Consider the following 288,358-nt stretch of genomic DNA (forward strand, 5'->3'; position numbering starts at 1 on the left):
TATGTTATACATGTTCTCTTAGTCTTTAAAATCACTGTGGCTTATATAGCTTGATTTTTTGTGTAGAGACAAACAATCAAAGGTACCCTAGATTCGTAACAATCCAACAGAGTTCTCCCTGAATGATGGAAAGATGAAAAACATGGACAGCTAAATCTATAGTCATTCTTTTCTTTATTGAAAAACTTTATTTTAAAAAACAAACATAAATGTACATTTTTGCATAGAAGTATACGAATACATTTTATAAGGTTGTAATTATTTGTGGATACATATACATACACGCATGTATATATGTAACAATAATATAGGAAAAGAGGGTATTAATTGAGGGGATATGAGAGAAACTGGGAGGGGTTGTAGGAAGGAAAGGGGGATGTGATACAGTTCTATTTTAATTAAAATATATTCTTTTTTTTTCTTGAACTTCACACAGTCTAAGAGTTGTTTCTGGGCTGTTCAGAAATTTCTGGGGTTAGTATCCCATTATCAGTGACTGCATATTATGTATGTTCTTTTGTGACTAGGTTATCTCACTTAGGATGATATTCTCTAGATGCATCCATTTTCTTAAGAATTTCGTTAAGCCATTGTTTCTGATAGCTGAGTAGTACTCCATTGTGTAAATGTACCACAATTTTTGTATCCATTCATCTACTGAAGGACATCTGGGTTCTTTCCAGCTTCTGGCTATTATAAATAGAGCTGCAAAGAACATTGTGGTTCATGTATCTTTGTGGTATGTTGGAGCGTCTCTGGGGTAAATGCCCAGAAGTGGATAAATTGGTCTTCATGTAGTACTATGTCCATTTTTCTGAGGAACCGCCAGACTGATTTCCAGAGTGGTTGTACCAGTTTACAACCCCACCAACAGTGGAGAAGAGTTCCTCTTTCTCCATATTTTTGCCAGCATCTGTTGTCATCTGAGTTTTAGATCTTGGCCAATCTGACTGGTGTGAGGTGAAATCTCAGGGTTGTTTTGATTTGCATTTCCCTGATGGCTAAGGATGTTGAGCACTTCCTTAGATGTTTCTCAGCCATTTGATATTCATTGATTGAGAACTTTTTGTTTAAGTATGTACCCCATTTTTAATAGGGTTGTTTGAGTCTCTGGTGTCTTGCTATTTGAGTTCTTTGTATACCTTGGATGTTAGGCCTCTATCTGATGTGGGGTTGGTAATTATCTTTTCCCACTCTGTTGGCTGCCATTTTGTTTTCTTGAAAGTGTCTTTAGCCTTACAGAAACTTTGCAATCTCATTAAGTCCCATTTGTCAATCTTTGACCTTATAACTTGAGCTATTGGTGTCCTGTTCAGGAAATTTTCTTCTGTGACTATGAGTTCTAAGGTTTTCCCTACTTTCTCATCTAATAGTTGCAGTGTATCTAGTTTAATGTGGAGATCTTTGATCCATTTGCACTTGAGCTTTGTACAAGGAGACGAGAAAGGGTCTATTTTTATTCTTCTGCATGCTGAGGGCCAGTTGGACCAACACCATTTGTTGAATAGGCTGTCCTTTTTCCATTGAATGTTTATAGCTCCTCTCTCAAAAATCAGGTGACCATATACATGGGGGCTCATTTCTGGATCTTCTATTCTATTCCATTTATCCACGTGCCTATTTCTGTACCAGTACCATGCAGTTTTCAGCACAATTGCTTGTAATATAGCTTGAGGTCAGGGATAGTGATTCCCGCAGATGTTTTCTTGTTGTTGAGGATGGATTTCACTATTCTAGGTCTTTTTTCATTACAGATGAAATTATCACATTGCTCTTTCCAACTCAGTGAAGAACTGGGTTGGAATTTTGATGGGGGATTGCATTGAATCTGTAGATTGATGTTGGTAGGATGGCCATTTTTAAAATGTTGATCCTTCCAATCCATGAGCATGGGAGATCTTTCCGTTTTCTGAGATCTTCCTCGATTTCCTTCTTTAGTGGTTTGAAGTTCTTGTCATACAGGTCCTTCACTTGCTCAGTTAGAGTCACACCAAAGTATTTCATAGTTTTTGTGACTATTGTAAAGGGTATATTTTCCCTAATTTTTTTGTCCACATGTTTGTCCTTTGAATATAGGAAGGCTACTGATTTGTTTGAGTTAATTTTATATCCAGCCACTTTGCTGAACTTGTTTATCAGCTGTAAGAGTTCTCTGGTAGAATTTGTGGGGTCGTTTATGTACACTACCATGTCATCTGCAAATAGTGATATTTTTACTTCTTCCTTTCCAATTTGTATCCCTTTAATTTCCTTTATAATCATTCTTTGGAAACGATGTTTTATATTCTGACTGCTCTTTGTGAATTGACTGCCATACCAAATTCTATTTCATGGATTATAAAACAAACTATAATTATACATTTGTTCAACATATAAATGAAAAGGTTAGTGTAAATTATTTATTCAGTCTTTAGGACAAACTGAGTAGCCAATGCTTTGTAGACACTATCTTCACTTGCATGTTCACATTAGACTTACTCTTTTGAATTCCCCCATAGTGGTCTTTGCTATACTAAAAGTTCAGATGCAGTCTTGAAGGGCTCCATTATCCATTAACATTTTTAATTACTTATCTCTACCTAGGAAACACTCATTTTAGAAATTTTAGTTATTACTTACATGTAAATGTCCATAAATATATATCATAGATTCAATCTTTTCTCCTAAATTCCAACTAATGTATTCAATTATATTTTTAAAACATATCCGCATCTCAAATTCCTCAGAATAAAAAACAAATCTCTCCATTTACTACTTGTGGTTTGAACAAGTTTGGCCTCCATAGACTCGTGTTTGAATGCATGGGCATAGGCATTGGCACTATTGAGAAGCTGTGGCCTTCTTGGAGGAAGTGTGTCACTGTGTAGGTGGGCACTGAGGTCTCCTAAGCTCATCCTCTGTTCTGGCTGCCTACAGGGGGCGTACTTTCCTACTGCTGCCTCTAGGTAAAGATCTAGAACTCTCAGCTTCTCCAGCAGCCTCTCTGCCTGCACTCTTCCATGCTTCCCACCATGGTAACAATGGACTGAAACTGGAAGCCATCTCCAATTAAATGTTATGTTTATAACCCTTACCTTGATCATGATGTCTCATCATAGCAGTGGAAACCTGACCTGAGACAGTCCCTGTATCTAAGCATCTGTTTGTTTTTCCTTCCTTGACTGAAGAATATTAATGAGCTTACCTTGTTTATTTCTTTCATCTTTAAATCTTAAAATAGACTCTGAGACATCTTAACCCTCAGCTTGCCATCATATAATGATATCCAAAGTAAGCGACTCTGTGATATGATACCCCTCACAAAATATTCATAAATTTGATCATAATAAATACTTTTAATTCTCCTTGCAATGTTTGACTATACAACTTGACACGAGGTAGATGTGAAATAAAACTACTAATTTTTAAAACCAGAATACAAAAACAATTCTGTAAATTCGGTATTTTTTAATAAAAGATTGAAAGAGAAAACATTGTTAATTAAACCTCAAATATTAAAGAATCAATATATCATTTTAAATACTGTATCTTCCTTACTTACTATTAAAAACCCTACACATCAAAAACTTTAACCCAGTAATTTAACAAGGTTAAAACAAACAAATGGAATAACTTTATATTGATATTTTTTTTTTGCTCAAGTACTTATCTAAGCCTATAAATCAATGTGTTGTTCTGTAAAGAGCTTAACTACACATTTGAAGATTTGTCAAGGATCAGGAAATGACAGACAGTGAAATGTTTGCGAATGTCTTGAATTTTCCTTAGTTCAGTGATCTTATCTTTTTTAAATTAGAGCTTTGATTGAACTTATATATGTTCACACAAAAACTTAGAAGTATTTAGTTCATTATTTTTCCCCAAGATTTTTCTTTCCTCCTATCTTAGAGCATTCAAAGTACAGCACTGGAAAGCTGTCCATGAAGAAATGTAGCATTCTACTAGCTCAGATGAGGTATCACATCTTCAGATGCACATCACTGGAAAGAATTCTCTGGGTGGACCTGAAATCAAACATGTGAGAAATGGAGAGAAGAGATAATGGCGTTCCCTGGAGCTTCTAACAACTGAAGCTGTTAATAGCTACACTGACAGATATGAACATACTCACTAAAGCCAAGTTTTCCCACTGAAAATCAGAAGAACAATGAATGGCCACAATGAGGTCAAAATGGAAGTCACTAGCCAGATCAAACATTATAAACTTGGACCTTTATATATAGTCCCTTTCCAAACTAACAGCAAATATCTTAAGCATAGTTAATGATATGAGGAATTTATGACTCCCGAGAGCCTCCTAATTATCCTGGGAAACACAGAGCCATTAGTTTTAGGCAAAGTGAGTCAGAGTGTTTTAGTGTTTTAGTTTATATTTATTCTTAGTGTGATGATAGTTCATTTTTATATAAAATTGTTTTCTTTAATGTATTTAAAACATTGTTTACATCTTTGTTTGAATACACATACAAACATACACACATACAAACACATATACACACACATAGACACACACACATACACACAAACACATACACACACATACACACATATACACACACATAAGCACACACACATACACACATACATACACATATAAGCACACACACATACATACACATACAAACACACACATACACATGCACATACACACATAAACACACACACATACACACACATACACACATATACACACACATACACACACACTTACACACACATAAACACACACAGATACACACATGCACAAACATGCACACACATGCACACACATATACATACACATACACACACATACACACATACACACACACATACACACACATACACACACTTACACACACATAAACACACACACATACACACACATGCACACACATGCACACACATATACACACACACACATAAACACACACACATACACACACATGCACACACATGCACACACATATACACACACACACATACACACACATAGACACACACATACACAATCACCATGAAGCATATTTGGAAGCCAGATGTCATTTCTCTCTCATTACATGGTTTCTGTGAATCAAATTTGGCACATCAGTCTGGCCTGCTGGTGCCTTTGCCTATGGGACTATGTCACTGGGCCCTTATTTTGACTGCATTGAGACAGATTTATGTTTTTCTCTAAATTGCAAAGTATCAGAGAAAGAAATCCCCACAGAAGAGTTTCAAGCATCTAGAGGAGTCTAGTTGTTTGTAGACCAGTGAGCTAGGGATCATTTCTACCACTGGGAAGTCAGAACTCTCCAGTGTTGCTGTAAAGTTTGCAGGTTGGTTATTGATTAAGGACTTCGGATTGGTTTCATTGTGTGGGCAGAAAGGGTGAAGATTTATTTATCATGAAAATTCAGTTCAAAATCACCCTCCCATAATTATGGGGTAATTGACTATATCACCCCAGATCTTAGGTTTACTTTTGAAAATGTGGAGTGTTGGTGTTACTCCATCTTGAATTAATCTGTTGGGGTAGGGCATGGGAGTCCTGTTTAAAGCAATGGTGACTCATAAGTCAAGATTTACAGGCAACTATTTCACAGGAAACTATCATTCCATAATCAGAATGAGAAGAAGGAAAGTCAATTCTCAATTCGTGGATCAATTACTGTTGGCACAAAGACTTGATTACTATTTCATGGATATATTCTGAATTCACAGAGGAATCTTTGTCTATAGACAGACTTTGGATGAAGGGACAGTCCCTTTAGAGGTTACTACTTCTTCACCTAGAGCTAGAATATAGAACACTATCAGATGTCCAGGGAAGGAAAAACAACAAACAAACAAACAACAACAACAACAAAGCAGATGAGGCTGGGATGATCAGCTGTTATAACAACCTCACATTTTTCCACAATTTTTTTTCTGTAACTATCTCAGTAAAGGTTACACTTCCACCTCTTTCCAGTTCCTGATTTTAGGTTCATGACAATATTCATGCTCATGTGCCAGTTTCCATTCCTCTGTCTGTGGAGGTCACGTATTTCACATAACTTTGGTATTAAAACTGCTCGAGGTGGTGTTACATGGAATACAACAGAGATGGGGACGGATGTGCCACCACTCAGTCACCTGATTTGAGGGCAGATTTTCTCACAAGCATTTTACAACATCCAAACTTCTCTTCTGAGATAGATTATAGAAACTAAGGGTTTGTGGCCCCTGATGAGGTTTGTGTTGCTGTTTAGATTCCACTGAGTCCTATATCTGTTAAAGGATCTCTAGACTAGGTGTAAAACAGATGCATTTGGCCTCAACACGAAAGGAGAATGCAGCAGGCTGCTTCCTCATTGGGACGATTGCATGTCAGCCAGATCAGCAGTTCTTATAAAATATGATATTCATTATTTTTACTCCGGCCAAATATGTGGATATTTTCTGCTTTCAAAGCTGGTGATTCAATGAGCTTGGCATAGAATCTGTCTATTTATCAGGTGCACAGTATAAACTGAAAAGTAGGAGGTTATTAAAAGTATATAAAAAAGAACCTTAGGTACAATACATGAATAGAATAGATATCTGATTCCTGGGGCCTGACTTTGTAGAAATGCAGGCATACTATTTCTTTGAAAGCACTACACACCGTTTTTCTCTTTTCTGGTGGTCCATGTTCTCCTCTACCCCCACACTGGTTACTCTATTCCAACTGTCTCCTCTATCACAAGCTATGAATTATTTTGTCAGTCTTTCTCTTTAGCTCCGCTGAATTTGAAGATCAATGAACTCACTTTCCAATATGACAGGGCTATCAGTTGTTGTAACAATCAATTAAGCCTTAGAAATTATTGGAACCCATGACAAGAATTCTGTCCATTGTTTAACCAATATACAATCTCACAGCTAAATTTGCCTGAAATAGACATGGCAGATATTTTTGACCAGCTGTCCTGCTTAGAATTTACTGAACACCTTAAAAAAAATTAAGCCTTCAACAGAAGAATCTTTTGTAAGCACTTGAAAATGTCCCTTTCTCCTTCAAAAACTAATTTGTAGTCAAGCTAACGTGTAATGAGAAAGCAGTGCTCTGTCTGGTTGGTGTTTAGCACTAATTCAGGGAAGACAAAGCAACCAGAGAGAGCAGTATCCAGGAGGAGAGGATACTTAAGGCAGGGCTATGTAAACACACTTAGCACATTTCCATTTATCTGCTTCATTGACTTTGTCTCATGAAAATTATAGCCAAGGAGTGAAGTTGGTAATGTGAACAACTCCATTGCTGATTGTCACGCTTAAAATATCATTCAACCTGACAAGCTGACTGGGAAGCCAACAATCTATCTACCTGTAAAAATCCACTTAGGTCTCTTTAGTGCTGAGAAACATTCTTCATACCATAGCCCTGGCAAACACATTAACTCTGTAGTTGTATGTGAGGTGACAGAAGTTGTGTTTTCAGAAACACTATTAGTGTCTGGATTTTAGTAGAGGCCATGAAATGTTTGCAATATATAAACTGTCTTCAAAATCATTATTTTAAAATGGCACATTTCCTTTTTTTAAAGACATAAATGTATGTATTATTTATTCCCAACAGGGTAGATGCTTTTTTTATGCTTGTATGCTTGTGAAAGCAAATATGTGGAGAGAGAGGAAGAGACAGAAAGGGAGAGGGAGGGAGGGCATGGGGAGGTATGTTTGGAGAAATCTATATGCGCAGCAACATCCACTAACCACTATGAACTAGATCCACAGCCATGGCGAGAGTCAGTGCTGTTCATCGTTTGAGAGTTGCATATGTCATTTGTGTCCTTCCCAGTTGGTTGTCACTGGTGAATTACACTTGGTTCCCAGAAAACAATGAGTAAAGAAAATAGAAACCAATTCTGCTGCATGTTTATACCGACCATTGATTGACTCAATATCATCATCACACTACAGAGCCAGTGTCTGCTTCCTTGAACCGAGGCTGCCACCACAATGTATTTTATGTCTTCTGAATGGTTCTTCCTCTCACCTTAATTTAGTTTCCAGGTCTGGCCTCATTTGTTTTTGTTCTTTTTCTTAACCCTTTCATAAATGACTATGCTTGCCACTAACCCTACCTTTAAGTGCTTCCTATTGACCTTTCTGTTTCGAATAACAGACCCTAAGCTTTGGAAAATAATTGTGACTTAAATGAGTCCCAACTCTAACCACAACCCTGCTAACTGTAAAAAAAAAAAAAAAAAAAAAAAAAAAAATCTCCTGAGGCTTCAGAGACACTCAATAAAATTTAATGAAATGAATATAGGAACTAAACCTTTGATGTAGGGAAATGGTCAGACAGGGTTATCACTGCAAAAACCTGAGTTGGGAAAAGGCTTGAAGATGTTAGTGGTTTTAGAACCTTCAAGGGAGGGAAGATGCTGCAGATTGAATCCATACATCATTTATATGCCTGGGACCACGAGAATGATGATTTTGATCGAATTTGTGGATTTCCTCTTCATTATTTATTCTCAAAATAACTACCGGAAATGAATTGTAGATCACTAGGCAATGTGTTGCTCTACACTTTATTGGTCAGATGAGCATCAGGAAGTAGGCAATGCAAATTTCATCAAGGAACTGAAATGAATATTTTCATACTGAAATGCATGTAGCTAGGATATGGCCCATAGGTTGACTATCTACTATTTATAATTTTAAAGATTATGTGTAATGACTAAGTATATTCCATTGATCTTTTATAGTAAACATTGACGCTCTTCACTTTTAAACTTAAAGTCCACATTTAAATATAAGCTGTTTCTCTATACTTGTTTTTCATTCAGGTTCATGGTAAGTGGATGGATAAATCATCACCAATTCACTTTTCCTCCATGTACAGTCTCCCCACATATAACAAATAGAGTGGACTCAATTTAAGACGATCAAACCATAGGGAAAAACCACTATGTTTTTAAAGTTACTCCAACAAATGATTGCTCACCTACCAGAGATCAGGTTCTTCATCTGGAACCATCTTTCTTAGCAACCATAATTTGCTAATAGCTTCACAGATAGGTGTAGGGGGCTGGTGAGCCTTCTACCTCCTCCATTCTAACAGGAATTTTTACTGGCTTGTCTTGTACAAGAAGCAGACATCCACAACTGCTAGAACTTCATTAGTGCAATAATCATGTACAGAGACACTTGGCTCTTATATAGTTCCTACATGGTCTTCTGCTCTTAAATTCTTTTTGTCTCCTATCTACAGTGGCTCCTAAGCTTTGGGGTATGAAGAATAATTCAGAAGGTTAAAGCTTAGCTTTAAACACACATTTCATTGTTGTGTGTTAGTCACTTGTAATGTCTTACATTAACTTTTGTTCATGGCACAAAGAAGCTTGTCTGATGACACCTGAGAATTCCCTAGGCTATAGGTATCAAGGCATGTGTTAACAGGACAACATGATTTTAAAAGCCATCTAGAAAGAGCTAAAAGCATACAAGTGACTGTTCTGAAGATGGCACTGAATTTGTGCATGCCCTGCAATGGGGAAAGTTCTGAGGAAAAATCCCCAGAGACTTTGAGCCAGGATTGCCTCTTGCTGCTGATATGCCTATTTTCTGTCACTATATCATAGCCTAATGATTTCTGGGCATTAGTTTACCCCATTGGACAAATTCTACAGATTATCATGAAGATGGACTCTTATGTAGTTATGTTTGTAGACAAACTGACAATTTCATAGTTTATAATAATGATTTTATAAAATTCCGAAATTGATACAAGTAATTTTGTGCCAAATAAAAGTTGGAAATAGAACTGTGTAAACCTTCATATGTCTTAGGATAATTGCACTAGAATACAAAGGCAGACTTGGAACAAATTTATGATCAGGGAAAACTTTTTTTCTAGATTAGCCATGAGATCATTATCTGGCATCTATGTCATTAAATGAGAATTTATTTTAGGAGCAAGAAAAGAAAAGAAAATATTGACTAGCTTATCTATATTAAACTTCAACATAATAAGGAGATAGGTAGATGATTTGCCTACTGACAAATCCATACTTATGTATAATATAAAATTATTGCTCTAAATCTATATTGAACTTAATGGGTCTAGGTGATAGATAATGAATGTTTAATCAGGTACTAGTCTTATGGGAAGACACATAAGCATTTCTGCTGTAATTCTGTCAATTTAGACATGAACTCCCATCTTGAAAATGCCATGACCTTAGAAAACCATGTGATAAGTTATCCCAACAGAGTAAAAACAAAAAAAGAAAGAAAGAAAGAAAGAAAAAAAGAAAGAAAGAAAGAAAAAAGAAAAACAAATGTTAACAATGGTGCAGTTTTCTTCAGGTTTATCCAGATCGAATGAGAATTTTCTGCATTATCTTTTTTTCTTTTATCTTTTTTATTCTTTCTCTTCTTTACTTTTTGGTCCTGCTCACACAGAGTTAACACATCCCATGCCTAGCCAGCTAGAGACAGAGACAAAAGAACCTAGTAAAGAAGACCTTTCTCTATCTAATCTTGGCTGCAGACAGTAGGAGTTAATTACCAGAAGCTAGGGGCCTCTTGCTTTAGAATAGAAAGAGTTAAAGAAAGGTATTACCAAAAACAAACAATGTGTGCTTTACTCCTGCCCATTGCCACTTTACAGTTACTTCTGGTACCCTGGTTGGTCTGTACACCATCCTGTTCTGTTCACAAATTAATGTAGTATGTCTCCCTCCAAGATCCTTGAGTCTGCCAGATGTAAATTTTTGCTCAGCTAATTAAATTTCAATATGCTTCAAACTCTGGAATGTATTATAGTGGATTAATAAGCTGTACATAGTTATGATGGCTTTCTGTGTATTCTTTCCTTGTGATGGTTTGCATATGCTTGCACAAAGGAATGGCACTATTAGAAAGTGTGGCCTGGGTGAGGAAGTGTGTCACTCTGAGGGTGGGCTTGAAAACCCTCTTCCTATCTTCCCCAGGGTGCTCAGTCTGTTCCTAGCTTCCTTTGGATGAAGATGTAGAACTCTCAGCTCCTCCTGCACCATGACTGCCTGGATGCTGCCATGTTCTCATCTCATGATAGTGGACTGAACTGCTGAACCTGTAAGCCAGCCCCAGTTAAATACTGTCATTTATAAGACTTGCCTTGGTCATGGTGTCCGTACACAGCAATAAAACCATAACTAAGACATCCCTTTATGGAAGTCTATCTCGTTGTTGACATTTCATGCAAAATTCACCTATTAGTTGATGTACTTACTCAATTGAATAACATTGCGTTGTTATTCAAAACAACAGTGTTTTCTCAAATTTTAGTTGCTCTTTATAAAATTTTAGTTATAATGTACATTAAAAATATTAAGTTCCATGTCTGTGCAAGTCAATCAGTAGGATTGCTACCAAATATTCATCTAGTTGGCTGTGCTTCCTGAGAAAGACTGGGTTTCAGAGAGTGGTTCACATGTAGCTCTTAATGACAAACATGCAGCATATGCTTTTCAAATTCTTTCCCACCTGGTTCCACAAATGATCAGTCTTGGGCCAAAAAAAAAAAAAAATCTTAAACCTGTTTTAATAATCATTCTCCCTAAGGTCACTATGAAGATGGACGAGGTAAAGGAAATCTGACCCAAGAACAATATAATTTTATGTTAACCTTTGATTTTTTTTCATCCCAGCCACACTTAAGCCACATCCATTATAAATAAATCCAGATTGAACAGAAACTGCATCTATATGTTTGTAAATTAACGGGCTCTACGAAGTGTGTTTTTATGTTCATCATGTGCAGCAAATTGGCATCCAGTACGGCAATCTGAAAATGTATGGATTCTTGTAGATGGGAGCTTAAGAGACCATTATTGCCATTGTCCTTGGAAGAAACTGAGGAAATGATTATAACATAACAAAACTTTTCTGCTAAATGGGATGCTAGTGAACACATGACATTGAACTGTTCTACAAAGTGCCACCATACTGTCATATTTCAAGATATGACTGAACCAAAGCAATCCTCAACAGATCTTAGATCTATATTGTCTAAACTTTTAGCCTCCCGAATGTGCTAGTCACAAGTAACTTTGCCTCATACATGTGTTATCACAGTCCAAAGTAGACTAGTAACTGTCCTGGCAGAATTAAAAATATACTAAGGAAATAGACTTGTGTCTCAAATTAGCTGTCAGATAATTGAAACAAGTGGTCCAACTAAATGGAATTCCTTTAGGAATCTTGTGTTGGAAAAAGAAAAAAATTCTCAGAGAAAGGAAGACCTTCCTCTTCAAATAAATTATGAGACAGAAGTCTAGGCAATGCAGGCTAGTGGCAGGGCCATAGTTGAAGGGAAGGACCTGAGTCAGAGAGGGAAGGAGGAGGGGAAAAGAACAGGAACAGGTATGGCGGTGGGAGAGGAGAGAAGCCCAGAGAACCAAGGAAATGAGTGGCTTCTGGGACTTGTAGGTAGGGGGATATTCTACAAAGAACCAGAGACCAGAGAGAAGAGAGACTCTCAAGACTCATTGGGGGAGAGGGGTCTTAGAGGAAATGCACAACAATTGGAAAAGAGAACTCAAAGAGTCCACCCCATTAGACAGATAGGTCTTCAAGTGGTGAGACTGTGTTACTAATTCACAGTCAAAATTTCTGACCCAGACTTGTTCCTGTCTAAAAGAAATGCAGGAACAAAAACAGAGAAAAGACTGAAGGAAAAGTAGTACAATGACTGGCCCAAGTTGAAATCCATCTCAAAGGGCTTGGAGAGCTCCAAGGCCTGACAGTTTTACTGATGCTATGAAGGGCTACAGACAGGAGATTGGCTTGGCTGTCCTCTGAGAGGCCCTATCAGCAGCTGACTAAGACAGATATGCAAACCCAACCATCAGACTGATGTCAGGGACTTCTATATTTGTATTGGGGAAGGATTGAAGAAACTGAAAGGGAGAGACACTCAACAGGAAGACCACAGATCTATATTAACTCAAATTCCAGGGAGTTCCCAGAAAGTAAGCTTCCATCCAGGAGTTAATATGTAGGCTGGTCTGAGACCCATGACACATACATAGCAGAGATCTGCCTGCTCTGGCCTCAGTGGGAGACTTTGCACTTAATGCTAGAGAGATGTGTGGCCCCAGGAAATGAGGAGGCTTCCTGGGCAGGGAATATCCTCTCAGAGTCAAGGAGGAGGAAGAAGAGGAAGAGGAAGAGGAGGAAAAGGAAGAAGAGAAGGAGGAGGAGGAGGAAGAATGAAAGGTAGAAGGGGGGACTGAGGGGAAGGCAATGATAGGAATGTAAATAAATAAAATATTTTTAAAACTGCCAGAGGTCCTCCTATAGACCAGGTTGAACCTACATATGATGTTGAGACTGCCTTTAGAAATTTGGGAAATATGGGTTTTATTTGTACCTCACAATTAACAAAGTGTAATTACAAAGCCATTGCTTTGATATACATTCTGACATGTGTCTATGGGAGCCATTATTCTGGACACTTAAAGAGGAGATTGAGCCCAAAGTTCAAGGCACAAGGGCAATGTTCTCTACCAGAAATATAAAAGAGAAGAAATGAACATACTTTTCCTTTACACTTGATAGAAATTTACATCTACCAGTCCCTGATATAAGTGTTACTATTGCTAGGATGAGATACCATGACCAAAACAACTTGAGGCAGAAAGGGTTTATTCAGATTCGGCTTCTACATCAAGATTCATCACCAAAGGAGTCAAAATAGGAATCTAAGCTGTACAGGAATCTGGAAGCTGTACCTGATGCAGAGGCCATTAAAAATAGCTGCTTACTGGTTTGCTATGTGTAGACTCTTCAGCCTGTTTTCTTAGAGAATCCCAGATCCCTAGACTAAGGATGCTACCAGAAACTATATGCTGGCCCCTCCCTCTTAATCACTAATTAATAAGATGTGCTGCATGCTGGTGTGCAACAAAATCTTATGGAGACATTTTCACAGCAGCCTCTCTCTCATTGCTGATTGCATTAACTTGTGACAAGTTGACATAAAACTAACCAGTGCACTCTTTAAAAAAAAAGAATGATATTACAGTGAGTGATATTTTAGATGTGACAATAAAACATTAAAAAAATAAACAACACGAAGTGATCCCGGTGAGTGTTCATTGTGTAGGTTTTTTCTCATTGTTCTTTCAAGGAACACAGCCTGAATGTTAGAAGACATAGTACAGATTCATAAAACTCGTGTGCTTTGTTTTTCTGTATCTGCCAGTGTACATGCATACTCTCTCTCTTTTTCTTCCTTTGTCACTTTAGTTTACACATAACTGTTTCTCAGTGAAGATGTTTGCATATTTCCTAGGCAATATTTAAAGATAATTTCTGCTCTGCTTCACAATGACTTTTTTAGGAAACTCATTTCAGTATTTAATAAGTATTGCTCCTCTAGGGTAATGTTCTTTACAGCCAACTTAAATTACTTATTCTGTAGCCTAAAGCCATTGGTAGATTTGTTCACAGCCATATTCAGAGGCTATCAATTAGAAGACAACCAGTAAGTTATTTCCCATTCACATTCTGGTGTTTCATTTGCTTGTTTGATTGTTATTTCTTCACACAGAGCTAAAATGCTGTGAATTGCTCACCACTAATCATATTTAGACATGAACTTATTGCAGTAGATACAAACATATATAAGTAAAAGAAGAGGTGAAGGAGGAGGAGAAAGAAGAGGAAGAAGAAGAAGAAGAAGAAGAAGAAGAAGAAGAAGAAGAAGAAGAAGAAGAAGAAGAAGAAGAAGAAGAAGAAGAAGAAGAAGAAGAAGAAGTTCATTAAAAGGGTTAGGGACATAAAACAATTTAGTTATACTTTGTCATTCAGTGGCAAAAAAACAAAAAGAAAGAAAAAATAAAAAGAAAAGAAAACTAGGCCAGCATATCTTTTGTAATAAATTTTGCACTAGTCTGTCTAATCTTCAATGCTCTTCTGTTGTAAAAAACTACAATATATATGTCACATGCACATATTCATTTCTCCAGTAATCTCATGATCTCATGTTGAGAGAATAAAATATCTGAGGAGTGGTGGCAGACAAAGTGGTGACTTATCTCCACAAATAAAATGTCATTTAGATTTTACAACTCATCAAATCACCTTGCAGGATGAGGTGAGAGCTGAGAAAATTGTAGGGGTAAGACTACTTAGCAAGACTAAGTAGAAAGAAACCTATGGTTAGTCCTGTATAACTCTTGCCTTCTACTGAAATTTAACCTAAATCTCATAACTGTAAAAAGAATGTATTGCTTGGTGCTAAACTTTTTTGTTTATATCTCTCATGTGACTACTATAGAGCTTCTAGCTGAATCAAATTCACACTACTCAAGGTGTCCCAGTGGTGGTGGTGGTAGTTATATCCTTTGCAACCCACCTCAAACTCAGAGTTCTAGAATGAAACACACACACACACACACACACACACACACACACACACACAGCCTTGTATTTTAATATGCCTTAAACACCTCAATAGCTGGACTACTTCCAAACCTCCACATGGCTAATACACTCCCCTCTGATATTGCTGAGTTATTCTTTACTAAAACCTACATTCCATCTTGGCTGCCCCAGACATAGACCTGCAGCCCTCTCAGACTGATCTCCCCAGTACCTATATGAAGGTTATGTCTTCTGTCTGGCATACCTCAGGTATGGCTTTTACTCATTTCTCAACATGGTAGCTATAACTTTTTCTCTGTTCCTTCCTCAGTCTCTTGCCTTGAATTGCTAAAGTTCTTCCTCTGTCTCTCTGGCCAACCATTAGCTGCAGACAAATTTATTTACCAATTAAAACCAACTGGGGCCAGGGTCTCTGAGCATCTTATGTGTGGGCCTATAGATTCTCCTGCAATTTTGGTGAGAAAATTACCATAATACAAGCAGCATTATGCCAAATCCGCATTAGTCCATCAACATGGCCACTCTGATCACCTCAAAGACGTTTTATGTCTGTGTGATCTGGCTAGATTGCAGACATGCTCTTAGCATATACATTTAATTCTTCTTTTTAAACCCTTGAGGTGTATATACCTTTAACCTCAAATGATGATGTCTAATTGTGGTGAAGTCAAAGAAACATATCAAAGAAAGATTTGTCAGCATGAGACAGAGATAGAATATGCCCAACTCTCAGGAGACAAGTGATTTAAGCAGGAAAGGGAGAGTGAAGGGAGTTCAGTCAATTCAATTGGAAACTGGGAGTCAGCGCGGTGAGTGCCATGCAGTGGAGTTGAGTTCATTCATGAGTTCATGCCGTTCAGTGCAAGTCAGCAAAAGCAGCTGTAGCCAGATACTAAAAAGGAGCCATGCAATTAGAACAAATTGCCATCGTTAGTTTGATGCTAAGCAGAGCAATTTGGGGAGAAGCTGAGGGAAGCCAGATTGAATAAGTCAGCTTGAAGAAGAGTTTGGGTAAGAACAGCAGAACTGAACCAGCCAGATAAATTTCAGAAGGAACTAGAAAGTGTGAGCTTGATCAGCAGTAAGCCTCCCAGATGATCGTTACATCAAATGTATAAAGGATAAGTTTGCACAGTACATTGAACAAATCAGCTTTTCTTAGTGTTCACCACACATTGCTTCTTCTAGAGGATAGAGGACAAATGATGGACCCTTACAATTCCAATGAAATGCTATGTTCACTTTTCTACTTTATTAATATAACATCAATTCATATGCATATCTTAATATGTTATCTTCATTTACAAAGAACCAACTTTTTTAGCAGAAAATGATAAAGGGTATGTTGAAAGTCTCTTAAATTAAGGGGACTAATTGGGTTATTTGTAAGTTAATTTTCACTGAATGAAGAAAATGATGGTGGTGTAATCCTTTAATCCTAAAACTTAAAAGGAAGAAGCAAGCAGCTGATATACACAGCTAGTTCTAGAATAGCCAAAGATACATAAAGAAATCTAGTCTTGGAAGAAACAAAGAAACGTGTAATGTAGGTGATGCATAAGAAGACCACTGAGTACAAATATCCAAGCAGTTAGTGTTATTGAGTCTTAAGGCACAATATGATCTAAGAATTCTGGAGTCAATCATGGCAATGGAATAGTGACACCTCGAAAGCAGGCAGATGGGCATTAAATTATGTGGTGCCGGAAAAAAAGTGGAAAATCAGCAAGTCTCTCTTTCATAATCCCTCATCCAAAAATTTAACAGATAAAGTATCATGGTAATCTTCAGGGATTAAAAAACCAAAGCTGAATCTAACTACAGAATGAATTCTCTTCGGGAACAAGTTGATTTCCCAGATGAGAAAAAGCAGTAGCAAAAGGCTTAATAGCAGCTTGTGTATTTATTGGGAAGTGTGTGTCTGTATCAAAAATGAGAGATGTTAAATTTTATACTATCTATTTATCAGAGCAAGTACATCTTCATTCCTACTTATGTTTTTGCTCATCTACTTTTATGGTACAGAGGAATGAACCCAAGGACCTTAGCACATGGTAAGAAAACATGACACTAGTAACCTACATCTTTAGACTATGGCATTTCAATATTTTGCATATTATTTTTACACAACCCTGAATGTCTGTACTGTTAGATATAGCTCAAAGGAAAATATAGCTTTAGTATGTGCTCTGGATTTAACCTTCAGTGAGTGTCAAAACTAATCAACTAATTTGTATTAAGACATATATAATGATCAAAAAGGGAATATCACCCAGGAACATAAAGTTTACCAAAACATTAGGTAACTAACAGTTAAGATGCTGCAAATTAGATTTGGCTCCTACGTGAAAGTATTTATCAAATTTGTAAAATTGGTTAATGGAATCCTTCCCATTGTTAACTAACATAAAGATCTTGTGGTCCTGTGAAAACATTCAGAAGGAGTACCTGCCGAAAGACCATGCTGATTCATTCTAGAGACTCTCTGTTAGCTACAATACCAGGGAATTTTTTCAGCTTAATAAAAATGCTTTAAAAATCCGTAGCAACATACGTATTAATATGAAAATCAAAGCTTGTCTTAAAAAAATCAGGAACAATGTAATGATGTCATTACCCATGTTGTGGGACATCAGTACTTACATTTCTTTAAAAAGAAATTCCAAATAAACATACTCTTTACTCTTTTAACTTAATTATCTATAAATGACTAATAATTCTAAATTGTATAGCTGTGACTCACAGAAGATAGACAGGGAAATTATTTATTTGTGCTTAGGAACCAAAGGCATGGAATCAATTTATCATAAAATATGAACAATATATATGTGTACATATATATGTATATATGTACACACACACACACATATATATATATACATATATATATGTATATATATATATATATATATATATTCAACACCAAAGCATAAAAGAAAGATAATCTTAGCTCTGAAATATTAGACCAATAATGTAATTATTGTTAACATTGACTGGAATTGGACAAAGGAACCAGCAGACAGAGAGGAAACAATAGTATAGACCAAACAGATTACAACACATACAGCTTTTTCTTAGCCACACAAGGAAATACACTAAGGTAGGTCACGTTAGACAACAAACATGCTTAAATGAAATTGAAGAGAAGATAGAAATGAAATGATAAATTATTTTTGACCCATAATGGGATGAAACCGAAAACTCTTTTGATTAGAAAAATCACAAACATAGAATTTACTAGCGCAATATTAAGCATCAGTGATTCATAAACAAACCAGAGCATTAAAGTTATGAAAATAATAAATATTAAATTATTTCTTTCTTGGAGTTTATTGCATTTTGTCTATTATACCGTGGAGACCAATAAAGAACATTTTCAGTATTTACATTTTTCAGAACCTATCATCTTTGATTAAAACATTTTTAATTTTAGTTAAACATATTAAATGGATACTAAAGAAATGTTTTCTGATTTCAAAAATATTCCTGTGACCAAACAAATAAATTTTTACAATCACTCAAACATGGCATAGATCCCCTTGGCCTTTCTTTGATGCCATATCTCTAGCATGTTTCATTGACAACCAAAAGCATATTTTAAAGTAAAGAACTCTTACTCTATTAGAAAGAAGCATGGCCACAGTAATACATTAAGGATTACTAAGATGCCTGAGGGAGTGTAAGGAGTAGCAATGCTGAAATAGTCTGTAAGGATGTTGAAGCCCAAACATGATCCATTCATGTCAGCATGGGTATATTCTTCATGTTAGGGTGTGATGATGGGTGGGAAATCTCATCACCCTGCCATAACAAGTCAGAAGAGGGGAAACAATGAATTGAGAATAGCAAGGAGCAGATGTTCCTTCTGGGGAATTAAGATGAGGTTATGACATGAATATATGCAACATTGCGGAACTACCCAGGGATGTAATTTTGAGTTCTCACCATGCTAAAACATGTTTTACTCTGACTTTGTACACACTATCTGAACACACTTCCTTCACCTGTAACATGCCATAAATAAGACACATTTTTTTAAAGAAAAGCTGAAAGATCACTTAGCTTTTAAAACTATACCAATTACTAGGTATATCAAAACAATATTGAATCACTAGGGAATCGTACAACTTCCTTAAAAAACAGTTTTACTTTTGAGCCATGATTTACCCACCTTTTTTTTTAAAAAAAAAAAAATCATTACATGAAATTCTATGGGAGAATATATCATGTCAAAATTTCAATCCCTTAGAAGTGGTGAGTTGTCAGTTTGAAAGTGAAAAATGTATTGTCATAGTTGAAAGGGTGATTTTGTTTATTTTATTTTTAACTAGAACTAGAGAAAGTAGAATAAACTTTCAAGCTATGAGCATAAACAGCTGACACATTTTATAAGAGTTCACATAATATATCATTTTATTGAATTAGGGGTTTAAAGAAAGCACTTTTGTCACTTTTGTTCCTCTATAATTAGCAGAGGTGTGTGTGTGTGTGCACTCACACACACACACCATTGCTTTTGACCAGTGGGTTATATTTTGAAGGCTAGTCTTGCTCCCTTCTTTTCCCCATTGTATTTTCTGTAATGATTACAGAGTAAGTGCTGGTTTGGTTTTGCCAACAATGTTTATCTCTTAGTACCTGGGAAAATAATTCTCAAGTTACTAAATACATCCAGGGTTTTCTGTGTGTGAAATAAGATTCTTCTAACAAATCAGACAAATAAACATGTGAGGTCGAGTTATCAAACACTGCTGTTGATTGCCTAACACAAGAATAGGAAACAAAACACTATAGTTATAAGTCCAAACATAGGAACAGACACAGGAGAGCTGCTTCTAAACGTAAAGAGTTCATTTGTCCCACTCTGGTCCTTCTCGTTCATTTTGTAAAGGTATAATTTGGCAACTTGCAGGACACAGGTATCGGTATCGTGTCTTAACTTGAGAACATATTGAACATTTGGGCCTATTATTTTACACAATATTCATAAACATAGCTATTTTTACTTATAAATAATGTCCAGATATGGTATCACACTGACCTTTGCTGAAAAAGGAAACTTTGTAAATGCTTTAACTACACATTTTCCCATCTCCTTTAGTGCATAAGAAGTGGAATTAAAGGAAATGGCCTCTTACGGTGTTTTGTAGGTTACAAGTTAATATTAAATCAAGGTTTAATCGTTGAGGTTCTCAAAACCAGGTCTGATTCAGCCTCACCTAACGAGGTAAGACTTATTGGGAAATTTCATTTTCTAATCACTAAGGGATACTGGGTGATAAGGAGAGACTGTGCTAAAATCTACAGTATAACAGATTTTCGAAACACCGAAGGATGAAGACATTTCTTCTACAGTCCACTTGAGGAGACTATGGTGGAGCTCAGATCATCATTGTATTTGAATCACAGTATCAGAAAGGAGAGAGAAACCTTTACAAAGGAACATTCTGAAGCATTCCAAGGTGATTCTACCACAGTTAAAGACTTATACAGTGCCATTTCTAAGGCTTATATATAGTGAGCTACACTTCTAGGTTTTCTGAATTCTACAGTGTTTTGTTGTCTTCTATCATGGTATGTCTGGTCCCGTTCTTGCTTTAAGCTCAACTACACTCAAAAATTAAAATGCTTCCTAATATACCCGAGATCTGGGATATTATGACTGCAGGCATCTAGTCTTTCTAGAAATGTCTATCCAACTTTCTTCTCAGTGGAGTGTGACTTACTGTGAAGAGACTTATGAGGACTAAAATTCCTGACTGTGTGCTATCATGACAATGATCTCTTCCCTTTGCTACTTATACATTTTATTCAGTTGTACTCCAATACTTAGAGGTTTTTCTTTATAAATAAACTACATTTTTCATAATTAAAAAGGGGATCTTGTCTTATCAATAATCTAATCTCAAGGTCTTTTAGGATTTATTGATAAAGCAGTCACTTATATTTGTACAGGTTCAAAGTATGTTCCAAATGTTTTAGCCATACTTTTCCCAAAATATGTTTAAATAATGTTTTTAATGCCTTTGGAGAAATAAAATTAGTGTTTTTAGGCTAATTTTAAGGAACTTAATTGATGGTTTTGAAGTTGGACTATTTGACTTAGGAAGCTAGCCTTTAATTAGATAAATAATTACAAATATTTCCACCTATCCTATGGCCATACTTTCATGTTCTTTATTTGGACAGTGTCGCATGTGATTTTTTAGTGTGCACAGATATATCTATTTTTATTATTTATTATTAGTTTGTACAGTGGCTTGACCATAGTTACCCACCTTCCACCAATCCTCCAAGATCTACCCCTCCTTACTCGTCTAGCTTTGCGCCCACCTACAGAGGTCCTTAATGAAAGCTGACTATCCCTCTCCCAGCAGTTCCCAGTTATCAGTAATTACTCAGCTACAGGTTCCAAAGCATTCACATTTCTTCTCTGCAAGCCGAAATCTTTTCTCACTTGAGATTTCCCAGGTCTTGAACTTAGTGACACAACCACTGTAAGTTTATAAGTTCAATGCCTCATTAACCTCTGGAAAACAAAATTTCCTTATAGTCGTCAAGGCTCCAGAGTATTGGCTTTTGTCTTTCAGCACACTTTCTCAATGATCCCTGAGTATTTAGCTAGAGAAGAGATAGCACAGGTATTCTATTTAGAGCCGAACATTCCACCATCTCTTATGCTCTTCACCTTGGCCATTTGTGAGTCTCTGTGTTAATCTTCCTCCACCACAAATAGAAGGTTCTTTGATGATGACTGAGAGACACATTGGTCTGATGATGTCACAGTAAGTAATTTAGAGCTAGATTAATAACATATTCACTTGGCATAACAAGAGTAACCATTTGTATTCTGTAGCCTGTGACTTCTCAGACCTAGTAAGGGTGACATATACAAGATTCATCATAAATATTGTTTGTGATGTATAAACAGGATGTAGATATTGTTACACATCCCCATGACATTTGTGCATATATTTCCCCAGTAGGCATCTTGTGGCCAGCTGGGTCATTATTGCTGCTCACAGAAAATATGACTGCTCATTATTATTATTCCCCAGTAGTATGCACAGCATCTTCTAGCACTATTGCCAATTACCATTAGGGAAGAAGCTTCCAGAACACAGCCAACTTGATATATCCATTTTCTAAAACCCAAGAATATGGTATCTTTATTGAGCTCTCGGGTTTAACAGAGAATCACCAAACACCTGTAAAGCTTTGGAGTGTGTATGGAATTTTATATGGAAACCCATACTTTTTATTTCTCCACTTGTGGTGTCTAGTAAGTATAATTTCACTTGTATGGTAGCTCCATTTAATTTTTTTACATATATGTAAGTATATATATATATTTTTTTTTTCACCATCTAAACTAGATTTGCAAATTACTTTTCTAAACATCTTCAGTAATAGTTACCTTTTCCCATATTTTCTCCTCTGGTAATACACACAAAGCTTATAATAAAATAAATTTTAGTTGAAATTCATATTCGTAATCACCATAATACTGTAGTATCTCTGTACCTAATTGGGCTACTCATTGCATTCAGTCTACCCATTCTCATTAAATTCAAGAAAACCATCACATAAGGAAATTCTTATTCTTTCAGGTTTTGTCTGTCCCGTGTCGATAGATTAGGAAATGTGATTTAACAGCATGCTAGGCACTAATACTATCCTCTCACTATCAGTAATAGGGTGTTCAGGCTCACTTTCTTAGTGGATAAGGTATCCAGAATTCCACTCTCAGATACTGTTTAAGACTTTATTTACAAAAATAGGCCTAATCTCTACACAAAGACCTACAGATACCCGAGGGATGCTGAAAATAAGAGATACAGTCTTCTCCTGGGTAAAAACACAAACAGGTTAACCGATAATAAATTGTCAATTCCAAAAAAAAATATCACATGCATACAAGCATCATTATACAGTCTTACTAGATATGTGTAGACATACACACACAAACAGATGTAGCAAAAATTAATGAACCAAGAATCTCTATGCTTTCTAGTCATGAGAGCCAGAGGGACTTAATAATTAACTTCATGACTTATGTTGGGACAATCCTGCCAAATGCTCCTGCTTGTCCCATGTCTAGGAATTAAACTGAAGATTTTGAAGAAGGCTCCAAGATACAGTAACCTGAGATGTTTATCTTTAGATTTGTCGCTTACATACTAAAGCAAAATTAAATGATGCAATTGACGATGAGTCTGTAGCCAGAATAACTTCTAAAAATGTTCTTCATAAGATAAACAAGTTAATTTTAGTAGATGATTAATATTTGTTAAACTATTTTTACTGAAATATTACTAAGGATTTATCCCCTCTATGTTGTGAATGAATAAATATCTCCACTGGAATTAATTTACCAATAGAAGAAACTGGCAATCAGTAAACAACATGAATTGGTATAAATAGAAATATGTGTGAGTGTATCTATCTATCTATCTATCATCTATCTATCTATCTAACAATATCTATCTATTTATCATTTGTCTGTCATCTGTCTATCATCTATCTATCATCTGTCTATCTATCTATCTATCTATCTATCTATCTATCTATCTATCTATCTATCTAGTCTGTCCTCTATCCTCTGTCTTCTTCCCTGTCTCTGCATCTACAGTGAAATTGCCCATAAAACAAAGTTTAACAATTTAGTCTAGAAAGGGCCTGTGGAGAAGGTTGATGAAGTAGAAAGAAAGTTAAGGTGTAGTAACAACCAAGTAGCAGATACAGTTATGTATAGCTGTTTGAAAATAGAGGCTTAAAGGCTGGTTGGACTGGGTACAGTTAATGAGGACCAAGTTAATGAATTTGAAGAAAATTAGTACTGAATGAATGAAAGATCCAAGAATGAAAGCTGAGGTGATTAGTGTAGAAAGAGGGACAAGAATAAGCAAAGATTTTCTATTTCCTGCTAGTGGATGAAAATTCCTTAGAACCATTGGGATATCAAGTCCTTTACTACAACCAGGTTTGAAATTTCAATTTGTTGCTTTAATTAAGTGTCCAGGATAAGATGTTGGTGAACACAGATGAGAGACACTAGTGAAGTAGTGTCATGTGATGAGGTAGACCTCAGACATCAGAATCAAATCCTTAGAGATCTTCCCAATAAAATAGTTTATAATTATTTTTCTGATTCTGCTATGTGTATGTAGATATTATAACAATGTGATATATGTAGATAGTTTTGCCAATATTTCTTAAAGTATGTTCAATATACCCTCATTTGAGTGTGTACATTCTCATGCTTCATTCAAATGGAAAATTAATTTGAAATTCTAAAAGGAACAATTGGGAGAAGTCATTAGTGCTCATAATGAAACAGAGAAAATAAAGTCTACAGTTGAAAATGTTGATTTCTATTTACTAGAAGTTATTTCCATCTACAGGCAAATATCTTATTTATTAAACATTTTCAAATTCCTTAAGTCAGCTACTAGCCATATTTCAAAGCCTGTTCTAATGAGAAGCAATGACAGAGCATTTCAGGAGAATGACAATGTAGAATTTTTTTTCTGTGATATATGGTTTTCCTTTAATATTTTTCCACTAAGATGGCTAACTTGAAGGGAATTAGTCTGAAATACAATTTACAGATATTGAATAATCATTCTCCCCTCTGCAGATGATATATCTCACTGCATCCTGCCGGCACTTAATCACTTTTATAGAATTACAATTTGGTTTCCACTAACTGTGATTTACTTAGTGTGGGTTGATTTATGCCATGGGGAATTCATTTAGTTAATGGAACATTTTAATTTATGACAGAAGGCAGCTTTGAATATCTCAATTGCATTACTATTGACTGACACTCAAAATGTTCAAATGATATGGACAGAGATAATAAACATATTTTTAGGTGCACCTAGTACTGGTAGAGTATAGGTTTGATACAGAACTCTGAGTAAACAGTACCATTTATATTTGTTTTGCAAATTTGGACTCACTGTTCTGGCTCTCAATGACATATGGTCTTGACTATGAAGTCTTTCAGTGAATGCTTACAGGGAATGAGTGAGATGTTTTATAATATGTTTCCTAATGGATACTATGGGCATCCAGCCCTGTGTCTCCTTCCATCTGCAAAGATGGTACAGATCCTGAACTTATTCAGTGTTTCTCTGAGATAAGGAAAGAGTAGAACCCTAGTAAGCTAACATGCTATAGTTCTATTTTCAGAATGGCATGTATAGTCCATACAAACAAGGCCAGCTAAAGCATTTGCTTCTCTAATAGTAGAGGTTCACCGAACCGTCAGTGTGAAGGAACAGAACTCGCATTTGATGTCTAGGTTATGCATATCATTTTTTATGCCTAAAGAATTCATTTGTGTCTATGTTCCCTGTCTGTAATGTGTGTGACTTTTCTTGAAAGAATGTGATATAATTTCGTTCCACAGAATCAGAGAATTTGTGGTCTGATAAGTTTGCAATTAGTTAAGATATCTATTACATTTCCCATAAGATGCCTTCATGATATAGGTGCATGAGTTCATAACTTCTCAAGACACTGTCAGTCTGACAGTATTTTTCTTTTGGATTTAACAAATTTAGACAAATAGCAAAAGGCTGAGGTGTTTGGTGGCACTAACACCAGAGATGGCCATATATTCACATTCCCAGCATCTCTCCTCCCAGGTTAATGGGTGCTGCAGAAGGTATATATTTTGTCTTAGTCTTTGGTTTCTGTGGTATAATTTTTTACATGGAAAAAGTAACTGACTCCCTCTAAATTCTGAAAATCATTCACTTCTTCAGTGCTTTCAGCTTTAGGATGGTAATAGTTTATCATTCCTGACAGTCCCAGCTTACTCCTTTGGCTCTTATTAATCGCTCTTAACCACAAGACACTATTTTCATATAATCTATTATTAAATCCCCTATTTTTGGTATCTCTATTTCAGAATGCCATTGATCTCCTAGCATTGCCTTATGATAGACTCACTGAGTCCACACACTTTGGATGATCAAATTGTCATCGCAGAACCCTTTCTTGATGTTATATTTGGCCTTGAAGAATGTGGTAAGAGAAGAGATATTTACCAAGACAACTAATTCTAGCATTAATCAAACTTAACAAAATAATTCTTTATCTATTCAAAAATAGAGAATATCACCATGCAACTAGAGAAATACCACCATTACATAAATAGTTCCTTTTGGGGATGGACACAAGGAACTTGGAATAAAGAACAAATTTAGAAGATCAAAGGTGATTGGGTGTTTATTTTTCTTCATAATCAGGTATAGAAAAATAATCTTGTAGTCAAGAGATCAAGCGATGACATTTTTAAAGTTAATAAATCCAGGAGCCATATGTCTTAGTTTGGCTTTCTATTTCTGTGATGAAACACCATGACCAAAAAGAAAGTGATGAGGAAAGGGTTTAATTACCTTACACATCCACACTGTAGTTTATATTGAAGGAAGCAAGAATAATTACTCAAACAGGTCAGAATCATGGAGGCAAGGGTTGGTGCAGAGGACAAAACTGTACTAATTACTGTCTTGCTCCTCATGAATTGTTCAGCTTGCTTTCATGCAGAACCCAGGACTACCAGCTCAGAGATGACACTGCCTTACAATGGTCTGAACATTACCCCATTGATCACTAATCAAGAAAATAACTTGCAGCTAGATTTTATTAGCCCTTTTCTCAATCAAGGTCCCTTTCTTTAAAATATGTGTAGATTGAGTCAAGCTGACATAAAACTGATCAGGACATTATTCATTTAAATTCTAAAAATTTGTAAATTAGGAGCTTTATTTTTTTTATTGGTTATCTTATTATCATTTCAAATTTTATCCTCCTAAGTTTGTCTACACAAGCCCCCATTCCCTCCTCCCCCTGACTCTATGAAGTTGCTCCTCCACCTGCCTAGCTTTCCTCTATCCTGGCTCATCAAACCTTCACAGAACCAAGAAGCTTCTTTCCCAGTGATGACAGATAAGGCCATCTCTGCTACATATCCACCTGGAGCTATGGATACCCCTGTCACTCTTTGTTGGTGGTTTAGTCTTTAGGAGCTTTGGGGGTTCTGGTTAGTTGATATTGTTGTTCTTCTATAAGGTTGCAAACCCCTTCAAGGAGCTTAGTTTTCTTTACAGATAAACTTTGTTTCTGTTTAAGGGATCATGTTCCCCCATGGTTCCTGTGAGCAGAAGACAGCAGTACTTTCCCACATTCTATATAAATCCCAAGCCCATAATTTTAGTCTTGTTTCATAGCAACAGTTGCTTGGCCATAATCCCACCTGTCTGATTTAGAGAACAGAATATCAAGAGCCAGTAAATTGTTGTTGTAACCACAGTAGATTAATTCAGATTTGTTTTCAGCATAAAATAAATAAATAAGAGCATTAAAAATTTATTACCTTTCTCTCTTCTATGTTTGAGCTGATACTATAAATGTCCTAGAGGAAATCCACTTCAGAAGGAAGCAGTTTAAATGTCTGACCTTGATGGCCTAAACATCTCTTCAGTATGCTCAGTCTTAAAATATTTATAATTTTTTTCTCAATTCCCTGGCTGAGAAAAAAAAATTCACCTAAATTCATCATTTGTTTAAATGACAGTGTATGTCTCTACAAAATAAAATGCATTACCCATAGCCTTCTATTTAGTGTAAAACATATCAGTTTCAGAAAGAAAAGCAGAAAAGGAAAAAAATCAAAGTGATGGGGACAGTTTAGGTTTACCATAATACAGCATCTTCAGGAAGTGCTCAAGACTGATCATTTTAAGTTATTTAGCAACTAAGCATAAGGAACAGTTCAGGAAAAATCAAACTGATCATTTAGCACTGTTTTGATCATGTGCTTTTGTTGTTGTTTTTATTAAGAAAAATTAGCTGCTTCCATAACAGTGACTTTAGTCTCTTTTAATAAGAGAAGGTCAACGCATAAAAGAAAGTGATTGTGTTACTAGCAAAAGAAAGATCCACACTTTGAACAAACGCTAAAGAAATTGTGATCACCTTTTTCTTTCCAAATCAAAGAACACTAGCAAGAGGAAGAATATAAGCAAAACTGTGAAGGAAAGTTGGAAAAAGTGTTTGTATAAACTAGAAAATCTGATAAAATAGGGTACTGGAAAAAATTCAGTGAAAGTGGCAAATTAAAGTGGAGTGAATTTTCTTTTTTTTTTATTTTTTAACAACTTTATTTTACAAAACAAAGATAAATGTACAGATTTTAAGCATTGTTTGCATAAAATTACATAATACATTTTTGTCAGTACTTTTTTCAGATTTTAAAATAATTTTTACATAAAACTGTATGAATATATTTTTTAGTCAGTATTTGATTTTTTTAAAGGTTTGATAGTATGCATTGAAAACTTAATAGTTACAATGAGCATAAAGTACATGTAAAACAAAATGTAACATGGAAATAGTCAAAGTTTTCTTGTTGTATAGAGATTTTTTTGTTTTGTTTTGTTTTGTTTTGTTTATTTCTTGGACTTCATACAGACTGTGACTTGTTTCTGGGGCAGTGCAAGCCTCTGGGGTTAGCATCCCATTATCAGTGACTGCATATTATGTCTGTTCTTTTGTGACTGGGTTATCTCACTCAGAATGATATTCTCTAGATGCATCCATTTTCTTAAGAATTTGGTCAAGTCATTGTTTCTGGTGGCTGAGTAGTATTCCATTGTGTAAATGTACCACAATTTTTGTATCCATTCATCTTCTGAAGGACATCTGGGTTCTTTCCAGCTTCTGGCTATTATAAATAGAGCTGCTATGAACATTGTGGTGCATATATCTTTGTTGTGTACTAAGGTGTCTCTGGGGTATATGCCCAGAAGTGGAATAGCTGGGTCTTCAGGTAGTATTATGTCCAATTTTCTGAGGTATCGCCAGACTGATTTCCAGAGTGGTTGTATTAGTTTGCAACCCCACCAACAGTGGAGAAGGGTTCCTCTTTCTCCGCAACCTCGCCAGCATCTGTTGTTGTCTGAGTTTTGGATCTTGGCCAATCTGACTGGTGTGAGGTGAAATCTCAGGGTTGTTTTGATTTGCATTTCCCTGATGGCTAAGGGAGCACTTCCTCAGATATTTCTCAGCCATTCGATATTCCTCAACTGAGAATGTTTTGTTTAGCTCTGTACCCCATTTTTAATAGGGTTATTTGATTCTCTGGTGTCTAGCTTTTTGAGTTCTTTGTATACCTTAGATATTAGGCCTCTATCTGATGTGGAGTTGGTAAAAATCTTTTCCCATTCTGTTGGCTGCCATTTTGTTTTCTTGATTGAATTTTCTTGAAAGGTTTTGCTTGTATGTTTGGCTTATTTTGTATTTTCTGTTTATACCTGACTGAAACAGATGAAAAATTATATATGCTAATGTCTTTCAATCAAGATAATTACACTTCATTTCTTTTTCTGATAAGTTAATAGTTTAAGGAGATGCAGCTGACTCTTGACCACTGATTTTTACATTCTGCAACTTTATTAGATGGTTTCATAAATTTAGAGTTTTATGTCACTTCCTACATAATTTAGATAAGGTTGTCTGCAAATAAAAACTTTTCTTCCTTATTTTGATTATTTTTACTGCTTTTCTTGTCATGTTGATCGTAAGACATACAGTACAAAATTGAATATAAGAAGTAAAAAAAATTATTCTTGACTTACACAGAATTTTATTAGAAAAGCGTTTAGTTTTCATGTAGAATATAGTTTTAGCTATAATTTTGTACTAATGAACTTTATTATAATTCAGGAATTTTCTTTCTGTACCTATTTGAGTTTTCATCAAGTAAGAATTTTTCCCCAATTATTATGTAAATATTACTATGTTACTCTTGATTTATGGTGGAAATACTAGTCATCATAACAATTAGAGTTATGTGGTAACAAAGGTAACATCCCAGGGAATAGTTCAACTTATATTCATGGCTTGTGGTTTTGATTATCAGGTAATGTGTTGACTGGTGTTTCTTTATGTATTTATTGCTCATGAAAGAATTCTGCATGCAATTTTTTGAGATGTCGTTCATACATTTGAAATGAATAATTAAGCATGGTAGTTAAGTCACTAAGGTGGCATTTTTAGTGCACCCTCCCATTCCATTTTTTAAGAAAATATGAGTAGACATGATTGGTAATATTTGGCATCCATGTATGAAGAATGGAATTAAACCCCATCTAACAATGTACACAAAAAAATCTGTTCCAAATATATTACAAACTTTAACATGTAACTCAAAGTAGTAAAATCGTTGAAAGAATATACAAACTGTTTCTTGTTATCACCCTTGATACTAATTATTTCAACATGACTAAATTTCAAGTTGACAAAGCAAAAACAAAAGGGATGCGAGACACTTCTTCTCCACAGGAGGGAAAAGCAATGAACAGCAGACAATGATAATCGTGCAGTAGACAAGGTATTTGTAAATTATATACCTGTCTCACTTCCAGACTACATTAGAAATTCATACAATTCAATAGAAAGCAAGCACAATCCACTTTAAATGGAATTTTAAAGACACTTTTAAAACAACTATAATAATTATCAGGATCTCTCAAACCCTGTGATGACCCAAAAACGGACCAGCGTAAAGATCCAATAAATAAGCCAATATCGATGGAGAAATTCTTCATGTTCTCTCATTTTCATGAAGCATGATGTGTGTTTAGAAAAAAGAGACAATCAGTTTCCTCCAGGGCTGAGTTATTCCATAGGTTCCCCTTCCCTGAGTGATTAAGTCTGGTCATAAATATATGCAAGCCACATTCAATGGACTCAGTAGGTTTTATACATAAAAATAGTACACACACACACACACACACACACACACACACACACACACACACACATCCAGTCTTTGCAAACACATTTTTTTCCAGAAATTCTTGTTCACATATAGTGAAACTTATGAATCTCGCTTCATATAATATTGAAAAAAATTATTGGAAAAGAACTGTATTTACAAAGACAAATTGACTGATTAAAACTGCAGTAATATGGAAAAGTTTGAATGTTTGTGATCAACTTTAGCTTCCTAAATAAAAGTGTCCTGCCCATCTATGTAAATAACTGTGTTACGACTAATGGGTAGAAAATATTTTGGTATCTACTAATTTAACAAAATATGATATTATACTAACTTAAGTGACCCAAAAGCTAAGCCTGTCATCAGTATGCATGTAGGGCTGATAGGATTGATTTCCTTAATTTGTAATGCATCTCTGAATTTTTTTCTAATGGAATTATTAAATGCCTAGATCAATGACATTCTTACCTTGAGTACTTTGGAATGCCAGGAAACTCATCTAACACATCTTTTTGTTTCCTGGGACACGATGACATAATTTGGACTTTAAAATCAACTCTTCCTTATTTGCTTTGCCATGAAGTCATTATATAAATGCACAGGCATGTACACACACATACATGTACATGTATATGTGTGCACACAAACTATTACAAGATGTCATACGATTGAGAGGGAAGCAAACACTGGAAAAATTGGAGTAGTAGATTCTGTTCTGGCAGGTAACACTAGTATATCAAATAATTAAGAAGATAAAACATGTAATTCTAAGCCTATTTGGGAATAGAACCAGTGCTGTACTCAAGATGCAAATGAGGAAGGAGGAGAGATAAGTAAGGTCAGAAAGGACTTGATGAACTGGATAGTGTCTCCTGTGCTTTTAAAAATGGGAAAGTACCTATGGAATGTGATGAACTACTCATTGGCACAATAAAGAATTTTGTGAGCCTTCTCAATGGAACAGATTGAAAAGCAATTGGATATAAATTTAGATATTTAGACTAGATAAAATGCTTATAATTTCATTCAGAAGACAGTAGCCACTTTGAAATGAATCTCTTGCCCCATCTTGCCTCACCTGTCAAATTAATATTTCAAAATTCCAAACTTTCATGTACTCTGTAGATATTTTCTTTTTCTGAATTGAACTCATCTGAATTGAATTTATCAGGGAGAGAAGGGAAGTAGTAAAAATTCAGAGGAGGAAAAATCATGAGATGTAAACCTCAGGAAGCTCAGGACACTTGCAAGGCTCAGGACATTCACAAAGCTGTAGAAAACATGAGGTCTTACCATGGGGTTGTACAAGCTTATGTAGGTGGTGGGGAAGAGGGGACTCTTCATTAGAGTTTTCTCTACCCTGTGCCGTATGGAAATGATTCAACCTTCTGGATTTGTCTTCTGTGCAAGGCATGTGAGGATTTTCAACTATGCAGCTGCTTTTCAGTCATCTGTTCTCCAACAAGTAACTCCTCATATATATACCACACATAACCTCATAGATTCACCACCTCCTTAGTAAATAAATAAAATTTAATTGAGGCCAAAATATAGATATCATTTTATCACCCAAAAGATAAAAAGAACAACTATTGGTGATGATGCAATAAATAAATAAATAAATAAATAAATAAATAAATAAATAAATAGAATATTCATTTTATACTATTGATGGCATTGTAAATCTGTTACTATACCACTGAACAAGTATACTGGGTCTTCCAAAAATTAAAAAAAAAAAAAAAATAACACTACACTGTTTTTTGCATCAGTGTTCAAAGAGCTAAGATATGGAAAAACAGACTTTTATGAATAGTGAAAGAACAAATTATAGTTTATGATAGGATAAAATTGTAGCTCAAAAATCCATTCTTGCCTTTCACAATAACATAGGTAAGACTGTCCTATAAATTATCTCTTGAAATAAGTCTGACAAAAAGATAAATACCATATTGTATTATACATGAGATGTCTTGAGGAGAAGCAGAATATTTAAGGAGAATGTAAGCAGCAATGACCCAGGGTTCTGGGAAAGCCACATGTACAGAGTATGAAGCTATGTACCCATGTACAGTACCAGGGTATAGTGAACTGATATTGACCATGAGGAAAACACTCAAGTTCTAGCTAATGAAGCCTGCTCTTTCCTTGTAGGTGACCTTTCTTATGAGTAACATCAGCCAGTTGAAAAGGGTGAATTGTGTTAACTGTTTGACCTATATTAACTATATTAATCATTTCATTGCATCTTCACATTATGTTGCACACATTGGTTTGAATAATTACTTTTAAAAGGCAGGTATTAAAAGCAATATGAAAGTAAGTAAATGTTTTGATTTTCAATACATCAGAAAAATTGTCACTCTGTATGTTTTAAGAAAAAGAATTTCAAAAGAGCTAGAAAACAGTTTTGGGAAAGGACAGAGGCTCAAATGGGAATCGAGTCTACCTGTAAGTGTCCATATAAGGTAAATGTAAACTATCAAGTCACAATATGATTTTGGAAAGCAATATATTATTAAATCTAAAGTATAATACAATTACTTTAACAATAATACTCAGAAGCAGAAGCTATAGAATATGATGCTAGGCTTTAAATGTAAAAATTATTACAAATAACATAATGTAAATAATGACTTTGGAATGACAGAGGTATATTTCTGTTAGAAATGACAATTTGATTTATATGTTGCTGCTTCACTGATATTCAGCATAATGTTGGTGCAAAGAAAGAGGTAAAAGCAAAATCATGGAGAGATAGATCCTCCTTCTGGAACATGCAAAAGAAAGAAGTGAACATAAAAGGTTTTAGAAGATAATAACCAAGTTAATAAATTGTATCTGAGAATATTCAATAATGATTTATCCAAAATAGAAGAATACAAGTTAATTGTTATCCATATGGGGCAGCCATTCAAATTTTAGGTTGAGATGTAAACAAATCATAATTAATAAAATTGTTCAGATAATTTTAATCACCACCAAACTTAAAACAGGTAATTTCAATTGTTTGAGAATTAAACAATGTAATTATACATAGCTCAGAATTTGAAAACAAATGACCACACAAGAACTGTGTCTTCCTTTTTTATACCCTTGATACAAACAATAATAAAAATTATAGAGAAGCCAACTTATAGAAGTGATTTATGGATACAGTTCTAAAGACAAGGGCCCACCATGTCAAGATTATGTGATGTATGTCAACATGACATGAAAATGGATTAACGGGAACTACAACCCTTCGGCATGAAGTATAATCCTGAGAAAGTGATTTCGAGCTGGAAATGGGCAAAAATATTTTCCCTTTTTATTAGATATTTTATGTATTTATATTACAAATATGTTCTTCCTTTCCCATCCAGAGCTCCCAGGGACTAAACTACCAACCGAAGAGTACGAAAATATATTTAAAAAATTTTTTACAACTTTATTTTTAAAAAAACAAATACATATACAGATTTTTTTTCGTTTTTTTTTTTTTTTTTTTTAATTTAAAAGATGATGCCAGTGATTTACACATGAGTTCCCCAATGGTGCAACTCTTATGGGGCCTGATGAAGAAAGCCTGGCAGAGGATGTGGGATATATTTCTGAACTGAACTATCAAAGTGAGTAAAGGATATTTTGTACTGGACAATCGTCACATGATATCTCAGAATTTATGAATGGACATTAGGCATAAAGCACTGCATAGAGGGAAAATAAACTTTTGAATTTGAAAATAAAAAGAAAATTTGACTCAATTGAAATCAATAATAGAAAGTAATATATATATATATATATATATATATATATATATATATATACACACACACACACACACACACACACACACACACACACACACACACACAAGTGAGCTAAAAACTTAAAAATTGATTCCTAGAAAAGATGTAAAATGAGACCAATAAGAAATCAGAAATTAGAGCATATTTGAGGTATATGCCCAGGAGAGGGATAACTGAATCTTCAGGTAGGACTATGTCCAATTTTCTGAGGAATCGCCAGACTGATTTCAAGAGTGTTTGTATCAGTTTACAACTCCACCAACAGTGGAGGAGTGTTCCTCTTTCTCCTCATCCTCACCATCATCTGCTGTCTTCTCAGTTTATGATCTTAGCCATTCTGACTGGTGTGAGGTGCAATCTCAGGGTTGTTTTGATTTGCATTTCCCTGATGACTAGAAATGTTGAGCATTTCCTTAGGTGGTTCTCAGCCATTAGATATTCCTCAATTGAGAACATTTTGTTTAGCTCTGTACCCCATTTTTTAATAGGGTTGTTTGATTCTCTGGAGCCTAACTTCATGAGTTCTTTGTATATATTGGATATTAAACCTCTATCAGATGTGAGACTGGTAAATAGATGTCCTTCAGTAGATGAATGGATACAGAAATTGTGGTACATTTTCACAATTGAGTACTACTAGAAACAATGACTTTATGAAATTCCTAGGCAAATGGAAGGATCTAGACAATATCATCCTGAGTGAGGTGTGGTTACCAAGTCGCTAAAGAACAGACATAATATGCAGTCATTGGATACTAGCCTGAGAAAGCTCTGAATACCCAAGAAAAAACTTACAGACCATATAAATCATTTAAAAAAAGAAAAGAAAAAGCCTCAGTCCTTTTTAGAAAAAAATAAATAAATAAAAGTATAGCACCCTCTCAGAGTGGGGGACACTTAGACCTCAAATCATCAATAATTCAAGAGCTAAGATTGTAGCATTGTGGCAATTCTTGGTATTTAAAAATCATTATGTTTAATCTTTACACACCACCAAAACTTTGACTATTTCCATGTTGTTTTATATGTACTTTATGCTCAGTGTAACTAGTAAGATTTCAATGCACACTATCAAACCTTTAAAAAATCAATTACTGACAAAAATATATTCATATAGTTTTATGCAAAAATTCTTTCAAAAATCTGTACATTTATTTCTGTTTTTTAAAGTAAAATTGTTTAAATAAAATTTTTAAAAAATTACAATGTATGAACAGCAAATAAGAAGATTGATAAGATTTATCACAGATATTATAGGCAATATTTGGTCAACAGAATTATGGAAAGGCATTGAAGGTGTAAATTTTAAAATAGGGAGAGTTTTAAAATATATTTTATTTAACCTAAAAATATAATGAAAATATTTCTTTTTACTAAATAAAATGAATCCTTTATTTTTCATAAAATTCTCCCAACAGGAAACTGTACATCTAGCTTCCTACAATATTGTAATACTAACTAAATTAAAATAAAACCAATGGTGTCTTCTTAAGTACATTTTATTTCCTAAAGAAAAAAAAAAAAAAAAAAAAAAAGGACAGAAGGAACGGTGATTAGTATTTTACATGGCTCATGTGTCCTGAGACATAATACTTGTCAAACCTTGTAAAGAAAATGTACAAGAAATAGCCAAATAGAGAAGCAAATAACAGTTGTTTTAGCATCTTCCATATGGAGATGTAGAGCCCTCAGCTCCTCATGCACCATGCCTGCCTGGATGCTGCCATACTCCTGCCTTGATGGTACTGGACTGAACCTCTGAACCCGCAAACCAGCCCCAATTAAATGTTGTTTTTATAAGATTTTCCTTGGTCAGGGTGTCTGTTCACAGCAGTAATACCCCAACTAGCACAGAGGCTGATACTGGGATGTGCTATAACTTAGACTCCATGTGAGTAATAACCCAACTAGCACAGAGGCTGATACTGGGATGTGCTATAACTGAGATTCCATGTGTACCAAGACAGGACACAACAAGCAACATTTGTCTCAGGGGAAGCTGTTGCAGTAACTATTTTAAAAGGCGTGTTTCTTTATCGATCCCCAAGGTCTCACTCAGCCTGCATGACTCCCTTCCCTGGTGGATTACTCTGCCTGCCCTACTGCCTCTATCCCATGGTATTACTTTACCCCAAATCCTAAAACAATCACAACTTTAAGGCCTGATAGCTTTTCATACAGGTTTATCTATTTAATTCTCAATCCACAAACCCTCTACACAACAAGATTACATCAAATGGAGAAAGGTTCAAACTGCCTTTCTGTATGAGATTAAAGATCCATACAATCCTTAAATGTTCATAGCTATTTAACACCAATTAAGCCAAACTGGATCCAATTCATCCTTCTTGACCTCCATCTTGGAGCTTCGTTTTCTCATTTTTGTACAGTTAAAAGGCTCTTTTCCCTCAACTATAAAATGAGTACAATGTTCGTGGTCCTAGAGCTGTTTGTATCTTAATGTTAATTCTACTTCCCCAAGAAGGGCTGCCTAGTCACATACTCATGAAGGTGACTTCATCTGAAACTTCCCATTCAATTAGTAAATAAAGTTGACAGCAGTTGACTGGGCAGGGTAATGAAGGTGGAGAAAGAGGGTCAGAGTTCAAAGGACAAAGGAGGAGGAAAGGGAAGCTCCAAGATGGACCTCAGGAAGGATGAATTGGATCCATGTGGGCTTTTTGGCATTAAGTGGCTACAAACATTTAAGGATTTTATAGGTCTTACATCTCATATAAAATGGTAGCTTGTATCTTTGTCTATTTGATACAATCTTATTGTGTAGAAGGTTTGTGGAATGAGAATTGAATATATAAACCTGTATGAAAAGCTATCAGGCCTTAGAGTTGTGTTTGTGTTGGGATTTGTGGTAAAGTAATACCCTGGGACATAGGCAGTAGGGAAGGCATAGTAAACTGGCAGAGAAGGAGGGCAGGCAGTGTGAGACTGTGGGGGTGGAGGGCAGGCAGAGTGAGACTGTGGGGGGTGGCTTGGGCCAAGGAACAGAGGCCACGCACTGGCTCTGTACAAGAAATGGCACAGGCAGAGTGAGACCTCGGGGCTGATAAAGAGAGAAGCCTTTCCCTTTTTAATATTCACTGCAACTGAAAACGTACCATTTAGTGTTGCAGCCACAAGCCAGAGGATTCTCCTAAAATCCTTTTAAATGAAAGAAAACTAAGTAGGAGGTGCAACTCCATGGTAGAGCATGGGCAGTGACCTAAATTCTGTTTCCAGAACTGAGACAAACACAGGCTGATATAGACAGGGTGCCTCAAGTACACCATCCTAGGTTCAAACCCCAGCACTGCATAAATCAGGAACAGTGTGATCAGGTGATACCAGGACTAGGAAAGCTGAAAAAGTGGATGTCAAATACAGCATCATCCTAAGCTAATTCATGAGTACGAGTAAACCTTCTGAAAGTGTGATCCACTGTCTGGAAGGTTTGTGTGATAAAACAACTTGGACAAAATTCTGGGATTTACAGAAATCCCATTGTAGGAGCAGATGTCTTAACTTGTCTGTATATTAAATTGTTTTCATTTAAAACCCTCAACAATAATGTGATCTTAAACAATTCAACCATTGAAATCTATGTGTAGAAGGAGGGGAAGAAGCGACATTTAATGATATACAAAATTACTTGGCAAGATTGAGCATGCATTTAAGAGCCAAGGCCTCCATAATAATAAATCAGAAATGTCTGTAATCTGTCACAGAATACCTATGGTAAAAAGCCCTATCATGAATCCGATTTGTCGATGATTAAAAAGAGTTCTTTTGAGCCTGCAAATATAATAGGTTGAAATGAGTGTAGGGCAATCCATCTAAGTTCACAAAGAACCAAGGGTTTGCAGAGGCTTTAAGAAATAAAGAGGTGAAACTTAAAAGGTAGAAATAAAATTGTCAGTTTTGTAGATACCATTACTCAGAGAAAGCAAGGGAATTTGCAAGAAAATCTTAGACTTAGCTGAAATTAGTAAGGTGGTAAAGCATAGGTGTCCCATGTGCCAAAGAGCACCATAAGCAAAGAAGTTCACTTTCAGCAACTGTAAAATCTTGGAGCTCAGTGGACTCTGTGTGAGGTTCCTACAGCTCACAGAAGTTAGCATCTTTGATATTAACATGTTGAGACTGGAATTAGTTGAGATCTGTTCATTGCTTAGGATTGTCAGTATTCTAACGATGTCAGTTCTGCCTGGTTCATATACGTGTCTGAGTTTCTGCAAACCGTGTGTGTGTGTGTGTGTGTGTGTGTGTGTGTGTGTGTGTGTGTATGCATATATATTTCAATGAGTGATTGGAAATTGATGAGCTGTTTTTAATTTTGTTATGACAAATAGAGAAGGGAAAACAACAATGCCAATCTTAGGGAACAGCTTTGAGTGCATGCACTACCAAATACAAATATTTATTGTAATACTATAATAATTATTTAGTGTTGTGCTTGTACAAAAAGAAAAAAATATATAGCAGAAGAGAATTCCTAAAAAACAGTATACATATAGATTTATTTGGTGATTATACTTGTCATACATTCTGCTTAACAAATTGCCTCCAGACTTAGAGCTAAAGCAGCAAGCATTTATCATCTCATATCGTCCTTGTTAACCACTCCTGCGGCCTCGCTGGGTAGCACTGGCTTATGGTCTATCATGAGCGGTCGTCCAGCTGTCAGCTGTGGGGTGCAGTAACAGCTTCCAAGCTCACTCAGGTGGCTTCCGGTGAGAGGCTTCCTGTTCCATCTAGCTTGGGTCTCTCCATAGGCTTTCAGAGCAGCTGGCTTCCTCAGCAAACACTGGTACAAGGAAAAAAAAAGACTAAAAAGAGAACACTCATAATAGAAGCACAGCCTTTCACAGCTTAATATCACAGATGACAAACTGTCCTTTCCTGTGAATGTTATCAGTGTCCCAGAACAACTTGATACAATGTGTAATCCCTTACACAGTGAGAATATCTGAAGGTGACAGTCTAGGGCTAATTTTAGGACTGACTACCTCATAGGTGACAGTGGTGGACTAGTTAAGTATAAAAAGAATGTTCTCCTTTTTAAAAAGAAATCTGAGCAATTTGGATTCTTTTATAAGTGAAGAAATTTTGGTCGTATGCCGCATGTCATATTAAGAAATAAATGTCAGCATCAGTATAAAAGGCAGCACAAATTTCAAGGGGCCTTAGACATGTTCTTACACAGTGAGGATGTTGAATAATAAGGGTGATATTGTGTTCCGAGGTCTTTATAAAGCAAGATGCACAAAATTATCACTTGGTAATGAAAAAATAAATAAGAAGGTTTCTTCGTTTAAGGCTATCATGAAGAGTACAGTGTAAGACAGCACATGGTAGAAGACAAGATGGAGGCCATAGTGACCCACAAGATGAAGCAGATGTCACTAAGGAAAAAATTAAAAGACAAATCGCAATGCTGTCAATGTAAATTTAACAACAACAACAAAAAAAAAAAAAAACACATTTTTCAAAGAACCATGTGTCATGAATTGGATGTAGTGATAAGTCCCTGGGTCCCTTGGGAAGTGTCCTCAAATAGGTCACAGGACCTCAGCTCTTTTTAGTCTGTCTTTGCTCACATGTTTGCTGTGGAAGCCCCAGCGTCCATGTTGAAGTATTACCCTCACTGACTTAGCACAACTGTCAGTGTGTGTGCACCCCCACCACCCTCCCTGTGGAAATACCACCATCGTTGCAGGAGTAGCACCTTGAATGGTAAAGCAGCACACTCACCGTATAAGCATCACCTACACATGGTGAGTACCACCCTCACTGCAGGATGATTGTTATCACTCTCAGATCCTGACCATCACTGTGTTAGGATCCCTTCACTCCTAGAGGAACACCCCTGTTATGGCTAGTTTACCATCATTCTTGGAGTATCCTCTTCACCGTAGAAGGGGCACTGTCTTTGTGAGAGGACCAACTTCACCATGGGAGAAACATCCTCACTTAATGGCAGCATGACAGCTTCTTCATATGAATATAATACTTAGTATTTATCTGTTGTATCATCCACAGTTATTTATAATCACACATTCCAACTTCCCCCGTTTTTACTAAATGGGTCTTGAACTTCATTAGTGGTGATTTTAATCAACTTCAAATGTGAGGTATGTTTGAAATGTGTCCTGAATTCACACTGGATTTAGAGATATCTAGGATATCTTGGACTTGAAAGAGACAACCAGAACAAATCAAGATTTACCAGACATTTTAAGATTTGGGGAAATTTACATACATAATTTTCTCTTTATAGTTTTTTTCTATTAGTCACTTATGTTTAGAAGTGTGTAGATCTTCAGAGGCCTCATTAAAATAGAAATCTCTGCTTCAAATATTTATAAATACAACACATCTCTTTTTATCATTTATTTAAGTAAATATCTCAATAATTAAAAGTGATACTTTAAAGCAAACAAAAGACAAAAAATGGGACAGTAAGGCTTGAGATGCCCTAAAAACAAAATTTTAAATCTTAAAAGTAAACAATGGCAGATATTAAGAATATAGTACTAAGACTTTCTGTGTACTTCTGGACACTTTTTAATTAAAAATTTGGTGAGAATATTTTTAATAATATTAAAATAAACAAGCTAAAACTTCATTCGATATTGAAAAAGCTTAAAATCTTGAATTAAAAAGAAAATTTATTAACCATCGGTGCTTGCTGGTAAACCACTTCTTTTCTTGTTAGGAGTTTCAACTTTCAAACACAGCCTTGTAAATCCTCATGTTAGTCATACCAGGTGTCTCTCTACTATTAAGGTGCTAAGCTGGACATTTGAAGTTCTTTCTCTGATTGCAGGCACAGCCAGAGATGCTAGGAGTAGTTATTGAGTGTCCTTGCTTTGTTACCAGACATTTTCTAAACTAACCTGGTTACAGAAATGTCCCTGAACCTACAAATCACCTGTCTCCAGTATAGAGCAATCAGAATTCTGCCTGTTTATCTGGGTAAGCCGGTGATGTTCATTTCATGCTAAATTAAAGTTTATGGCCCTTAACCTTTTCTACACGGGCTAGACAACTCAACCACAAACTCAAGCTCCACACACCTCTACAGATCATTTGCTTGTGGAAGTAATCCAGGTAGGAGCAGCTCCTATCTTAGCTCCGTTCCCCAAGTCCAAACACCACAACATCCCTATCTTTGTGCCAGCTATTCCTCATAAGAGTTGATGGCAATTAAGTGCAATATGACAGTGTTAATAGAGTACAGAAAAAATACAAATTTGTAATACTTGGCTCACTCTTAATGGTCTAGGAATCAGTGCATTAAACTATTTCACAAGTCAAAGGCTATTTAAAATACTTACTATGCGTATTGGTATGTATTTAAGTTGGTTGTATGAACTTGTATGTACATACATACATGAGAAAATGCTGTGAAAATTTTAACAAATATCACAAGATAAGCAATGCTTATAAATGCTAAATTTATTTCATAAATGCTTATTTAATCAAATATATGCCAAGAACCTATGCCCTACGTAAATTAAGAAAACTAAAATGAAAAAAGTGTACTAGTTGTTAAAGTGCTAACACTATCTGTGAACACCATCAGAAAAATATGTCTAAATTTCTCTCAGCCTAATTTCATTCAGAAATAATTTCGAAGCTAAATGTAGCAGAATACACTGCGAATCCATGCACTAGGAAGAAAGACAAAGGAAGATCTCTCTGAGTTCAAGGCCAGTCTGGTTTCCATAGCAAGTTTCAGGCCAAGAAGAACTGAAAAAAAAAAAAAAAACAAACCTTTTCACTACTGAATGTGTAATTGCTGGGATTCTATTGTGTAGGATGATTTTTTTTCTCTATTCCAGTGATGTTACTGTTTTGTGAAGAAGCTTTTGTTTTCATTCAATCCCACAGCTCACATACTGGGGTTATTTCCCGTAATGCTGGACTCCTTTGCAGAAATTTCTTGTCAGTTTCTATAAACTGAAAATATGGTAAAAATGTTTCATTTTCATTCCAAAAAAGTGTGAAAGTACTGCATTTCATTAGAAAATATGTTAGTGACAGAAAGTCAATCCTGTGTGCCCTCATATTAGCTTTGACATGCCCATTTCTTCAGATCAACACTTGGCTGCGTGACTTCAACTACTACGACATTTCAACAATTAAAATATGGCAACAATGGAGCAAAAGAATATCTATGCTTTAAAATATATCATTACCTATGGAAAATGAAATCTTATGAACCTTGATACCATGTTGATAAATAGCAAAATACACCACAAACCCCAAATAACTGCAAAATATAGCTTAATATTCAATGAAATGGGATTCCCATTGCAGATATTTCTAGTATAAATACATAAATCTGAGTATCACAACCTACTGTGCCATAGATTAACTATTATGATATTGTTACCTAATCCTAGAAGTAGTTTACTATCATTGAATACTATCATTGGAGGAACAGAGGTTGTCTGGTGTATTGTCTACTGACATTATCTCTGGTATATCAAAATTTCCAGAAACATACATTTATTTATTTATTTATGTTTGTTTGTTTGTTTGTTTGTTTGTTTTTCCTTTTATCTTTTTCTTTTGTGTAATGATCTTTGTTCTTATGACTTTATTTTTAAAAACAGTGATACAGGTACAGATTTTTAAAAGCATTTTGGCATAAAACTATATGAATATATTTTTGTCAGCACTTGATTTTTTTAAAGGTTTGATAGCATGCATTGAAATCTTCTAGTTACAATAAGCATAAAGTACATGTAAAACAAAACATAACATGGAAATAGTCAAAGTGTGTATAGATTAAACATAATGATTTTTAAATACCAAAAGTTGCTACAAGACTATCTTCTTAGCTCTTGAGCTATTAATGATTTAAGGTCTAGGTGTACCCCACTCTGAGAGGGTGCTATACATTTATTGTTATTTTTTTCTAAGAAGGACTGAGGCTTCCACTTTTTGTACTTTATTTTTTGAGCTTCATATGGTCTGTGAGTTATTTCTTGGGTATTCAGAGCTTTCTGGGGTTAGTATCCAGTTATCAGTGACTGCATATTATGTCTGTTCTTTTGTGACTGGGTTACCTCACTCAGTATGATATTCTCTAGATACATCCATTTTCCTAGGAATTTCATAAAGTCATTGTTTCTGATAGCTGAGTAGTACTCCATTGTGTAAATATACCACAATTTCTGTACCCATTCATCTACTGAAGGACATCTATTTTCTTTCCAGCTTCTGGCTATTACAAATAAACCTGCTATTAACATGGTGGAGCATGTGTCCTTGTTATATGTTGGAGCGTCTTTGGGGTATATGCCCAGAAGTGGAATAGCTGTGTCTTCAGGTAGGACTAACTTTTGGAGTTCTTTGTATATATTGGATTCTAGCCCTCTATCAGATATAGGATTGGTAAAGACCTTTTCCCAATTGTTCATTGCCACTTTGTCCTATTGACAGTGTCCTTCGCCTTACAGAAGCTTTGCAATTTTATGAGGTCCCATTTGTGGATTCTTGATATTAGTGCATAAGCCATTGCTGTTCTGTTCAGGAAGTTTTTCCCTGTGCCCATGTGTTCTAAGCTCTTCCCCACTTTCTTTTCAATTAATATGACAATTGCATACAGTTAATGAAAAGATGAATAAAAACAATAGTCACTAGATCAAGGTTTTAGTAGAGGTTTCTGCAAACCTTTTCTTTTTCTCATAAGAAGCAAATCTGCAGAATGGTTCTGTTTATGCAGCAGGAGCCGTGGATGCACATGCCGTATTCACTAATACTGCCATGCTATTTTCCGTCCCTCAAACATAGCATCTTTTTCAGTAAAATGGGTTGAATTTGGACATATCCAGCTTACATAACCAATTTATACTATCATGAAAAATTACAATTGTATGTGACTTGCATATACTTTCAGACATGATTATAGATAGAATGTTACTGTTATATGTAGTAATGAACTATTTTCGATTTCTTTTTTTGGTAGCATAATATAATCACTTTATTTCTACCATCCCATTGATACTCACAAGAAAGTTTGTTCTACCCCCACATCAAGGGAAACAAAATTTCTCTTTGCAACTGATGGGGACCATTACCGAAAACTACAGCCAATGAAAATGCAGCTATGTAGCCCCGTGACAATGCATTCATATCCAATAAATCTCTCACACCAGAGGCTCACAGATTTCTACATAAGAAGGAATAGAAGAATTTTTAAGACAGAGTCATGGGGATGTGGCTGTGTGATTTTGTCTTCTAGAAATGTAAGAAGGAATGCTCATAAAATCTCACCAAATAGATCACCTAAACATGAGCCAAGAAATAGATGTACTAAGCTGGGCAGAGAGGAAGACACAGGATTCAAGCACACACAAAGAACTACAGAACCATGGATTTCTCCCTTTAATGGACATGTGCTTGCTCATACTGTCACTTTGAGTGGTGTATAGTAAATATCCTTGCATCCAGGAGGACAGAGTCTACCAAAACAACTAGTAACTAGGTGTGGCATAGTACAACTCTCCAAGTTAAATCCCCATGTAACAGTGTAATCATTGCATTCCTCCTTTTCTTTAAACCAGAGAACAAAGTAATGGTATGCATTTTAACTCTATATAATATAAGCATTTGGAGATACATGAAAGTTCCCTTGGGCCAGCCAGCAGAGATGACCTAGATAACCTACTTCTTTTAGAGAGCTTTTTCAGCTGTATTGTGGCACAATACCAAATGAATACTTCATAAATTTCAGCTCTTTTGATTCATTGAAAAATCCAACCTGACAGTCTTTAAAACACAACACATGACTATTGGAAAATATATTAAATTATGATGTGGAAGAACTTATGCAACACAGCTAGTGTTTGTTTATAACTAAGTTTTTTTTGTTTTGTTTTGTTTTGTATTTCTCATGCAAAATGTAACAAAGGACAAGATGCAACACCTCAGTGTGTTAAGTGAAAGCGAGAGTGTTCTCGATATCAATGTGAAAGTGACGTCTCCCAACAAAGTAACCTTAGGGCTTTCCTGTAGGCAAATACAATAGCCTGCATGCATCCTTCTTCCTTTTACTTCCCTCTCCTTTCAGTGAGGCACAAGGTTCATTGACACTTTTTATAATGCCTCCTTCTGTCAAGGCGTCCCTTTGCCAATCCACACACTTTTGTCCATCTCGAAATCTTTATTTAAGCTTTTCTCCAGTGGCATCTTTTATCTACTGAGATAACCAACCCCTTTTATCTCCAGGACACTCAGATGAAGGGCTTAAGAAAAACTAGAGTGGGGTGGGCAAGCAGGGCTGGCGTGTACTACAGAAGGCTCCGGGTTTCATTCTATTTTGTTTACTTACACGTGTGGGGAAATTCAAAAGGGTACTTTAACATTCTGCTGGCTGCTCTGCTCTTGTCACTAGCCCATGTTTTTTTATGCATTTCCTACAGTGAGGGGAAAAAGAAAACACACAGCAGAGCCATGCTTTGTTTCACAAATAATCTCCAGCTCAAGTGTCTTAGATCGCCATGAAGCACTTATCTGAATCATTTCAGAAATTGCTTCCCAGGGCACGTTGAGGCCTTAATAACAGAACTGAATGATGGCTGTAGTGTTGTCCCCTAAGGTCGCAGCCTTCTCCTGCGGCGTTCAAAGCTTCTTCACATTACACTGAAATTATAAGAGACCAGCCACGCTTTTCTTCATCAGGCACCATAGATTCGGATGATTACTTGGTCTGCCGGGTTGGTGTCTATTATTAAGAAGCAGTGAAAGGGAGTTTCACTAGGAACATAAGCATCTGAGCTGGAGACATCCTTTGAATGACTTGCTATCGTTCTGATACCTCCCATAGTTAATCTTTGTTTGATTTATCCTTCTATGTGTATTTGAAAGTAAATATCCTATGTTCCATAAATCTTGTATCTAGGACATAGTAACATCAACTCAGGCTGTAACCCAGTAATGGCAGCTCTGGGCATCTGTATCTTGACTGTCAAGAATCAATGTCCTTTCCTCTCAGGATTACCAGGAACCTAAAACAAAAACGTAAATATTTTAGCACAATGTACACAGATCACTGCCTCAACCTCAGTAGCCATTCAATACATTTTGATAAATGATATTATACTTAGATTATTGAATGAATTCTCGGGTTCCTTACACCTTAATAAAGAAGATGTGTAATTCTTTGTGTCTTATGTTGGGGGCACATATATCTTGACAAAAAAATGAAAAATAAAGATAATTTACCAGATGATCTTTAAACAAAGCTATGAGGCAATACAATGGAATGGACGGTCCTTGTATGAAATGTCCAGCATAACTCTTCCGTACTGCCATAATTTTAATGAATCAAACAACACACTTTATTGCTCTGAGGATCAGAAGAAGCAGAGCACTTGTCTCTGCTTCCCTAATAGCATGTGTTGGTGTGGATGCCTTTCTCCTGCATCTTGATCTCCTTGTAGAAGGACATTTTCCTTAGTCACAAACATGATTGGGTTCATTTTATTTTATTTTATTTTTCTGATTGCTGACCTGGGGTGAATCTCAGCTTTGAAGAGGAGACAAGTATCTTTGTTAATACTATTTATTTCTGCAGATTTGAAGGCTACAAGTTTTGGTCATGGACTCCATTTTTCTTTAATCTCTTGGCCCCTTTGCCAAATACTGTGACGCTTATTTCATCTCCTTTTAATGAAAATATTGTTAAATTATGTATGTGATACCTTAAAATTATAGGGTTGCTATTTCAGTAGTGTGTTGGGGAATGAGTTTTGACACTCTTGACCCTCACAGGACTTCCCTGTTTCACCCATTCTTACAGCTTCATCTCCTATGAAAACCTTTCCCTCAATTATGCTCATGCCTTGCCTGCTGGGCTTTATAATTTTTACTAACATCAACAACAGGCTGCATCAGAATTCTTACAGGTGAAGAGACTTAAGACTCTTGTCATAACACAGCGTTTGTACATTTGTTAAAGTTTTTGTAAGAAAATATAAAATTATGCATCTCATAAACTTCCTGTCTTTGAGTTGAGTGATGCAAAGTACACAGGAAGAACCTTTTCTCTTTAATGGTGTCTGTGTTCCTGCAACGTACACAGGAAGAACCTCATTTCTTTAGTGATGTCTGTGTGTTCCAGGAACACCGGCAAACATGGGACCCACACAAAGACTGAGAATCCTGAACTTCATGCAGGAACTACATTCTAACTAGGTTGAAGTGACAATGAGATGTTGCCCTTCCTAGGTATTTCTGTCATAGTAGGTCTGCTAGTTGATTGAAGACATTAAAGGAAAAGCCAGAAGATTGAATGACATACTGCACAGACACCACATGTCTTAGAAGAGGAGCTACCATTGGCTGCATTTTACAGAAGAAAGGACTATAAGCTTCATAACTTTGTGAACTGACAACTAATGTTAGTCCCACGCCTCCCTCCATCACACATGCACATTTTTTATTCGAATGGCAACAAGACAAGTTATGTTTGTTCAATTATTAAGCTGACTCATTTCACACTCGGAGGAAAAAACACAGTATAAAGTATTTATAACCTAAATATTGCTTACTATTGTTAGGAAGATTTATTGAGGGGCAAGCTTACCAATTATGGCACTGAAAAATATAGAAACTATTCTAGTAAAATTAAATATTGTACCTTCTTGTAATCTTCTCTAGGCTTAAACTCATTTAGTCCTGTTATTGAAAATATCAGGATAAAAAAAATGATGGGTTGATGGGTGAATTCAATTTTTATTTTTAGCAACTTTGATTTTCTTTTTACCCTGAAGGATAGTTTATACAAAATCTGAGAGGAACTTCTCTCTCTCTCTCTCTCTCTCTCTCTCTCTCTCTCTCTCTCTCTCTCTCTGTGTGTGTGTGTGTGTGTGTGTGTGTGTGTCTTTGTTCTGACCTTATCTGGAGATGTCTAGCTGAGATTGGAGGTTGAGATTTCCTGAGGTTGGAGGTAGATATTATCAATTAGCAATTGTTCTTAGTTACCTAATTTGAGCAGCTTACAGTGTTGGTAAATGCCAAGTGGTTGAAGGTCAGTATTAATTATATGTAACATTATGCTACTATAGATCTCCAATGTTAATAGCAACATGCAGTGTTGTCTGAATTAGTTCAGTGTTTAGCACCTCATCACATAAGCTTTTCATGTCTTACACGAGAGGTCAGAGTATCGTGAAAGATGTTGTGAACTGGAAACAAAAATATACAATCATGAATTAACATCATGAATTTTCTCATGTAACTGGAAATGAACAGAAAATTCAAAATATTCACTCATTATGCTGATTAAAATTTATAGATTTTCTCAAATGACCAAATTAACAAATAGAGACAGTTATTGCTTATGAAATGATATTTTTATAAAACATTACGTTAGGTTGCTTGTAGGCAGGACACAATTTGGGTTGAAGATTTTGTGGGTGGGTTGCTGTCTTTATCTTCCACTGGTAGTCCTGATGGCTTAAAGGAAATGACCTCTTGAGGAATCATATCCCCCTTTGCTAGGAGTCTCAGCTACATTTGCCCCCATAGATATTCTGGGATCTCCCCACCATGTCCCAGGTCTTTCAACCATCCAAGAGATGACCCCCTCTCTCCCCACTGCCTATTTCTATTCTCCCTTACCTGCTGTCCACACACCTGATTCCCTATCCACTTCTCTGCTCCCAGAACTATCTCTTTACCCACCCGTTCTCTCCCTCCATCCACCTCATTTATTTATTTATTTATTTACCCTTCTGAGAAATATTCAACCACCTTCCCGTGAGCCTTAGTGAAAGAGAACACACCATAGTCTTGCAATGGCTTGAAGTGGGAGGTTAGAGGGATAAAGGAGTATGTGTTGGGGGAAGTGTGGGAGTGTGATGAGGGGAGGAATATGGAAGTGGCATGAGGCATGATCCCTGGGGGTCCCCTTCTCAGAAGAGAAAAGGAGGGGAGAAAGCATGGGGGGGCAGATCTTGTGGAAGAGTACTGGAAGGAGAGATGTGGCTGAGATATGGGTGTAAAGTAAATGAGCACTATTTTAAAAAAAAAAACATACATTTTCTAAATTAAATTTTAGCTTTTGAATTTAACTTGACAAAAGTAAACCTTTCAGACATCTGAAGAGTCAGACCAGAGTCAGATTTAACAAAGAGAATTGTAGCAGCTCAGCACCTAGGTATGGAGATGACAGTCAAAGAAACAGGTGGGCGCAAGGTCTTTCTTCCAATAGATCAGTGTTGCACAGTGAGCTTTGGACAGACAACATCATCTACTTATCACAGTAGGGATTTCTGTTTGAGTGGGAACAGAAACTCTAGTAAAGATGAGAGACAGAGTGTCTGAGGACTCTCAGAACCTCAAGAGATCCAACTCCGGAGATGTCTTATTTTCAGCAAATGTGAGAACTTTTACTCAATGAAGGGAAACTAAGGTTAAAATGCAGGCTCTTTAAGCCCCAAACACAATATCATATGAATTACTACTAAGTTCTGTTTGATAGTTACTGTATGTGACGCATTATGCAGGGTGCAGGGAAAAGGGATCAGATGAACTTACCATAAAAAGATCATTAAAAAAAAAAAACTTTGCTGAGTGGAATGAAAGGTTTCAGTCCGAGCTCTCAACGTTGTAGTCCTCTGCCTGGATGGTGACAAAGGCAGAAAAAATATTTCTCCAGACATAGGACAGCTTTTGTTTTGCTGCAATAAAAGGAGAAGTGAGATACTAACATTGAAATCTAGTCAAGTGCATTCTGAATTAAAAGATATTTACAATGCATAATTAACTCATCTAAATGAATCCACTACAAATACTGAATCTTTCTTTAAAGTGTAATTGAAGTTTTGATATATATATATTTAATGGCTTCTTTTTTATTATCATTTTATTGGATATTCTCTGTATTTACATTTTAAGTGTTCTCCCCTTTCCCTCCACTACAATCCCCTCCCCTTCCCCTTGTTTCCATGTAGATGGAAGCCGCCCCTCCCAACCAACAACTTCCTCATCCCTCCATCCACTCACACACCCTCCACTGAATTCTTCCCTGTGTCCTCATACTCTCAAGTTTATAGCCCATATTTTTAAGTTCATGTGTTCTATGTGCACATGCTGTATGCTTAGACATATATAACACAATTTGTTATGTCTGCTTTTATTGGCGGTGTGCAAGTGGTTTGAAGTCTGAAATTCTGCACTGGTAAATGTTTAAGGTGGATCATCCATGGGAGGTGTTAATTTTCCTCCCAGCAGTCATCAGTTACCTGTAGTTCTTTTTTGATGGATAGGTCCATGCTCACATTTCCCCCCTTCCATCTTAGGATTTCAGTTTGTATTGACATTGTTTAGTCTTGTTTATTATGCCATTTCTAGTAGGCACTGTTTCACAGCTCAATTCCTGCTATTCTGGTTCTCAGTATCTTTTTTCCCCACCTCTCTGATGTTCCATAAACTATTCAGGAGAGCTGGGGCCTAGATGTGTGCTTTGGGTCTGGGATCCCCATGACCTGATTAACTCTGCATTGTGCCCACTGTGATTTTTCTGTGATAGTACCTATTAGTTAGTGAATAGTAAGTGATTATTCTCTACTACCTAAAAAAAATTTACCTTATGACCCATCTATATCCCTCTTTGGCATATGACTCAATGACATGAGGACATACTCCACAGATAGCTTGCTCAGACATATTTTTTTTTCAAAAACTGTGCTAGACCATACAAATGTCACATTTAGAGATTCTTAAGCAGCCATATCACTACCAATAAAATGACAGAGTCCATTCAAATAGTCACTCTGGAATCAAACACATGAAAGTATATCTTTCCTTCGTTTCTTACATTTTTTAATCTTCATCTTTCTATCTATATAATAACCATGAAGCTAACACAATCATTTTGAGGTAAATCTTATATGCAAAAATTATTCATAATATATACACACAAACAAGCACGTTTTAAAACGTCATTTAAATTTTTTCTCAATGCGAACCTTTGGGTGATTTATCAATGGCTAAGGAAATCTGTTATGATGACAAAGACACCGTGAATGTCAACCACAAGGAAAAGAAGCACCAATCTTTCCTTCTAATGGGAAAATCCCAAAGGATGCTCAGGAGTAAAAGATCATTGTGTGGTGCCAAGTTATCTGAGAACATTTGCATCTACTAGTGATTTTGCTCATGATCCTGGTTTTACCATGTGCTGTTGCTGTTACTGACTTCATATTGTTTACTTAACGTCATGGTCACATGATTAGAAAAACTTAAATGCTAAGAATCATAACCGGGATGTCTAAATCAGCATACCTTAATATTAATTACGATGCAAGATATGGGGCATCTCCGTGTTCTACAATAGTTTTAAAATTCTACATATTATGTGGGCAAAGTAATTGATTTTTCAATCCGTGTACTTTGACAGCCTGGGTTGGTATATGGCAGAATAAATCTTTTGAGCTAAAAGCTTTATTTTTGTACCAAAATTGCATAAGTATGGACAGATGGTGCACTTGATGGCCCTACTAAATACCAGTGTCCCTGAGTGTTGTGGGGCGGGTAGTGTACAGTTACCAAATTATTAATTATAGAAACCACTCGGGCAGTAGTTTAGCTCTGTGTAGGACTTTTTGTTTTGCTTTTATATCTTTACTTACTCTAAGAATATGAAAAATATTTTTATTGCTGTTTTAACAGAATAAATCAAACCTAATTATATAATTGAGAATGCTACATTTTTGGTTCTAAATGTTTATAAAACCTGCCCTGTGCTCTTCAGATATAGAAGCCAATGATATTCTGGGTCTTTTCCCACAATCCTTGATGGTACAGCCATGACCCATTATAATATCTCAGCATCAGCCAGTATCTCCACTTCTGTTCTATCTTTTCATGTAATCCTATCCAGGACTACATATTACATACTAAAAAAATCATTATTTATCTATTGATAGATGTAATGACCTCACTAAGATTCTAAATGCCTGTATACTATGAAGATTACATTTATATCTGCATTTTGGGTTTTTCTTCAGCCATCCATAATATTTTTCTGTCATTATAAGGTTGTTCTGTCTTCCTGCCTTCATTCTTATTTGATTCATTAAGAGCATCATGATTCTGAGCCACTGCAACACTGTATTTACTGAACTCAGATGATCTTAGCTTGCCACGTTTCCATAGTCTGATGTGCCAGACCAGTCATTTTTAAGGGAGGGGAAAGTTACTGTATAGCTCTTATAAAATAATAAAGTACTAATTCTTTTTTAAAAATTGTTTTATTTACATTCAGAATCTTGGCCCTCTCTGTGGTCCTCCCTCCAAGAGTTCTTCATCCCATCCTGCTCTGCTTTGCCTCTGAGACGGTGCTCCCTAATCCCCCCAGCCCCTCTCCCACCCTAGTAAAGGATGATGCTGACACTCAGGTTGCAGTGAGACAGGATTACTAGACATATTAATGAGGAGGGCAAAGATTTTTCTTAGTTGCGAACATGTGTATGAAGGCCTACTTCTCCCAACTATGTACATACCTGCTTTCCCTTAAAACTGGGCAGCATCCTTGTCTCTGCATTCCAGAAAGGGGTGCAAGCTTATTAATCAACACCCACTTACCATTCCCCTCCTCTCATGTGACTCACATTCTCCAGACAGTACTTTAAAGAAAAGTTGAGTAATTCCAGGTCACTGTATGTTGCTAATACTATTCAAAAATTTCCTTTAAGTTTTGATGTGTAAGCTTGAAATCCTCAAAGAGTTATTATCAAAAAGGGGAAGTTAAAAAGCAAAGATAGCATTGGAAAAAAGATTGTCAACCCTCATCACCCGTGAAAATTTGATAGTCGGAGTTGGAGTCCAGTGCTGTATGGAAAAGATGGCAAACACTGCCAGACAACAGTTTCTTCACCATGAAGCAAAACTTTAAGGCAAAGATACTATGTCCTGTAAATAGCCCTTCTGTGACTGTGCCTGTTCTTTCTCTGGGGAAGACTGGAAGTCCCCCTGGACCAAAGAGGTTGTCAGCAGGATATTTATGAGCACCAGTGAAACCTTCAAGCTGTTAATTCGATTTTCCCCATGCATCACATAGATGAGGAAGTGAACCAGGTGCCTTTTATTTCACCTTCCTAAAAAGGAATGATAGCCTATCACAGCCAAGTCTTCCAAACTCCACCACAGTTACACCTAGGCATAGGCATTATCTGCTGCTCATGAAGAAATACACAGTCCGGGTCAGTTCATTGGTGATGCTAATTAAATCATGAGGAAGCAATCCCCATACTTTATTCTGTTTTTCTCGAGTACCATTTTAAAAGGAACAAATGTCCCCAGAAATCAAGATTTTGCAATTTACATATTTCCTGTTCCTAAAAGAAAAATGAGGAATACCAAGCAGTTTTCTATTTACATGAATAAATAATAACCATTGTTTCTCAAATGGCTTTTGTTTATAGGCAACTCAGAACCTACAGGTTGGCATTTTAGAGGTTTTCATGAGCTCTCATTCAGGCTTCTGATAGTTATTATTTTAATATTGAAATCATAATTCAAAGAAAATAAATGCATGAAGAGGTAAACTTTTCCATGAGATTGATTTATTTTACTAACCTTTGTCCTTGCAAGTACATTTGGGCCATTAAATGTGGTGTTCGTCAATACCTGGTTAGGCACTGAACTGGTTCAAACATGCTTTTATGCTTTGTTATGAAGAAAAGCAGAGAAATGTCCCATTTTTCACATATGACCCCACAGCATTGTACTTTATAAGAGACTCTTTCCCATTTCCAGCCTAAACAGCAATCTCTGCTTGCAGCTGCTCTGTTTGAGTAACCTGATTAAAATGGACCGATAACTTTCCTGTCTTTACAGCATTTTGATTGCTAAAATAAATGGCCACAATCTTCTTTCTCTGGATAGGATATTTTCCTGCAGAAGCGTGATGTCCTTTACCTCTTAGCTTTGAAGACTTTCCTTTTCCATGCTCTTTTGTGCAGATTGTTTGATCAAAGCCTCTTTTACTACTAAGGAGCTGGCTCATTATCAAACTCATCAAATAAGCAGTATGCCAGAAAGGAAAATGATATGCTTAATGGATTTGAGCAGACAAACATAAATAAGTAGCAGATAACATTATCCTCGAAAATGTTTTTATTTATTTATCTTTGAAGCATTTTTATGTTCATATATCCACTTAAGAGATAATGGCATAGGAAAGAATGTTGACCCTAGATGATGATTTGGCATTTACAATTGCATGCTGTTAAAATCAAGGCATTTACACCTAAAGAAAATAATACTACATATTAAACTCTGGATGACGTCTAACTTCATGGTCTGAGATATACAGGCAGAAGTAACATTCAAATATATATTCATGTTACAAAGGATTAGTGCACCTAATCAACCGAGATGAAGCGATGTCTTGTTTATCAAGTTTATTAGATATTCTCAGTTTTTACATTTCAAATGTTATAGCATTTCCCCCCTACTATCCTTTCTACTGCCCTTCACATTGCTTTCCTGAAGGTTCTCCCTCTCTTAATCACCCTCTCTACCTCAGGAGCCACCTCTTAATAAACCACCAACAGCAAATTTCCTCGAGGCTGTCCATAAGTAGAAACCCTTGTTCTTCACAAAGAACGAAATGCATTACTATTTAACATTTCTGACATAAATGTGTCTTTCTATGTTTAGCAAAATATTACTTCCCCAGTTTTGCTCTTATTCTTTTATATATATATATATATATATATATATATATATATATATATATGTGTGTGTGTATGTGTGTGTGTGTGTGTGTGTGTGTGTGTGTGTGTGTGTGTGTGTATACAGAATAGAGTTTTTTCAAGTCATGGGAGAGTTAAGAGGGTAGTAGAGGCAGAGAGAGAGAGAGAGAAGAGAGAGAAATAGAGAAGTAGAGGCCAGCCATGAGCATTTGGAGAGAAAGGGGGTGAAGGGAAGGGGAAGAGGAGGGGGAAGTGGGGGAGCAAGAGCAAGAGAAGATGAGCAAGAGTGTCTAGAGAACAAGAGCGCACTCCTATTCTTTATATTCAAATCCAGCCAAGTCTAAAACAATAATGTGAATACACCAGATATTAAATTATGTTAATATAGCAGTCTTTCAAACTTATCTCATCCATATCTTTAAAGTGATGAACTGACATCTGAATTTTAAGCAATATTGAACAGCATACAGTTGATTATATGACTTGAAATTTATGCCTTCCTTGGAAAAAACCTTTTAATTATGAACATGCATGTGTGCATCATTTTGTGGGTAGGTACATGTGAGTGATGACAACCCTAGAAGACCACTGTTGTCAGATCCTTCTAAAACTACAGTTGCAGGTAGCTGGTAGTCTGGTGTGAGTAGAGGGAAATTAATTTAGGTCCTGTGTCAGAGAAGAATATACGTGCTCTTATCAGTTGAGTGATCACTTCAAACCCAACTTTTCTGATTTTGATTAAAGCCAGTTAATGGCACATTTACGGTTTTATGCTCCACTCTGTAATAATAGCCATTTTTTGGTCTAGCTAAAAGCAAATACTTTAAATTGATTTAAGTAAATGACAGCAATATTTCTTGTATGTTTATGCAAATATACCATTATTCATGAGGGTCAGACAAATATATTTTCCCTGTGTTTGTACAGATTAATTGCTATTGATCTATATACCCCTCCTATGAGTAGTATAATAATCCAGAACACTGTGCCAACAATACTGTCATTTCATGTTTCAACAACTGCACTGCACAAATCATCTCCTTTCTGTCCTCAGGTTGCATTCAAAGCATACACATTACTACATTCTTACTCACTTTGGAATTTAATCCACAAAAGTAAAATACACTGTTTAAATGATGTTCTTCTTGCTTTTTAATTGAACAACTTTATTTTTCAAAAAGATAAATGTACAACTTTTAAAAGTATTTTTGCATAAAAGTATATGAATACATTTTTGTCAGTACTTGATTTTATTAAAGGTTTGAAAGCATGCACTAAACTCTTACTATTTGCAATAAGCATAAAGTACATGTAAAAAAAGATGCAACCAGGAAATAGACAAATTTTCTTGCAGTGTAAAGATTAAGCATAATGATTTTTCATCATTTTTATTGGACTTTGTTTTACTGGAACTTCATATAGTCTGTGAGTTGTTTCTAGGGTGTTCAGAGCTTTCTGGGGTTAGTATCAAATTATTAGTCTGTTTCTTTGTGACTGGGTTATCTCACTCAGGATGATATTCTCTAGATGCATCCATTTTCTTATGAATTTCATAAACTCATTGTTTCTGATAGCTGAGTAGTACTCCATTGTGTAAATGTACCACAATTTATGTATCAATTCATCTACTGAAGGACATCTGGGTCCTTTCCAGTGTCTGGCTACTATAAATAGAGCTGCTATGAACATTGTGGAGCATGTGTCTTTGTTGTATATTGGAGTGTCTCTAGGGTATATGCCCAGAAGTGGAATAGCTGGATCTTCAGGTAGTACTATGTCCAATTTTCTGAGGAATCGCCAGACTGATTTCCAGAGTGGTTGTACCAGTTCACAACCCTAACCCTAACCCTAACCCAGCTTACAACGCCACCAAGAGTGGAGAAGTGTTCCTCTTTCTCCACAACCTCGCCAGCATCTGCTGTCATCTGAGTTTTGGATCTTGGCCAATCTGACTGGTGTGAGGTGGAATCTCAGGTTTGTTTTGATTTGCATTTCCCTGATGGCTAGGGATGTCAAGCACTTCCTTAGATGTTTCTCAGCTATTCGATATTCCTCAATTGACAATGTTTTGTTTAACTCTATACCCCATTTTTAATAGGGTTGTTTAATTCTCTGGTGTCTAGCTTTTTGAGTTCTTTGTATACCTTAGATATTAGGCCTCTATCTGATGTGGGGTTGGTAAATATCTTTTCCCACTCTGTTGGATGCCATTTTGTTTTCTTAACAATATCCTTAGACTTACAGAAACTTTGCAATCTCATTAAGTCCCATTTGTTAACCTTTGACCTTAGAGCACGAGCCATAGGTGTTCTGTACAGGAAATTTTCTCCTGTGCCTATGTGTTCTAAGGTTTTCCCTACTTTCTCATCTAATAGTTGCAGTGTACCTGGTTTAATGTGGAGATCTTTGATCCACTTGCACTTGAGCTTTGTACAAGGAGATAAGAAAGGGTCTATTTTTATTCTTCTACATGCTGAGTACCAGTTGGACCAACACCATTTGTTGAATAGGCTGTCCTTTTTCCATTGAATGTTTATAGCACCTTTGTCAAAAATCAGGTGACCATATATGTGAGGGCTCATTTTTGGATCTTCTATTCTATTCCATTGATCCACATGCCTATCTCTGTACTAATACCATCCAGTTTTTAACACAATTGCCTTGTAATATAGCTTGAGATCAGGGATGGTGATTCCCACAGATGTCTTCTTTTTGTTGAGGATGGATTTTGCCTTTCTAGGTCTTTTTTCATTACAGATGAAATTGCACATTGCTCTTTTCACTCTATGAAGAACTGGGTTGGGATTTTGATGGGGATTGCATTAAATCTGTAGATTGCTTTTGGTAAGATGGCCATTTTTATAATGTTGACCCTTCCAATCCATGAGCATGGGAGATCTTTCCATTTTCTGAGATCTTCCTCGATTTTCTTCTTGAAAGATTTAAAGTTCTTGTCATACAGGTCCTTCACTTGCTTAGTTAGAGTCACACCAAAGTACTTCATATTGTTTGTGACTACCGTGAAGGGTATCTTTTCCCTAATTTCTTTCTCCATGTTTGTCTTTTGAGTAGAGGAAAGCAACTGATTTGTGTGAGTTAATCTTATATCCAGCCACTTTGCTGAAGTTGTTTATCACTGGTAGGTCTTCTCTGGTGTAATTTGTGTGGTAGCTTAAATATACAATCATGTTATCTGCAAATAGTGATGTTTTTACTTCTTCCTTTCCAATTGTATCCCTTTGATTTCCTTTTGCTGTCTAATTGCTCCGGCCAGGACTTCCAGTACTATGTTGAATAGGTAGGGGGTGAGTGGGCAGCCTTGTCGAGTCCCTGATTTTAGCGGGATTGCTTCAAGTTTCCCACTGTTAAGTTTCATGTTGGCTGTTGGTTTGCTGTATATTGCTTTTAAGATGTTTAGGTATTGGCCTTGGATTCCTGTTCTTTCCAAGACTTTTAACATGAAGGGGTGTTTAATTTTTCCAAATGCTTTCTCAGCCTCTAGTAAGATGACTATGTGGTTTTTTTATTTTAGTTTGTTTATGTGGTAGATTATGTGGATGGATTTCTGTATATTAAACCATCCCTACATACCAGGGATGAAGCCTACTTGATCATGGCGAATGATCCTTTTGATGTGTTCTTGGATTCATTTTGCAAGAATTTTGTTGAGTATTTTTGCATCAATGTTCATAAGTGAGATTGGTCTGAAGTTCTCTTTCCTTGTAGGTTCTTTGTGTGGTTTAGGAATCAGGGTTATTGTGGCCTCGAAAAATGAGTTAGGTAGTATTCCATGTGACTCTATTTTGTGGAATAGTTTGGAGAGTATTGGTATTAGGTCGTCAATAAATGTCTGATAGAATTCTGCAGTGAACCCATCTGAAACTGAGCTTTTTTGGGGGAAGGGGGAGGCTTTGATGACTGCTTCTATTTCTTTAGGTGTTATGGGATTATTTAGATGGATTACCTGGTCCAGGTTTAACTTTGGTATCTTGTATCTGTCTAGGAATTCATCCATTTCCTCCAGATTTTCCAGCTTTGTTGAGTATATGCTTTTGTAGTAAGATCTGGTGATTTCTTGAATTTTCTGTTTCAGTTATTATGTCTCCACTTTCATTTCTTGTTTTGTTAATTTATATACTCTCTCTTTGCCTTCTAGTTAGTCTGGCTAAGGTTTTATGAATCTTGTTAATTTTCTCAAAGAACCAGCTCTTGGTTTTGTTGATTCTTTCAATGGTTCCTTTTGTTTCTATTTGGTCAATTCCTGCTCTAAGTTTGATTATTTCTTGCTGTCTACTCCTTTTGGATATATCTGCTTCCTTTTGTTCTAGAGCTTTCAACTGTGCTATCAAGTTGTTGGGTATGCTCTCTCCAGTTTCTTTTTGGAAGCACTCAGTGCTATGAGTTTTCCTCTATGTGCTGCTTTCATTGCATCCCATAGGTTTGGGTATATTGTGTTTTCATTTTCATTAAATTCTAAAAAATCCTTAATTTTTTTCTTTATTTCTTCTTTGACTATGCTATCTTTTAATAGAGCATTGTTTAGTTGCCATGTATATATGGGCATTTTGTTTTTGTTTTTTTGTTGTTATTAAAGACCAGCCTTAGACCATGGTGGTCTGATAGGATGCATGGCTGTATTTAAAACTTCTTATATCTATTAAGGCTTGTTTTGTGACCAATTATAAGGTCAATTTTGGAGAAGGTACCATGAGTTGCTGTGAAGAAGCTGTATTCTTTTGTTTTAGGATGAAATTTTCTGCAGATGTATATTAATTAAAATTGGTTCATAACCTCTGCTAGTTTCACTGTGTCCTTGTTCAGTTTCTGGTTCCATGACCTTTCCATTGATGAAATTGTGTTATTGAGGTCTCCCACTATTATTGTGTGGGGTGAAATGTATTTTTTGAGCTTTAGTAGGGTTTCTTTTATGAATATGGGTGCTCTTGTATTTGGAGTATATATGCTAAGGATTGAGAGTTCCTCCTGACAGATTTTCCCTGTAATGAGTAAAAAGTGTCCTTCCTTATCTTTTTGATAATTTTTGGTTGAAAATCTACTTTAGTTGCCATTAGAATGTCTACTCCAGCTTGTTTCTTCGGGCCGTTTTCTTGGAGGGTTTCTTCCCAACCTTTTACTCTGAAATAGTATCTGTCTTTGTCTCTGAGATGAGTTTCCTATATGCAGCAAAATGCTGGATTCTGTTTATGTATCCAGTCTGATAGCCTATGTCTTTTTATTGGGGAATTGAGTCTCTTTATGTTAACAGATATTAAGGAATAGTGGTTGCCATTTCCTGCTATTTTTGCTTTTAGGGGTAGAATTGTGCCTGTGTGTCTTTCTTCTTTTGGTTTTCTTGCTTAGGTATTTTCTTGTTTTACCTAAGATGCAGTTTCCTTTCTTGTATTGGGTTTACCACCTATAATTCGTTGTAGTGCTGTGTTTGTGATCAGATATTGTGTAAATTTAGTTTTGCCTTGGAATATCTTGCTCTCTTCACCTATGGTGATTAAGAGTTTTGCTGGGTATAGCAGCTTTGGCTGACACTTGTCTTCCCTTAGGGTCTGCATGATGTCTGTCCAGGATCTTCTAGCTTTCATAGTCTCTGTTGCAAAGTCAAGTGTGAATCTGGTTGGTCTGCCTTCATATGTTGCATGACCTTCTTCCTTTACTGATTTTAGTATTCTTTCTTTGCTTTGGGAACTTTGCATTTAGACTATTATACGGCGGGAGGAATTTCTTTTTTGGTCCACTCTATTTGGAGTTCTGTAGGCTTCTTTTTTACTCATGGTCTTCTCATATTAAAGGGTATGGAAGTTTTCTTCTATGATTTTGTTGAAGATATTTACTGTGACTCTTAGTTGATATTCTTCACCCTCTTCTTTTCCTATTTTCCTTAGGTTTGGTCTTGAAGTTCTTCTTATTGGCTAAAAAGTTATATCCAAGAATATTTCCTGATTCAAAGAGCTGTTTACTAAATATCTTTTGAACTATAACAAAATAGATGATCAAAAATTTTCAATAATATTTTAAATGTTGGGAAAAGGAATTGGAGAAAAGATTATCTAGAGACTGCCTCACCTGGGAATACACCCCATATGTGCCCAATAAACCCAAGAACTATTGCTAATGCCAAGTAGTGCTTACTGGCAAGAACCCGGTCTGTCCTCAGAGTCTATGCCAGAGCCATACTAATACAGAGGAGGATGGTTGCAGCTAACCATCAGACTGAAGATGAGGACTCCAATGAAGAAGGTAGAGAAAGGAATGAAAGAGCTGAAAGGGTCTGCAACCCCATGGGAAGAACAAAGTGATAAACTATCCAATCCCACCACAGCTCCCAGGACCTAAAGCACCAAGAAATGAGTTTGCATGGAGAGACCCATGGAGCATATACAGCAGAGAATAGCATTTTCTGAAATCAATGGGAAGAGAGGCCTTTGGTCCAGCAATGGCTCATTTTTCCTGTGTAGGGGAAAAAGGAGCTGAGGTGGGAGATGGTGTTTGGTAGAGGGGGCATCTTCCTGGAGGAAATGGGAGGGAGAAGAGAGGATGGGATTGTGGTAAAGGGATAACATCTGAAATGTAAATGCAGATAATTTTCAATAAAAAATGGTGAAAAATTCAAAGATTCCTTCAAAATTGTGGTTCAACTATGACTGGTACTGAGAGAAGTTTCTTAATGGCTGTGGTGTATGTCATTGAAGCCTCTTCAATTTATCTTCAGAGTCAAACTACTGTATTTTGGAGCTATTAATGCCTCCAATAGTATAAGAAAAACACACCCAATAAATTAGGTTTATGTTACTAATTAAAACATAAACCATGTTGTGTAAAACACATCTAGGGAAAATAAATAATTATTTTTAAGTTCAAAGAATGACAAAAATCCTTGGATTTTTTTTTAAACAGAAAAGAATATTTTCCATTGAAAATGAGCAAATTTAAACCAAACTGATAAAATACTAATATTCTCTCTTTTTCAGACATCTTATCATATATAGTTTTTCATGGATAACACATAGAAGATGGGCTAAAAATGATGATGACTTTACTGTCAGCAACTGGAGAGCCAAAGAGACGTTGTCAATTCCCAGGAGGTTGAGAGCCTCTGATACATCTCACACAGAGGTGCCCATCTCTGGTAGAAACAGTAGTGCTCCCAAGCTATACACCCTGACATTCTTTCTTAAAACCTCTATCAAGTATCTGAAGCTTGTAGATCTTGTAATTTCCCATCAGCCTTCACTTTACCATTATTTCCTCTATAGTCATATTTAGATATTAAATAGGGATCTCTGCATCCTACTCAGAGGATGATTTCTTGGGGGTAAAACAGTAAAATTTTTAAGAAAAGAGTTTCTTTTTATAGTGCTTGCAATCCAACTATGAGCCCAGTGCACATTAGAGCAAGTTTCCCCAGCCTATGAAGAAAGAAGTGTGAAGGGCTCTTAAATAAATCTGCTCTGGTGATAAAGGTTAGTGATGCTTCGATTAGTTGATAGTTTAGTTGTGCAGTCTTAGGATGTTAAATATTTTTAATTCACCTGGCACATGGGTCTGATTGTAAATTCACTGGAAAGATACCAGGCTACCTTTATTTCTTGTGTGCTCCACATCTCTGTGCCATTCACTAAAGCACATGTATCTATTCAAAATTTCAGACTGATTTTTTTTCTGCCTATATACATAGTCTTCAAAATAGAGAAATCAATGGTAAGAAAGTATACTTAGGATGTAGCATATTCTATTTTACCCTAACTCTGGAAATAGACAAATGTGAAACACACATGAACACACAAACACACACACATATGTGTATATATATACATATATATAAATTTTATGGAGCAATAACATTGGAATGCATAAACCCTGGGATGTTAGCTTCCAACTGAATCTCCGTCCACACTGTCTGGAAGTCTTTGGACTGTGAATCTGCAGTTATAACAATGACTTCCTAAAGGATGTTATTTGACAGAAATTGCAAGAGATGAGTTGAGTCTGCAGAACTTCACCCGTCACTTATTTTACATTTAGAAACCAACCTTCTTAGCAGACTAGCTTTTGAAAATATTTGTATAATAAATTATCTCAGGTGTCCTGTAGATCCTTCTGGAAGGGATGCTTTCCAAAGTCGTCTGTTATTCAGAAATTTTGCTAGTGCACTCTATTAGCAGTAATTTATGTTTGCCAATGAAACCCGAAGGGACAACTTGACACCTTGACATTTAATGCTGTGGTGAGGAGAAGTAAATTGGTGGTTTCATACTGTCTGCACACTGGCGTAATTTATGCTGCTCTAGCACATATTGAACAATAATACTTGAATCCGTAAAGAACTATCTATAGTTTGGAGTAATTCGCTCTGTAATGTGCATCATGCTCAGTTCCTACCTTACTACTTAAATGTAGATTGCCAGGTGGGTATGCATACTTTACATAGTCACTTCCACTCACCTAATTTGTCACTTCTGTATAAAATCAAAAGAGCTTGTTTAACCCTTTTAAAGAATATTTCATGTAAATTTAATTGTATAGACCTATTTTTAAAAGTTTTTTTTTGAATCTAAGTGACATGCCTGACTTCTTGAACTATTGGTTACTTATATCTTGATTCTATTTTTAAATAAGATCTTAAAAATATATTTGCTTTCTGTGTAAAATGATGCCCACTTGTCTATCATCATAATCGTAAACCAGGAACGACTCCTCTAATTGGACTCAACAAGTGCTGGTCAGGATTGGCTCAATGGGATACCACACTGCTATAGAAAAAAAAAATGTTCATGAACTCCACTAGATATTTCATCTTCTGCAATGTGTAAGTCCCAGGATGTAAATAGCATATGGTCATGCTTTGAATATGTTTGGCCCAGGGAGTGGTACTATTTGGAAGTGTGGCCTTCTTGGAGTAGGTGTGTCACTGTAGGCATGGTATTTTACACCCTAGCCCTAGCTACCTGGAAGCCTTCCGATGAAGATGGAAAACTCTCAGCTCCGTCTGCACCATGTCTACCTCACTGCATCAGCCAAGCTTCCACTTTGAAGATATTGGATTAAATCTTTGAAGCTGTAAGTCAGACCCAATTAAAATGTTGCCTTTTATAAGATTTACCTTGGTCATGGTGTCTGTTCCCAGCAGCAAAACCCTAACTAAGACACAGTTGTTCAACATATTGTACTATAAGAGGGGGGGTAGGGGCAGAGGCACATGGAGGCTAATCTAAGGCTGCATCTGGGTCTCAGATATCTACTATTTACCTGATAGAATGAACTTAATCTCTGAAATAAGTTTGCATTGTAATTTTATCCCACAGAATGGGGGTGCTGAGTGTTTGTTGCATATGAATTACACACAAAATTTAAATCTGTATTGTGACTACAGGAATTATATACATATATGTATAAACCATATGTATATCATGAATGTTTATATGTATACATGGTGAACCTTAGACAATACTAGTAGGATATTTCCACACCCCACTCTCATCAGTGGACAGATGAGGAAAACAGAATCTAAACAAAGATACAGTGAAACTAACAGAAGTTATGAACCAAATGGATTGAACAGATATCTATAGATATCCTGAAAAAAAGAATATACCTTCTTTACAGTATCTCATGTTGCCTTCTCAAAAATCAACCATATAATTAGACACAAAATATGCCTCAATAGGTACAAGAATTTGAATTAATCGCATGTATTCTGCTATACAACCACAAATTAAAGCTTGTCTTAAATAACAACAAAAACAACAGACAGCCTCCATACACGAGGAAGATGAACAACTATCTACAAGAGAATAATCAAACTCAGGGCTGAAATCAACCAAGTAGAAACAAAGACAACTATACAAAGAATCAACCAAACGTGGAGCTGGTTCTTTGAGAAACTCAACAAGATAGGTGAACCCTTAGCCAAACTAACTACAAAGAATAAAGACAGTATTCGAATTAACAAAATCATGAAATAAGAGAGACATAACAATAGAAACCAAAGAAATTTAAAAAAAAAATATCAGTCCTACTACAAAACTGGAAAGTCAAGACAAAATGGGTGATTTTCTTTTTCTTTATTTTTTTAACTGTAATAGCAGATTTTAAAATGTTTAAAATTTTTAGGCATTATTGAAATGCAAATCAAAACAACTATCTTCCATGGCCTCTGCATCAGCTCCTGCTTCCTGACCTGCTTGAGTTCCAGTCCTGACTTCCTTTGGTGATGAACAGCAATGTGGAAGTGTAAGCTGAACAAACCCTTTCCTCCCCAACTTGCTTCTTGGTCCTGATGTTTTGTGCAGGAATAGAAACCGAATAAGCCAAATAGGTACCATCACAATGGGGTATTCCTGTGGCAACTTGACCATTTTGCAGGGAGGACTGTGGAAAGACATTGGGACTTTGAGCTAGAAGAGCCATTGGGAAATTAAGAACTCTGTGGGGTGTTCTGTAGGACCTTAGAAGGTAATGTTAAGAACAGTGCAGAAGATGGAGACCTGGCTTGTGAAATTTCAGAGGGAAGATTAAAGACTTGTCAGGACTGATGCTGTTTTGATTCAAGAAATTCTGTGGTTTTGGCTAGCTGGGGCTGAAGAATCAGCCATGATTAAAAAGATACCAGAACTCCTAGAGCAAAAGCTTTGCATTACTGGGACTATTGATATTGATGCTGGTCAGATGGAGCTAAGAAATTAGTGGTGATTAAGAAGAGACCAGCATCATTTAGGTGAAATTGTCTGGAAAGTGTTTCCTGAGATCACAAAGAAGCTGTGTTTCAATGGTAGCCAAGGATGTACCTCCAGCTGTGGCTGAACTTGGTAATGTGTAAGAGTCACCCAGGTGGTACTCCTTTTGAAGGAATGAAAGGATGATGAAGATCAGCTGAGGCTTGGCTCTGTTAAAGGCTATGGAAGGCTATTGGGGTAAGTGTGCAAAAGTGTGAACCTGAAGTTGAATACTTCAAGTATATAAAGCCATGCATGGTAGTTAGCATGTGTCTACAAAACCTCAGCTCCTGTGTCACATAAGGGGAAGAGATGGAGAAATCTTGGAATCTCACAGGCTTGCTAACTTGGCATACACAGCAAGCAGCCATCAACAAAGAGATCCAGTTTCAATGAAGGGGGAAGGTGATGACTGAACCAAGGCCGTTGAAATGCATTCAACCACACACATGCACAAGTATCATACATACATGCTAACATGCATACATGCAAACACAAAGAACAAACACAAGGCATGCATTATGCATATATACAAAATAAGTGTGTATTTACAGTGGTCAGTTTTATTTTAAAAAAATTTCTCAGTTCTATATGCAACAATAATATGAAAATTTCCCAATTCAATTGCAATATTTAAAATTGTATCAGGCAGCTGTGGCACATGCCCTTAATATCAGCACTGAAGGCCAGGGCTACACAGAGAAACTCTCTCCCCCAAAACAAAACAAAGTCCATGTGCTTCTTTGTAACTACCTACAAATAGGAACAAACGAGAAAACAGTACACTTTCCTCATTGAAGGGCATGGCACTATCAAAAATGCTGGAAATGCTTTAGAAAGCTAGTGCTGCCTCTTAGAAATTCTACAAGCTGGAATTTGAAGAGATTGGAAGAGCAGCATTCTTCATTTTTAAACTTGGCTCTGGTCACTGCCAGGAATCTTACTGCAGTTCTATCTTTTTTTTTTTTTTTTTTTTTTTTTTTTTTTTTCCCTCATGAGCCTCAAGGGCAGTCTGAGGTTAGTGACTATCATTTAGGATTCGGACAGCCATGGAAGCTGCAGAATAGCTTGGGCTGGCTGCACATTCTTTCAGTACCCTATTTTACAGTTCCTGATGTAGCACCTTAGCAGAAAAATAAGATGGAAGATTATGTTCTCACATTTTCTTTCAGAGCATTGTTCATCTAAGTACCTAACACCCATGAGGGAGACATCCTGCAAATTCACAGGCTTCACAACAGATTTCAAAGCTCACAGCAGATAGAGTGGAAGGCAGAAAAGGGCTGACATTAGTTAATCATCACAACTGATTATTTAATCATCACAGTTTCTAAAATTTAAGCAACAGATTTTTAACCTAACTATTTTGGGAGTTTTGTATCACTTGAGAAGGGAACAAGAGCAAAAGAAAAAAGGAAATAAGTCGCTGCATTCTATAAATAGATTGACAAATCTTCCTTAAGGCAAAAATAGGAGTATGTGTAGTTCAAAAGGAAATACCATATGTTGCTTCAGAGAGCACAGGAAGAGGAAAAGAGAGAGGGAATAAGGACAAAGGGGGGCTTTCATATGTGCAAGAAAACATTTGGAAATGTAGTTCATCAGATCCTAGGGATTTAAGTGTGAACCTTGATCTCAAGGTATGCCTTACCATTATAATACCTTTACTAAATAATTCCCCAGGAACATATGAAATAACAAAGATTCAGAATTTACCAGGAATTAACTAAAGATTTTCTAAGCCATAAGTTATATTACAAGCCAATAGGATTGTTTTCCACATGTGTGCACGTGGCCACAAACCTCAGGAGAGGGCATTATATCTTCAGTAGCTTATTATACATGTGTTTGAGAGTGATGTGAGAAGAGAGCAGAGGACCAAATTCCAGTTTTCTGGAGGATAGACAAGTGACCTGAACCAGTGAGGCATCACCCAATAACCACTTCCTCACAGTGTGGTTTCTCTGAGGCTTTTCTGTAAGGTTTTATACAAAACTTTCTAAGAAGCAAAAGTACTAATTTCCTAAAGATTGAAGATAGACATAAATGGCATTATTGATAGTTAGCATAAAAATATTTTGAAAGTGTGTCACATCATTTGTCAATGTAAAGGGGAGAGAAAAGAAATAGCCTCAAAATATTGGATGAGGTGTCTCTGAGCATGCAATCACAGGCTTCATTTGTGTGTGTAATTGCACATGTGTGTGTGTGTGTGTGTGTGTGTGTGTGTGTGTGTGCATTTAAAGAAGTAAATAAAATTAAAGAAAAAACACATGAAAGCAAGGAATAGAAACAGGAAGTGAGAAAGAGACACAGGGAAGCAAGAAATTTCCTTTAAGTTTCTTGAACAGGAAGAATATTTTAAATGTACCCAAATAAAATACAATCTATTGGAAATATTTTATTCTCTTGTTTTTTCATTAGATTCAATAGCTTTCAGCTTATATGCTAAGTTAATATGGCTTAATATGAGGATGGGCGTGCTTGAAATACAAACAGGAAGAAACTGTAAAACTTGAGTGTATTTCCCAGAGAGTATGAATGACCTGAATGGCTTAGAAAATACAGCCACTAACCCCCAAGTGTTATAGGAACTGAGGCCTGATCTAGACAGTACACACAGGAAACATAGTTATTCTGAGAATTTGTAAAGAAAAGCATGGGCATTCTCATATTAAGAGTGAAATTGGGACCAGAAAATTGGATCAAAGATTACATGCACTTGGCCTGAGTTTGAGACTCAGAGACCACATGGTTGAAGTAGAGAACACTGTATTCTGCTGATATATACACATGGATCATGCTATGGATATACATATATGAGTGTACACATATACATAGATTCACACACAGATCACATACACACACAAACACACAATTTAGAAACTGATACAAGTCCTCAAAAACAGTGGTTTACAATTAACTAAGAATCAGGCTTAAACAAACCCATTTGAGACTAATTTGTGCTTCTTTTATGTGCATGGGTATAGAGCCACCCACTGAATCACAGTAACCTCTCTACGCTCAATAGCTACTTTTAAGGAGTTCCTTGGCCTCCATTTCCCTTACGTGCTATGTGTTTGTAGCTTGCAGCTGAAGATCCTCTAACTAGGTTATAATAGAACCTTTGGGAGACTTAGAGGGAAGTCATTTATGGAAATTCCCTTAAAACCTATGAAGACATTTCTCCTGTTATAAAAGTCCAGTGTGGACCTACTCTTTCCCCGTACAGTTTTCTTTACTGAGACACAATTCCTTTACCCCCAGGTACTCCCCAGATCATCATCACCTGCAAGGACATTGACAGAGCATGCATCACGCTGTCTGAACTTTTAGCCTCCAAAAGTTAAATAAGTAAAGCTCTTTAAAATAGAAACTTAGCCTGTGTCTGATATTTTGTAATACCATGACCAGATTTATAAAGACTTACGTATAATTGCATGTGCACATGATCAAACTTAGGTGCATTAGAGACAAACATTCATTGAGCAAAGGCTCACTCATCTAATTTTATCAAACAAAATAGAGATTCATCAAGACTGTGTTTCCTAGCACCAAAAGTTCTCCTGAAAACCCAAAGTCATTGAATACTCACATATTCACAGTCCCTCTCTCAGTCTTGACAGTGATTTCATTCTTGTTTATGCATTTCCTTGATTGTTTGTGATTTTTTTTTTAAAAAATAAAGTTACCTTGCTACCTGGCATTTTGTATGTCTTTATTTCAATTGATTGACTGTGAGATGGAGAACCTGGAGACCATGGACTTTTGTGAACAACAACATTACAACATGGTCTGGCGAGATACAGGACTGAATTTTAGCCCATTCCCTCTGTGCTGCTTGGCCAGTGTTCTATAGACTCTGCTATAGAATCTATCTCAAAAAATATTTTAAGTATGTTTTAGGGATGTTTAATGTTAAAGGGTAGAAGTATTGTTGTTAATGTTATCTATCGGATGAAAACATGTATTGGTACTCTGGCTTTCTTATGCTCTTCAAACAGCAAAATTAATGAGTTCTATATTGAAAAAAAGAAATAGTATCCATTCAGAGCTGGCTTAGAGGTCTCTTCAAGTCGACAGGTGATGTTTAATTTTGCATAAGGCTGACAATAGTAATGCGCAGTTGGTCTGCATTTTCTCATTGCAAAAGCAAGATTATATATAGCTATATTGATGAAAATGGGAAGAAAAAAATTTGAGGGCAGCGGTTCATGGTCATGAAGGTTGTGGAATTAATAGCAATAGCTACAGCCAGAAACACATTAGCTTCCTTTTACTACATCAGGAAAATAAAACAAGACCTTCTCCAGTCACGGATTTCTACTATGTGAAGATAAATGATTCTAGGATTAGTTAGCATTGTCAAAGTTCATTTAACATTTTAGAAAGCATGTTTTTTTTTTTTTTTTCATGGCCTCAAAATGGAATGACAACGTGGGTTCAGAATTAGGTGAAAAATGCAAATTTTGTTGTTCTGTTCTATAAAATAAAAATATTTTATTCTTTTTTAATTGAATATTCTCTGTATTTACATTTCAAAGGTTATCTCCTTTCCCCCAATCCCATAACCCCCACCCATCCCATTGCCTCCATGAAGGTGTTTCTTTTCCCAACCACACTCTTCCACCTCAGCGCCTTGGGATTCCCCTACACTGGGAAAAGAAGCCTTCACTGGACCAAAGGCCTCTCCTCCCATTGATACCAGAGAAGTCTATCCTCTGCTACATATGCACCTGGAGCCATGGGTCTCTCCATGCAAATTCATTGGTTGGTGTTAGACAAATGGATGGAACTTGAAGCTATCATCCCAAGTGATGTAACCCTGTCACAAAAGCACACTAATGGCATGTACTTACTGATAAGTGGATACTAGATGAGAAGGCTCAGAAGACCCCAGAAACAATTCACAGAAATTATGAAGCTCAAAGGAAATAAAGGGACAAATAGAAGAGCAGGGATTAGAGAAAAAAACAATCTCACCTGGGATCTATCCTATATGCATCCACTAAACCCAAGCACTATTGCTGATGCCATGTAGTGCTTACTGGCAGAAATCTGATATGGATGCCTGCTCAGAGGCTCTGCTAGAGCCGTACTGGTACAGATGAGGATGCTTGCAACTGAACACAGGGACCACAATGAAGGAGCTAGAGAAAGGACTAAAGGAGCTCAGTGGGTCTGCAACCCCATGGGAAGAATAAAGTGATCAACTAACCAAACCCACCGCAGCTCCCAGGGACTAAAACACCAAGCAATAAAATAAAATTATAATAGCTTTAGAAGTTTTTTGATTCTAGTTTCTTTATAATGGTAATCAAAGTTGCTTTTCCTGTCTGTCACCATATTAAACAGAACAGTATAACATGTAGTATTTTGAAGGTTACAAACAGACATGAAAAGAAGATATAGAGCAAGAAAGAAAAACACAAAGGTGTATTCTAAGCATGACTACATGGTACTACTTATTAAAAGAAAAACTCTGAGTCTTTGTGTACTAATGCCTAATTAACAGTCCAGGTAGTTTGAGATTTGATTCTTTATTTCTCTGTTTTATTGGTTGTTTTATTTACATTCTAAATGCTAGCCCACTCCCCGTTTTCCCCTCTATATACCATTTTATCCCCTCTTCCCTCCTCCTGCTCACCCACCCACTCCTGCCTTAGCAGCCAACAATTCTTCTATCCTGGGTCCTCAAGCCTCCACAGGACCAAGGGATTCCCTCTTTTTGATACCAGATAAGGCAATCAGCTGCCTCATATCTAGTTGGAGTTTGGTTGCTGGTTTAGTCCCTGGGAGCACTGAGGTGTCTGGTTAGTTGATATTGTTTTTTCTACGAATTTGCAAACCCCATCAGCTCCTATAGTCCTTGTCCTAACTTCCCCATTGAGGTACCCAGGCTCAGTCTGATGTTTGGCTGTGTACATTCGTATCTTTATTGGTCTGCTTCTCACAGAGCCTCTCAGGAGACAGCTAGCTATACTTGGCTCTTGTCAGTAAGCACTCCTTTGATTTTTTGATTCTTTATGTGAGCAGTGCTTATCTCTGCAGGTAGACTAATATGTCATTTTTGAATAGGTACCTTTGATAATTAACATTTTCTATACTGTATGTTACATATATAAAAGAAGACTTAAGAGGAGAGATTATTTCAGTGTTGCCTGCAGGATAATTTTAAGGAGCTGTTTTACTCACTTGCCACAGTTAACATTTAGAGCTTCAGAAGCCTTTGATGACTGTGATGCCAATTATGATAATGGATTAATAATAGAATGCATTAGTTAGTGACAGGTGTATGTTGAATTTTCTTATGTTCTTGGATAGATGTGAACAAAGATCTTTTTTTCAATACTGTTATAAATCACAAATGAAAAACCAAAACCAATTCCAGTAAACTTTAGTATGGGGGTCCAGTGTGTCTACTGTTGTTACTGACAGGAACTTGGTACATGTAAGGCATCTGTATCACCAGAAGTCTCAACCTAGCATGACTAAAACCACTAAAGCAGCCTTGCTAGAGCTCCTTGCAAAATTTGAAAAGGCTTCTCTCTCCTGAGATTATTTATTACCTGAAAACCTTGGAGAAAAAATACTGTAAATCCTATAACCTTCTGAGCTTCCTAAGTGTTGTAAATTTTATCATCTTCCCGAATCACACAAGTTGCCCCCTCTCCCTCCTTCCTCCCTGTGTCTAGGAAGGAAAGCTTCCTTTTGATTAGAAATAACCACATACCATTTAATACCTCTGAACATGGAAGCTCCTTTCCACATTAAATACATAACAAATTATGCTGTGATCTTACAAGTCTCAGTTCATTTTCTTTCCCTATATGCTCTCTTTATCTTCTAGATGTTCATAATAAAAGTTATAAAATGCACTCCCAGGTCCCCTCTTACTTGTCATGCTCGTATCTGGCCCATGTCATAAACCATTCCCTAGTTTCCATAACTCTGAAATGGAAACATTGATGTTTTCATTATGAAGATGAAGCTAATTCAGGATGGAAGAGGTTAAAAGTTCTGGGTGAGATATTGAGCAAATGTCACTGTATGAGTTTTTTTTTTTCCTGGTTAATCTAAAATAAGAACTTTTTTCTATCATTTTTTGAATCACATTAAGAAATTACTCAAAAGGACAATCAATTCATATGAACTTTAGAAACACATTCAGAAGCATTTATATATTAATATATACCATAGAGTTAATCTCAAGTCTTCTGAGATTTCTAGCTGACGCCATGGAACTTGGATCTGTAACCACCCTGCTGACCACATCATTAACAATGCCAATGTCTGGCAGAGGTCCCTGGCTATAAGTGTCCTGGGCTAATGCTTTTTGGGATGCTGTAGAAAATAAAAACATTATGAAGGTTTAAACCCAAAATGGGGCATTTTGAGTACACATCTCTGATTTTTTTTATACATCTTTCAATCTACCTCATATCCATTCTTTCTTTATGGAGGAATGATGGAGAAGAATTTTACAATGATATATTCACAGAAGTCTTGCTGAAAAAGCCTGACAAAGCCAATGTGAATGCTGAGCTGTCCAACTCATTCATGCTCTAGATCCTGTTGTAATTTTTTTACAGGGTACAGCCAGGGCTTTTAAATCTGTGCTTTCTATCTCTTTTCAAATGATTGTTCTCCCCTCAAATACATTTATTTTGGGATGAGGTTTGATCCCTGCCTTTTTTTAGATAATATGTACCTCTCCTCCACCAAATGCCTTTGTTGTAATCCTACATTTTGGGGTGCATCCAATCATCTTTAGCTGATGTCCAATAACAGTGAACCACCTTCCTCATGCTATGACACTTAAGCGTGACTCTCAAAGTTGTGGTAACCCCCAACACTAAAATTATTTTGTTGCTATTTCATAGCTCTAATTTAGCTACTAATATGACTTGTGATATCAATATCTGTGTGATGCCTACTGTGAAAGTGTCACTACAGCTGCAAATGGGTCATGACCCATTGGCTGAGAACCATTATCTTATATTGAGAGAAACAGTGCACACCATTCTCAGATCTGTTTAAGTCACTGCCTGTTTCCTTTATGTTGGGAACCCTATAATTCCTACATATGGGTTTGATCTAGGGAATGACTGACTTTGAAAATGGTCTGAGAGACAGTTAACTTAACTTTGAGGGATTCTGGGGAACTAGATTCCACCTTAAGATAATTGACCTGCTTCCATTAATTATTGTGACCAAACTAGTACACTTGGTTAGTGCTAGAAGTGTTCAGTGAGAGCAATACAATCTATGCAGGGCTCTAGTAAATATCACACTAAAGACATCCTATAGCATAATAGTGAGTTTTATATATATAGTTGTGAAACGCTTGGCGGTACATCTTAAATCTTAAGTTTATCCAGTCTCTTGGTGATAATTGCCTTCAATGTTTGCAATATTAGGCTATTATACTGATAAACATTGATGTATGCTGAGAAGATTGTTTACATTTTCCTATTTAACAGGAGAGTTTTTCAAAATTGAGGGGGTCATACTTAATTTAATATTTAAAATATATTTAATAAGAATATAATTATATGATTTCTTCCTTTTACTCTCTCTCACATTTCCAGCACCCTATTCATTTTCTTCCAAATTCAGTGCATCTTTTTCTTGAATTGTTATTAGCGTGCACACAAACACACACACACACACACACACACACACACACACACACACACACACATACACAAACATTTCTGTAAATATAACCTCTGAATCTATTATGTATTACTTATATTAATTCAGGAATAGCTGCTTGGAGTTAGATAACCCCCATAGAGAGTTTATCTTGTAAGAGACTAATTCTCCTTTTCTCTAAGACCATTAGTTGTCTCTAGTTCTTAGTGTGAGAATGGAATCCCATTGAATCTGCCCTGCCAAGAAACCATCTCTATTAATGTTGTTCTATTCCAGTCTTGCTTTGGCAGCTCTATGAAGTAGCATTTAGCTTCCCTGTGTTTTCTGCAAGACAAAATTACCAAAGACTTCCTTACATGTTCTTCTGCCTCTTTCTGTGGTGTTCGGTGCATGTGTTATGTTTTAATGTTCACTGGATCTGAGTATCCTAAGATCAGTGTTTTTATGGTTTTGAGCAGTTGTTTTGTTTTGTGGTAGCATCAGTCTGCTGTGAGCAAAGGGTCCTTGATGAGGGGAAAAGCGACACTCACACATGCTTATCTGTGTACATAAAAATACTTGTCTAGAGTGCAGCTAGGTGTTATGCCAGTTGATTAAAGTGGTTTCAGACATCCTATTAAGAATCATGAACTCACTAGCCCAGAAAAATTGTGGGGATTTTAAGTCTCAGACAGAATTTCTCTCCTGGTATGTGGGCCTTAAGTCCAATTATATTTCTGTTGACTACTTCAGACAAGTGACATTATTGCTTTAGTTTTTTTTTTTTTTTTTTTTTTTTTTGGAATGAGAATACCCTCCACAGGATCATTTATATGTGGCCTTATTGGAGAGAATCCATCACAGGGTAGGAGAGATGAGATTTCCCAAAGGCCACACCAGGCTCAAGCACACTCCAGACTCTCTCTCTCTCTCTCTCTCTCTCTCTCTCTCTGTCTCTCTCTCTCTCTCTCTCTCTCTCTCTCTCTCTCTCTCTCTCTCCCTCCCTCCCTCCCTCCCTCCCTCCCTCCCTCCCTCCCTCCCTCTCTCTCTCTCTCTCTCTCTCTCTCTCTCTCTCTCTCTCTCTCTCTCTCTCTTTCCCTGCTATGATAATACTGAACCAACCTCCTAACACTTTAAAACATGTCCCCCACTCATCAAATGATTTTCTTTATGAGTTACCTTGGGGCTTATAGGTACCACAGCTGATAAGACTCTCGGTGGCTACCCACCCTCAGCAGCTTGTTAAATACCTTCTGGGACTATAGAACCTGGTCCACAGAGAAAAGGCTTCCAAGTCACATCTAACCCAGATGGTGAAGAGACTTGTTTTGTAAATGCTTTTAAGACCCTGGGTCCATACTGTAAATTTGCTTTCCTGAGATGTTTGCATGAATTCACACTTGATTGTTCACACTTGATTGACAGGCCCTTACGAGCACTGGGTATTAGAAAATAAATTTCTAAGGATTAAAGATTAAATATAATGAAAATAACCATAAGTCTTTAATCCATCAGGGATTTATTTTGGCATAAAACATGATGTAGAAATGCATTTTATTAGAATCTTTTTGCACTGGCATTTATGGATTAATCCACTTGGTCATCCTGCTCCTTTAAAATGTCAGTTTGAGTTTCCTTAAGTAAGTAATTATGCCTTCACTGCTAAACTCTCATCACTCATGTGCCAACCTATACAGATACTCACTGTTTTTTTACTATAGTTCCTCATTAAAAGAGTTTATGACATTTTAGAAATTGGGAGAGTAAACTCCTACCATTATTTGTATATGTACATTAAAAAGTATTTAGAATACATTTTAAAGTAGAATTTACATCCATAAGTTAAAAATGAGGATTAGGTGGATGCCTCAGTCCTTCTTGGAAGGGAGAACAAAGCACTCATGGGAGGAAATAAAGAGACAAATAGAGGAGCAGGGATTGCAGCAAAAAAATCATTCAGAGACTGCCTCACCTGGAGATCTACCACATAGGCAGCCATTAAACCCAAGCACTATTGCTGATACCAAGCAGTGCTTACTAGAAAGAACCTAATATGGATGCCTCCTCAGAGGCTCTGCCAGAGCCATACTGCTACAGAGGAGATGCTGGCAGCTAATGATCAGACTGAACAGGAAGACCCCATGAAGGAGCTAGAGGAAGGACAGGAGGAGCTGAAAGGGTCTACAACCTCATGGGAAGAACAAAATGATCAACTAACCAAACCTACCAGAGCTCCCAGGGAGTAAACACCTACCAATGAGTTTGCATGGAGAGACCCATGTCTCCAGGTGTATATGTAGCAGAGGATGGCATTCTCTGGCATTAATGTGAGGAGAGGCCTTTGGTCCAGTGAAGGCTCATTTTCCCCGTGTAAGGGAATGCCAAGGTGCTGAGGTGGGAGAGGGTCATTGGGAGAGGGAGCACTCTCATGGAGGCAATGGGTGGGGGAGGGGGTATAAGACTGGGGAAAGAAGATAAAGTCTGAAATGCAAATGCAGAGAATACCCAATTTAAAAAAAATGAGGATTACGATAGTATTCTTTCTTTATCTGAGGAAGGGTGGGATGTTTTTGTTTATTTAACATAATTTAACTTTTGTCTTGACATTTTAGAGACAGTGTAGAATCCATCAATTAAAGAACTAAAGAGTTTCTCTCGCTGAATGATTTAGAATTTGCATTTTTATTCTACTCTAATGACTCTCTGTAATTTTGTTTTTGCTGATGTTGCATGATACATGCCCCCCCCACCATTATCAATTACCCGGTGCTAATAATACACTGTTAAGAGCTAATGGGCTGGAGGTAGCTTCCTTTGATTTCCAGGGTAGAAAATTATGTCTTCAGTAATTAATATTTGCATTTCTCATTAGGCTATAATTTTGCTCTTGTTTTTTTCTGGCTGTGCTAGAAGTTTCAAAATAATGATTAAAAAAAATAATGGCCCCACTGTTGAATTTCATCTTGTTCCCATGTTAAATGGAAAATCCTTAATGCTGAACTATGTGGTAAAAGGCTCAAAGCAGCCTTGAGGGTGTTTTCTAAGGAGGTATCCCTGTTATTTTCCCTTTCTCTCTCTTATTTTTCTGGTTTTCTAAGTTTCTCTTCACAGATTCTTTCAAAGGATTTAATTTGTTTTCAATGCTTGCATATTAGGTATAATAGCAATCTACATTCTGTAATGTGACCAGCCCTTTTAATTCCTAGCATAAAAAGAGTTTTCAATTTAAGAGGTATTGTCAAGTGTTACATTTACCCAGAAAACTACATAAACCTTCTCTTATTGATCTAATAGTCTATGATACATTAAAACAACACATTCTATAGAATTAAACACCTTTTAAAATTTACTTTATTGATGGATATATATGTTTAGACTTTTTAACATGTATTTATGTATGATGCTGGTTTGTAATTTTCTTTTAATGTACTATACATTTAGTTCTAATCCCAATTTCTTCAAATGATATCAGAGAAATTAAGCATAAGCTAATAACTTTTTAAATTACTTGTTTTAATATATTTAATATATTGTTTAATATATTTAATATATTGTTTGTAATTTGTCAGTAAAAAAGAAACTTCTTTACATAAGAAAAACTCATTAACACTGGAAAGTTGGGAGAAAGATAATTTATTTGAAATGTTTTCTGTCTTGCCTTCTAGTATAGGAATTATTAAGTAAAACAATTAGTCAGACACTAACAAATATAAGGTCAAATTAAAGGAAATATGATTGAATACGTTTTAGTACATACTAGTAACAGAATCATCCAGGGGTCACAATTGTACACATTTTGGTATCCAATCACTACATGTATATAAAAAATTTGGGGATGTAGCTGAATAGCAGAGAGATTTGTTAGAGCATAAAATTTTTTAGCCCCTCTAAAATATAGTGTATGAGTACACTAAAGAGAAAAAAAATACAAAGCCTCCCAGCAGGATGTGCAAGAACATTTATCTTTACAATTCATTGAGATTCAGATTAAAACAACAACAAAATGGTTATAACAAGAACACACTGGAAAAGTTATGATGATATCTATGTCAACAATATCATCTGAAATACACAGAAAGAAGTAAGGTTTATTTAAAAGAATCACCATTAAAGTTGTACATTGTCTTAAACTTTGTGTAATTTGTTTGTTTTATAGTGAATTTACTTTCTCAGCTTTCTATCAATTTCTTAAAAGAATGTGTGTTGAGGTTTCAGTTTATTTCGTGTTTATTCTTCAGTAATTGGTGCCTTTTCTAATTCTTGGAGTAAGGTGTAGATTTCCCTTTTTGGTCTCCCTATTAGAAAATCTTCCAATCAACCTTTCAAGGGCGAGCATGCATAGACATTAGATGAAGGTTGGGCACTCATGAAGCGCACTCACAACTCCATTATTAAGTACTGCTGCTCTTCAGCATTTTTCATTGACCATGCTTGTATCAAACATTAACTATTTCATTGAGCTGGCATATGTCTGTAATTCCCACACATGGGAAGCAGATGCAAGTGGATTGTTGTGAGTTCCCAGCTATTCAGAACTTCCAAATATAGCCCTATGGATAAACAAACCGACAGACAAACACATTAGTATATAGCAGAATAATTATACAACACATTCCACTGTGGTTTTCAAGATGAATGGACACAGTTTCAGAAAATTAAAATCGTTTTCTTGTTTGATTTTATTAGTTCTTAAAGAGTTCCTAGCTGACTGGAGCCTGATAGAGCTGCCTTCTGAGAGGCTCTGCCAGAGCCTGACAAATACAGATGGGGATGCTAGCAGACAATCATTGTCTGAGCACAGGGTCACCAGTGGATGAGTTAGGGAACGGACTGAAGGAGCTGAAGGGGTTTGTGGCCCCATAGGAAGAACAACAATATCAACCAACCAGATGCCCCAGAACCCCCAGGGACTAAACCACCAACCAAAGAGTACACAGGGAAGGATCTATGGATCCAGCCGCATATGGAGCAGAGGATGGCATTGTCTGACATAAATAGGAGGAGAGGCCCTTGGTCCTGTGAAGGCCAGATGCCCTTATTTAGGGGAAAGCAAAGGCATTAAGGTGGAAGTAGACAGTTGGGGGACATCCTCATAGAAGCAGGAGGAAGGACGGGGTTATGCAGAGAAAAAACTAGGAAAGAGGATAACATTTGAAATGTAAATAAATAAAATATTCAATAGAAAAGATAGATAGAGTTTTATACAATGTGTTCTGATCATATTTACCTCCTCACCTAACTGTCCTCCAATCACTCTCTCTTACAAACACATGTAACTTTGTCATTCTTTAATCTCTCAAGACTAATATTATGCTGACCATATATATATATACATATATATATATATGTCAGAAATATATATATATATATATACTTCCAGAAACTAATATTTACCAATAACTCCATGTCTTACAGAGGGATTATGTATCTAATTCCTGTCTCTTCTATAGAAACTGGAATGAACTGGTTTTGCACCCTCCTTAAGCTGTTAAATTCTTTGTCTCCTCTACAAGATGACTCCTTTAGCCTTGATTACATTATCAACACTATGAGACAGAGGTCTAAGGAAGTCATTCCAAGCACTTATACATTTTATTGAGAAAAAGAAAAATAGAGTTTTCTTTTCATATGACCTATTTGTAAAACTGTACTTTTTAAATCCATGAAAAATCATTGTACATCATGAAGAAATTATGATTTATTATTTATACCACATTGATTTCATTAACTTCAGTAGGATCTTTTAAAATTAATATCTAGTATAGTTAGATATGTTTTCAGTCAATGACAGATGTCGCTTTTGGAAATTGAGAATGCATACAATATTTTCAGATGAATTTAAAATGTGGTAGTAATAATTATAATGAAAAATATGGATTCCTAAGATCAAATCCTGTTTCTGCCATCTATTAATAATTTATCCTGAAACAGTTTTAGTTTTATTAACCTCTCTCTACATTTTACAAACACCTCTCTCATAAAATTCTTAAAGCATTAAAATTGAATAACTGCTATATTCTAACCATTATATATATATATATATGATATATAATGATTTATATTATATATATATATTATATAAAGATTTGATACATATATCAAATCTTTACAAATGAAAGAAGTAGGAGGAGGAGAAGAAGGAAAAGCAGAAGAAGCAGAAGGATAAGAATAAGAATAAGAAAAATAAGGAGGAGAAGGAAGAGGTGGAGAAGGAGGAGGAGAAAGAAGAGGAGGAGGAGGAGGAGGTGGAGGAAGAGGAGAAGCAAGAAAATCTTCCTCAGCTCTATGAGACCTGAATATATCAGGGCCAGAATAGAAGTTCGAATACATGTCAGTTCTGCTGTTAGGTCACTGGAGGAACATTTCCACAATATGTTCACTTTAGAAATAAGTCCTGGTCCTCTAACCATGCAATTTATAAACTAATTTATCCTCTGAGCATGTCACCATATTATTAGTTACTTGTGCTATTTCTGATATTTGTACTTTAAAGAGATTCCTAATGAAAGGCCATTTTGAGAAGGTTAAGGCATAGTTTCTGCAGACAGTTATGCTCTTAAAGGATATTAGATAACATAATACTTACAGCTCTCTACTCGGCTAGGCATGCTCATGTACACGTTGCTTGTTTCAATGTCTATAAATAACAATCATCACTCATTCGTAGACATTGAAAACACTAATGTTTGCTTACTATGTTCCTATAAACTTCATAATGATGGTATTTTATTCACCATTCTCTTTAAGGACAAATATTGACTGTCAATTTGAGATGTTCTCAAACCACATAGGAGACAAGATGCTCTAGGCACATGTATTAGACAGTTTTGAAACTAAATTAATAGGTTTAAAAAAATCTACTGTACTGTCTAATTTTGTGTCAACGTGACACAAACTGGAGTTATCACAAATAAAGGAGCCTCAGTTGAGAAAATCCATCCATGAGATCCAGCTATAGGGCACTTTCTCAACTAGTGATCAAGGGCAGAAGACCTGGTTCACTGTGGGTGGTGCCATCCCTGGGCTGGTAGACTTGAGTTCTATAAGAAAGCAGGCTGAGCAAGCCAGGGGAAGCAAGCCAGTAAGTAGCACCCCTCCATGGCCTCTGCATCAGCTCCTGCTTCCTGACCTGCTTGAGTTCCAGTCTTCACTTCCTGCGGTGATGAACAGCAGTGTGGAAGTGTAGGCTGAATAAACCCTTTCCTCCCCAACTTGCTTCTTGGTCATGATGTTTTGTGCAGGAATAGAGACCCCGACTGAGACACTGACCTTAAATGTGGGTAACACCTGTCCATGGTCTGGGTTCTAGGCCTCAATCAAAAAGAAGAAAATAAATGGAAAACCAGAATGCAAATCTCTCTGTTCTGTAACTCAAATATTTTCTTTGTGACCTAAATTAAGGCAAAATATATACAAAAATGAGATTAGGGTTTCAGAGAGTTAGTGCCCATGATGGCAGAGCAGAGGAATGGTGAAAGAACAGCATATGTCACAATCCACCATCGAGAGGGAGAGAACACAACAGACATGGCCGCAGTACTTTTAAACACCAAAGACCACTAGAAGTAAGAATTCCTCCCTCAAGACTACGCCTCCTAAACCTTCCCAAATGTTTCCATCAAGTACATACTACATATTCCAACATAGGAGCATACACAGGCTATTATTGTTCAAACCATGATATATAATAGTGCTGTGCTTTTCTGTCTGGGGTGAACTTGACCTTTCTTTTCATGCTGTTACTGTTGGCTATTGTTTTAGAGTAACGAAAACGTAACTCCTACAACCTGCAACAGTTATTACAACAAAACAGTTATTGGATACATGTAGAAAAAGGTATGAAAATGGTTGATCAACAACAGGGAAGAATTCTGTTATCTTCTATTTTGCAATATTAGTTGTATTATTGGGCTATGATTTAATTTTGCTACCTCAGGTGGAATAAGATTTTCATTAGTATATGTTTCATTGTAATGTAAATATTCTTATGGCAAATTCAATTACAATAAGAGAAGAGGTCTAATGTTGGATGTAATCAGTAGTAGGTAAGAGGAAGTCAGAAAACAATAAGTATACTAAGCTTGTGTGGAAAATTCCATAAAAAGAAAGACATGGTTTTGATATGTACCTTTTAAAGGTTAGATAAAGTTCAGTGACATGCAGACTTGAACCATTAAAAACAACCTTGGGCATAAACAAGAAACAAAATCAAAGGCATGTGATGAAGTAAAACCTAGGGCAGTATATTAAAATATAATTCAAACAGAATCAGAGAGTTTCTATGGGTGGTCCTTGGACATTCTAGAGACATGATGATCTTTTAACTTTGTCTGGATAACAAAGAACGGAACGGTTGGAATCATCACAGATCCTGTATTCCTTAAGGTCTATTCTATGCCTCTTGATGGGAAACCAAGAAAAAAAAAGAACCTATTTCTGGGATATGAGAATGAGTGTTAATGATCCAAGGGATTTGGTCATTATGTTTCTTATCCTACGTCTCTTGATTTCACCACTTTGACCCATACAGATTCCAGAAGGAATCTGAAAACTAAACTGAGCAGTAACTTTAATTCTCCCTGCTGTAAAACCTGTAAGCCAGCCTTGGGGAGAAAATACACAGCTGCTGACTTATCAGATGATGTTTTTAATACTCATTACAAAAAATTCAGCAGCAGGTTTTTCTTGGGCAAATGAAGTTTGTCACAGTTTGCCTTACAATGCTACTTTCGTGAGAGTTAAAATGTAACAGAGAAAATTTGAACTCTATCAATTCTGCAAAATTTGATCTATTGAATGTATTAGATCAATGTCACTATAGGGATCAGGAATGAGAAAACAGTGTGATTATTTTACTTGTAAGGGATGGATATTATAGTGGCTACAGTGCTAACTATATTAATCAAAGGAATGAATAAATAAAGTCAATCACAATAATTGACTGGTAAGGGATATGAGCAAGATAATGCCTACTAAACTAAAGATAAAGTGGGATGTCTTTTAAGATTTATTAATTACCATTTTTTGTCCATGTACCAAAAAAAAAAATCTGAGAGTCCTGAGCAAAGAACAACTCTATAACATCATGATTCTTGTTGAACTATTTGTTCTGTAAAAGAAAACCTGAACTTACAAGTGGAAGCAAGGCTCACTTAATGCTATCTGGTGCTAAAGTAGAAGGTGCCACCATTGTAGTATCATGATACCTGGGTTCAAGGATAATTTGTGGAAACAACTGTAATACCAATTCTAGCACCCATACATGTATGAAATGGCAACAACAACAATCAGTATATCCTTTTTATAAGACAGCTTTTCCTTGAGCAAATAAAATGAACTTAGTTCTAAGTTGACCCCTTTGAGTCTTTTTAAGCATCCTGTGGTTTGTTTACTCAATGGATTCCTATTTTGATGAGGTTTCTGTCTTTTCTCACTTTCCTATCCAGGTACATACAGAGAATGCCTTGTCCACACCCACATATCCAGAAACAACAACAGAACAAAGGAAAAAAATTTTGTAACACCTAATGTGTCTCTCATGTTCCATGGACCTCATAAATAACCACCTTAAAGAGAACCAAGCACATCATCCTGGAAGTAATACCCTGAGCATTAAGGCTGCATCCCTAATGTTAGTTCACATGTTTAAAGAAGGAAGCATGTTCCATCCCCAGTTTACATTATGCACACTGAATTTTATACAATTATGTAGACAGAGCCAAGGAATACTGTTAAATATCCTGAAGCAGACAGGAAAGCCTCCCAAAGTACATGTCTTCATAAGCCACAAGTTCCCCAAGAGTGCCAAAGATGAGAAATAAATTAAGGTGTAAAGGAAGAGATCATTGATTTATAGGTCTGTATGTACTAGTGAAACCCACTGTTTTCTTAGCCTCCTTCCCATCTGATCCCAAGGTGGAAGCACTTTTGATACCATTTATTTCAACTTGAACTTCAAATACAGTAATCTGAGAGAGTTGCCTATACCATTTCAGAGTGAGTGAAACCTGCCATTGTGACTTCCCAGGGCAAATCCAATAGAAATGAAGAGTTTTCTAAATGGAATATTGTACTGAGTGCAAGGTTCCCTTGATGCCCGACACTCATTTTCTCAACTGCAATGAAATTCTCATCTTATTTTTAAGGGAACTTCAAGATATATATGTATATATATATATATATATATATATATATATATATATATATATATATATATATATTAGAAATGAAAACTTAAACCTTCCTTTGTAACTGTTATATTTTCTAATATAATATCTGATTTATAATGCTGCATATATTTTCACTAATCCTTTACCTCTGACATGAGTGGGAAAAGGAAATTAACAAATAGTAAGCCTATATTGAGACTCTGCTAGGCAAAATATTAAACCTGGCTATGTTAAATACTTTTCTATTTATTATTATGATTAAAAACAGCACATGCATTTGACGAGATACAATTGTTAAACATCAAATTGTTATTTCAGATAATATATATATATATATATATATATATATATGTATATATATATATACATATATATATATATACATATATATATATATATATATATATATCAGATTTTTGTCAACCACATCTTGCTCTGGGTAATGCCTTTTCTCTATTATGCTCTATTATTTGGGTCACACTGGTCATTAACTTATGTGGCAATTAGTCTAGAATTAGCCACAGTATAGGAAATAATAATGTTTGTTGTAACATACAGAATATGTAAAAATACAATCATATTTACCTTTTTCTGTTTGAACTTAAATGAGTGGTAAGTTAATTTCACCTGTAAGAATTGAATCATTTCTCCTGGATGGAGAGAAGTAGTGGTCCCATCAGGGACAAAACGTTCTTAATCTATATTACAAGAAATGGAAGGACATGATTTGTATTCTAAAAGATTTACTAGAAAATAAACAGAGAGACAACTTTTTTTAAAGTTAAATTGAATAAAACACACATTGATAACTTATTAATGTTGTGAATAGAAAGGAGTGATCTTTAAAAACACATTCTTATTGCTAGTCAATGGAGAAAGTCCTATGAATGAATGGAAATAATTAGAGCACTTCTTTGCTTTGTTACAGCTTATTATTAAATATATGATACAGACCTAAAACATGAAATGGGTTATCCTTTCTTCATGCTCCTCATTAAAAATGGAGAAGAAATCCACAGTTATATTATACAGGCTTCAGAGAATGTCATTTCCCAAATGGCATAGAAAGAGGAACAAGATCCATTAAAGCCCACATGTTTTCATGAGGAGAAAATGTATTCTCTAAAATAAGCACTTTGAAAATTTTCAGCCATTTTCTTTCTCTGTCAGTGTTTGTAACTGTGGAGAATTAGTTTTGAATTAAGTTTCTTTTTTTTTTAGCTGAGAAATCCTCTTCAAAAATAAATTTCACTAAGAAAACTAATTGTAAACAAAAGTTAAATTATTGCCATTCCTACTATATATAATAAAATGGTAATTATGATGGTGAGAAACAGAAGAATGACCCTAATAGGAAACCTTCTATATAGCAGATGGAGTGGTGATTCTCAGGGCAGAGGACTGACTCCTACTCTCAGCTACTCAGTCTACTGTTCATTTTGTCTTGTAGTAGTAATTGTGAAATTCTTCTCTAACAATAGTCCATCTGGACACAGTTTCGGGCTTCTCAGTTTGAGTAATCTCAATAGACTTCTGAGCATTCCTCCACTGATATTCATGCTACAAATGAGAAATACACAACTTTATCACTACAAAATTATTTTTTAATTAATTAATTTACTTTATTGAAATCCGGTTCTTCTCCAAGATATATGATCTCACATTGCTTAACTCTATTCTTCCCAAACAATAAGACAAGGTAAAAGCCTTCATATGGAGTCTGGAAAAGGCAATGCAACAGGAGGAAAAGAGTCCCAGGAGCAGCAAAAGAGTCAGAGATACACCTCATTGCTCTGTTAAGACTCTCAGAAAAACACTAAGCTAAAATACCCACAGGGAGAGGATATGTATACAGCAATTCTAAGTTGGAGGTTTCCATCAAGTTTTTCCCCGTAGAGAACTGAGAACCCTGAGAAAGAAAAGGAAGAAACATTGTAGAAGTCAGAAATGATAGAGTCCACTAGAAAAATGTGGTCCATGGAATCATTTAAGCAGGACACAGATGAGTTCAAAAAGACTGAATCAGCAAGCAAAGGAATATTATGGGTCCTCGCCATGACCTCTGGACATACAATTACCAAATTTCAATGTATGATTAAAAGGCAAGAGGCGGTTACAATCCTGGATGTGTTTTAAATCCCAATTATGGAAACTAGCATGTTGTAACACATTAATACCTGGTTCCCCATTGGTAAATTAGATCAAGTGATCAGTTACTAAAGAGGGGAAATATTTCGATTTTAAGAAGCACTAAACCACATAAGACTTGTCTCTGCAACACAGGAAAATACTGAAGGCAATAATTGGATTGATTGCATATATGTGATGTTTCCTCGCTATAAAATGTTACATGCCTTATATTTAAAAATCAATGACCCATTATATAAACAAATACTCATTAAATGCATGCTGCTTGTTGTTACCAAATACCTAGTAAATCTAGTAGCTGAGTTCAACATATTTTATTAACTAGAAAACCTATGCTTAGCAGTTCCCAAAGGTACAGGCCTGGCTAGAAGTTGATTCCAGTAGCCAGGGGGCAGAAAGATCTCTGCCAAGTGCTCACAGAAAGAACAAAACTGCCCTGCTTAATCCAGGGACCAGGAATCCAGCACTGGGACCTCTGTTCCCACCTGGCAGCTTTGGGGCACAGAACAGGGCTCGGCCCATCTGCCACCTGGACCAGGAGTTGCCAAAGGTACAGGCTTGGGGAGAAGTTGATCCGAGTAGCCAGGGGGCAGAAAGATTTCTGCCAAGTGCCCTCAGAAATCACGAACCTGCCCTGCCTGATCAAGGGACCAGGAACCCAGCATTGGGACCTCTGTTCCCATGTGGCAGCTTTGGGGTGCAGAACAGGGCTCGGACCATCCACCACCTGGACCATCAGAGATCCAGGGACACAGGCCAGGTACAAGGGATAGGAAAATACATATCAATGACAACAAGATGGCAAGAGGAAAGTGAAAGAGCATATCCCAAGGAAACCAAGACAACCTGGCAACACCAGTACCCAGTTCTCCATCACAGCAAACATTGGAATGCCAAACACTCCAGAAAAAGATGACACAGACCTAAAATCATACCTCAAAACACTGATAGAGATCCTTGAACAAGAACGGGAGGAAAAACAAAAAGAATCAGGCTCTTTTAAAGAGGAAACAAGAAAAACACTCAAAGAACTCAAAGAACTAGAAAAAAACAGAACCAAAGAGATGAAAGAATGAAAGAAGGAATTTAAAACAGAAACTGACACAATAAAGACAACATTAAAAGAGATAACCCTAGAAGTAGAACACCTAAAAAAGAAATCAGGAGTCACAGATGCAAGCATTTCCAGTAGACTACAAGAGATGGAAGAGAGAATCTCGGGGGCAGAAGACAACATTGTAAACATAAACAAAACAGTCAGAAAAGATGCAAAAACCAAAGAGCTCCTAAGCCAAAATGTCCAGGAGATCCAGGACACAATGAGAAGACCAAACCTAAGGATAATAGGAATAGAAGAGGGAGAAGAATATCAACTAAGAGGCACAGTAAATATCTTCAACAAAATTGTAGAAGAAAACTTCGCTACCCTTAAAAATGAGATGACCACGAGCATAAAAGAAGCCTTCAGAACTCAAAATAGGTTGGACCAGAAAAGAAATTTCTCCGGACACATAATAGTCAAAACACCAAGTGCCCAAAGCAAAGAAAGAATACTAAAAGCAGTAAGGGGAAAAGGTCAGGTAATATATAAAGGCAGACCAATCAGAATCACACCTGATTTCTCACCAGAGACTATGAAAGCTAGAAGAGCCTGGTCAGACATCATACAGACTCTAAGAGAGCACAAGTGCCAACCCAAGCTGGTATGCCCAGAAAAACTCAATCACGATAGATGGGGAGATGAAGATATTTCAAGAAAAACCTAAATTTACACAATATATGACCACAAACCCAGCACTACAATAATTTATAGGTGTAAAATCCAATACAATGAGGGGAACTACATGCTACTAAAAACAAGAAAACTCCTAAACAAGAAAACCAAAAGAAGAAAGAGACACAGACACAATTCAACCTACAAAAGCAATAATAGCAGGAAACAGCAACCACTATTCCTTGATATCTGTTAACATAAATGGACTCAACTCCCCAATAAAGAGACATAGGCTATCAGACTGGATACATAAACAAAATCCAGCATTTTGCTGCATACAGGAAACTCATCTCAGAGACAAAGACAGACACTATCTCAGAGTAAATGGTTGGGAAAAAAACTTCCAAGCAAACAGCCCCAAGAAGCAAGCAGGAGTGGCCATTCTAATATCGAATAAAGTAAATTTCCAATGAAAAGTTATCAAAAAAGAAAAGGAAGGACACTTTTTACTCATTACAGGAGAAATATGTCAGGAGGAACACTCAGTCCTTAACATATATGCTCCAAATACAAAAGCACCCACATTCATAAAAGAAACCCTAATAAGATCAAAAAATACATTTCACCCCACACAATAATAGTGGGAGACTTTAATACCCCACTCTCACCAATGGACAGATTATGGAAACAGAAACTGAACAAGGACACTCTAAAACTAGCAGAGACTTTGAACCAACTAGAATTAATAGATATATACAGAACATATCATCCTAAAGTAAAAGAATACACCTTCTTCTCAGCACCCCATGGCACCTTCTCGAAAATTGACCACATAATTGGACACAGAACCAGCCTGAATCGATGAAGAAGATTGAAATACTCCCATGCATCCTCTCAGATCACCATGGTCTATGGCTGGTCTTTAACAACAACAAAGACAACAAAAACCCCACATACACATGAAAACTAAACAATGCTATGTTAAAGGATAGCAGGGTCAAAAAAGAAAGAAAGAAAGAAAGAAAGGATTTTCAAGAATTCAATGAAAACAAAAACAAAACATACCCAAACATATGGGATGCAATGAAAGCAGTACTGAGAGGAAAACTCATAGCCCTAAGTGCTTCCAAAAAGAAACTGGAGAGAGCATACTTCAGCAACTTGACAGCACAGCTAAAAGCCCTAGACAAAACAAAGAAGATACACCCAAGAAGAGTAGAGGACAAGAAATAATCAAAATTAGGGCAGAAATAGACCAAATAGAAACAAAAAAAAAAAAACATTGAAAGAATCAACAAAACCAAAAGGTTGTTCTTTGAGAAAATCAACAAGATTGATAAACCCCTAGCCAGACTAACTAGAGGGCAAAGAGAGAGTATACAAATTAACAAAATCAGAAAGGAAAGTGGAGACATAACAACTGAAACTGAGGAAATTCAAGAAATCATCAGATCCTCCTACAAAAACCTATACTCCACAAAGTTGGAAAATCTGGAGGAAATGGATGAATTCCTAGACAGGTACAAGATCCGAAAGTTAAACCAGGACCAAGTAAACCATCTAAATAATCCCATAACACCTAAAGAAATAGAAGAAGTCATCAAAAGCCTCCCAACCAAAAAAAGCCCAGGTCTAGATAGGTTCAGTACAGAATTTTATCAGAAATTTATTGCAGACATAACACGAATACTCTCCAAACTATTCCACAAGATAGAATCAGATGGAATACTACCTAAATCATTTTTTGAGGCTACAATAACCCTCGTTCCTAAACCACACAAAGACCCTACAAGGAAAGAGACTTCAGACCAATCTCACTTATGAACATTGATGCAAAAATACTCAACAAAATCCTTGCAAACCGAATCCAGGAACACATAAAAATGATCATTCACCATGACCAAGTAGGCTTCATCCCTGGGATGCAGGGATGGTTTAATATAAGGAAATCCATAATCCACCATATAAACAAACTCAAAGAACAAAATCACATGGTGATCTCACTAGATGCTGAGAAAGCATTTGACAAAATTCAACACCCCATCATGTTAAAAGTCCTGGAAAGAACAGGAATCCAAGGTCCATACCTAAACATAATAAAAGCAATATACAGTAAACCAAAAGCCAACATCAAACTTAACTGTGGTAAACTTGAAGCAATCCCACTAAAATTAGGGACTCGACAAGGCTGCCCACTCTCCCCCTACCTATTCAACATAGTATTGGAAGTTCTGGCTGGAGCAATTATACAGCAAAAGGAGATCAAGTGGATACAAATCGGAAAGGAAGAGGTAAAAACATCACTTTTTGCAGATAACATGATAGTGTACTTAAGTGACCCCAAAAATTCCACCAGAGAACTCCTACAGCTGATAAACAAGTTAAGCAAAGTCGGTGGATACAAAATTAACTCAAACAAATCAGTAGCCTTCCTATACTCAAAGGACAAACATGTGGAGAAAGAAATTAGGGAAAAGATACCCTTCACAATAGTCACAAAAACTATGAAATAACTTGGTGTATCTCTAACTAAGCAAGTGAAGGACCTGTATGACAAGAACTTCAAACCTCTAAAGAAGGAAATTGAGGATGATCTCAGAAAATGGAAAGATCTCCCATGCTCATGGATTGGAATGATCAACATTTTAAAAATTGCCATTCTACCAAAAGCAATCTACAGATTCAATGCAATCCCCATCAAAATTCCAACCAAGTTCTTTATTGAGTTGGAAAGATCAATGTGCAATTTCATATGTAATTACAAAAGACCTAAAATAGCGAAATCCATCCTCAACAACAAGAAAACATCTGTGGGAATCACTATCCCTGACCTCAAGCTATATTACAAGGCAATTGTACTGAAAACTGCATGGTACTGGTACAGAAATTGGCACGTGGATCAATGGAATAGAATAGAAGATCCAGAAATGAGCCCTCATATATAGGGTCACCTGATTTTTGACAAAGAAGCCATAAACATTCAATGGAAAACGGACAGCCTATTCATCAAATGGTGCTGGTCCAACTGTCACTCAGCATGCAGAAGAATGAAAATAGACCCTTTCTTATCTCCTTGTACAAAGCTCAAGTGTAAGTGGATCAAAGATCTCCACATTAAACCAGATAGATACACTAAAACTATTAGATGAGAAAGTAGGGAAAACCTTAGAACACATAGGCACAGGAGAAAATTTTCTGAACAAAAAAACCAATGGCTCACGCTCTAACAAGTGGAACTTAATGAGATTGCAAAGTTTCTGTAAGGCTAAGAACGTTGTCGAGAAAACAAAACGGCAGGCAACAGAATGGGAAAAGATCTTTACCAACTCCACATCAGATAGAAGCCTAATATCCAAGGTATACAAAGAACTCACAAAGCTAGACACCAGAGAATCAAATAACCCCATTAAAAAATGGCGTACAGAGCTAAACAAAACGTTCTCAATTGAGGAATATCAAATGGCTAAGAAACATCTGAGGAAGTGCTGGACATGCTTAGCCATCAGGGAAATGCAAATCAAAATAACCCTGAGATTCTACCTCACACCAATCAGATTGGCCAAGGTCCAGAACTCAGATGACAACAGATGCTGGCGAGGTTGTGGAGAAAGAGGAACACTTCTCCACTGTTGGTGGGGTTGCAAACTAATACAACCACTCTGGAAATCTGTCTGTACTACCTGAAGACCCAGCTATTCCACTTCTGGGCATATGCCCCAGAGACACTTTAATACACAACAAAGATATATGCACCACAATGTTCATAGTAGCTCTATTTATAATAGCCAGAAGCTGGAAAGAACCCAGATGTCCTTCAGAAGATGAATGGATACAAAAATTGTGGTACATTTACACAATGAAATACTATTCAGCCACCAGAAACAATAACTTAACCAAATTCCTAAGAAAATGGCTGCATCTAGGGAATATCATCCTGAGTGTGATAGCCCAGTCACAAAAGAACAGACATAATATGCAGTCACTGATAGTGGGATTCTAACCCCAGAGGCTCGCACTGTCCCAGAATCAACTCACAGACTGTGTGAAGTTCAAGAAAAAAAGAAAAGAAAACAAAACACAAAAAAAAGTCATTCTCAATCCTTACACACCAAGAACACATTGACAAATTCCTGGTTACACCTTGTTTTACATGTACTTTTTGCTCATTGTAAAAAAAAGAAAAAAGAAAAAAAAAAGCCAAGCACTGACACAATTGTATTTGTATACATTTATGAAAAATGTTTAAAATTTTTTTATCTTTGTTTTTTAAAATAAAGTCTAAAAAAATAAAAGAGGAAATGAAAATTCATCAAGTCCAGTTAGTGTTGTCCATGTACTCAATGGATTAAGATCAAACTCTTAGTAGCCAGCACTTGAAGACAACTGAGCTTTTCTCCAAACACAGCACCAAAGCCATTAACAATGAAGAGCTACACTTCAACATCTTTATGATTGTCTTTGCAGACACCCATCAATAGCTGCCTGTCCCAACAATTATTTTTGTGGTGGGAGACTTCATACAGATGTATTCAATGTCTCTCCTTCTCAGTTATAAGTCAGCTGCCATTGATACCACTGCTAAAGACGGCACTGGCACCATGTGGCATCACCATTTCCACCGGAAATGGCAAAAGTCATGAAGCCAGTCCTGCTGTTTGAGCCAGATACAGCAAAGCTGAGCTGAATGTTGCAGTTACTGTCTCTCCCCGTTACATTTTGGTCTCTGTATGTTTCATTCTTGGGGACCTTCTGCATTATAATTCATTTCATATCTTTTCCTGAGAAAATTATGTCTGATTCTTTTTTGGGAAAGTCTTAAACTTACTATCCCTTCTGCTTTTAAGGAAGTACTTTATCTGGTCTCATTTGTAAGTCTTCCTTATGCCCTGGAGATTGTATAAATAAGCAGGAAGCTAGGAATCTCCAAATGGGTCCCTGGCATCAGGAATATTCTTGGATTATCCACAAGCTAAGCAAACTCAAGCAATATAATTGTTTCACGATAAACAGAGACAGTTGGCTACCTCTGGCTGGCCAGGAGAATTATTAACAAAGTAAGAGCTCTTGTTAAACATTGCTAAGAGTTCTCTGACAATGTAGTTTAAAGATAGGGGATCATACAGGCATATCTCTGGAGAAATAGAATTTAGCAAATGAGATAGATTGACTAAAATGACCTTTTCCTACTTAATGGGATAGATGTTGAATTGCTACAGTGAAAGGAGTTATTTATTAGTATTTGTTATTCATAAAGAGACCAATTCCCATATTTCATTCCCCTCGAGTGCTTTAAAAATGTAAACACTGCCAGCCTAAAACAGACTGTCATAGAATAGATGTGTTTGCTGTAGCAGAGACTTCAGAATCATTGAAGCAGAGTTGTAGGGCTAATAATAAAAATAAAATCTGTTAACTTGTACTTTCTAGTTGTGACTGAATTCCAGAGACAAAATGATATGATCTGTACTTCTGGGATAATCACTAGCCTGTCTTTTTTCAGTGAAACTTGTAGAAATAAAGCAACAACCTGCTTTCCAGTCAATCAGAGTTGCAAGATTCTCCTGACCAATATTTATGTTTCCTTCTTCCCTCTTGTAGTCCTGATCTCTTTTCTGGGCCACCCTGTTAATCTACCAACAAAGGTCCTGGTGAGCTTGGATCTTGGACTTCCAGTGTGACTTTCTGTGTTAGCCCTGATTGTAAGCATCAACACCTGGTCTCTGGCTCAGCTGTTCAAGGCTGGGCTCACACTAGACTTGCTTTCCATTCTTAGCTATCAGAGAAATGCAGACTGAAACAACTCTCAAATCTCATCTTGCCCTAGTTAGAAGCTATTAAGATTCCCAAGCAAAAATCTAATGACAACAAATGCTGATTTGGATGTGAGAAAAGGAGGACTCTAATTCACTGGTAATGAGAGTACAAAGTCTACCTGCCACTATTACTTGGTATGGAAGCTATTCCAAAGCTAAAATAGGCTTATTCTATGACTCAAATATTGCTACTCTTGGGAATATCTCCAAAGGGCTCTGTGTCCTGCTATAGAGACTTATGGTAACTCAGGTTCTTTCTGCTATATTCAGAACACCAAGGAATGGAAGCATTCTAGATGTTCATCACCTAGTGACTGTGCGAAACATTTTACATGTACATAAGGAAATATCATCCATCCATAAGGAAAAATGAAATTAGCAGGTTAGTGTTCTAGGCATAGCTGAAAATAATCATTCTGACCAAGATAGTCCAGAAACAGAAAATCTGCATATTCCTTCTCATAGACAGATGCTACTTTTGATTCTTTAGATACCTGTTAAAATTGCACTGCTCACAACATGTAAAAAGGAATTTGTGTGGTGGTTGGGAGCTTTCAAGACACGGGGTAGGCAGGATGTGGAGGGGATGAAAGGGGAAGTGTGGATAAAAACAACATGAAGGGGTAAATGGCACAGGAACTCGGAAAGCCTCAAAGAAGATGGGGAGTATGGTTAGGAACAACTAACCTTAATCTTCTTGGAAATGATAAATAGCAACCAACTATTCCTGAAGCTTCCTGAATGTGTGTGTGTGTGTGTGTGTGTGTGTGTGTGTGTGTGTGTGTGTGTGTGTGTAAAAAATATGGGTGAAGTTGCCCTTAACACCAGGTTACTGCCTCCCCCTACAAAAAAAAGGCTATCAAATAAAAATCCCAGAGCCAGGAATGAAATAGCCTCTTTCTAGTTGCTGTTCAATGGATTCCCACAGACTGTCTACCCAAGACTTACTGGATAGTACTATGGGTCTTGTTTATACTTCAAAAATTGCTGTCATCACTACAAGCTGATATGGTAGAACATTCTATTTATATTACATTGAAGAACAACAATCAGCCACCATTCATTATAAGCTAGGAAATCTAAGAAACCTATGAGCTATTAAAAAAGTTTTCCTGGCATGTACAACCAACCACTGGTGCAACAGTACTGTGTGTGTAACCAACTAGTTTCTTATTGAATTTAAAACCTTTCCCACCAGATAAAGCTCATGGTCATATATTCAATTAGGCAAAATTACTATATGTCCAGATAAATCACAGGTCCTTGAAGAGACCCTAAGAGTCTTATTCTGTTAAATGACATTAAACTTTTTCCTGATATCTTATTTTATTCCTCTAGATTACTGCAAGTCTCAACCTTCACCAATGGCATGATATAACCAGTTAATTTCCACAGAGTACTCATTGATGGACTGCTTAAAATATACAGAAATATGCATTCTCAAATGACAATTTACCAGTTGTGGTGCTACTTTAAATTAGGCAAGGCACTGTAACTAAAGTGGTAGAACAAACAGGAATCAAGGCATTTCAAAACACTTGATAGATCAACACAAATCAGAAAGGGATTTAGTGAAGAGAGAGTGATGTATTTACTCATCTTTCCAGTCATTCAAACCCACATCGTCCCAGGTACAAATTTGTGTAAATGGATGCCCTACTAAATTCCGTTGGCCAGGCAGTGAGCAAAGGTTCAAAATCTTTCCTACAGTCCTGTTCCTTTATATTTGTACTAACTGAAAACAGATCTTTAGTGCAGTTTCAAACTAAAGCAACAAGCCCAGAAATCTGAGCACTTCTCCACGTCTTCATATTACTCCCCAACTGCCCAGCTTGATATAAGCTACATTGTTTCAAAAGTATTAATCAAAGTTGAAAGAAGCAAAGGAAGCAATGGCTTCTTCTCTTCTTTATAGCAGAGTGGTTCTGAGAATTTCCAAGAGAGTGCATGCAGTTCTAAGCTTTATATCAATACAACTTTTCAGTGATTTGAATGAAAAAGGCTATATTAGGTTCATAGGGATGAATACTTGGTCAAGAAAGAATGACATTATTTAAAATGATTAGGAGATGGGGTCATGTTGTAGGTAGTATGTCACTGAGAAGGGAGTTTGAGGTTTCAGACATCTTAGTCAGGCTTAGTCGCTCTTTCTTCTTGCTGCCTGTGAAGCTGGATTTAGAACTCTCAGCTAATTTCTCCAGTATTATATCTGCCTGCCTGCTGCCATGTTCCACATGGTGATAATAGACTAAACCTCTGAAACTATAATCAAGCAACAATTAACTGATTTCTTTTATAAAAGTTACTGTGGTCCAGCTGACTCAGACAGATGCCCACACTCATAGTCAAACAGCGAATGGAGCTGGGATTCTTGCAGAAGACTAGTGGGAAAGATGGCAGGTCTGGAAGGTGATAAGTCCACAGGAAGACCAACAGAGTCAACTAACCTGGAGGCTCAGAGATATGAACCACCAAACAAATAACATAAACAGACTGCACTCAGTCTCCCTGAGCAGATGGACAGCTTGACCTTCAAGTGGGTCCTGGACTACTGAAGTAGGGGCTACCCCAAAAGCTGTTACCTGTACCTGGGATATATGTTACTAGCTGGACTTCCTTGTCTGGCTTCAGTGGGAAAGAAAGCACATAGCCTTGCATGGTACCATGGTGGGGTGATACCCAGGGGTCTCTCACCTGCCTAGAATAGAAGCAAAGGGGAATGGAAGAAGATTCTGTGAGGGGGTGAACCAAATGGGGTCAGTGAATTGGATGTAAAGTAAATAAGTAAGAAATAAAATTATATTGAATTTTAAAATTAAAAAGTGGTGATGTCTTGGTGTTTCTTCCCAGCATTAGAACACTAAGACACTATAAGTTACTTCTATTCTAAAATCACCTTACTGGATCACACTTAACTTTTTCCCCATTTAATTATTATATTGATGCTTGAATATCTGGTCAACATTCGCAACATTTTCTTTTTTTCATACTTTGTTTCTCCTGGTACATTACTTCTATAAATTTTTTCACTAACATATAAAGTGCATTTACAATTCTGCCATAGGAAGACAGACAATGTAACAAAATATATTAAAATGTATGTCAAAAAATCAAGATGAAAGATATAAAGTGATTTGTAGTACAATCTGTCATGGAAACACTGAATATTTGGAAATATATAAGAAATGTGTAAGAATCAGTATTAAAATGATGGTTAGTGCAGTTTTAGGTGGGAATAGTGACATTCAGCTCCAAATTTTATGTTTTGTAAATGGTTCTGAGGCAATTTTCATTTTAAAATCTTTAGCAGCAACATTTAGTTTTATTCTCTGAAATGTTACAAAGTATTACTGCATTAGGTCCATTATACAGTTCAGTCAGGATGCACAGAATAGACTTGTCATATCTCCTTTCATTTAGGTTGCTTTGGATCAGAGAACTCCAAGTTTAGCTTCAGCCCATACTGGGATATCAGGACTAATGCATATCCTGTGCTCCCTGAGTTCAGTCCAAGTTCACAGAAGTTATTCAATATTAGCTTAATCCACATAAGATAGAACTAATGAAAGTACAATTAATTTCAGAACACTGCAGAAGTGTAGCATCATTCCATGCACATAAACATAGCAGTACACATGAAAAATGGCAAAAGTACTGTGGGCCACTGACATCAATGGCTGTGTCCTTCTGAACACTAACCTGACTTTTCCTTAACAGTTTAAAAAAGTCTTTTAATATGTACAGATTTGGTGGAAAAATAATAAATCTCACTGAATACACCTGCTGGTGACTCACATGCTAACACTTGTGTTCTAAGGACAGGCTAAAATATAGACATATAAAAACCCACATACATATTCCATATCTGCTAATAATTTTTTGACTACCAAAGTAAGCCAAGTTACCGATATTATATTGATAAATGTTACTGTTATCTTAGGCAAACACTTTTAAATTCCTACTATATATTTTCAATCAGGATATTTTTTCTCATGAACTTGAATGGCCGCTGATGCATTCAAGAGAATTGCATGTCAAGAGAAGCTCATCACAGCTACAAACCTTTGTTTGATGTGACTAACAGAAGCGATAAGGAGACTGAGAGTCAGGGTCCTTCTCTGCTCTCACTATTCCTTACTTGCTTGTCTGAAAGGCAGGTTCAGTATGAGGAGAGAATACAGCCCTAGAAGAAAAGTTGTGCAACTAAGCATCAGGCACAGTCCTACCCTATTCTAGGTGTGAACGGGAGGGGGAACCCGCATTGAGAATCTGACACAGAATAGAACAAAAGTATCCCATTCTTTAAAATAATACAGAAAGACCAGACACACCTGTACATCATGCACATCTGTATATCAATGAATTTTCCTTGGCCTATTCTTCAGCCTTCTTCTTGGTTTGCTTCAAAAGCAAATCCAACTGTTCTCTTGCGCTTGTTTTTCATTTGTGCAGAGAAGTGTAGATATTTAACATACTATACGTGGTCAGCATCCTTCATGATGAAGTATCAATTTTAAGAACTGAATAATTGCCATGGTTACCTCACCAACTTTTTCTTTCTGGTGTCTTATAAATCATAAGTGCCATTCAGTGAATCAATAAGCAAATTACACTCATATATTTCTCATTCATTATGCATCTTGGACTGGTAGGGTGATTTTTTTCCATGAAATTCCTACTAATATCCTATCCAGTAACATCTTACCACGTGGAGCCAATGCTTGGCTAGATACTAAATTTCTTAAGTGTGGATGCGATACTAACCTTCCAAAGCATGATTGTGATGATAACAGTAAAAGTAAGAATCTTATAGGGGTACTAATGGGGTCAGAGACATGGTTATCAAGTGTTTTATTTGGTCCTTGGTACACAAGAGACAGTCAATAAAAACTGGCTGCTTTCATTCAAAGGCAACATCAAATATTGACAACCCAAGTTTGATAATGACACTTTAAAACTTCAAATATTTTTAGCTTAGGAAAAATGAAGGCTGAAGTTTATGTTGGAGTGCCTCTGGAGCACCAGACACTCTTCAGAGCAAAATTCGTGGCTGTCCTTGGCTTACAGCCTGCTAAATTACTTGATTCATGATATTGATTTTCCATGCATGGTACATGACCCTCCAAAAGAAGAGTGTTAAGTAACAATGGTTTAAAAAGAAAATACAAGATTGCTTTTAAGATTTTGCTGGGTCTTTAATTTTAAAATTGTGTAGATCATCTGGAAATGTGTCACATATTTTCACATTGCCCAAAGATACAAGACATTATTAGCCTGTCCATTTCTAAATACATATAACAAAGCTCTTCCTACTTCTCAAGCAGATGAATGGAGTGTTTACTATATGCCAAACACTGCCCTAAGGGCTTTGCATAAATTATCTTATTGGATTTTCACAATTATTTTTTTCTAAGGTTTGCTGTTCTCACATTGTTAGCCTTGGGTTATATTATGTGATTATGTATGAGTATAGTTAAAAATCATTTTACTTGATCCAACATGGATCATGGTTGACACTAAAGTCTCTAATGGTCTGACTGAGATTTCTGTTACTTTGGAAACCCTCCCTTGCCACCTTTGGTACATAATTGATGAATTAGTATTCATCAAATCCTGCAGATATCTCAACATAAGTGTCTTTCTTTTATTTTAGTTTTCTCCACTGTAGTCTGACAGTAAAGCTTTGTAACTGACATCCCATCATAGATCTCTCTGCCTTCAGGCTTCTCTCAACAGGATTGCAACAATTATCTCCCTAAAGAAATGCATCCATTGTATAAAGCCTCTAGAAATACCCTAGTGAGAATTCTTTGTCATCACCGCAGGCAGCATCCTATATTTGGACACTCACCCTGTCTCCTTACTATGGAACTACCTACCTCTCTGCTTGGCTACACATCATATGCAAGCATACTTGGGCCTTGCAAACTGAATCTTAAATTCTATCTCAAGCCCAATATCTCACAAAATACAGTAGTCTCTTTCTTTTGCTGGAATCACCCTTAAGGGACATGTGACCTTCTCCTACTATAAGCCTGCTGTACTATGTACTTCTTCTATAATTAGATTCATCTGAAGGATGTTTAGTGTGTATGGATTTTAGACACAATGCATGTGCAAAATTAAGTAAGAAATGCTTACAAGAGGGGAAAGGAATCTATAATATAAAGAAAACAGGCCCCAGAGTTGTTTCAGTGTTCTGAAACCAGGAATGAGATTCACAAATGTTCATTCCCCTTGAAGAAAGGAATTAAACTTCTGAGCAGCTGCCTTCATTAGGAAGCAGAATGACTGAGCAAGTAGGTGTGTAGTCCTGAAGAGAGAGGGCTCAGCCCAGCAGCAGGAAGAATGAGGAACGCATGCCTAAGGGAAACGCTAGGGAGCTCATCACAGAGTCTCCTATACTTCACAGTCCCTTCTACATCCCAATGTGTTTTGTGGGGTATCTCTCTCGCATGGAACTGTCAGCAGCAGCCACACTTCTGTGCCTTAACCTGCTGAAAATTCTCCTGGGTCTGGCTTTACAGGGTGACCTGGAACCACACGGGCTATAGCACAGCACAGGAACCTGATGACTCTTAAAAGAACAAATGAGTGGGTCAAAAAGAATAAAATGCCTTGTTTCTGAAATGACAGCAGACAGAGCTCAATGTCACCTTGCAGAGCAGGTACTACCATTGTTCTAAAAAGTAGAATTTTTCGAGCACTGATAATGACTGCATTGGCTTCCCATGTAGAAAATGGATCAGGCTGAGAAATTTGCTTTGTAAAGAAGTCTATCCATAAATTGGGAAAATCTTATCCAGGAAATAATGAATTGCCTCAGAATTCAGAAAGACAGTGGTTTGACAAACTCACAGTCTTGGAGATAAGGTGATCAAGCAGAAAATACTTTGAATGTATTGGACTTGTGTTTACAAACCAAACACAGAAAGGATGTAGAGAGAATCTAAAGCAGCCACATTTCATTTAAACATGCTGAACGCTCCAGTTGGAGTAGTTAACTACCAGAGAAAAACATGGTAAATGACATGTTGCTGGAGAATTGAAGGCTTATACAAAATAATGTCTCACCCAATGGTTCCTTCCATTAAGGTAAATGTTTAAATCATTTCAAAAACTTGTGCTAGATCCTAAAGAGTTTAGCTATTTCAGGGACTCTCAGTCAGCCATACCATTCACAGCAACCTACAGGCAACTCTAGTAGCCAGTCAGGATTACAAAAGATAAAAACCACTTTAAATGCCTTTCTTTGCTCTTTTATTCTTTTCGTTGTCTTCCATTTCCTATCCATTCAATAACCATAAAGTTATCCTGGACATTTAAGGTAAAAGTACAACACGCACACACACACACACACACACACACACTTATTCTTCCCACCGGGGCCTATGTTTCAGTTTGGAGTGTGATATATATTTGTGAGTATGTGTGTGTGTGTGTGTGTGTGTGTGTGTGTGTAAGTCTGTGTGTGTGTGAGTCTGTGTGTCTACATACATACATATGTACATATAATGCTTATAGAGTACTTTTCTAACATTGGGATGTCAAATTAGTTAAACGATTTCTACATGTAAGACTATGTTGCCAGCTGTTTGTCTGTTGATGCACAGACTTTTCCGAGAGACACCTAACCCACAATTCTACTCACCCCAGAAAAGAAACCTACAAAAGGCCAAAGAAGCAATTGTACCAATATTCAACTTGTTGAGCCAATGAGTGTGTGGCTATTTAGCAGGAACTGGGATAATTCAAAGCAACTGCATCACCAGAAAGTCTGCCCTAACAAGGACTATGAGTCTTGAAAGCCTTTATCCCTGGGTTTCTCTCCACAGCTTTCAGGAAGCTTCACTGTAAAAATGTCTGTTGTTCTCAGTGCTTTGGATGCTCAGCGTCAGTTTTCTTCCTTTTTGTACCACTGGTGTACACTCAGAATCTTCCAAGCTTCTATTTTTCTAAATATCTGACATTCTCATTATGGGTTGCTTGCCATATGAGGATGGTAAGCTTTTTCCCGATTTCTAGGGCAAACAGTTCAATCGGGAGAGAATTGAACTTGAGAGAATTGAGGCAACTTGAGGAAGAAGCCTCACAACACTCCAATCTCGGCTCTTGCTTTCATACTCTTTCCTTCCTGACCTACGCTTCCACCAAGTTTCCTGACTAGGGGACAAGTATAGATGTCCATCACCGGTAAAGGATTAGGCATCTCTGTTACTGTCGTATTAAGATGCTCTACAGAGTGTCATCCGTTGCTCTGAGGTGACACTGGTAGCAGTGATTTCTATGTACAAGAAAATTCAGACATGCAATGATGTAGGCTTATCATATTCAAAAATAATAAGTGAATAGTGTTGGTTTCCCCAGCGTACACTGTTACCTCTCCAGACACAGATATTTGTTTAATTTCCTAAGAGCAGGGGCAAACTCTACCCTGGAGTGGGATTTATGATGAGTCAGATAGTTGTCTAACCACTATACTACTAGTACAAAGTTGGCAAAATCTACCTGTTACTTCCATCAGGAAGCAAGAATGATCCACAGCTGAGTTGAACTGTTGGGTTTAATTCTCTTCTGCAAGCTCAGTAACAACATCTGCCACTACAGGGCCAACGTCCTAGATAAAGCTCTTCATGTCAAGGCTTGGCCTTATTTCTCCAAGACCTGCAACCAACCTATAAAACACCTTCAGAAGTAGGATCCTAACATTCAGTTCTGTAATGAAACCAACTACAGTAGTAATAGCTGTTATCTTTGGGGGTCTCCTGGGGCCTCTTTGACAAAAAATCCACGGGAAGCAACTGACTCCTTGTTCTGGAAGCTTCAATCATTAGCCTTGTGACTTTATGGAACATCTCTTTCTCCCTTAGTTTACTCTTCTTTACAAGATTCTTTTCATGATCATGCCTTCGGAAACACCTACAAGTATCTCCAATGGCTTTCAAAATCTCTAAACACACACTGCTATGTTTCATAGTAATTGACCAGTTGCTCCATCATTTGACTGTATCTCCCACTTTTACCATTTCGAATAAAGAATTTATTTTGGGAAGTTTGTATATACACAAGATTTGGGGGAGAGGAGAAATTTTATCTATAAATACACCATATAAACACTTTAAGGGGAAAGACACTGCCCCCAAAGCAGCCTGTATTCATTTCCAGGAGCTGCCAAAACAACCTTTGGCAGCCTAATTTCAAAGGAAGAACATTCCATGTTTCTATTACGAGAGATTATTCTAATTATCTGTTAGAAAGAGAAAACTAGTACTATATATATAGTATGGGATATTAAACAACTATGCCACTGGATCTGGAAGGTCTTAGGCAAGAAGTTAAACTACAAGGCTAGATAGATTAGTTTTCTGTTCTGGGAAAGAACTGTGAGGTGGAGATCTATGGCTAGAGTCTTCTGGAAGGGAAGGTTCTTGGAAATAAACTTGACAAAAAAGGAGCAGAATGCGAAAATGAAGACTCAGAAATGATGCAGGCATGCCTTTCAGTCCCAAGAATTACAGAGTTAAATGACTTTTCAAAATAGGCAACAGTTGAAGTCATCCAAAAGTCATGTGAACAGTTCTTTTAAAATATTTTACAAGTATGGGTGTTTGGCTGTTATCAATGTATACATACATCATGCATGCCTGGTGCCTATGACCTGACTCTCAATTTGTACTGAACTCTGGAGGAGGAGAAGTCATTTCAGATAATACTTTATGGTCAAAAGAAGCTCTCAGAAACATACTTTAGGGTAAGTAGCAAGCCCAACTTTCAACCCCAAGACAACCATACATCAGCCCTGAGTGGTGATCTAAACAGCACAGATCAGTTGACACTAAACTATTGAGCTTGAGACACCCACCACTATCCTTTAACACTCAGTATTTTCTACAACTACATTCAGTCTTCATAATCACTGAAAGATATTCATTGTAGCTAGAACACAGCTGCCTACAGAAAAAAAGTTGGGCATTTTAGTACTTCCTTGCCAAACATGAAAAAAAATCTAAGAATTTGTAGTATTATAATAGATAGTGACTTGACCTTTAAGAATGTTTTGTTAAAGTATTCTACCAAGGTGTTCTTTCCAGATCATTCTTGATCCTGAGGCACCAAGGAAAACGTTGTAAAGACAGTGGTAAATGACCAACATTTAAAGGAAGTGTAATATCTAATGTCTTTCCTAGAGGATACTTGGCAGTAGGAAACCCTTCCCAGACTTCATGCTGTATAAGACAAAAAGCAATAGTGGGATTATGGAATGAAGAGGGATAGGTAAAAGCATATAACATCTAGAGGAATTCAAATTTAAATTTTCTTCTGGGTGACATAGCGAGTTTGTGAGTTGGTAGGACTTGCATTTGAAGCTGTTGTGATAGAAAATAGAAATAATTCTAGCTTCCTAAGAAGATAAACTGAAAAGAGTATAACCTAGCCATTATGACAATACAAGTTTGCTAACTGATTAACTGACATTACTGGTCAACACGCAAAGCTGCTCTTGTCTTGACTAAGATGGTTGCTATTGTTTAAGTGAGAATCCAGGGCCCCATGAGAAGGATCTCCATAAAAATAAGGATTAGTGAATGAGACACACATTTCAATTTTCATTTCCAAGGTGAATTTTGGTTACTACCAGAATAACCCTATTTTGGAGATGCATGACAGATATTTCAAGGAATGTTGGATGAAGACTTTGAGTTCATAGCTGAACTAAGATACCATTCGTATACTCTGTGGGAGATGCAGCCATGTGGAGCTTGGAAGACTGTTTCCCAATACCTTTTAACCCACGTTTCTACACAAACGTAAGGTTGTTTCCCAGTTTCCAGTAGATTCCTCATGATTGGAAAAACTTATTCATTGATGTATGGTTCCTCTATCAACAAACATAGTAGTGGAAAGTAACAAACAGAAGTAATGCTCTATCCTGAATAATATAGAGAGAGCATACTATGTATCAAGAGCAATTACAGAGGTGTAATTATTAAGTATTCAAGAGATACTGAGGTAAATGCTCTATGACATCCCATGCAGCTCCTGGGCTGCTGAGAGAAGATAAGTTTCTATATACTATTTTTTTTTTATAAAATTGTTGACACTGTGGGTTGCACTTTGTTTAATATGGTTTATTTGCTGATTCAGTTCACTACTATCTTCTCGTACTTGTCTCACTCCATTGAGTTTTGTTAGGTTAATTGATGGGAGCAGAGGTATCCACATCATGTGGTCATCACATCATATGGTAGTGTAGAGAATTCAGAATCTGCTTCTAATACTATGCCAACACATTGTCTCGGATTCATGACAGATGAACATGCTGATCTTCTGATATTCTGAAGAACACCAAGCTATTCGAATAATATATCGTGATGATTAGTTTCAACAATAAAGAGCCAATATCATTCTATATACCTGGAAAGGTCACTGTAATGCCACAGAATAAAGGAAAGGCATGTTGAATATTTCCCTAGTTAAGTATAACTGTCAACTTGACATAGCCTATAGTCACGTGGAAATAGATTATCAATAGGACAGTTGCCCAAGTCATATTGGCTATAGGCTAACCTATGGAAGATCACCTTGAATGTTAATTAATGCAGGAGGCTCCAGCCTGCTTTCCCTGGAACCATTGTTATACAGGTGGTTTTGAACTATAAGAAATATATCTGAACATAAGCTGACCAGGGGTCCAGTAAATGATTCCTACATGGTTGCTGCTGTTCTTTTTGAATGTGAAATGAGTTCTTGGTTGGAAGAATTTCTGTGTATATAATGGGAAGCTAACAAGTTCAGGTTTTGTTTTCCTATCTTATACTTATGAGCTAGAAATGTAATCCAAATTAATTTGTCCATGCCTAAAATGCTTTTTCTCATGGTGTTTGCCACAGCAACGGAAAGAAACTAGACTATATATGAAGAATCCTGGTGTATTAGTAAATATTATGGAAGGTAAATTAACTGAGATACTATTTCATTGTAAACAAATTTTAATGTACTTCCTAATGCCTGATAATCATGTTTGGTGAGTGTCTGTTTTGATGTTGTTGTTGTTGTTAATATTTAATTATCTGTTTTATATGTTTTGATCACACATGAGAGAGAGAGAGAGAGAGAGAGAGAGAGAGAGAGAGAGAGAGAGAGAGAGAGAGAAACAGATAGACACAGATAGTCATAGAGGCAGAACCTCAAAATAAAACTTTAAGAAATCAACTATCTTCTCCCACAATATAGATTTGGGGGCCAAACTCAAGTAATCAGATTGAACCTCGTCATTGGCTTTATGCAGTTGTTGTAGACAGATTATGGCATTTCTTAAGTGAGTTTTATGATTCAATGTGTGATTCCAAATGGGCCAGAATTCACTGCACTAGGAGAAAAATTGCACCCTGCAACATCATATTAGGACACAGATACATGCTTCTCTGTTATTAAAAGTGTGTACTGTTACTCTAATAATACCCCATGGATATGGTAACTTGGAAAACTGAATTGGACCTCTGAAGAGTTCTAGTTTTGGGGAAAAAAAATCTATGTATGAGGTCAAGCTTGCCAACGTTAAATTTATTTCTAGCTCTTAGCAGATACGTGGATTCTGATCATAAGAATTACTGAAAAGTCACATTTCTTTTTCTTTTTTTATTGAAAAACTTTATTTTAAAAAGCAAAGATAAATGTACAAATTTTGAGTATTTTTGCATAAAAGTATACGAATACATTTTTGTCATTGCTTGGCTTTTTAAAAAATGTTTGATATTAAAAACTTTAAGAGAACTGGTGAATCATAAGTTTCTGAGTAAGAAAGCACAATTCATATTTCAAGAGAAAAAAATATAATATAGACAGAACAGATGATGTAGACATAAGAGAACATGAACTTGTGGCCTAGGCTTCCATATGACTTTCTCCTCTGTCCATTGACACCTATTTCTCCCTTGAGATCTGACATTGTGTTAAAGTGAGTTAGGAAAAGATAGGCAGGTGCAACTGAAAAGAGTGTCACCCAATTTATTCTCTAAACACCATATGGGACTAACAATCCTGTGAAGAAAAAGATCTTGTAAACTGTTCAAAGGCTACATCTCAGGAATGCAAATCTGATCAAATCTCAGAAATGAACATTGATGAGTGAAAGATAAAATCCAAAGCATTAAATATTAAATTTTTTCTTCTCCCCAGAAACAAGAATATAGTTAAGCTTTTGTTACTGTAATCATTTTTAGAAATGATCTCATAAGTGTGAAGTGTGTTCTATATTAAGTGATGGCTGGTATAATGCAATTCTTTAACCATTTCCTCTTCCTTGTCTTTATTCCCCCTTCCCTTATGTCTGTGTTCTTTTAGAAAGTAATACGATCTAAGTTCTGCTTTCTAGCCAAAAGTCAGTCTATGATAAAATGCTAGGAGTTGAGATAGGGGAGTGTCTTAGCCTCTCTTCTGATCATAAACACCATCAGCTCTGACTATTTGAAATATCAATACCTCCTCCTCATTTGTAGTTATTAGTATAGACACACATGTGTCCTATTGTATTTTTTCTGTTTTATATACTTTTCAAAAGTCATCATGTCTTTCAGATATTACATATTATACTCTTTAAAGCAGTGTATCCTCTGCTAATTAGATGCTACTTGTGAAATTTTTGTGATAATTTCATAACATATAATGGAGTAAGAATTAAGCTAAATTCATGTATATATTCTACTAAAGATTAATTGCAGTCAAGTCATTACAGCAAGATTTGCAAACTTCCTGAGTTTTCAAATACTTCTACAATGGTACAAACAACTGAGGGAAAATATTGTAAGATTACTAAAATTGTCTTGCAAGAAATATAATTTTTATTATAAATATAAATAGTGAAGCATTATAAATAAAAATTAACACATGTGCATTAGAATAAACATACCCATATAAGTATTATACTGCTGTGAAGAGACACCATGACCAAGGAAACTCTTATAAAGAATAACATTTAATTGGGGTAGCTTATAGGTTCTGAGGCTCAATCCATTATCAGCATGGAATGAAGCATGGTAGCATCCAGGCAGATATGGAGTCGAAGGAACTGTGTGGTCCATATGTTGACTGAAAGGCAGTCAAGGAAAACAAAACAAAACAAAACAAAAAACTCCCATGTGGCTAGGAGGAAGGTCTCAAAGCCCACCTCAAATCTCAGTAACACATTTCCTTCAACAAGGCCACACCTACTCAAACAAGGCCTCACCTCCCAATAGCTGGATATCTTAGATCATTATTTTAAAACAATAATATAACACAAAATAAAATGTTTCTTTTTTGTGCTCCTTAATTTTAAAACCAAAAGCTAATTTTAAAAAAAACTTAATAGTTGAAGTCTTTTTATTCTTATATGTTCCTATCATCAGTCCCATGACCCTGGAAATGTTTTCATCTCTGTGTTGAGCTGTGTTTATCAATGAGTATCTGTTTATTTAGCATTCAGCACCAGCACCTAAAATCACATGGGGTGAATAAGACTGTTCAGGATCAAAAATAATTCACAAAGACAATTTCAATTGCTAAGATTTCTGGTTAGAATTAAATTAAAATTTCCTAAAAAAATTAATAAAAAATCCCGAAAAGGGAGATGAAGTTTATCTCTTTGAATGTCACATGAATGCTCATAACAGTTTAATTAGATGACAGTGTAAAAATGGTAGAATCTCCCAAATTAAAACAGCAATTTTCCCCATGGTCCTTGAATTCTGTCAAGCTCTGTCCAGTGGCTTTTATCAAAGGTATTGCATGAGCACATATCTCACATTCTTTACTTGGTAACTGAAATCATAATCCTAGAGTGAATTTTAAATGAGGACAAGAACACTCTGATAGATTCTCCTGACCCCCTAGCTGGCCAACCCTGAAACATATAATAACTTTACATCATTTTTACTCTTCCTAAACTTTGGTGAGTTTCACATCTCATTGAACACTTTAATATTGACTTGAAAAGTTGTAAGTATATAATAACTATTCAAGTACATTAGGGATGCCATCTCTGGCTATGAAGTATGAACATTGTACCCCAGAATGCTGAAAGCTTAGAACATTAGGATGCACTATTTTCCATTAATAACTGCTGGGTAGCCAAGAACTCTGTTCTTGTGTTATTGTTTTGAATAATAATGTAAGACTCCACATTACAGAACATCTGCAAGGTTTACATGATCCCCTCTCAAAACAGATTTGTCATGTCTATACCAATGGGAACTGTAGTGTTGTGAAATTATGGACCATATTATACCCATGAAAACGTATTCACACAGATTTTAAGTAGATTACGTGATATTTCCGTACTGTAGGTGGAAAATACTGGATTAATCATGCCAGACATTTAATGATGGTGATCTGTAAGAATTTTGTTATAAATATTTCAGACAGCAACCGCTAAACAATCTTAGCTACAGTATAAGGCTTATATTCATTAATTTACTTGACTCAAATTTTCTTAATAAAATAATCATTGAATAGTGCAATTTGCAGTTAGTACCTGCAGCTTGGGAGCGTTTACGTCAATTATCAAGGTCTGTGTACCTATATGATGCCCAATTTGAGGTGATCAACTTCTTTCATATGGAAATTATTCCCACTCCTGTGGGCAGAGACCTCATGAAAAAATCCAACCTCTCCCAGGACTCACTGTTTAATACCATCATGATGGGTGTTTAGGATTCACTATAAGAATTTTATGGCAACCCAAATATTCAAAATGTAACAAGTGTTGTGAAGGTACTTTCTTTTAAAACCTGATCACCAATGGTTGTGTTTTACACATATCCTCATTCAACACCCATCTAAAGCCACAGAAAACACAACCCAGAACTAGAAGAGCTCACTATGCAGCAAGTATGCGAATGGGTTGTTATCCTATTTTAACTTCCTTAAGAATGCATCCAACACAGATTTAATTCCTGGAGGTGTACTCATGTTTTTGTTTCCTTTACCTTACAGCTACTTCTGTCCTCGTTTGAGGGCCCTTCCATATTACAGTCCGATGGAAGGCACTCACTGATGGCTGATTCCTGCTTTGTTTGGCTTCTCATTTTTTCCCGTCTACCCTTCTACCGAAGCCATTTGTCTGCACGTGTTTATTGTATTGGATGATCAGCACAGCCGTCCTCCCAGCTGTATGGCTGCATACCTCTGACAGCTCACTGTGCTATTTACATGTCAGCAATATACCTACTAGGCTCCTCTGACGCTTTTTCTCAACACTTCTTCTTTAGTACCCTTGACTCAATCTCAACTTTCCTTTATCGCTATTATTTTTAGCATTTCATTAAAATTCTCTTGTGTCAAAAGTATTTTAGTGAAAATCCCCTTTCATGTTCAGTATAAAAGCAATGTCATCTCTCAGTTCACTACAGCTTAGAGATCAAAGGGCACTTCTGAAAAAAAAAAAATTAGAGTAAATTCAACTACCATTGCCTTCTTCAAATATATGCTGCCATACAAACCTGGGTAGACTCTAGTGGGCATGTCTACTTTACATTATGTTCAGAAAAGGTTGATTTCCTGCTCCGCATTTATATTTTTCCTGTTCTCACTTATCGTGTGTCTTCTTCCTTTTCTTGATATTATTTTATAAATCATTTAAGATAAACATCTATGCTTAATTTTCCTTATAGAAAGGTGACTTTTTTCTGTCCTTGCCAATCAGTTACTTTACTTTCATCTTTAGCATCATACATATGTACAGTCACAGGATCTAAGATTTTAAATATATCTTGAACACTATATTTGAAATCTGGTTCAAATTTGCATTTTTCATATATCTATCAATACAATTTCCCCCAACTTTCCGTGAAAGCCTCAGATGGAAATGGAAATTCATATCATCAATGAGAACCAAGTCTGACATATAATCCAGTGCCAAATAACTGATCCAGAATGACCCATATCACCAGCAGACACCGTGTACAATCCCATGCCAAACTGGGAGATTTAGACAGACAGGAAAGAGGGTACTTTTTGGCAATAAATGAAATGTATCCATCTCCGAATTGAAAAAAAAAAACTCAAATATATTTCAGTTTCACTTGAATTCTAGCCTGAAATTACTCATAGGAAAATATGTGAAAAAAGTTGCGTTTCAACAGTGGCCTGAATTTATAGCTATTTGACTACATAGGCCTACCAGGATTTTTGTACTTGTTATTGATTGTTGGTATTAAATGATAAAAATGAAAACATTTGTCAACTGGTCGGCATGAATTCTTTAATAATACCTGAAAATGTAAACCAATAAACAAAATTATTTTAATCATATTTTGTGATAAATATAAAGGTACGTCTGTACAAATACTTATTTTTGCCAGAGACCTGAAATTGAATAAATTTAACTTACCCTCTTCACGGAACACCATAGCAAATGTGCATAAACTCCAGACACAAATTTAGCATTTTTGGAAGTTATTTCTGTTTTTTTTTTTTTTTTCATATTAATAACATTTCTTTCCTGGATCCTAAGTAAAAATTCACTCTCTTGTAAGAATACACAAAAGTTATTTCAAGAGGAATGCGTTTTCAGGGGATAGAGTTTTGTCCCACAGTGGATATTTTATTATTCCTTTTTCAAGTGTTATATTTGTTTTGCCTTTTCTTTCTGATATATCACAAAAAAATAAGGCAATCTTTTCTGTGGGAAAAAAGTTTTCTGTGATATAATAATCCTTCAATAACTATGGGAAAAATGGGACCCAGAACACCGCTTATGGGAGAGCTGTAAGAAGTTGGTGAACAGAAAATACTTGAAGTTTGTTTACACCATAGATCTTTAAGTCCTCGGAGCTTAATGTAGATGATGAAAACATCTTCTTCTTTCTTCTTTGTGACAGTTCTATGTCTTCCAGCATACAGAAGGGAGGCCAGCATGATGTATTTTCATCTTCAAGTCACAACCCTTACTAGAAACAAGAAATAGTCCTCTCAAATGGCAACTAACTTAAGTCTTCAGTCTGTCCAATTATCATAGCTTAGTTCATTGCCAACATAGCCCAGGTACAAGTCCCCTTGACTAAAAGCAAACAGCTAAAACAGTACAGTAATCAGCCAAAGGCACATTATACAAAGTCATAGCCAGAGACACCATTGTATATGACTGTGAGCATCAGGGTCTACTCTACACTAATGATAAAACCAGAGCTTCAAGTAGCATCCTTAAATTCTCAGTTCAAAGAAGGAAGCAATCTCTAAATTCTCTGCGGACCACTGTTAGTTGGGTTTAATTACAAAAATCTAGGTTTTTAATATGAATATAAAATTGGTGAACTTTTTTTGTACATTATGATAAACTACAAAGTTGCTGATGTGACCATTGGTTCAACCTAAAAATATGCTTAACTGTAGATAGTCCTGAAGCTGTTTGTATCTTAATGTTAAGTCCACTTTCTCAAGAAGGCTGCCTATTCTAGAAAGTGACTTCATTTGAACTTTCCCATTTTAATTAGTAAAATATAAATGAGAGCCAGTGATTGGGCAGGGGAAAGGGGGTGGAGAGGGAGAGTCGGGGGTCAGAGGACAGGGAGGACCCAGAAAAAAGTTCCAAGATGGATATCAGAAGAATGAATTGGATTCAGGTAGGCTTTATTGGTGTTAAGTAGCTATGAACATTAAGGATTTTATAGGTCTAATATCTCATATAGAAGGGTAACTTATACCTTTGTCTGTTTGATGTAATCTTGTTGTGCAGAGGGTTTTCGAATTGAGAATTGAATATATAAACTTGTATGAAAAGCTATCAGGCCTTAGAGTTGTGTTTCTGTTGGACCGGAGGCAGTAGCTCAGGCAGAATAAGCCTCCAGGGAAGGGAGTTGTGTGGAGGGAGTGAGACCTTGGGGGCATCTCAGAACAAAGGACAGAGTTTCTAACCAGTCTCCAAACTAGAAGGGGCAGACTCTGAGTGAGACTGTGGGGCCAGTTTAGAGATAATCAATTCTATTTTTAATCATCACTGCAAGTCTTAACTGCTAAGTTTTGTAGTTTGTTATACCTTAAAAAATAATCCCTGCGTTACCCCCATATCTATCAAAATGCACATCAATATTGGCAACCTCAGTCACAAGTTCAAAGTCACAGACCAGTTAGCAAGTCATAGAAGGAGATGCACCATCTTTCCTTAGCTCACACTGCAACCATCTAAAATGTCCCCGTGGGCCCTGATATTTCTGCTCTGTAGTCTTAGGCAGTTGATCACAATGGGAATTTCTGGCCTCCACATTTCCTCACTTGTTTTCCAACTAGAAGGCCCTAGAAAGAGACAAGTCTCTTTTCATACCCTGATGAAAATGTCATAGTCTCCATTTTTATCTTCCCTTCATATTGCTTTCATGCTTGCAGTTCAGGAATGACTTTCAATCTTAATACGCTGGATTTTGCCCTATAGTTCTAAAACAGTAGAATTTCCATGAAGAGTCACAGCTACAGTGTCCCACATATCACCAAACAAGTCAGAGCAGCAAAGCATTGGGGAATTCAGTATGCATTTAAAGCAGATGCACAGTTGGATGGTTATAGCTGAGAAGCACAGGTTAGCAAATGTAAAATCATTTATATGTTCTTAACCTATTAAATTAACCACAAGAATATAGGACTTGCTCATGCATCACTAAAAGGTAAGGATAGGTTACCACTGCATGTGTTCAAACAAATATCAAAAGAAAAAAAAAAAAAAAACCTTCACTCCAACACATTGAAACATAAAGCTAATTTTGGTAATTTATCAATGCTATTTGATTTTTCTTTTACTATTTAAAATGATCACCTAGTTATATTTTGTATGTTTTTGAATGATTCAGATTGTGTCCATGAAAATATATTTTATATTTTTGTGGAAAAGAGAATATGGTTATGGGAAAACACCCTATTCATATTTTATTGCACTCAATTCTTTAATAGTTCAGGAGTGGGGACTTCACCAACTTTTAAATAATTCAAGTAGCTAGCTTAATTAGTAAACCATCCAGTAGAGAAGCTAATTACTTGATTGTCAAATGAAACAACAGCTTCCCCTACAGTGGAAACTCCACCACTATAATTAGGTTATACCATATTTCACCCTGAAGGAATTTGAAAACAAAAGCTATTCAAGGACAGCTACAATATTGTTTCTATTTATAGTATGATGCAAAATTATTACCTTGTGTTAGAGCTAAGACATCAATTACAGCACACCAATAACTCTTTAGAAAAGCTCAATTATATTTGCTTTGTGGATATTAAGGTAAATATGGATTACAAATAGAGTGGTTTGCAAAGAGTAATCATTTATAGTAAAACAAATTAATAATTTCAAAGACCTTATGAATAACCAATACTTAGAAAATACAGGGACATTTCAACAATCAATCATGCACTGTTAATTTTGGATTATCCACTTTAATATTGAACATATATGAACTTCCATTGACATACAAGAAATGCAAACTGACTCAATACAAATCAAAATGTCATCACAAGAAGACATATAAACTTAGGAAAGAGATTGCAGTTGTATTCACAGGACAGTTGTTAGAAAAACAGAGGCATGTATATGACGAAGATACATTGAATATGTGTAAAATTTTAGAACATAAATAAAATAAGAGCATCAAACCAAATCACCAAATCATATGTGCTGATAAAGTTAATAAATGTTTTTGCTAGAATTCCAAATTATTTAATAAAAATTATTTAATCTTGTCAGTAACTATCATCATTTTTTTGCATCTATGAATCTAATAGATAAGAAAATAAAATAAACCTTTTACCTACAAATAATCCAAGAGAATTATACATAGGAATTAAAGAAATAAAACTGTGAAAAAAGACTCCAGCTAGCTAAAGATCATGTTGATTGGGTAGGTACATGTCAAGAAGGAAGAAAATGTTCTTTTGTGACTGGGTTACCTCACTCAGGATGATAGTTTCTAGTTCCATCCATTTGCCTAGGAATTTCATGAAGTCATTATTTTTAATAGCTGAATAGTTCTCCATTGTGTAAATGTACCACAATTTCTATATTCATTTCTGTATCCATTCTTCTGTTGAAGGGTATCTGGGTTCTTTTCAGCTTCTGGCTATTATAAATAAGGCTGCTATAAACATGGTGGAATGTGGAGAGCTGGTGTGGCGGCAGTCCCAAGATGATGCTTGGGACTCTAGCCTAGTCTTGTGACTAGCACCTGACTTCCTCCTGCTCTCCCTCCACCAAGATTTGCCACTCCCACTGTGGGAGCAGGCGCACCCATGATGCGAGATCAGGCCAGATGACGTGGACCTATGAACTGCAGCCACGCAACATGAACTGAGGAGGTGGAGTTGAGAGAGAATAAAAGGACTGCACTTGGGGGCGGGGAGAGGAGAAAGAGAAACAGAAAGAGAGACAGAAAGGGACAGAAAGATTTTCAGTGGCGTGAGGTAAGGTTCCTGAATAAACCACTTTGAGAAGAACACTGTGTAGTCGCTCCTTTTCTGTTGGTCGGAGACTGTAATGACAGTGGAACTTGTGTCCTTGTTATATTTGGAGCATCTTTGGGGTATATGCCCAGGAGTGGAATAACTGGGTCCTCAGGTAGTACTATGCCTAATTTTCTGACGAACCACCAGACAGATATCCAGAGTGGCTGTACCAGCTTGCCAACCCACCAATCATGGAGGAGTGATCCTCTTTCTCCACAGGGGAACCCCAATGAAGGAGCTAAAAAAAGAACTGAAGGAGCTGAAAGGGTTTGCAACCTCATGGGAAGAAAAAATCTTCAACCAAGCAAATTCTCCACAACTCCCTTGTACTAAAACACCAACCATTGAGCACAAACGGAGAGACCTATGGCTCCAGTTGCATTTATAGCAGAAGATAGCAGTGTCTGGAATCCATGGAAGCAGAGACCTTTGGTCCAATGAGGGCTCGTTTTCCCAGGGTAGGGAATGCCAAGGTGCTGAGGTTGAGAGGGTGATTGGGAGAGGAAGCAACTTTGTGGAGACAAGTGGTGAGGGATGGGGATGGGACGGGTAATGGAATAACATTTGAAATACAGAGAATAGTTAATAAAAAAGTAAAGTAAAATTTAATATACAAGTTATTCATTACAAAGGAAGAAAATGGCTTCTCACTCGTCCTTAATCATTATGCAAGCTTGAAATGATGCAACTGTGAATGAGCGGGATTTGGGTTTATAGTAGACTTTGATGTGCCAGTCTGAACAAGGAAGTGTTTCCGTGCTTTCATTACCTTTCTGTCTTATTGCTAGAGAATATGAATGTCTTTGCTTGTAACATTTAAGTTCATAAATAATAATCTTGTGAACTTTCTATATGGCCCACAGAAAAAGTATCACCCATAATGTGTTATGAAATCCCTTATAGAGACAGCTATATAATGAGTTTTAAAGGTGGCCGGTGTTCTAACCCAGCTAGTTTCCAAATAATTGTGATGGAGACCTATTACATTCATTCAACAAGCTTTAAGCACAGTGGTTGAGCAGATATTCCTAACTCTTTATGCTATCTATCTACTTTCCTATCCATATGTCCCATGGTACTGACATTCTGAGTTTCTCCATGGCTTGCTTTGCTTTGTATATGTCCTCCTGGAGAACTCCCTTGATGATTCTTCCTCATGACTGACCTCATGGCTGGCTACTTTCTTCTTCTATCTGCCTCACGGCCCATCTTCTCCTGAACCCTCACCTATCTCATGGCCCTTACTCCAGATCCTCACCTGTTTAGTGGTGAACCTTTCCCTTGGCTCTTCTTCCTCTTTAATTCCTCACTAAGAATGGAAATCCAGCCTTTTTATCTCCTGTGCTTTGGATGCTCAGCCGTTTATTAACCAATCAGAGATAATGATTAATGATTATTGTAAGGGATTGGGAAAATTCAGATTTAAAAGGAAGTGAAGAGCATCATCAAGAATACCACTGTCTGGGATTCCCCTGCTGTTATAACACAATGCTGAAGATTTAGTGGTTTCTGAAGGGTGAATAATGAATGTTCACATTCTAGATGTTTAGAAGTACAATATCGAGCCATAGGCGGAGGTGGTCCTGGTGAGAATATCTGTCTGCTCTCTCAAAGGAAAGCTATCATCACGACTTCAAACATATGGTAGAAAAGGGACAAATATTTTGTCTTTGCATGACAGAATTAAGAGAAAGAATAGCAGCATTCAGCAACTAATACAACTATCTGGGCTAAAGTCCTATCATTTTCTCTATTACCCCAAAGATAAAAAAAAATCACCATCACTTTCAAGCCTCAAATGTAATATATAACACTTGAACATATGATTATATTCAAACCATAACATAATTATTAATTATGTAGACAATAACAATATTTGTTATCTATCCTTTAGAGTATTCAACAACAGTTTTCTTTCTTTTGTTATTATACTTAATGGATTTTTACATTTAATTTTGACTCAGTACAATTCACATTATCTTTTATGCAGTTCTTTGATTTTTGTGGATTTTGATCACATTTAGTACTAGGATATTTGCAGTGGGCATTGGTAAATTTTTAGCAGACATTTATGGATTGCTTTAAGCAGATTATGTAATGAACAATGACCTCAGGACAAATCGTTATGGATGAAAGGGGTATATCTTCATGGAACATCTTTTATTTTTCTACAATTATTTGATTAGATACTCTCTGTCTTTACATTTCAAATATTATCCCCTTTCCTCCCCCAACCAATTCTCTTTTCTCTCCCCCTCAAATTGTCTCCACAAAGGTGCACCCTCTTCCAGTCACCTTCTCCACCTCAGTGCCTTGGCATTCCTTAGATTAAGAAAAGCACCCTCACTGGAGCAAAGGTCTCTTCTCACGTTGATGCCAGACAATGCTATCCTCTGCTATATATACAACTGGAGTCATGGGTCTCTCCATATGTGCTAAGCGGTTGATGATTTAGTGCATGGAAGTTGTGGAGGGTTTGGTTGGTTGATGATGTTGTTCTTCCCATGAGGTTGCAAACCTTTTCTGCTCCTTTATTTCATTCTCTAGCACTGTCATTGGGGTCTTCATGTTCAGTCCGATCGTTAGCTTCAAGTATGCTCAACTGTATCTTTACAACTCGGGCAAACCCTCTAAGGAGACATCGATATCTGGTTCCTGCCAGTAAGTACTTCTTGGCATCAACAATAGTGGTTGGGTTTATTGGGTGTTTATGAGGTGGATCCCCAGGTGAACCAGTCTCTGGATGATCTTTTCTCCAATCCATGCTCCTTTATTTACTTCCGTGAACGTTGTATTCTTCCTTCTAAGAAGGACTAAGGCATCTACTTCCTGGTCTTCCTTTTCTTTGAGCTTCATAAGTTCTATGGATGGTTTCTTAGATATTCTGAGTTTTGGGCTAGTATCCACTTATAAGTGAGTACATACCATGAATGCTCTTTTGTGACTGGGTTACCTCACTCAGGATGATAGCTTCAAGTTCAACCTATTTGCCTTGGAGTTTCAAGAACTAATTGGTTTTAATAATTGAGTAATGCTCCATTGTGTATATAAAGAAATGCTTAACATCCCTAGTAATCAGGGAAATGCAAATCAAAACAATCCTGAGATTCTACCTTACACCAATCAGGAAGGCTAAGATCAAAAACTCATGTGACAGCAGATGCTGGCAAGGACGTGGAGCAAGAGGAACACTCCTCCACTCTTGGGGAGTGTTGTAAACTGGGGAGGTTGTAAACTGGTACAACCACTCTGGAAATCAGTCTGGCAGTTCCTCAGAAAATTGGACAAAGTACTACCTGAGGACTCAGCTATACCACTCCTAGGAATATACCCAAAAGAAGTTCCAACTTCTAATAAAGACACATGCACAACCATGTTCATAGCAGCCTTATTTACAATATCCAGGAGATGGAAAGAACCCAGATGTCCTTCAACAGAGGAATGGATACAAAAGGTGTGGTACACATACATAATGGAGTTCATAGAACATATTAAAAAATGTTTTGGGCTCATAATTTATCTCCAGAGTAGAGCACTTGTCTAGCATGCTTAAGGCCTTGCTTTAAATCCTCAGAACGACAAAACAAAGGCATATAAGACAGTTATTTAGGTTGCTAACTAAACTATTCAAGTTATCAGTTAAGAATGTAACAATTTAAGAAAATCCCAGCCCAATTATCACTTGTATTACTAAATTTTACAGTTGTTGCATATGTATTTGAAATTATAAATTTTAATATTATAATTTGAATGTGAATTGATTTATTTTTATTTTAGTCACCAGTATGTTTTAGTAATGAAGTAAAAAAAACCTATTTATATGCATTTTTATTTCCTGTTTTTGCATTGCCTTCCTGTATTCTGTAACCATTGAATGTTGATTAACGTTTGTCACATGAGACATTGGGAACATAAGCTCATCATGAGCTTGAATAACTTGTGTGCTAAATGTATAGATTCTAGAACTAGAAGTCATATTTAATACCTTGGCTTTAACAGACATGGTTTTTATTGTTTCTCTATGTATTTATCTTTTTATGTTTTTGGAGGCTACCACAAATAGACCCTAACAGGGAGTTCCTGTGTATGCAGACTTGAAGTACAAAATAGATCACTTTTGCATTTTGGTTTAATTGCTGAAGAGATTGTAAGGATTAACTGATTTATTCCATCAAAAAAAAAATCTTCTTTAATACAGAAACCTGCTAAAAACTGCCTTTGTCTCTTGTTTAAAATTATTATCTTTAATCTTATTGTTTTTCCAGTCCATTCATTATCCCACTTCCATTCGGCCCTCTGACAGTTCCTCAGTCCATCTCTCCTCTCATGATTGCATGATGTTCCCACACACCCATATATGCCTACACTCCCCAACCCTCCCTACACACAGCAAGACCCTCCCATTTCTCGGTGGCCTCAAGTCTTTCAAGAGTTAGGTGCATCTTCTCTCACTGAGGCCAGTCCAGGCAGTCCTCTGCTGTATATGTGTCAGGGGCCTCAGACCAGCTTGTATATTCTAACTGGTTGGTGGTTCAGTGTCTCAGAGATCTTAGAGGTCTAGGTTTGTTGAGACTGATGGTCTTCCTATAGGATTGCCTTCCTCCCCAGCTTCTTCCAGCTTTTCCCTAATTCAAATACAGAAGTCCCTAATATCAGCACATTGGTTGCGTGTAAGTATCTGCTTCTGCTCTCAGACAGCTGCTTGTGGGGACACTCAGAGGGCAGCCATGCTAGGCTTTTCTCTATGTAATTCTATCATAGTGTCAGTAATAGTGTCAGGCCTTGGTGCCTCCCATTTGAGATGGGTCTCAATTTGGGCTCATCACCAGATCACCTTTCCCTCAGTCACTTCTTCATTTTTGTCCCTACAGTTCTTTCAAACAGGAGCAATTCAGGATCAGAGTTTTTGACTGTGGATGAAGACCCAACCCCACAACTTGATGCCCTTGATGTCTTTCAACTGGACTTGAACTCTACAAGATTCCCCTCCCCACTGCTGGGCATTGCATCCCTTTGAGTCTTGAGATTCTCTCATCTCCCAAGTCTCTGGTACATTCCAGATAGTCTTCCTACCTCCCACATAACCAGGTTGTATATATCCATTCATTCTGCTGCCCCTCAGAGCTACACTCCTGTTTGCCCCTAAATACCTGATCATGTTCCCCCTTTCCCCCCGCTTTGTTCCCTTCCCTCTCCTACCCAGTTTCTCCCTATCCTCTGCCTTCTGCTTTCTCTTCAGTCCCAAGTGGGATTGAAGCATCCTCACTGGGGCTCTTTGGCTTGTTAGCTGTCTTGAACTCTGTGGATTCTACCCTGGGTATTCAGTACTTCTTTGGCTAATTTCCACTTATTAGGGATTACATATCATGCATGTGCTTTTAAGTGAGAGATTCCTCACTCAGAATATTTTCAAGTTCCATCCATTTGCCTTCAACATTTATGATGTCCTCGTTCTTAAAAGCTGAATAATATTCCACTGTGTAAATGAAATATATTTTCTGTATCCATTCTTTCATTATTGGACATCTGGGTTGTTTCCAGCTTCTGGTTGTCACAAATAAAGTTACTATAAATGTAGTGGAGCACTTGTGCTTGTGGCATGGTGGGTTATCTTTTGAGAATATGTCCAGGAGTAGCATAGCTGGGTATTCAGGTACATTTTATTTGGCAAAAAAAAAAAAAAAAAAAAAAAAAAAAAAAAAAAAAAGTCAATAGCAGTCAATGAAATGCAAATCAAAACAACCCTGAGATTCCACCTCATACCAGTCAGAATGGCCAAGATCCAAAACTCAGATGACAGCAGATGCTGGTGAGAATGTGGACAGAGGAATACTTCTCCATTGCTGGTGGGATTGCAGGGTGGTAAGACCACTCTGGAAATCAGTGTGGCAGTTCCTCAGAAAATTGGACATAGTACTACATGAGGACTCAGCTATACCATGCCTGGGCATATATCCAAAGAAAGCTCCAACATACAACAAAGACACATACACCACAATGTTCATTGCAGCTCTATTTATAATATCCAGAAGCTGGAAAGAACCCAGATGTCCTTCAGTAGATGAATGGATACAAAAGTTGTGGTATATTTACACAATGGAGTACTACTCAGCTGTCAGAAACAATGACTTTATGAAATTCTTAAGAAAATGGATGCATCTAGAGAATATCATCCAGAGTGATTTAACACAGTTACAAAAGAAAAGACATAATATGCAGTCACTGATAATTGGATACTAACCCCAGAAAGCTCTGAACACCCCAGAAACAACTCACAGACTCTATGAAGTTTAAGAGAAAAAAAAATGAAAACCATTATGCTTAATCTTTCCACACCAAGAAAACTTTGACTAATTTCAGGTTACATCTTGTTTGAAATGTATTTTATGCTCATTGTAACTAGTAAGTAATGCACACTATCAAACCTTTAAAAAATAACCAAGTACTGACAAAAATGTATTCATATACTTCTATGCAAAAATGCTTAAAATCTGTACATTTATCTTTGTTTTTTAAATTAATTTGTTCAATTAAAATAAAAGAAGTCAAGGTATCACTGTTTGGTGTTGATATGATAGTACACATAAGCAATTACAAACTTCTACCAAAGAACTTCTATATTTGATAAGCAACTTCAGCAAAATAGCGAGATATAAAATTATCTCAAACAAATCATTAGCTGTCCTTTATTCAAATGACAAATGGAATGAGAAAGAAAATAAGAATACAACAGCCTTCAAAATAGTCACAAATTATATAAAATATCTTGGGGTAACTGTAAAGAATCAAGTGAAAGGTTTAGATGATAAGAACTAAAAGTCTCTCAAGAAAGAAATCAAAAAAGACCTCAGAAAATGAAGAGATTTCCATTTGCATGAATTGGTAGTATTAACATGGTAAAAATGGCCATCCTACCAAAAGCAATCTACCGACTCAATGAAATGCCTATCAAAATTCCAAAACAATTCTTCAAAAACAATTCTCAATTTCATATGGAAAAAGAAAAAAACAGAATAGCAAAAACAATTCTTAAGAATAGGTAGTTTTTGTGGGTTTCATCACCTAACCTCAAGTTATAATATAGAGCAATACTGATTAAAAAATGGCATGGTATTGGTACAGAGAGAAACAGATTAATCAATAAAATAGAACTGAAGACCAAGAAATAAAAACCACATAGCTTATAGACACTTGGTCTTTGACAAAGAAGCCAAAAATATACAATGAAAAAAAAAATAAAGCATCTTAAATAAATGGTGCTGGTCTAACTGGCAGTCAGTATGTAAAAAAAATGAAAATAGATCTATAATTTGCACTTTTTACAGAGCTCAAGTGCAAGTGGGACAAGGACCTCAACATAAAACCAGATATTATATTGTATTTAATAGAAAAGAAAGTAGCAGTGAGTCTTGAACTCATGGACATGGGGGGGCATTTCTAAACAGAACCCCAATGGCTCAAGCTCTAAGATCAAGAATTGATAAATAGGACCTCACAAAACTGAAAAAAAAAAAAAAAAAAAAAAAAACTGCTATATGGCATAGGATATAGTCAATAGGACAAATCATCAACCTACAGACTGCGAAAAAATCTTCACTAACCCCACATCTAATACAAGACTAATATCTAAAATTTATAAAGAACTCATGAAGCTAACCTTTACAAAACCAAGACCCGATTTAAAAAAAAAAAATGGGGCATAGAACTAAACAAAGGATTCCCAGCAAAGGAATCTGGAATGGATGAAGAGCTCTTAAAGAAATGCTCATAGTCCTTAGTGATCATGGAAATGGAAATCAAAATGACCCTGAGATTCCTACTTATACAAATCAAAATGATTAAGATAAAAAAACTCAGGTAATAGCACATGTTGACAAGAACATGAAGATTTCTATAATATCTAATGATCTGGAATTTGTGAAAAAGAATGTCTCTATTTTGGTGAGTTCTATTTGATCTCTTCAATTTTATGAGGCATTTAAACAATATGTTTTTTATATGTGTATGTATGTATACACAGACACACACACAGGACTGCATCTTTCCCCTATTACAAACTTTCCTTGCAAAGACCCTTCTACAAACTAACATTACCTTCTTTGTTTGGGATTAAAGGTGTATACTAAGTGTGCCAGTGGGAGTTAAAATATGTCATTCTAGCTGTATCACAAAGACCTAGAGATATTAGGCTATGATCCATTCTTGAACAGTCATGTTGCTTGATAAAACTCCCTCTATAATCTACTATCGTAGACTCTGAATATCTGCAACCATGAGTCCCAAATAAGCTTTTATTCTATAACTTGCTTTATCCATGGCCTTTTATTAAGTGAATAGGAAACTATCTAAGATACAAGTTGGCAGCAGAGGGCAGACTAATGCTATGACAGGGCTGACCATGATGGAATTTTGAAGGAATGCAGATGTTTTGGGGACATTGGACTAGGAAAATGGCTGCACACTATAAACAGAACTTACTAGAATGTCTTAGTAGGAGACTGCAAGACAGTAAAGGAAAAGCCAGTGAGGTCTGTGAATACCAGCTCTATTGCTTTCTGTAGGGAACAGTATTAGCAACTGTGATAGAAACAAATCTTTCGTATTTAGGCAGAGAAATTAATTTCATGGTAGCTAGATTTTAAAATACAGACTAATGTGGCCAAGGAGATTTTGAAATCTACCTTCTGGGAGTCTAATATGAACTCTATCATTTTTTGTTTGTTTCTTGGGTTTGTTAGAAATTACTCTTATGTCGGTCTACAATGAAGAAAAGCATTTGGGACAAAAGAAAGAGAAAATATACAGTTCAAAGAGTAAAAGAGCCCCCAGAAATTTACTGTAGAATCCAGGTTTATATTGAAAGAGACAAGATAAAGGAGAGACTAAGCAATTTTTAAATGTAGAGGGGTAATAACCTATCCAGCTAAGATTCCAACTTGTGAAAAGAAATGCTTAATACAGTTTCTGCTTCAGAAAATAACAAATACAAGTGGTTGTAAAACTTCTCTTGGTGGCGAACTCCTTTTAAATTGGGGGGCTGAATGTGCACACACTGGCCATGTATCTGCTGGTATTTCATTTAACATTTTCCTGTATTCCAAAGCTATGTAAATCTTTAAATACATGTTTATGAAGAAATGTTGAATCCCATAATAACAAGTGGCACTTCTAATTTACTAGCTTGCTTCAAGCTTAGTAAACTTTTTAGAATATGGTATGAATTGACTAACTGTTGAATAATAATTAAATGTGTATATCTACATTATCTGTGAATAATTTGAGTTCATTAAAGGACTAATCCTGCTGGTCCAAAGCTGCATAGTTTCCATGAGAGGGCAATAACAGGATAAGCAGACCAGTGAGGGCCAAATGTTGATGGTGTCAGAGAACCCAGAGAGCATCAATCATTATTAAATATATATTATATATAATATTATATATATATATATATATTATTCAGTGCATCAGACAATTATTTTATATATGTATATGTGTACATGAATGTACATATAGTATATATATGTATATATATATATACATATATATACATATATGTATGCCATAATTGCCTGGTGCTCTGAATAAAGCTGGCTGTTGCTTGAGACTTTAATTTACATCATTTATTAACTCCACGTTTACATACACACACACATAAACAAACATACAGAGACAGACAATGGCTGTGGATGTGTCTAATTAACCTCTAATCATTTATACCTTGTCAGTGGCCATTTTTTCATATTTTCAAATATTGAAGCATTTTTTACTTGGCTCATTCATAGCATCTTTTGTAGTCATTACAAATAACAGTCTTAAAAAGGAATGACTGATTTAATGATTGATGAGATTTAATGACTACCTATTGGAACATTGCCCCAAAATGGCATCATGTGGGGAGAATCCTGAGTGCTTATGAAAAAACTCTCCTAGAAACAATGCAAGAGTCTTGTGACCTACTTCTTCAATAATAATGGAATTGTTATCGGATCCTTCTTTTGTCTCCTTCCTGAGTGTAGCTGATAGGAGTAAGTTTACTTTAGATTATTCATTACAACTGAATAGTGGTATTTGTTTATATGGTTCAATGATAAAACATGGCTTTGCTACATGGAGTTTGTCTGCCACATGTGGTTTCTCATTATGATTGTATAGGCTCCTGGTGTGACTCATCATGACCTTCAGAGTATAAATTTTCTGATGCTCTGAATGAAGATGGCTGTTTCTTGACTCTTTAGTCTACTTTATTTATTAGCTCCACCCCCCTACACACTACCCCCTCAAAAGCAGTGAACAAGTACTCATTACTTGTAGCTACACTCTTCAGTGTAACCAAGGAACATAGACTTTTTGATGCCTATGACAGTCCATCTTGGTTGTCAAGCGCAGTCTAACTGCAATCACCTGTAAGATAAGCCACACAATACTTAGAAGGAATTATTTATTATCAGAATGTGTTAAGTGGGAAGACCTACTGTAAACTAGAAAGATGTTCTCCCTTTTATTTTCAGACAACTAAACTGAGTTTCCAAAATACTTTTTGTCACTTTACTCTGTATTATTGTCCCGTAATGCTGGCAAGTTCATGTGCCCTGGTCATATCTTGTAGTGTACCCTCTTCACATTTTGTTGTAGGTTCATCTACGAAGTGCTCATTTTGCTATGGGTTTATCTACCTGCTTCATGCCTTCTTATTGGTTCATATACACCCCTCATGTTTTGCTCTAGACTCTATCAACCCTGTTAAAACCTCTGTGTGGATTTTTCTCCAGAGTTCATATCCTGCTCTTGGCTCATCCACCCTGCTCACATCGTGCTGTGAATTTGTTCACCCTGTTCACACTCTTGCGTGGTGTTCATCTACCCTGTTCCCCTCTTAACCCTGCGTCCATCTGCCCTGTGCACACCTTAGTCTGATGTTACCTTTCCTGTCCACATCCTGCCATAATTGCATCTACAATGATCTGGCTTTAACCACTGTTGCTGCCATTTGTCTCTGACATCGGAACCTGAATTCTTCACCCCTCTGATGTGGGCTAACTAACAGAAGGTGTCCGGGAATTCCTATGGGACACTCCAGCAGACATGAGCTACTGATTCAGTCACCTACACTGACTGTACAGCTAACAGAATTTTCCTATAAAGTCAAGACAGAACTATTGAACTACCCACATTGTAAAACAGTCTTAAAAAGCAAAAACAACAGAAACCCTACTCTTTTTCAAATATATGTTCATTGTCAGGGGCCAGCCCTATCAGTTCTTCACTCTTGTTTGGTTCTTCTTGAGATAGTAGAAGGGGAAGAGCTTCGGAGGGGGTAATCCTTGGTCTTACTAGATAATTTAGGGAGGCTCTTTACAATAATAAAACATGTACTTGCCTTAAGTCTAAGTCACTTTGTTACAGTAGCTGACCTAACCATCTGAATTCCTGAGAAGCCAGAAACTCTTTAGCATCTCATCATCTAACTGCAGAGGAAAAGGGAAAAGATTTATTGTCGGTGCTCCTTTCTCTGGTGAACCAACCAGAAAACACTCTGGATAAATTGGATAACTTTGGAAATCAGTGAGGAAGGAAAGAAACAAAATAAGATGCTATATATAGGCAAATATTCACAGACACATATACATTCAAACATTCACACACCCACTCTCTGGCCAAGACAAACCGTCTATCACAATCAACCCCACAAATATTCATGCATGCTTACATACATGCTCTTACACATACAAAGATACAGATAGACAGAAATATACATTTGGATGGATGGATGGATGGATGGATGGATGAATGGATGGATGGATGGATGGATGGATGGATGGATGGATGGATGGATGGATGGATGGATGAATGGATGGATGGATGGATGGGGCAAAGCAACCAAAGTCAAACCATTCAACCAACCAAATTTATTTTCTCTGGTCTTTTTATACACTCCTAGACCAAAATTACTTTAGAAAATAACCTCAGAGAAAAAATGTTACATAAAATGGAAGAATATCAATATTAAGTTAAAAGAATGTCAATGTTAAGTTCAAAGCAGTGTTTCATTATAACATACTCATTAATAGTCCAAAGAAAGAGCTTTTACATGGCCTCACCTTATCATAGCACACACCCATGACTCTATCCTTGACCTAAATGTTTTACTTTGATCAGAAAATTGACCCAAGTCTAATTCTCTTTTTAATGTGATTATGAAAGCTCCTTGTATTTCTTATTATGCAGCTTTTACTTACTATTCTTAGCAGTGGGCACATTTTATTCTTGATCCTAACTTTCATACATACTTAAAGAAACTAATACCATCTCTAAAATACTTTTTCCTGAAACTATCTGAATCAAATCAGGCACTGTGTGGAATCATTGTCTACTTGTGTGTATAGCATTACTACAAGATATATGTCTTCCCAGTTCTGCAGAGATCTGCTCAAAAGTGTGGGCTAATACATAGTAATAATTATATATTTAATGATAATATTAAAAGCATATTAATAGAGGTAATCTTTCCTAAAATGAACTTCTTCTATTCCTTACCTATAGGGGCAAAACCATTGTGTACTAATCTAAAGACTCATCTCAGATCACCTGCTAGTTATTAGCTTCTTCTAAGGTGACTTCTAACAATTCATTATATTATTTCTTTTCCTCTAGTGTTCCTCAACCTTCCTAATTATTCAAACTTTTAATACATCTGCTTATGTTGTGTGACCCTAACATTAAAATTATCTTGTCACTTTTTTATTAATGACATTTTGCTACTATTGTCAAAAGTCATGTAAATATTGATTCTGAATAATATCAGATATACAACATCTATGGAGATTAAGACCCATGGGCTTAGAACCACTGAGATCCCTGACAAACACAGTGTTGTAACTAAAAAATGTCATATACCTTTCTAAATAAATATCAAAAAATAACTGTTTATGTTTTTAAGGTATGGTCTCATTGTACTCAACATCTATTATATCTAAATAATATAATAACATAAAAATAATTTTTAAAAGTATGGGATAAGCTATATTTTAGGTGTGTTTTATGATGTCATATTAAATTAGCATATTTCAAGACATATATTCATGAAAAGCATTTGAATTTGAGGATTGACATTTTATATCATAATATGCCAGTTATTAATGTTATTTCAGTAGTATCCATACTTACTTGACATTTATGCCTGGATGCAATGGAAGATGATTTTAATAATCAGTTGTTTTCTTGTAGAGATATAAGTATGATAAATTTTAATAGAAACTGATCAAAAATGAAAATGTCTGAATTGCTTTACTTTTAACTGACAAACTCCTGTGGGCTACATAACCGAGAGGTGATATGGTCTACTCAGCTTGGTCTCAGCTTCTCATTGATCTCGGCGTGTACAATTAGGCAATATTTCTTTCAATAATATCAATACCTAAGTGCGGTATTTATTACTTATAGCTTCAGATTCTTGTGATTTTTTTTAATTCATACTTTTAAATTTCTTGAATGTTGCATCAGATTTTGTAAGCAGTAAACTCTGTCACTGCAGTCAATGAGCAAATACAGCACAGAGCTCATAAATTCTTTACCATCATTGCTTTGAACTCTAACCTACTACGTTGTTTTTTTTTTCACTGATTTGTGCATATCTTCAGACATTTTTCTTCCTTCTTTTATAAATATTTATAATATATTTATTGGTGATAGTATTAAAAATTAGCAGTTTAAGCCTCTTATCTTCATGAACCACTTATTGGTGTTTATTGTTTTACTCAAAATATTGAGATATGAATGCTACATTATATAGCTAATAGTTTTGACAAAGAATTTTATATTTACTTTTAATTTAACTGTAGTTATTGTTAACATAATCCTAGAGATTTAATGAGCAACAATCTTGTGTGTTATAAGCATTTTTATTTCCTAGGCATCTGTCAAACAGTTAATGAGCCTACTCTATGGCAAGTGGTTTTGTTATTAACATGTATATCTGTGTCTGCCTTGTCCAGAATATGTGATCCTCCTGTCTCAGTCTTCACAAAGCATACACTGTTGGCATTATAAGTATCTACCATGATGTCTGTCAAGAAAGGATGTAAGTAACCATGCTAATATTTGATTATTCTAAATGCTAATTTTAAAATATTTTATGAATCATACATGAATTTACTGTATGAGAAAGGGAGGGAGAAAAATGAGAAAAGAGGGAGCAAGGGACAGAAAGAGAGAGAAAGAGAAGGGTCTGTGTCAGAGAACAATGTCTACCTTTTATATTCCAGAGCTAAGTCTCAGGCTATTGAGCAGGACAGAAATCAGCTTCACCTACAGAGCAATCTTGATGGCCCTTTATTGACTTTTTTATTTTTTATTCTTTGTGAGCTTCACATTGTTCCCTCCAGTCCCATCCACTCAGCTTCCTGTTCTCTTGCACAGGCCCTCAATCCTTGCAACCTCTACCCCACATAAACAAACAAAATATAGGTATGACAAGGCACAGAAAGCATCTTGTCATAGACACTGCAGTTGTCACAGTGTGTTCCACAGTATTCCCTTCTGTCCATCAATGTGCATTGCAATGACTCCTTTGTCTGACTTCTGTGACACTGTGAACATTGAATCCTCACTGGGATTCTTTCTGGTTATCCTGTTGTTGCCCTCTGTCATGGAAATTTTGGAGTGTTGGCTCAACAGGACCAGCCCTTTCATGTACCCAAACACTTCACAGATGACAGAGATTGTATTGTTGGCCAACTCAATACCCTAGCTCTGGGAGCTGTTCCCTATCCCTTATCCCCAATACCAGGGTGAGCTCTCCAGCATTGTTGTGGCTAGGCCACCCAATGCCACCACCTACAAAGCTCAAGGTCAGCTCTGTTCACATGTACACCTAGTAGGTTTGTCAGGACCCATGCCAGAAAAGACAACTCCATTGTGTTGCCCAGTCTAAGTGGAGACCTGCCTCTCCCAAGTGCTGCAGCTATCAAAGGTTTGGTTGAGCATTTCCTACTCTCATCCTCCACAGTGCTCATCTGTGCCTTCACCATCAGGGACAGGTCCACTCTGTTGCCTACTCTCAAGGGAAATAGTCATTGAGGGAAAGTGGTATCCTCCTAGTCTTGGGACCTCGGAGCCAGGTCTTCTGACTGCTGCAGCTGGCAAGGGATGAGGTGGATTGGAAACGGTACCCACCGACACAACCAGCTCGTGGCAGAGGAGTGGCGGGGCCAGCACTTCTGTGATCTTGCCCCTTTTCTGTGCTGTCCTGGTGAGATGCAAGATCTATTCTCCTGAGAGCTGCAACCAGTCAGGACCAGGTCTACATGTCCTGCTTTCATGACTCAGGGGCCAGCTTTCACCACTGTCACAGGTATCAAGGGACAAGGGCCTAGAGGAGGGCATTACCTATGTGCCTTTGCCACCTCATTACAGACAAGTGGTAAGTCAGCTCTTCCACATTCCTACCCTCTGGGCCAGCACTGACATCGCCCCATCCCCCAGATCTCTTGGGCTGTCCATGTAAGCGGTGCAGAGCCTGCTCTTAGGATTGCTACGGTAGTATATAGTAGTAGGGCCAGCTCTGCACAGAACTGCAGCTAGCAAGGGCTATGGCCAGCTTTACAAAGCCCTGGGACATCTTTATTTCTACCGGGCACATCTGTATGTTATTTACTAGTAATGTGAGTCCTAAAAATCAGCACAGACATCCTGCTGCTGCCTAGGAATGGAACCACATATGGCTCTCAGTGGCTTCAAGGCCTGGGACAGGCAAATCACCAACAGGCCTCTCCATCCCTGAATCTCCGTTTCACTTCTTTTTGGAAACTGCTCTGCTTGCCTTACTGCCCCGTCTTTCTACCCCATACTTGCACATTGTGGTGGCTCCTGCTGCAGGAGGGGCCACATGGCTTCCGGGCCTCTGGGTGATCTCTTTGCTGTACCACATGGCATGGTGGTAGGTGGGCCTCATATGTCTACAGCACACGGCATGACTGCTGATGGGTTTGCTGTAATCCCCCTCCTGCACCTCACCGCCTGCCTGGGCTGTATGACAAGGGAGAGGTCTCTGGGCATCTTTTGCAACTTAAATATTCACTTCAAAACTGTCTCTGTTTAATGACTTTTAAGTAAGATACTGTTATGGCATGTTCTACAACATGAAAGTAAATTCTTATTTTATTTAAAAAAAAAAAAAACTGTTTAGGTCCCTGATCAACAGTCTTAAGTTAGAAGAGAGAAACCCACGTAATATATTAGTTTATAGTTACATAAAGTTAAATGCTGTGTTAAATGTCACTCAGCTATTTAGTGTCATTTCCTGACTTAACTCTATTTTTGGAATGGATACTGATAAAGTTACTGACCTGGGTAGAAACGTAATAGAATATTCTGATGTACATTGCAACTTGCTCACTGGCTTCGCTTTATGGTACATAAACATCTGTATTTTCCATTCTCATGGAACATTAGAGACATTTTCAACTGAACAGGCAATTCCAATAGCATGGAGGATAAATGCCCACTTGGTCATCCAGACAGTATAATTGATTTACTCATTCAGCAACTGACTCCTTTAAATATTCAGGAGACCATTTTTTTTAAACATGCTTCAATAGTTGTTAATGCCTTCCACCAACCTCTGTTTTCCACTGCCCTCATCATGACTGAATCTTTTCAAGAGTTAGAGAGACAGCCTTTCGTGATACAAACTGACACAGTGGTTTGTTTCTGAACATGCTCCCACTTTAATGTTCCCTATGCTGCAGCCATCATATAGTTGGTAAAAGTCAGGAGAGATGCAATCAGGAGCTTACAAAGAAAAACCTTTGTGCTGGGATGCGGTGTGTTTATTTAGTGACTCATCATGCTTGTTTTCATGTAGGTAAGCAGATGAACTAAACTCCTGAAGAGTAGCAGATAAGGAAAGTGGCAGTTGCAATAGTTGGTGAAAGAGAATTTCTTTCAAAGAGAGAAATGCATGAGACTAGAAAATATCCTCAGAGAAATCTCAAGAGGCTCAAAAGTTCAGACAAGATGATCATGCTTGAACTTAGATACTCTTTGAAACCATGCTGCAATTTTGAAGGAGCCCTGTTTTTGTCCCTTTGAAGGAACAATGAATGAGTAACATTCTCTGAAAAACTTTAATTGTTTGGTTTTATGATCCATGAAAGTCAGGTAGGCTTTGCATTAAGCCTAATAGTGTATGTATTTTACAACATGCCTCACAGTTTGATATAGTAAGTTACAGATTTAAAGAATCCAAATAATCTCAACAAAATAACAACTGTAAGCAAAAATAACACATTCGAGGTAAGGTTTTCAAGCATTTTTTAACCTTTCTAATAAAATGTATTTTAAAACTAAAGAACAACTTTTATCCTTGTGAAAATCATAAAAGTGTAAGAACATCTGTCATATTTATACAATCCATTCTGTGAGTCAGGCATGCACTGCCTACAGTATACACAGACTCCTGTAGTAATCTAATGGCCCTAAATTAATGATTAAAGGCCATTTCCAGTTTATAGACAAAGAGGTCAAAATTGGGTTCAAGCTTATACAGCTCCCCAGTAGGATGTCAATCCAGACTGTCTGTGTCTGTGTTCTTGCCTTTATATGGTGTTGGTGGTGGGATCTAATTATCTCAGTCACAAAGTAATCAAGCTGTGCATGTTAATTGGTCAACCGTTGTTCCCATCCCATGTCCTTTCCATACTGAAGACCATAATGAAGTTCTAATCTTAAGCATGTACGATAAATCTGCAGAAAATCAGAAGTTCAAAGTGTGCTTCTTATTACATTTCCTTTTCAAAAATTGAATGTTTTCCCCTGTAAGTACATAAACACATACACTGTACGTTCTACAAATATCTCTGTTGTGAGTTTTTCACATAAAAAGGAAGCTGCCATCTTACAACTGTCACCTATTAAATTTTATTACCTATTATATTTTTGATGATTGCCAGTATGTTCATTGTCAGTTATTAGACTTAAATTCACCTATATGCTACTTCTTTTTGTAGCCTCATATTATTAATGGAACAATCTGTGGATTGCTCATAATTTCCTGGAAAAGCATTTTAATCATTCTGTGACTTTGTCTTAACGGTCTAGAATAATATTTGTTAATAATCTCATACCTGTGGTTATACATTATAATGTTAAAGGAAAATATTCTTATATTTTTCAATATATGCTTACCCTTGGTAGAATAGAAATCCATACATTTTGAGTGTCTGCCATAAAACATGTGCTGAAATATTTTTAAAGTAATTATGACTGTGCATGAGGAGCTTTTCATTAATGAGGTGATGAAGGCATTGGGATTCCAGCTTATTGTACATTATATGAGTCTCATTCACCCTAAATTAAAGTTTAAATAAAGTGGTCATATTGAAGAAAAATTGCATTTATTTGTTAATATTGTCCTGTACTCCTGACATATTGTTTGTGAATTGGTGTCTTTCACAATGCATATTTTTCTACTAGAAAAGAAAATGAGAATTTGCAAAAACCTCAAAATTGCTTGAGGATGTTACTTATCACTTTTTCCTGACTCGAAGCTCCTACCTACCTTTTGCTCCCATGGACTTTTCTTTTTCAGAACTTTAAGTGTCTCACTTATTATAGTTTTTAGAAGTTTCCCCTCCTGCAGCATGATTACAATTGCTAGCAAATGTGTCTGGCAAAGGCAATTGCCAGAGTCGGAAGTGCTGGTCTCTCCAAAGGGTATTTCTTGGAAGGCAATCAGAAGAAAAACTTGCAGGGATATAAGATGACTGTCCACATTGCAAAGCTAGTGAACCATGCTTCCATACCCTCAAATGTCAGAGCCTTCCATTATGGTTAAGAAGATTAATTCAGAAGAAGGTCACATGTCACATTCTGATTTGTGAGAATGTATGATCTATATTAATCTAAATAATTGAAATTTTGTGCATTACATTCTCATTTTTATAAGACAGCCATCATTTCATTGAGTATCAATAGGATTTTTTAAGTAGGTAATTTAAATCTGGATTTTTAGATGAAAATATTATTTAATATTCTATAATTACATACTTGCTACATAAATAATGTTCTTAATCTTTTATGGCAATTTTGTTTTCAGAAAGATATTAAAAACCAGTACATTAAAAAAAAACCACATTGAAAACAGTACATAATATAATCTTGATACAAATGTTTGTTCTTTCCTGCATGTTAGCTAAATTCTGGCAAATTAATTATACATTTTAATTTTGTATTTGTGATAGTCTAGTTGAAGGACAGTCCACACATGGCAAGTATTACATGGAAAATGGAATAAAGGAAATTATCTTGGTACTGGTTTAAAGAAAAAAAATAAGGTAAGATAGCTGGTATCAAGCTTGAGTGACAGAAATTGTAGAAGAATTAAACTTTCTAAGCCACTTAATAAAAATGTCAAAACTATATGTTAACCTGGTAAAGTGATAGGTCATAAACTTAATACAATTATGAGTCCTGGTATTATATGTTACCTCCTCTGTGTGTGAGAGGAACAAAATACCAGTCTGAGGAAACGATGACGAATTTCAAGTAGATAACATTCCAATTCTTATTCCATGTACCAATACTGTTGGTATATGATGCTTCTTCTAATATTTAGATCATACACACACAAAAGCTGATGCCCCGCGTCTTTATCGTAATCTATACTATGTGATCTCTACTTTCAAAGCTGCTAACATCCTCATGTGCCTGACAACACTCATGATGGACATCAAAAAGAAGAAAAAGAAAAAGAAACTGCATTCTGGAGCAGTGGAAATGCTGCCTTTTGCTTCTGCTTGAATAAACTTAAGATTGTTCCAGAGCTCTGAAACACACTAACCTTAGCATTCTAATCTGTGACTTCTATGATTGTGTAACCTCATGTTAGAAAAGTGAGTTTGACTGCCACTTGGACGTTATGAGTCTAGGGGATAGAGAGACAGTTTAGGGGTTGAAAGATCAGGCAGCTCCATCCCAAGCATCCAAGTGGTAGCTTTCATCTTTCTCTAACTGTAACTTACTGGGCAGACACAGCTTCTGGCCCCTACATGTACTGAATGAACATGATGCACTTATATACATGAAAGCAAAATGCTTACATACATGAAAAATTTATCAGTCCTAGTATTTTTCTTTATAAACAGGAATAATAATTTTTTAAATAATCAAATAATTGGAAGAGTCAAAAAATAAAATAAATGCTCAAGGATGTCAAAATTAAATATTATAATTATGTCTCTAGTGGAAAAGTTCATTTATGTTTATCCCTTTATTTTACTTTTCAGACATGATTTTACTATTTGTGTCCAGCTGCTTGGAACTCAGTCTGTAGACAGTGCTGTGGTTGAACTCAGACATTCGGTGCATCTAGAGTGCTGGTATTAAAGGTGTGTCCTGTCATTCTCAGCCAGACAAGCTTATTTTCAAGTGACCACTTTGGTTATGACATTGTAGATTAAAATATAAATGTGAATGAATAAATTATTTTCAATTTATTTCTAAAACTGCCATTGATATTGAGTGCATTGAGTGTGTTGATATTGAGTGCATAAAGATCTTCAAAGACCATTTAAGGTCACCTAACAAAACAGGCAATATTATATAAGATGTTTTATTCATGTTAGTTGAGCAATGTTGAACAAGCTAAATGACATTTAAACCAGAGTGGAGGAGTTAGGTGTGAATCAAAATTATATTTGCCAAAATAGGTACCTGGTATTTCTTACAGATTTTGAGGCTAAAAATAAATTTTAAAGTTTATTCACACTAGGCATATTTTCATGATGGACGGTTCCTGTTCTAAAGGCTATACTACAACAGTCTGTATGTAGAGCTTCTCTATTATTAACGGTGCATTAAGACAAAGTTTTCAAAGTTTGAGGACAGAAATGAATCTGAATGGGTGTATGCTTTCCTCACAGGTGCAAGGACCAAATATCTAGTACACACACACACACACACACACACACACACACACATGCACATAAGTACTCACACATGCACACACAATTTTATATAATCCCTTGCTGAGAAACTCCCTTAGGAACAAAGAGCGAAAAATAAAAGAAAAACCTTCAAATAAAATTACCTGAAGTTTTTTTTAAAAAAAAAAAAAAAAAAAAAAAAAAAAAAAAAAACAGTGTTTTTGTTTTCACTTCATTTATTCCTTTAAAACAAGTCACTTCATACATTTAGATATTGAAAATCACATATCATAAATAAAATGAATGCATCTTAATAACAAAGGCAAAATCATGAGTTATATAAAACGAAGGTAGACATCTCCCAGAGAGCAGGAGTGCATACACCTTGGAACTTGCTGGCAAACAAGGGAACATTTTGAAAGCAACACTACAAACACATTTTCACATGCCAAGAAAACAACTCTTTCTATTCGGCCCCCTTTTATACCTTTGAAATTATGTTCTGAGCTCTGTATTTCAGGCTTTACTGGTGATATTTTTTTATTTAAGGAACTCTGCTTCAATGAGACTATTTTCATTGTTAACCTTTTGACAAGCTATATGTACTTATTAGGCATTCTTAAAACAATTTGGTACAAATGCATTTCCTGTGGCACCTGGAATGGCACAAACATGAAGGGGCAACTTGTCCTTTAAGTTAGGGATGATTTACACTCAACTAAACATTCTGTTCACATTCTGGATCCAAGCCACATCATCTCGGTAGAAATTCTCAGCCTCCTCACCTATAACTTAACCAAACCATACATTCACTAAACTTAAACTCCTATATACATGTTCATGTGTTCCAAAACCAAAGTGAAAAGTGTACCATGAACAATGCTTGTACTCACAGCCTTACACATTTCCTCTTTAGCAGGGGTTTTTAACAAAAGCAAGAACGGCAAAATAAGAGTTCATGTTACTTTTCTTTACATTTAGATTGTATCTCAAGACCTGATGCCATGATTGATTGAAGACACATAGCTCCATTGGAGAGCAAAATTCATATTGGAAAATAATATGGACAAAAGATTTCTTTGAAATATTTTCAACACATCATCATATAAAGTTTACCGTGTTTCCAGTATTTTTGCTCATATAAACTTTTCTCCTCATGGTTTTCACGTATTAAAACCCAAAACTGGGTGAGAATGAATTAAAACATAACAAAATCAGAGAAAATATCATTTTCATGCATATATAAACAAAATAATTCATTGGCACTAAATAAATTCTTCCCTGTATTTTTTAGGATTATACTTCCATTCTAAGTAAAATAAAATTTGGTTATTTAGATGTGCTGGCTAATTTTCACCACCAACTTCACTGGATCTGGAATCAGCTAAGAAAAATGGCATCTAGGTGAGCAAGGCATTTCAAAGGGGGGGGAGCAAACCAAACACCTACCTGAGCCATGAGGACCTATTCAGAGTTGGCATCACACTCTGTGGAAGCCCATTAGAAAGATGCCCCTGTGATAAGTACTGTTGCTACCTGGCCAATACATGTCAGTGTTGATCTGTATCCTCACTCTTCTCTGATTTCTCCTTGAAGAAAGTTCTGCAGCCTCTAAACAACCAAAACCATAAACTCCTCAGGAATCCTCTAAGCCTTCAACGCTGCATGGGACCACAGAGCTATACAGGTTTATAAACTATCATTTACCCAATTCTCAGGATACACAGCACGAGGCAGTCATTCTTGGACCACACAGTTGTGTTGTGTAAGCCAATGGATTTCCCCATTGTAAGGTACATTTATTCTAACAGTTCTCCTCCTTTACATGTCTTTGACTAATATATATTATGTATCTTATAATTAAAATTTCATTTTATAAATACAAATTAAAGAGTTTACTTATCTTCCAGTATCTTTATTCAATTTTTCAGGTAGGAATAGACATTTCATTTTTTATATTAATGATATTTTTATATTAGAAAATCATGTTCATAGAATAATATGTTATATTATATTGAATAAGTTTTTTTGGGTTATACATCCCTTGGCTGTAGTTGGTTGTGAAACTGAATTGAATATACATATTCCCCATAGTCTTTAATAATCTGAATGTGTTACAATGTCCTAAATCTAAAATCTCTTCTTTCTAGGTAATCTTTTCAGTATGACAGCTTTTAAAATTAAGAAACAACAAATAATATACCTCTAGCCAATAAAAGAACTGAGTATGCATTTCCAATCCAAAGGAGAGGAATAGAAGCAAAACAATTAAAGACTAGGAAAAGAAAAAAAAATCAAAATCCAATAGGGCAGACACTAAGACATTCCACTCAATATCAGACATCCACAAATCCACAAATGAGATTATTTTTATTAAGTCTATATTTAAAGAGCTTAGGTGTTACTGTTCCTTCAACTTCCTGCCTGGCAACTCTATATGCCATGTCTTCATTGGCTTCCCAGTGACTCTCCAGTTTCCTAGATTCCATAAGGTACCTTGGGCTTTAACTGCACAGCACCATACCTTGGCATTTCATGGCTTCCTTCCAGGGATACAGACCTTTATCGTGCTCCAGGATGCTCTCAATCTGATACCTGTCATGCCTTCAAAATCAGCACCACCTTCTCTGGGACTTTCTTATGTTACTGTTGGTTCTGTTCTGAGACTTGATCTGCTTCCTTGGTCTCATCTTAGCTTTTGTTCAAACCACTTTTCCCCTTTCAGAGTATATATTACAGTGTTTAGGAGAAAGTAAAGTGATGCCTTAGTCACGTTCCTATTGTTGTGAAGAGATGCCATAACAAAAGCAGTTTGCAGAAGAAAGAGCTTGTAAGGTTTGACAGTTCCAGAGGTTTAGGGCCCTTGACAATTCCAGTGAGAAGCATGGCACTCCTGACACAGTTTCTCCACAAAGGCCATACAGCTGTATCATCCCTAAAAATTCTCTCTGTTGAAGACCATGCTTTCAAATATGTTAGCCATTCTCACTCAACCCACATAAAGTGGTGTAAGATTAATGGAGACCTTCCGTTATTTTTGTGGAGGCTGGACAGAGGATTGCATGCTCTATTTCTAGTCTTCTGACTGTCTGCCATTGTCCAGTTAAAAATACTCTCTCCGAGGTTTAGAACTTACATGCCAGTCCCTCCAGCTCTGTGCCTCATGTGTGTTTGTATCTGAATTTCACATCATGCATTCCAACCCAACTCATCTTCCCATCTTTTTGCATCTGCCCCTGGCCCTTGCAACCTCGCCTGCCAAAGAAAATCTAAAATTGAAATAAAAACGTCTCCATGGAAACTCTAGAGTGTCATTGTTTCACACACAGAGGTACACACTTTTGTCCACACATCGTTACTTGCGAATGTTCAGTACAAAGAGTCATTGGTTTGGTTTGAAGTCTCTGCCTTCAGCCACATCTTCGATAGTGAATCCTCACTGGTACTCCCCTCGGATATCCTGTTGCTGCTCTGTGACATGGAGATCATCAAGCTTCAGTTCCACAGGACTCGCCCCTTTATGTTTTCCAGCAGTGCTTAGATGGGGTATATGTTGGGGTGGGCCAACTCTAAGCCCTGGATCTGGGCCTGGGTGGTATCTTAGTTTGTTGGACACATCACCAAGCTTAGCTCTCCAGCACTGGTCCCCACTGGCTTGCTCAAGTGCTGCAACAGGCAAGTGGTAGAACCTGCATTCTATCTCACACAAAAATAATTTTTGAAAGAACTATTTAAAGCCGAACAGGCTGGAAAATGTATTCTGAGTTTTGAATGACTAGAACTATTAATCCACGTTGCTATTAAATCTAGCAAGACTAGCCACAAAAACTGAAGGATAAATAAAACTTTCCATGAAAAAAAAATGACGAAAAAAATTATGACCTTTAATCTAACTCTATAGAAGATATTGGAAGAAATTCTTTAATCAGAAGAGAAAACAAATAAGTCATATCTGAACACTAATTCAAAATATGTCAGACAAACACCATAAGATCAAACAATGACAGAAATCAATATATGTTTTTAAAACAATATTAATGGGCTCAGTTTGGCAATACAATGATACAGACACAGACTGAAGTAGAAAACAGATTCATAGTTTTGCTACCCTCAAACTCACATAGCACTGTTAGGTAAAATGACGGTACAAAGATAGTTCTAGCAACTGCAACTAGGAAACAAACAGGCATTGATATTCTGGTATCTAACAAAATATATTTCATACTAAAGTTACTCAGAAACTATAGAGGGTGTCTTTATATGCATTAAAGGAAAAAGTCACCAAGAGAATAACATAATTCTAACCACATATGCACTAACCACTGGTATACCCATAACCCAGGGAAAAAAATCGATCTAAATACCACCCACAGATTGACTCCAACATAGTAAAAATGGTGAGAGTAGGTGACCTTAATACTATGCTCTCTACAACAAACTGGTCATTTGGACAAAAATTGCACAGAGAAACCCTGGTGTTAAGTGATATCATAAATCAGATGAATCTGGAAGAATTCTCCTTGAGTATTATTGCACAGACATACTAAAAGCAATACTTTTTTTTTCTCAGCCACTGATGGAGCTTTCTTCAAAATTTACCAGATATTCGTACTTGGAGAAAGTTTCAACGAGTATATAAAAGTTGAAATAAACCGTGCCTTCTATCTGACCACAAAGTTATAAATCTGGATACTAACAACAGTAGAAATAACCAAAACAACAAACACACAAACAAATGAATAACTTTTTTTCTTAACTTACTTTTTACTATTAACTTTCCATCTAGCCCACTGCCTCCCTGCTGATAATATACACCTTCTCTGGTGTATTGCCTCCCTCCACCTTGGTACTTCAAGTCTCTACAAGGTTAGCCACATCCTCTCCCACTGAGTCCTGACAAGGCAGGCCAGCTAGATAAACACATTCACAGAGGCAACAGCTTTTTGGGTAGCTTTCATTCCAGTCATTTGGGACACACATGAAGACCAAGCTACAGATCTATTAATCGTCCAAGGAGGCCTAGGTCCAGACTACGCATGTTCTTTGGTTGGTGGTTTAGTGTCTGAGAGCCCCAAGAGTCCAGGTAAGTTGACTCTCTTGATTTTCCTGTGGAGTTCTTTCTGCTTTGGGGCCCACAGTCCTTCTTATTCTTCCTTAAGTGTCCCCAAGCTCCATCTACTGTTCGGCTGTGGGTGTCTGCATCTGTGTGAGTCACATTCAGAAAAAAAAAATTTTGAAAGTTAATCACATTATTTAATGAAGGCCCGGGTCAATGGAATCACCAATAAAAATATTTTAAACCTCTAGAACTGAACAAAAATAAAAAATATGGCAAATGTTGATATATGGAACAAACTGAGGTAGGGTGTTTATCAACTGGAAAGGTTCTGGGTCTTGAGGGCACACAGGTGTTAGCAGTCGAGCCAACTTTCCGGTCCAGAATTCCTCAGCCCACCTGAGGCTATGAGATTGTTAATTTACCCTCCTCAGCATACCTTTCCTGTTGCAGTGCAAAGCAGGGAATTCATGGTGTATCTCTCACCATTTTCTCACACGCATCAAGCCATTTTCTCACACTCATCCTCCTCGTTCACAGCTTTAAGCTTGATCTCATACCTTTGCTCTTCAACGTTTTTTTTCCTTCAACACTAACTTTCTTTTGTGCTCTTCGCATACATACTGTAGATATGGAAGAAAGCATAAGTCGAATGTGGCTCAGCATCAATGTTGTCCTGTTCGAAATCTCCTCTGCTGAGCAAAGTGGTTCATTAATTTAAAATTGTAACCTCATTAAAATCTTCAGGACATGAGTACAACGCATCTAAAACCTTTGCTGAATGGCCACTTTTTGACCCACCAATCGAATTCTTGTTCCCAGGGGAAACATCATGAGACAGCCCTTTACGTTCCACATTTTATCCAAACTTTGTTCTTCGAAATTTCTACCAGAATGGCACATACATCTCTGCCTTAAGAACAAGCCATTTTTACAAAGCAACACTCATCCTCCACAGAGTCAATTTCTGTCTTAGTTCCTTTTTCATTACTAGGACAAAGTACCCTGACAAAATGACATAAGGATGAAAGGGTTTATTTTGGCATCGTGTTCCAGAAAGACACCTTCTATCTTGGCATGGGCGATGCAAGAACAGGCTAGGAAGGCCTGAAAGCAGGATCAGCATACTGGCCGCACACACAGCGTCTACATTCCCAGAGTAAAGAGTAAACAAGAAGTCTGGCCATGCTGTAGGGAATGAAGGGGTGCTTTTAGGAACCCCTTCTTATATCTAGCTCTCTACTTCCTAACTAAAGGTTCCAAAACCTTCCTACATACCATCAGCAGCAAATCAACAAATGTTCAAATACATGAGGCTATATAGGATACTTAACATTCAAAGCATGATTGGTGTATGCAGTAAAAACTACATAGAACAAATACAAAGAAGAAACAGCATTACTCTGGCAGAGACTGGTACCTACTCTGGACCCTCCGCACAATGGCTTTAGTGCATCTCAACCTCAGCAAAGGCTGAGAAAGAGAAACTGCATGTCACTGCTACTCAGTCGAAAAATCCTTACTTACTCCCTTTACATTCTGCTCCTTGCCCCCCTTTCTTCACCCACTCCCATCAATCTTTCCTGACGTCACCCCTCCCTTCCTTCTGCGACCCGACTCTGGCACATCTTGTCTTGCACGGCTAGGTGCGTTGTCTCAAACTAAGTCCAGACAAGGTAGCCAAGCTAGAAGAACACATGCTTGTGGAATATCCCTGGGCCACAAGAAGGCCACGCTGCTCGTCTGCTACATATGTGTGGAAGGCCTATGTCCAGCCCATGTATGCATTTTGATTGGTGGTTTAGTCACTGAGAGCCCCAAGAGTCAAGGATAGTTGATTCTTCTGGTTTTCCTCAGGAGTTCCCATCTCACGTTCTTCCATAATTTTCTTGCCATATAAATCACCAATTTGCCATCCTGTTTCCTGTTAATGTATTATGCCAATTATATAGATTTACGATTTAGCGTCCAAAAAACCTCTTTTTGCTCATTGTCAGTCATTATTACTGAGTACAATCCATGGCTACGAAGTATATTTGAACCAATAAAGATTAAATTCTGAAACAAACAAACAAACAAGTGGTGTTACTTTTGAATCTTAAGCAGCAGTAACTTGGCTCTTATCAGCCAGATGGCATTTTGAAGCATCTCAAAATCTATGGAAAGAGGCCTGGAATTTCATAAAGGTACCAATAGAACTTTGTGAAAACAAAGTTTCCACCATCAGGGGTGAGAAGTCTAGTTTAGACTCTATCATGTATTTCCTTCTGTTAAGTAAATGTTCAAGTAATAGCTGCATTTGTCATTTTCTTTCTTATCTAGAGAACATATATAGCATGTTGTTTAGATGACCAAAGACCTAGCATTGTTTATTGTGTGTTATTTATATGCCTTGGTTTTCCTACCCTGTGTAGTTTGTCATGAGTGCTGAGTTTTTCACTTCTTATTTCAAAATCATTACTGTACACTAAATCCTTAAGGCTCTTTCCCAGAGAGGGGTGTTACTACACATAGTCTTTATTTACTCTTGTGTGCACATCTCATTTATTTTCCAATTGACTATGTATGGAAAACATCATCTTTGTTAGTTTTTTTCTTTTCTGGAGCAAATCTTAATTTCTCCTGCCAATAGCTTTTGAAAGATAGCAATGCATGCGCCATTTAGAAAGAGATGATCTTGTGGTGGTTTGTAAGAGAAATGTACCTGATAGACTCCAGCATGTGAACATGTGCTGCCAATATTGGGGATACTGTGATTGGGCAGGTTTGATAGAAGGACTATATACTGGCTTCGATGTTAAAAGGCTCACCCTACGTGTAGGTATCTTTCTCTTATGCTTAAGTTTGAAGATATGTGGTCTCAACATCCCAATCCTGACACCAGCTTATCTCAGGTGTACATACCATCTGGGATGGATTTCTTCTTTCTTCTCTAAGTTGTCTTGGTTATAGTGGTATTCTTTCTTTCCTTCCTTCCTTCCTTTCTTCCTTCCTTCCTTCCCTTTTTCTTTCCTTCCTACTCTTCTTCCTTCCTTCCCTTCTTCCTTTCTTGTTTTCTCCTTCCTTCCTTTCTTTCCTTCCTTTCTTTTTCTGGAGTATATAAAACTTTGTGACTTTGAACTAGGAAACGATTCTAAGGACATTAAAGGGTTGTCCTCATGGATCTGAGAGGATGATGGTGATGACAGCAGTTTGGGCTTTGTGGGTCCAAATGAGACAGGGACAATATAATCCATCCACTGAAGGCCATTTTGTGGTGTGGTAATAGACTCTGGCTCCCTTCTCCATGACCTGAGAGTTTTCTGGAGTCTACATTTAAAAATAATAGACAAATTTTGTCTGCAGAAACAATTGCAAAGCAGGATAATATTAAAGTTGCTGTGTGTTTATTGAGAATAATGCTTTTGGGGCATCTACAATGAAAAGGAGCACGTGGGGAAGAAAGAAATGGAGTGTGTACAATTTACAGGTGGATGGAAAGAACACTGGGAAACATAATGTGATAGCTAAGGCTTGGATGAAAAAGAAGCACTCAGTTTTGAGAAAAGGGTTACTACTGAGATGATTTCTGGTTTGCTGTGAAATAAAGGAAAGGGGATCCTTAGTGAATGGCCCGTCAAGTTAACTTTTCAATGTGCTATAGAGAGTCTAGGCATTTCCTGCCCCTATAAATCAATTTAAATGAGAATGCTTCTGTTACTGTTACTGTGACTCAGGAGGGCAGGATCCAGCCCAATCTGGAGTTCCAGTTTGGCAGTGTCTTCCACAGAGTGCTGGTGAAGAGTTGTGAAAGATGCACGAATGAGTGGTTGGTGGATTGTTCCTCTGCATTTTGAGAAAGCAACTGACACAAGGCAGCACACATTGATGGTCTTTCTGCATGAAGGTCCGCAGGATGAGATCATGAGAGGCCAGGGCATGGTGCTATAAAAGTAAAGTCTAGGTTTCAGTGGGTCTAGACCTCAAAATATTATAAATGCAGAGCTTTGTAATATCTACCAAGGAGAACTGAAAATAGGGAATGGAATTGTCATGTGATCTTGCTTTGCTCTAGTATCTCTTCTGCTGGGGTCTGTGAATCACCACACAAACCACTCAAATACCAATTTCAGCCAAATAGGAATGGTTTATTAAGTGCCCCACTGCAAGACTGATCGATCAGGTCCATCTTCAAGGCTCAGGATCTGAACAGTGGACTTTAGTCAAGATCTTTTAAGGCCTTTTAATCTTGAGATCTGCAAACATCTGTGCCAAGTTATTTTACCAATCAGGATTTAGGGATAAAGGACTTTCTTAGGAACATGTCTTCTTGTACACTTACCCTACTCCCATTGATTGGAATATTCAACTGTGGCAAAAGACTAGCCTTGTCTCACATTCCAAATAGTTTATTATATTGTCACAGGTCTCTCTCTTATGTTAGGGTCCATCTCAGGGGAAGCTTATAAAAGGAAATACTAGAAAAGCTTATACACAGGTGCAGGAAGTGCTGTTTGTTTGTTGGTTCCAGTCTAAGCTTATTATGGGTAATTACACAAAGCATTACTACTGACTTCTACCATGATTGTTTGCCTTCCTAGTGCACATAACAGAGTATTAATAACCTGGGGATGAGAACATTTCCTAGTTACATCAGATATGTATATATATATCACAAAATGTCAAGTAACAGTTACCAGGCCTTAATATTCCATCTACACATTAATATATTAATATTACCTAGGCCTTATCATCCCCTCTAGGCTGTAATATTATTTTATGTAGGCCTTAACATCTTCACTATGCCCTAATCCAACCTTTTAGGATAGTAACATAAATTCTTTGCCCTATATGTTTGAATTATATGATTTTTTTATTATTTTATGGGGGGGGGATAAAATTAAGTAATTACCCTGCATCTCACAAGGAGTTCAGCCTTTTAAATAGTATTTAGGAACTGAAATAATATGGGGACTCTTGACGTTGGACTAAGTGTATTTTATGTTAGAATTTCTCCACGAACCTATGGGGGCCAACAAATGGAGTCCAGTGTTTGGAATAAGATATGTCCTTTATAGTCTTGGGCTTTTAAACACATGATCCCTGACTGGTCATGCTGTTTTGAGGAGGTTTAAGTAGGGCAGTCTTGCTGGATGAAGCATGTCCCTGAGTGTAGGTTTCGAGATGAAAAGTCTCACGTGATTACAGTTCCTGCACTCTCTTGTTTTTAGTTTGAAGATGTGAGCTTACTTCCTGCTCTTACTGCCATACTTTTCTATCACTGGGGACTTTCACCCCTCTCACTGAAGTCCAAAGAAACCCTTTCATCTAGAAACTCCCCAAGTCATGGTATCTCAACCATAGAAACTGAAAAAAAAAAAATAATAATACAGAGCTTTATTTGAAACCCAAGAGCTCCTTACTTAATATTCCTGAATGGTGTGGGAAAGTAATAATCTCCGTATCTAATGAATAAATATGCAAACAAAATAGAAGTTACCAAATAATCTGGAGAGTTTTATGACAAGTTGATAAAAACCAGAATTGTCCAAAAGGGATAAAACACTTCCATAAGACCCAGCTATTGTTTAAAATTATTCATTAAAGACAGAAAGCCTGGCCTTTCTGGGATGGGTGGGTCCATCTCTGGGCTGATCTTCCTATGTTCTGTAGGAAAGCAGGCTGAAGGAACCATCAGGAGTGAAGCAATAAAAGCAGTAAGAAGTACTGCTGGTATACACTCTGCACCAGCCCCTGCCTAAAGTAGTCTGTCCTGTTTGAGTTTCTGTCCTGTTTTCCTTCATTGACGGAATACGGTGTAGGAGTGAAAGCCAACAAATCCTTTCCTCCCAAACTTGCTTCCTTGGTCATGGCAGCACTAGAAACCCTAATTCAAACACTGGACCAGACAAGTTTCTTTTGCAACAAGTACAGCTAGAATCCAGTCCAGTCTAGGAAGCAGCATACATGTCCTAGATGGAGACAATGTACCTTCGTGTACCTGATGCAGACAATGACTACATCTCTTCCCATTGGTAGGAGCTAAACTTTAAGATAGGATAGTTATTCACTAATTAGTAGAAAGGGAGTAAATGTGATAGAGCTTAGGAGTATCTATAAGTAGGACAGACAGGTATGTCTTACAATGAGGGAGGTTTGGGAAATACGAACTTTTGTCAAACCTGCTACTTTTAATAGAAAAAAAAAGTTTTTGTGCCATTTATTTTCTGTGCAGCATAGCCAGGAAAGAAACAAAATAATAGGTTTTTTTTATATTCCTTTTAGTGAACAGATGCTGAGCAAAACCCTGAGAGAGTAAAAGTGAGGTCACGGAGAATGAGACTGTATGGGATGGAGCGCTTAGTGAAGTGGAAAATACCTTCTGTGCTTAGACATCATTTCCCTTCCGCCCTTCCTTCTTTTGCATTTCAATTTTCTGGGGATTTATAAGGAGACATCGTTAGGGAGCCATTTTATCTGATTCTTAATGGGACAAAGTAGTTCAATAGATACTCTGTTGGAAACTATATTGGAAAAAAATTATTCTCAATAGTTGTTAAGAATAATAGAAATGAAGAAATGAAAACAAATAGGTGTTGTAGCTTTGGAAAGTTTAAGTTACACAAACGTGAAACTATAAGCCTTCGTGAGAAAACTGTAGAAAGAGAAAGGAAAACAATTTGGAGTTTTTAAGGGAATGGTTATGAGACATTATTATCTAGCATGATGAACAGTTTTCAAACTAACAGCATACATGAGGCTGTCAGCCCCCATTGGGATAAACCTACATTTTCATTGACATGGGGCAGTCAAGACTTAGGAACAAATCTTGAGAAACATCTAATGAAACTCTATATGACAATAGGTCAGAGGACAACTTGGAGAGCATGAGTCTTCACTGTTCTCCTTCATTTCCATTACAAAAGACAAACCAACCATGACTGTGAACAATTTAAATAAATTACCTACAACTGAAGACATGTGTCAGCAGTTAGGAACAAATGTTGCTCTTGAAGAAGACCAGGGTTCAGTTCCCACCACCTACACAAGACACCTACAAACACCTGTAATTGCAGTTCTGGATAAATCAGTGCCCTCCTCTGAGGATACAAATATGCATTTGAGGATATACATACTCTCAGACACATGCACATAAAATAATAAATAAATAAACGTCTAAATGTAAATGCTTCCTAAGAAAAAATAAGATTCCAAACCTCTATATAGAATATGTATATATGATAAAAATTATAAAATATGTTTGATGTTTCTCAGAAAAAAATATCAGGTCTCTGATATATGAAATTTCACCTATTATATTGTAGAAAACAATATTAAATTATTCTTCATTTAATTACTTGGAAGACTTAAATAACTCTGTTTCATATTTGGTAGCACACATGAGGGCAGTACCTAAGCTATAATTCTGAAAGCTACTGGCTTACACTGCATAAGTAATCAAATACCAACTTCATTTATTTTTGTTTTATTTCTTATTGGATATTTTATGTATTTTAATTTTAAATGTTACCACTTTTCTCAGTTCTCCTCTCTCCCATTCCATTGCCCCTCCCTGATTCTATGGAGATGCTGCCCCTCCTCCCCATCTACTTTACCTCACTACCCTGGCCTTCCTCTACTCTGGGGAAACAAGCCTTCACAAGATTAAGGGCTTCTCCTCCTATTGATTGCAGACAATGCCATAGACTGCTACATATGGGGCTGGAGCCATGGGTCTTTCCTTCTCTACTCTTTGATTGGTGGTTTAGTTCCTGCAACCTCTGGGAGACCTGGTTGGTTGAAATTGTTCTTCCTATGGGATTACAAACCCTTTCTGCTCCTTCAGTCCTTTCTCCAACTCCTCCATTGGGGTCCCCATGCTCAGTCCTATGGTTAACTGCTAGCATCCTCCTCTGTACCAGTAAGGCTCTCGTAGAGTCTTTCAAGAGACATCCATATCTGGCTCCAGTCAGCAAGCACCTCGTGGAATCAACAATAGTGACTGGGTTTGGTGGCCACACATGGGATGGATCCCTAGGTTGGGGAGTCTCTGGATGGCCTTTCCTCCAGTCTCTGCTCTAGTCCTTGACCCGTATTTTCTCATGTGAGTATTTTGTTTCCCCTTATAAGACAGACTGGAGCATCCATATTTTGTTCTTTCTTCTTTTTGAGCTTCATATTGTATTAGGCATCATGAACTGTAGGGCTAATATCCACTTATCAGTGAGTGCATACCATGTGTATTTTTTACCTCGCTCGGGATGATATCCAAGTACAAAGCTCAACTCCAAGTGGATCAAGGACCTCCACATAAAACCAGATACACTGAACCTAATAGAAGAGAAAACAGGGGAGAACCTTGAACACACAGGCACTGGAGAAAATTTCCTGAACAGAGTACCAATGACTTATGCTCTAAGATCAAGAATTGACAAGCGCGACCTCATAAAATTACAATGCTTCTGTAAGGCAAAGGACACTGTCAATATGACAAAATGGCAGCCAACTGATTGGGAAAAAGATCTTTCCCAAACCAACATCATTTACAATGGGAAAAGAATTTGGGACTTCCAGAATGCTCTATACTTAAGGACCCATTAAGCTATCTATTGAAAAAAAATTTGCTTAACTTCAGGTTCCTGGTCAATAAAATATCATAATAGTAATTATTTTACTACAAATTGTGTCTGTGGGAGAGAGGAAAAAGAGTACATATGTGGAACTATTTAGATGCTATATTTGAAATGCTCAAAACATAATGTAAGAAACAGTATGGAGTGAAATATGACATCATTCACTAACTTTATTCACGTTTTTAAACTATAAACAAGCAAGGAAATCAAGCAAAGGTATTGTGAAGTCCTTCTCTAAATGCAACCAAGTGGCAGGGAAACAGTAAAATGGTGGTTGGGTAAGATGATAATATGGAGTGCATGAATGTGTGAGCATGTGCCCAGGACACAGTCAAGAAAGATGGCTGCCAAGTTTCACTAACATTGGGCAAAAAGGAAGGGCTTATGAGTCAGGGATTACAGCATTTACTCCACCTGTGAGTTGTCTCCAGTAATTGTGTTTCTCTGAACTTATGAATGAAGAGAAAATGAATTAAATGGGAGATCTTTCTATTTATCTGTCTGTCTGCCTGTCTATCTATCTATCTATCTATCTATCTATATGGATAAAGAAGAGACATAACTTATTAATTCTAAATGCAAATGAAGATCGTCTTCCTCCCTAACCCTGATTTAATGATAGGTCCGCATCTCCTACATGACTACAGAGTTTATTTCCTTAGAGGTCAGTATGTGACCCTCATTTACCAGGAATCTATGTTCATGGTTGTTTTAATTGCATGTTAGTAGCTAGCAATTCAGATCCTGTTAATGACTTAATGAAAACTAAATCACCTTTCATAAATCTAACCACAGTGAATGAAAGCGATTAGGTCAGTCTGTCAGTCACAGGCTGCTTTTCAAGGGAGGAGCTGTGTATCATATTCTCAATTTTTTTTCAACTTCCAAATATTAGAAGTGATGATTCAGGGTAACTGGCCTGGCATGTTGGAAGAATGGTCATTCCTGATCCGTTATTCATGAGCCACACATTCCAGTTGCTCTCATCCCCAGACTATCCTTTCTTCAAATGCTTCCTCTTTCCATTATTTTCTTTCCTTTATTTTTTTTAGAAACAACTATATAACTTTTCCAGTACTTAAAGAAAAATCAAAGATTTTGACAACACATGAATTTCTATTACAATAAGTTAATAGCAAACAACAAAATACCTACAAGCTCAAAGGCACGTGCTTTGTTTAGGGGTCAATTTTGATTCATAATTTGCAGTTATCAAGTCGGCTGCCACAGTCAGGCATACAGGCGCTTAGTTTTGTCTATTTCCATCTAGTCAAGACATTTCTAGGCACTCTGCCTGTAATCTCAGTACTCTAGACATAGGATTATTAGTTAAAAGCCATCCTAGGCTATACAGAATCTGTCTCAAATACAGACAGACACACAGAAGATATATACTATCTGTCTCAAATTCAGACAGACAGATGCACAGAGAGAGAGAGAGAGAGGGAGGGAGGGAGGGAGGGGGGATGGAGAGGGAGGTGGGGGGAGGTTTAGAGAGTACAGTTAATCACACTGTACTCCGTGATAAACAGATTATAGGTAACTTGCCTCCACCAATCTCTGAGGGATGTCTATAATACAGGGTTGCCTCTTTAAGTGCCCAGATCTAGCCTTTAAAACCCTACTTTGGAAAGTGAACTTGAGGTACTAATTAACATCAATGCCTATTCTTATTAAAAAATTAACAACTTTGGGTACTTTCTTAGACGCTTTCTTGCAGTTTGGGCACATCATAATGTCTTTGTAGTGAGCATTCATTTCTTTGGCTCAGCATCCAACTGCAATGATTTGAAATGGATTCTGATTTCCAGGGCAATCTTCTTAAAACATCCAACAAAGCCACAGAGTTTACAGCATAGGCTGCTTTGGCACTGTCAGGGCAGGACCTAGACAGGTGTCCAATTTCTCCACAGACAAAACATTTTGCACAAGGAAATTCACCAAGGGTGTGGCCTATGCCATCTCTGCACTTTGTGGTTTTGTCTCCATGGACCTGCAGCAGTAAAAAAAAATACCTGGCTTGACTTTTCAGTGCAGCTGATCAATCAGTAATACCATGGCCAGATTTTCTACAATAGAACCATAACATTCCTATTGCATTTTTCTTTGCTGCTTCTCTTTTTAACCCCCTCCCATTGACTGTCCTTCTTTAAAGATGCTGCGATTTCGTCCCTTAGTTCCGGTCTGTCTGCTGCTATCTGGTCTCCGCTGTGAAGCATCTGTGACCTTAGTTTCAGGTATTACATGAATCATTCCATTTCTCCATTTAACTACTCTTTTTTTTTTTGTTGTTGTTCCTTTTATGTTTTGCTTGAGGTGCATAGTTTGTAAGGGACAGCCTATTGATTTGACATTGCTTATGATTTGGAAGGGTTTCTTTGCTCTCTCTACAGACCCCTTCTTCACATCTTCCCATGATGTTACCACCAAGGGTCTCTTACTACTTAAGTAGTAACTCTAGCCCATCTGTCATGGTTGTATCAGAAGTGCGTTACAGTCTTGTCTGAATCCTCCAGAGCAGCTGAAACAACAAGCCTACTAGTAGTTTCTTCATGTCCAGTCACGATCCTGCGCTGAGATAAATCTAATACATAACCAAATATAGTAATATTGTAGACTCAGGTTGATAACCTAGAACCTTCCCCTGCCATTTTGTGCACATTTGATCTTCTCTAGATTTGTTTCCTTAGATGTTTACTGTAGTCTGTAAACACATGTGTAATACATACACACATGTATTAGTAAAAGACACATATTGCTGTGACCACGGAAACGGAATTTGTTTTCTCTGCTATTCTCTATGTAGTGGCTTAAAAGGAGAGTTAAATAAACTGCATTAGGCCCAGCTCTCCTCCTAACTAACTGGGCTTCTGCTCTTTTCCTAATTTCTTTTCTTAATTGCAATTATTTAACTCTCCCCTAATAAAATTTTGAGTTCCATTCACCTTAATGTGTTTTACATTTTTTTCTAACCCTGCCACATTTCAGTTATAACTTATATCTTGTCATAATTCACCCATTTCTTGATATTAAGTTTTCAAAGGTAAGTCCCAGAGTTAAAGGTTTCTCATTGTTTTGTTTTATTTGTTTGGTTACAGAATGAAATGGTTGAGCATGTTAGGTCTCGGACTGAATTAGTGATTTTTGGCATGTACGCTGGCTTCATATGGCTTTTTCTCTCTCATTCTTACCTGTGACATTCTCTATAAAGGGCACACTATTTATGTCTCAGATAAAGGGACCAGAAAAGGTCAAGAATGGCATTTCAACTAATAGTTAAATTTTGCAAATATTTTCAGTATACCCCACCCCACAGTGGTTGACACTTCTACCTAATTGGTCATTCCAATCAACACAGGCATTGGGAAGAGAAAGCGATACATACAAACACCTTTATTCTTCCTGAGAACTCTGAAGTTAATAAAAATATCAAATGAATAATAGCCAAGTATTTCAAAGCATGTACCACAACTGGTGCTACTGATAAGGAATTGGAGAAGAACATCTGGTATCAATAGGCTGGTCACAAACACCTCAACCAAAACGTGTTTCCTTCACATCTTAGTTTTTCCAGTGTACATGGTGATCCTAATTTACACTTCCAGTGCCTGGATTTTGAGGTGCAGAATGCTGTGCAAACAGAAATAGTAAAGGACATGCAAAACTGAAATGGAACGAGGATAATGATATGGATAACTTGTTGATTTCTTGTTGGTTTTTGTAGGGGGCCTCAGCCAACGCCCTTCAAAGGTGGCGCCGGCTTCCGGGTCATGAATCAGCAAAAGACTGACAAACAACCTAAAAGCGCATGCATGAAGAGCAAGGCGAGCCAAAGTCACAGCCCATCTCGGGGCGGGCGTAATCATCAGACCACCAGGGAGCAGGCCATCAGGTAGAGACACGCTTCCCCAAGGGTATAAAACTGGGTGCTTTCCCTCCCTTTGGGGTCTTCCTCCATCACTCACAATAAAGCTTTGCTGCAGAAGGATCCTTGTGTATCGCGTCTGTTCTTGCTAGCGAGACGGTGGCGCAGGACAGGTTTTGAACTTGTGTTTAACATGATAAAGTTCATAAATAGTTCTATCGAATTCCCGGGGAACCTGGTATGCATCTTTCTAGTAGCTGATGCATTAGGAATATTATAATGAACTCTCTTACACATGAGGAACAAGGTGTTCATAGAGATACAGTGATGGTGGTCACTGTTTATCTTGTATAGAGCAGAACTGTTCATAGTCATACTCAGAGCAATATATTTGTTGGCAGTCAGCAGTATCATGCCTTATTATTAACAGTATCATCTCTCTTCCCTTTCTCCCTAGTATGCAAAAGTCACCCTCTTTGAATTCTTATATCATAGTGACATAAAAAAGATTACATCTTACTGAAGGAAACCAGAGCAATAGAATTCACCCAACTTCTTTACCCAGCACAATTCAAGCACCTTATATTAATAAATACTCACTATAAATAACATATTGTATCTTCCAGTAAGCCTTGTGATCATATTACTTTTAGGCTTATATAGATAAGAAAACGTGAAGTACAATTATTATATATGTACTAAGAGGAGATATTATATATAAGGAGAGAGCATGAGAGAGAAGCAAAAGTATTTCTAAGATAACTGGAGATACTAATCATTAATTAAATAATTGGAAAGTAAATTACATGGGGTTTTTAAATAAGGTATTTGTCCTGAGCCCTTCCATGTAATCTTCATATGTCATTGTCTCCCCCGGTGATTATCAGGGAAACACGTCTTTCACTAATGTGGTCACTTATGACTGAGTTCAGAAAAGCAAGTAGCCATTGCTGACTCACTTGTCAAGTGAGAACAGGATGCTACCAAGCTCCTCAGACGATACAGAGGATGTGGCAGTGATACTAATAATATTCAGTCTTGAGATCTTCTGTTTGCTGCTTTAGCATTTTAGCCTATGATCTTTGCTTGTGCATAGTGAGATAAGAAAAAGGAAAGAAAGGGGGAGAGAGAAAGAAGGAAATAAAAAAAGTTAAAAAGCAAAGACAATCTAAAACATAAGACCATGAAATTCTGTGCTCTAAAAACTAAGGTTAGTGATGACTCAAAGGCACTTGAGACTGAAGGCTCCTTGGTGGTTTTGTGATTGAGTTTGGTGGTTTTTCTCTCCCACGAAAAAATAAAGTTCAAACCACTGACACCACTTAAGAAACTGAATACTTGTAAGAGAAAAATTCAGTTCCTCATCTCTGGACTCCTTTATCATGAAGAAGTCTTACCTCAAAGAGGATCTTATTTCCAGACCAAAAAAAAAAAAAACAGAAAACAACTTCAGAGAGAAAACAAAGAAAAAGAAATACATACAGTTCCTTTGCAATCTTTTTTTTTTATAGCAGTGACTTTCTGAAAAGCTTTCTATTTCCAAGCAGAAGTTGGAAAAGTAGAGAAATGGATTTTTCTTACCCTGTTCGACATTTTTCTTTTTCCAAACTAGATTGTTAATGCTTACAGTTTTAATCACGGCATTTACTTTGGAAAAATTATAATGGAATCTTTCGAAGATTTTTCTGGAGCCCAATTTTTAATTATTTACCTAAAGTTAGAAAAACACTCTAAAGTCACATATCTGAACTTGAACTTCCCATTCTATCATTGGGTAAAAGTAGTATCCTTTATTGGAAATAGTTCCCCCCCCCCCCATTGCTCATCACAACAACATGTTTTTACTCCTCTTTTTAATAGTTTGTAATCTTTCTTTCCCTATCAATAATTGGTGGATGCTATTGAGCTTCTTCCCTGCCAAGGGGCCTTGGCAAATACTTGCCATGAAAACGTTTGAGTCCAATGTCTGCAAAGCCAGTTTCCCTGTGGGCTGAAACCAATATAATGTCTTTTGCATTAAAGTCACATATATTCAAATGGACACATAGGTTGCACCTTAACTAACATGATTCCAAGGGCACATTTCTGTCTTTGAATATTTCTCTTAAACTTTATTAGAATTTATTAGAATGCAAAGCAATGGTTTTTTATTATGACATTTGTACACAAAGCCTCATTTTATTGATCCTCTTTCTGTGGCCCCTGAACTTTTATTTGCCCCCATGCCACAATTGCCCCTGTTCCTTGTTCAGGTTTCCTGGAACATGCATTCTTTGCCCTGTGTTCCCTTTCTGTGAACTTTTAATGCTTCCCCTTTATGACTGCCCATTTCTAGTTTTATGACCTATAAACTTACATCATCGGCACATGCCTAGGAACACACATTTAAAAACAAAAATTTATATTCTATATATGAGAGAGAAAACGTGGCATTTGTCTATCTGAACTTGAGTTACTGCACATAATGTACTTCTGAAAAATTCATCTTTTTAAATTAATTCGTTTATTTATTTATTTTTACATTCCACATTTTATTCCCCTCCCAATCCACCCTCTGACTGTTCCACATCCCTGACCTCCTCATCGCTCTCTTGTCTCCACATGTACGTTCTCACACAGCCCAGCCCACCTTACCATGAAACTTCCTGGGGCCTCCAGTCTCTTGAGCGTTAGGTGCATCTTCTGACTGAATGCAGCCTCCCCAGTGGTCTCCTGTATGTGTCTTAGGCCCCATATCAGCTGGTGCATGCTTCCTGATTGACTGTCCAGTGTTTGAGAGAACCCAGGAGTCCAGGTTAATTGGTCTTCCTACAGGGTTGCCCTCCTCCCTAATGGGCTGCCTTCTTCCAGAGTTTCCCTAATTCAACCACAGGGATCAGCAGCTTCTGTCCATTGGCTGATGCTGCGTCCGACTCTTTCAGCTGCCTGTTGGGTCTTTCAGAGGACAGCCATGATAGGTACCTTTTTGTGAGCCCTACATAGCCTCAGTAATGGTGTCAGGCCTTGGGGCCTCCCCTTGAGCTGGATCCTATTTTGGGGCCTGATTTGGATCTTCTTTTACACGGGCTCCTGTCCATTTCCAGCCCTGAAGTTCTTTCAGACAGGAACACTTATGGGTCAAAGTTTTGAGTGTAGGATGGCAATCCCATCCCTCACTTGATGTCCTTTCTGCTGGAGGTAGGCTCTACAAGTTCCCTCTCCCCACTGTAGGGCATATTATCTCGGTCCCTCCCATTGAGTCCTGAAAGTCTCTCACCTCCCAGGTCTCTGGTACATTCTGGAAGGTCCTCACAACCTCCTACTTCCTGAGGTCGCCTGTTTCCTTTCTTTCTGCTGGCCCTCTGGGTTTCGGTCCTTTTCCCACACCCACCCCTCTCCCCCACCCTGTCCTCTTTCCCTCTCAGGTTCTTCCCTTCCTCCTCCCTTGTGGTTGCTTTCTTCTCTCACTCAAGTGGGCCTGGGGCATCCTCACTTGGGATCTTCAGCTTGTTGACCTTATTGAGTTCTGTGGACTGTACCTTGGGTATTCTTTACTTTTTTTTTTTTTTTTCGCTAATATCCTCTTAATAGTTTGTGCATGTCCTTTTGTGTCTGAGTTACCTTACCCAGGTTAATATTTTCTAGTTCCATCCATTCTCCTGCAAAACTCAGAATGTTCTCATTCTTAATAGCTATGTAATATTCTATTGTGTAAAGGACCCACGTTTCCTGTATCCATTCTTCAGTTATGAGACATCTGGGTTGTTTCCAGCTTCTGGCCATCACAAACAAGGACACTATGATCATAGCAGAACCATCTTCAGCACACCTGGGTGATCAACTACAGTTCTCTGTATCACAGTCCCAGTTTTCAGCTGAATTTTCCTAATCATAAAAATCTACTGTTACTCAATTCCTAATTTCTCCAAATTTGATTTTCATTCATTTAATTTTGTATGGCACCCTCCTTCCCAAAAGAATAACATGTTTTCATAATATAGTTTGTTCCTGGCATTTGAGAATTCTATGAGGACTGTATTTACATCCTTTTCGGCTCTCTTGCTTTATCTAATCTTTCTGCCTTCCCCCATTTTAAATTCAGAACCTCTTCAACTCTTCACACAAACACATACACACACAAACACACATGCACCTAGGCAAACACACACACATGCCCCCATGCACACACACACATACACACACATACACACACACACCAACACCCCTTCTGCCAAGTCCATTTAGTATTATCCTATATTAATTTGGTTTTGAATCCTTGGGTATGGATAACCTTTTAGAACATATGGACTCCTACCTATAGAAAACCGATTGTTTTATTCTCATCAAACATTAGCTGTTGAAGCTCTTCCTCTAACAGGGAGGCTTCATCTATGTTGCCATGTTAACTGGTGCTACCACAAAATTAATAGTCATACTGTTTTGAGGTTTCATGGGGTCAGCTTCTCCCTCATACATACAGGATATTATCTCCCAGCAGAGTGCCTAGCACTCTGGCTCTTTTCACCCCATTCTTTAAGCTTGAGGCACTGGGATTGTGTTGTAGCTGTAAATTGGAGTTGAGCACCCTACAGAGTTGTTTTCTGAATTTTGATCAATTTTTGCTTTCTGAAGTGGTCTCTATGGTAAAAAGAGGCTTCACTGACGAGTGGGAAGAGCTATGCTTATTTTGGGTTATAGGAATGAGGACTCAGAATACATTTAAGAGACCAGCAGCAGTTCTGCTCTAGGATTTACACCTCTCCAGTCACAGATTGAGAGAATCAGGTATGAATTCCATCCTATTAAGTGGGCATTAAGTTCAGTTAGACAGCTATTGATTACTCCCTATATATAAATGCCACTATTTTACCCTTGGGGATATCTTGTTTTTCTTAGACAATATAGCAGGTGAAGAGTGTTACTTTTTCCTCTTGTCAGCTTACATAGAACATTCAGATACAATAAGAGCTACAGGTAAAGGAGGAGGCTTTAAGGTCAACTCTGACCTGTGTCTAGTGTGGGTAGTATCTTCAGTAAGAGGACAATGACAATAGCCTATATTAATTTGGGATTATCTTCAACTTTTTTAAAGAAGAACTCTAGGGAAGTTTCCCATGATTGGCACTTAAATTTTTGTCACAGTCTAGGCTCTTGGTGGGTGCATTTTCTCAAGTGGCATATTTTTATCATATACATACATATATATATATATATATATATATATATATATATATATATAATAAAATCATAAAGTAAGCTACTCTATGACTTGGATGGTTAATGTTATTTACTCCTCCTCCTTACAGCATCCTCCTTTCCCAGGTTAAATTCCTCCTTCATCTTCTCCATCTACACCTCATAGCACTGCTATCAAATACTCTTAATGCTGGGCGCCAACACTGTCTCATTGGCTTGCTTTCTCTTCAATTCTGAGTATCACTGAAGACATTCTGCTATTTTAAGAATTTGTTCATTTGATAATCTTTCAAAAGCTATTTCTTATCTGAACCTGCAATTTTTCCTTGTTTTTCTCACTCACCAAACCTTCCTATACCCTACAGTCAAAGAAGGCATGGAGGGCGCCCCTCCACTCTGTGGCTTTCGCTGGCTTCCCCGATAGACTCATTGCTACTCCTGGCTTCTGAAAAATCCCACATTATGGGTGCAATTTTTGTCCAGACTATTCCCCATTACATTTTTTTAAATTGAGTTGTAACATTGAGGGCCAAACCAAAGAAATTGGTACAATATCAGGTTATCTAATTTCTTGCACTTGATTATAATATGTAGATATCACCTCCAGTAGAGGGAGCAACAGCCCCAGCTTGAGGGATGAGGCCACCTATACATCTCAAAAATCTTAACGTACTTATGTTCCTGTCCAACAGAAAGACAGGGACAAAATGGGAAGGGAGGCCCTTGGTTCTGTGGAAGTTTGATGCCCCACGGTAGGGAGATGCTGGTGTGGTTGAGCAGGAGAACGTGGGTGTATTGAGCAGCACTCTCACAGGGACAAAGAAGAGTGGGTAGAGGGGAACTGTGGAGGGGTAACCTGGAAGGGAGATATCATTTGAAATGTAAATGATTATGAAATAATTAATAAATGCTTAGAGACCTTTATGGATTTAATAAAAATATTTTTTATTTTATTTATATAAATGATTTCTACATTGTGAGTATAAGTGGCATTTGCACATATGGTCCTCATGGGGGTCAGAAGAGGGAATTAGAGCCACTAAAACTGGACTTAGAGATGGCTGTCTGTAAAGAAATTTTAATCGAGCAATATGGCTACTCTGAATGGAATACAGACTTACCTTTAGCACCCACCTTCATCCTGAACAATGCAAATAAGGTGAGCTTATAGATAGAAGCAGCTACATTTTAAAGTGACATGGAATTGATATGAAAAGTGACAAATCAGAAAGATTTGACAGAATGAATCAGAACAGCAAGGGGAGGTGTGTATAACCCAGGAAGAATCAGTTGAGTTCCATGCAATGGAGTTTCTTCAGTCAGCAGAGAGTTGAATTCCCTCATAAGTTCATGCAGTTCTGTGCAGGTCAGAACCAACAAGAAGATAGAAGATTAGCACATATTGTCAGAGTTAGAGGCAAAGTGGAGAAATTCAGTCAGAAGCCAAGAAAAATTAGGTTGAATCAGTCAGCTTAAAGAAGAGTTTGCATCAGAATCATTGAGTTGAACCAGCCAGCCAGAGTTCAGAAAGAGCGAGAAAAAGTGAGTTTTTCAGCAGTAAGCCTCTGAGACAATTACATCAGGTGAATAAAAGATACTTTTAGAGTTGTGAACCCTGAATGTAAGCTAGAAATTCAACCCAACTATTCTGGAAAAACAGTCAGTGTTCTTAAGTACTGAACCATTTGTTCAGTACTTTATCCATTTATCTATTTAAAGGCCTCCTTAATTTAGTGTTTCTTTGGTTCTACTGGTTTTCAGCAATCCAGGAATGTATTTGTCTTGTAAGCATCTAGATGTTGGTGAATCATCTGTGTTAAAGTGGTAGTTGAAAGACAGAGGTAAATTTTATTAAATGTTACAGTTTGAACCTAATTATATGTTCTGAGACTTCTGAATTGTTTGTTTACAGGTATTAGCATTTAGCTTCTGGTGTCTTCTGAATAAGCTTCATCTATTTTGCATAAAACTAAATTCCACATATGTGTTTTGGAAAAACCCATAAAAATGTGATTTCTTTCTTACTTTACCAGAAGATATACAGGTTGTATTCACATGGGCCATGAATGCTTTGCTTCCAATGCTATGGATTACAAGGTTAGGCAACAAAAGTCATTCTGCCTGTTCCATGTGCAAATATTTTCCTAGGTGTTTCAGAGCTAAATCTTAGGAAATAAAAACAGCCCATAGACAAGATTGATTCTATGTAATTTGACCTGTTTTAAAAATTGTCACTTTTCTGCCATGAAACAAAAGTGAATGGGATTATATGGATTTATGCTAGAGCAATAATATTCTATTCAATTTTGTTGATCTCTTAATATTTATACTCCTAATTCTTGAAAACCAGTATCACTCTTATTACAGAATACTATTTAATATATTATTTAGATATATTTTACTTTAAGTAATATAGGTTACTAAGATATAGCTAAATTATAATTTAGAAATATAACAGGTAAAATTGTGAAGAGCCATGTATGTAATATACATGAAGCATGCTTGTATCACCTAGATAAAAATGATTTTGATACAGTGTTAATACCCTAACATCATTTTATACACTCTGTAACTTCTATTAGGCTGCCTGAATTCTATACAGGTAAGAGCCCCATGCCCAAGGATGCATGTGTAGGTCACCTCTTCCTCACTTCTAAGTTTCACACAGTAAGCTTTTAAATGCCCAGAGTAATAAAGAGCTCAGAAAAAAAAGAATTATCAAAAAACTCCATTTCAGGCTCTAATAGTGAGCTTTTTTAAAGAGTAGTGAAGAGGCCCTGAGTCATTTTCTTCTATGAGACTCCCAAAGGCAGTATTTTCTCTCCTGTCTGGCTTTTCCATGTCTTGAGGTCGCTTGGGAGATTACCCTCTAACAAATGTCTTAAATCCTATCTCTGAATTTCGCTCCCATCTTCCCTGGCCTCTGTTCTGATTCTCCCCGCCCTTCCAGATGCTGTAGCTGCCCTTTCTACTGCAAAACTAATGGCAGAGAATGAGCTCAGGGACAGACTGGAGGGCACCAGGGCAGACATAGCAGAGAACCACATAACTGCAGTCCTGGGTAACACAAGGATTCTAGAAAGGATGTGTGAAGAGGACCCTGCCCAAAGCCCATTACTTCATCATGTTTCCTAGAAGGCTTTTTTGTTTTTAAAGCATCTTTTTTTTTTTTTTTTTTTTTTTTTTTTTGGTTTGGTTTTCTCCACTTCCTAGTGTAGCAGCCTTTCTTTCAATATCTTATTTGAAATTTATTTTAAAATGTGCCCTGATAACTTGTGGAATAAAATATAAGAAAATGGGGTTAGGGAAACATGCTGTAAGTTGAAGAAAAGCAACATTAATTTAGGTAAAACACATACACATGCACGCATATAGAAATTGACTAAGCATACATGGCATTTCTAGACGAAAGTTCTGAAATGAATTATGAAAATAAAGAATATATGAAAACAAAACTAGATTTCCTATTGTTAATCTTTACTGGATATTTTCTGCATTTCCATTTCAAATATTATTCCCTTTCCACCTCTCTCCCATTCCCCCTCACCACTCCCCTTACATCCATGAAGATGCTTCTACTCCCAAACACCCACTCCCACCTCATCACCCTGGCATTCTCCTACACTGGGAAAACAAGGCTTCACAGAATTAAAGGCTTCTCCTTCTGCTGATGCCAGAAAATTCCATCCTCTGCTACATATGCAGCTGGAGACTTGGGTCTCTCCACCTGTACTCACTGGTTGATGGTTTAGTCCCTGGGAGCTCTATCTAGGGTAGTGGTGGTTAGGAGATACCATTTTTCTTCCAATGGAGTTGTAATCCCTTTCAGCTCCTTTAGTCTTTTCTCTAACTCCTCCATTGGGGTCCCCTTGCTCAGTCTGATGGTTAGCTGCAAGCATCCTCATCTGTATTAGCAGAGCCTCTGAGGAGGCATCCATATCAGGGTCCTGCCAGTGAGCACTTCTTGGCATCAGCAATAGTGACTGGGTTTGGTGGCTGCATATGGGATGGATTCCTAGGTCAGGCAGTTTCTGAGTGATCTTTTCTTCAATCTCTGCTCCACTATTTGTCCCTGTATTTTCTCCCATGAGTATTTTGTTCTCCCTTATAAGAAGGACTGAGATATCCACATTTTGTTCTTCTTTTTGAGCTTCATATGGTCTGGAAATTGTTTCTTCATTATTCTGAGTTTTTATGCATACTAATGAGTGCATACCCTTTATGTTCTTTTTGACTGGGTTACCTCACTCGGGATGATATTTTCTAGTTCTATCCATTTTCTTAAGAATTTCAAGTAGTCATTGTTTTTAATCGCTGAGTAGTATCCCATTGTGTAAATGTACTATATTTTCTGTATCCATTCCTCTGTTCAAGGCCTTCTAGATTCTTTCCAGTTTCTGTCTAATGTAAATAAAGCTGCTATAAGCATAGTGGAGCATTTGTCCTTGTTATATGTTGGGGCAATTTTAGGTATATGCCCAGAAGTGGTATAGCTGGGTCTAATTTTCTGAGGAACACCGAGACTGATTTCCAGAATGGTTGTAACAGCTTACAATCCTACCAACAATTTAGGAGTGTTCTTTTTTCTCCACATCTTTGACACCATCTGCTTTCACCTGATTTTTTTTTTTTTTTTTTTTTTTTTTTTGAGTTTTTGATCTTAGCCATCTGACTGGTGTTAGGTAAAATCTCAGGGATGTATTGATTTTCATTTCCCTGATGACTAAGGACATTGAACATTTTTTTCATAGCAGCCTTATTTATTTTTATGTTCTTCCTTTTTTGCTCTTTTTTATTAAATACTCTGTATTTACATTTGCGATGTCATCCCTTTATCCCACCTTGCTGCCATTCCCCCTCCCCCTTCAGTTGCCTTCACAAAGGTGCACTCCTAATTTCCCCTGCATTGGGAAAACATGCCCTCCCTGAAACAAAAGCCTCTTCTCACATTGATGTCAGACACTGCTATCTTCAGCTACATACACAACTGGATCTATAGGTCTCTCAAAGCGCACACAAAGGCTGGTGTTTTACTCCATGGGAGTTTTGCAGGGTTTGGTTGGTTGATAATGTTGTTCTTCCCATGAGGTTGCAATCCCTTTCAGCTCCTTAGGTCCTTTCTTTAGCAACTTTATTGGGATCTCCCCCCCCCCCCCCCCCCCCCGAGTTCAGACTGATGGTTAGCTGCAAGCAAGCTCAGCTGGATCTATCTGACTTTAGTATAGTCCCTGAGAGGGCATCTCTGTCTGGTTCCTGCCAGTAAGCACTTTCTTGGTACCAGCTATAGCGCTTGGATTTGGTGACTGCATATGTGGTGGATCCCTAGGTGAGGCAGCTTCTGAGTGATCTTTTCTTCAATCCCCGTTCTTCTATTTGACCTTGCATTTCCTCCCATGAGAGTTTTGTTCTCTTTTCTAAGAAGGACTGAGGCCTCCCCATTTTGGCCTTCCTTCTTTTTGAGCTTCATAATGTCTGTGAATTGTTTCTTGTGTATTGGGTATTCCGAGTTTTCTGGGGCTAGTATCCGCTTATCAGTGAGTGCATACCATGTGTGTTCTTTTGTGACTGGGTTACCTCACTCAGAATAATAGTCTCTAGTTCCATCCATTTGCCTAGGAATTTCATGGTCATTGTTTCTAATAGTGGAGTAGTACTCCATTGTGTAAATGTACCACATTTTCTGTATCCATTTATCTGTTGATGGACATCTGGGTTCATTTCAGCTTCTGGCTACTATAAATAAGGCTGCTATAAACATGGTGGAGCATGTGTCCTTGTTATATGTTAGAGAGTCTTTGGGGTATATGCCCAGGAGTGGAATGACTGGGTTTTCAGGTAGTACTATGTTCAATTTTCTGAGGAACCTCCAGATTGATTTCCAGACTGGTTTTATCAGCTTACAACTCCACCAACAGTGGAGGAGTCTTCCTCTTTCTCTACATCCTTGCCAGCATCTGCTGTCACCTGAGATTTTTATCTTAGCCATTCTAACTGGTGTGAGGTGGAATCTCAGGGTTGTTTTGATTTGCATTTTCCTGATTATTAGGGATGTTGAACATTTCTTTAGTTGCTTCTCAGCTGTTCGATGTTCATTACCTGAGAATTCTTTGCTTAGCTCTGTCCCCCATTTTTTAGTAGGAGTATTATATCCCTAATGTCTAGCTTTCTGAGTTCTTTGCACATATTGGATACTAGCCCTCTATCAGATGTAGAATTGTTATAGATCCTTTCTCAATCTATGGGCTGCTCTTTTGTCTTCTTAAGTGTCCTTAGCCTAACAGACACTTTGCAATTTCATGAGGTCCCATTTGTTGATTCTTTATCTTAGAGCATAAACCATTGGTGTTCTGTTCAGGAAACTTTCTCCTGGGCTCCTCGGCCATTTGATATTCTTCAGTTGAGAACTCTTTATTTAGCTCTGTCCCCCATTTAATAGGTTTATTTGATTCTCTGGAGGGATATTAGCCCTCTATCAGATGTAGGATTGGTAAAGATCTTTTCCCAATCTGTTGGTTCCTGTTTTGTCTTATTGACATTGTCTTTTGTCTTACAGAAGCTTTGCAATTTTATGAGGTCCCATTTGTAGATTCTTGATCATGGAGCATATGTCATTGGTGCCATTAAGTAGAATGAGCATTTTTTCACATAATGGATTCCATAGCTTCATCTCTGAAATAGAGCTGAAGAACAAGCACTCAGCTTATCCACCTATTCTGTCATGTAGAAAACAGACTCGATGAAATGCACAGACTTGTAACTTAATCACACTATATATTTTTGTTAATAAAACATAAGGCTCCAATTGGTTTATTATCTATAAAATAGAAAAATTTAAAAAACAGAGACCTTAATATTATAATTTCCCAACACTTATTTTTGTTCTTTTTTGAATTACAATTTAAAATATTTCAAATGTATATAAAAATCATTGCTAATGCAAATGTAGTTCCCTGCTAAAAAATCACATTGTGTATTAGCATAAGATCAAAACCAAACATGTGGTAAACATTTTGTCTTTCCTTCAAACTAGGTGCAAGCCTATGGAAGTTCCAGCAAAGTTTACTTCATTTTTAAATGACAGGAGTAGCTACTGTAGTTTTTTTTTTTTTTCTTTTTCTTTGTAAGTACGGGGGGGGGGGGGGGCGCGGGGACAAGACATATAGATATATGGAAACAATGGCCCATAAGGAGAAATTAGCACATGTAAATTTCGGTTTTATTTCCCCAGATGGATGGATGGATGGGATGAGAACTGTACCCAATCTGTGTAAATGTACATCCTGAGCTGAACTTAAAGCATTTCATTCTCTGTTGGTAACTATCCCTAAACCTAGGCATGAAAACTTCTAGGTTCCTTACCATCTAATCTTCCTATTGGACTGACTCAATCTGGCTTCTCTTGGCTTCTTACAGAATGTCACTGTCTGGTCTTATACTAACTTTGGAAATATTTTCCAATCTTCCAGCTCCTTCTCATTCCCGGTTCATTCTTTCTTTCACCCCTGTATTGCTTGTTCTCTCTGCCCTCTGTCTTTGTAAAGGTACACACACATACCACAAACACTTTCTGTATGGTCTAAGGTAGCCTTTCCTTCCTGTGCTGTTCTTCTGAGAGTGGGGAGCACCCTATCTGTAATTCAGTCTGTCAAATCTTTCTCTAATTTGTTGCTTGGTTGGCCCCTCAATTAGAGGTCACTTTCAAGCATGGCTGCTTACTTTTTCAAACTAACTTTAATTTCAAAGTCACAAGTTAAGGTTGTGTACTTGGGGCCAGTCTATTTTATAGCCACAGCATACTATAATCCAGGGTGGTTTGCATTCCAGATAGATTATATAGACCTAGAAGGTCTTCAGATGTGTTCCCTGCCCAGAGCAGCCATGTTGATGGATGAAAATTTCTCTATACATATGGAATAAATTATGATCATGGGAATAGTTTGCAAATGAAGTAGAGACATTAAAGTTCTTTCTTGTAATACAAGTTGTGTAAGCAAATAAAATATCATATAGAGCTAACCAAAAATGTTCTCTCACATGTAATTCATATGCAAGATCTCTCAAGTGGAATAGCAAATTTGATTTACTTTATTTAAATGCAGAACATTAGTTCTTACATAAAACACCTCTTTAAAAAAAATCTCAACTATATTTTTCACTGATCAGCCACAAATTTCTAATTTTGTGTCAAGCACTTTAAAAGTGCACCAATCCAAGACAAGAATTTGGACATACAGTTGAGAAGCAAATGTGTAACATAGAAAAGAGGTACAGGCGGTGATCTGTAGTAATTTATATAAAAATCCTGAGAAGGCGATTGTCCACAGAGAGTGGTAAGTGTGTCTTATTCTCTTATGGAAAGACCTTGTATACAAACTCTGAAACAATGTCTTCCTGGGCCTCTAGGCATCTGTTAATGTGCTCCACCTGACAACTAAGTTGCCTAAGCTACACTTTCAAGTACATTCTGTCATTGTGTTACAGCTACTTTCAAGTGAACTAATGTTAATTCTTTGAGACTTCTGTGCATAGTCACTGATGTATTTTTTTTTAACTTTAAAAGATTTAGTAAAAGTATTTTATTATGTTTTACTACTTTGTCTTAAAAACACAGGTATGAGATTCCAAATATCATAAAGAAAATAAAGTTCCAGTTCTATACATTCTAAGCCAATTAAGATTAATATTTTTTTTTTCAAAAAGGCTGGGTTAAAGTAATGGAACAAGCTCTAAATGCATGGCCTTTCTTCCACTGAGTAACAGAATCCAGGAGGACATGGTTAAACGGGGTGCTACGAGTTCTAAAAGTTCATATTCAGGACTCAGAGTTTCTTATTGATCTATGGCAGGGATAGGAAAGGGAAGACAAAATAATAACCAGCTCAGCAAATGGGAAAATAAACTTACATCAAAAATTTGTCTCTGAGTTTTAGATTTCTTAGATTAGGGGCATATTAGAACTAGAAAGGCTTTCAATGATATAACATATATACCTTGGAAATAAAACAATTATAAATATAGCCCTATTTATTAAGACATTTCCACCTGGATGGTTATATAATTGAGTCATCTTTTTCCTTGTGTAGTAAAGCACCCTATGCAATTTCCTTGATGATAAACTATGTATTTAAAGGTTTATTTTTAATAATCAAAAGTAAATTTGATACACGTGGTAAATCAGAATTGTGTTTTCAATGACAAAATAAAATCTGGAGGAGTGGACTGTTTTCTTTGCCCAATATATAAAAATGAAGAAGACTCATTTCCTGATCTGTTCTTAACATATTGTTTATATTTGCAATCTAGTTCAATGGGCATAACAGTAGAAGGAAAGCCCTAGATACCCAAACATGAAATGAGTACACTATTTCTTAGGTTGACGGAAAAACAAAGAGGGCACTCTGTAAGTCAAGACGAATGATCCCCATAAACCCGAGGTGGAAACCAAAGAGTCTACAAGCCCTATATGCACTGAATCTTTACCTATACATACATATTACTTTAACTTATAGCTTAGAAATTAGGAACAGTAGGAGATTAGCAACAGCAGTTAAAAATAAAACAATTGCACAATATACTATTGCAAGACTTATTGGAACATCGTTTGTCTCTTGAAATGATTGAGACAAATATAGGTATTTTTAGGGTGTGACTGCGTTCCGGTAAATAAACCACAGAAGTCCATGGTGACTGGACTGGACGTACTGGAGAGGCACTGGGGTATCCTTTGTAAGGACATGCTTCCTCTCAAAAGGCTTTCTGCTCTTCCTAGCTTTATAACTACCCAGCTATTTGCTTTCTTACCCACTCTACTAAATTCGACAATACAGAGTGCTGTATAATTAAGAAGTTTTCTCACGATGCTATTAAAATATTTAAAGAACATATTAAAACAGGAAATCGTTGTTGTAGATTTGCTGCCGAATCCTTGCTAAGCCTAATTTAAAAACTGAAGCCGCAAAGTGGTATTTACTCCAAAATCTAAAATCCAAATGTAAATTCCGAGATTTCTTCCACTTAAAGCCGGCTAGTCAAACCAATTAGAAGCTTAAATACAACAAGGTGGAATTAATGTGTAGTAAATGAAGAAACATTGTCAGATAAAGGTAATCCCTGTGCAGACTCACCTCTTCACACATTCTCTGTCTTGTTGATTTCAATTTCACCTTTACACTGTATGGCCATTTGAACACATGGTTCAATTTGGAAGAAAATATCCAGCAATAGCTTTGTAAAGACAAAAATCTGCCTTTTCGATGAAATTACAAATCCTAGTAAACATTCCAGAGTTAACATATAGGTATCTGGATGGACACCCTTAACTCCAAAGACTTGGTACAAACTTAAGAACCATAGTCCGGTCTCAGTCCATGTTCACAAAAACATGTCATTAAGAACATCATTTCACAGAGCTAACCGCAATGAATGTTTCTTTCATTGGGAAGAGGGGGAAAGGGTTTCAGTCCAACACCCACTCTTCCTTTCACTTGCAATGTCCTGAGTTCTTCCAGAGGGCACCAAAGGATAGTTGTTACAGTGAGTGGTAAATCAAGCCTGGGAACACCGTCTCTGGAAGGTGCCAGTGTTTGTCTGAGGTAGCGAGCAGCTTCAAGTGGCTGAGCAACCCAAACAGCAGTAAAAAAGATGTAAGATATCGACACGCTCAGCTGCATCTTGTTAAAAGCTTCCTGCGGGTTGGCAGAATGAAATCTTTATTTAAAATACACAAACTGTTGTCAGGGGAAAGGTGGAAGGACAACACAGTGGAAGGGCCACATGCTTTGCTTAACCCAATAGAAGCAGAAGAACAAAGGGGAAAGCGGCCACACTGTCGGCAGCAGAGATGGAGAAGGTGACTAACATCACACCATCATCCATCTTCTCTTCCCAGGGTTTCGAGATGCATTATTTCTTTTATTATTAATTACGCTTCCAGGGGGGGGGGATAAAAACATTATTGTGGATAGCAGAGAGGAAATCATTTCTGCTGCCACTTGGCATTGAGTACAATAGCATATGTAATGCTCTGGTGATGACAGGGAACGGAGCTGTATCCTTGTGTCCCAGCATCCCTCTTACCAATGAGCTCCAACTCCCAGTTGGTAGTCAGAGAGAGGCTGCCGAACAAAGTTCATGTAAAACCGTTGTTGAACACTAACTGGAAGGAACTGAGACAGGACTGAGTGGGGTGTGTTTGTGTGGAGAAGAAGCTGAGAGGAGGAAAGAAGAAAGGGAGGCAGTGGGGGGTTAGGAAAGGGAAAGGAGAAAAAAGGAAAGGGAGGCGGGGAGGAGAGGGAGAGAGAAGAATGGAGGAAGAGGGAAAGGGTAGGTAGAAGGGAAGGAGGGAGAGAGAAATGGAGAGAGACAGAGACAGCGAGAGACAGAGAGATACACAGAGATACAGAGACTGAGTCACCATCTTGGACAGACAGCACATAAGAAAAGCAAGTGCTCTGTATGGATACACAGAGATGTCACGTGTGTTCTCTTACAACGTGTGTCACTTGTTTTACATATTGATATTTCCAAAAGCCATTTTAAGACACGACAAAGGTACCTGTGAAACTTTGGGGGGGGGGGGGTGGCGAGCTCAGTGGCTTTAGCGGCGAGCCCGGCAGAGATTGAGTGACTAATGAAGAGCCAAAGAAACAAGCAAGAATGGAAGCAGGCATGAAAGGAAAGGGAACACTGTGGGAGCTTTGCCACTGATGTTGATGGAACTTTATGCCTCTTTAGGTAGAAGTGGCTCACAACGGTTTGATTATCTCCACAATGTTCACCACATCCTTAGCCAGAGGCTACCTGCAATGCTCTGGGTTGGAATTGCTACCAACGTGATCATTATTTTGGTTTCTCTTCATTTTAAGCACCAACCGAGTGATGTGCTTTCTGTTTAGCAGAGGACAGCATTTGTTGCTGCTAGCTGCGTTCTGACCCGACAGGATGGTCCTGAGAAAGCCTTTACTCTGTCTATCCTGTCCTTGAGAATTTGGTTTCTGTCTACCTTTCTCAGGAACAAGGGTTAAGTTGCTCTTTCCCGAACCCCATGTCCGAAGTGCATCTGGGGGTGGGGGTGGGGGTGGGGGGCACAAACCATTTGCGTTGGGGTATCAAGGTGGTGTTGAAGGACCCTCTTCATCATATACCTGTAGGCGTCTTCTCCGGAGTATGGAGGCTGCATCCCAGCAACTCTTCCACAGGTTTTCTTCAAGATAACCGGCACCCGTGGCTGAGCCCGGTCATTCCCTTAAGCCCCGCCAAACTGGGCAGCTCCTGGGTTGCGAACTCCATCCCGTATCAGAAGCACCTCCTTGAGACAAGTGCCTCCTCTCTTTCTCTCCATCCCCTGACTTTACCGCTCTGGTCCCCACCTTTCAGACCCGGACTTTTCACCCCTTACCGCCAGCATCCCCTGCAAGGGAACCCGGAGCACCTGCCGAAGTGCGCACCTGCCCTGGCGCCGTCCAGAGCCGGGTTGTCATCTCCAAGCCGAGCTCTCGGTCCAGGCGAGGCCTGGCCACCCTGGGCTCCGGGGGTCTCCGTCGCCTCAAGCACCCCGCCGCCCGCCGCCCGCCGCCCCCTCCCCCGCCGGTCCTGCCCGCCGCCGCCGCGCCGCCGCAGCCATCAAGTGGCTCGTTAAGGAAATGCAGGTGAGCGCGGGCGGCGCGCGGGGCCGGGTGCGAGCGCCTGTGCGCGAGCGCGAGCGAGCCAGCCGGCGGAGTGCGAGCCCCAGCATCCCGGGCGCTCCCTCCCGCCGCCGCAGCCGCCCGGGCCAGCCCCGCCCCGCCCCGCCCCGCCCCGCTCGCACCGCCGTACCTGCGGGCACTCGCCCTGGCATCTGCGGGAGCCGCGGGCTCCGAGCGCGCCGCCACCCGCCCGCGCCGCCCTCGCACACGCAGAGCCCACTTTTCTTTAAAGAAGCCCAAGCGCCGCAGCCCACCGACGCCGCCGAGCGAGCGAGCGAGCGAGCACTGCCGGCTGCCTCCCGGTCTGCAGTTGAGCACACGGACCCTGGAATAGAAAGACAGTTCTTTCTCGCTTGGACTGGGAGAAAGGGAAGGAAGACTCCTCCGTTCCCGAGGAAAGCAGAGCCGCTGCCCTAGTAAGTCAAAACTGCTCTCTCTGGTCTTGCTCTCTAAAGTGAGGCGTCTACCGAGATGCTTCCTCCAGGTTCCTGTTACCGGGGAAGAACTTGCCTTATATAACTTGAGTGATTCCTACCTGAGAAGTGCTTTGCTAAACATTTTTCTGTGGGGTTCTTTGTGGATGAGCACTTAGGAGTGGATGCGTGTGAAGCTTTCTCCGGGAGTCTGCTTGTTAAGGGCTCATTGTTCGAGGGATGCTGGAAGACCTGGTTTGTGAACATGTTGGTTGGCTCTAAGGTTGAACGACTATTACCTAGGAAAAGCTTGAGGATTCCCATCCCACCGCCTCTCCCTTCCTGTCACCTTCAACCCTGGTCCACCCCCAAGTTCCATCCCTTGCTGACTTCAGTGGGTTGCTTGTTTTATCTTCGGTTGTAAGGAGCAGGAGCAAAATTAATTGGGTCAGGGGAAAGTTGTGAAAGGTGGTTTGCAAGACTAGATGACAATCCCATTCGGATGACTTCATGTCTGTGAGCAGTTTCTGTGTGTAGGAAGTCTTGGCAACAAGGCTGGTTGGAGGATCTGATGAAGTTAATTTGGAGTGGAACTGTGGAAGATGCAGTGTGAGAGCGGGCTGAGGCTGTGACTCTGACACAGCCAGTTATGAACTGTGACAGGCTCCTCAGCTGCTGGCAGGTTTAAGGTGTCTCTTCAGGCTGCCTGTCGCTGCATCAAAAACTTTTGCAGGTAGCATTTCCCTTGGACTATCATCCCCTGTCAGAGGCTGTAGCTTTGCTGTGCACGCAAGTAGGACACCTGTCCTCTCTCCCTGAAAGGGTTAACAGCACCTTAAAAGAACGAGAGGCATGTGTAGCCTGACATCCTCCAGTATTTTGTAATATCTAAATTAAACCTTATGTTATGTCAGGAAAAATAGAGTTGAGTCAGTTTGTTCTGCACAATCGATAACGCTTCAGCATTTCCCCCTCTTTACCACTGCCAAATGGGTTCTGAATCTAATTCTCCTTCCCTTGTTACATATACAGTAGGTACAGTAGGAATTGCAGGTTAGAAACAACTGGACCGATTTCAACGCGAAGTTCTTTGACACAATGGCACTTCTACAGACTGGAGTAAGATGGTGTTCAGAAAAGAAAGTCAGTGTGATTTATCTTTAACTTTCAATTTTTTTCTCTCAACATAAAACACATTTTTCCAAATTAAAAAAAAAAAACCTTGCAAATTTAGAAAATTAGACTGAGAATTACAGCAACTTAGCAGGCAATTTTTCTTTGTAAGAATCACTTATTATCAATTAATGCTTATGGGATGTCTCATAATTAATTGAGACTTTTGTGGTCAAAATCTTGTCTCCTCAAATAGTTAAGTACAAATCCCACTGAACGTGGATTTCAAAAAATAAGAGAAAGGCTAAATGGTTAAAAAATGGAAAAGCATTTAAAACCGTGCCATCTTGTTTGGGTGGTTCTGATTGTCTAGGGATGTAAGTTTTAGCGTGGTTCCACAGGACAATGGGCTTAAGTGATGATCTTGGTGACAGAAAGTTGGAATGGAAGGGAGTCACTTCTAAAAGATGTGTCATTGTCCCCTGAGAACCACTTTATTCCTAGCCCATTGCTCTTCTTTACTGTGATTGGATTTAAGTCAATTTAAATAACTTAAACTGAGATCACTGGCCGATCAAATCCGGATTATGTATATACTCTCTATAATTTGTGACCTCACACCTGTAGGACAATACATGACATTTGGAAAAAAACATACAGAGGTTAAGGGATAATTATCCATAGCGGCAGTACTAGAGAATGAACCAAATGTTCAGTTACATACAGTTTACTCCGTATCTATCCCCACCGAATGCATCAGAGTCTTTTATTCTTCATCATTTCTGAGAGCAGAGACTTACCAATTCCACTAATAATAAATGGACACACATTCCACCTCTGTTATAACTGTGTCCTAGTGTTCGGGACGGTATCCTGAATTAAAGCTGTTTCTAGCCTTGCCTTCAGAGATGATGGTGACTGTTTCTAGAGCCATAGGGAAGGGACACTCCTCAGAGTGATAAAAGTGTTAGCTTCTTGATGCCAGCTGTTTGTGTCACGCAGGAGTTGCAACTTTAAAGTTGGAAGAACAAAGTTGCTAGTGTCAGCAGTAATGTGTTTTATTATGCAATTGCTCTTGCTATTCAGATCAGATAATGGCCCGATGAAATACATAAGCAGTCTGCAGGGAATGAATGATTAATTCCTCTAACGTACGCTTACCAAAGGAGTTTTTACTAATAAAGTGCTGTGTACCTGCATTTGCTTACAGTTGGAGCTGGGAAAGGCAGATGTACTTTCTTTCCTTCCGCTTATGCTTAATATAAATATAGAATTTATAAGTCTATTTCTGTAACTATAGCAACCTACATCTGATTTTTGTCCACCACATGGTTATATCATTTGTGAAGTTCTGGCTAGGGGGATTATTTTCTTAAAAGACATAATTTAGGATGCAAAATAATGTTAATTGGGACTAGGATTTCAGTGTAAACTATTGATAAAATATCTCTGCTTTTCATGTGTGCAATGGTTCTGTGTCTTTATGTACCGCATGTAGTGCATGAAGCCAAACATATGGGGATGTAGAGAATGCCAGCCCCAATGACAACTTCCTTAGTGATGTTGAAGTGTAGTGGGGGATAAAATACTGTCCTCACAGATGTCTAGATACATGCTTCACAGTTTCCGAGTGAGCAATAACAAACTCCACAGTTGTGGTTGCTGTTGGTGCAAATTGTTCTGTGGCTATAGACATCACCTTTAGTGTAACTTTTAATCAATTTAACTCTGCTTTTATAAAGGCTTTACTGTTTTAGATCATAGTGAATTGAAAGCCACACATTTAAGTAATCTACATGTGTCATTTTTACTTTTAGAAAAAAAAAAGAGAAACTATTATTTGTGAAGTAACAATAAAAATGGTGACTTACCCACAGACATATTCACACCTTTATCAGCTATATATCTGCCTAACTATATCTGTACAAAAATCATACGACTTTGTTGAAGATTGTCTGTTGCTTGAGGAAAACACCTTAACTTGATAGTATCTTTTGAATATGCTCCCATGCTGAAGCTGATTAACTATAGCCACACCAAAAATATATTAAGCACACTTGACCTCTTAAAAAGTTAGAAGGAGAATTAGATGGGTAGAATTTTTATTGAGTTGAATGGCAATTCAATTTATCTGTTACTATGTTTAAGTGTTTTTTTTCCTACTACTTTTTTTTCATTTGACTTTTATTAGATATATTTTATTTACACGTCAAATATTATGCCCTTGCCAGGTTTCCCTTCCATAAACACCCATCTCTTCTCCCCTCCCCCTACTTCTATTACTCCCCCACCCTCCCCACACCCTCCAATCACCCTCCTCTCTGCCTTGGCTTTCCCCTATACTACAGCATCAAGCCTTGGCAGGACCAAGGGCTTCTCCTCCCACTGATGCCCAACAAGGCCATCCTCTGCTACATATGCAGCTGGAGCCATGGGTCCCTCCATGTGTTCTCTTTGGATAGTGGTTTAATCCCTGGGAGTTCTGGTTGGTTGGTATTGTTGTTCTTCTGGGGTTGCAAACTTTTAGTTCACTTGGAATTGATTAGATCTTTCAGAAGCATAAGAAATGGATGGAGTTGGATTCATACCATCAGCAGTATAAAGGGTAACTGTAGTCATATCAAGCTTTAAAATTTGTTCAAGGCATATTGAATGAAGACCAATAACTGAAGTACAAAAAAGACATAGTATGTTTAGGGGAAGACATATTGTGGGTGAAGACAAGGGTCCTGGGACTTCCTGTGTTAGCTGAGAAAGGTAGCTTGGTGTAAGTAACCAAGATCTTCCTGCCTAGCAAAGACAGTGCTAGCAGCCTTACATCATTCCAATTGCAAAGCACTATGAAACAATCTAGCACAATTACTGATGCAATTGAGTCTAACATTTGGCAAACTGTCAGACTATATATTCTGTGACAGTCTAAGAATCTACAAGAGAGCCAAAGGCAAACATCTTGTTTGCAAAAGTGCCAAGTTAATTTTCCTGAAGCCATGTTGGACACCCATTGGACAGTTGTTTCCTTGATTGGGTGATCCTTGCAGTGACTCCAGAGAACTAGGGTGGAGCTTGTAGAAGGGAGGAGACAGTTGTCTTGTGTTCCTTTTAAGCACCCTTTACTCATGCCATTGAGAAAATATTCGATCATCTACCATCTTTGAGTTATAATCTTTGTAATTAAATAGCAGAAGGGTTTGAGGAAACAGAGGGGAAAAACAGAATCTCTTAGCAGCTTTAGATGTTCAACTTCTAATAATAATTCTCTTCATTTCTGTATATTTATTATTTTTACAGCATTACAAACATATAGTACAACTTATGTAAATTTATTTTCCCTAAATCCACGTAGCAGAGTATGAAAGGTAGAAAGAAAACAAGAAACCCTCCTTCAGTCGGTCTTTGCATGTTAGAGAAGTAACTGATGACTTCACCTATGAAAAGATGCAAACATAGAATCATTTCCCATCATTCAGAGTGGGTTTTCTCTACCAGTTTAATTGTATTTAGTTGTGGGTTGTCAAGTATGCACTTCAACAGCATAATATGGTGCCAGCAACCCATTATTTTCAAAAGACGCCATTCGTCCTCCAAGAACTTTTCCCCGGATCGTATGTCATGGAGGCTGAGCACAGCCTACATTCTAAATGCCTTATGTGTCTTACCACTGAACACAGTGAAATCACCAGGGTCTATACAATGGTCAAAGATCAAAAAAAAAAAAAAAAAAAAAAAAAAGATTCAAACTTACTACCATATTACCTATATTTGGTTAATACATAGCAGAAAATATACAAATACCTCAATTTTATAAATGTTTATGTTTCCTAAACACCTAATAAGTATTCTCAAAGCCAAAGGTGTTTTGAGGTAAAATTGGACAGCACCTCTGCATGCTGACATACGCTTACTTATCTTAGATGCCAGGACAGGAATGAAACCAACTTATAATCAAATATACATTTCCTTTGAGTTTAAAGGTAGCTTGCATTAAGTGGGCATAATTTTATCTGGGAGAGCTTGCATAGTTGTTTGAATACTTGTAAGGAAGCAATGAAGCCGTTTTAATCAAGTACAGAATTTGTGAATATTGGATCCAATTCTCTCTATTTGATCTAAACCACACGTACCCAGGTATAGGTATACTAATATACATTGTATTAAAAATTGTGACTAACAGCTTTTAAGAAAGCAGCACAAACTTATATTTGACCAGCTTAATAAGTGATTTGAAAGGTGATTTGCTTAGTGGCTACATGAATAGAGAACAAAGTGAGCCGTGTTCTGAGTGCAGGTGTGTTCCCTGGTTACTGCATGCCTTCATACACCCGAGGGTTTACCTCTATCATTTTGTTAGAATAAATATTTTGAGTGGTTTTAAATAAAAGTATTTGAGCATGGCTTAATTAAGCTACAAGCAAATAACATAAACTTCACACTCTGCGTTCAGTGCTAGGAAATATTAAATCAGAGTCCAAATCCAAACAGAAAAGGGAAAAGCATCAACCAAATATTACCAAAGCCAAGATCAATAGTGTTTTCCATCCATTTCAGACCTATAACTGTCTTTAGCTACTAATCAATCTATCCTGCCTTTTAAGAGGAAACACACACACACACACTCACACACACACATACACACACACACACAAACACACACAAGCACACCCTACACTTTTGGATACATGAATACTAGCACCCTTTAATGAAGGAATAGAGTGATCTGGAAACTTTTACAAGATCAGACACTATTAAAGGTAAAGGATGCTGAGGGTAAGACTGTAGACAGAAGAGATTTCTTATTTTTATATTTATATTTGTATTACTCTAAAGACAACATCTGCTCTTTTCATCTTCCAAACACTCTCATTAAAAATCTGAGGTATTTTTTTCACATTAAAACTTGGCCCACAGATTAAAGGGGAATTCTTTCTCTGACCTACATTGTGCCATATCTTCAAGTTTCAGGTCTTGCCCTCAACTGTGCATTATACTGAGAGGCCGCTTATCACTTCAAGATCCCCTTATAGTTTCTTTAATTTTAGAAGAACTATCATGGCAATGACTCAGGTACCATGGAAACAAGAAGTACTGGAGTAGACATTACCCCTTTCCTGTCAGGATCTCCATTCATAATGGTGCAATGACCCAGAGTACACAGTTTCAGTCTCTGGAATTTGCTGGCCTTCCCATGTTTCAAAGAGTGCTAAGTATAATGCCCATTATGCTAGCAAAATAAGACTGGCCAAGTTCTTACTGACCTATGGCTCTACAAGATACATTCAAAACATTAACAGCATTCCAATTCCACAGTTAAAAAAACAAACAAACAAACTAACAACAAAAAAAAAAAAAAACCCAAAAACCCAAAAACCCAAAAGCAATAACAGCTCACAGTGTACCACCTACTCTAGAAACAGTGCATTTACCTGCTGGGCCACAGCCCCCTATTTTCAATCATCCTGAGTCACAGGCATGTCTCCTAGCAGCAGGGTAGAATCTGTCGCATATTTAGCAGCAGCAGCCTTTCTGTCTCCCACTGTCATGTGTTGGCAACCTTCTTTACCTTCTAGGCTGGATTGCCCCATTGCCAAGTCCTCATGAATGCCATGCTTCCTCTCATCCTGAGAAGCGACCGAACGCAGTGAGCATGTGCTGGTCATGACTCTCCAGGCCAGCCTTGCCCTTTATGTACACATCAAACCCTGTCTTTTCAAATCACAGCGAACAAGTAGCAGTCGGGATTTCCATCCTCGCTGCTGCTGTGACCATGGCACAAATGGCGTGGTGTCCTCAGTGGAGACCAGAGGCGCTGCAGAAAGTCGGTTCGCATTGAAGTGAGCGTGAGATATCTTTCTAGCAGACCTTATGATTAGCACTTGGTTAAAACTGCAAAGGAAGGAAAACAATATATAATACATATTTTGGAAACGAGAATTGTTATGTATTCTTAATTTTATTAATTTATTCTGCTTAATTCTCGCAGAAGTCATGATGATATTCCTGACTAAATTTTAAATTATTCCCGTTTCTGTTCTCCACTAGATGTTCTTATGTAGAATATGATAATGTATTACTTTCCAGGATTGGTAACAGGGACTTTCCAAAAGGAGTAGCCCGATGGTATATTGTGTCAACGTAAAAACAATTTAACTCAAAGCATATATTTTAATTTTATTAAAAAAAAACAAAAAAATTATTTTCACTTTATTTAATATTTTGCACTGTGTTATGGAATACACTCAATTGCCATTTCTTTCCTTTCTTAATTTATTTGTTAGATTATATATAAGCACATTCTCTTCTTCCCTCTCCTCCCCCTGTGCTCTCCCTAAAGTTCATGGCCCCTCTTTTTTTCTTTTCTCTCTAGTTGTTATTTATACATATATGTATATAAATACCTTCCAATTACCACTCACTTAAAATGCTTGTTCTGAGGGGTCACTCTTTACAATGGCATTGTGTGATTATGCTCTTGGGATGGATGCGTCCATTGTGTGGTGTTTGTGATCTATCTATCTATCTATCTATCTATCTATCTATCTATCTATCTATCTATTTATCTTCCCAAGAAAACATTTGTTTTCCAGACATGGCTCAGCCTAATTATTTATGATTTTGTGGTTAAAAAAAACAACCAGGTTTTATGGGGGGGGGCATAGACTTGTGTTTCAAACATCTTGGTCCTCAGAAAGATATTCCTTCTTATAAAAAATGAGTGGCTGGAGGAATGTTTATTTTCTGGTAACACTGATACTTCAGTACCTTTCCAACTTTAATACTACTAATATGACTAAATTACAAAATCTAGACTTTAAACTATTTTAGTGTGTCTTAAGAGACTTTCCTCTTCCTCTATTTCTTCTTCTTCTTCTTCTTCTTCTTCTTCTTCTTCTTCTTCTTCTTCTTCTTCTTCTTCTTCTTCTTCTTCTTCTTCTTCTTCTTCTTCTTCTTCTTCTTCTTCTTCTTCTTCTTCTTCTTCTTCTTCTTCTTCTTCTTCTTCTTCTTCTACTTCTTTTTCTTCTTTTTCCCCCTCCTCCTCCCTCCTCCTTCTATTCCTCCTCCTCTTCCTCCTCCTCTTTCTCCTCCTCCTCTTCCTACTCCTCCTCCTCCTCCTCCTCCTTCTTCTCCTCCTTCTTCCTCTGTCTCTCCATGCGTGAATGTATATAGTACAGCACGTATGACCCATGGGTGTGTAATCATGATTTTATTATCTCATCAGTAGAGATATTTTTTCTGGAAAGGCAATATGCAATACTTCAGTGTGAAATATCTGCTGTACCTATAGGCAAATCAACACTTGAATCCAGGTCAGAAGAGATGATGTTATTCTTAACAAAACAGTGTTCTCGGTACTGCTCAGATCCTTTCTTTCTAATTGGGTTTCAACTTTTCCACTTCTGACCATTTCTTTGGCCTTCACGGGGACCTCACATATTTCAGACATAGAGAGCTCTATCAGCTCTCTTAGAATAATAAGAGGTCTTCTGGTATGAACTTAAAATAGAAATAATCTGGCATTTGGGCTGTTCATTTACATCTCATTTATCAGTACCTAGATCTCGTTTTCTAGGGTTTGAAACACAAATAGCTTCTTTAAAAGTACCTCACTCCTTAAGAAGAGTGTATTACAATTTATTTTTCCCCTAATTTGCGGGTGGTTTTAGACTAATTTATCAGTTGCGGCTGATGAAATCACTGTTCATGTAAGAGCATTCCCTGCTCTTCCAGAGTCTGAGTTTGATTTCCAGGGTCATGTTCTCAGGTCTAGTGGGATACACACATGTTACTCCAGCTCCAGGGGAGCTGGTATTCTTTTGTGAATTTTGATGGAACTTACCTGTGTACACTCCCCATTCCACCCTTCATACACTTCCCCCTCCCAACCAAAGAGAGAATCTTCTAACAAAGATATGCTTGCGATCTTATTTTCATCTTGGGCTATTGACACACCCTGAAGAAATCTTCACATAGAACTTATTAATAATATTCAATATTACTATATATAAACCACTATTTCTGGTGATATATATATAATCTTATTTTATAATGTATGCTATATATTAAAAACAAAAATTAAATTAAATTAAAAATTAAACACACAGTGGATCATTAACTTCTCCATTAACTTGTCTACAAGCCCTATAGTTAAATCTCCTTGCTATAGTAGCCTCTTGGTGACATTATCTATAAGAAAGTTTTCCCAATTTATAGTATCAGTCATAACAGGAATGCCACCATTACATGGTGGTGGAAGTGACACTTCTGAACTGCTTGTCTATTGTTGTCTTCAAATGGAAAGATGTTGCTCACTGGTCCAAGGTTCTATGCCCCCTAAGCACCCTTCTAATACATTGTCATATGCAGTGACCGTTGATCATGAGCTACAGTTCCTGGATAGCAACCAAGTATCAAGTAACTCTGGAACCATAACTATGGCAAAGTCAAAATGGAAAGATGTGGGGTGATGTGCATGGTCTAAGAGCATCTTCTGCCGATGACTATAATGCAGATGCATATGTTTCTATGGAGATCTCACATGGAAGTGTCGGAGTCAGCAGACACAAACAAATTCCAACAGTGCTTACAGTAAGCCAGATAAAACTCCGAAGTTCACAAAACTCTTGCAAAAGAAATGCAAGAATTGTCCCCAAAAGATTCATTATATTTAAATCTACTTGAGTGAGCTACTTACATTTATATATATTCTGGTTTCCACAGTTTATGCCAGTAATTACACTGAACACATTTTGTTTTAGTTCGATTGTGGTAGGGAGATGTTTTTATTTTCATATATTTCTATTAGGTTGCTCCCTGTTTATACACTTACTTAGCTGACAAAAAGGTAGGTGAAACACAAGTTACAGCATAATTTATAGCTAAATATTTTTAATGTATGTATGGATGCACATATCTATGCATGTATGTGTATGTAGTAACTAAACTATCACCTCTGGAGTAAACAATCTAAATATCTGAATAGGTCCTCTCTGTAATTGCTTTGCTAGTGTTGAGCATACTAGATGGAAATTTAGTGTACTGATAGTGAAAGAGAAAAATAAATAGTAATCCTTATTAAAGTGGCATTTCTGATGTTTGAAATCTCAGGGGAATAAATATTACTCATGCTCTTGCTTAATGTGTTGCAACAACACATGTTTGTCCTCAGCGACCGCTTGTCAAGTTTTTAACCAAAGCACTATGATAACAAAGGCACATGAAAATGGGCCTTTCTCTACATTAGAGGGGACATAAATATTTTAAGAATCAGAATGTAAAACTGAACATAAAATAAGCTTTTATAGTTTTGTGACTGGTGACAAGGGCTTCAAACGCACCACTTAGGCATAAGAAAAAAAAATACTGACCAGAGTAACTGGATTAATTTTTAAAGAGGACACATCTCCCTTTCCTCTATGTTCTTCTGTTTGCTTCATAAGAGAAGTCAGTGATACTTTCATGATGACCTAAGAACTGAGCAATAGAAAATGTGACATGCCTGGGTAGCTTCATGATGCATACTTGTCCACTACAGACTTCCGTAGAGCGTCTAAGTTACCAAACTGCTAGTTATGACCTATTTTTATTCTTCTGCCATTGAAGAACCCAACATAAGATGCATGTGCAAAGGTGAAAACAGATAGTTATAAAATAAGAAGCCATGTTTTATACACACACACACACACACACACACACACACACACATAAATGATACATACTAAATGGTCTTCATATGAAGTTCAGCTCTATAAAAAGTAGCAAGTTCAAGACACAAGACAGTCTTGACAAATTAGTGGCAGTATTGGCATTCTTTGTTCTCATCAGGATGAGACTATCAAAGAGATACTTGACAGAAATTTTGTTCTATGGATATTGCCTAATTATTTCAAGTTATACACTATGAGAATTGGTTTACCAAGTTTTACATGGATGATCACTTTATATTTTCTTATTTTTACATTAATTTTCTCTATTATTTTCTCTGTCTGATCATCCTTAAAACATTTTTTGTGGACATGTAAAAAAGGCAATGCTAAAGTTTCTATGATGACATAAATGAAATTTCATTACATAGATTTATATAGTAAATCTGTTTTAATTTTCTTCACAGAACTATATAAAGCTGTGTGTAAAGACTGTGAAGTGTACATAAATAATTTGGAGAAATTATAATAAAGATAAATGACATGAATTATGACAATTTATAAATGTCCATTCTCTATTGGAAAGGAAATACCACAGTTAAATGTATATGTCCTTCAGATAGTAATTGTGAATCTGATTTAAGAGTTACTTGGCTGAAAGTTTCTTCTAGTTGATGACTTATTCATCACATTATCAACCTCTTTTGGAACCTCTTCTTTTTGTGGCTTTCCTCAGGACAAACCACTGTCTGTACTGCTGTATTATTTTCGCATAACAAATTGAAGAGCTTTCTGCTCCTTCCCAGCAGTAGCCAAAGGCTGCTCTAGAAAGTAATGATCTCACACAAAATGTTACATGTAGTTCCCCCTGCCAGTCCTGAAGTGGTCAGCCTCTTTTGGCTTCCCAACCTGAAACTGCCCAGGTTCCTCACTGGAGCGCAACCTCCACAGACACACCTTTCACTTCTCATATTTTGGCTGAGCTCCAGGTCTTGGTTGCTGGGGATGTGACTGTAGCATCTGTTGAGTATGGTACATGTCTTGTTATTTTCATCAATCTTGTACATTTGGGTACCCTTTCTAGTCTGTGCTACATACTGTATTAGTATAAAATCTGTCTGGAAGTCAATGTCACTGTAAGAAAGGAAAACATCACATGAGGTAATTTTGGTTTAATGTAGCTTTGATAGTAGGAACTTTAACAAAATATTGACCATTTTTGAAGCATTATACAGACCTCTGTAGAATTATCAAATTTTTCACACGTACCACTGGTGTGTCTGTGTGCACCTTATCTATGCTAGGCAACTACGTAACAAGGTTTTATACCCAACCCTTGAGTTTCCTGAAGCAAGTTTTATTATGTATTTCAGGCTGGAATTGAAAATACTGTTTTTCTCTTTCTGCATTTTCTGTACTGGGATTGGAAGCATTTATCTATCTGGAATATGGAGCTCTAAGATGGTCCATTTAAAAATGATATAAGATTCATTAAGCAAAACAGCCACAGCTTCATATTTTATTTACTGCTTTAGAAGTTTTGTAGTTCTGGTATCTAACTCACGGTCTCATGCATAATAAACAAATGTTCATTCTACCAGTGAGCCAGATTCCCACCCCTTCTTGCTTCATATTTTAAACAGCCATTGATTATGTTGTAGGGACTCAATTCACACAGTAAGTAAAATATGATATGTTGCTATTATTGAAATGTGGATACTGCATACAATGAAATATTTTGGTAGTCTGAAGAATTCACAATAACAGGAGAACTTATTAAAATAAGTAACTACCATTAACGATTGTTGGAATTGATCTATTGAGCAGAGAAAAGGTAGCATATGACAGAACTCTGAATGCAAGACAAAAATTGACCTGAGTTGCTCATGGCAACATCCTCTTAAAATCAACAGAGGATAGAAATCTTTTATCACTTTGCTCAGGAAGAGTATTCTTATTTTGGTTTTCGTTTTGGATTTTTCAAAATTGTGGTAAACAGATGAAAACTAGAATACGTTGAAGACTTACACAATATTATTGACTAAACTTTAAAATAAATAGTAATAAGATTTCTTTGTGTTGGCAGCTAGGCATTGCTTGGTTATTTGCTTGTGTTTTGATCATAAGATGGTTATTCAAAAAATTTTAAAGTCTATCCCAAGATTTGGGGATTGTAAGCCAGATCACCTCTTGGATATTTAATCAGGAAGTAGAAGAGCTGTCTGGAATAAGATAGAATTATTCTTTGCACATCATTCCTACAGTGAAGGAGATGCCTGAAGAGAAGACATTGTTTTACAAGATCATCCAGGGATGAAGTTTTATGCCTCCTTGATGTTCATTTATCACCTATCAGATGCTCCTCACCTTGACAACCAAAAATAGATCATTTATGTAATGGACTTCGTACCTAGACTTATCTGCAAGAAACTTTCCATTTCAATCTAAATAGTCACACTTTCCCTTTTTATTGTTTTGGCTTTTCCTTCTTTTTCTTCCTTTTGTTTAAAAATTTGGATATATTTTATTTAAATTTAAAATGGCATCCTCTTTCCTGATTTCCCCTCCATAAACTGCCTGTCCCATTCCTCCTGACTCCTGCTTCTATAGGGATGTCCCTCTATCCATTCAATCCTCCTGCCTTCCCGCCTTGATATTCCCCTATACTAAGACATCCAGCCTTGGCCAACCAATAGCTTTTCTTCCCATTGATGCCCAACAAGGCCATCCTCTGCTACATATGCAGCTGGAGCCATGGGTCTGTCCATTTCTACTCATTGGATAGTGGTTCAGTCCCTGAGAGCTCTGGTTGGTTGGCATTGTTGTTCTTCTGGGGTTGCAAACCCCTTCAGCTCCTTCAATCTTTTCTCTAACACCTCCATTAAAGACCCCATTCTCAGTTCAATGGTTAGCTGTGAGCATCTGCCTCAGTATTTGTCATGATCTAGCAGAGCCTCCCTGGAAACAGCTATATCAGGCTCCTTTCAGCATGTACTTCAATTTACTTGATTTAATCTATAGTCTCTACACATGCTGACCATTTATTGCTGTAGTTTTATCTATGCTCTTTTGTGTTTTAAGAAGAAATCGTTTGTTTACTTTACGTCATGATGTCAAGTCTATTTAGGTTTCTGCAAAGACATCTATTTTAACCTAGTAGTATTACAATAAGTTATACCTATGACAAATATACATGTAATAACTTCTAGTCAGTGGTGGATCTAAGATGAATAAGAATGGCTTGAAATATGAAACTGATATTTTGTAGCTATGATTCTTCCCTCTCCCTGTGATATAAACATGAATTTCCACATTTGAATTTTTGTCTGTCATTTTCAGGTCATTATATCCATGGTGAAGTTGTCTGATAGAATTATCTTTGTTTCTGATGAGTCTTGCTAGTAGATTTAATGAGAGCAGCTTGTGCCCCTAGCTAAGTTCACAGACGTCCATGAGGAATGCACCAAATAGTCTGTTCTTCACAGGGAAGAAATGTAAACTTATTCAGAGGATCAGCATAGGATAAATGCTTATATCAAGCCACCTAGAGAGACTCACTAGTCTCCTGATGTCATGTTACACACTTAATATACCTTGCAAAATTTTTTTCTAGCAAAAGTTAAAATGCTTCTTGCTTAGATGCTCTCTCTAAATAATGTGAGAGTAAAACTGTAATAATTTTCATTAATTCTAAAGAATAGCTTTAATTTTCTCATTACAGTGGCTTTTCCAGAACTGGGGACTTGGAGCAGATATTGATGAAACCTTTGTTTACCATTTCAGTTACATTATAAAATATGGCTATTGTGCTGAATAATTATTTTCTAATTGTAAATGAGCTCTTTCAACACATTAAAACTTTGCAGGCCTCAGATAGTTTCCAGATGAATGCTAAATAAATTCCAATTCCAGTTTTTAATTTCTGTTGGTTTATATTTCAATTTAATACTATACCAGTTAATTTTTGTAGTCAAGTAGAGAATTGAAAATTATTTCAATTTAGAAAATTTTATTTAAATAAAAAGTTGACAGTGTTCACAGTATATTTATTCAAAGAATACCTTATAATAGATTTTTTCAAGTCAAATAATCTTATAACCTCTTATGCGATATGTGAAAAATATATACTTACATTTGCTGATATGCAGGAAAACTGTCAAAATATACTGTCATGTTTTTCAGTACAATTTTGTGTGATTATTATTATTTATCTCTTGGTAATGGTGTATTTCCCCCACCAATCCTTCATGTTTCCCTCTATATGTATTTAGTACTAATACTGAAATCAAAGACTCTGGAACAGACCAGTTCACAATGGTCACAATCATGGCCAACTTTTCAGTCTTCTTGAAGGACCTCTGTTAAGAAAATGCCTGCTTTTTCTTGCTCCATTTCTTTCTTTTTAAAAATTTTAAACTAATCATTCTATTCATTTACATCTCAAATAATATCTCCCTTCCCCATTGCCGCTCCACTAAACCCCCATCCCTCATAGGCCCTCCCCACTCCCCTTTGCCTCTATGGGGGCGCTCCCCCACCCACACACCCTCTCTTGCTTCACTCCTTTTACACCTGAAAACAATGTTCCAATGAAGAACTTTTGCTCTCCTTCATGTTTAGGGTAAGTTCTATAGGATAATTGAGCTCTTCATTATAAGATGAAAAGTGTTGCTGTTTTAAGTGGCATGCTTATGGTAACCCTTATCAGTAGGAGCCTATTTAGATTTCAGAGTTCAATTCCAGCTCCAGTATGTATTAGGATCTGGAGAAAGTTACCGTTTTTTAGAATACTTCAGAAAAAAAAAAAAAAAAAAAAACTTCAGATTGTCTCACCTGTAAAACAAAATATCCCATTTCTCTTCCTGTCACTATCACATATAGGTATAAACACCTGTGTTTGGTTAATTGCTAAAAATTAGGAGTTATTGTTAAAATATATTTATAATCATTTGTATGCAATGATAGAGAATATATCACTTCATAATCCTCGATTTTTCTTCTTAATTACTTATAATTAATTGTTTTGTCTTTAATTAATTATATTCCATATGTCGAAGTGGTACAGATACAGAATGATATTTAGCAATGTTGTCTTTTACCTACTCTGGATTATTGCATGTATCCTGTAGTCTGAATCCCAGCTGGACTGTTCAATATGCAGTGTAGCCTTGATTAATATACACTATACTATTCATGTGTGGTGTAGTATTTTGCCTATTTTGGGCTATTGTATTTACATCATAGTCTTAGATAACATACAACTGACTAATGTATCTATGGTATAGTCTTAATCAATATATCCTAAAATATTGTAGGTATGGTGAAGTCTGATTAACATGTACTGGACTACTATTTAAATATTTCCTGTTACTAGAGTTTTATATTGTGTTCTTATGTTTTAAAAAAAATCTCATATGAAATTTGCGACTAGATGCTCTCTATTAGACATGTTTATGTCAATAAAATACCAGTAGTGGGGGGAAAGTTTTATAAAGCGTGTTAACATACCCTTTATAAAGCAGCCAATGCATTCATTGATATATGCGTCTTATTGTATTTCAATTTCTTACAGAAGCACAGAATAACACCCCCAAATGAAAGCACCACAAACATCTAATGATGTGAGAAAAACGCTTTTAAAAATAGACAGAATTGTCCTTAAGAATAAGGTTGTATTTGACACACTAAGGCCGGGTTGTGGGGTGACTTCCTGTGAGCTAATACTTGGGTTGACCACTGGGAAGGAATCAGGTCTTCCTACAGTGCTCTGCCTGAGTTTGCTTTCAGGTTTGCAGATTTGGCAGTACGATATGATTCCAGTTGTAAGCCAGTTGTTACTGGTTTTTCTGTCTTATGTGCGAGTATTTAATGGTCATTGGAAGCAAAGGTCACAAAAGCTCTATGGTTAGTTGTATGTTGCCATGTTATATTTTATTGTTCACCTTAGTCTTTATTTTGAGTCATTACACCATTAATTTTCCTTAATTAGCAATTGATATTAAAAACATTCCTTGAATAGACTGCCTTGACAACTACTATACTGCTGTTGAGTTCTGTAGAGAGCATACCATGTTAATTGGTGCTTTCATTTGACCTAAGCCTCCCTTTTGTTATCACATTAGCCAAGAGTCACACAATGTAAGCAAATTGTTTATGTATATTCTGAGCCTAACATATGATCTTACTGCCTCCTTTGATGGCAGTCATTTGAATAACTAACTTGACTTTTCTCTTCACATCTTCTTGGATGAACGTAAACTTGAATACAGTCCACTACTTCCAAGTGCAAAGAAGTGGTATTTTTCATCTCATTCAGTGTCCAGACAAAAAGAAGACATGCCCAGAAATGTGTGTCTATATTTCAGGACAAACGTATTAAATATTTTCTTTCCAGATGACCTTACTACACAGTTTTGAGTGAGTAGTTACCTTGTGAAGCCTCATTAGACAGTGTAATTGTGGCAGAAGTGAGACCTTGTACCTGTGAAGCAGTCTCTCACTTGATGGTGGGAAGACGGACTAAATGGGTCAGACACAGATATTGTAAGCTGTTTGTCCTCATTAAACTGTCAGCTACAAAAATCCAACACAGTGTAGGATTCTTGAAGAATCATAGTAATCTGTGGAAAGCCTATCTACTTCTGTCTCTCATGGCAATGGGCAGGTCATGGGATGAGACTTATTTTAAAATACACATACAAATAACATCACTCTATGTTTGCTGTATTAAGGTTCTCACTTGCATTTAAGCTGATTTGTTATTGGTCACTGATAATAATCCTATCGGTATGTGTTTTTCAGATGTCATTTTACTCATGATTACAATGTTAGAAGTATATATGGTGTTCCTGAGTGATATGGTTTCTATTCTTGAGATATGTATCAATTCTCCTGTATTTTATAAAAGAGAATGGAGAATAAATTTTCTATAAAAGGGTGGCAGTCTGTTTGTTTTCGTTACAATTCAAGATATCATGTAATTGGCCTGTTTTGGTATATTTGACCTAGCCCGCAACTGCTTTGGGTAGGATGGCCACTAGTGTGCTTGAAGGTAGAATTAAAAAAAAAAAAAAAAGAAAAGAAAAAGTCTCAGAAGGGAGTTGACTCTTTTCAGGAGTAAAATATATCAACATTTTTTGCAACAATACCATGAATTTTTAGTATGTTAGCACATATATTATGAAACCCAGCAAGGAGAGATTACAAGGACAATGGAAGAAAACTAGTTTCTGTGGGAAGTAAAACTCCTAATATTGTAAATTGTATATCCCTCTTTTTTTTTGGGGGGGGGGTTTAGCAATGAGACAGAAAAAAGAAGAAGAAGAAGCCTTGTCAAGGTTAAATTAAGCTTGTATGCTATTTTTCATAGAAATGTAGATTTTTACTTCAAGGTTTTTCTCTTCACTTGAAAATAGTTCATTAAAATCTCTTTGGCTCGAGTTCTAAATTGATGCCCATCTGCCAAAATTTTAAGAGAATTAATCTCCATGTTAATATGAAGTGTCTCACACTTGATAACCTCAAAACCACTGCTCTCTTCTAATGCAGCATGATGGTTTAGGGTTAACCAGCCTGTAGGTATACAGTGAAGGTCTCTTTGTGCTTACATTCAAGCGTGACTGTTCAGTGTTTATTTTTGACACCCAGAAAATAAGTTCTCACAGTTTTTATTGCGGGATTTGCACCTTTATGTCCACTCAGATGTTTGTTTGCTTAATCCCAGGCTGATACGAGGACAACGTTGCTTTGTTGCTTTATATTTCATTGAGACCATGGTTTGTAGAGCAGAGAATGGACACTTATGTACGCATGGTCTTGTTAGAGTTGCATCATGTGCCTCATACCAAATATGGTGCGCATACCTAAGTCCCAGAGCTTGGACACCTATGAGTTCCAGCCTGGTCTACAACACATGGTGAGTTCAGTCCAGTTGGGACCACATAGTGAGACTCCTCTTTTATTTTTCCAAAGGGGGAAAATGTGAGCATTGAAGGCCCTGCAGAAACCATCTAGATTATGATCTTCTTGGTGGGTTATCTATGTGGAAGACCTCTGTTTTATGACAGACTGGAAACACTGCATGTTGCATTCATCTGTGTTCTCCAATTTTGGGACCTTGTCAGTCCCAAAATTGTCAGTCTAGATTCTGCCACAGGGTATACTGAGTTACACTTAGTCTCATAGTGGCTTGTCTGTTACCTATAACTGAAGTCATGACCCTTTCCTTAAGAGGTGCTGCATATTCTTTGTTTGGTTTCATTTTCTCACGAAAGTACATTTTTTAAACAAAAAAAGGTTTTGTTCCATTATATTACCTTCATAAGGGAAAATACCTAAATTTTAAATCCTTTTTTAAAAAATTAATATTGGGATAACAGAGTTGAGTGTCTAGGGAGCACCTTGCAATTCAACCTGTCATCTAGCTGACTTTTCTCTACAGACTTGAGTGTCTTCTAGTGTCTTGGGTACTGTACTGGCTGGTTTTGTGTCAACTTGACACATGCTGGAGTTACCACAGAGAAAGGAGCCTTAGTTGGAGAAATGCCTCCATGAGATCCAGCTGTAAGGCATTTTCTCAACTAGTGATCAAGGGGGGAGGGCCCAGCCCATTGTGGGTGGTGCCATCCCTGGGCTTGTAGACCTGGGTTCTATAAGAAAGCAGGCTGAGCAAGCCAGGGGAAGAAAGCCAGTAAGTTACATCCTTCCATGGCTTCTGCATCAGCTCCTGCTTCCTGACCTGCTTGAGTTCCAGTCCTGACTTCCTCTGGTGATAAACAGCAATGTGGAAGTGTAAACTGAATAAACCCTTTCCTCCCCAACTTGCTTCTAGTCATGATGTTTGTGCAGGAATAGAAACTCTGACAAAGAAAGGTAGTACCCTTCCCATTCAATCACAGCTCCTACCTATTAAACTCATTCCTGTGGGGTTGAATCTCTCTATTCCTAGGATATTTAGATAGTTGGAAAAGAAGTCTTTTGTTTTGTTTTTTGTTTTTTTTTTTTTGGTTTTGTTTTTTTCTTTTTTTCCTGGAGACTTGCTAGATTGCTCAGTTTTTAGAGATACATGCCTGGCAAGTTCAACCCCCAGAATAAAAAGAAAAAGAAAAAACTGACTCCACAATGTTATCTGCTTACCTTGATATCTGCCTGGTGGCACATGTCACCTCCATTCTCCCTCACACATAGTTTTTTTTACACATAGTCATAAAAATAAGAACAAGAATAAATTAATAATAAATAATCAGAAATATTAATATACATTTATTTCTCATTGTTTTCTAAGATGTATAATGTTTTCTTCCAAAAGAAGCTTTCATCTAATTATCTCCTCACAGGGGTTATTTTGGTACTGAGGTACAAAAGCTAGCATTAATTAGCTGTAAGATTTCAGAGACACGCATCTGTGAGAGCTTCGCCATGTGCTTTTGCATAGTCTCTTGCAACTTGGGAGTGAATTCCATGATTTCAAGTCATGTTCAGGAATGATCTACTTCGAGGCTGGGATTGATTGTGGGTAGGCTGCATCTGCCAAGAGCTTGGAAGGATAGAGTGAGGACCGGGAGAGAAAGCAATGCTACTCTATCTTTTATGGCTTACTTCCATAGAGATGACTCACTACGTGCAGACAAAACAAAAAGTAAGAAGTGGTAGTGTATGAACAACAGGAAGTCAGACTGCAGAGCCATCTGGAGCTTAGAATAAGGTGTCGTCCTTCCTTCATGGTGTAGCATCTTTTCACAATAGGATAAATTCACCATCTCATACAAGAAGTAAGATCACCTTTATAACAGTAGGTTTTCTGACTTACAATGCTTCCAGCCAGCAGTTTTGTAATTTATAACATTGTGAATCCTGCTCATTGTGACCCGTTATTATCTTTAAATAACTCCACAAACCAAATTAGAGAAAATTCTAAAATACATGGACCATCTTCCTATGTAAGAGTATGCTCTAGTGAGGCCATATGTAGCAGATAATGTCAGTAATGAGGCCATCTGTAAACATACAGGGTGATTTTGAATCTTTTCCCTTAAAGTTGTTCTGTGTTCCTAAGAGAACACTGTGGTTTTATTTGTGAATACTTGCACAACAAAACACCACTGATGGAATACTTATGACAAACCAAAGGAGGAAGGAAAGAGACCAAAGGAGGAAGGGAGATAGGGTGGGCAGTGAAGGAGGAATAAGGAGAAATGGGAGAAGAGGGGAGAAAAGGGGAGGGGATCTACATTCTGTCTGGAATATATGGCATTTTGGTAAACTGTATCTGCATCTATATTCCAGCCAATATTAGCTTATTTTCTAGTAGAAATAATAGGCATGGTACTAAAGTGAGAGTTTAAATATGTCTGTTGCCTATGTACTACCAACTCAACACCCTGGCATTTCCGTACATGGGGGAAATGAGCCTGCACAGGACCAATGGCTTCTTCTCCTATTGATGCCAGACAATGCCATCTTCTGCTACATATATGGCTGGAGCTATAGGTCCAACCAATATAGTCTTTGGTTGGTGGTTTAGTCCCTGGGATCTCTGGGGAGTCTGATGCTGTTGTTCTTTCTATGAGTCTGCAAACTCTTTCAGCTCCTCTAGTCCTTTCTCTAACTCCTCCACTGGGGACACTGTGCTCAGTCTCATGGTTAGCTGCAAGCATATTAATCCGTATCAGTAAATCTCTGGCAGAGCCTCGTAGGAGACATTTATTGAAGGCCTCTGAGAGAACAGGAATTAGAGATGTAGGAACCTTGGAATAGGGGATAAACATTTGAAATGTAAATACATATACTATTCAAGAAAAAGAGGAAGAAAGAAAAAAATGTTCTTCAAAACTGAATTGATGAGGAATGAAGAAGCACATTGTAATTTGTTCATATCAGAAAATATTGTACAAAAATATGGAAGAAATACTGCAGATAGAGTGAAGAATGTAAATGAACCTCCCAAAAATGTATACCCATTGGAGAACCAAAGACAAAATACTATCCATAGTATGTTTTCATTGGCATGAAGTTCTCAGTGGACAGGACTCCTTCATAGTGCTTGATATCAAATTAGTAGCTACTTAGAAGAGAGGAGATGTAGAAAATCTACCACAAAGAAATGAGCAGAGTAATTAAAAGCTATGTATGTTTGGCAAAATAATTATTCAAAATAAGTGAGTTTGATATCATACATGTTATACGTCAGCAAAGTCAGCTTTTTAAGTCTAACGTGTTTGTGTAGTCAAAATCTTATTAATAAGTCTTAATAAGTTTAGCAAGTATTATGATGGTGGAACTGTTCTCATTCTGAATTAGTTAGTGCTCATCACACGTGAGGCCCTGAGATTAGGTGCCAGCATCCCTGCCTCCCACAATATAAGAATTTAAGAATATGATGTGCGTGTGTTTCAACCTGAATATTATAATTTGTGTATTTTTCTTACCACAGTGAAGCTTGAATCTTGCTGATTATCATTTTATATTTGCAGAATGTGCACCAGAAGTTCGAATTTTATGGTTATTGCTGTTTCAGTTGGCATGCTCTCAAATATAGAACATTAGACCTGGCACATTTGCTTACTTTTAATTACCTTTTGTACTTCTTTTAACTTGATTTTTTTTTTTTTGGTGTGTGTGTCTTATATAGTGCCTACAAACGAATGCACATTAACATATATAGATGCTTACCACATGTTCTAAAGAGTCCCCAAGATGACATTTCATGTACTCATGTATAAACTATCACTTGCCCTCTGCAGGTACTTGTGTCTCCTCTCACCTTAGTTAGACCTTATTCTGGCTAAGCCTTCTCTATCCTACAGTATATAAATGCCACTTCACATAGCATCATCTCTCCTGTTGGGATCTGCTGAACCTTGTATTGTCACTGTCTTTCCTAGTTGTAGTATTGTGGTCCATGCACTGTTTCCATGGTGATCCACTGTTGAACTGGACCAGCATGTCTCCTCCATCCCCTTTTCATTTTTCTTTTGTGCTGTGTTACAACATCCTATTGAAAGAGTTCCCTTCCTTATCTATAAGCTCCTTCCCTGATATTTCTTTGTTATATAAGACTTCAATATGAAATCAAATCCAGGTTAATCTGAATGCCATATGCCATACTTCACTGAAAATGCCTTCTCTTTGACTGAAACGAAAGCTCTGTTACTGGGTCAAGACCAGCACATTGTTCTCTGTCTTTTAGGCTTTTCTCTTTGAAGGAGACTTCCAGCTCTTTTGATTCCATTCTACTTTTTCAGGTTACCAGGAAGTTTCCTACTGTATTAGCTAATTTTCAGTTAACTATGTCTCTACCTTTACCAAGATTTCAAGTTCTTTGTGACTATGACACACCCTAGACAGGAGACATTAAGAGGTCCCCTGAGTCTATCCCAGTATATCAGTGGTTATATACCTACTCAGTGTCTTCCTACATGGTGTAAAACAGTTCTGCTACATTAGTATCGCTAGTATCTCCTCATAAAAAGGTAGATACTGATTTATGCTAAGACAAAAACATTTCCTTAAAAGGTGAGCAAGGAAATTTTGTGAGATTCATACTTTAAATAGGAAGCTATAATTTGCATATAGTTTATAAACAAAGATAAGCTTTAGATAGAGAGACTTTTTCTGAAACACTAGGCATTTGGATAAAATGTTAAGGTCCTTTAATACGTTTCTATTCCACTTTGAAGATATTGAAGATAATTTTCCATACCAGTGTACACGTAGCAACTCATTGAGCAGAAAAGCACATTTAGTGAGGAGCAGTGATCAGTTGTGTGTGTTATATAGTTGTGTGTGTTATATATTCTGAAACGCCCCACCTTTAAACTCTAAATATGTGGGTCCTACTTGTAGAAAATTTCACATCCATGCTCTAATTTCATGAGTGAACCCTTTTGCAGCTAATTGAGAGTTCCCTTTGGCTTGTTTGCTCTCTCTCATAGGTAAACTACAGTGGTACCTTGGTTGTACTGCAGAGGATGTTTGTGTAGTTACAGAGTAGAACTTATAAGACAGCTACTAAGTGGAAAAATCCCTCTCTCAGAAACCTATTCTTGGTCATAACTGCTCTAATATTTACTGAGTGTTACCCTAGAAACATGGCAGAGTGTGGATTTAGAGACTTGTGTTGTAACAGCACACTGGGTAAATTGAGTCAATCCATCAGCAGTCCCGAGACTCCTCTTTAATCCCCTCTGAGCACACATTTTAGGCCATGCACTCTGCCAACCTGGTGCAAATGTGGAATAGAATATAAGCCATCACAGTGAAGGGGATACCTGACTGTCTCACAGATGAAAGGGTGTATTTACTCTCAAACATAGTTCTTATATGACACTTTAAGACTTATGTAATAGTTTCATTTGTGGTATACTAATTATTAGGTACCAGGGATGATGTAAATTTCAGTAAAATTGTTATATCCTTTATAACTTAAGGATATAATTATATAATTATAATTATAAAATTAATTAAGATATAATTATATATCCTAATAACCATTTAATTATAAAGGATATTATATTGTTATATCCTTTATAATCTATACCTCCACATAGTACACAGGGAGTATGAGTTTTAATCTTCTTGGACTCCATTTCTGGACCTACAGTGTATTTTCAGCTTTTTGTGGAGATCTTTTCACTTAATCTGTATCCACACAGCTTGTTTAGCCAGTCTTGGACGTGATTCCCCCACTAGGTAGACTGTGTAGAGTTGTGAAATGAAGAGGACACTTCCTTACTTGTATGTTTTGAATATTTTGTTTAGGGATGGCACAGAGTTATACAGAATGCAGTCCATACTGGTAAGGCTATGGCTCCTGACCAACAGCTTCTCAATGTCTCAGATTAATTTTGTTTAAGAACAGCTAATACACTAAAGAGTTGCTGTAAATGTAGATTGTGTTTATTTGGATCAGACTTTTAACATGGTAAGTGTTAAGATCAAAACAAGGTAAGTCATCATGAGATACTAACATATCTCCCTTCCCTTCTTTCTCCTCCAAATTATTCTTTTTTATTTTATCATTGCTGTATTTTGATGAGAAAATCGTCATGTTTCACATGTTTGCTTGAATCAAATATACCATATTAAGGTCTGAAATATTGTGTGTTTGTTAAGAACACATTGTTCTTGTTAAGGACTTGGATTTGGTTTTAATTGTTATTTTTTTAATTTTTTCCTGTTTATTCTTGTTTTATTTGTTGTGATCAAAATAATGAAGATGGAAGGGACCATAATGTTCTCAGGAGATATGTACTGCATTGTAATTTTATAATCAGAGGACCACAGTTGCCTGTAGATCCAGTTCCAGGGAATCTGACACCCTCTTATGGCCTCTGTAGGTAACTGCATGCAGCTTATACATACATCTATACATACAATCAACTATGCACACATATACATAAAAATAAATAAGTCTTCAAAAACTTTAACATAAGATATTGCATCTACCATATTTTCTCATTAAGTTAAAATTGATAGGTTATGTTTACTGGGCTCTGTTCTTTCCATAGCAACTTAGTTTTGTGCTTATGTATACCATCCCTGGCTGTGCATCTGTCTGTCTGTCTGTCTGTCTGTCTGTCTGTCTATCATATATTTGTTATCATCTATGTATCTATCAATCATCAATCTATAGATCTGAGCTATTATATATCTAATACACATGGATGATTAAATATGACTTTTACAAGAGAGTTAGGTAATAAATATTTTAGTGTTTTTAGACAGGTGAAGTCATCTCCAGAAATGTATAGATTCCATGCAGCTGAATATCGCAACCTTTGCTGTCAACATATCTGGCTTGTTTATGTGTCATCTGTCACAGAAGGTTTCTTCCTGCTTGCTTCTGTCTTAACCTCCTTCAATCTATTGATTTAATAATACCTCAAGTAACTTGTTATCAGTGGCATGAGTAAAAAAATTTCAACATCCATAGTCTATGTACCAAAATTTATATCTTAAAAAACTTGATAAAATAGCCTGCCCTCAACTATTACCTTCACTTTGTTACAGGAGTGTAGTTGTGATAGTTTGATCTAAGTTGCCAAATGATAGATCATTGGGTAGCTTTTTTCTTTCTATTTTATAGGGCCAAACTCAACAGAAAAACCTTTAAAATAGAGTAACTGTATGTCTGAAGTCTCACATTGACAAGCACTGGCTTAAAAGAGTTGGATATACATATGTGTGTATGTGTGTTGACTCATGCACTCAAGCAAGGGTTGGATCATCATTTCAGAGTTACGAGACACTTTTTGCTATGCAGTAAGAGGACATGATGCACCCTCTTTTTTTAGTCATTGCTTTGTTACAGTTTTCATGTCATTTTTATGATCACAAGCAAAGCTGTTAAAATGTACATACATGTATTTCAGATTCCTTACATTCCACATGTCATTGTGTTTTCTTTCCCATGACTACAGTGGATTTAGTCTTAAACACCACTTTATGAAGAATTACTATGTAATCATCAAACTCTCTGTGACATATTCTGTGAGAATTTGCCCTCCGAGAATGTTCTTAAATGTGCACTTTCTGATGAGATGAACATATCAATTTAAGGTTGGCACATGGCTGTCTATATTTGGCGTTCCTTCTTGTAACACACCTCCTTCCATCTTTATGAAAGCAATAGAGCTGGCAGCCGCAGCTTTTCATGTTTTATGGGCTTAGTTCAGTTTTTCCTGTTTTGTGCCTTGGTTCTTGCCCTTTCATACTGGGTGGATAGAACTGTACATCTTACCTAATTTGCTTGCTCTAGTCTGAACGTTATATTCAGAGAATAATCATATTTTTTTTCATTTTTACTTTCATTGAACACAGATTTATTTCTCATGATATATTCTGATCATAGTTTTCCTTTGCTCAACTCCTCCACGTTTCTCTCCCCTCCCCTCTTCCATGGATGCACTTCCCTCCTTTCTCTCATTAGAAAATAACACACATCTAAGAAATAGTATCCAAATGTGACCTAATAAAATATAGGATGGAACAACCATTATCACATCAAAATTGGACTTGGCAACCCAACAGGAAGAAAAGAGCCCCAAGAGCAGGCCTAAGAGTCAGAGACACATATTCTCACAGTCAGGATTTCCATAAAAATACTAAACTAAAAGCTATGACATATATGCAGAGGGCCTGCCACACATCTGTGCAGGCCTTCTGCTTTCTGTTACTGTCTCTGCGAACTCATATGAATCTTACTTTGTTGATTAAGAGGGCCTTGTTCTTTTGGTGTCCTTTATCACCTCTGGATATTAGTTTCTTGCCTCTTTTTCCCTGGGAATTCTTGAACTATAAGTGGAGGGATTTGATGGCGACCCTGATTTAGACTGTCTCTCTCTGTACATTGTCTGATGGTGGGTCTCTGTCTGTTTGATGTGCTGTAGGAGAAAGTCTTGCTAATGATGACTGGCCATGCCAGCTCAACATGCAGAAACATATGTTAGTAATCACAAAACAGGGATTTCAAAAAGGTATTGCATATTTGTATCTATGAATTTTACATAAAAATACTGTAGTGTATTTTAAGAAAATGGAAATTTAAATCGATTTGAATGACTACCTCATTTTTGGTGTGATTTCTTTTTTAATATTTACATTTATAACCTTATGATGTCTCTTTAATATTTCCTTTTGTCAACCTCAAATTTCAAATTTTCTTTGCTAACACACTTTCTTCACTGAATTGGATTCATTTACATGTGACTTTCTCATGCATATTTTTCCTTTTAAATGTGTGAATTAGGTTATTTTTGTTAGCTTAGCTGTTAAATTTTTTAAAGTGAGAATCAGCTGTTATCATGTGAAGTCTTCAATACTGTAGTAGGATCTCTTTGCTTTTTGTAGAAGGAGTGATGAGGTTGTGTATGTGTTTTCAATGTACATCTTATATTCTTATAATTGTTTTCATGGGATTTAGAGACAGTTTTAGATCTTTTTATTGGGTATACATAAAGAAAAAAGCAGTATTTCATAGGTATAATCATAAAAGATTGCACGTTTTATGTTTAGCTTCTATATTTTTTCACTGGGTAATACACGATAATAAAATGTATAAATCAAAATTGTATCTATAAAATTCTTTGTCTTTGAAGTATTCCTATCTTAATTGTGTTTTAGGAGAATAGAATAAAATGGGTTTTTTTTTCTTTTTTGTAAGTTGGAGAATATGTCTCATTAGCCTTTCAACACTAAATTTGTTAATCAGATAAATTAATATGTCCAAGCCAGATGATTTTGGATGAGAAATGATATGAAATGATATAGTGGATACGGAACTGTCTAATTATGGTTTTCTGTCAATAAAGGAATTGAATAAATTAGATGATAGAGAGAGAAAAGAATGCTGTAAAATAACATCATGATTTTGCAGCACTGGATAATTTATTATAAAGGTATAATTATCTGCTCACATTACATATATGTATACTCATAGGCATAAATAGATTATAGATATTGAGATTTTTGGACACATATACAGAGGTGGTTTGTGTTCCCAATGGAGGATCTTTTTGCTCTTTATCAGTCAGTTTCACTGATAAATTACTGGAGATAGTTCGACAAATAATGACTCACACAGAACAAAGTTCTTATTAACAAATCCTGGGGGTGTTGAAGACAAAATTCAAAACAGTTCTATGAGTTCTATGCTCACTAATGACTTTCAAAACATTTCAATGCATGCTATGAATACTCTAAAAGAATTGCCAAAATGCTTTTAAAAAATCTGTACATGTATCTCTCTTCTTTAAATAAAGTTGTTAAAAAAAAAAGAAAAGAAAAAAATGCAATTGAGATTCAGCTTAGGAAATAGTGTGATGTTTAGGTGGTGGATTTGTCTACCTCAGCACTGAACCGAACATCACAGGGGAAGGCTGGGGCTCCTTATCACTTCTCCCTGTTGAGGCAACAGGATGCTGGCCCTGACAGTTGGTGCTACTTTTTTCTTTTGTCTGATGATGGAGACTAAGCTGTATCAGGAGGCACAGCAGATAGCAAACAAAGATTGCAGATTTAGCGCATATGGCACACCGAAAAAAGAAACGGGGTCAGAATTATGTCAAGTACCGCCAAATAAACATGCACATTAAGCTAAATAAAAGAATGAAATATCCAAGAGTAAGTCTGATTATTGTACTGTTTTGCATATGCTGTTTTTATATTTGCATGAGTGGCAAGCGTGGTTCTGAATGAAGAGACCAGAAGTGTTTGGATTTCTTTTTCTATTCCTTTCTTTCTTATTATGTTCATGTATATTTATTTATGTGGTGTGTGTGTGGTGTGTGTGTGTGTGTGTGTGTGTGTGTGTGTGTGTGTGTGTGTGTGTGTGTGTGTGACTGCTTACTACAGCAATCAGTTAGATAGAGGACAAGTGGGAATTGATTCTTTCCCAGGAATCAAACTCAAGTGTCAGAGCTGGCAAAAAGAAACAGAGCTACCTTTTTTTTGTTTCTTTGTTTCTTTTCATGTTTCTTTGTTTCATTGTTTCTGTCTTTGTTTGTTCTTTCTTTCTTTCTCTTTGTTTTTTCTTTCTTTCCTTCTGTTCATCCTTCTTTCCTTCCTTGCCTGCCTTCCTCCCTCTTTATTTAACTTACTTCTTCCTTCCTTTTTCCTTCCTTTCTTCCTTCTTTTCCTGCATCTCACTCTTTCTTAACATTTTTTCTTTTTTCTTGCTTTCCTGCTTTTTTTCTGTGTTCCCTTCTCCCTTCATTCCTCCTTCCCTCCATTTTCTTTCTGCTTCTCTTTCTTCCTCTCGTTGCATTTAATAAAAGAAAGGGCTTTTGACTGAACCTGGAGCAGTTATAGGCGTATGTCACCATACCTCAACAGTTCACAGGTGCTAGGGATCCACACCCACGTACTTCAGTCTGTGTAGCAAACATTTTACCAGTTGAACCATCTCAACAGTGTTACTTTATAGTGTCTCTCAGCTTGAGGTCAAATGCCTCAGCTAAATTAATTTATCAACAAGAGTGCAAAACCTTGTTAACAGGAAGCTCAATCTAGACACTATTGTGGCTTGAAAAGTTCATGAATATCTAATGGGTGTCTTTGCCTGTGTTTCTGGTGTTTTCTAGGCATAGTATTTTTGGATTTGAAACATTATTCTTATGGACTAACTTTTCTTTAGTACTTTTGATGGAGTTTTAATTTGTTATGCAATTGGGTGTATGTTTGCTGAGTTTTTCCTATCATCTAAAAAAATGTACTTTAGAAAGAAAATGGTCCCTTCAGGAAATTGCCATACTTAAGCAAGCCACAGACAAGAGGAAGATGATAAAAAATATCTGACCTCAATGCACAGCATTCTCTGGAAGCTTTGTTATATATTACAGTTGCTTAAACATGCCCTTCCATATTTGACACAGACATGATGCAGACCTGAATAGGTAAAGGAGCCATGGTGCAAAACATTTTCAATGTTGCTATTATTGGGAATATCTTATTTATACCTGACTGAATAGCTTAAAAAAACACACTAATGAACAGTCCTTAACCACTCCTGTCATATCGTGTTGAAATCATATGAGAGATGTCATACTTTAGTGTCTTTGGCATTATTTGTCCAAGTAAAGCAGTTAACAAAATATGTCTCAAATTATAGGTAGGCTTATTAAGGGTCTCAGCAGTTTATCTTAAGGGTTAGCAGAAATTTGCTCAACCAATTTCCTGTCAGAGTTCCAAAATCTGATAAACATGTATAATGGGGTTTTGATTTATAATAGCAACTTGGAGATCATACAGAGCTGCTCTTTTATAAAATGAATTGCTAAAAAAGAAAACTTTCAACATTTATTTATTCTTCTCCCATATATTACATCCAACAATAATTCCACTCCCTCCACTCCTTCCAGTCCTTCTGACACCCCCACTGCCCCAGATTCACTCTGCTTTTCCCTTCAGAGAAGAGCAGGCCTCCCAGAGATACAGAGATATCAGGTGAACGTGGCATAGCAAGTTACAAGAAGACAAGGCACACACCCCATGTCAAGGCAATCCAGTAGGATGAAAGGATTCCAAAAGCAGGCAAAGAATTACAGCCAACACTCATTTCCTCTGTTAGGATGCCCACAGGAACATAAAATTATACTACAATATCATATAGCCAGACCCATGAACACTCCTTGGTTATCATTTCAATGTGTGTTAGCACTCCTTAGTTGATCCCATGGGTCTCTGACTCTTAAACATGACTTTTATAAGATATAATAAGTCCTTTCAATCACCCAGATCTCAGCATAGAGAAAAAGTATTTGCTAATCATGAAATAAGATGACGACCTGGTTGCAAGTATTAATTGGGAAGATGGTGTGATCAATTTTCATGATAACACTGAAAACCCAGTAACAGAGCCATGCTTCATAACATTGATCAGGAGATACCAAATCACATAATGTACGGTGAGAAGCTTAAGTGATAGGCCAGTAGACCACTGTGATCCAACATGCAAAAGAGGATCTAATGGTGAATGCTTCCGGGAGGCAATGTAGACTGACCTTAGCCGAGATGCCTAAGAGTGCAACATGGAGCCTAAAGAGGCCAAGTCCTGTAGCCAGACAGGACCTGCAGTGGAAGGAAAAGGACACCAACCCACCCATTAAACCTTCAACCACCATTTTCCCTGTCTGAAAGAAAGGTGGTGACAAAGATGAAGGAGGAAATAAAGGAATGGCCAACCAGTAAGTGACACAGCTTGAGACCCATCCCATGAGCCAGCACCAATCCCTGACACTTATTTTTATTGGAGAGTTTGTCTGTTTACATTTCACATGTTATTCCCTTTCTGGTTCTCCCCCACCACCCTCTTCTCTTTGCTTCTATGAAGATGCTCCCCTTCTACCTCAACACCCTGACATTCCTCTCCACTGGCAAAATGAACCTTCTCAGGACCAAGGGAGTCTCCTCCTGTTGATGCTAGACAATACTCTGTTATGCCTACAGACAGAAGCCTAGCATAACAGTCCTGTGAGAGGCTCTGTCTAGCATCCAACTGAAACAGATATATTTACCCACAGCAGAACACTGGATATACTTTGGAGACTCTTATGGAGGAGTCAGGGGAAGGATTAAAGACCCAGAAGAGGGATAGGAACTCTACAGAAAGACCAACAGAGTACTCTTCATAACTCTCAGAGTCTGTGTCACCAACTAAAAAGCAAACACAAGCTAGACTAAGCCCCCTGACACATATATAGGACACATGATGCTCAGTCTACACATGGGTCCTCCAACAACTGGAGCAAGGGCTATTCCCAAAGCTGTATCCTGAATGTGGTAACCATTTCCCAACAGGAATGACTTTTCTGGCCTCAGTGGGAGAGACTGCATCTAATCTTGAAGAGACTTGATGAGTCAATTGGGGGCTACCTGGAGGGGGAGCACCCTCTCAGATGAGAAAGGAAGGATGTATGGAGGGAGAGACTCTGTGAGGAATGACCAGATGGAAGGGGAATGTTTGGGTTAGGGAGAAATGAAGAAAGAAAAAAGAAAGAAGGAAAGAAAGAAAGAAAGGAAGGAAGGAAGAAAGAAAGAAAGAAAGAAAGAAAGAAAGAAAGAAAGAAAGAAAGAAAGGAAGGAAGGAAGAAAAAGAAAAGGAAATGGTGTTCCTAACAGAAAAACAGATAGTATATTGTGTTGATTTTCACCAACTAACAGCTTTGCCCAGATAGGTGCCCAGATTGATGTAGAACACTTGCAATGATATTCAGAGTTCATTAAATCGAATGTATAGACTGATCACACTGGACATGTTCTGCTGGGGATGGATAAAGTTCTAACTTGCAGAGTAGTGCTTGTAGAACTCTAGTAAAACCTGTTTAAATTCTGACTCCTCCCATGATGCTGCCTTTCCAGTAGTCATCCATAACTCTTGAATCCTGAGATGTTGCAGGGGCATACATTTTATGTTTTTGGTTTTGGTTTGGATTAATGAAAATGATTAAGGGTTCCTTTTTCTTGCTAATTATGAGGCTTACAGGAAAAATCTTCCAATAAAAATAGAAATGGACCCCATATTGTAAAGAATCTGTCTACATAGAACTTAAGTACCTTATTGTTAAAATATCACTTAGCTGTTATTTAATATCCTGATATTAATCAGAAAGAACCTAAACTGCAGAGACAAAACTAAGGGAAGTGAAATAAAACTGGCAATTTTCCTAATTAACACAGCAAGCAAGTTTTCTCACTCCAGCATGTGGCATATAATTGTACACAGAATACACAGGGCCTGCTAGGGCTGATGACATTAATTTGATTACTGGTTATTATCACTAGGAATATCATTACATTCCTAAATTTGCTGAATTTTGAATACTTCTGCCTCGTCACCTTGGGAGTTGCCTTAAAATTTCTTTGTAAATTGTTTAAAGTTTTTTCTTTTACTTTAGCATTCCCCATTGTATATCCAATGGTATGCCCTATTTACTCCCTTAAGCTTGTCTCAAGGCCTCCTAAATCTGTGTCTTTCTTACCTTTCTCTTTTAAGAATTCACTATGTCTACTTTGTGCTCCTCCACATGCATGGTGTGGAATTACACCCAACTTTTCAACAGAGACTGTGAAAGTTAGAAGATCCTGGAAAGACATCCTACAGACTCTAAGAGAACACAAATGCCACCCCAGATTACTATATCCAGAAAAACTCTCATAGATAAGGAGACCAAGATATTCCAGGACAAAACTAAATTTAAACAATATCTGAACACAAATCCAGCCCTACAAACGATAATTGATGGAAAACCCAACACAAGGAGGAAAACTACACCCTAGAAAAAGCAAGAAAACCAAAAGAAGAAAGACACACAGACATAATTCTACCTCTAACAGCAAAAATAGCAGGAAACAGCAACCACTATTCCTTAATATCTGTTAAAATAAATGGACTCAATTCCCCAATAAAGAGACATAGACTCTCAGACTGGATATATAAACAGAATCCAGCATTTTGCTGCATATAGGAAACTCATCTCAAAGACAAAGACAGACACTACCTCAGAGTAGAAGAATGGAGGAAAAAACAAAAAAAAAAAAAAAACAAAAAACAAAAAAAAACAAAAAAAAAAAAAACAAAAAAAAAACCTTCCAAGCAAATGGCCCCAAGAAACAAGCTGAAGTAGCCATTCTAATATCGAATAAAGTAGATTTTCAACCAAAAGTTATCAAAAAAAAAGAGATAAGGTTCGTTTACTAAAACTTGGCATCATACCAGTAGCTACATCTTCAGAAAAAGATGATTTTTTTTCTTCTCCAGAAAGTATTAATTGTCATCAACTCCTCAGCAGGGACTAGGTCTAGAGATCATCTAAGCCATCTGTGCTGGAATTTTTGCTGGCTTGACCTTATATTTGTCATGTGCATGTCATCACAGATGCTGTGAGTTCAGGAGAATGGCAGCTGCCCCATGTTCAGAAGATGGCATTTCATAGCTCTCTTCCCCATCTTCCGCACATACACCTTCCCCACCTTGTTCCTTCCCACCCTTATCATTTTGTTGCATTGTTCATCTAGCAGAACAGGAACATGTGGTTTTGCCACAGATCTATTGCCTAACTAGCTACTCTCAGGTTCTTGGATAACTGAGCTGTGCAGGCTTTGGTTTTATCACATGGAGTGAGCCTTGATTTCCATTAGCCATGGTTGGGCACTCTCACAACTTTGGTGCGAGTGTTACTCCTGTATATAGTACAGGCAGGGCACTGGTCTAGATCAGAGGGTTTATAGCAGGGTTGATGTTTATCTTTCTCCTCTGGATAGTATGTTCCTTATCTTCCAGTGCCATGCATGCTAGTTAGTATGGGTGAAGGCTATAGTTAGGCATCAGCTTAATTTCTTCATGTTTATTCAGTTGTTCAGGCTTGTATTCAACTACAGGGGAACAAAAAATTCCAGAACAGATAGAATTGATGATCTCTAGGCCTTGTCATCCATTTGAGCAGAACAACAAATCACCTCAACAATATCCTGGGTTTTTGGGACTACAGATGTAGACCTTTTGGCCAAAACTTCATTAGATGTAACCCATTTCTGGCAATCGAGGTCTACTTAGTGGTGATAAATGTCTACTTGGGACTGTGAGTCTATGGATATTTATTAATTCCAAGTTAGATTTTTTTGATATGTATATATGCGTTAATAGGCTTCTACTACATTCACTTCAATACAACCTTTCAAATGGCTCTTACTTTAGCTGCTGATTTTCTCACTCTTTTCTCCCTCTTCTTTCTTGCTCCCTGTTTTATCCTTCTGTTTTCGGTCTACCTCACCACCTTACTACTACTACCTACTCTGTGTTACCATGGTTACCTACTCTGTGTTACCATGGTCAAAACATTTCCAATGTTCTTTCTGAGGTCTGGGGCAAATGTTTGTATTGACACACATGGTATCAGTTTGACAGGCTCCCTAACTTATTTGGTCTTAGAACTTATTGAATGTTTTATAGCCATACACACAATCACCTGGGTGGTTTCTCTGTAGTTTTGTAGATGTCACAGAAATACAATATATTAATTTATATATTATTAAACTTGAACAATTAAGAGTTACGCTTTTAGTTTTTGTATTTTCTTTCAAATAGGTTAATGTCTCATGTGAATGAGAATGGCCGTGCGTAGTTCGCTGCACATTAAGACCACACATCAGAGGATGTAGTAATTTTAGTTGATTGTCCCTGTCCATGGAGATAAAAATTGGTGATAGAATTCACTGTTACTTGTCCATGTTGTTGTTTATCTTTTCATCTTCATCTTTGTCTTCTTTTATTTTCTCTGTAAACATAAACATTTTACACCTTAGATGAATAAGGGCTAGTAAGTCACCATCTCTATTGGGATTTTAGTTTTGAAATGGTGTCATCATGGATTCTGGGTTCTATGATGAATGAATAATTTGTAATAGTTTGTGGCATAAGTATACCTGAAACTAATAATAATTCTTCACTCTATCATCAACTTATCTATCTATCTATCTATCTATCTATCTATCTATCTACCTATCTACCAATCTATCTATCATCTATCTACCTACATGCCTATGTATTTACCTATGTATCTATCATATTTAATTTTAAAGCTTAAAAGTCTTTTATATTTGTGACAAACATAAATACATCCTTTTTCTATACAAAATTAACAGTATTTACACATATAACTACTATTAGATAAGAGGCTTCCAGGAAGTGGTAAGGAAATGATCATTTAAAAGCTGACCGGAACATGAATGGGGCTGTTTAACTCATTCCTATTCCTGTTTTTTAAGCAAGAGTTATGACGCTGAAGCACAGGGCATTGCTTTTTTCTACCTATCGGGGTGAAAGGTTAGTGAATCTAAAAAGATCAGCCTAGGACCCCTGTATTTATGATGGGTATAACCCATTACCTCAGTAGGTTATATTCATAAATATGTGAGTGTATATGTGTGTCTGTGCATGTGTGTGTGTATGTTCAATAGTAATTAAATAATAAGTAATTGAATTTGAGGAGGGACATGAAAGAAAATAGATGGGGGGAGAGAGGAAAAGAATGATATAAATACAGTACTCGTATGTGAAAGTCTCAATTTATACATTCATATGTAAGATACTCTCTCAATGGAAGCAAGCTAATTAACACAAACAGGATACCTATAGCATCACTAAAACAGTCAGCATCCTCCAAATGTAGAAAAGAGTGATGCCCTGTGCCTCAGCAGTATAACTCTTGCTTACAGCATAGAAACAGAAAGGAGTTAAACAGCCCCATTCATGCTCAGGTCAGCTTTTCAGTGATCATTTCCTTAACATTTCCTGGAAGCTTCTTATCTAATAAAATTATCCTTTTCCTTCCACAGAAGACTGATACTCTCTTTGCAACCATTAATTGCTTCTATCTCTAATTTCAGGGATGAAGCCTTATGAGAAGTTCCCCATATATGTTAGTAGGCCAGTGCTGTCTTATTTAGGCAATTGTGGAGATTTCCTAAACTCTGGTTTCATCTCATAATATAAGACTGTCTCTCAACAGACAACCTACATCATCCTCTGGCTGTTAAATATATTTCCAACTCCATGTTTACAATATTTCCTGAGCCTTAAGTATAAGGATTTTAGATATATTAATCAGGCTGGGCACCCCATTGTTCCATGCAATTTGACTAGTAATAGCTTTCTGTGATGGTTTCTGTCTGCTGTACCAGTACTTTATTCTTCATTCATAGGTTAACTGTGTCTAGTCTATTGATGACCGATAAGATATCGATTTTATATTGCTACCGTAACAAGTTACTGCAAATGTAGTAGCATGAAACAAATAAAATTCCTGAGAAAAGAAAGGTAAGTCCATGCTGAGGAATCACTAGGTAAAGATCCAGGCATTGTTCTAGAGTCTACAGAGGAACCTGGAATGGTTCTTTGGTGAAAGTCGGTGCAGAGCGTACCTGCCAATGCAGTCCTTGTTCAGTCTGGGATTGTGTCTACCCTTCATGGTGAAGACTCAATAGGATCACAGGAATGAGAATCCACATCTTTTTCTGAACTGGAAATTTCATCAACCATGCAAATCTGATATAGCCTGTATTAGTTTTTTAAAAATAGAACTGAACATGGCAGAAGTGCTTTGGACATGGGGGTAGCAGTCGCTTACTTGAAGTTGTTTATCCTCCTGAAATAATGAAGCAATTTTGATTTTATTCAAGATGCTGTGCATACTGACTTAAGAATAAATAAAACTCCAAAGTTTTAAATTAGAATAAGGGATATTTTGTTTTGGTGACAGTTAGTGAACCATTTATTTTGCTTTTTATTTTTATTTTTTGAAGCAGATGTTCTCCCTTTCTATTTCAGTCCAGTTAAATAACAATAAAAAGCCTGGATATATAACTGCACAAAAAAAAGTATCAGATGTATTCCTGAAAGGATAAAAAATATAGTCTAAACCCTCCAAGAACCCCAAGCTATCCCACTCTAAAGGAGCCTTAACTTTTGCTCCTTGGAGGCCTTAGATACCTCAAATTCCAGACCCAGTCTATGCCAGTAAGCGGGTAGAAAGTTCCAGAGCCTGCTTTCTGTATGAACCTGGTGAAAGGGCATAGAACAGACTCCTGGATACATGAGCCGGGCCTAGAAAGTTAACAGAAGATAAGCTGACTAACCGCTCTAGTGCTCTAGTGACATATCTTGACTGGCATTGCCACCCCCTCCCAGGAGACCTTGCAAATACAAACCTCTGAGACTAAAGGGAACAGATTGGTCCATGAATTCGTGGGCTTTTGCTGTGGAATGATTGGTCTGTGATTTGCGGGCTTTGCAATGATTGATTAGTAATCACTGGCTTTGCCGTGATGGGCGGGCTTTGTTATGAACCCTATAAAAGGTGTCTGATTCTGCTCTTGGGGTCCGCAACCCTCCATCCCCTGCTTGGCGTACAGTTGTGGGCCTCAGCGCGCTTGGAATAAAAATCCTCCTGCAGTTTGCACCAAGATCATTTCTCATGAGTGATTTGGGGGTGTTGTCTTTCCGGGAGGTGACTTGAGGGTCTGGTCTTTCATTCCAACAATGGACTCTAACTTTGTTGGCAATGGCACATTTAACTTAGTAGCTTTTGTCTTCAAAAAAATCTATACTTTGTATTTATAACTACCTGTAATATTATGACAAAATGAAATAATAGTTAAATTTTCCCTTAGCACTACTGAACATATGGCATATTAAATATGCTGCTGATTTTTTGACAGTGACACTGGTTCTTTTTTTTTTTTTAATATATTTTCTCAATATGATTATTTTAAGTAATTCTGGAGCTCCAGTGATGGGAACAAGCAGTTAGAAGAAAAAGAAGAATCTGGCTTTCATTCGTGCTTTATCTAAACCTGACTTGAAAACATGACATCTTTGTGTGTATGAAGCGATTCGTTCTGAAATATGCTAGATATAATCATGGCAACAAGAAAAGAGTCATATATTGTAATGTTTTCCAGTCAATAGAATTCAGTCTTGTTTTTAGACACTGAATCTCTTGTCTAAAATGGAATGTGTTAAATTCAAACACTGAGAGTATTTCATTGGGTTACATATTAAACTTTTAAAAAAGTGTGATTTAAAAGTATCATCTGAGCACTCGGTATATGAAATTTATCATACAAAAAAAACCCAATTCCTCCATCAAAACATTATGGAAAAATTGCCTTAAGCTGTAAAAATTCCAAACTGTAGTCATTGGTCAATATCTCACATTGTTTTATTTTTCAGCAGTGAACATTCTTAAAAGATATCATTAGACTGTTACATCTTATAATAGAAAAATCAATGCAATAAGAAAATTAAATTTTACTAATAGCCTTTAGGCAAAATGCAATGTTAAAGTGCATTTTAGCTTCCCATGTGGTTCAGAGGCAAAAGCAGAAATGGAATCTGATTAGCTGCCAGTTCTAAATATTTTTTTCTCCTTAGAAGCCAGCAGGACTGCCTATAAACTTAACTGTTTCATGATGCATTTTTCCTGATTATCAATGTAAAAATATCCAAACCTCTTCATGTGACAGGTCATAAATATGTTGTACATTCAATTATTTTTCTAGAGCTAGAAAGGTGGCTAAATGAACCAAGATGCTTAGGGACAAACCAGGTCTCATGTTTATCCCCCTACGTGGTCGAAGGAGAGATCAATTTCTATAAAGTGACATCCAGACTCACACTATGATATGTACACAATTCCCTTCCAAGAAATAAAAAAAAATTAAACAAATAAAAAAATTAATGAAATGTCTCTTTATAATTAAGGAGAAGTTGTTCTATGGTCCCCCGAAAAGAGTATATACAAAGACAAGCACCCAGCTCATGAACAAAGGGTCTGTGATAACTGTATCTCAAGGAGACCAGACATGGGTCTCAGAACAGAGAAGAGCTGTGCAGACAGGACAGTGAGAGGAAGAACCAGAGAACAACCTTTGTGAAGGCTGTCATTGCAGCAAGCCGTGACTTTGTTTTGTTGGCAGACAGATACAAGTTACCAGAACATAACTTAGCCCTTGACTATATAAGTCTTGTAAAGTCATGCATGGCTTAGTTGGCATTGTGTAGGTTAGTTTCTATATTATAAATCAACACCATTCCTGTCTCACAGCTGCCTTCCTACTATAGAGACTTAAACATTCATTTGCTGTTCTTTTAAGATGCAGTGACTAGATAAAACAAATCACCCTTTATATATTGGGTTTTAAATAAAAGCAATGAAAGCTGGGGTTGGAGAGATAGCTCTGAGGTTAAAAGTACTGGCTGCTCTTGCAAAGGTTCAGAGTTCAATTCTCAGCAGCCACATATTGGCTCATAACCATCTAGAATGAGATCTGGTGCCCTCTTATGGTCTGCAGGCATACAATCAGGCAGAATGCTGTATACATAATACATAAATAAATCTTTAAAAAAATGAAGATTTTATTGTAAGTAAGTTATTTTTTTATTTTTATTGGATATTCTTTGTATTTACATTTCAAATGTTATCCTCCTTCCACCCGCCCATCCTCCCTCCCCATCCACTTGTCTTCACATAGCTGCAGCCTCCCCACCTCAGTGCCTTGGCATTCCCCTACACTGGAATAAAAACCTTCACTAGACCAAAGGCCTTTTCCCCTACTGATGCCAGACAATGCTGTTCTCTGCTGCATATGCAACTGGAGCCATGGGTTCCTCCATGTGTACACATAGGTTAGGGTTTAGTCCCAGGGAGTTCTGGAGGGTTTGGTTGGTTAATAATGCTGTCCTTCCCATGGGGTTGCAGACTCCTTCAACTCTTTTAGTCCTTTCTCTAGATCCTTCAGTGGTAACCTTGTGTTTATTTCGATGGTTAGCTGCAAGCATCCTCAACGGCATCTGTATAATTCTGGCAGAACCACGAGGAGGCACCCATATCTGGCTCCTGCCAGTAAGCAGTTCTTGGTGTCAGCAATAGCGCTTGGGTTTGGTGGCTGCGTATGTGGTGGATCTCCCAGTGAGAAAATATCATGTGCAAGATTAGGCAGACTGTATATTTGTGTTGATGTGTAGTAGACCAAGATGTACACATGCACGCATGTATATATTTGTAGGAGAAAATAACTCATGTGGGGAAGAACATGCAGTTTTTCACTCTGGTATTCTTTCCACTCCTACATATCCTAATTACATCTATTTCCTGCTTATTTTGTGATTTCAGAATGGGAGAAATTACCAGCTATGATTCAGACAGCAGGCTAGTACCCAGAATTTACAAAGAATTGCAGAAATTAGCACTAAGGAAAGAAAACTGCCAATCAGCAAATGGTCTATAATTTGTGGAGACAGTATTCAAAACAAGAAACACATTGGCTAATAACTATTTACAAAGTGTTCACTGTCTTTAGCTATCAGGGAAATTCAAACTAAAATTACATTGAGCTGCTGCTTCTCCCCAGTTACAAGGGCTATTATCAAAAATCTGACAACAAATGCTGGAGAGCTTTGGGAGAAAGAGGGAGCCTTACTCACTGATGATTAGGGTGCAAATTGAAGTAATCATTATAGAAATCAGTCTGGCAAAACTCAAACAGAGAAAGTCCAGATGACCCAGACATTTCATTCCTATGCATACGCCCACAGAATTACCTCTCATAGTCTGTGCATCTTTCCACTTCCAAATATTTTGCTTGCTATAGTTAAAAAATCAACCTGGTCTAGTCATCCATCCATCCACGGATAGTGAAACTCTAGTGAACATGTCAAGAGGAACACATCTGGTTTTTGGAAAGAATTTTTCTGTGTTAATTTTGATTCCTTCACCTTTCGTCCTGGTAAATTATAGGCAGCATTGCTCTTGTGTCAACCTGCTTCTCACTTATAAAGTCATGGTTATCAGTGCAGAGGGTCTTTTCCCATTGTCACCTTGTGCTTCTCTTCGAAAGAAAATTATTTTGTGTGGTTATAGGAGGATAGCCAGTTATTTAGCAGACTAAAGTATGTTCATGTTATTACCGAACTTTACCAAATAGTTAAAAGTACTTCTTATATCTGAGGATGAAGTTTTCCCTTTTGTTAACCTTGTATGACTTGGTTGAGTTTTTGAGGCTATAGTGGGCTACACTGAGGTTGAAGACTTTAAATCTTATCCACAACATGTAGAGAGTAGAACTTAAGGTTCCTTTTTAGTTTGCAATTAAGCTGAAAGAGGCAACTTATTTCAACCATCAGCCATTTTAACACAGGGAGTGGGGTCGAATCTGGGACGTAGAGAATGACAAATGTACCATGAGTCTGGTTTGAGTTAATGCAAACATCATGGATTCCTTTACATTACAAAGGCCTATTGTGTATTATGAGGAGAGTTTTTGTCCGAGATATCTCTCTACACAGACAGCTCTAGGGGGAAACATTCTACTTTCTAAACTGTGTCTTCTTTGAAGACGCACATTACATCCACGCCACAGATTTTATAATATCTTTTTTTTTTCATACTGCCACAGCCTGCAGAGTCAGAAGAGCTGAGTGTGTAGGCAATTCATTTATTCTCTTCAAGGACTAACTTGTCTTGCTGTGCCTGATATATCCAATATTCAACACCTGGGTTCTTCTCAGTGCTGTGAATTTATATTATACCTAAGAGCATTTGATTGCAAGAGAATTATTTCTGAGTAAGAGTGGATCTCAGAGCACACCTTTGATCATGGTGCTGCCGTGTGTAACTGTAGAGAGGGGTAGTAGCCATTCTATTTGCCCATTTGTCCTCCCAGATCTTTTCCTTTTGAACAGACACTGAGTTCTATTTGGATGTGATTGCAGCCACTTCTGGTTGCCCTGGTACCTTAACAAAAACAGCATCTCCTCAGAGTAATGCCAGGATTTTTTGGAATGTTGATAGTCTGATTGCTGAGAATTGTTTCCTTTTTTCCCCTGGAGATTTGGGGAAAAGCAGAAAGCGTGCACTCTCTCTATATATATATCTTTAAATATATCAAACACCAATTTGTCTTTCTTCCATTTTCAAAGAAAATTCTTGTTATATTTTTAAAGTGGTATTATTTAAGCAAGTTTAGCTGACCACAGTTAAGAAATTCATTATCTTAGTCGCCTCTAGAACAAGCCAATTCTTCTTTTTATATAACTTAATCTTTCTACTGATCAGGCACAGCAGAAATACTACTTGGCTCATCAGTAACTACAGATTTCATATTTACAAGGAACTTTTAATTCAAAATACACCCATAAGTCCTCTTTAAGGGTTTACTTTATTTAGCCAGAATTATTACTTAAGGCTCACATGTCATTCTCTGAAAATATAGGTATAAAATCAGAAATGCTCAGATTAAAATTATTAGTTCAAAAGACTTACATTAGAGACAGAATGTACAACTACCTAATGCCTAAAATTCACTACTGTTTCCAAAATTCCAAATCCTTGAAAGAGAATGTACGTTTGTATACATCTGGGCACCATATTGGTGTATATGCCCACTGATTTTTTATAACTATTTAATATTTTAATGACCATTTAACACAATCATGAGACCTCTTTATTTCAATAAAGTTTTAGCTAAAGTGTCAGGACTTAGCATTTTAGGTCTTTCTATGCTATATATCTTATGTGACATATGCCTATACATTACTGTCCTGTTTTGCACTCCTTGGATTATTTTTCTTTTACTCTCTCGAACTTTCAATTGAAAACTCTTTTTCCTTCTTCATGCTGGCCTAAATTCATTTATTAATTTTGAATGCTGTCATTATTCTTTTACTTATTGTTGTTTCTTGTCTCTAACTCCAAGCACATATACAAACAAGATACCACTAACTTGTAGACTGAAAACAAATAACTGAACATGTGTACAATGCAGATATCAGAAGCCTACTACAAAGGTATTGATCTATAGAGTTAATTTGGGGAAATTACTAAAAATTTAAATCAGGATATAGAAAGCTATTTTTTTGCAGATAAATTTATTTTGAAAAATTTAATTATAATCAATTATGGTTTATTATTAGAGCAAAGAATATTAAGATAAATTTTTACAAAGATCATTTAGGTAGGTAAACATGACTCAGACTGAGAAAGACTGGTGAGTAGGAAATCTGAGCAGCCAGGGAGCAGAGAGATCTCTGCAAGGAAAGCGTGCCCCCATCCTGCCTGATCCAGGGACCAAGAACACAGCTTGGAACCTCTGCTTCCACCCGGTGACTTTGGGGCGCAGAACAGGACTCGGCCCATCTGCCACCTGGACCAGCAGCTACCAAAGGTTTAAAGATTGTTGAAGAGGGGATCTGGGCAGCCAGGGAGGAGAGAGATCTCTTCCGAGTGTGCACGAAAAGCGCACCCCTGCCCTGCTTGATCCAGGGACCAGGAACACAGCATTGGAACCTCTGTTTCTACCCGGAGAATTTGGGGTGCAGAACAGGGCTCAGCCCATATGCCACGAGGACCAGTGGAGATCCAGGGACACAGACCAGATACAAGGGAAAGGCAAGAACATATTACTGACAACAAGATGGCAAGAAGAAAGCAAAGGAGTATATCCCAAGGAAACCAAGAAAACCTGGCAAAACCAGAACCCAGCTCTCCCATAACAGCAAACATTGGAATGCCAAACAATCCAGAAAAAGAAGATGCAGACCTCAAATCACGCCTCAACACACTGAGAGATATACTTAAACAAGAACTGGAGAAAAAGCAAAAAGAATAAGAAGATTTTAAAGAGGAAACAAGAAAAACACTCAAAGAACTCTAAGAACTAGAGGAAAACACAACCAAAGAAATGAAGAAATGTAAGAGAGAATTTAAAACGGAAACTAACACAATAAAGAAAACACTAGGAGAGATAACCCAAGAGGTAGAACACCTAAAAAAGAAATCAGGAGACACAAAAGCAAGCATTTCCAATAGACTACAAGAGATGAAAGAGAGAATCTCAGGGGCAGAAGACAACATTGTAAACATAGACAAAACAGCCAGAGAAGATGCAAAAAACAAAAAGCTCCTAACCCAAAATGTCCAGGAGATCCAGGACACAATGAGAAGACCCAACCTAAGGATAATAGGAATAGAAGAGGGTAAAGAATATCAACTAAAGGCAGAGTAAATATCTTCAACAAAATCGTAGAAGAAAACTTCCCCACCCTCAAGAATGAGATGACCACGAGCATAAAAGAAGCCTTCAGAGCTCAAAATAGGTTGGGCCAGAGAAGAAATTCTTCCTGACACATAATAGTCAAAACACCAAGTGCCCAAAGCAAAGAAAGAATACTAAAAGCAGTAAGGGAAAAAGGTCAGGTACCATATAAAAGCAGACAAATAAGAATCACACCCGATTTCTCAACAGAGACTATGAAAGCTAGAAGAGCCTGGACAGACATCATGCACACCTTAAGAGAGCACTAGTGCCAGCCCAAGCTGCTTTACCCAGCAAAACTATCAATCACCATACATGGAGAGATGAAGATATTTCAAGACTTTACACAATATCTGACCACAAACCCAGCACTACAATTAATTATAGGTGGAAAACCCAATACAATGTGGGGAACTACATCCTAGTAAAAACAAGAAAACCCTTAAGCAAGAAAACAAAAACAACAAAAAGACACAGACACAAATCAACCTACAAAAGCAATAATAGCAGGAAACAGAAACCACTATTCCTTGATATCTATTAACATAAATGGACTCAACTTCCCAATAAAGAGACATAGGCTATCAGACTGGATACATTAACAAAATCCAGTATTTTGCTGCATACAGGAAACTCATCTCAGAGACAAAGACAGACACTATCTCAGAGTAAAAGGGTGGGAAAAAACTGCCAAGCAAACAGCCCCAAGAAGCTAGCTGGAGTGGCTATTCTAATATCGAATAAAGTAAATTTCCAACCAAAAGTTATCAAAAAAGATAAGGAAGGACACTTTTTACTCATTACCTGGGAAATCTGTCAGGAGGAACTCTCAATCCTTAACATATATGCTCCAAATAAAAAATCACCCACATTCATAAAAGAAACCCTACTAAAGCTCAAAAAATACATTTCACCCCACACAATAATAGTGGGAGACTTTAATACCCCACTCTCACCAATGGACAGATCAGGGAAACAGAAACTGAACAAGGACACTGCAAAACTAGCAGAGACTTTGAACCAACTAGAATTAATAGATATATACAGAACATACTATCCCAAAGTAAAAGAATACACCTTCTTCTCAGCACCCCATAGCACCTTCTCGAAAATTGACCACATAATTGGACACAGAACGAGCCTCCATCGATATTAGAAGATTGAAATACTCCCATGCATCCTCTCAGATCACCATGGTCTATGGCTGGTCTTTAACAACAACAAAGACAACAAAACGCCCACATACACATGGAAACTAAACAATGCTCTGTTAAAGGATAGCAGGGTCAAAGAAGAAATAAAGAAAGAAATTAAGGATTTTCTAGAATTCAATGAAAATGAAAACACAACATACCCAAACCTATAGGATGCAATGAAAGCAGTACTAAGAGGAAAACTCATAGCCCTAAGTGCTTTCAAAAAGAAACTAGAGAGAGCATAAATCAGCAACTTGACAGCACAGCTAAAAGCACTAGAACAAAAGGAAGCAGATATATCCAAGAAGAGTAGAGGGCAAGAAAGAATCAAAATTAGGGCAGAAATAGACTAAATAGAAATAAAAAGAACCATTGAAAAAATCAACAAAACCAAGAGCTGGTTCTTTGAGAAAATCAAAAAGATTGATAAACCCCTAGCCAGACTAACTAGAGGGCAAAATAGAGTATACAAATTAACAAAATCAGAAAGGAAAGTGGAGGAAATTCAAGTGCAACTGAGGAAATTCAAGATATCATCAGATCCGTCTACAAAACATATACTCCACAAAATTGGAAAATTTGGAGGAAATAGATGAATTCCTAGACAGATACAAGATCCTAAAGTTAAACCAGGACCAGGTAAACCATCTAAATAATCCCATAAAACCTAAAGAAATAGGAGAAGTAATTAAAAGCCTCCCAACCAAAAAAAGCCCAGGTCCAGACAGGTTCAGTGCAGAATTTTATCAGACATTTATTGTGGACATAACACCAATAATCCCCAAACTATTCCACAAGATAGAATCAGATGGAATACTACCTAACTCATTTTTTGAGGCTACAATAACCCTCGTTCCTAAACCACACAAAGACCCTACAAGGAAAAAGAACTTCAGACCAATCTCACTTATGAACATTGATGCAAAAATACTCAACAAAATCCTTGCAAACCGAATCCAAGAACACATCAAAATTATCATTCATCATGACCAAGTAGGCTTCATTTCGGAGATGCAGGGATGGTTTAATATAAGGAAATCCATCACTGTAATCAACCATATAAACAAACTCAAAGAACAAAATACATGGACATCTCACTAGATGTTGAGAAAGCATTTGACAAAATTCAACACCCCTTCATGTTAAAAGTCCTCAAAAGAACAGGAATCCAAGGCCCATACCTAAACATAATAAACGCAATATGCAGCAAACCAACAGCCAACATCAATCTTAATGGTGGGAAACTTGAAGCAATCCCACTAAAATCAGGGACTCGACAAGGCTGCCTACTCTCCCCCTACCTAATCTACATAATACTGTAGATCCTAGCTGGAGCAATTAGACAGCAAAAGGAGATCACAGAGATACAAATCAGAAAGGAAGCAGTAAAAACATCACTCTTTGCTGATGACATGATAGTGTACTTAAGTGACCCCATAAATTCTACCAGAGAACTCCTACAGCTGATAAACAAGTTTAGCAAAGTGGCTGGGTACAAAATTAACTCAAACAAATCAGTAGCCTTCCTATACTCAAAGGACAAACATGTGGAGAAAGAAATTAGGGAAAAGATACCCTTCACAATAGTCACAAAAATTATGAAATACCTTGATATGACTCTAACTAAGCAAGTGAAGGGCCTGTATGACAAGAACTTCAAACCTCTAAAGAAGGAAATCGAGGAAGATCTCAGAAAATGGAAAGATCTCCCATGCTCATGGATTGGAAGGATCAACATTTTAAAAATGGCCATCCTACCCAAAGCAATCTACAGATTCAATGCAATCCTCATCAAAATTCCATCCCAGTTCTTCATTGAGTTGGAAAGATCAATGTGCAATTTCATATGGAATAACTAAAGACCTAGAATAGCGAAATCCATCCTCAACAACAAGAAATCATCTGCGGGAATCACTATCCCCGACCTCATGCTATATTACAAGGCAATTTTGCTGAAAACTGCATGGTACTGGTACAGAAATAGGCACGTCGATCAATGGAATAGAATAGAAGATCCAGAAATGAATCCCCATGTATTTGGTCACCTGATTTTTGACAAAGGAGCAGTAAACATTCAATGGAAAAAGGACAGCCTATTCAACAAATGGTGCTGGTCCAACTGGCACTCAGTATGCAAAAGAATGAAAATAGACCATTTCTTATCTCCTTGTATGAAGCTCAAGTGCAAGAGGATCAAAGATCTCCACATTAAACCAGATACACTGAAACTACTAGATGAGAAAGTAGGGAAAACCTTAGAACACATAGGTACAGGAGAAAATTTCCTGAACAAAACACCAATGGCTCAAGCTCTAAGGTCAAAGATTAACAAATGGGACTTAATGAGATTGCAAAGTTTCTGTAAGGCTAAGGACATTGTCAAGAAAACAAAAAGGCAGCCAACAGAATGGGAAAAGATCTTTACCAACACCACATCAGATAAAGGCCTAATATCCAAGGTATACAAGGAACTCAAAAAGCTATACACCAGAGAATCAAACAACCCTATTAAAAAATGGGGTATAGAGCTAAACAAAATGTTCTCAATTGAGGAATATTGAATGGCTGAGAAATATCTGAGGAAGTGCAGGACATCCTTAGCCATCAAGGAAATGCAAATCAAAACAACCCTGAGATTCCACCTCACACTAGTCAGATTGGCCAAGATCCAAAACTCAGATGACAGCAGATGCTGTTGCGGTTGTGGAGAAAGAGGAACACTTCTCCACTGTTGGTGGGGTTGTAAACTGATACAACCACTCTGGAAATCAGTCTGGCGATACCTCAGAAAATTGGACATAGTACTACCTGAAGACCCAGCTATTCGACTTTTGGGCATATACCCCAGAGACACTTTAATACACAACAAAGATATATGCACCACAATGTTCATAGCAGCTCTATTTATAATAGCCAGAAGCTGGAAAGAACCCAGATGTCCTTCAGTAGATGAATGGATACAAAAATTGTGGTACATTTACACAATGGAATACTACTCAGCCACCAGAAACAATGAGTTAACCAAATTCCTAAGAAAATGGCTGCATCTAGAGAATATCATCCTGAGTGAGATAACCCAGTCACAAAAGAACAGACATAATATGCAGTCACTGATAGTGGGATGCTAACCCCAGAGGCTCGCACTGCCCCAGAAACAACTCACAGTGTGAAGTCCAAGAAAAAAACAAAACAAAACAAAACAAAATAAAAGTCATGCTCAATCCTTACACACCGAGAACACATTGACAAACTCCAGGTTACACCCTGTATTACATATACTTTTTGCTCATTAAAAATAAAAAAAAGCCAAGCACTGAAAAAAATTGTATTGATTGATATTTTCTACAACATTCTTTTCTCTATGTTAAACTCTCTAAAGTGTTTTTCTAAAGTCTTGGACAACCAGTGGACTATTGGCTGCAAATTTTTCACTGCCTTATTTACCATGTGAAAAGAGTTTGGTTAAATTCTGTGTACTAGAAACACTGTGCTTCCCCTTTAGATGTTTTGTGTACTATTGTTTTTTCTAGGAAACCCCATTGTGGTTTTTATTGTTTCTATGTGCCCTTTCACCAATAAAAGACAGTCTATGAAAAAAAAAAAAAAAAAAAAAAAAAAACATGACTCAGACTGAGGAAAATATTTGACATCAGTCTTGCTTCTCTGTGTTTTTGTATGTACACCTGTGTTCTAATATGTGCTAACATGCATACTCATGTACATGTACAAAACATACTTACATATCCAAAAATGTCCTTAACAAAGTAAAGTATAAGGCTTCTCACACTATGTCCACATAGGGTTCTGTGCTTGATTGCATGCAATCAATATCTCCAGAAATCTTTTAAATGACTTGCTTTTTATGTATAGAGTTTTAACATAGTAGTGTAAGGTTAGGGGCATATTTTAGAAGGAGTACAGATTCTCACTAAACATTAAATTTCTTAAAGCCCCCAAAATGATGGAACTCAAATACATACCTAATTTATAAGCTAGCTTATACATTTTGGAATGCCTTACAAATTATGGTCACCTGATGAAAATTTTAAAAACAATGAATGATATCCATCACCGATTTGGTTATAATCAAGCTACACATCTGTTTTGGACGTATTGAACTACTGATCAAATTACTAGGGAGTTATTGAATTCATCTTAATTGGAAAATCTTCCCTAATTAGTATGATATATCGTTGACACCCAGCTAGATTAGTTTAAGGCTCCCTTTGTCCATGTGCTGGCCAATGCTGGAACAATTGCCTCTTTGATAGCAGCCATCATGACAGGTTGATGTCACTGACTTGGCGTGAGTGCATCCTTAACTGTTGAGTATAAAACAATCTGAAAACAAAATACTACCATCCTTAGGAGAGAATGTCTATCTACAGTGGAGAAACATTCACTCCTACCCTGGAAGGGTGAGGTCAAGTCACATATTTCCTGGAGTTCTTAACTCCTTTGCAGAGTCAACTGATTGGAAGATAGGAAATGACAGTGTGAAGTTGAACATAGCACATCAACATACACAAATGCAGTTTTCAGTCAACAAAAAGAAATGCACATGTACTAAGTACCCAAATACAGGAAAATGATTTGTAGTGCATTTCCTGTAATTTGTGAAATTTTATAAAAGAGAAAAGAAACATCTTGTAGCATATATTGATTGCAATAGTATATGTTGCAATACATATAAATCGAACTAAAAGAGATAAGCTTGGGTAATATCTTCATTAAGCATAGTTGTAATAGTTCTCAAGAGTATGGAAACAAAACGAAAAGGAAGTTCTATAGTTGCCTTTGGTAGATTCCTATGCTGGAAAAATTGTAGGCATGTTTTAGCAGGAATAAGGGTTTTGTCTAGCACAATGACTTCATCATGAAACAGGCGAAAGGTGTGAAAGCCTGGAATAGCAAAAGCAGTGTCAGCAGCCTGGGCCTGCTGGTGTTCTGGTGCTGTTGCAGAGTCTGTTTGAATCATTCAGATTTAGGAATAGGAAATGTCACAAGACCCCGGCCAGCTTGGCTGTGAAACATTCCGTTTCTCTCTGGCCACATGAGTCTGAATAAATCATCCGAGTCTAAAGAAATATAACCAGTGGTAGAACCAGAAATAGTGACCTTTTAAAAAAATCTTTTCTTTCATATTTTACTGATTCACAGTTTCCTATTCCTCTATTCCTCTCAGTCCCCCACTAGCTCCTTTTCTTTCCCAGACCCTGTCCTTTGTTTTCTTTAAAAAACAAACTAGCAAAAACCAGACTTCCCAGGCAAATCAACCAAACATGGCATAAAACTTTAAAATGAGACTAGGCATCTTCCCCTTCTTCTGCTTGAATCCCCTGCACCTATCTAGAGTTTGGCTTTGGATCTCTCCATTTGGGCTGTGGGCAAATCTATGAGAAGAGAAGTATATCATTAGTAACTATTGCATTTAAATATTTTTCCAGTTGAATGTTTGGTTCTAGCCCTCGTCCTAGTCTCTGGGAAGTCTAGCCTCTGGTTCTTGATCCTTGAAATGGTGCCAGGAATGGGCACATTCTCTTCAAGTGGGCCTCAAGTTGGACCAGGCATTGGGTGAACACTCCTCCAAGTTCTGCCCCACTGTTAATCCAGCACATCTGGCAAATGAAACAGATTGTAGGTTGAACGTTCTGTGGATGGGGTGGTGTTTTCCACTGCAGAAAGCCTTGCCTGGGTTTAGAAGACAGCTGGTTCAGTCTCTCTATGCTCTATTGTGTAGTGATTAAGTTGGGTCACTGTGGTAGATTTGAGAGAGAAAAAAAAGCAATATGGTCAATATTTAATTTTCACATTAAAACAAAAATATTTTAAAGAAATATGATTTATTCCATAAGGACATTTAACACTGCAGTAGAAACTCAAATTGAATTAACTAGAGAAGATTTCTGGTGACTCAACAATAATTTTATTCATATCTGTACTTGAATATTCATGTGTGTGGATAAATCTACCTGTCTCAGGTTTTGTCTCCTCTGCTTTTACCTCTTCTTTTCATACCTTGGTTCTGACCATAGGATCTAGCAAAATATTTCCCAGTTTCTTCTCATTTGATTGTGATTGTGGTTTTCTCTAAGAGAGTTAGTCTGTTGCAAAGATAAGCTTTGATGCATGGGATCTACACTTAGGTGTGTGCATAGACGAAATATTTAGAGTGGGGTTAGGAATATGCTGGTATAGTAAATTGGCAGTTGTAGTAATTTATGATCCATGACTTCCCTAGTCCCATGTTGTTGGCTAAGTTGTTAGTAACAGATGTGATTTTTCTCTTGAGCAAGCCTTAAGTTTATTTAAACAGATGTTAGTGACCACCAAGATCTGAGTGCCATTATTTCTTGCACCTTTAGGGGTATCTTAGCTATGTTTGTTATGATTGTGGTTCATAGTAATTACATCTGTGTAGGCAACCCAGGGCAACAATAATAGACTATATTGTTTTGGGAGTCTTCTGGACTCTCCTGACCAACTACTTGAAATGGGATTTCTCATACCTGGTATCAGGGTTTTCATTAGATATTCTATGGCTCTTTTGAGGAATATTGCTAACTTAGGTAGCATGAATTTTTAAATATTCTTCCTATTTTTGTGGTAAGATATGATTTTTAATTGAAGTTTCACTGACTCTAGAAATATTTAGGTAAAATGGCCATTTTTATAAAATTAGTGAATTCTCCTGAAACTATGAATATCTTTCCATTTCATAGACATTCCACTGTATAGTTTGCTTGTTGTTTTTGTTGTTATTATTGATGGAGTCAGGTTGATTATTAGATATTATATATTTTGTGTGTAAAGGTGGTGCCATAATAAATTTTTGAGACATTTTGCTGTTGTGGTTTAATACAAGGCAAGATGTAGGAAATGACATTCTGAGTTGTATTCAACTTGCTCAGGAATAAACATTAACAAATGTCTTATTAGGCTTCATAAAATTCAAAAGAATATAAAGTACATATAAAGCATCCATCAATCAAGAGCAGGAAATGCACGTGGTGAGAAAATCTTGGCCACTATCTATTTGATCTACTGTTAATGTTTAGAGTATACAGATAACACAGAACAAAGAAAACCAGAATATATGAAACAACAACAACAACAACAAAATTGAAATAGAAATAATTCCAAAAACGAACAACGAATCTTACCAGGGGGTTATGGGAAGAATAAATAAAAACTAGTAAAACCAATATCTCCAAAAATGTTACCATCTTTAGCAATTAGGGAAACCCAAATTAAAATAACTTTAAAGTAACAATTGTAGCCCGGTCAGAATGCTGCAGTTCAGTAAAACAACCAACAACAAATACTGGTAGGCATGTGGTGACATGCTCATTTACTGTCTGTGAGATTACAAACTTGTGTAGCCACCCTGATAATCAGCGTGAAGAACTGTCAAAACGCTACAAAGTATCTCCCATATGACTCTGGTGTTAATCACTCCCTGGCAGATGCCCAAAGGATTCAACATCCTATTCCACAGACACGTTCTTAGTCATTTCCTTTGCCTGTCTCTAGTCAAGTGTCAAATTCCAATGGGGAATATCCTGATAAGGAAATCATGGACACACTTGCAGATATGACAACCTCATAGAAAATAAAATATCTGATAATGAAGGTAGCAGTGGTGATAAAGGACTCTACCATAAGAACATATCTGTGAAGAGGGACTTTGGGAAAGACACTAGGAATTTGAAAGGGATTCCATGTTCATGGTTTGGTAGAATGACTTAATAATGTGAAAATGACTATTCTGACAAAAACTACTTATATATTCTGTGCAATTCTAATTAAGATCCCTATTTCATTCTTCACCAAAATACAAAATAAATCTAAAAATTTATATTGAACTACCAAAGATCCCAGATAGCCAAATATATCCTAAGCAAAATTAAAAATACATTTAAAAAGAAAACACACAGACCAATGGAACCAAACAGAACACCCAAATACAAATACAAGTAACCTTAGCCAACTAATATTTAATAAGAATGCCAATGGAGGAAATATAGTATGACAAGTAGACATCTATATACAGCAGAATGGAATTAGACATGAATCTAATATCCTGCACAAAAATTAATTCTGAATGCATCAACTGAAACTAAGAGAAGAAAATATGAATATTAGAAAAGTTTGAAATATAAAAATGCTTCAAATCATATATACACATGTACATATATATGTATATATGAGTGTATTATCTCCTCAGTTTCTTAGTTAGATGTCTTGCTAAAAAGTGCTCTCAACAGTATTTGGAAGTTTTTCTAAAACGTGTGTCTTAGATGAACATCATATCTAATATATAGTTACAACCACAGAAAGTGTTTATTCATTACTATTCCTTACAAGTAATTTTCAAAAAGTGAGTTGAGAGTTATTTCATGGTTTGGACATAAAGTGTGTTGAGCATTTCACCCCTGCTGGTAAATCAATTATAAAGATTGGCTTGAGAGAGCACTGCTGTCATCAATGGGTTTAGCTGGTCCTCAGATGGATTAATAACACAATGTGCTGCTAGAAGATGGTTGAAAGCTTCAGCATGGAGCCTAGATACACACACACACACACACACACACATACACACACACATACACACACAAATTATATATATAAATGATATATATGTTATATATATAAATATAAATAAATAATATAAAATATAATATATATACTACACACTATGCACTAAACACTACATACTACAAACTATATACTATATACAATATATGATATGCGATATACTATATATTATAATGCACTATGTACTATATATACTCTGTACTATGTACTATATACTATTTACTATATATACTATGTACTATAATATACTATATACTATGTACTATGTACTATATACTATATACTATGTACTATATACTATATTGTACTATGTACTATATATACTATGTACTATATACTATATAATATGTACTATATATACTATGTACCATATACCATATACTATATGCTATATGCTATGTACTATATACTAACCATATACTACATGTAGTATATAGCATGTATATATATATATATATATATATATATATATATATATAGATAGATAGATAGATAGATATAGATATAGATATATTCACTGGGACCCAAAATGACCTTCCCTCATCATGCTGCCTTCAAAGGTTTTTCTCCATGCTGACCTCCATATACCACAAGGTGGCTCCTAATCATCTGCACTGCTGTTAGGAGCTCAGAAGGACTGTGTATTCTGTCACATCTGTTGCTCCTGTCACCCTGGTATTTTGCATCACCTTGTACTACAAACAGTGGAATAGCCAACTACTCACTGACATACGTAAAACCCTGTCCCCAAATAATTCCTTCTGATTCTTTCTCTTAACCATTCGGAGCAGGGGTGAAAACTAATGAACAGAAAACAAATCTCTACATCACGTGCTGCAGTTGGTCTGTTTGTATGCTTCATCCCGTGGTTGAACAGTTGTGCCAAATTGGAAGCAAACTACATGGTTTCTGACTCATTTTGTAGTACACCTCATATAATTTGATACATGTAGAAAATTGGAAGTCAATAAAACATTTTGAGTGGCATATTATAATGAGAATTAGTGCTCTCCGCAAATGTATGAAAAATACAGCTAACAACACTCATGACTCTCAAAGACTGCATTATTATGTCCTCATGTTTTCATGGCTACTGTATATAAAAATACTCATTAGGTTAAATATTTCTATTAGATTATTAACGTTTTCCTTTGTATTTTAACCGGCATATTTTTGATTCACTGGTGATTGAGAATTGCTATTATGTTTCTGCTGTTATCTTATTGTGAATGTATAGAAATCGACTTCTAGGAACTTTTGCTGTTTTAATTGCAAAGCATGATTATTAGACACTATCGTAAAGAGAACAATCGGATACACTGAATTATTTTGTGAAGCAATTTTTTGGTTTGTCGGTACCATTCTTTCTCTAGACCTCTATGGTGGCTGTACTCTCTGAGGTTTTGAGCACCATAGCAATACATGAACAGTAGTTTAAGATTACTTTCGAGATGGCCGGGACACTTAGGAGATGTTCCCATTTGATTTCCCAGAAGCAGTTATAGAGCAGAGGAGGGAAGAACACTTGGCAGAATGCTTCCTTTTCAAGACAGCTCAATCTCTTCAAATCTCTCTACCTCACACAAAGCGAGAAAAGATCTGTCATAAGATAAGGTGTTGAATACAGAAAGGATGGAGATATATATTTCTCTTCCTAAGTAACTCTGAGTTCATATCTTAGAAGTATCATTCTTTCTTCCTAAGATTCCATAGACATAATAAAGCTTCTTTTAACATGTATTTCTTTTAGAGTGTCAGTGGTGGGGGTGGATGCCCATGCTACACGTCTCTTGTTTTTTCAGAGGAAAAATTCCTTAAGTTGTTTGCATCCTGCTACATGTAAATGTGTTCAGGTTGCTTGGCAAGCATAGCAACCTACTCTGCTGTGCTTTAACCCACTGAGCAATATCCTGGCTTATTTTCTCGTCAAAGTAAACGACAAAGTGAAAACCCAAAACAAATTGAGTAATTAAATTTTGGCATTACCTGGTATCAATTGATTTCTGAATATATATATATATATATATATATATATATATATATATATATGTGTGTGTGTGTGTGTGTGTGTGTGTGTATGTATATATGTGCATGTATGCATATATATGTGTGTGTGTTCTATATATGTATATGTATGTATATATGTGTGTATACATATAAGTATGTATAGACAAATATGTGTGAGAGTGTATATATATATGTGTGTGCATGTATATATATATATATGTGTGTGTGTGTGTGTGTTTTCCCTAAGACTGAGAATGTTATTGCTCTTTGTTTTGAGAGCTGCTGTTGACACTACTAAAGGCTACACTGTGAAAGCAGAGGATTAGAGAACCAACTGAAGGGTTTGTGGGGCTTCTCAACTGTTCTCTATGTCAGAGAAATAGAAACTGGGTAAATTAAGATCTGACGATTGCTCAAGGTCATAGAGCAGAAAGTGAGACAGCGTTCTATTTTCACATCTTGCTGCCAATCACTGGGCTACCTAAGTCATCACAGAGATTCACAAGTTTTTCATTACATTCTTGGCTCACGTTTAAATAAATCTATAGCTTTGAGCATTCAGTCGTTCAACAAACAACTATTGAGCAACTGTTATATGCTGTGAGATGTTCCATGGTATAGAATCACAGAGACATTTTATGAAGAGAATGACATAGTGGAGAAATAAGAATAAAAACTCCCCCTGTGCTTTTATTAAAATTAATAACAAATAACTGGTGAAATCTTAGTTGTCTTCAGGACAAACATGCTATTATCTCTGTTTCTTTCCTTAAACATACTTGCTAGATAAATAGTTTAGATATTTTGTTTCTAATTTATATAAAGATCCTGATAAAAAGTAAATTAATGTTCGTTTTTTACAGCTAAAAACCATCAAACTTACAAAAAAGTTCAACCTAAGTCAAAACAGAAAATCTTGAATTTCAGTAGTGAAGTCTATTTAAATCTAAAATCTAGACATTATTCAAAATACACAGATGATACTTGTTGTCATCTTTTATTTTGAAAGCAAAAAGACATATGCACAGATTAGTAAATTAGAGAACTTGAAAATATGATCACCAATAGCAACTAAACATTATGATCCCTAAATGGGCAGTAATATTTCTGCCAACCAGACATTTTCACCAAGCCCATAAAATACTTAGCATGTTTATTTCCTTCTTGTAAGATTCCATAGATAGATAGATGATAGATGATAGATAGATAGATATAGATAAATAGATGTCTATATCTATTTTTCATCTATTATTTTATCATCTAATATCATCTATCTGTCCTACAATCATCTATCCTATTTTCTGTCTGTCTGTCTGTCCAACCATCTATCAACCAGTCCATCCATGTATCCATCCAGTGATCATTCTATCATCTATGTTAACTATATATCCATCCATCCATCTATCTATCTATCTATCTATCTATCTATCTATCTATCTATCTATCTATCTATCTATCCATCCATCCATCCATCTACCCACCCACCCACCCACCCACTCATCTATCCATCCTTCCATCCATCCATCCATCCATCCATCTATTATCTATCTATCTTTCTATCTATCTATCTATATATCTATCTATCTATCTATCTATCTATCTATAATCTAACATTTAATTTCATAAACAAATTAATAATATCAGAATACCATGTAATATATGCTAGTCTTAAATCTCCGATTCTCCTACCTCAGCTTTCTAAGTGCTGAGATTAGAAGCTCTAGTACCATGCTTTCTCTAAAAGTTGCCATATTCATACTAGGGTTCCTTGATATGATAATTACACATTATATAGCTGTGATGTAGATAGATACTATTTTCCTAATATTTAGGAAATTGTGAAAATTTCAGGTTTGGTTTCATTTTTTATTTTTAACCCCAATATTGTCATTGAGCACAGTGACTCACGTCTCAAATCTCTTGCTCTGGGGAAGGCTCAGAGATGTGTAAAAAAATAAAAATGAAAGTAAATGTGAAGAGTTGTAAAAATTTTTTACTTAGGGGGTTTTATTGCTTGTTCATTTACAAATTCATGCAAATGTACTGTGCATTTGGATTAATATAATGCCCTCTAATCTCTGACCTACTTCTATTATTCCAGCCACAAATGTTTTCCCCACATTCAGGATTGTTGTTCTTGTGAAGTCTGTCATGTTATCATGATCACATTCGAATAGTTTGAAACATGTTTTTCTAACAGTGTTATTTCATTTTTGTTTCACTGACATCTCTTTTCTCCATTATGTCTTGATACTCCCTAATGTACCAATTTAATATTTTCTAGGAATTTTATCTTTAGAGTATAATTTTAGCAAAGGAATGTTCTAGTATTACAATTTCTAACATTTTCTGTGATTTCCTTGTTATCTACTTTTTATGTAAAAGGATTTCCTTTTTTGGTCTTTTCAAATCATTCTTTTTCAATTTATTTTATCTATAGATATACTCAGAATGTTGCAAATAATTTTTAAATTAAAAATCATATCTGTGTATGCAAAGAACACTTTTTAAAGGCTAGCACTTAGAACGATTTGTAGTATGCACAGATTTGTCACTCTGTTATTGGAATGTTTTGAAACGTAGGGAAGGGCTTATTAAACTTCAGAAATAAAAGTCCTTCTAATAGCTTGGCTTTCAGCCCAGAATTGCAAAGGAATTCCCTAGCCACCTGCAACATAAGATTTGGACAGGAATAGTGCTCCTTGAATAACCCAGAGTGAAAGGGAAGAACTGGTCTTTGTTTATATGAGAAAATACTTCACTAATTTTATTTTTCATACCTGTCACTGACCTGTTGATCTTGTTACTTCTGAGAACACCACAAATCTCTTATTTTGACAAATATATTTTAGACTTGGCTTTACTAAGTTAAAGTGGGTAAAAAATAATAATTTGCAATTAGAATATTTTAGATATGTTATTATTCTATATAAACACTGTTTTTTGGGTTTTTGGGGTTTTTTTATTGTTGTTGTTTTTTACCTTTCATAATAGTAGTACATGACCCAGAACATAAGTAAAGCCAACTTTATAACACAGACCTATATTATAGGACGGTAGTTTAAGCACTTCATTAATACACTATTCCTTTGGGGTAAATGCTAATAGCTTCAGGATTACAGATACCTATTGATTGTATTCACAAATGTTTGAGATTGCTGATAACACCTATCCAGTGATGCCTTATCTTGTGTTTTGTATGGTAACAAGAATTGTGCCATACAACTCTATAGTGCTATCGTATATCTGACTCTATAGTGAAATGGTAGAAGTCAAGAAGTGGAGGCAACGATCAAACAAATTTGAGCAGTGATGTTGAAGTCAACCTGGAATGAAGACAGAGTACCACTCTCAGAGCTTATAAAAGTACCTACAACCACACAGGCACAAAAGAGCAAAATTAAGATGCTTACGGCTGAAAATAAAACTGAAACTTATTTATAGCTTCTGCTCTTTATTTTTACAGATGAAGGAACTAAAAATTATCAAGTGCTGTTACCAGAGACCAATTATCGCTGCTTAAAAAAAAAAAAAAAAAAAAAAAAAGGTCAGTTTAAGTGAGAATCATGTTGCCATTTAAAAATAGAGGATGGCCACTCACAGTTACATAGATAGTGTTGAGACATAAAATACTGCTAATTAAAACACAATCCAAATATGTTTGGAATGAACAGGCACTTGTCACCTCTGGAGAAAAACTGGAGATTAGGTATATAACTGTGGGTAGCAAGTTATTCCCATGAGACTCATCACAAAACCTGTAATACATTTGATGAATAGAAAAGGAAATCAACAATTTCTATAAAAGTTCAGAACGATTCCCACAGTAAAGAAGTCATCAATTAACCATTTCCTCCATGCCATTGATAACCATATGTTTAAAGTTTAAGTCAGCCAAGACCCACGATTAAAATGCCATTAGTCAAAATTTAATTATTGTTATATGTATTTATAGTCCTAAGCATAGATACAGTTTTCAAATGCTATTATAGCCAGATTCCTAAAGTAGATCCATAGTTAAAGCTAGATAATTCATATATGTTATAAAAGTATATATGATTGACTTGAAATCATATTTATACTTGCCAATCCTTATAGGATGAACTATAGTAATTCTGATGTAACTTAAAGCAAATGTCTGGATACGCACAGTGCAATCTACTTGAGATTATTTCTGTTGGGGACATTACATGACAGTGAGAAGATGAGTGGCCTTGTGGAGGGTCATCTGTGCACTGCAGCTTTCCTCTTCCGACCCTGTATTTTCTGTTGTGCAGGGATCGAGCCCAGGCTCTTCCATCTGCTAAGCCCAACTTGGAGACACATCTGTAGCACCTCACCTTTTGAAAGAACATTGAAATGGTATTATTTTAATGTTTTCCGGATGGTATAGTTTTCATGCTTCCCCTCAAGAAACCCTTCCTCATCTTCCTCACCTCGGCACTCAGGCAACACCCTGTTCATTTTCTCTCTCAAGATAAACCTATGCATCCACCTCCACCCCCAAAAGCAAAGGAAAGCAAAACCCAACACAAACATGTATTAAAAAAAATCATCAAAACATAGAAAAGGGAACACACACACCTAAACAAAATGAAGTCTGTTCTCTATTCTCCGTAGAGTCTGTTTTATTCGTTCTTTTCTTTCCTTCTTTCTTTCTGCCTTCCTTTCTTCCTTTCTTCTTTTTTTGGAATTTATTGTTTCTTTTAATGGATATTCTCTGTATTTACAATTCAGGTGTTATTCCCTTTCCACCAATCCTATCCCCCTTGCCCACCCACTGCCTCCATGAAGGTGCTTCCTTTACCAACCTCCCACTCTTACCTCAGCAGTCCCCTATGTTGGGAAAACGACCCTTTGCTGGATAAAGGCCTCTCCTCTCACTGATGCCAGAGAGTTATACTCTCAGCTGCATATGTTCCCGGAGCCATGTGTCTCTCCAACATAACTCGTTGGTTGGTATTTTAATCCCTGGCATCTGTGGTGTGTTTGGTTAATTGATAATTTTGTTCTTCCCATAGGGTTGCAAACCCTTTCAGCTCCTTCAGTCCTTTCTCTAGCTCCTTCATTGGTTTCTCCGTGTTCAGTCCGATGGTTAGCTGCAAGCAACCACCTCTGTATTCCTATGGCTCTGGCAGAGCCTCTGAGGAGGCATCCATATCAGATTCTGCCAGTAAGCACTTCTTGGCATCAGCAATAGTGACTGGGCTTAGTGGCTGCATATGGGATCTTTGGATGATCTTTTCTCCAATCCCTGCTCCTCTATTTGTCCCATTATTTCCTCCTATGAGTATTTTGTTCTCCCTTCTAAGAAGAACTGAGGCACTCACTTGTCAGTGAGTACATACCATGAGTGTTCTTTTGTGACTAGGTTAACTAACTCAAAATGATTGCTTCAAGTTCCATACATTTGCCTAGGAACTTTGTGAAGTCATTGTTTGTAATAGTTGAATAGTACTCCACTGTGTAAATTTACCACAATTTCTGTATCCATTCCTCTGCTGAAGGACATCAAAGTTCTTTCCAGCTTCTGACTATTATAAATGAGGCTGGTATAAATATGGTACACCATGTGTTTTGTTAGATGTTATAGCTTTTGGGAATATGCCTAGAAGTGGTATAGCTGTGTCCTCAGGTAGTACTATGTCCAAATTTATGAAGAACCAACAGACTGATTTCAATAGTGGTTGTACCAATTTACAACCCAACCAACAGTGGAGGAGTGTTTCTCTTTCTCCACATCCTTGGCAGCATCTGCTGTCACCTGAGTTTTGATCTTAGCCATTCAAACTGGTGTGAGGTAGAATCTCAGGGTTATTTTGATTTGCATTTCCCTGATGACTAGGGACATTGAGCATTTTTTTAGTTGCTTCTCAGCCATTCAGTATTCCTCAGTTGAGAATTCATTGTTTAGCTCTGTAAAGCATTTTTAATAGGATTATTTGATTCTCTAGAGTCTAACTTCTTCATTTCTTTGTATATATTGGATAATAGCCCTTGGTCAGATATAGGATTGATGAAGACCTTTTTATAACCCTTTGGTTGCCATTTTGTCCTACTGACAGTATCCTTTGCCTTATAAAAGCTTTGCAATTTCCAGGGGTTCCATTCATAGATTTTTGATCTTAGAGCATAAGCCACTGGTGTTCTTTTCAGGAAAATTTCCCTTGTGTCTATGTGTTCTAAACTCTTCCCTACTTTCTGTTTTATTAGTTTCAGTATACCTGGTGTTATGTGGAGGTCTCTGATCCACTTTGTCTTGAGCTTTGTAAAAAAAGATAAGAAGGGATCTATTTGCATTTTTCTGCATGTTGACTGTCAGTTGAACCAGCACCATTTGTTGAAGAGGCTGCCCTTTTTCTATTGAATGATTTTAGCTCCTTTGTTAAAGATCAAGTGACCATAGGTGTGTGGGTTCATTTCTGTGTCTTCAATTCTATTCCACTGATCTACCTGCCTGATTCTGTACCAATACCATGCAGGTTTTATCACAATTGGTATGTAATACAGCTTGAGGTCGGGGATGGTGATTTCTCTGATTATTTTTTCTTTTTATTGTTGAGGAGTGGTTTTGCTATCCTGGGATTTGTATTGTTCCGAATGAATTTGCAAATTGCTCTTTCTAACTATATGAAGAGTTGAGTTGGAATTTTGATTGGGATTGCACTGAACCTGTACATTGCTGTAGGCAAGATGGCCATTTTTACAGTGCTGATCTTTCCAATCCCTGAATATGGGGGTCTGATAATAGAAATCCCATTCAGGACAGAATTTTTGAAGGTGTTTTACTGCCCATTTTTCAGTTGTGAATCTTTGTGTTATTTCCATTTAGGGCAAGGAGAAGCTTCAGATAAGCCTTGAGGTTTTCAGTAACCTACAGGTATAACAGTACATTATTGGGAATCATTTTATTGCTGAGTTTATTTAGTAAAATAATAGTAGGTTTTCCCCTGGGGACCATGACCTATACTCTTAGGTGCTTGTTCTGATTTATCATGGTCAGGTTTGGATTCTAGCTCATGGACTGGACCTCTAAGTCCAATAACAATGTAGGTGGTTATTTCCATTCCGTCTCTGTCACTACTGCTCCGTTGTTTTCTTGAGGCAGGTCACTGTTCTACAGTACACAGTTTGTATCTAGGTGAGATTGATGATGACTTTTCTCCTCTGGTAATGTGCATAGTGTCCTCCATCACTATGAATGATAATCAATAGAGTAAAGCTTCTAGTTGAACATCAGTTCAACTGATCAATTTTGCCAGGCTCAGTGACATACATAAGTAAGTGGTGTCTTCTTCAGCAATAAAGCCTTACTTTTGGGAATATATCCAAAGTACATCTAGTCTATTAATACCAAGATGCTTGCCCATACATTTTCATTGGTATTCTTCTCACAAGAGCCAGAAATTAAATAAAACCAAATATTGATGACTATCAGCTGAAAGTGGGTTGATGATAATGTAATATATTACAAAATGAAATGTTATCCAGTTGTTAAAAAAAAAAATAAGATCATGAAAATTTCAGAGAGTTGGATAAAGCTAGAAACAATATTTTTGAGTGAGTTGGCCACAACCCCGAGAGACAGATATTGCAACTGTTTTATGTGGATGTTTGTTTTTAAGATTTAGTTATGTGTGTTTTACTTAGAATACCCACAAAGATTAAGTAACATAAATGAGCCAAATGGAGGAGAGGGTTTTCCAAGGACGTAGAGATAGAATACAGTGTAATGAAAGGATAAAGGGGAAATGAGAACAAGAGAATTGGGTGTGGAGGGGTAGGAGGGTAGAGGAGGGAATGTGGGAAGTTAGTCATCACTGAAGGGCTTTTGAAAAGACATTTGAAAACCTAATAGTCTTGATATTTCTAAAATGAAAAATAAAAGGGGGGCTCAAATTGAATCACAGTGCTACAGACAGACAATGTCCCAACTAGGTATCAAACGCTACCATGCAAAGGCCCTGCTATCATCTACTTATGAGTGCTATCTTCTTAGGTCATTGACCAAAGGCTTCCTCTCAGCAATCCCAGCATTACAATTGAATACCAACCCTATTGGTTACCCCCTGACTACTTAATTAAACATAATATTTTATGCCCTAATTTATATTACTCAAGCTATGATAATTAGATATAATCACAGAAATTTTAGCTTTTCATTTTTCTAATCCCCATAAGATATTATATATACTTAAAATGACATTCCCCATGCTGTTTAATTACTATCTACGCCTCTTCCCTGTCTGAATAAATTGTAGCTGGTCTTTCCATTATAGCAAAACAAAAATAACGATGAGATATTAATCCAATTTTATTATTATACTCATTTTGCTCTTGTTATATTTCTGTTGACATAATTTTGTGTCCTGTGAATGTACATAAAACAACTTAAAATGCACATAAAATTAAAATAAGGAGACTGATAGGATGGCTGTGTAGAAACCAGCTATAGTCTATGCTGGATGCTGGTAGAAAGGAAAGGCAGTCTGTTTCCTAGTCTCAAGATACTTGGTCCAGGAGGAGTTAATGAAGTCCTAGTTGTTCTTCTATTATATTCTGATATTATTTAGATTTGGATCCTACTAAAGCTTGAGATGATGCTTTTCAAAATGACAGAATAATGTTTGCTACACTAGTCCATTTAGGCTGCCATAAAATGCACTATTAACAGAGTTGCCCATAAACAATAGATACGTGTCTCTCCCTGCACTGGAAGAAGGGAAATCCCACACAAGTTCCTGGAAGTGTCTTGTTATTACCCATTTCTTGATTTCTAGATGGAGACATACTGCTCTATTTTCACACAATAGTTGTAGGAAGACAGCTCTCTGGGTGCCCCACTATAAGATATTTTATTTTTTGTCTTTTTTAAATCTATTTTCTTTTATTTTCTCTCATATATTACATACTGATGACAGTTTTTTTCTCTTTTCCCTTTCCCAAGTCTCTCATCTTCACCTTCCCTCTTCTCTAGACCCTGCCCCAGCCTCCTCTTAGAGAAGAACAGGCCTCATAGGGACATCAACAAAAGTATGCATAAAATGTTACAAAAGGACCAGGAATGTGCTGGACATCAAGGCTGGACAAGGCCATACAGTAGGAGATGTCTCACTGTTTGGAATTACACAAGAATCCAAGCTACTAGGTTATATATACAGAAAACCTAAGTCAGACCCTAAATGGCTCCCTGGCCTCTGTGAGTCCCAGTCAGTTGATTCTGTGGGGGATGTTTTTATTAGATACATTTTATTTACATTTCAAATGTTATATTTGTTCCTGGTTTCCTCTCCATAAACTGCCTAGACCATCCCGCTCACCCTGCTTCTGTGAGGGTGCCCCCCCCCCGCCCATATCCTCCCACCTCCCTACACTGATATTACCCTACACTGGGGGATCAAACCTTGGCAGAAAAAGGGCTTCTAATTACATTGGTGTCCAATAAGGCCATCCTCTGTTACATATGCAGCTGGAGCCATGAGTCTTTCCATTTGTACTCTTTGGATAGTGGTTTAGTCCCTGGGAGCTCTGATTGGTTGGTGTTGTTCTTATGGGGTTGCAAACCCCTTCAGCTCCTTCAATCCTTTCTCTAACTCCTCCATTGGGGACCCCATTTTCAGTTCAATGCTTGCCTGTGAGCATGCGCCTCTGTATTTGTCATGATCTGGCAGAGCCTCTCAGGAGACAGCTATATCAGGCTCTTGTCACCATGTATTTCTTGGGATCAGCAATATTGCATGGGTTTGGTGGCTGGATGTGGACTGGATCTCTAGGTGGGGCAGTCTCTGGATGGTCTTTTCGTCAGTCTCTGCTTCAAACTTTTTCTTTGTGTTTCACCTTTTAAGAAGGCTGAAGCTTCTGCACTTTGTTTTTCCTTCTTCTTGGGCTTCCAGTGGTCTATGAATTGTATCTTGGGTAATCTAATCTCAGTGAAGAAGACAGACATGATCTCACAGGAAAATGGCCAGAAAACAATTTTCTAAGCAAATGGTCCCAAGAAACAAGCTGGAGTAGCCATTCAAATATTGAATAAAATCGACTTTCAGCCAAAAGTTATCAGAAACAATAAGGAAGGACACTTCATATTAGTCAAAGAAAAAATCCACCAAGATGAAATCTCTATTCTGAGTATCTATACTCCAAAGGCAAGGGCACCAACATTCATAAAAGTAATTTTTTTAAAGTTCAGAGCACACATTGCACCTCACACAATAATAGTGGGAGACTTCAACATCACACTCTCATCAATGGAGAGATCATGGAAGCAGAAACTAAAAAGAGACATAGTAAAATTAACAGAAGTTCTAAACAAAATGTATTTAACAAGTAGCTATAGAACATTTCATCCTAAAACAAAGGATTCCTCTTGGCACCTCACAGCCCCTTCTCCAAAATTGACCATATAATCAGTCACAAAACAGGTCTCAGCAGATACAAGAAGACTAAAATAATCTCATGCATCCTATCAGATCATCATGGACTAAGACTGGTCTTCAATACCAACAATGACAGGAAGCTCACATACACATAGAAGCTGAGCAATGCTGTACTCAATGATAACTTGGTCAAGGAAGAAATAAAGAAAGAAATTAAGGACATTTTATAATTTAATGAAAATGAAGGAACAAGTATACCTTAACTTATGGGACAAAATGAAAGCAGTGCTTTAAGGAAAACTCATAGCTCTGAGTGCCTGCAAAAAGAAACTGAAGATTGTATACCCTAGCAGTTTGATAGCACACCTAAAAGCTCTAGAACAAAAAGAAGCAAATACACCCAAGAGGAGTAGAGGGCAGGAAATAATCAAACTCAGGGCTGTAATCAGCCAAGTTGATTACAAACAAAAGGAACTATATAAAAAAATCAACAAAACCAGGAGCAGGTTAATTGAGAAAATCAAAAAGATAAACCCTTAGCCAATCTAACCAGAGAGTATAGAGACAGTATTCAAACTAACAAAATCAGAAATGAAAATGGAGACATAATAACAGGAAGTGAAAGAGTTCAATAAATCATCAGATCCTACTACACAAAGCTGGAAATTCTGAAGTGGCCAATCAGGATCAGATAAACCATCTGAACAGTCCCCTAACATTTAAAGAAATACAAGCTATTTCTTTAATTTATTTATTTCAAAAGTCTCCCAACCAATAAAAGCCCAGGACCAGATGGGTTTAGTACACAATTCTATCAGACTTTTATAAAAGACCTAATACCAATACTTTTCAAAGTATCCCACAAAATAGAGAGAGCAGGAACATTACCCAATTTGTTCTATAAAGCCACAATTATGCTTTTACCTAAGCCACACAAAGATCCAAAAAAGAAAGGAAATTTCAGACCAAATTCCTTTATGAATATCGATGCAGAAATATTCAAGATAATTCTCATAAACTGTATCCAAGAACAAATCAAAACTATCATCCTTCATGATGAAGTAGGTTTCATCCCAGGGATGCAGAAATGGTTCAATATATGGAAATCCATCAACATATACCACTATATAGACAAACTCAAAGGGAAACAAAAAACATGATCATTTCATTAGATGCTGATAAATCATTTGAAGAAATTAAACTTCCCTTCATGTTAAAAGTCTTGGAAAGATCAGAAATTCAAGGCTCATACTTAAACATACTAAAAGAAATATACAGCAAACTATAGCCAACATCAAACTAAATGGAGAGAAACTTGAAGCAATCCCACTAATATTAGGAACTAGATAGGGCTGCCACTCTATTCCTACCTATTCAATATAGCCCTTGAAGTCCTAGCCAGAGCAATTAGACAACAAAAGGAGGTCAAAGGGATACAATTTAGAGAGGAAAAGGTCAAAATATAACTCTTTAAAGATGATATGATAGTAAGTTACCCCCAAGAATTACACCAGAGAACTCCTGTAGCTGATAAACAACTTCAGCAAAGTGCCTGGACATAAAATTAACTCAAATAAATTAATAGCCTTCCTCTACTCAAAGGATAACCAGGCTGAGGAGGAAATTAAGGAAATGACATCATTCACAGTAGTCACAAACAATATAAAACACCTTGGTGTGACTCTAATCAAGCAAGTGAATTATCTCTATGACAAGACCTTCAAGTCTGTGAAGAAAGAAATTTAAGAAGATCTCAGATTATGGAAAGATTTCCCATGCTCATAAATTGGCAGCACTAATATATTTTATTCTTTTCATGTGGCCTCTTTCTTCTTGTAAAAAAAGAAGTCTTCTAAAACTTGCTACTGCCAAATATAATCAATTTGCAATGTTCTTTGACAACATGTAAATTTGAGATGTTACAAACATTCAGTGGAGATATTTGAAATGAATATTGTAAAATTAAGATGACTAAAAAAAAACTCCCTGAGCCAAAAAGAAGGCTTAAGTTTTGCTTTCTGATGGCAAGTGTTTGGATATTGGGTCACTGCCAGTTAGAACTACGTTAGATGGGACTGAAAAACATTGGACTTGGGCAGTGATATTTTGATCAGCCTTCAGAGTGAGATGAAACTCTGTTCAGCCAATTATGGCAGATTATACAGAAAACTGCAGAACATCCGAGGTATACTTTAGATGTGTTTCTATTCCTTTGTTTCTTGTTTTGTTTGTTTGTTTTGTTTGTTTTCTTTTGAAATAGTGTTTCTCTGTCTAGGCCTTGATTTGCTGGACCTTACTCTGTAGACCAAGCTGGTCTTCTACTGAGAGATCAGCCTACCTCTCCTCCCCAAATCTGGGATTAAAGGCACCCACTACCTCTGTTTCCATTCTTAAATGAATTATATTATGTTATAATGGGAAAGTTTTCTTAACTTCTGTCAAAGGCTTTCTTCACATCTAAAATCTTAACTCACAAATTGTGTGTGAGTGTGCATGTACATTTGGTTGTAGATTTCAGGGGGGGGGGAGGGAGGGAGAGGGAAGGAGGTTGGGAAGGAGGGAGGAAGGAAGTGAGGGAGAGAGGGAGGGTGGGATCAGGGAGGGAAGGTGGGAGGGAAGGATACAGGCAGACACAGAGATAAAGAGAAACAGACAGAGACAGAGACAAAAGCATAAAGTGCAAAAAGAGAGAATCTTAATCTAATTGTTAAAAGTCACAAACATCTCTAACCCTTTGTAGTCCTGAGATGAGTTCTCCAATAGTCCTCTGAAATTCTCTGATCACATAAGTGGCTAATTTATATTGTATGGATCAACAACCAATGGAATGAAGCACATTTTATTGGCTTTGACCTTTTGCCATTTCTTCTTTTAAGAAATAATTCCTAGGCATCTTGAATATTTGATTTGACTCCTCATGTCAGATTCTGATTTCAGAATATTTAAATCTCAAACATACTTTTCACCTTTGTTTCCTCAGTTAGCAATATAGAAATGGAAAATAATGGATAAAAAATAATGTTCCAACTAAAACAGGAAGGACTAGCCATGGGGATTGGCAGTGGGATATTGTAAAAGGCAGCTGTTCTTGCCTTTCACACTGAGATACTGCACTGGTCCTTTTTATACCGTGTGGAAAGAACTTGGATTTCAGCATTCTCAGACTTTTGCTGATGATGCTTCATTTTGCCATCCTCAGTGGATGGTATATCATGGTAGAGATAAAATGTATGGAGACATTCAAGGTATTCAGTTTCAATACTTATTGATAGATTTGGCATTGATAGAGATGGTATTGATAGAGAGCCCAATAAAGGACACCCAACAGTTTTGAAGGCTGATGGGATATTTGGGTCAGCCTTTGGTAGGGTTTCATTGCTGTGAAGAAATACCACCATCTAGAAATAAGCAACTCTTATAGAGGAAGACATTGAACTGTGACTGGCTTAAATTTCAGAGGTTCTGCCAAATATGACTATAACAAAAAGCATAGCAGCATGCAGGCAGACATGGTGACCGAGAAGGAGCTGAGAATTGTACCTTGTCTCATAAACACTGACAAGAGGAGATTCTCAAAGCCTAGCCCAACAGTGACATACTTCCTATAAGGCTATACCTATTCCAACAAGGCCACACCTCCTTAAGAGAGCTACTTCCTATGAGTAAGCCTATTCAAACCACCACAGACTGATAGTGAGTGAATAAGACAGTAGAGTTTCCTCAGCTCTAAATAGAGCATCAGAATCATACTTCTCCCCCAAAACACTCAGGGATCTTCCTCAGAGAGGGAGTAGAAAGACTGTAAGAGACAGAGGTAGAAGTTGTCTTCGGCAAAACATGACAGAGCCATCAAGCAGATAAACTGACAGCAACTTTGACTTCAGCCTCAAGATTTTCACAAGGTCTAATCAGTTAGAATCTCAGCATGAATGATAAGGGGGGGGGGTTCTGAGGTTCTCTCTTAGATGAGTAGGCTATTGAGGGCTACTGGCAGAGGAAATGTTGTTGATATTTCATAAAGATGCAACCTCTGATAATCTATTTTTGTTCCAGTAGACCCATGCACATACTGGTAGCAATGTATGTTGTGAGTGTGCTTAAAATATGTATCATAAAGTTGGCAGGAAAACGATGGGGGTCAGGGAAGGAAGTAGAGAGAGAGGATAGGATAGATTTAAATGAAATGCATTATATGCATGCATGCAATTATCATATAAAACAGCACATAAAATATAAATGAATACCAGGCTTTTCTCAGAGGTCCAGATTTATATTCTCAGACTGGAATTCCCTGAGAAAAGGGAGACACACCCCAGGAATGCTGTAAGTTGCCATAACATAGCTAGAGCTATGACTCTCTGAAATCTAAAGTTCTATTAGGATTCCTCTCTGATTCTTTCTGCAGTGATAATGAAGGGGTTTGTTATCTTGTTATATGTTACAAATGACATATAATCTCTGTTGGAATGATTCTTATTCCCAGCAGTTAAACATCATTTTATTACAAACTGAAACCTTTTAACCTTTCTCTTCCCATTTAACCATAAGCTAATTCCTGAACACTAATTCCTAGAGTCTGGCCAGAGATAAGAAGAAGCTGTTAGCTGACTATGAGGATGAGCAACTTGGTCTTCTGACACAGTGTCCCATCTTCTCAACCGTTATATAGGGAGATTTTTCATTAATTAACGATTAATCACTAAGAAACAAGGACTCCAGGAGAGACACCATTTTCCCCTATGTTGTACAATACAGCTACTGTGTTGATGGCATATAAGAAGAACAAAAGAATATGGTTATGAGTTGATGTAATTAATGTCTCTCTTCCTGAGCAGAACAAAGCCTACCAAGTGTATGCTTTCCATGGTAGTTCCAGATGTGAAAATGCTTGTGGGAAATGTTCAGAAGCAGACACATGCAACTTTGCTTCCTAATTTCCTGGGTGATTTATTGGTTATTTGTTCAAAGTTGGTCGCTTCCCAGTGTCTGATGCACATTAACAGTGCCCTGAAGATCATTTGCATGTCTCCAGTGAGTTAGTAGGCTGCCTTCCTCCCATTGAGACTCTGTAATTATGCTGAAACCTTTTATCTGTGACATTGGCAGTTCTCCCACAGTGCACACATCTCCCAGCATCCTACAGATGTTGCTCAAAGTTAATCTAGTGGCAAACGATGCCTGGTTTTGTTCAAATTCCGGAAAGCATCAGTGAGAGATTGGGCCACCATTTTTATCTTTGTCTTTAGAATGTGGCTAAGTTATTCAGGTCCTCTGACACCAGGTACACCACACAGTCAGTGGCTGAGATTGACATTATGTTGTATTTTTAGGTCTCTCAGATTTTTAGGTCTCTGGAGGCTTTCACAGAGCAGCTGAGCCCTCATGGCAGTGGCTGAGCCCCGTGGGTTCCCATTTTCAAGTACTTGAATGCCTATAGTGATTGATGCCCTGGAAGAAAATGTATCAGCCGGCCTGATAGACACAGTGGTGATTGTACGATTCTTCATTTAATAGCTGTGCTGCAAAGAGTATCTTCTGTGTGGGATTGGTAGCAAGGGTTTATCGTTAGGAGGAAAAAGAGCTACAGCAACACAGATAAATAAACCTCTTTAATTTAAGAGAAAAACCCCACCCCACATATGTGCAAATCCTATAAGGCCCAAGGAGTTTTTACCCAGCCTTATACAAGGTTGGGTATTGGAATTAAATATCATTTATTTCTTATTATGTCATCATTGGAAATGCATTTATTTGGTGTTTCAGGGCTCTGAGATGCTCATGAGATGCTTTGTTCTCTACAGTTTTTTTTTCCCACACCTTTGCTTTCCTCTTCCCCCCCATATCATTTTATTTTATAGGAATCAGCCTTGTATAAATCTGTCAGCTCATTATTACTTAAAAACGCAGAAAAAATTAATTATCAAAATCTATATGCAACTACATCTCCTTTAAAACACTATCAAAATCAAATAGCATGTTGTATCTTCGATAGTGCCAAGGGAATAAGTAAGAGCATTGAGAGTATTCTTGGTAAAAACAAAAAACAAAAAAACAAAAACAAAACAAAACAAAAAGCAAAGACAAAATGAAACAATAATGATTTGTGTTTCCCCACATGTTTTTCATTTTCCAAGTTCTTGTTTACATTCTGTAATTAAAAATAATATTGGTGGACCTTCAACTATTGGTTAACTATATTCATTTAAAAAAATAATGTTAAATGGTATTAGTTAATGTAGAATGCTACTACATGGGCACAGGAATTCTTTATTTCATTTTTCACTGCAGGTAAGATCCCTTCAGAAGCTTAAGTTTGCCTCAGAAATGCTGAAGCATTCATTAGCTCTATTGTTCTGAGGCTGTGTCACACGGAAAAGCTGCAGTGCAAACAGCCTCATGTGACAGAGCAGAGATATTTTCTTCAGTATGGTTCAGAGGGTGGGGGGTGGGAAGAAGTGAGGGAAGGAGATAAGGAGGGAGAGAGGAAACAGGAGTGGAAAAAAGGTAAAAGATAGATGGAAGGGGAGGAGGCAGAAGGGAGACACATAAAGATAGACAAAAAGAGAGGCAGAAGACAGACTAAGGTGTCAAAATCCCATTCATAGGATTGTCCTCCATGATCGAACTTTTTCTTGATAGACCCATCATCCATTTTATTCCGCCAGTTACCAAGCGCACCTTAGCACAAGCATTCCAAACCTTTGACATGTAAGCTTATGGGCACATTTAAATTGCAAAACACCACCATTCACTGTAGACTTATCCCTACGTAATGTACATTTCTGTTTATTCTTCATGATCTATATCAGGTAGGAAGGAATGGGTTGCTTTCTGAACTGATGAATTCAAAATATGTATTACAAAATATTGTAGCATGAGAAGGCACCAGACTCAAAGCTCAAGGCTTGGACAATATAGTCCTGTGTTCTTTGGTTTGAAGTCTGGTGCTACGATTCTGTAATTTCAAAGCATATAGAATATCCCAGTCATTTTAGAAACATAATCATAGCAGGAACTATTAGCCCGTAGTATATCACTAATTAATCAAACTTAACAAAGGAGGAAATCCTTTCTACTAGCAAAAGCAATGTAATTCTCCACCAGTTTTTACTTCATTTATTGAAGAATGCTGCAGCCCACCCAAAATGTAAAAAAAAAAAAAAAAAGACTTGTTTGTCTTTACTTAAGGAAAAAGATGACATATGGCCTGCTGACTATTTTTTCTGAAGTCATATTGAAGGTTGGTGAAAAAGTAAATGATCAAGTAGCTAATGTATCATTCATCAATTGTCTTTGTAATAAGAGACGCATAATGATTTATTCCTGGCCAGTAATCACTAAACTATTTTTTTTTGAAATATTAAGAGGTTTTAGTTTTTCAAGTAATTTTCTTCTCTTTATGGTATGAAAGACTAATTAAAACTGCTTCTATCATGTATGTATGGTTAACATGTTAAAAATACTACATAGCCTTTAATACATCATACACACACACACACACACACACACACACACACACACATATATATATATATATATATATATATATACCCAAGCTCTATATAAAAAGAAATAATATATTTTTGTTATTGGCCTGTCTGTGTCTTCATTAATTCAGAGGACAGCATTATCCTTTACTGGTATATTAACATTATTCAAATAGGATGCTGGTGTTTATTACTAAGATAAATCTAATAGTGGTGGTCCCCTATCATCCAGCAATATTTGCTGAAAAAATATGCTTGATTTAAAAATAAGTAATGCTCTTTCATGACATCTAAGATGCTAAAATTAATTTATGTTTTAATATGGGATTTCATTACAATGTTTCTCGTTAATTTGATGAGACATTCTATCAGTATTTTTTTTTGAGACTCATGTTTCAGGAAATAATGCTTTCAATGTAGGAAATTACATGTGTAAAGAGATTAAAGCAATATAGTACATTTAAATTAATAAAGACTATAAGTGAAAGAACTAAATGGGTTCACATCGGACAGCTTCAAGCCAAATGGGGTCTTAATATTGAGAGGCTGGTATGAATGCAGGGTTGTACACCAAACCAAGATGCTGTTTGCAATTGATATCCACTGGAAAAAGAAAATAGGTTTTCTACATTGGAGCACCACTGGGTATATCAACCAAATATTAAGACAGGATGCACTGTCTGGAATTGTTGGCCAACAAAAAACAAATTGAATGGTACATCTGTAGACTATTTATTTGTCTGGGAAGTTTGGTCTTATCAGTTTTGGGCTTGTTTTGATTTGAATTTTGTGTTTTGTGGGAATATTTTTGAGGGATTTATTTTGACAGACAGAGAGTCAGAGAAATTGACAGTCAGAGAGACAGAGAGACAAGAGAAAATATGGCAGTGAAAGAGATGGGAGGAATTAAAAGAAGTTCATAGGAGAAAATTATCATCATAGCTCAAGTGCAAATGGATCAAAGATCTCCACATTAAACCAGGTACACTGCAACTGTTAGATGAGAAAGTAGGAAAAACCTTAGAACACATAGGCACAGGAGAAAATTTCCTGAACAGAACACCAATGGCTCATGCTCTAAGGTCAAAGATTGACAAATGGGACTTAATGAGATTGCAAAGTTTCTGTAAGGCTAAGGAAAATGTCAAGAAAACAAAATGGCAACCAACAGAGTGGGAAAAGATCTTTACCAACTCCACATCAGATAGAAGCCTAATATCCAAGGTATACAAAGAACTCAAGAAGCGAGACACCAGAGAACCAAACAACCCTATTAAAAAATGGGGTACAGAGCTAAACAAAAAGTTCTCATTTGAGGAATATGGAATGGCTGAGAAACATCTAAGGAAGTGCTCGACATCCTTAGCCATCAGGGAAATGCAAACCAAAACAACCCTGAGATTCCACCTCACACCAGTCAGATTGGCCAAGATCCAAAACTCAGATGACAGCAGATGCTGGAGAGGCTACAGAGAAAGAGGAACACTTCTCCACTGTTGGTGGGGTTGTAAACTGATACAACCACTCTGGAAATCAGTCTGGCGATTCCTCAGAAAATTGGACATAGTACTACCTGAAGACCCAGCTATTCCACTTCTGGGCATATACCCCAGAGACACACCAATATACAACTAAGACACATGCACCACAATGTTCATAGCAGCTCTACTTATAATAGCCAGAGGCTGGAAAGAACCCAGATGTCCTTCAGTAGATGAATGGATACAAAATTGTGGTCCATTTACACAATGGAATACTACTCAGCCACCAGAAACAATGACTTTACAAAATTCTTAAGAAAATGGTTGCATCTAGAGAATATCATCCTGAGTGAGATAACCTAGTCAGGAAAGAACAGACATAATATGCAGTTACTGATAGTGGGATGCTAACCCCAGAGGCTCGGACTGCCCCAGAAACAACTCACAGACTGTGTGAAGTTCAAGAAAAAAAAAAAAAAAAAAAGAAAAAGAAAGAAAAGAAAAAAACATTATGCTTAATCCTTACACACCAAGAAAACTTTGACTAATTCCAGGTTACATCCTGTTTTACATGTACTTTATGCTCATTGTAATGAGTAAGATCTTAATGCACACTATCAAACCTTTAAAAAAAAAAAAAAACAAGCACTGACAAAAATGTATTCATATACTTTTATGCAAAAATGCTTAAAATTTGTACTTTTATCTTTGTTTTTTTAAAATAAAGTTGCTTAAAAAAGTAATAATAAATTAGAATTTAATGTCAGAAAAAGAAAATTTTAAATAGATAAATTATAATAGAGAAAATTGGAAAATGATAACTTCCCTAAGATTTCAATTGATATGCTATAAATTCATGCATCTTACTCTATGGATTTTATTCTTAGAGTCATAGTATTCTATGAATGTGTCACCTACTCTTCCCTAGGCACACCAGAAGCATGGTTTTCTATTATTATTATTATTGTTATTGTTATTATTATCATTATTATTATTATTTGTTGGGTTTTGATTGATATGGATTCAATTGTGAATCTTCCTTCTATTATTATTATTATTATTATTATTATTATTATTATTATTATTATTATTACTATTATTATTATTATTACTATTATTTGTTGGGTTTTGATTGACATGGATTTAATTGTGAATCTTCCTTCTATTATTATTGTTATTGTTATTGTTATTGTTATTACTATTATTATTATAGTTATTGTTATTATTAGTATTATTTGTTGGGTTTGATTGACATGGATTTAATTGTGAATCTCCCTTCTCGAAAATGTTGTGCAGATTCCCTAACACTTAGCACCTCAGCATGCAGCCTTGCTTGGAAGATAGTCTTGTAAGAAGTCCCAAAGGCAGCATGCATTGACAATGATGGCCGCTGTGTACTATCATTGACTTCTTTGTATAAGGAGGAATTTGGACATGGATACAGCAAAGGAGCATATTGAATAATTCAGACAGAGATCAGTGTGACATACACAAAGGTTAGTTTGTTTGTTCAAATTTTTTTGTTTGATGAACAGTTTGATGAAACCTGTTCAGTTTCATCAGCTCTGAATTTTTAATCTTAGGGCCTGAGGCATTATAGTTCTGTTTAAGAAATCCCCAGCCCACCCCCCACCCTGTGCCAATGAACTTGAGGCCATTTCCCACTTTCTCTTCTATTAGATTCAGTATATCTGGTTTTATGTTGAGGTCATTGATCTACTTGGACTTGAACTTTGTGCAGGGAGACAAATACGGGTCTCTCTTCGCCTTTCTACATACAGTTTGCCAGTTAGACCAGCACCATTTATTGAAGAAACTTTCATATTTTATTGGACACAGGTGCAGTATAGAATTTCAGTCCTGAATAATGCTTGTATTTGTAAGGTATTTCCCATTCCGCTCTAGTATTGTACCAGACTCTTTGGTTTTTGAAACCTATGAATGTTAGTATTTTTGCTTATGCACTGTAAAGTGACAGACACCCAACTCATGTCTGTAGCTAAATCTTCCTATTTTCGTTCTAGGCTTGGTCATAAAGCAGGTTACAAAAAGGATATTTCAGAAATGTAATATGTTTTCTGTGAAATTTTGAGACTTAAAATCTTACTTGGACATATTCATCTGTGAATGTTGTGATATTTATCAATCTTTGGGTGCCATCTTCATTTTCTTCAGATTAATTACAGGACATTGAAGAGAATTGCTCTTCTTTGGGACATATTTAAGCCAAAGTGTCACTTGAAACGTTTTTTTAAGTATAGTATACTGTTGAATGAAAAGCACGGAGGACATGTGTGCTGTTTCTGTCATTTTCCTTCCACTCTGGTGTTTTAAGCCTGGGCAGCACTGCAAGGCACCATTGTCATTGACAACAATCTTGCTTCAGAAACACACAGTCAAGGTGAAAGTGAAAAGTTAATCTGAAATGCATAAATAAGTTATAGTTCCATGCTGATTGTATTCATAGCTATCCCAGATAACAATCAACCTGCATTAAACTGACCCAAAAGGTACATTTTTATTTTCTCATTAATAGAAATCTTTGCCAAAGTGAGTATCAGTTAAACATTCTAAACCAGTTTGTGGAACTATGTTCCAGTGATGATAACTTCTCAGCATTAACAAACATAAAAATTCTACCCATGCACTGGGAAACATGCTCATCTTAGGAACTTCCTATGTTTCTATTTGTGTATGGGTATAAATATGCTGGAAATCATAATTAGGAAAAGCAGTTTTATTAATTTTGAAAAATAGTTTTAATTTTTGAAATTATAAATAGTTGTTGAATGTCTTTGAAGAGGCAGTAAACAAAAATCAGACTAAAACTATGGTCAGACCTGGGGAAGAGTTTACGTATGTGCAAATTATATCATCATTAACTCTCCCTCCCCTTTCTATTCAAACTTCACACACCTTTTTCTACTGTGATAGTAATACCTGTGTCATAAAGGATGGATGGATTTCTGAGCAATGGTCATTTAAATTCTACACATTGACTCTTAGCTCTGAAATATTATTATGTTGATGTTGTATACAACAATTTGTGCTAGCAGTACAAAGTTGAGTTCAGCAAAAATATTACTGGTGGTTGACCTCAGGGTAGCCTGTCATATTCCCTTGCAAGTCGTTTTACTGACTTTCAAAACAATTGGCTTATAACGCGTTTCTCTTAAGCAATCGGTGTATATTGTATTTTAAGTATAATTACTTAATTAGCATAATATCTGATATTAGATTCCAATAATACTGAGTGATAAGGGACACAGCTGTGGTCATGAAAGTGTATTCTGTACTCTGCAAGTTCATCCTTCTCATCTTCTCTCACAGGTAAAAGTTTTGTCTTGATAAGAATTCATGTCAAACTCTCACTTTGCTTGGATTCTTATGCACTGGGTTAAAGGATCAGCTTAAAATTACAGGATTCACATTAAGTTACCTTTGTCATCTTGCCTAGAGGCAAAGTGAAGCAAATTTTCATTTCTGGCTTATGGTAGGGGTAAAATGTAAAATTCTGCAGTGATTTTTGTTCAACAATTCATTGTATTTCAGTCTGAAGACATAGGTCAATGGCAGGTGACTAAAAATTTCGAGCTCTGAGAAAAAGATGGCCAGGGAACGAACTATACAGTTAGTTAACACTCATAAATGGGCACTGGATATAAGTAAGTATTTCATGATAAATAGTAATATTATTATGGAAATGGTGTATGAACTATAAAAATGCATGTATACATTTTTAACCATTACAGATTTTATTGTATAAATGGCTAAGCTTTAATATCAAACCCTTGCATTTAACTACGTTCAGATTCATGGTGCTTACTTTTAGTGAAATCCTTACATAGCAATTAAAGCTAAGCAGTGACTTGATAGTAAGTATCAAACCATACTGAAATTCCTTTCAGTGCACTAATGAAATATTCATGCTGTGTATAATACAGCAGAGCTGATGCAGAAAAAACAAGGGTTGGCAGGGATGATGTTCTTAGAACTATGCATGTGTATGTATTCAGGGTGTATGTTACCATGACTGCATCTAGACCGCATTGGTCATATTAGAAACAGTTTTATTAACTCTTAAAGATAAGAAATACTTTGAAATTGTACATAATACTATACGTTGTATTTTAAAGAATAATTTGCCTTGGGCATTAGTTTCCCAATTGGCATGTTTATGAAAAAGGCTGAAACCTATGAGGGAAAAAATGCTCTCATGTAGCAATTATGTAAATTAATTATGCCAATTAAAGATTTCAGTTTAATTCACTTGGAGAAAGTATGAACTAAATAAAACAGTCAATAAAAAATCTCAACTTTCTTATCTTTTTATTAACAATATGCTGTTTTCATCATCTATCCATCTTAGAAGAATATTAAATTATAGGTAAATTATGCGTTCTGTCTCACTTCATATTAGCATAAGTAAGCTAAATTACTGTAAAATTTTGTAGTAGCATCAAACACACGGTTTATCTGTGTAGGTGAGCTTACTTCTATAAACCTGTGATTGTCAAGATGAAACGAAATTGAGCAACAAGAATTGATGAACCATGTAAATGTAAACCATGTAAACTGTCATTGTGTATTGAAACTGCTAGTTTTCTAATATGATTCCTCTCTCACATGTTTATAAAAATGACAGTGTGGAGGTTCACCATAAATAATAAAGAGATGTAATTGTTTTAAATATGTAGATTTGTTGTACCTTTGAGATTACATGAGGAAGTATACATGGAATTTCTGAACTCCTGAGCAATTCTGGCTTCTAGCAGATCAAATGTACAGTTGGGCAGAATTCCTGTTGAATCATAGGAGCACTCTGCTCGCATTTTTGTTTGTATCTTTCTGTAATACAATTTTATGCAGGAGAGAAGTGCGATGCATTGTATTTTTTTCTACTCATATTGGCATTGAAAATACAAGTGTGTTTTCTAATTTTGAAAGGGATCAAGTTAGGCAATGAAACAGTATAATTAAATCCTACAAAGAATACAGGTCATGGAAGCATATGGGAAAATGCCCATCTTCTATCTTTGGGTCAATGTGTACTGCACATTAATGTTTAATGGTTCCTCTTTTTCTTTTTGTTCAATTTTATCATTCATGAGCATGAGCAAGTGATTGCAGAAACTGGAGCCCAGTAAGCTTGCCCATACACCTCTTCCAGTGCAGTGATCTGCGACACCCCTGGTATTTCATTCCTTGGCCTCTGCTAAGTGGAGTCTGCCAGTCACTTCAAATTGTGCCAAGCTGCATGGTGGTTTTATGATGTGAAAAACATCCATTTAGTTCTAGTCTGATTCTCTGTACCACATGACCTTGCTCGTCAACAAAGCCAAAATGCAGCTGCATCCTTGAGAACTGAGAATTTAGAAAAATAAACAACAAAAAAGAATAGAGTTTTTAAAAAACAAAATGAAGCATGAACAATACACTCGCTTAACAAACCTTAGAAATACTATATTATTCAGAGTTTCTAAGAATTGTTTTTTTTTTTTTTTTTAATAACAATGTCCATGGAGTGCCTTTATTTCACACTTCCTGGGAAGTTCAGTAGGAAATGTCTTGGTGGGGAGGGATGTGTTCCTATGTAAAGGCCTTTACATCTTGTTTTCTAACATGTGAAAATAAGATTTAATCAGATGGCAATTTGACAGAAGAAACATTTGTATAAATCCTAACTATTGGTTCCCCTCCATTGGCCTTCTGTTTTATTTACTTTAAATAATGAGCCTAATAGAGGTAAAAAAGTCATGACAGCCTTCACTGAGGGGCTAATCATCAGGAGTACAATGCTGCAGATTTATCTGTAATACACGTTTTTATGTGTAAACACAGGTGTGATTAAACAAGAGAAGAGAGTAATTATTCAGGAAGTGAAGTCATGGGCAGCCACAGAGTCATAGGTCAAGATAATATCTCAATAATTGTTTCATGGCCTAAAATATTAAGATATATGAAGCAGACATTTCGGTGTCTGGAAGAACTCAGAGAAGACAGCTTACCAACACACCTATAAGAGCGGTGGTAATAAAAGATAACTGAGTGGTTTGGTTTTCTTCTTTTGACTTCCTCATACAAGATTCAGAAGGATGGAGATATTCTTGGCAAGCACATTCTTTTTACCGGACTGTAGGAGGGATGCTCCGGCCTCACTGGCTTTTACGTTGAGTACTAATTGAAGACAACTGTATGTATTCATTTAGTCTGCCTAACTGTTCTGAGTTAGTGAGTCTAACCCTGAAGTAAAGCTCCACAGTGTGATTAGCATAATTGCCAATAACCGAGCATTGTGTCATGTAACTGCAACCCCTCACTTATTAAGTTTATATGGAGAAATTGGTAATAGTGTACATTTAGCACTGCATAGTATGTATAAGGCTTGCCAGTACTTCATTGAACAACAATATCTGCTGTATATGTGTTGGGGGCCTCATATCAGCTAGTGTGTGCTGCCTGGTTGGAGATCTAGTGTCTGAGAGATCTCAGGAGTCCAGATTAATTGAGACTTCTGCCTCTTACAGGGTTGCCATCCTCAGTTTCCTCCAGCTTTTCCCTAATTCAACCACAAGTATCTTCTGTTGATTGATTAGATGCAAATACCTGCATCTGACTCTTTCAGCTGCTTGTTGGGTCTTTTGGAGGGCAGTTGTGGTAGGCCCCTTTTTAAGATCCATAGCTTCAGTAATGGTGTCAGGCCTCGGGGCCTCCCCTTGAGCTGGCTTCCTTTTTGGGACTTTTCTTGGACATTTTTTTCCTCAGGCTCTTCTCTATTTCCATCCCTGCATTTCTTTTAGACAGGAACAATTATAGGTCAGAGTTTTGACTGTGGGATAGCAACAGATCCTCACTCGATGCCCCATATTTCTGCTAGATGTGGGCTCTACAAATTCCTTCTCACCACTGTAGGGCATTTCATCTAGGGCCTGCCCTTTGAGTCCTGAGGGTCTCTCACCTCCCAGGTCTCTGGTACAATCTGAAGTAGGAACACCACTGAGCGTCTGGAGCAGCTTTATACTTAATGGAGAACACAATGGTTCTTGGGATATGCCAATAGCCAACATCATGCCTTGACTTACTCAGGGATGCCTCCAGGAGATAAAGATACTTCATAGTGGCTGTATACTAGGTTGGGATGCTAAGTGCGAGAGATGGTCATGGGGATGATAAAATGGTCGCATTCATTGAGTGTTTACCAGCTGGCCAACCTTGTAATACATACTCTAGGAAAATTGCTCATCTCTAACCCAAATCCATTGGCGCCCAAAATACAGACTGGTAAATTAAGGGCTGAAGACTACCCTTAAAAGCAGAAGAATCAAGATTTTAGAACTAAGTGGGAATAACGTAGATAATTTTCAAGTTGACAACAGAAAGAGAAGTATATTATTTATGTTAACCAGCATCAGAAATAACTTATTTCGTCTTGCTACACTCTTAGGAGTTTCTTTTTTCTCAGTTCTATTTTTATCATAATTACATTTCAAGCAAAAGATACACACACACACACACACACACACACTCTCACTCACACACAAACACACACACATATGTTGTGGAGAAAAGTGAAATTCACGGCAGACTTCAGGAATGACCTTAGTTAGCACAATCCACTTGCCTTTTTAACTTGTGGGTTTAATTTTGTTCCTCCCTCAAAGGTTTGTTCTCTAATGAAGCCAAGAATATTCTTCTATAGCCTCACAATTACTTAATAATCATGTATTCAATTTAAAAAGAAAAGTTAAAAACAACTGTCACTCAATAATTAGCGGCTACTGTACTGGAAGTTTTATGTTAATGAAAGTAACAGAAATTAAGAGAGCTCATTAAATATATTCTTTGAGGCTATACATTATGATTCAAAATACTAATAAGGAATTTGATTTAAAAGGTCTATATCCTCAGGACATAATTAAAAACATGTTTGTTATACATTTGAATATAAATTCATACCTCAAGTGTTTTGTTACCTGATTATAAAAGGCAAGCAGGACAAGTGAATTAAGAGCATTTATTAGGCACACCCTATTTAGAGAATAATTCACCAAATGGAATGAGCAAAGTGGAGAATCAGGGTAAAATGTTTAAACTAATATAAAAACCAATTGTACAAGAGAGGACAAAGGAAAACATGGTCACAGAATTATTTTAAAAAGGAAAGACTAAACATATATCTTAAAGGTTGCAAAATTCTGTGCAGAATGTTATTTAAAATATCCTGTAAATAATGGAGTTTTATCCAAGACTAGAGGAAAGAAGATGTTCAAGATTAACAAAAGGGTAAGAAAATTAGCTGATCAATGTTCTCACCAAGAACAGGAGCTAACTGGCCTCTATTTCAAGCATCCCTCTAGGACATTTGTTGTTTTCTGTGACATGGTGCCTCCTTCTCACCTCCCATGCACTGGATACTCATTAGCAAAGACGGGGTAGTCAGACTATCACACACATCTGAGTACAGTAATTAGGTAGAGATAGGCAGTATTTTCCAAGGCAGAGCTCTTACAAACATTAATTAAGATCATTAAGTGAATTAATCCTAATTCAACTTAGTTAAGCTTAAACTCAGATGTAAGTATTTCTTTCTGATGTTAATGACCACGTGTGGTGTTCTATGGTAAACAGCTTTGGATTTTAGCTAAGAAAGCAGGGAAAAATAAGAATGCTAGACATTGCCATCAGAATCTGTCACTGTGACCAATGTGGAGTCTGAGCATCAGGGAGCTCCTGCTTCTAAGTCACATTAAGGATGCTGGTCTGAAGGATGCTGGTCTGAAGCATATTAGGCAGAGATCTCCAGTAAATGACATCATATATTAGAATAACAAAGCATGAAATGCTTGTTTTTGTTTAAGGTAAAGACCTTTTTAATTGTAAAGGAATTTCTAAGAAGTCCAGTGAGAAATCGTGGATGTCATAGTACAATATATAGATTAACTGCCATCACAAGCTTACTGAAGGCACGTTCAATGAGACAGGAAGGAGGGTTAGCTAAGTATTTGGAAAAAACTGTTTAAATATGTCATTTAAAATGAGTGGATAGGAAAACAGGATGATGAAGAAGGGTGAAGAAAGGCTTGCTTAATGGGTGAGAAAAAGGATTCAGGAAGACACTAAAATTCATTAGAATTTTAGTACTGAGAGTTTTCATTTCAATGCCCAATTTTCATGCAGTTACGGATTGCAAATGCATTTTTTTATTAAAAAATAAGTTTAGCATGACAAATTTATACTCTAAAAATAAAATCAGAAACATAAGTAGAAAATAAACAGAACAGGGTGTTGATCTGTTTAACAAAATTTGGAATCTGAACTAACATTAACAAATACATTTTTTTAAAAAAAATATGAATAAAAACAAGCACTTGGTGGGAAAAAAGTGTACTGGGAGTTATATTGCTCCTAGAAGGAGACTTTCAACTATTTAGGTTGAAACATCATTTGCTCCATATAAAAATGTTCAGCCAAACGATTATTTCTTTAGTAAATTCTCTGCACATCTTCATTTGGATATGGTAACCTCATATTAGAATTCTGTCTAAAGAGCTGCCATTCTCCATAGTGGTAGGGTCCTCCAGCCTTAGAAGAGAAGTGTGTAACTTGGTGAGATATTTGAAGTCTCTCAACAGAAAATCGAACTCTGCAAATAGATTCACTACTATGGCAGAGATGCAGATATGGATGATGGACCAGTAGCCAAAGCCTTAGCTTTGCCAATTACTGGTAAGAATTGGTTCTACCGTGAACACCCCGTGCTCTGATTGTAACATCCCTGGCTCATATAGAAGAATATGAGTTCTGGTCTACCATCTCTGCATCTAACCAGGCAGCTGTGTTCTGCGCATGTCTGCTCCCTGAGGTGTAAGCAATGCAGTCTCGTTGTATTGTGAACATTGTCTATATTTGTGAATGTGGATATATATGTTTTATGTTCTGAACTGCTCCAGTCCTGTCCAACATGCAGTCAGCACACTGACTGGTGTAGTCAGTGGGAGGAAAAAGAACAGACACCTCTGTGGAAAGTTAGGATACAGATGTACTTACAGATGAAAAAAAAAAAGACGTTTTCATTAAATCAATTTCGATTTAAAAATAGCTTGTAGAAAAAGTGGTAGTAATGAGGAAGGGTAAGGAGCAGGAGACAGCACAAGAGCCTCAAGAAAGAGGGGAGACTGGAGTTTGGGAGAAGGATTCTGAAGCCGCCTACATGTCTTTATCCAGTACTGACCACAACTGCCACTCCTGACAATCGACCCACAAGCTATCCCGGATGCAGAAGGTACTGTACCCAAGCAAATACCTGGAGCTTGTTAGACTTCCCCTAGATCTTCCTCTGGAGTTCTGATCCCGAGGACTCACAATTGATACATTGATCTGAGCAATAGCCCAGCAGTGCTCAATTTAGCCATTTTCCTGGGAGAGGACCACTGACCTCAGGAAGCCACAGTTCTACCTTTACTCCTATTATTCCCGCAAATCCTCAGGTTTGGGTTTTTGAAGCCCAAAGCCAACAATTCCGTCTGAAGGCGAGCACACCTGTGTGCATGTCACGTCTGCCTTCTCGCTGCGTGACGACAGAGGCTGGCGAAGAGAAAAGGGGTATCTCAGGGAAGGTGATAGCATTTTCTGGGACTCGTCTACAACATGGCAACTCGCTGACACATTGTTGGCCGTCCACTTTCAATATGAACTGTACCGTTTCTTAAAGCCAAGATTATCATGCATTTGTTTTCTCTCTCCATGAAGCTGATGCTGTGTTGCAGAAAGGCAAGTGACTTTATTCCTCTATTAAATTCCTGTTAAATATCACCGTGGCTTGGTTGTGGGCCTTTTATTTTCCAAGCCCTGTCAATATTCTTGCTGTGGTTACTTGGTAATTCCATCTTATGGGAAACAAGATGCATTCTCTGCCTATTAGCTAAATGTGTTTTTAGAGATTCTTCTTGTTTTTTGGGGTTTTTTGTTTGTTTGTTTTGTTAAAGACACTGGCAGGCATACAGTAAATTCACCAGATCAAAAACAAATGGGAGTCTGGGAAAAGCTCACAGCTGTTTGTAGATGTAAATTTTGCAATGAAGTAGCCCTGTGTTATAAAACATTTTATATATTTATATATTTAGTATATATAATATATTATTAATATATACATATATATAATATATAACTATAATATATAAAATATGTTAAAGGGAGCAAATGAGTAGTTAAAATGGCTTTCTATACAGAAATTTGAGAACCATCAAGAAGAAGTAAGGAGAAGTAAGATTTGAATTTTGTCCTTGATATATATATATATATATATAATCTTGTAAGGCTGACTGAAATCCGGCATCCCACATTAAAACACCAATCTGCTGCAGAGGGGATGAATTTGTGATAAATGGTCCCTGGAGCTTTATAAACCATCTTCTCCATACAGAAGCCACAATATGTTTCTCCGCATTAGTCAGCCCCAGGCACCCAGGCTGCTGCAGCCAGTCCAGGGTCGGCTGCTGCCGTCCGCACACACTGTAATCACCTCTGTGCACGGCAGCGGAGCGTGTGCGTCCATGTCAGGGTTTACAGCGGCAAACGGCTGGCAAAACCTGGAGTTCGCTGTGGGCTGCTCTGCCCTTGCTCTGTTTATTGCTTCTATTGCAGTGGTCAAATCGTTCCTGGGAGACTAGAATACTCGGTTTCTGCCATCTGCGCGGTCGGTGTCAGAAAACTTGTGTGAGCTGAATCACTGTGGAAAAAGAAAATATGGATGAGAAGAGTAATTAAGTGAAATTAGAGAAGCACAGATGATTAATATTAATCAGAGAGAACGCGATTCGATCTTCCTCCTTTTCCTCCTTCCTCCTCTGTCTCTTCTTCCTCCTCTTGCACGATAACGCTTGCTGGGGGGTTGACAGGCATCGATTCTACCCGCCTACCTCTCAATGACCTTGTCATGATAAATGTTTACACTTCCACTCTCCACTCATGAAATTCGTGTCTAGATCCTTATGAATAATTTAACCACTTTCTTAGACCGAAGTGTTATAAATACTCAACCATAAAACTAATATCAAAACACCTTTGTTTTCAAGTGTGTTTGAGAATTAACATGTTTTAAAGATAAAATTATTAAGCAAAGTTATATTTTTTAAAAACAAAATATTTTTGATAAAGTTAATAATGGATGAAGTAATACATCCTCTTTGGGTAAAAAAAATGATTTCATTTTAGTTTGAAAAAAAGAATATTTCTCTAATATGGTTATGATATATTTTGAAGATTGAATTTGAAAGCAGTGTGCATGAACAAATTTTGTAATAGTCTTAGAACTCTGATATTAAAATTTGAAAGGAACCTAAATACAGGAATTTTTTTACCTTGTTTATCACAGCATAAAGCTGTCATATCCTTAAATCATTTGTTGATGGTGAAGTTCTCCCTTAACACAGTTTGCAGTAGACTTTCTGAAATTAGGGATATGTCAAAAGTTTTCTCAAATGAATGCCCCTATTTATAGGAAATTAAGGTTTACATATAATTTACATTTGATTCAAAATCAAATTTTATTTATAAACTTTCAGGGAAAATCCCAATTGAGCAATTTTAATTTCAAGGATCTTATATTGAAAGACCAGGCCATGTGCTATACTTTTAAATGCCGGAAAAAAAAAAATAAGCAAAACACCCCTTTTTGTAATAAAAGGGACAGCAAATCCATATCTGAAGTTATATATGAAGAATGGCTTTCAAACCAACATGGGCAGCACTTTATTTAGTATTTACATTTGCTAATGTTATCACCTGTCTTGGAATAGGAAATAGACAAGATATCAGTGAGGTCCACCTTGGGTAGGTCTAAAGGTGATTTTCCCTGAGAAGTTTAACAAAGGACAACCACTGGATGCTGGCTATTGTTTGGGGCCCTGGCTTGAATAAAAAAGGGAAAACACATGACAGACACAATGCAGCATAATCACTGCATTTACCATCTTTCTTCTTCAGCCTCGACAAACGATGTTATCGAATCATGAACTAAAAAGGACATTTTGCTCTTTATTCTTATCGGGTACTTCATCATGTCATAGGAAAATTAAGTAGAGCGACTTATATCCACACAAGTCTATTAATTATGATAAAATCATCAATCACATGGTGTTTATGTAATTGCTTATGGGAGGCATGAAATGTGTGTGTGTGTGTGTGTGTGTGTGTGTATTGATTTGAAAAGTCTATGATCATGTGCCGTGTATCATAATTCTTGTTTGTATAATAAGAAAACCTATGCATGCATTGATTTTTTTATCACATCACAAAAAAAAGCATACTCATGAAATTTTTCTGTCAAAATCGACTTATTTCAAATAATAAAACTACATCACCAAAGTGGAGCCAGTGACAAAACAGTCTTACCTGTGTGTAAACCATATACCTCCAAGTCTTATTTTCTATAACAAGAGGTAAGAGAATAACTCACTCTTTTTATCCCAGGGGTGAAGTACATAGCCATGAAGCCACATGTTATTTAGAACTAAAAATATTATCTATAAAATGGTTTTAATTTTGTGAAGGGAAAAATCTTGTCCTTTGGAGTGGACTGGCTATGTTGATGGCATGGCTCTAGACAGAACTCATTTAGAAAGTATGTTGATGCAGTATTATAAAATAAATAAGTGGTACATGTTTAATTCATGGGATCTTCATATCACCACAGTGGACTCTGGGAGAGACATTAAAATTTTCTGAAAGTCGTTTATAGCATTAGATAAGGCCATGTTTAGATTATTGTTTCTACTTTCTCTTTATTAAATTATTCATTTACTTTATATGAACCATAGTACATGTGATAGTTCAGTTACTATGACACCTATGGGACCAGGTAGGTCTATCTTGTAGGTTTTCTTATGGTGTACTTGACCCCTTCCTCCTTCAATGGACCTCCCCCTCTTCCACAGGATTCCCCCAAATAACCTAATGTCTGGCTGTGGGTCTCTGCATCTGTTTCCATCACTTGCTGGGTGAATCCTCTCTGACAGTTGTACTTGATGTCTGCAGGCAAGGATAGCAGAATATTATTTATTGTGTCCAGTTGGGCTGTCTCTTAAGGTGTGCGTCTCAACCTGGGTCAGCCCTTAATCAGCCCTTCTTTCAAATTCTGCCCCATCTTTTACCCTTGCGCATCGTGCAGGCAGGGTAGCTAAGGCTCTGTCCTCCACATTAGTAGGAATCTTAGCATCATACTCAGAGATTCCATTGTTCTAAGGTTCTAGATCATTTTGGTGATGCCTCCCACCCATCCAGTTGTCTCACTTGGTACTCCCTCCATCCTCTTCCCATCTCATCCTTCCAGTTCCCATCCCTGTCCCTCCTTCACCCAGTCTCGACCTGGGTATACATGATGTCCATTTTCAGTGAGGTTAAACTATCCTAACTTGGGCTGGCATTGGTACTTAACTGATTTAGGCTGTAGTGTGAAGCGTAGTTATCCTGTAATTTATGACTAACATAGTTATAAATGAGTACATACCATGTTCCTCATTCTAGGTCTGGGGTGTCTCACTTGGAATAATTTTTTTTTTCTAGCTATACACATTTGCCTGCAAATTTCATTATGTCAGTGTTTTTAATCACCGAGTAATAGTCCATTGTGCACATGTGTCAGATATCCTTTATTTATTCTTCTGTTGAGGGACATCTAGTTGTTTCCAGTTTCTCCCTATTACGAGTAAACGTGCTGTGAACACAGGTGAGCAAGTGCCGTTGTGTGGTGGAGCGTCTTAAAGCATATTTGGACCAACATTTTCTTCTTTGTTCCTTCTGTGGCCTCATGATGAAAAGAAAAAAAAGGCCAGAAATATTTCCTCTGTGACATTTACTGCAGGGTTTATGAAGCTCGTCTGAACAGGGAGTCATCCTCACAGGACTTCCATGACAAGTCTGCCTGTTGAGTATAAACTGACGGACTTATTCTGCAAAGATTGTTGGTAGAGGCATTGAATTAAGATAAGTTTCAGGACATAGATAGTTTCAATTTTTTGTTTTATTACTGCTGTTAATTATTATGGGTCCTTCGGGATGTAGTATATATTTTTTAAAGACATACAACTCTAATCAATGCTAATTCACTCAGGAACCACATAACTCTCTCTCGGAACACAGCAAGTATTGACTATCGCAATAGTCAATGGAACTCACAGGATGAGTCATATTTTAGAAGTGATCATTACTCCAGAAACCTGTTTCCCTGTTATCAGGCCTTATTTTTCTGTATACACATTTAGAAAGCATGTCACTGGCGTTGATGCTAACATAATTGTCAATGTGAATCTCATTTTGATTTTGTATGTGAATCTCAGGAATCACCTATTAGTCTTTAAATATGATATTATTTTAAAGAATAATGTTGAAATAACTTGTGATGTTATGGGTACAGTGGTTTCTTTCTCTACATTAGTCTATAAACTATTCTAGTGAATTGCGATCCCAAAGCTGTTGGGGTTCTATGGTAGCCCAGATGATACTTATTACATTTTGACATTAGGCTTTCCTTCTAACACACCTAACTCTTGTAGAACTTTGCTGTGCACAAGTTGTAAAATTTTGTTCCTTTCTGAAAGCATGACACACAGCTAATGCATGAAATCTGAAGGCAGAGTATCCGGTTGCAAGTGTGTCCCGTTCCTAAGCCTCCTGTCTCTTGGCTCTTCTGGAGGTTGTTCTTCATGCGATCAGTGGTCCCCGGAGTTAGGAATCCTCAGAATCCTGTGGCAGGATGCATGAGCATGCTCAACACATTTACCCATTTTCAAAAGAGGAAAAGTAACTAACCTAGATTCAATTGAGTCCCACCAACACACAACTCAGCCTGCTGATGATAATCCTCTTTAAAATTATACCTACTTTTGTCTGATATATTATTCTGATGTCACACTGAGACCTTGCATTAAGTTAAAATGCTTCTCAACTGAGCCTTTGCAAATAGAGCTTTTCTTGAGGCAGGCTAAGAGGAACACAGGATACTCGGGTAGAAGAAGTCGTTAAAAGATTGCTTGTACAGCATACACATAGATCGTCTGGCTCAGATTTTCCCATGTTTTGTAGACTTGCAGGTCAACATGAAAATACAGGTCATGTTACTTTGCCTAGGACAAAGCTTGCTTACTTTAGACTTTCCTCTCTGTCTAAGTGACTGTCATTGAGGGTCTGTGAGTTAATAAACTACTTTTTTCCTCTAAGAAGCTCCTGTTTATATAAGAATCCGCAACCACCATTGCCTGCAAATGAATGATAGAAACATTGATTATATTAAAGTTTAAAAGACTTACTTTATAGAGAGATATGAGAAAACTGAGTTTAGAAGTGTTAGGATGCCAGTTTCTATCAACTGATAAGTATCAACTGCCAATGAGCAAACTGAAGGTCCATCTTCTGGTGTAGAAATAGAATTTTATGCTTCTTCCTTTCTGTGTTCTCTTAAACCATTCCTAGAAGTTTGTTTGTGTACAGCTTAAATCTATCATCTTCCTCATTAGGTGATATTGGCAGCTGCTGTGATAATCAATAAAACATCCCTTGAGATAAACTACAGTTTTACTTAAACGAATTCATTGATATGTTCTAGCACAGAACAGGGATACTCCTTAACTCGTCTTCAAAATATGACCAAGCTATAACTTAAAATTTGTACATGTTATTTGTCTTAATTTGTATCTGTGTAATTCTGCATTAACAGTTTAAGTGACTAAAACAAAATGTTTCCATTCTAACACACACAGTTATTATTGACATAACTGTAGTAGAGTGCTTTGATTTTGCCCATGTATATTTGCATATCAGAGGAGTATTTACAAAATGTTCTCTTTGCCAATATTAATATTCCACTGTTTACTATCTAATACAGCAGCTACTCACTACTCAGCACAAGTATTTGTTATGCATCTGACAAGTGGGCAATGCTCTAAGGAACTGAATGTTTATCTTCATTTAATTTAAATTAATCTAAACTTGAGTATCCATGTGTGGTTAATGGTTACATATTGGATTGAAAAGTCTTAGGAGCATGGCCTCAGTTTTAGATGATTGGTAGGTAAGCTTTGCTTTATGCAAAGTTGGATAAGAATATTTGGAGAGGAAAATATGGTAGGAGAAAAATAATTTGAAAACCGGGTCACCTGACTCATTTTCCTCCCTTGCAACCCAAATATAAGCAGAAACACATGTGCCACACAGCTTTTCTTCAGACAATGCATTTGTAATCTTGTCTTATATTCACCTTTTTAGGAAAAATACCCATGTTTGGGCAAATGATATGTATTATTGGCTTCATGTTTTTAGCTTCACATGTACATGGAGATGTTTGTATTTATGTTATCATGTTATATTTTCAAGAATGGTTTTCTGTCTTTGAAGAAACTTAAGTGAGATAATGAAGAACTCAGCTAAAACAAAAACTCTCCAGTCAGAACTATACGGCTCTTTGGAAGATAAATACTGTACATACTTAAACATTATTTGGTATAGTTTTATGAACATAGTTCCTAGAACCATAGTAGATTAGATAGGACTTCATACATTGAAGAGATTTTGTTCACGTGGGCTGGCACAGCTGTCAGAATAGTAGCTTTTCTCTCTGGCAGCATTCCTCCAAAGACCTATGACCACTGCCCTGACAACAGAAATTAAGGCATTTGATGGTAAGGTGGGACTTAGAATATTTACCCTAGGTTGTAGTCTACACTGCTGCAAATGCATGGAGAATGTACCATTGCAATTCCTCTGTCAAGCACTCACATATAATGACGTCTGTCTCTCTCTCTCTCCTTCTCCATCCATAGGGCTAAGACTTAAAATTGTCAATGTTTACTCAGTTAATATATTCTTTTATGTGTTATTATGTAAATGGAACTTTCAGTGTGCAAATAATGAAATTCAACCACCAATCAACTATCGCCCAGTAACATGTCCAATCCTGGCTCAAGAAGTGTCCTTCTGTTTCCTCTTGTAATTTGTGTCCCTTCTCCATTCCTTGTAATCATCTATGAAATTATTGATTCAATGAATAATACAATGTGGAACTTAACATACCGTAGATAAGATATTGAAAGCAGTTTATGTATTTTTGTAATAAAAATGCTCCCCACAATCCTACAAGCATTGACCTAGTTATCTGCATTTTTTTTTCCCTTACCACAAAGAAAATTTAATTGGGTTTGTCTGGACAATCAGAATCTGGGGATCATACTGTCTTCTACTCAAGCACTTACGGTAAAGGCATCTGCCTCATCGTGGCTTAATTTGGAGAGACAGGGACAGAGGTGGCAGAAGAAAGAGAGATAGGAAAAGAATCTGCCTAGACCCCAGAGAGGTAAGACCTGATAATTAGGAGAGCAGCCATTTTATAAGCCACAGAATCACCCTTCAACATTTAATGCCCATATTGACACATCCAAGTAGGACTTATGTCCCTAGAAATTCGAGCAAAACTTTAATTTCCTGGCCTACAGAATTATTCCATAATAGCCTAAGTGCTCTGAAAGTGTCCCTTTCAAATTGATTAGTTAACTCTAGAACTTACTGGCTCCAAGGTATAAGATTTACTTTTCTCATTGATTCACAACATGCCCGACTGAGCAGCTTTCACAAGAGGAGCTTCACTTTGGTTCACAGTGGAGGATATACATTCCATGTCAGTTACTGGAGGTGGCTGATTATATGCCATGGGCAGTCAATACCTGAAGATTGAATGAGAATTGAACATAACTGTTAAGATCCAACTTCAGCAACCTTCTTCCTCTTAGAAAGTTCTCCTGAAGTTTCCAAAGTCTTTTTAACCTTAGTCGAACAGTGAAGGGCTCAAACAGCTTGTAGGGACATTTGACCAATTAGTAGATAGGAAAGGTCTTTTGGAGTCAAAATTGCTAACATGATGCTAAAGCTCTGTGCCATTAGGAGATGAATATGATGAATCAATGTACTCACTTTTAACCTATTTTGGACATACAGTATTTGCAAATATTGGAGGAACTTTGTGACCTTTCCACAGTTTTCTTACAGTTCTCACTTTTATCCCCAAATTAAAGTGCTAATGCTTTTCTTGAAGAATGAACATATTCAAACCAAGGAATTATAAGGAATTTACAAAAGAGAACTGAAATGACAAGAGGAAACAGAGGAGACATGCTGAGCTAGAAGCAGACATATTACTGTGGATAGCTGATTTGTGGTTGATATATAATATGCCAAGGCAAGCAAGAATTATGCATGCTTGCTGAATAACTCAGAAAGGCTGTGCACGCATTGATGAAATGAATTTCAGATGAAGTCCTGGTCACCAGTAAATCATAAGAAAATTCTTACTTGGTTCTGTGCATTATCTTGTCAGTCCTTGCGTTCTGTCTTTCTGTCTAAAATGCTGTAAAACGTTTAAATATCACTATGTTTTTCCCCACTGTTATCATTTGCAAGGCTACTACTCTGAGTTGACTTTTCAGCTGTGGTTAGAATGTGAAGACAGATATTCATTAGTATACATTAATTATGCATGCACCAACCACAAAGCAGGTGTTTGGCTGGAAGAGGGGTGTTTAATCAGGAAAAAAACATTGATTCTAAACTGGTATTTTGCATTCTACCCTTATTTATAGGCTTCCTCCCAGAACATTAATAAAATACAATTTGAACACCTAGCACCTTTGACGAAATGCTTTTTATAGACAGAGGCTAGTCTACATGCACCAGGAACTGATTTATATTTATATTCATATGTTATTAAATATTTTACCAACTTTGTTTATTTTGACTGTGCCTAAAATAATCAATATGGAAGGTTGCTATACAGAATAAAAATTCTGAACCGTGTAATTCACTCAACAAGTAATGTCATACATAGCAGTAGAAACACTTTTTGATTTTTCAAACTGATTTTGCTGTTTTCAGCAAGTCATAGTTAATACTTGTAGGTTGTAAATATAAACAAGTTGCAACAAAGAAATGTCACGAATGTGGAGAGGAGAAGCTATCACTCACTGCTGCTGGGAGTCCAACTGGGGCAGCCACTAAGCAAATTACTGTGGGGCACCCCAGAAAACCAAGAATAGAAGACTAATGTGACACCCTTGTAGTCTTCCTGCTCATATTTCCAAGGACTCTACATCCTATGAGAAATACTTTAACATCTTTGTTTATTCAAGTTCTATTCTCAATTGTAAGAAAATACCATCAGCCTCCATATCTATCAATAAACAGATAATGAAAATGTGCTACATAGACCAATGGATTTTTATTCGGTGGTAAGAAATTAAATATCGAAAGTTGGACCAAAATGATTCATTTGAAAAGTATTATGTTCCCTTGGTGAGTTTATGTAGCCTGATAGCTATGTAATATTTATATGTACCTGTGTGTTATAACAAGAAACTGGAAGGATACTACCAGAGATAAAGGGATATTCTAAGGTCGGGAGCTTGTAAGAGAACACATGTGGCATGAGGCTCAATGAGATTTTCGTGGATAGAAGTGTATAAGGGAGCAAGATGGGGATGGAGAAGAGTCCAGAAGGGTCAGCAGAGGCAAACTTTGTTTGAAAATGCCATATGAAGCCTAATGCATGTATGATATTAAAATATTAACAATAATAAAGGGTTTCTTTCCTCAAAACCCTTCCTGTAGAATTTGAGTTCCATGCATTGATGTCACCTTTAGACAACACAGATCTTCCAAATTCTGACGTAGGTGAATAAGAATTTATTCTTCCCCAGAAAGTTCAAGTATTTTCAAATTATAGCAGATGTTATAAGATATTTTAAAAATGGCAAGCAGCTTTTCTAGCATTCAATATAGAACTTCTCACAGGCTGCACACAAATTGTGAATTATCATCTATGAGCTCAACCAAACAGGAAGCAGGTGGATGTCCAGAACACAAAGCTGATGACATTGTAGTCAAAATCTTACATACCACTTTAGAGACATTGGCCATGACATTTATGTACAAAGAATGGCTTTTTCAGGGTTCTCTAAATGTTTGCAAACTGTCTTTGTGTTAGTATTTGTGCACAAAACATCAGGACCAAGAAGCAAGTTGGGGAGCAAAGGGTTTATTCAGCTTACACTTCCACATTGCTCTTCATCACCAAAGGAAGTCAGGACAGGAACTCAAGCAGGTCAGGAAGCAGGAGCTGATGCAGAGGCCTTGGAGAGATGTCACTTACTGGCTTGTTTTCTCTGGTTTGTTCACCCTGCTTTCATATAGAACCCAGGTCTACCAGCCCAGGGATGGCACCACCAACCATGGGCTGGACCCTCCCCCCTTGATCACTAGTTAAGAAAATCCCTCCATGAGATCCAGCTGTAAGGCATTTTCTTAACTGAGGCTCCTTTCTCTGTGATAACTCCAGCTTGTGTTAAGTTGACACAAAACCAGCTAGTACACAAACCATAATGGCACTATTTTCTGATTCCTTGGTACTCAGAGTTTCAGTAAGAAGTGATGATGTAAGAGTAAGTTACAAAGCATTCATCTTTAGCCAAGTAAAGTTATGTACTATCTTCTTCTGTGAATGCCTGCTTTCTCCTTGACCTCCAGATATTATGATTGTGTGCATGTGAACACACACCCACCACATACCACATTACCCCTGTCTAATAATATATAAGTTTAAGAGTAAAGAACTGCAATTATAAAGCATATAGAGCTTAGTAACATGAGCATATTTATAATGATAGTGACTCACTTTCTGACTGTAGATGTCTGTACCACTAGATTGAATTCCCTATTATATATTTATAGTATTAAAAGTTGACATCTTTGTTCTCCTCAGAACAGTGCATATATGTTTAATTCAATATGTAGGGCACAATACCTTTCCAAAGGCAAATTCATAGATCATTTAGTTTTGTGGACATGAGTTTTCAGTCAAGAAAATGAGATCGGAGTTTCTCTAATAACTTCTTGCACTGAAAAGAATGACCTAGATTTGCTGTATACTGTGGAAAAAAAACTGTGAGAGGATATTTTTATATAGCCATTTTGTTCTCAAGATTTATCTAACTGTTTTCACCATGTGAGATTCCTTTCAAGTTCCTCTTTGAAAATGTGTGGATGCTGTTGAATTTGTAATATCAGAAAGATGGAATGAAGTGGTGAGAAAGACTTAGTTGAAAATAATTGATAAGAGTTCAGGTTTCTTTTTAACCCTTAAGGTCCCCTGCCACCAAGTAAGTTGGCAAGGTGTCCTTCTCAGACACCTATCATTGTAGCAGTCAAGTATGTTTGTTTTAATTAGTTGGAAGTATATTTTTCTTTATGATGTTATAGAATTGAGTTATAGATTTATTTTACATGATTTAAAAAAAGTGTTGTAAATGATCTTGACATAAAGTTTGGCCTTGAATAACCTACACCCATTTCCTTTCTAGTTCCTCTCTTAAACTTCTGCTTCACACTCAAATTATGATGGGATAATGGTCATAAGTGGTAGTTATATTTTCTATTGTGAATTTTGTTTCCTTTGTATCAAATTAGTACATAAAAATGAATTTGTAAATCTGTGTGAACAAATGTAAAAATATATGCCATATTCTTTAAATGGTTTATAAGTCTAATATTTGAATGATATTGAGCCATGGATATAATTTGTAAAATACTTAATTTTTTATTAGTGTACACATTGAACAATTTATCAAGCAATTAGTAAAAACTATTAAATTATATGATTAGATATATTAATGATTGGAATAGATGGGAGGATATCAATTTGAAGTCACAGATTTCAAGTGCCTGTACGAATTTTCCAATAATGTTAGGTAGTTACAGAACTAACACAGACACACACACACACACACACACACACACACACACACAAAATCACACACACACACAAGGTTACCTATGAACTTCCAAGTTATCTTCAAAAGCCTCCAGTTTATAACCAATGAGGGATGTGTTTATTGTACTATATGTTGATTTAGCCTATTCATCTTAACAAACCTTTCTGTCACTATTAAATGCACAGTCCAAATCCTCTTTATACAGACAGAGGAGAAATATAATCATAAGGAATTCATTCTAAAGAATAGTTTTTAACATTGAAAGATCGAAATTGAAAATTAAAAACCTTCCCTTCTGTCTTTCTACTTTATATATATTCAGTAAACCCTCCTGCTATTAAATTTTAGAGAAAAGCATTAAATAAATTTGTATGCATTTGAAGTGATGAAATGCAGCTATAGATATGCATACCTAAGATATATCTGTGCATCTCCATATGAATATAAACTTGATATACTAAATTATATTAAATATAAGATTAATGTGCTTTTGACAATTACTTGTCTTAACATTTTATTCTTAAATATACATTTGAAATTATTATGCAACTTAATAAAGAAAGAAATGAATGGCTTCATTTAGCTGTAATAACCCTGCAGATTATATATATATATGTATATGTGTATAGTCTATATACATATTCACCCACATGATCTTAAACACTACAATGCCACATGTATCCACTCTTAATAAATACATAATTATGCACATACACACCAACTTAACAATTAAGATGTTAATGTTAAGATGAAAATTATACTATAAAAATTACAATATTTGCTAGCAAATCAAATCAGTATTAAGAAACAAATTTTAGGTCAAAAACAAAGAAAAAAATATAAAATATTAATGAAAGCATTTAAAAGTATATTCAATCTTACATCAATTATGAAAACAAATATTATTGTAATATTAATCTATCCGAAATTATTTGTAAACATCATTTAATTTATATCAAAATTTCTCTGGAATTTTATACAGAAAGAGAAAGAACAACTCAAAAGTGGTTGGGCAACTAGTAACTACTCTGCATAGCAAATTCAGTAGGATTAAATATCATAATCAGTCAAATTATGCTACTTGTATCAAAATTTGTTACAACAACAATATGTGGAGAACAGGTGAGTTATTGCAGAAACTAAACCTTGATAATGGTGCCAAAATGGTTGGGATGGGATGGTTCTTCAGGCACTACAACCGGGAAAACTTGTGCTGTCTACCAAAAAGATGGTGCTGAAATTTAGTTCTATACCCAGAACAATTTAAAAAAAAAAAAAAAAAACACCCTTCACATCATAGCAGTGGCTTCAATAGGATTCCTGAAGCCACAAGAAATCATAGAAGAGCTTCAGGAGTTTCATCCTATATGTGATTCCTTGTTGCTGACACCAAAATTACAAGCCATGTAGAAATACTACAAAGACATGGAACTGTATGAAACTGAAATGTTTCTACAGCAAAGGAAGCTATCTTCGGACTTCAAATGCCACATAGGAAGCAGCAAAAGACACATTTACAAATGTACATGTAGTAGGGGCTTAAAATTTTTCATGCCTATGTATATGTCAATATGCATGGCATATGACACAGAACGCAATGATTGGCTCAGGTTTGATATTCATTTCATGAGTTTACGCCGAAATTTCTTCACTTGTTACATATGCACATTTTATGACACAGAACGCAATGATTGGCTCAGGTTTGATATTCATTTCATGAGTTTACGCCGAAATTTCTTCACTTGTTACATATGCACATTTTATTAAAATGTATATTTAACTTGTTAAAGGACACAGAGAGACTATGCAGTATGTCACCGATTCACAAACCCCAAGACTAGGAAAGAAACAAGTTTTATTACTCCCTTCATGTCTTCTGTCCCTTCCTGAAAATAGCTTCATTTCTATTACTTTGTGGATGCATAATGGTAAGTTTTATTATTTTGCTCACATTCCACCAAGGTGCCTTGGGCTATGCTGAATTTAAAGTGATCCTTGAAGTATTAGTGATTTAGCATTAGTTTTAGCATTTCTGTGGGATTCAGGCTCCAACTTCACTTTCAGGAAAAGTCACATCTCCTCAGGGCAGCCACAATGAGGTGAGGACCTTGTAAAACAATGTGAAACATTGTAAAACTGTTTTGCAAGTGCTCCTTGGGGTGGGGGGGGCACTTTATTGCTTACATTTTTATAATGGAGTTGCCAAGTCAAGCCATCAGGGGATGAAGATGAAATGCATTGTTTCTATGTCTCCAAAGAAGGAAGCTGAGTGAATTCTCCACCTTCAACTAGGGCTCCTTTAGCCACCCACCTGCAAACCTGCTCCTTAGAGAAAGTTCTTATCCCATGGTCCCACCCACACTCATTTCATGTTCCTCCAAACATCTCACTCTTTTATGGACTTCCACTTTGCAGCAAATAATGATAATGACATTTGCATTTTTATTTTTCCTTCTTAATTAAATCTAATAAAACTCGTTGTCTCAGCTAACTTTATAAGTTCTTTATCATTGTATTATTGTAGGAACACAACCACACTAGGAACATATATTACCTTTATAGTTACTATACATGATTATGAAATGGAAGACTCTATTAAACCACAAATTTCAAAACCCATCCACAAATAATAGCAACCCAAGTTAAACTCTACTATTTTTTATCCTGTACTGTTATCAACTGAAAACTTCATAGCTCTGTTTTTTTTTTTCTAGTCACTGCTGCCTATTGATGCCTTTAATGGCGCGCACACACACACACACACACACACACACACACACACACACTCAGACAGAAAATACTCACACACAGACACACCCACATACATCCACACATGCACATATATATGTACACACACACACACACACACACATATATATACATTCGTACACACATGCACAAATATGAGAAAGTACAGGATTAAAATGAATTAAATAGTGCTTTTATCAGTTCGATTCGTATATTAATTATCTTGGATTTCTTGATTAACCATTTCAATATGCTGCTGAAATAGTGATGAATATTTCTCCTACCTGACTTTTGGGAATTTTAACTCCTGTGTAGTACAATGGCAAGCCTGCCCTGCTTCTCCTCAGCACTCTCGCCCTGCACCAGTCTAGGTTGCATTATATGTGTCCAGAATTCCTCTTTTGTTTCTGCATTTTGCACAAGACCTGTTGGAACCTCATTAATATGTTGTGATTCTAAACACATTAATTTTACTTTATAACAAAAATAATTGCCTATCGCATAATTGAACATGACGGTATCTCTACTGTCTTTACATTAGAACATGAATGAAGAATACTTGCCTATAGTCCATTTCCCCTGTAGAAGTGATTCTAAAAGAATTTTTCTTTGTAGAACATCTTGAATCCTGTTCCCAAATCTTTTATGTCGGTAACACGGCACTGTAGGTTTTACAGTTCTAGCGCCCTTCCTTCTAACAGCATCATTGCTTCTTCACTGTGGTATCTTAAAACCATCATAGACACCTGTATGGACTCCTCCTGCTCTAGTTTCTGATACTTCCGGGTTTCCTTCTTTGTTCTTTGTTTGGTTTCTGATACTTCCGGTTTTCTTCATTGTTCTCTGATTAGTTTCTGATACTTCTGGGTTTCCTTCATTGTTCTTTGCTTAGTTTCTGATACTTCAGGTTTCCTTCATTGTTCTCTGCTTAGTTTTTGATACTTCTGGGTTTCCTTCATTGTTCTCTGCTTGCTTTGTAGACTGCTTTTATTAAGGTAGATGATATCATCTGCTCAGTCTGCTGGACAGTCTTTATTGCACACACTACCCTTATGCTAGGCTATCCATTGGCCTTTCTGGCAGAATCCTGTTTTATGGTTTTCCTGTTTTTGACTATTCTTCATAGTTTTTTTTTAAAGGGGATGAGCTTTTCCTACCCAAATTAAATATGTTCAGTGACAGTATTGTTTTATTCAACCCCCTGTGTTTTCATTCTGAACACACTATTACAATGACATACATTTTTTAATTAGATATTTTCTATATTTACATTTGAAATGTTATTTCCTTCCCCCACCTCACTCCCATACTGCCTCCCTCTCTACTTGTCATCATGAAGATGCACTGGCTTCTAATCACACTCTCTACCCCAGTGCCTTGTCATTCCCCTACATTGGGAAAAGGTGCCCTCCCTGGACCAAAGGCCTCTTCTCACATTGATGCCAGACACTGCTATCTTCAGTTACATAGGCAGCTGGAACAATAGATCTCTCGGTGTGTGCTCAATGGTTGGTGTTTTAGACCATGGGATTTGTGGAGGATTTGGTTGGTTGGTAATGTTGTTCTTCTCATGTGGTTGCAACCCCTTTCAAGTCCTTCAGTCCTTTCTTTAGCACCTTCATTGGGGTTCCCATGTTCAGTCTGATGGTTAGCTACAAGCATCCTTATCTGTATCTGTATGACATTTTTATAAAATCAACATTTTCTGGTAAATCACCTCTTCTGAAGTCTGCAATTATCTGACCAAAGATTTTCAGAAAACTTCCTCTATATTTTCTAATGTGTATGATCCCTAACATAACAAAAACAAACAAGCAAACAGATGAAAAATTGAAACTCAATTCCATCTATTTTGTTTCTCTTTGTTATGGAAAATATCCACCATCCTTCAACCATAGCTCCAATTGGCCAATTTCCATATGTCATTGAAAATCTCATGTTTTCTGTTCTCTTTCAATTGGCTGGTCATACTCAAATCTAGAGCTCTGTAGGTTCTACATCATATTACACATTTTTGTTGTGAATGGCTGTTATTTCAAGGAAACTTGTTACAGTGCATCTACAGTATCATTGGGGAGGAACATCTAGACCTTAGATCTCCTCTACACCTCCGACCATCCTCGGAGGGCCCCGTGACAGCTCTGTACTCAGAATGAATTTTATCTACATGCCATAGCACAAAGGCACTTTGTGGGTTTCTCATCAGCTCAGCTCTTCAGCTTCATGTGTTAAATCCTCAACATGAATACTTTGTTGAAGCCATTGAGAAGAACTGTTCACTTCTGAACAGTGTGTGTGTGTGTGTGTGTGTGTGTGTGTGTTTTTTTTTTTGCCTCGCATTCATTGTATCATCAGCTGTAACAGTTGTAATTTTCTGTAATCATTTTGCTAATTTTGATTTTTAGTGAAATGTGCCTCAATATCCCTAATTGGCTTAGTTGTCATTCATTTTTGCCTCACTGATGTTCATTTCATTTCCAGTTGGCTAATTACTTGACTCATTTTTTTTAATGGCATAACATGTAAATCTTTCTATGCCCCAAAGATCAAACATCATCTAGTGGTAAACAATAACCATTAGTGACTATTGAGCAAACAAACTACAAAATTTAAATAGATACTTTCAAGTGAAACAATATTACATTTAAATATATTATTAAGACATGATTTTTTGAGGAGTTATAAAAACCTCAATTACTAAACAATATTTTCTGGAATATGTGAGGTATTCTAAAATGACAGGGCATGTTTTTTATTTAAAATAGAAAATATGAATGAAATTTATATTATAGGTGTCAGTATAAGAGAGACTAAAGAATTAGCTTCCTATCTCCCTAGTAAATGTATGAGTATCACTGTTGAATTTTTCACAGTTCATTATGTCCCCTATACCTACATCAACTTTTAGTGTCCTGACGCATAACTCTGGCTACCTCACATGGAAAGAGGAGAATCTATAACAGTGTTAAAGCATAACTTCATGTGAAAGCCCATCCACATGCTCTTTAGATCTTAGGAAAAGACTTTAATCATTCTCATATTCAGAACCTTCCAAGCGAGAAACAGAGTGGCTGAGAGCACCATAAAGATGAATTGAAGATCTCTCGACTTTGAGATCTGTCCATAGAGAACACCATACCTTATGGACACGGAACCTCTTCTTCACTTTTGTATCTCTAGGCCTCAACAGTGTTCCTCACACAGCATACGAGCTCACTTATATGTTCTCTTGGTAAATAATAAAGCAAAAATTGGCAGGCAGTGGCAGTCTGTGCACAGTACTAAAAATAATTGTGTTCTTTCATAATTAGCCAGGTCTTTCAAATATTTATCTGAGGTGGCAAAAAGAGTTTCACTGTGTTTGTTCCAAGGCCTAATAAACTAAATGCAAAAAAATGTACAATGGCTGTAAGTATACCCATGCTTACATTCATTCACAGTTGTAAATAACATCTAAAAATCAAATGCCTTGGGATTACCTTCATTACCAATGACACAAGTTCCAACATCATAAAATAATTTTATAATATGAGAATGTTTTATATCTGTAAATTATTTCTTCAGGCATCAGTCCACCCTGACACTTCATGTCACTACAGAATCATGTACACCATCTGTGCTGTGGGAGAGGGGCATAGCTGTGTGTGGGGGGGGGCAAGAAGGACAGGAGAGGCTGATATTACAATGTGGACTGAATGAATAAATAAATTAATAAAAACATTTCCTCAATAAGAAGAATAGCAGAAAGGAAAGTTAACATTATTTATATAATCATGTTTTTATAGTCCCTCCCCTGGTTCACCCTCCGTTCCACATCCAATACCTCCTCCCCCATCTCTAAAAGGATGTCTTTCTCAGACTCCACCGAACCTTCTTACTCCCTGTGGCCTCCAGTCTCTTTAGGGTTAGGTACATCTTCTCTGACTGAGTCCAAACCTGGCATTCCTCCTACCCAATGCCTAATCATGTTCCCCTCTTTAAGCAACATATTTTATAAGCACCCACTTTGTATAAAATCCTGGGAAACAAATTGCTCCCATGCATACAAATAGGAAAAAATAAAATTTAGGCAGAAAAAAAAATATTTACATGGTCTTATGTACTCACAAATACTTTATCATTACCAAGTAAACAGTAAATTTATGGTAGTGAGTACTACAAAACAGTATTCTCATGTATGATATCACTTAACTTCACTAGAATCTGCATTTATACCCTCATTAAATAATTTTGTATATGGTGGCCATTATATTTGACTGGTCTCAAAACTAAGCTCACTATCTTTTTTCTGTTTATATGTTTCGAATAAAAGTAATACATGGATTTTCACTTAAGATGTGTTATAAACATAGAAATATGATTATCATTTCCCTATTGTTTTTAATTACGTGAACACTTTGTTCTAAGCCGTGTGTGAATAAAACAGAGAACGGTAATTAAGTTTCATCTAAAAACCATTACATTTCAAAATTCCTGTTCAAGGAAAATGCAACTTTATTTATAGAATGCATACTTCAAATCATGATGTGCCTGCCAACTACAAAAGGGAGCATTTTTATAGCAATCCAATATTTCTTAACACAATTTATCCTGGCTTTCTACAGGTCTGTGTTTCAGTTGTTCCTTGATTAGCCCCTGGTGGCAAGTCTGAGCTTTCCAGCTGTTTGATTCAGTGGCTGATGTGTCAGGGGCTGATGTGTCTATTTTTTTTTTTTTTTTTTTTTTTTTTGAGAGCTCAGTTGGCAGCTTGGCAATCAGCATTTTCAAATGATCAGCAGAGCTAAGGCAGGATCTCTTGCTTAATGCAGCTCTTTCTTGAAGACATCAATATTTGTGCTACCTGAAAAATGTCATACATGACAATCCTTGAGCTTTGAACAAAGGAATACCAGTTGCCTTTTTGTTTAACATATATTTGCAAATAATCAAAATAGGAATTCTGAATCCACTACCCAACTGAATGAGTTTGAATTGGGACACGTTAATCTCCTGAGAAATCTGAATGAGGGCATTTATAGCCCTCTAGATGATATAGAAATCACTATTCAAACTCATGTGCCTTTCCTTTAGTAAGGGTTGCTCTTTTTTTTTTTTTTTTTTCTTTTTTTTTTTTTTTTTTTGCCTCAGGCAGAATCATCACATCTCTATGTATGAGAGCTTTTGTTTAGATTGACATAACTTCTGAGCAATTTACACTTGCTCAGTAAATGTGTGAAGCAACAGTTTCACTGATAATAAAAAGACCCAGATTTCTGCCAGTGTAGTTTCCAAGTAGATAAGACATTTTGATTTTCTTAGTCTCAGTATATTTATGTATAGAATGATGATAAAGAAAGTATCCTATCACCTACCCACCTGGAAAGAAGGGCCATAAAAAGAAGAGGCTGTAAGTAAAGTTGGTTTTACTCTGTTTTGATCTGAATCAGCTAATCTTGGGTTCCAACCTCTGAGGTTTTACCTTGGAAGGTTTCTTTTGCCACCCCCCCCCCCCAATGTTTCTGAATGAATCAACTTTCTGACTTAATAATATCTATTGGTAATCAAATAAAATTGCTCTCATTTATTATCTAAATTAACTTTTCCAGAGATCTGTGAGTCAGAATAAGCCCAAGTTTTCTCATATAGTGCTGCCTGAATAGAGTTTGTTTAGAATTTAAAAGAAATCTCTCAAGGATCAACTTGATATTAAGAATAGCACTGGCTTTTAGTGACTTCCATTTTACCTCATTTATGTGCACTCAGAAAATAGCCTTTTTGTGGTTTTCCATGGTAAAGCAATGGTTGGCATATGTGCATGAACTCATCAAATCGGCATTTCTCTGCACTTCACCCAAGTGTCGTTTGTAAGTAACACCCTTTCCAACTCTAGATACCTTAATGTCCCATCCATGAAGTTACTTCCTTCTTGACATTTGTAATTATATTTTCTGTGGCATAATCTATTCATGTATGTAATTTTACAATATCTCTGCTAATTAAATTGTAAATGACAGTCGCTGAATTTGTATATTACCATTGCTGTTCTCCCCATCGTTTTCAATAAAACCTGGTCCACAAGTTTCTCCAAATAATTGTGAAAGCGTATGATACATGGCAAAACCACCTTCAAGCACTATATTTTGAACATATACGTTCATTAAAATCATATTTATCTTTTTTATTCCAGTCCTTTCTACCCTCTGTCCCAATTCCATCCCACTTGGTACCTTACTACCCCTAGTAACTAGCTCCCTTCCCCAGTAGCTAGCTTGCTTTAGACTTACACATCATGTAAACTGTCATCCCCCCAACCTCCATCTTCTTAGGCAGTGTGGGTATAGGTTATATTCTTAAATTGCTAGTGTTTCTCCATTTTTCCTCCAACAGCTATAAATTACAAGTCTTGCTAGAGGTCATAAAATACTTAATTTTCAGAACAAGCTATTTTTCCTTTTTCCAGTTGATATTATGAAAATTTCATAAAATAATATTTATATACGTTGTCATTGAGAATGACAATTTAATTCATTATATTCTCCATCCTTTCATTCCTTTCAATGAGTGTTTTTCTCTATGCTCTGCAGATCTCTCATCAGTTTTTTTTTTTTTTTTTGAGCCATTGTTTATTGATTACCACAAAGTTGAAATGTTGGCTGAAGCTAGGTTCCTGATTGCTCAAAAAGAAAGTTAATTTTAAAATAAAACCAGAGGAACAATGTCTAAAGTTTATAATTAATTAATCTGCAGTCCAAACTCTGACCCTAATCCCATTTCCCTCAGCACACAGTCCCTCCCCTCTCCCTCTTCACTTCTCTACTAAGAAGGTGGGGTCCTCCTTCAGTACTCCCAAACTTGGTGCATCATATCTCCAAAGGATTAGATGCATCATCTTCCACTGAGGCCAGTCAAGGAAGCCCTATTGTGGAATTGGTCCCACAGTAAGGGTAAAGCTTTAGTTTTTAGGGGAACCACATGGAGATTGTGTTGCATGTCTTCTATATATGTGCCTAGGCCATCAGCCCATATATGGTGTATGATCTTTGGTTGGTTGCTGAGTCTCTGAGAACTCCCAGGGGTCCAGGTTATTTTGACTCGGTTGGACTTCCCGTGTGGCTTCTATTCCCTTTAGGGTGTTTTAAAAACCAAATAAGCTGAAAGAAAATAAAAGTGACTAACACTGAAACAATAATAGAATTCTCACATAACACAGTGAAAGATTGTATGAGATAAATGTCTATTATTTAAAGGTAAGCAACTCAGGTGTATGACTGGGCCCTTCTGCATTCAGATGTTGTCTGTTGTAAATGGCTGGGATCTGTGCTGTCAGCCCATCACACTTTCAATATGTATCGGCTAGCAAGTCTTCTTAACTTACAGCTTTAATGATTATTTGATAATAGAATGAATAAATATAGAAGACAGTTTAATTATCCTGGAGAACAGAATATATTCTTTGTGTAGTAAACTTTGAGATGGCAAAATCCTTGAGAATTTCTCACCTTAAATTATTAAGTCCAAATTATCGTGCTAAATCAAATTTTGCTATCAACCATGTACAGGAAGTTATACTCTGAACTTACATTTGAGAATAACGATACTGGTGACCACAAAAAAATTCAGTGTTTATTTATTGTACCAGCTTTCTGCTCTGTAACATATATATGTATGTATGTATGTATATATATATATATATATATATATATATATATATATATATAGATTAAGTCTAATTTTATCTAATAATGTATGTATACCATATACAAGCTATTTTCTATCATATTTTTTACTATTTTATTCACAATAAGACATATTTCTTTTCATTTCTAGAGAAGCCTGGTATCCAAAGATAAAATGTAAACTAAAGGTCTTTTTTATTAGTTATTTTATTTATTTATATTTCAAATGTTATCCACCTTCTCAGGTTCCCCTCCACAAGCCCCCATCCCCTCCTCCCTTCAGTCTGACTATGAGAGTTCTCACTCAACCACCCACCATCTGCTGCCTTAGCAAGGTACAGTTCCCCTACCCTGGGTCATCAAGCCACCACAGGACCAAGGGATTCCCTCCCAGTGATACTTTCTCAGTCCAGTGTTTGGCTGTGTACATCTGCAGCCATATTGGTCAGCCTCTGGCAGAGCCTCTCAGGAGAGAGCTATATCAGGCTCCTCTCAGCACACAATTTTTAGCATCAGCAATAGTGTCTGGGTTTGATGTGAGCAGATGGGATAGATCCCCAGGTGAGGCAGTCCGTGGATGACCTTTTCATCAGTTTCTCTTCCACTCTTTGTTTCCTTTTGACAGGAGGAATTCTGGATTAATAGGGTTATTCGAATCTCTGGAGTCTAGTTTCTTGAATTTTTTTTTTTTTTTTTTTTTTTTTTTGATATTAGCCCTCTATCAGATGTGGGATTGGTTAAGATCTTTTCCCAAAATGTTGTTTGCCTTTTTGTACTATTGACAGTGTGTCCTTTGCCCTACAGAAACTTCACAATTTTATCAGGTCCCAGTTGTTGGTTCTTTACGTTAGAGCATGAGCCATTGGTGTTCTGTTCAGGAAATTCCCAGTGCCCAGGTGTTTGAGGCTTTTCCCCATTTTTCTTTCCTATTAGATTCATTGTATCTGGTTTGATGTGGCAGTTCTTGATCCACTTGGATTGAGCTTTCTATAAGGAGATATAAATGAGTCAATTTCCATTCTTTTACATGCTGACCACCAGTTGAACCAGCCCTATTTGTTGAAAAGGCTGTTTTTTTTGTTCTTTTTTTTTTTTTTTTTTTTTTTTTTTTTTTTTTTTTTTTGCATTTAATGGTTTGGGCTCCTTTGTCAAAGACCAAGTGACCATAGGTATGTGGGTTTATTTCTTTGTCTTCAATTCTGTTTCATTGATCTACTTGCCTATCTCTGTATCAATAGATCCAGTTTTTATCACTATGGTTCTCTATTATAGCCTAAGTTCTGGAGTGGTGATTTTCCCAGAAGTTTCTTTAATTGTTGAGAATGGTTTTTAATATCCTTTTTTTTATTTGTTTGCTTGTTTGTTTGTTTTTGTTATTCCAGATAAATTTGAAAATTGCTCTTTCTATCTCTGTTTAAAATTGAGTTGAAATTTTGGTGGGGATTGCATTAAATCTATAGATTGCTTTAGGTAGATAACCATTTCTACTGTGTTAATTCTGTCAATACATGAGCATGGTAGATGACTCCATATTCTGAGATATTCTTCAATTTCTTTCTTTAAATACTTGAAGTTCTTGTCATACAGATCTTCCACTTGCTTGATTAGGGTTGAACCAAGGCATTTTATATTATTTGTGAATATTGTAAAGGGTCTCATTTATCTACTTTCTTTCTCATGCTGTTTATCCTTTGAATAGAGGAAAGCTACTAATTTGTTTGAGTTAATTTTGTATCCAATGACTTTGCTGAAGTTGTTTATCAGTTCTTTTTTGAAATTTTTGAGACACTTACATATACTATCATATCATATGCAAATGGTGATATTGACTTCTTTCTTTCCAATTGGTGTTTCTTAGATCTTCTTTAGTTTCCTAATTGCTCTGGCTAGAACTTCAAGTACAATATTGAATAGATAGGAAGACAGTGGGAAGCCTAGTCTTGTCTCTGATTTTAGTGGGATTGCTTCAAGATTGATGTTGGCTATTGGCTTGCTGTATAATACTTTTATTGTATTTAGGTATGGACATTGAATTTCTATTATTTTCAATACATTTCAACATCAATGGGAATTGTATTATGTCAAAGGATTTTTCAGCATCTCAGGAGATGATTATGAAGTTGATTTTTATTTTTCCCTTTGAGTTTGTTTATATAGAGGATTACATTGATGGATTTCTGTATATTGAACCATCCCTGCAATCCTGGATTGAAGCATACTTGATCATAGTGAATGGTTGTTCTGATGTGTTCTTGAATTCCATTTGCAAGATTTTAACTGAGTGTTTTGCATCAATATTTACAAGGGAAATGGTTTTAAGTTGTCTTGTATTTGTTTGGGTCTTTGTGTGGTTTAGATATTAGTGTAACTGTGACTTCATAGAATGTATTAGGTAGTATTTCTTCTCTTTCAATTCTATGAAATAGTTTGAGAAGTATCGGTATTTGGTCTTCTTTGAAGGTCTGATAGAATTCTGCACTAAAACAATCTGGTCCTGAGAATTTTTTGGTTGGGTGAATTTAAGTTACTACTTTTATCTCCTTTGGGTTTTTTAAAAGTTTATATGGTATATCTGATCCTGATTTAAATTTTGTACTTGGTATTTGTTTAGGAAAATCATACATTTCATCTAGATTTTCTAGCTTTGTTAAGTATAGGCTTGTGTAGTAGGACTTGTTAATTTTTAAAAATTTCTCCAGATTCTGTTGTTGTGTCTCCCTTTTCATTTCTGATTTTGTTAAATTGGATACTGTCTCTATGACCTCTGGTTAGTCTAAGGGTTTAGCTACCTTGTTGATTTTCTCAAGGATCCAGCTTCTGGTTTTGTTGATTCTTTGTACAGTTTTCTTTGTTTCTACTTGGTTGATTTCAGCCCTGAGTTTGACTATCTCCTGCTGTCTACTCCTCTTGCATGTATTTGCTTCTTTGGTTGTTCTAGAGCTTTAGATGTGCTGTCAAGCTGCTAGTGTAAGCTCTCTTAACTTTCTTTTTGAAGGTACTCTGAGCTATTAATTTTCCTCTTAGCACTGCTTTTATTGTTTACCCTAGGTTTAGGTATGTTGTGCCTTCATTTATATTAAATTCTAAAAGTCTGTACTTTCATTATTTCTTTTCTAAGTAGATAGTTATTCAGCTTCCATGTGCATGTGAGCTTCCTGATGTTTTTGTTATTGTTGAAAGACCAACCTTATTCTGATTATCTGATAGAATGCATGGAATTATTTCAGTCTTCTTTTTTTCTGTTGAGACTTGTTTTCTGTCCAATTATATGTTCAATTTTGGAGAAGGTACCATGAGGTGCTGAGAAGGTATAATTATTTTGTTTTAGGATGAAATGTTCTAGAGATATCTGCTAAGTCAATTAGGTTCATAACTTCTGCTAGTTTTGCTTTGTCCTTCTGTTATCCTCTGTAGGGCTGGACTGGTGGGAATGTGTTGTTTAAATTGGGTTTTGTCATTGAATATCCTGGTCTCTCTCTCTATGGTAATTGAGAGTTTTGCTGGATATAATAGCCTGGGATGTTATTTTATTCCCTTAGGGTCTGTATGACATCTTCCCAAGATCTTCTGGCTTTTATAGTCACTGTTGAGAAGTCTGGTATAATTCTGATGGGTCTCCTTTATATGTTCTTTGATGTGTTCTCCCTTACTGCTTTCAATGTTCTTTCTTTGTTCTGTTCATTTGGTATTCTAATTATTATGTGACAGGAAAAATTTCTCTTTGGAGTTCTCTATGATTCTTAGAATCTCTTTCTTTAGGTTAGGAAAGTTTTCTTCTATAAGTTTGTTGAACTTGTTATCTGTCCCTGTGTATTGAAAATATTTGTGGCTCTATTACTATATTGGCTCTCACCTATTGACCTCATTTCAGTAACTGTCACATGCATAACCTGATTGATAGAATACTTGAGAAAATTAAGTGAAAATGTATCTGAAATGTCTGTCAATTCCAATTTTTCTGTCTGCTACTCTTTTAAAGATCATGTGTTCAGTTTGAAGCACCCACCTCAAGTGGCTCTGAAACACCAACGATTCTGGTCCCCTTTTTTGCTTTACATGAACATATGCATAGACATGGCAGATGTATACACACCAACGCACACACAAATACATGCTAATAATATTAAAATTATATCTAAAAGTAAGGTTTGTCCTTTGATAATAAAGAAGAAATACAAAAGAAAGATGTTCGTCTGAAGTAAGAAATCAGACACAGAAACTGAGGGGAAAACATGTTGGCCTTAATTTATGATCTGAGGAAACTGATTCACAGAAATGTAAGTTCAAATAAGTTTTTATGTGGTTTTAGCAGATATCTCTATTAAGAGGTATAGGTATGGGGAATAAAAACATATTATTATTTCAGAGGAGTTACAGAGTATTTTCTCAATTTTATGTAATTTAAATTAAAAAAAATGTTTTTGACAAAGTCTTAAAAAATCCAAGTGTTAGCAATGTCACATAGTGATGTTTTAATATGACTAATAGTTCTGTTGATATCAAAATATGGTGTTCCATCCAGTTTGTTCAGGTATTTTAAAATTGTACTTTGTTCCTTTATGACTTTGATGAGCTTTATCTTCCTTCCATGTTCTTAGGATGGCATTACAACTTGAATGCATTCAGACACCCATCTCTTAAAAGATAGCATTGGAGTCCATGGTGGTATGTTAGATACTGTGGGAAGTTGTATCTTGGTACACATTACAAACACTGTACTTCAGGGAGTTAAGCCAAACCCATGGAAGAGCTGAATGTTAATTGTAATAGTGTCCTGCAGTTCATTTAGCTCAAAAGGATCATGAATTATTTATGAGGCAAGCAAAACACTGGTGATATTTCTGCTAACTGAGGCCGTGACCTTCTTCTAGCTAAGCTTGGAAAATAAGGTTAACAGTAAAAAGTCCAGTTATTAACTAACAGGCTAGAAAAGCAATAGTGTATAGTGTGTACATTTTGTATGTTGTATGTTAAGTTTTTTAATATTGATATTGGAATACTTAAAACTTTTGATATTTTATAAAATAATAAATGTGATCATGAGGATGGAATTAAAGCATATTCAGTACACATATTTAAATTTTTTTATGTTTTACTAATTAGTAAATTTTACATAGTTCATAACTACAAATTTATATAATTTTTTCATCAATGTTTTAAATTTACATATGCTGAAATAAATTTGTTTAAACTTTTCAAAATAATTCTGCAAGTCCATCATTACCCTTATAGTAAAATTTAAATTAATTTCTCTGTATGTCAATGTTATAGCATATTTTACATAAGAAATACTATTTATTCCAACATGCAATATATCACATAACAGACACATCTAAGGCTGAGGCCACAGGGACAAAGACAGAAGTGTGGCTGTTACTTCATGGCACTTCTTGGTGGTCATGAGTGTGTCAAATGCTAAGGTACAAAGGCAATATGAATTTGATATAATGTAATTTCTGTTTGCAGCTTATTTTTGTATAAAGCTAAACAGATGTGATGCCTTTGCTAATTGATTATATTTTTCTAGTTTATTTTCTGAAAGAGTAGTCATGTAATTTTGTCTGATTTTACAATAAAAGGACAGATTATTTTTATGATATATATATATCGATAAAAATTAATCTTTTTAGATGAGCTTTTATTGCTTGAAAATTTTCAAGAGTACTTTAAATTGGTACAGGAAATTGTCAGAGTAAAATTCACAAAATTATATTTTCTAAAACCATTTATATTTCTTGTATTTATTGACATTTTTACCTCAATTACATCTCTACCTGGATGAAAAAAGAAGAGATAAGAACATAAATGCATGGAGAACAGTGAATGCTATTACACATAGATATGATGTCATTATCAGGAAAGATAGGTTCATACCAAACTCATAAGCAGACTGTAAGAGGTATTTGAGGATTCATTTGTTTTTTACATTCTAGAATAAATTTTAACAGAAAAATCATGTTGTTGCCTTTCATCCCTTCTGTGGATCTCGTGTGTCTTTTATACAATTTGCTGTGAAAGTTGTCTTAGGGATTCTTTATTTTATTAAATTTATTTTATTAATTTATGTTCCAAACGTTGCCCCCCTTTCTGCAACCCCCCC

The sequence above is a fragment of the Micromys minutus genome (assembly GCF_963924665.1).
Source record: "Micromys minutus genome assembly, chromosome: 28".
Lineage (NCBI taxonomy): Eukaryota > Metazoa > Chordata > Mammalia > Rodentia > Muridae > Micromys > Micromys minutus.